The sequence below is a fragment of the Brienomyrus brachyistius genome, chromosome 17, assembly GCF_023856365.1.
Source record: "Brienomyrus brachyistius isolate T26 chromosome 17, BBRACH_0.4, whole genome shotgun sequence".
In the NCBI taxonomy this organism is placed as follows: Eukaryota; Metazoa; Chordata; class Actinopteri; order Osteoglossiformes; family Mormyridae; genus Brienomyrus; species Brienomyrus brachyistius.
Genome location: NC_064549.1, coordinates 23186187 through 23421857, shown reverse-complemented (window position 1 = coordinate 23421857; position 235671 = coordinate 23186187). Strand labels below are relative to the sequence as shown.

Sequence of the window (235671 nt, the reverse complement as noted above, 5' to 3'; positions counted from 1 at the left end):
AGGCTCAGTGGCCCTAAATAATTTATCCTTATTTGTCACGAGTGAGTGAAGCAGCTGTTTCATATTCATTTGAAAGCTGATTAAAAGTTTTGATTCACTTATTTACTTTTATGTCACCTTTTCAAAACCAAGAAACATTAAGTGGTCCCCAGCCCACGTGTGACTTATACTGTGGCTATAATCCCCCTCCGAGGGAACCCGGAACAGCGCCCTCCACAGGCAGGGCAGCACACCAATGGCACAAAGCGGCCGCCTGGATTCCTGAACCTTGATGAAAAGTGCAGAGTCACCGTCCCAATGAGAAAGCAGGCCAGGGCCCCCTCGGACACAATGACACCCTGTGTCTGTTGAGACCCAGAGACGTGTCACTCGATCTGGGGCTCTGCTCCCCCCTCTCAGACCATGAATATGCCGTTTGTACTGAAAGGAATAGACCCTCCTTTTGTTCAGGAAAACAGGATGAAGAATGAGGGAAAAATGCATTTCGGTTATAAGACGGAGGAGATGCAAGGTGTGGTAACCTTCATCGCTGACAGACTGTTAACTGTCGAACTGACGTGCGTTTTGAGTGAGTGGGGGTGGGGGGGGCATGAAGGGTATTGCTATGGAAATGTAGGTGCAGACGTTTTTTTGTCCCTTGACTCTTACCCTGCATGCACTGTGCCATTTCGTTTTTTTTCACCTTCCGCAGCAAGCTTACCGATGCCTGGGGATTGTATATGATCAGGTGACTGGAAACGCAAGCCGTCGTTGGACTGCTGATGCAGTTCAGGATGGTGTGGTGGGTAAAAGGGCCCGGTTCAAGCTGATTGGCTGATCTTCCACTTTCCTGTTCATTTTGGGAGGCAGTCAGGGATGACCCCATGGAATGACGAGCATGTACACACATGAAAGAAGATGGTACAGTACGGCAGCGCATGAACCATAAAACAAGGTTTAATAAAAAAACATTGGGTGGAATAGCACCAAGTATCACCCATCTTCTAACCAGTACAGGTTAATGTTGTTACAACAGGTTCCCAGTATTGTTCAAAGCCCTATTGTCATTAGTTAGTGCCTGTGGCTGAGTCTCATGATTGAGTTCCTGTCCCAGTAGCGATAAAACAAAATCTTTGGCGTCTCCTACTTTCACTGACATTATTGAAATTCTGCTTCTCTGCAGGAAAGTCACATAAATCAAAGGCTGGCTGAATACCCCCCCCCCCCCACAGGAAAGCAGGGCTCACAGGAGAGCACCCCCTGCAGGAGACCCTCTGCAGCAGCCACTGGGAGCGATTCCTTTGAGCAGGACTGTGTAAACATCTACATGTGCTTGCTGAGGTGATGCAGCTGCCCGGGATTAAATGTGAGCCTGATCTTGTGGGGGGTGGGGGGCAGTGCTGGGGTCAAAGGTCATGCTCTTAACTTCAAAAAATGTTTCATTGGTGGTATTTGCATGTTCACCGTAAGGTCTGATAAGAAGCAGCACACTGAAATGCTCTGTATCTAGATGTGAAACCAGTGGAGGCTGGGCAGATACTGCTGACCTTTGGTCTGGCGATGAAAGGTAGCAGAACCTCGCAGATCATCTGCGCAGCTCCGGTTATCTGCTCAAACAAAGACAGAAATGTTCTAAAGGTACGGGAAACCTCAGGCAGTAGCTTTTAAAGAGACAGCCATTATTTCAGTCATCTGAGTCAGTCAGTGAATCAGCCCGCATGGACAGACAGACAGAGAGACAGACAGATAAATTGACAAACAACTTTTTGAAGAAAAGCCGGAGAATTACTCTTGTCCTGAATCAAGTCCGACAGATTCTCTATTGTACAAAAATCTCAAGCTAAAAAGAACATCGGGTGTGTTTTTGAATCTCTGCCAAGTGTTTTTTGAGAGTTGCACGTACACTGAGTAGCACATGTATCCTGGATGCTTTCTTTGGGGTGTAGGGGTGAGAAGGATTGAGGTCAGCATGCGCTTGAAGTTGAACGACAAGCAACACGTCGCCCCCTGGTGATGGACATGGTCATTACACCCAATCATTGTCCGCTAACATTGGTCATATATTTCTTGGCTCTCACTTCAGTTCACGTTCAGTGATTAAATGTCTCATAGCTGGGAATAAACATCAGACGTGGGACCAGTTCCAGTGCATCAGCGTCATCCCAGAGCGGGTTAGCGGGTTAGCGGGTGCACTCTCGCTGCAGTGGCTCTGCAGCCGGTTCTCTGCGCCTTTTTCCTTGCTGTGGGTGCAGGCGTTGGCGCAACCTGTTTTCTTCCATTTGAGGTTCCTGCCAGCCTGCCATCTGTCATCGAGAACCGGCGCGGGGGCAGAGGGACCAGGGTATACCCGGGGCGACCCGACAGAACTGTGGCGTCAGGAATCCATTTCAGCACCAGACTCGACAGCTTCGCCTCAAAGTTTTCGCCACCAGAGTGAGTTTCACGGTCAGAGAGAAGAGCACGAGTGCGTGGATCAAATCCAAATAAGGCGGCAGCCCTGCGTAGGCCCGCCCTGCTCAAGTCATGTGTAACCGTAACTTCTGAAAGAAGATGACTTTGAGTCACGCTGACTGGCCAAAAAAACTGTCTGGACAGAAGTGTTGAGAGCCCAAAGGGCAGGGCTGGTGTCTGAGTGCTGCAGCGTCTAGGAAGTCGCGGTACGAGGCTCCTGATATTTCCTTTGCTGCAGTATGTGTCCCCTTCATCACAGTAAGATGAAGCATGATGAGATCTGAAGCAGCAAAAAAAGAATGAATGTTACATTTTTACAGCACTTCATAGAGCCAATGTGGAGCCAATTCAACAACCACCGCTATGTATCACCTACCTGGGTGATGCGGCGGCAGCCATTCCGTGCCAGTAGGGGCAGGAAAGAATTCACCAATTAGATACAGGGGATGGTTAGGAGGCCAGATTTGATAGGGCCACGGTTGGGTAATTTTAGGCAGTGCATCAGGGTACCAGCCCTACTCTTTCGAAAGATGTTCAGTGATCTTGTATGACCTCAGAGAGTCAGGATCTTGGTTTTTACATCCGAATAACAGCACCATTTTTACAGCAGTGTCCTGGTCACTGCACTGGGGCACTGGGATCCACACAGACCACTGGATGGACTAACCCGTTGGCCACACCAACACCTCTTCCAGCAGCAACCCAACTTTCCTAGTTGGTCTCCGACCCAAGTACTAGCCAGACCCTAAACCTGCTTAACTTCAGGTGGATTGCCTAGTGTGACCTGCTGGTGGCATGACTGCCGATAAAAACACACGTCGCACACTGCAAACCTGAATGAGAACCATTAACTATCACAGACAAACAGTGACTGTCTGTGTTTGGGCCACAGAACCAGGCCCAGTAGGAAAAAAAGAAGAGCCTTGATGTCTGACCAGTGATGGTGCAATCATAAATCTGGTCAGCTCCCTTCGGGCAGATCTGTGTTCTCTCTGCAAGGCCCACAATCCTTTGCTGCCACTGCTGGCATTGAGGGACATGGATCTGATTAAAGATAATCCAGGGGCCTAACTGAAGTCACCCTCCCACGCATACACACAGCACCATGTGACCCCAGGTAACATGACTTGAAGGGGTCTTATTTCAAGTTTACTATAAGAATCTCAATCATGGATACTGAGCCCAGAACAGGAGAACCTCACAATAGCAGCTCTCAGAAGATTCTCAATGGGTAGGTGATATCCTGAAAAAAGGTCTTTCCTCAGATCCTTATTATGAAAATTCCTTGGAGCATACCTGTGCGTGGAACTCAATCTCCAGGTCAGCGAAGGAGACCTTTTAATGAACATCTTGGGAAAATGGGTCCATTATTATCCTGGCCCTCTTCTGGCTGCCCCACAGTGCTCTCTTTCATTTAACAAACAAGCTACTTTTAAGAAGAATTATTCCGCATTTTTTTCCCCCCAAGAGTCCAACAGTCACAACCTGCTATCAGATTGTTTACCTCCCCATCGCCTAATTTAATCTGTCTTCCCTGCAAACTTCTGCCACGGAGCGAGGGAACACACTGACGTGTTCTGGGACCAAACGGACCTGCACACCTGACCAAACACATCTTCTTCTTTCTCCAGCAGCTCGGAAAGAAAGTGCAAGGTTAGTTTGGTGCTTTTTCTTCCCCTATATTGCTGCATACGGCCACCTTCTAATGCTAATTAGCTATACTGACTTGCTGCTAGTCCACAGGTGTCCTGAATCTATTGCTGCGAATAATTATTTAACTACATTAATGCGTCTGGTAGCAATTTTATAGAGGAATGTGTCAATGAATTTCCCACGGTCTGCGGTGCATGTGATTAACTTTGGTTTTAGGACTGGCCTGGCATTTGTGTGGGATACAAAAGGACATGCAAACTGTTGTGTTTTCCATGAATGTGTGGGAGCAGGTCTGTCAGCACGCACCCACCGCGCTTTCCGTTCTGGGGCTGTGGCCCTTGAATGTGAGCACGTATCAGGGCCCGATGCTGTTTTTCGACATTCCACGGGTGTAGCTAATGTAATTTAGAGATGAGGGCTGTTTCCCCTCAGGAGATCGAGAGTCGTCAACGTTAATTCACTATCGATGGCAGACGTGCGAAATGAGGAGCGCTACACGCAAAGTGCCGTTCAGGGGGGCTGAGAGCTGAAAGCAGGGCGGCTTTCCTCGATGCCGTCTGAATGCCTGAGCTCCAGCTTCTGCCAGATCTTGACCTCATTATCTCATTAGTCAATTATCCTGAGTCCAGCGAGAGTCACCTTCCTTTTCACTTCCCTGCTTCTCTGAGTTCTGCTCCATGATCGTGCCACAAAGATGAGTGCAGATTTACTGACAGGCCCTGACAAAGCTCTTCCTTTTAAAGCCTAATCCATACCTCCCTGTTCCGCCTGCCGTTACAGTCTGTGCACAGTACGCGTGATGTAAATGTTGTCATCAGGCTCATCATCTGCGCAGACTGTATGCATGCAGCCCAGACGGTGGGTCTAGAAAACTTTTTTGCGCAGCCGTGCACATCAACTGTTCATGTGCATATAACTATGTCTGCTGGCCTGGTAGAATATCATTGCAGTCCCCATGCACCGACGGCGACCGTCTGCATCCCCAGACAAATGTAATATGTATGCAAAAGTCTCTGCAGAGTATGAAGCAGACTGTAATGGAAAAGTGAAGTATGAACTAGGCATAAGGCTGTTTATTGTGACACCATCAGAATACCCTTCCATTTAAGACTGTTTACTGAGACATCATCAGAATACTCTTCCCTTTAAGACTGTATACTGTAAATCCATCAGAATACCCTTCCTTTTTAGGATGTTTAGTGTTAGGCCGTGACAGTATCCTTCCATTAAGGCTGTTCACTGTGAGGTCAACAGCAATCCTCTTGCCTCTAAGGCTGTTTACTGTGTTTGCCGGAGTGTGATCAGCGTAACGCGCCGCATGGGCGTGCAGCCGGCAGTCCAGCACATGGGTGTGGCCACAAAGGTGTTTTTGTTCACTGTACCGTCTGTCTGATCAGCTAATCCTTTTCACTGAGCCAATTAAAGGAATTACAGGCAAGAATGTGCAGCACGACAATAATAAGATAAATGATCTCATTTCGCCCGAAGACCATCTGATGTGTACGAGCTAAAGAATGCGCGGCTAAACGGAACGCTCAGCTGCAGTTGGGCCTGGAGGCTTAGCGAAATCGGGCACTTTGCAAGCTGTCAACGGTCTCCTCCCTTACCATGCAATTACCCACGTCAGAGCGACAGGACACAAACAAGTCACAAATTTAAAAGTAAAAAAAAAAAATTAAAAAAAATGAGAAGGACGACTTAAGGGTTAACTTCGAAGGCTTAGGCCAGCTGGTTCTCTTGATGGTTCAGTTACTTGTGGCGGCGTGAGGCGGCGTGTATATGAACCCCCAATAGCACTATGCAAGCTTCCATTTCGGTGTGGTCATCTCTGTTACCCTAAAAACGTCAGAAGCAAACAATAAAACGTTTCGATCATCAACATTGCAGAATTATTGTTTTGCACCAGAGCAAGCGTCCGCGAGCGTTTGTGGGGAATTCTGGGACATGTTTTTGTGCAAAGCACTTCATCAGCTTAAGCCAGTGAGGCCATTTTCGCCGACAAACTCCACGGTTTGTTTGGGTGCCTTTGGTGATTCTCTTACACACTTCGTGACAATGTGGGTCCTCTTCACTTGTTGTCGGACTAATTTGGTTCATTGACACTCTGCGGCGGTTTAACTTTGGATCATTTTTTTCATTAAGCCTTGATCTAAATGCAAGTAAAGAACTGAAACTCAAGACCGCATGAGTGCTGCCAAAGCCAGGCACCGAGTCGTCTGTTACAGACGTGAGCAGAAACTGCGGAAGCGTGGATGCTAGTGGGCGAGGGGAGGGGCCGCCTTCGCAGAGGAGCTACTCGCGATTTGTCGGAGGTTTGGGAAGATCGCGCATGAGGACGGAGAGATGGGAACAATCGCAGCAACGCTGCACAGCCCGGGGCGTTGGAGTCAGCTGAAGGTACCCCACCCTGCCTCTCCCATGTGTTTATAAGCTGCAGTCCTTAGCGCAGGAACCTTACGGAGCATCAGAAGTACTCCTGCGGGACTCTTCATTCTAGCAGAACACCTGTCACAGAGGCATCTGACAATGGTATCGGCCGGAATCCAGATTTTGGGCACTTGTGTGGGACTGCTTGGCTGGGTTGGGGTCATCATAGCCTGTGCCATCCCCATGTGGAAAGTGTCAGCCTTCATCGGCAACAACATCGTGACGGCGCAGATCATCTGGGAGGGAATCTGGATGAACTGTGTGGTGCAGAGCACCGGGCAGGCTCAGTGCAAGGTGTACGACTCCATGCTGGCGCTGGAGCGGGACCTGCAGGCGGCCCGCGCCCTCTGCGTGCTCGCCATCCTGGTAGGAATCATCGGTATGACGCTAGCCGTCGTTGGGGGCAAGTGCACCAACTGCATGGACGACGAGGTGGCCAAGGCGCGGGTCTGCATCACTGCAGGCGCCGTCTTCATCATCGCTGGGATCCTTTGTCTGATCCCCATGTGCTGGACTGCCAGCGTCATTATCCAAGATTTCTACAACCCCATGGTGCCACAGACGATGAAGAGGGAGATGGGAACGTCCTTGTACATCGGCTGGGCCTCGGCCGCCCTGCTCATCGCCGGAGGGATCCTGCTCTGCTACAGCTGTCCCCCCAAGGAGCCCTCGTACGCAGCCAAGTACTCCGTGGGCAGGCCGACCTCCACGGGCCAGAAGGTGTGAGAGGGAGAGCAGGGCAGTCGGGGCGCCGGGCCGCTCTGCGTCGACGAGGACCGCAAGAGGAAGAAACGGAGATTGCCGGCAACAATGTCCGCAAATACAAATTCCCAAAAAAAAGGTGTGACAAGGACTGAGACCGGGACGACGCTGTGGTTGGCTGTTAGTAAGAGATAGTCTGTCAATCTGTGTATGTGTCTCTTTTCAGAGAAGGTGTGAGTTCTCAACTCTTTGTGGGTTCAGACAAGAAACTGAGTAACAATCATTTAATCAAACAAAAAAAAAAACCTGTTTTATATCATGGTATTGTCTCTATTTTTGTCTTGCTTGGTTTGTATGTTAATTTATATGCAGTTTTATATTTTTCTGACAATGCTGTAAATAAATTGTTCACGGCGATTTTACCTCTGTGTAATATTTACTTTCATTATTTTAATTAATTTTACACTAATGGACCACAAATATGGAACTATTCACATCGGCCACGAACTAAATACAAACGAACAAAAAAAAATACTAGACATTAGGCCACCGCAGATTACATAACCGTTAACGGAATCCAGACGCCTTAGCGTTTTCTCCGTTGTGTTTTTCGCCGTTTATTCCTCTGGGCGTTTCACTGGTGCAATTCGGGCGGAGCAGCGCGACAATGCAGCGCGCCTCTCACCTTCATCTCTCCAATCTACACCCATAACTACCTTGCAATTATCTCATGGTATTAGGCTGCCCCCTATCTTGCGAAGACGAAAGAACACTCTCATCTAATATTTCAATTAATGCGTTCCTTCCTTAAATACTTTTTGTTTTAATGTCGCGTAGCATCATAGTTCACAATATGATTGAAAATAAAACTTAAAAATGAATATTAACATTATTAAAAATTAGCCTGGGTTAATTAGCGCGTCTGCGTACATGCCGACCACAGGGACTAATTAACGCCATAATTAAAGTGTTACCCGTACAGCAGACAAAAAAATACGAAATTAGCGGCCAAACACAAGCATTGGTGGACATTATTTCAGATTATAAAGATGGCTAACCGCATTCAAAAAGCCTTTAGATGTACTGTGTGTTAATGACTCATTTAGGTTTCGTAGTGCACTGCGCTCATATTTCGCTTTGCGCTCTAGTGATACAGGTAATGGTCTGATCGAGCGAATTCACATCTGACTTTGCCTATTAGGAGTGATTAATAGGCACGCCCAATCTAATGTATATAATGAGGTAACCGCGCCCTAGTTGACACGGACATCCAGGGTTGACCTTTGCGGAGTGGTTGTGCTTGACCAGTCATGGCTTCAGCAGGTTTGCAGATCTTTGGCATCACGCTGGCGGCGATCGGGTGGCTGGGCGACATCGTGATCTGTGCGCTGCCCCAGTGGAAAGTGACCGCGTTCATCGGCAGCAACATCGTCACCGCCCAGACGGTGTGGGAAGGGCTGTGGCTAAACTGCGTGGTGCAGAGCACCGGCCAGATGCAATGTAAGGTCTACGACTCCATGCTGGCGCTCCCGCAGGACCTACAAGCCGCCCGAGCCCTTGTCGTCATCTCCATCCTGGTGGCTATCTTCGGTATCCTGCTGTCCATCGCCGGGGGGCGCTGCACTAACTGCATCGAGGAAGGACCGGCCAAGGCGAAGGTCGCCCTTGTAGCGGGCATCTTCTTCATCGGCAGCGGTATCCTCTGCCTCATACCCGTTTGCTGGTCAGCCAACACCATCATCAGGGACTTCTACAACCCCTTGGTGACGGACGCTCAGAGGCGGGAGCTCGGCGCCTCGCTGTTCATCGGCTGGGGGGCGTCGGCTCTCCTGCTCTTGGGCGGAGGGCTCCTCTGCTGTCAGTGTCCCCAGAAGGACAGCCGGCCGTACACAGCCAAGTACTCCGCCGCTCGATCAAACTCCGGAGCCTACGTCTAGGTGGACGGAAGTGGGGAAAGACTTGCATAGCTGGTCACCCACCCCCTGGACCAAAACGGGTCGGGTTGCGCTTCTGTCGCTCTGAAAATTGCATTTAATGAACTTGGTTTTTATATATATCGACTTGTAACTTTTTAGCCTAATAAAACTTTTAAACTTATCTGTCTTGTGTGCTTTGCGGTCCCTCAACTCGATGGGAAGACAAATGCGTTCTTCCACTGGTCCTACACGGCTAATTGCTCTCTCCATGCGTTCTGAAGAGGGCGCTCGCGTATCGGTATGCGTTGCCCATAGTGACTCATTGCTTCCGTTCAGTAAGCTACTCATTTCACTTTTCGCGTTCACTTTCCAAATGTTCCTGAGGCCGAAAAGATGTTAGCTCTTGATTTACGCGGTTCGAAACGCATTTCTTATTGTACTGGAATTCCCTAGCGATTTTTGGTTTTTAAACCCTTGGGACACGGTTCTCTCTAAATGCGTATGAAACGCCTTTTAAATCTCCGGTCACGCTTATCCCCAAGGGCAGGATGTTGCCGTCCAACCATTCAACATCTCAGGCCCTCCCTGAGCTCGTATACCGTAACGAACTACTTGTCCTAAACCTGAGGCTGCGGTGCTGCGATTAGCTGGGTTATCCTGTTTTAGTGAATATGAAACGTTTTATAGCATTAAGGCTTGCGTTTAAAACTGCTCATTATACTGGACTGAGGAAAGCCGTCCGGGTGCTTTGTGCTGCCGATGCCGTACGGTAGATGGCGTAGCCGCACCTATTCCTTCGGAAATGTCACTTAATCGTACATTCTGCTAGATTACATTAGTGTGCCGGTCTTAGCCGACAGTCCGGTTGAATAAAAGGTCTTAAAGCACTTGCGTGTTTTATCTCCACTGTCCAAAAATGGAAATGGCCCTGAAGTCTTGTTCCCCAATTTACAAATGACAATATTGTACCCATAATTTTCCAAAAGTCTTCCTCAGTCAATTTCTGTACCTTAGATTAAAAGGTACATTTACCTACAGCTAGACCCTTGAGGGTACAGCCCCAGTGACAAGTGATTGTACCCTCAAACTGGTGCTTTTTTCTGATGGTATAGCTGTCAATGTCTAAATTCTGTTATCAATATCAGGTTCAGCACAGTGCAAGCAGTTTCCCCTATGAGTCACGCTATACAGAGGTTTCGGCTGTGCTGTGTACTTAATGTTCTGGTTTGTGATGGAATGACTGAGGGCATGATTACCATATGGAAATTTAAACCAGTAAAGTGATGTAGCTTAAACCGGTGGGGGACTGGCACACGATAAACAAACCAGTGTTGGTTTCTCACAGTTTTATTGCGAGGTTCTCACTTCCTGCTGGGTATTTATGTAAGAGCGTATCGAGCATTCGGAAAGATAAGGGACTTTTTCTGAAAAGGGGCTCACAGGTTGTTGTCCTAAAAACCAGTTCCTTGACTGCAGAGGAATCCGGTCCAGCAGGATGTGAACTGCTCACATGACATCAGTAAGCCCCTCCCCAGGAATTCTGGTTAACCTGAAGGTCTGCATTCTGGGGACAGCAGTGCGGAGCGACTTGCTGTGTCTGGAAGCCTCGGTGACTGTGCTTCTGCGTCCCCCTGAGCAGACGACATCGGCATGGGACGTGTGGGCAAGGAGATCGCAGGCCAGGTGATCTGCTTCATCGGTTTAGTGGGAGTGTGTCTCTGCTGTGGTCTGCCCATGTGGAGGGTGACCTCCTACGTGGGCGCCAACATCGTCACGGGCCAGATCGTCTGGGATGGCTTGTGGATGGGCTGCGTGATGCAGGCTACTGGCCAGATGCAGTGCATGATCGAGGACTCCATCATGAGCCTGAGCCCGGACCTGCAGGCCGCCCGGGCGCTCGTCGTCATCTCCATGCTCATCGCCTTCCTCAGCTTCGCCCTCAGCTTCCTCGGGGCACAGTGCACCAGCTGCCTGAAGAAGGAGTCGTCCCAGGCTAAGGTAGTCATCCTTTCCGGGATCTTTGCCCTCATCGCGGGTGTCATCTGCCTGATCCCTACCTGCTGGTCTGCTGTCACCACTGTTTCTGACTTCGAAAGTCCTATGGTCATCCAGCTGCAGAAGAGGGAGATAGGGGCCGCTGTGTACATCGGCTGGGGGGCTGCTGGTCTGCTTCTCATCGGGGGCTCCTTCCTCTGCTCATCCTGCCCTCCACACCAGCCAGTGCACAAATACCCGATGTACCCCCCCATGTACCAGCCCTATCCGGGATCTGTCTACAGCGGGAGCTACGTGCCAACCAGGGCCTACTATTCACCTGCTCAGTATGTGCCCAACAAATCTGTAGCATCTGCCCCAAGACCACATGGACACGAAGCATATTTATAATGGATTAAGGACCAGATAAGGACATGGACCTGTGTTCCTCTACTATTATAACCTGATTTAAGTCTTCACTCCATTTTAATACTTTGTAAATCAGAAAATAATGTGTATTTAGAATAGTATTGTCACTATACATGTACAGTAAAACTTTTTTTAAATGTGTGATTACTGTGTCACCTTCATTACGAATCTGACATTAAACTCTTTTTCACGATCTTGTTTGCTGTCATTCTCCAGCTGTTTCTCAGGGATCGTGTCGCGCGCTTTAGAAGGATAACATTTTACGAGGGAGTAAAATCTCTTATTGTCTTGGTTAGGCTCCCTCGTTAAACATGCGTTAATTAAAATATAATTACTGTTTTATTTTTGTATATGTTTTTAAATAAAATATTTGTAGTTGTAAATATGGGGTTTTTGATTATTTGAGATTCACTTGGAGGGAGAGACGTCTTAGGTATATTTTTTTATTTCTTGGAAAATTCCAATATCAGTATTTGTTTCCAACACGACGCGATCCCAGGTGCTGTGTGAAGGAGAGAGACGTCACGAGTGCTGGGGCTGCTATGCTGCTTGCTGAATTCACTTCCCTTTGTTTTTCTTAAATGTGAAATTTTGATTGGTGGGCGCATGGCTGTAGAAGCACAGAGTCCCCGCCCCATCTGCTGTGTCCTCCTCACTGGGGCTGCCACTGACACGATGCTGATCCCACTGAAACCAAGTCGCATTCCTATGCCCCAAAGTGCAAAAATCTCACCTGGCTGGAAGTGAGGTGTGCAGCAGTGGCAGCTGGGTGGGTCGGTGTGATAGCTCCGCCCACTGAGAAGTCGCTAGGTAAAAGGTCCCCAGCTGGTGGCTGAGATTTGGCTCTCCTCTGCAGCTGAAGGGCCTCGCCTGACATCCCTGCCCGCAGTGACCTGCTGAGTGGCCGGCGGGCATTACGATGGTGTCCATGGGCAGGCAGGTGCTGGGCCTCGCCCTGGGCATTTTCGGCTCTTTCGGAACCATCGCCGCTTGTGCTTTGCCGATGTGGAAAGTGACAGCCTTCGTCGGGGCCAACATCGTGGTGGCGCAGGTCATCTGGGAGGGCATTTGGATGACTTGCGTGGTGCAGAGCACCGGGCAGATGCAGTGTAAGGTCTACGACTCCATGCTGGCTCTACCGCGGGATCTTCAGGCGGCCCGGGCCCTCACCGTCATCTCCATCCTGGTGGGCGTTATCGGCATCCTGCTGGCCTTCTTCGTCGGGAAGTGGTCCACCGTGGTGAGAGACGAGATCTCGCAGGCCAAACTGGCCATCGTGAGCGGCGTCCTGCTGGTCGCGGCCGGGGTCCTCTGCCTGGTTCCTGTGTGCTGGTCGACCCACACTATCATCCGGAATTTCTACAACCCGCTGTTAAGCAACGCTCAGCGGAGAGAGCTGGGCCCGTGCCTCTACATAGGCTGGGGGGCCGCCACTCTCCTTATCTTTGGGGGGACTCTTCTCTGTAGCTCATGTCCGCCCCACGATGAAACACGGTATAACACTGGTGAGCCCCCATTCGGGTCCTACTTTCCTGGGAGGGATGCCCACAGATACAGGTGAAGCGCCAGTATATAAGCAATTAGTACCTTTGTGTATTTGTAGAACAAAGTATATAGCATTACATTTCCGAGAGAGAAAAACGAGAAAAACGAGAGAGAGACAGAAGCCCCTGCTGGTTACTGATAACCCTGAAGTGGCACTGCAATAGTTTAATGTTAAAACTAAATACAGCTGAAATCATGTTATTATGTCGTGTGACACTGTGCAGAATCTGAGAACATTTCAATGTTAGGACTGAATTATGTTCGCTTGCATACTTTCTTTGGTGCAGCATTTTTCAAAGCAACCATGCATTTCAAATGTGTTTGACTATGCAGCTGTATGTGATCTTTGGATGGACGGATGGATTTTTGTGATGCAAAGTCAACTATTAACATTTCTTATTGTGCTGCTGATGCTCTTCCTGGCTTCTACAGTCAGTCACCCTGTATGTTTCAATCTTGCATTATTTTAATAAAATTTTTTGCCCTGTGTCTGTTATGCCATTATCAGCGCTGCGGCTAGTCTGGGGTCAGTCGTAGACAGCCCCCTGTCCAGCTCAGCATTACCCTATTAATGGTGATTATATTTCACTCGGGGTGGTGAGGGTTAAACATTTCCATGGGTGAGGCATTATTGAATTGGGCTTCGGACCGGATTTTGCCACTTGAGCAAATTACGCAGGACAATTTGGAGGGGAGGAATGTTTTCAAAGGGGATGGTTTTTGTAATTTCTTTCCCGTGGGGGTGGGGTCCACGTGCACGCCGTTACAGCTCGAGCCACGATTAGAAACCCCCCCGTGGATAAAATATCTTCATCTGGTGTAACATTCACTGCACCATTTAGCTACACATGAAAAGCCCTTCGCTCCGAGGAACAAACATACACCAGCCCAAACTGAAGCGCTGAGGTGCGCGTTCGTACTGTCCGGCGTCCACATGGGGCTCCATTACCTGCACAAACCATTCATTCCACTCGCTAGGGTTTCACTGACCTCCTTTGAACACAATACTGACAATGTGCTATTATCTACATTTATTGCTGCCATTTAGTTACTATTACTGGATTACTGGGTTAGGCATCTTACAGAAGACTACTAATGACACCGGATAGAGTCCAGGAACAGAAAACATTTAATTTGCAGGACTGTAGAATTGTTACTATGTAAGTTGTCTGGTCTCTGGTTTCTTTAGTAGAGTGAGTGTTGGGGGGTTTAACCCAAATATCAGTGACATGGCAATTTGAGATCTGCTCCAGTGTGTGGCCACTGAAACTCTCTCACGAGTCTTTGGGTCTGTCTCTGTGATTTGCTGTCACAGTGAAAGACTCGTATGGTATATAAAAACAGGGGGGGATGAGGTAAAAAAAATCGAGCCTGAAAAAAATCACCTTGAAAAATTATCTTTATGCAAAGACCTTCTCATGCTGGCGCAGAAGAATCCGGCAGAGCAGGAATTCTGTGGCTCGGCGTTTTGTTTGCTGTGGCATCTGAACGCCTCCCCCTTTCAGAGGCATAAAAGCTCAGTTTCCGTAGCTGGGGTAGGACCGGCACTACAGGGAAAGTAGAGAAACACCGAGGGAGGTAGAGCCAGGAGCGAGCTGCTGGTATCCGCCATGCAGTCCACTGGGATGCAGATTCTGGGAATCAGCCTGGCCATACTGGGCTGGGTGGGAGTGATCATCACCTGCGCCCTGCCCATGTGGAGGGTGTCCGCCTTCACCGGCGTCAACATCGTGACGGCCCACATCATCTGGGAGGGAATCTGGATGAGCTGCGTGGTGCAGAACAGTGGCCAGACTGAGTGCAAGGCCTACGACTCCATGCTGGCCCTGAGCTCCGACCTGCAGGCGGCACGGGCCCTCATCTGCATCGCCATGGTGACGGGCACCGCCGGACTCCTCCTGACCGCTGTTGGGGGCAAGTGCACCAACATTGTTGCTGGGTCATCGCTGAAGGCAAAGGCGTCGAAGATGGCCAGCCTGGTCCTCATTGCCACAGGTGTCCTCTGCCTGGTCCCCGTCTCCTGGACGGCCAGCTCCATCACAAAGGACTTTTACAATCCCATGCTGACGGACGCCCAGCGTAGGGAATTGGGGGCCTCCCTCTATGTCGGATGGGGAGCCTCCGTCCTGTTCATCCTGGGGGGGGTGCTGCTTTCCAACCCCTGTGCTCTGAAAAATGAGGAGAGCCTCTCTGGGAAGTACCTCATCGTGAGGTCATCCAGCGGGACCAGCAGGGTGGTCTCGGTGCGCAGCAGGTCCGTCTCCCAAAAGTCTTCCATCCCGATGAAGACCTACTTATGACGGAGAAGGGTGCATAAGGAGAGACTGCCGCTGGTTTTAGGGAGGTCTTTTTAACTGCCCTACACCAGTCTCCTCAGGTACGAACCAGTCATGGAAGCCAGTTTGTATGCTCATGTACCTGTGGGAAGCTACACTTACGCTTGTCTGTATTTGTTTCACCTATTTACTGAAAAATATATTAGATATGTTTTTATTTAATATAGAAAAGTCCTTTTGTTAGCATGGCTTGCTTTTCGTTTCAGTGTTTGATTTGTTTTCTTTGCAATAAAAGCTTGATAATAAATCTTAAGGTGATTTGTTTATGATAGATGGCACTGCAAGCTATCAGCGAACCTTGTAGCTCTTTTTCAGACAAAATAGTATTTAAATATTGAAAGAATATATAGGGCACCTTTCAATAAACTCCTCTACGTGTCTGGTGCCTCCCTGAAATGTTCGTAATATTGCACTTTGAGCCATTGAATTGTCTTATTGTAGGTTCTCACTTTGTTTGCAGTCGTTGTGTTGCACCTGCTTTGATCCTGCTCACACCTGTACCTGAGCATTCACTGGAAGCTCAGCCTTGCTGCACATATGCCTAGTTGACTCCTTACCTGCATGAATGCTTGTAATAAGCTATTTGCCTCATCTGTATGTTGCTTTGGACAAAAGCGTTGGCTAAATATGGAAAATGCAAAAAAAATGTATATGTAAACGAAATGCTATGCGTGATCCGTGTCCAGGGAATACAATAAAACCTTTTGAAGTACTAGTTCCTGGAGTACTCAAGGGCTCCACCTGCTGCCGAAGAGATGAAACGATGTTTTCTTTTACCATTGTTTGAGTTGGTATGCAGTCACTGACGCACTTCTCTATCAATATGAGGATTTTTCTCAAGACTCCTTTTGGCTGGAGTTGGTTTATTATTTAGTGTCCCAGCTGCAGTTGTTAATGATTTCATGGCTAAATGCTTAGAAATTAGAAGCCAAACATTAACATCAATCCAGTTTATATAACTGTTTGTCCCATTCTGGGTGGCAGGGACTCTGGAGTTTGTGAGCACAAGGCGGGAAACAACCCAGGGTAGTGGGTCAACACATTGCAGGCCACAGACACAAGCGCCGCTCGCACACCTACAGGCAATCTGGTAACTCCAGTTCACAGCATGTTTTTAGGCTGTGGGGGGAACCCAGAGGAAACCCCATGATGACACAAGGAGAACATGCAAACTCCACACACGTGGAACCCTGGTGGAGACTCAAACCCAGGTCCCAGAGGTGTGAAGCGACTGTGCTACCCACCGCACCCCTGTGCCGCCCCACATGTTAACATATGGGCTACATATAGGGGCAGTTTGTGGCTCCATGGGTTTGGCTGCTGTCCCCGTAGTGGTTTAGGTCCCATGGCTAACTGGGTGATTTCAGCATTGGACCCACGAGAGAGGCCCCTATACCTGACTACCCCAGGGCCTAGTAGGCCCTCTGCTCTCAATTGTATATTGCCTGGGTTAATAATCAAAATTTAACAAGCGGAAGACACAAAACAGCAAAGAACGCTGAACTGCATAATTAACACTGCATGATCTTTTATTTCACGAGCAACAACTTAAAGAAACAGGCGACATGCAAACTGTACAGCTGCAGCTTACTCGTGTCTTATTTGTGTTGTACTGCCACCTTGTGGTACAGAATATTTTTTCACCAACTATAAATTCATTATGTTTTTAAGTGCTGAATGTACATTCGTAAAAGATGCGAAAGAAGCCTGACATTCTTTGCTACTTGCCGTTTATTTTCTTTTAGGAAGGCAGCCATGGCACTGCAAACCCTGGGTATCACCTTGTCCATGGTTGGTCTGGCTGGCACCATCCTCATCTGCGCCCTGCCCATGTGGCGCGTGACGGCCTTCATCGGGACCAACATAGTGGTGGCGCAAGTCTTCTGGGAGGGCCTGTGGATGAACTGTGTGTATGAAAGCACGGGACAGATGCAGTGCAAGATTTACGATGCTCTGCTGGACCTGTCAGCTGACCTGCAGGCGGCTCGAGGCCTGGTGGTCATCGCCATCGTGCTGGCCTGCCTCGGCTTCCTCACCTTCCTGGTGGGGGCGCAGTGCACCAACTGCCTTGGGAACCCCAGGGCCAAAGCTCGGGTGGTTGTGGCCTCCGGGGTCACTTTCATCCTGTCAGGGCTCACCACCATCGTCCCGGTGTCCTGGACTGCGAACAGAATCATCCAGGACTTTCACAATCCCATGGTACCAGAGGCGCTGAAGAAGGAGCTGGGGGCGGCACTGTATGTGGGCTGGGTCACTGCGGGCTTCCTGCTCTCCGGCGGAGCGGTTCTCTGCACCACCTGTCCTCCTGAGAAGTCGAACCACTCCATCCGCTACATGCTGGCAAACACACACAGCAGCATCCAGCCCAGCTACGCCGTGAAGGACTACGTGTGAGATTCACCTGCCGTGAGCGAGCGCACTGCAAACCAAACACCACGCATCCACGGAAAGACGCTTAACCGACACTTTCAAAGTTGTTTCAGATGGAACGGTTTCTGTAGTTCAGTTGTCCGCTATATGTGAAAAAAAATGCAATGTAATTAAAACTGAAGATTCAAGATTGACAGTATCTGAAAATCAATTTCTACTTAACATATATAATAATGTATAAAGAAATTGTACCTTATCTTTGTCAAAGTTTATTTTTGGATTAAGAAATGTTTAGATATTGAAATTGCCTTTTTAATGTTTATGCAGATATTTACAAGAATAAATGCATTTCATAAATATCATGCTCTGTAAATCCATTTCCTGTATCCACTTCTCCTATTCAGGGCTGTGAGGGGTCTGGAGATTATGGGTGCAAAGCAACAAACAACCTAAGATGGGGTGCCAAGCCACTGAAGGGGCAAACTGGCACCTCAGTGTGGCCGTTACACCTACAGGAACCTTTATGACATCCACAGGCATCAATGAAGCATGTCTATTGAAATATTTGCCCATTCATCCATAAGAGCATTTGTGAGGTCAGGCACTGATGTTGGACATGAAGGCCTGGCTCACAATCTCCATTCTAGTTCATCCCAAAGGTGCTTGATTAGGCTCTCTGCAGGCCAGTCAAGTTCTTCCACACCAAACTCACCCAACCATGTGCACTGGAACACAATCCCGCTGGAACAGAGAGGCCCCAAACTGATCCCATAATGTTGGAAGCATATAAATGTCCAAAATGTCTTTGTATGCTGAAGCATCAAAGAGTTCCCTTCACTGGAACTAAGTGGCCAAGCCCAACCCCTGAAACACAACCCCACACTCCCTCCTCCACCAAACTGCACAGTTGGCCCAATGCAGGCAGGCATACAGGTAATGTTCTCCTGGCATCCGCCAAACCCAGTCTGCCAGACAGAGAAGCGTGATTCGTCATGCCACAGAACACCTTTCCACTGCTCCAGAGTCCAGTGGCAGTGTGCTTTACACCACTCTGCAGTTACTGCGTCAACAAGGCATTGGCAACTTTTACACACCATGCACCTCAGCACTTGTCAACCCCACTCTCTTACCCTACATGCTCTGTCACTTCATGGTTGAGTTTCTGTTGTTCCTAACTGCTTCCACTTTGTAGTGATACCCCTTACAGCTGACCATGGAATATCTAGCAAGGAAGAAATTTCACAAACTGACTTATTGCAGAGGTGGCATCTTATGGCAGTACCACGCACGAATTCACTGAGCTCTTCAGAATGACACATTCTTTCACAAATGCTTGTAAACCTCACTGTATGGCTGGGTGCTTGATTTTAAACACCTGTGGCAATGGGTCTGAATGAAACACCGGAATTCAGTGAAGAAGAGGTGAGTCCCGATATTTTTGTCCATACACAACCATGGAAACAATTATTAGAGACCATTCTATATTTTTAAAGAAATCTGCATGTTTAAATCCTAATTAAATCCTGCTGGCAGAAGGGTATGTTGAGCTGCAGGTTACTTCCAAGACAGCAGAACACGCTGCATTAGCCTCTCAGCCGCACTTTTCCTTCGATTGATCTAACTACACACACACATAATTGTTGGCCACCACCGTCTTATCGTTCTGTACCACTCCCTGTGAACGCTGAATGGGGGGCCTGAGTTCCATCTGGGGGGGCCCAGGACCACTGGAACCAACCCGCGGTAGGCACTGACTATTTCTGCGTGATTATGTCTTCAAAAGTGGCAACAGCACTCTTACTTTGCTAATTAATTTATGGTATCGAATATCGAAAACATATGACTAAAACATCCGCCCATAATTAAACGAAAACGAGGATCTCCAAAGACAACAGCAGCGCAGAGCGGGTGGCGCAGAGCGGAGGCTGACAGGCATGAAAGGACTTGCTTTCCATGTGGGCACAGACCGAGTTTTGTTTCCGCCTTCCTCTGTGCGAAAAAACTAGGGAAGGATTGTTATGCAAGTCTGGCAGGAGTCTCCACCCGGGGAGGAATGCAGTAGCGCAAGTTGCCTGCTCTTCCCCGGCCTCAGACTCCCGGCACAGCATGGAGAAGGTCGAGCTGGTCGCCTTTGGGCTCGGTGTCGCCGGCTGCTTCTTCGCTGTGGCGACCCGCTGCCTTCCCGTGTGGCAAGTGAGTGGCGAACTGGGCAACGTGACGGGGGCGCTGCCGGTGTACTGGGATGGGATGTGGATGGACTGGGAGCATCACAGCTTGGGCGAGCTGCGCTGCGCCTTTTACCAGTCTCTGCTGCCACTGGGGAAGCACTTTCGCTCTTGGCAGGCGCTGATCACCTCCTCCATCAGCTTCGGCCTCGTCTCTGTCGCCATCTACGGCATCGGGAGGCTGAGGTTCCCCCATAGGGTCCAGGTGAAGCCGGTGTCGGGGGCTGTCTTCCTCCTGTCGGCGGTGCTGCTTCTCATTCCGATGTCATGGACCACGCACGAGTCAGCGCAGACGCTGGGGAACCTGCCATCCCTCCGGAGGAAGGTGGGAGAAGCAGTCTACTTCGGCTGGACAGCCACGGCCCTCTTTATTATCGGGGGGTGCTACCTGTGTACCAGGTGCCCCAAAAGAAAACGACAGGAGCCTGTGGACTTACCTGATACCGGGGATCCCTTCTTAACTATCAACAGTGCCTCGTTCCGACCAGGACAACTACCGTGCGCTTAAAGACAGGTGAATTACTCTTACAGAGATCTGATTAAATAATAATAACCTGGGGATTCTGTATATGTCTGAAGGAGTTTCTAAACACCTCGCCTTAAAAGAGACGGTGGAACCCTGATGAACTCCTAACATTACAGCCACTGCCAATTTACTACAGGTTTGTCTTTACCAAAGGAACTAGTTGTTTACAACAGCGAGTAACTCTCAAGATGCCAATATTTACTGACCAGGGATGCTAGTTGAATTTCTGCGATACAATGTAAATGATGTAAATGGACATTTTAATAAGTATGTGTTTTAAGTGAATTTTTCACTTGTAATTTACACATGTGTACATGTATATTTGTATTTATAAAAAATATTGTATATTGTTGATGTGACCATGTCTAACTCGGTTAGATTGATGGGTCTTGAATGGTTTCGCACAGTTGCCATTCAAAAAGAAGTTTGCCATTTTATTTCCAGAAAATAAACTAGGTTTCCATACCTATCTGTGACGTGATTTTCCATAACCTGTTACCCGATGCAGGAGCAAGGCGCTTTGGAAATGCGACGCCCTTAATAAGTTTATACTCAGCGTGACAGTGACACATCAATGATTGTTGACTTAATATCTAGGCCGACCAATTCATGGTAATTTTTGCTACTGGTAACTTGGTTTTAAATGGATTTTGTAGGTATCTTGCTTTCATGGAGCAGATATCATGGTGCCTAAATAGATGGACAGCCAGAGATGGGTCCTGCTGTTGTACCCTAAGGCAGGGTAATTATTCTGTAGCCTTGGTACAATTCTGTGGTTCATTACTCAGAACTCAGAGCACCTTATTGCCAGTATGTGAACGCACCACAATTGGTTTGGTTCAGTGTAAACAATGACAAGGGCATCAGTCCTTGGAGGAAACGCAATAAGGGCCTTATGGTGACATCATTTTGCCAGCCAAGGGATTTGAACCTACAACCATCCAGTCACTGACATAGAGGCCTAACCAGCAGAGCCTCAAACCTCCTCCCCCACAAGACAGGGCATTGAGCACTGCATACAGATGTTAGGCAGCACCCCTGTTGATGGAATCAGAAGGGGGCAGCACCAGTCCTCTCAGAGCAGAAGCAGATGGAACGCAGTGACGGACACACTTGCCACCTGGGTTACTGGAGATGGCTAAGTGGCAGCTCTCTTCGGAGGCTTTAGGTCTGTGAGATTCAGGTGCTGCTCTTTGTGTGGAGTATGTGAGTCTGCGCGTCCAAGCAAGTACAGGTCTCCCCATGCATGTGTATGTGTGCATTTCAAGGGACAGTATCCTAACCTGCACCCCAAGCATCTTCAGCTCAATGCCCGACTATCCCTTCCCAGGTTGGATGCACAGTTACTAATAGGTGGACACTATGAAAACTCTACATAAGTTGCCGTTTTTTGGAGGAGTGAGCTGAACTGGGTCGGCCTGCTCCTGTCAGATACCTCACGGGCATGTAGCAGGTGACATGCTCTCCGCCCTGACTTCTTGTCTCCATGGCAGCCACACACGGCACACCTACACCTCATCCAGGACATGCTCCAGGCATGTTCCACATTCTCTATTGTACAGAACTTTCCTTCATCCACAGGAATCCACAGGCATCTGGTTATGTCAACTTGTTCCAGCAGGTTGCAAAGCGATGGCAACAATGTTTTTGTGTTTACGGGCCTGTTCACAAACTTATAACAAAGACATGACAAAGGATAACGCACAATCCTGTGTCACCCTCGGCAACGTGCTTCCCAGTATGAGGTTAGCAGGTGAAGTGGAAAGAGGATATATTTTCAAAAGAAAAACAGCATGACTCACCAGTCCCATGCTAAACACACCGACGTTTGCAAAGAAGTGCTTAAATATTTCTCTCCATTGCAATATTTTTAAAATTCAGACACAAGTTGTATATTTCAGTCAATATACAAAACTTAGTATGCATTTTTATTAGTCTTCAATGTTATGTACACATTTTTCCATTTTCATTACTAGATGTTTTACATTTTGGGTAATTTAGGGTTATTTGGTGCTTAGTTATATAGACTTATATGGTCTTATATGATGCTGCTGACATATCATTCAGTAACACCCAAGTTAAAAGTGAGGCTACAAAGAATCGTTGGCATTGAAATATGAGAAAACTGATAGATGATACTTTTAAGAAATGGCCAATAATTTGTGGTTAATTTGCAACAGAGTACTGGCTCCCCAAAACCTTCCTGAAACCACAAAAATCCACTGAGTATAAGTGTGAGAGGATTTTAAATTAACATGACACTAGATTCCTTTAAACCAGAACCTTTCAGAGTTTTTACCTCAAGACAAAAAGCTTTAAACAGACAATGATTTCAAAAAATAGGTTAAATAGTATATTTCCTTCTTTAAACTATTCCATTATAAAATGGATCCATTCATAAAACAGAGCAGGAGCATCCTGAAGATGTTTGGTTGCCATAGTGTTGGGGTCCGTGTGACGAATGGGTCGCTACTCCAGCTTCTCATCGCCCTCCTCCACGTCTTTCAGACTCAGCACCTCCAGAGAGCCCTTCCCCTTCGTCTCACAGCGAATCAGCTCGTCGATCTCCCGGAAGCAGCCGGGGTCTATCAGGCACACCTGCGGGCAGTGGGAGGCCGCTGTGAGCTCTGAGGAAACTGCGGAACGGGATGGGGGAAGTGTGCGGAGCCTCACCATCTCCAGCTGCTCGTCGAAATCCTCGCTCTCCACCACCTTCAAGAGGGGCTTCAGCTTCTCCTTCAGCTTCTTCCCCTCCTTGGCAGGCAGGACGAGGCGCAGTCGCATGTGGGCTCGCTGGATCTGTATCGACTCTTTCAGCTGCCTGATCACCTCCAGCGCCTGGCGTGATACATGCTGACATCACTCACGGGAATTTGTTTGGCAAACAGGCAGGTCCAGAAGAGGTACGTGCTTAAACACCCCTGGTGATACGCCGATGCCAGAGTATAATCAGCAAGCACACAAGGTGCTGTGCAGCATCGCTGGCACCTATGCAAGATATTAACAACTGCACTCTATGGTAACAACACAGCACAAAGTACAGGATTTCAATGACATTTAGGGAATGTTACACTAAACTGGTGGCACTTGGGCCAAACCAGTACAAATAACCCACAATGGAGCCAAAAATAAAACACTCAGCCATCAATCAGATGGAGACATATTAAAATTATTAATTGTAAATCAAAATAAGGGAAACCCAATGGATTATTATGAGGAAATGAGGTTCCTCTGGTCAACAGTATCTGTGTGGCAGACCTGCTGCTTCGTGCTCTTGTTGGCCTTTACAGAGTAATGGATGTCTTTCATGGCCTTCTCAATCAGGCTGACGGTGTACGGCCGTTTGGTCTCAGGGTTCACACACTTCTCCGCCACAATGGTTGCGATGTCCCTGAACATCTGCTCCAGCTGGCTCTGCCTCTCCTTGTCTGACACCTGCAGCTCGCCCTTGGCTAAGATCTGATGAAAAGGGGGGCAGCTTTCTGCTGTCAAATCACAAAAGTGAGTAAGGTACTACAAAACGCGTGCACTTAGGTAGTGGGGAGATATTGACCTGTTTACATATTTCTGTCAAATCGTCGGTCCCAAAGGCTTTTGACAAGTCCTCCTTCTTTGCTACTTGGCCCTTTGAAACATTTATGAAAACTGTGTTGGTTTGTAGGACTTCGTCAAGATCCTTCTCTCTGAGTAAGGAGGAAAAAGTTATAGTCACGTCAGAGGTCATACGACGCCACAGCTGCATGACGTAGGTTAAAAAGGAACTACAGCGGGGCAGTTTCATAAAGTATATTCGTTAAAAAGAAGATTATTCCGTCAAATTCAGTAACAAACGCCTGTGTTAAACCGCGGCTAACAAACTTATCCACAATACAGCACTGACGCGTATGGAAATCAAATTAACTGGTTACTACATAACCATTTAATTACAGAGCAGGTATGAAAATGACGCCGTTTGTTCAAATGTCCAGTTGCTGTACTTACGCCCCAGACCTCCAGCTCATGACTTTATTTTTATAGCAGGCGATCTCAAATCTCTTCCCCCCTTTTTTCATTCTCACGACGGCCACGTTCGTGAGTCGAATTTGGTTTGTTGGAGTGAATATTGACATCTGTAGATTTTAAATCTGTAAATGTTAAATTAAGTAAGTCTAAATACGCAGTAATACTCCAGGCAGCGTTGTGATCTCTGTGCCTCACATTAAAGGTCCGGACTGCAAAGGAGGCAAAACTACAAGGGCCCGGACTGTTAAGGTTCCGAACGGGAGAACCAGTACTACGTGAAATATTTAGTCTCGTAATGATTTCACTAACAATGGGACCACCGTTTATACATTTTATGCATTTTTAATGCACCTATTAAGTACAGTGCAAAAACAACGTAACTAAAACTAAACAAATGCAACAAATGATGCCAAAATGAAAGTCAAACAGAAAAATGTGTAACTATTTACGTATGCAAACGTATAAAATTTATTTTGATGTTAGGTAATTTATGAAAACCTCGTCTAAATTTATAATTTCAGATTATTATTATTGGAAAACCACTCCCACTAGACATGTTAAGTTAGGTGCACTGGAACACACTCTTATTTTACATGTGTGTTATATATATGATTTGTGCCTTGACTTTTTATATTACTTTACAATAAGGTAGCATCGTGCAAAAAAAGCACATTAACAGTGAGTCCCCTTAAAAATCCGCGCACGGAGCGTTTAAAGTGGTTTCCCACAATGCACCGCTCCCTGAGCCAGTATGGCCGAACCGGGTAAACGTGATTCTTAACTTCTACTTTTCTTTTTCCACGTTGTGCCTCGTTGCTTTGGTACACTTGAGTCGGTAAGGCACGAAACGTCTCCGACGATGATGTTTTTCTCAGTCTGGCGTTTTCTGTTCACCATTGTAGGCGCTTTCGGCACCGAAGTGGAGGGTAAGTGCGTGTCAGCGTGTCCGGCTTTTTTGTTTTTGTTGTTGTTGTTGTGTTTGTTTGCTCGTCATTTGCTCACTGAGCCTGGAGGGTAACCGATTACCTGGAAACCGGCATCCAGTGTGTCACAGGTAACCAGGCGCGGGATATCCTGACTTCCGAGATTAACCATATGATCAATTACCCTATTTTAAGAGCCATCGCAGGCACATCGTACACTTTCTCGTTTCAAGTCCGCGTTTCTCGTTTCGCTGACAAGCCATTTTCATACACAGATGTCTCTGAGGACCAGTGGGACTACTCTGGGTACTTGATGTCAGTATGGAGAAACAGACTGTACATGTACTCGGCCGCAGCCGTGTTCCTTGGGGTCTGGTTCACGTTAAAGATGGCGAAGAAAAAAGTAAGGGATTTCTAATATAATTATATCCCTTATCATTAATGGTGAAGACTGATTGTGGTGTTAATGATGCTCATATTTGATATACATTTAAAGTTAAATGCAAGTTTGCTTACTTGTATAAAAACCAACTGCGGCATTGTAATAGGATAAATCTTTATTTCCAGCTGTATTATAAATTTTGCCCTGCTGAATTTGTAAAAAACAAACAAAAAAAAAACTATGGCTTTGTCGCGGTTTCGCTGTCACCTTCAGACCTTGGTAGCTGGCACTTTAGTGTTTGATATTTGGGGGCTTGTTCCTCTGGTCCCGACAGCCCGCATCTGGCCATCGTGCAGATGCTGGAATCAGCAAAACAGCAAAAGAGGGAGAATATTCCGCTGAAAAGGAGAGAAAGGTTCATGTGTCGGGGGTGAGGATTTTCTATGGATCGCAGACTGGAACCGCGAAGGTAGGAAGCTTCGTGAATTCCTGTGCTTTTTGATTAACTGTCAGATGTGTTCACATTGTGATCTTTAGCAGGTGACGTGCCATGTTAAAAGAGCATATTAAGGATGAACACAGTGCAACTTAATGTTCTGATTTGAGTTTAAGCAGTCTGATGAAATAATTGGTAACTTTTTTTTGCCTCATGAAGGGATGCTGTAATTTGTGTTGTAATGCTCGATCATAGATGTGCCACAGTTTTTCATGAGAAAAGTCTGTTTAAAATGAAATACAGGGGGGTTTGCACGATGCCCATCTGGCACAGCCCTTGTAGGTGTGTGAGTGAGTCTGTGGGCGTGTCTCTGCTCAGGGATTTGCCGTAGATCTGGCCAAGGAAGTCCAGGGCCTGGGCCTCATGGCGGAGGTGATTGACATGAAGGAGTACGACCCAGAGGACAGCCTGTCTGAGGAGGTGAGCTCTGGTTGGCCAGGCAGCCTCAGGCTTCCGCTGTTGCTGCTCCACTAAGGAACCACTTGGCTAATGGGGTACGAGGAGCAGCAACTGGGCAGTGGGCCCTCCCGGGGGGAACGTCTTTATACATAATTACAAATGAGTGTGATGGGAAGCAGCATTCGCTCTCTGGCTCCTGTAGGGGGCACTGCGTGCCTCGCGGTTTAGGGCTCTGTGCCTGTGATTGGAAGGCTGCAGGCTGAAGTCCCCTTTGCCCCAGTTCCTGTAGGGACTGTCTGACCCTGCTCTCTCACTTACACCATGACTGCTAAATAAATCTAGTGAAGATCTGTGGTGGGCTGACGTGGTCTCCACACACCATGCTCTGTGGCTGTCTCTGTCTTTAGAGCTATTCTCCTTACACCTTGTGTCCCCTCCCCCCCCCCCCGAAGTGTACCAGTAAATCCATCTGCGTGTTCCTACTGGCCACCTACACGGATGGGAAGCCCACAGAGAACGCGGAGTGGTTCTGCAAGTGGCTGGAGGAGGCATCCATGGATTTCCGCTATGGAAAGACCTACCTGAAGGGCATGCGCTTTGCTGTCTTTGGACTGGGGAATTCCGTGTACAATGGACACTACAACACGGTGAGGAGGAGCCTCATGCCCTGTCTCCCTGTCCCTGTCTCCCTGTCCCTGTCTCCCTGTCACTATGTCTGCATGTTTGGGTCTGTGTCTTGCTCTCTTTGTCTGTGTCCCTATTTGTCTCTCTGTCCGTCTGTCTCTGTGTGCATGTTTGTTTTTCTGTCTCTCTCTCTGTCTCTGCGTGTTTGCATCTGTGTCTCTGTTTGTGTGCGTTTTTGGGTCTCTGTCTGTGTTTTTGGGTCTGTCTCTCTCTCTGTCTGTGTGTTTGGGTCTCTGTCTCTCTCTCTGTCTGTGTGTTTGGGTCTCTGTCTCTCTCTCTGTCTGTATGTGCGCAATTGATGATGACCTCAAAATTAGCAGCCTGACAGACAGTTTTATCGAAAATGACATTTTATTTCTCAAGCTGCTATTCTCCCAGGTTCAGGGTATGACCTCAGCTGGGTCCCACCTGGGTCTGATGTCATGACCTCTTGCTTGTGCTACCCTGTGCCAGGTGGGTAAGCACGTGGACCGGTGGCTGTGGATGCTGAGTGCCACGCGGGTGCTGTCACGTGGGGAGGGCGACTGCAACGTGGTGGGGAGCCGGCACGGCAGTCTGCAGGCCGACTTCCTCAACTGGCGGAGCCGCTTCCTGAAGAGGCTGCAGGCCCTGGCCAGGGGCGAGAAGAAGGCCTGCGGGGGCAAGTGCAAGAAGGGCACCTGCAAGAAGCACAAAGGGGCGCAAGAGCAGCCGGAGCCAGGCAGTGAGGGGGTGGAGCACCAGAGCTCCGAGGCAAGGCATCCTGTAAACCATGTGGCTTTGATGTGGAGACTCTATGTTGATTTCGTATTGCATATTGGCCTAAAAACGTTTCGGTCAAGCCCCCAGTGTGATTGATTTGAAGCCATGTCACACTTAATCATCTGTATAGCTCTGCTTCACCTGTAAAGATCTGCTTCAGCTTGCTGGCTCCCAGGCGGTGGGATGGACGTTGATGGTCTGTGCGTGATTGCAGGAGTCCAGCAGCGACGCGGAATCAGCCACGGATGAGGGGACGACCAGCCGCGCGGTGGTGGATGTGGAGGACCTGGGGGTGGTGATGAGCCGCTTGAAGAAAGTAAAGGTGTGTGTGTGTGAGTGTGTGTGTGTGTGTGTGTGGGTCTGTGCGCCTCAGAAGCTGATGTGCCTGGATGAAAAGGCTGCATTTCCTTGAGGGTGGGGGGGGGTCACAGATGGTCTGGCCGTCTGTGTCTGCAGCCAGCCTGCTTCAGGATTTGCATAATTGTCGGGCATAATTACTGACACCCGCTGCAAGCCAGGGCGGAGCGGTGATTCATGGGAAAGGACCCCCTGTGATGTGCTGAGCTGGACTGAACACTGACCTTCAGTGCCACCCCCCCCCCCCATAGGCTAAATATTTTATGTTTAATGCTGAGAAGGCTGCAAAATCTTTCTGAGCGGAAGGGTGATAATCTACCCGCCCCCCCACTGTGCTGGGCTTGGCCATCTTTTCCATCCTCAGTGGCCGGTAGCGACAGACTGCAGTCAGTCACTTCACTGACCAGAGCAGAGCCGCCCCCCCCAGCCGGACTCCCCGTGACTCTGACATTTCGGAACCCCCTTGTAGTCTGTAGGGATCGGTCCCTCTACCTTCCCTGGGTGGATAAGATGGTGAATCAGGGAGCTCTGTCAGGGTGTTTGTCTGCAAATCGTGTTTGGTGTGGTCATGGGGAGGTGGGAGACGATCATGGGGGGCTGAGGGTACGTGGCTGCTAGCCGGCTAGGACCTCGGCTGACGATCGGCAGACCCAGGCTAGTGGCTTTGGGTTCCTTTCCTGGGAATGTGATATATTGTCAGTTTCTTATGGTTTCGGTTGGCAGACGCTTGGACATAGTTAGTCCCCGTTGAAATGGCAGGGAAGCTATTCTGCGAGATTGAACTCTCTGTTTGGGCTGCATGTCAGCCATCGCCTCTGGTCATGCCCATGTGTTCCAGCACCAATTTTCTCAATCGACGGGACCCGTCCGGTTGTTGGCCTCGTGTAGCGCCGTTTTTTTTTTTTGCTCTCAGCTTGGTGAGTAGCCAGCTTTACCCCAAGCACCTCAACTTCATTCTTGCCTGTGGGCTTCTGTGTTTACTGTATCTGGCGAATAACCAGTGCTTATAATGACGGGAAGAGTGCAGGGCAGGTTTCGTGGCTAATGGGTGGAGTTTACAGCAAATCTCTGTTCCACCTCCAGAGGGCGCCAGTCATACACTTTAAAATCTTGTTGTTTTCTGTGCTGCTGCTGCTTGCTTGTCTCTGTGTGTCTGACATTTTTCTTTTATACGTGAGCCCGTCTCCCCACACATTATGAGACCGTGATAGGGCTTTAAATTTGAATGACTGGGCTTTTCTCCTATGAAATTTGATCGAGTAATTTAATTGGAGTGCTGTAATGGTTTGAAATCTGTCTCCGGTGTTGGTACCCTGGACATCACCTGAATGCTCTGGGCTGACATACGATGCATTTAAGGCAGTTTTATTCTAATAGTCCCTGTAATGGCGTGATCCCATTCAAACGCTAACGTCGTCTTTGCGCCTCTTTAAACAAAGGTGTTAATTACTATTGGTTGTTTATTGTTAAAATGTTACAAGTGCGTATTAATGTATCGCATTTGGCCATCTGTGCAACAAACAGAATAAATTAGTATCAAGCCTTGTTTAGATTAATCGGGACTGTAATTGCGTAATTATCCGAGGACTTGAAAGACTGGAATGCAATTGAAAATAACGAATGTGCTCGGCGTAACGTGATTTGAATCATGAGCTTCCTACCAGAGGCTAATTAAGTGTAAATCTGAGGACAGTGTTCCCAAAGCCAAGGAGATTGTCTCCTGATGCCTTATTTTTTTATTTTTCTGTTTTTCAAATCCATTGCCTGTAGGTAATTAGATTTATATGAAATGAAAATGGCACATTGGCGTCCTGCTGAGTTGTTATTGGTTAAGTGGCTGCCTACTTAGATCCGCGAGGTATTTCAGTGCCCTGTGACTGAAATGGCTTCTCCGACTGGGCTGTTAGCTCTTAATCGGACCCTGGTGTATTGTGGGAAATCTGTGGACTCCGTCGAGCTTCTCACACTTCTGCACACCTGGTGCCATCGCTGGTTTTAGTCTTTAGCAGAAATGTCAGGGTCGGTGTGTCACCTGTGGGTCCCAAAATGTCCCCTCTTGCTCGGGGCCCCGTGCCGCGGCCCGTCTACTCGCTGCAACACACATCTCGCACGTGGAAGACGAGCACTAGCGAGCCAGCAAGACGTTAGAAGCAGAGGCCCACCTCTATCAGATCCTCCAGGGGTGACAGGCCACGCAGATCGACCGGAGGATGGGGGGGGGGTCACTTTGAATCCATTTTAGGTCCTGGTCCATCTGGATGAGAGGCCCTGGCATCGCATTTAGTGGGTAAATTTAATATGTCAGATGGGAATATAAAATATACTAGAGCCTTGTGAATAGAGGGAGCCATTGGAATGGAAGGGAGATGGAAGTTTTACTGTGTGTGTGTGTGTGTGTGTGTGTGTGTGTGTGTGTGTGTGTGTGTGTGTGTGTGTGTGTGTGTGTGTGTGTGTGTGTGTGTGTGTGTGTGTGTGTGTGTGTGTGTGTGTGAGAGAGAGAGAGAGACGCCATAATTGGTTACATTTGGCCATTTTCAGGGAAGTCAGGCTTCATGCAGGATTCGGGGTAATTTCAGCTCTTGCCCAAAGTGTGGAGAATCGGACGATCCACCTGATTTTGGGGGGGGCGGTGGAGGCTGTCATCCGCCTCACTCCAGCCCCCCCTCCCCAGTTTCCAGGGAAGCCATGGAGGTAATGGGGGCTGGCAGATAATCGCCGTGGCAGCCGGTCTGTCAGAGCCGCGCGAGGACGCCAGATGGTGCGAACGTGAAGCCCCTTCTTCTTAAGTGGCCTGGACCGCCGGGGGGCAGGGGGGGAGGCTCTTTACCTTTTAAGGCCACCTTCAAGATGTGAGATGTGGGCGTATTTGCTGCCCCTCCGTCTCAGCGCGGCCTGCATCAGTCGGCATATTTCAGAAGGAAATAAAAATAAATGCTGAGCATAAAATCCTGTTACTCCCCACTGTTGAAGGAAATGGAGGATATCGACGCGGAAAAGGCGTCCCAATCTCCCCTGGGGCGAGCGGGCAGCATGCCGCCATGGGGGGCCGGGCTCCGGGGGCCTGTTTCTGAGGATGTCTACAAGCAGCGACTGGCTTGTTGCAGGGGGGACTCTTCGGTCTCTGCGGTCACATGTGCTTTGGTTGCTCTAGTGATGAGAAGGCGGCTGCCTTTCATGGGAACAAAGCAGGTTTCGAGTGTGAAGTATGTCACCATGTTCAGGTGTGGCGTTCAGCAGGCCGCTCTGACTCGGATGGACGTGACGAAGACCTTGCAGCGTAATGTTCCTCACGCTTTATTTGTGCTGAATGTATGCGCCCTTGTACACTTCAGAATGAGCTAATCAGATGTAATGTTTCCTTCCCATATTCCGTTCAGATGACCCCCACTAGGGGCGAGGGGCTGGATGAATGTGTAATTAATATTAGCTGTGTTAATTGTTGGCCCCCAGACGATTTCTATCATGACTATTGAAGGAATAATTCAGAAATCAGAAATCTTTTAATTTCATTAATCGACTGTTTTGACAACCTTAAATTCAAACCTTTTTCGGCTTCACTGTTTAAAATTCAAATATATTTCCATGGGAACGTAATTACACTCTATTAATAGGAAACGAAGTAATAAGAATCCCAGGACTTTTTATTGTAATTATCAAACGGGGAGGAAACGGCAGTGTGAAATTACCGAACTGTCCAGAAAAAATTCAGACGCATTAAAGGAAGCCCTACCTGGGGGGGGGGGGGGGGGGCTCCGTCCTGCCAGTTTGCATGCTGTCACTGCTGCTTCGTGTGTCCGCCTGCAGCCCCGAAATAGGAGCATCTTCATTTTATCCCCAAAATTCCATTCTGATCTTACGGATCGATGCACTGAAACACCACTTTAACAAATCATTCATCGCGATGCATCAGTGCCCTGATTAGCACTAAGGTAATATCCGAGTTCATTTAAAAATGAATCTTGGCGTCGCATCGGTGAAAGTGAACATGCTGGCCCACCTTTTCCGGCTCCGCCCCCATTACGAAGGCTGGATTGTATCAGTTAATGTAAGAAGCGGTTTTGGTTGCTTGTGTCAAACCCGCACGGGCCGTCAGGCTGCATGACGTCCTATTTGTCCAAAGCGACATACCGGTGAAGCAAATAGCTCATTACAAACATTCATGCCGTTAAGTAGTAAACTAGGCATAAGTGCAGCTAGGCTGAGCTTCCTGTGAACAATGGAGCTACACAGCAATCTTCCAACCAAGCAAGAACCAAATAGGACTGTTTAAGACCTGAAGAACAACTTTAAGAATATTCAGTCTTTTCTTGAAGTACCTGATGGCCTCTCGCTGACAGTGGAGGGGGGTCTCTTGTGGATTGGGTGGGGTCTCAGTCTTTAATCGGTCTGTAATTGTTATAAGTTTGTCTTTGTGGCTGGATGCAGGATGAGACAGACAGCGGCCGGCAGCTGCTGATGAGGAGGAAGAGCGAGGAGGAGGAGGCCAGAGAGATGATCACTCCGGCGCTGAGGGAGGCTCTGACGAAGCAAGGTGGGTGGGGGCCGGGCTGTGGCGTGAGGCGGGTGGCCTGCTGTTGCGTGGTCGCATGGGCTGCGTCGCATGCTGGCAGACACCCGTAGGCTCGCTGCGTTGGCACAAGACGTGTGGCCTGGTACACGCTGGTCGCGAATCGCGCCGTACGAGCTTGATTAGGAGGTGTCCCGGGACTGGTTCGATTGGCCTAGTCGGATCCATTTGGACTGCGTGCTCGCCTCAGTGCCCTGATTCCGGCCGCTCTGCTAGCGCCCCCTGGTGGGATATTCTGCTGGTGCGCGTGCTCACGTGCTCTCCTTCTGCAGTCCCCACACCCTCGCCAAGCCACTTGAGAATTTCAGCAAACACTCAGTCCTGAGATTACATATCAGAGACTGGGGGGGGGGAGGGGCTGCTCTTATTAAATTTCTCCACTCCTCTTTCCGTCTAATCCTATTCATAGAGCATCCCTCCTGGGCTAATCAGGCATGATTGATTTAATGAACGGGGAGGAAGATTTTTGGTATGATGGGGGAAAATGGGGTGCCGGTGTGGTAAGGAGTGATGAGGAGTCGCTTCGGGATGCGTGCTGACGTCACGTGGCGTTCCGGTGAAAAATACAGCAACAATTACCTACAGCAAACATACTCGACCTTGTTGAGATGGAGGTCTCTCTCCAGAAACAAAAGCGATTAGGCTCTGCAGTGGAGGGATGTGCACCGTGGCGATCGGGCGGAGGCCTGGCAGAAGATCGGGACTGCCTGGCTCTGGTGCCGGGGGGATGTTGGAGTCATGCAGGGTTTGGGGGGGGCGTCCCTTTTCAGAGGCTCCTGTCCTGCGGTCTGAGTCCTAGGCGATGACCTTGTAACCTTCCCATATGAGGATGTTTGCGTGCGGATTGTGATTTCGGGCACCGTAAGGACACCTGTCCTTGCGTGTTGTCGCCAGGAAACTGCGGGGGGGGGCTCCGGATGGCAGTTGGCTTATTAAATGGAATCCTTTAAGCATGGCATCTCTCATCTGCTTCCGCGGAGAATTCGAGAAGTTATCGCTTGTGTCCCAGATAATCCGGGCTCACTTTTAGGAAGGTTACTCTGAGAGCTGAATTACACGAGCAGAGTGACGCTGTGCTCATTACGGAGGCGTGAATGCACCCGGGGAGCCGGCGGCCGCGCAGGGCGACCCGCTGGCCGGCACAGGAATAACATTTTGAGAGCCCTTTGTGCGTAATTTGGCTGCATTTCAATGCCTAATGCCTTCGTTTATTAGCAAAGCGACTTCTGTGGGGTGGTTAAGGCCTGCAGTGGGGTCCGTTGAGCCCCCGTCCCTGTCAGTCAGCTGTCAGTTTCTAGGCAGGCTCGTGATTGTGAGGCACTCTGATAGCATCCTCACGCCCTTTCTGCCCTCTGCAGGGTACCGGCTGATCGGGAGCCACTCAGGGGTGAAGCTGTGTCGCTGGACCAAGGTGAGGAGCCGGCCCTCAACGGCGGGGCTGTGCAGAGACGTTCCCATCTGCCTCGAGCCCATAATAACGCCGTAGGGGGGGGGTTAATGAGCAGGTAATTACAGCCGTCTGTCTGTCACCCCCAGTCGATGCTGCGAGGAAGAGGGGGCTGTTACAAACACACCTTCTACGGTATCGAGTCGCACCGCTGCATGGAGGCCACCCCCAGTCTCGCCTGCGCCAACAAATGCGTCTTCTGCTGGAGGTAGGTTTGCGATGTGCTGCGCGTGTGGCAGCCTTCTCCCTACCTTTTAAATCATGGCTAGAGCACCGTAACTATTGAATTTAAAGTGTGCTTGTCGGAGAGCCCCCTGATATTTGGGCCTGCGGTCTTGTCCCAATGTGCCAGGTGGTGCTATAGATCCTGGATCAAATGTGGGCTTGGGTCTGTCCCCCGAACGCAAGCACGTGCTCGTAATTAATGGCTGTGATTGTAAGGGGCTTAGGGGTAGATGGAGTGCTAAGGCTTCGAGTAGAGTAACTGAAATTAGGCAGTGTCAGCATGTGGCCTGTAGGTGGTGTAGCGGTTAAAGTACAGGACTTGGTAGGAAGCGGTTTCTGATTCCTAGGAAGAATGTTGCTCTTGTACCCAGGGAATAAAGTGTGTAACCCTCTGTTGCATCAGTATAATTTGCATAATCCATAAATAAAGTGAGTGTGTGAACAGACTAGATTGGGTCTGCTTTGTTAAATCAATCGCGTGTGTCATTCCATCTGGTATTCAGGATGGCAGTGGGCTTGCATGACAGGGGGTCACATCTCCCCCCCCCCCCCCCTCCCCCAAACAGCTCACTGTGCCGTCTCTACGCATTTAGCTTGGATTAACACCCTGCTTAATGTAGGGGCAAAATAAGGCAGTTTGGTTTGGTGTGGCAGACGGGAAACTGTCAGTAGAAATTAGGCAGCCCCCCCCCCCCCCAGCTCCCGCGGGACGCCAGGCGAGACGCCGCGTGTCTGACCACGACAGGCCGTGCCTGCAGCAGTTAGTCGGCCATCGCTCAGGGGAAGGTCAGACCGAGGCTGTGTCTGTGTTACGGAAGGTAACCTTTAACCATCTAGTTTACATCCTGGGAAACGTGCTAGCGATGAGTCTGTGGCGTGTGTGTGGCACAAGGCTGATGGACCTGAGGATCCTCAGGCTGCCACTGGATGGCGCTGATGAGCCGATTCGCTGGATGACTTGCTAGGTCTGACCCGGAGCATGGTTGACGTTCTTTCCAGGACAAAATGCATAAACGAATGCTATCCATTTGCGCTACCCTGCTCCGTCCTACCAGCTGACTAGAGCTGCCATGTTTCCGCAGGCATCATACTAACCCTGTAGGCACCGAGTGGCGCTGGAAGATGGATCCGCCTGAGATGATCCTGCAGGAGGCCATTGAGAACCACCAGAACCTCATAAAGCAGTTCAGAGGTATGTCTCCCCTTCTCACGTTCGCAGCCCTTGCTGTTGCTTCTGCTTAGGTGTTGTGCATCATCCTGAAGGTAGGGGGCACTGTGCATCACACATTTCTCAACGTCCTCTCTGATGTCAGTTAATGCCCATTACTGATGCAGGTATTGCTTGTTAGCAGTGACCCCCCCCCATGCACTGGTCGCAATGACACCCCCCCCCCCCTCCCCCGCGCACTGGTCGCCTGTCTTCCCCTCTTGCTCCCTGACTGCCAGCTGCCGCAGCTGTCTACAGTACACAAACTTGTGAAACCCACAACTCACTGAAGTTTAGAACACTCGACAGTAAATGCTCCGCTGGTCTGAATTCTCAATTTCCTGGGGTTTGGAGTGCTGAGGCAGGGGAGGGGTGCTGGGCTGATGTCAAACGGGAGGAGAGATTTTTCTAACGAGCAGTAAGTAAAAACAAGCCAGTTTCTGGGCTTATAGCTCCGAGTTGGGTGCGTGTCTGTCTACGGCCCAAAGGGAGGGTTATTAATTACCCAACTCCCCTTGCCCCAATAAGGATCTACTCATTACTCTTCCCTGGTTGGGGGCTTTAGCGAGGAGCTGGTTGGGATTCAGCAAAACATAGCTGGTTCCTGTTTTCCTGTTGACCACAAGGTGGCATTTGTGGCATCAAAGCTTCTGAATACACCTTCCTGTGATCATGAGCTTATCTGGGTCTTCTCACCCAAAGGAGCAAACCAGATCGGCCACAACTTGCCCCAAAGTCAGGATGTGTACGACCCGGAACAGTGAAGTTCAGCAGTTGAGTTATGGGATGGTCAGAGGAGACATTTAAACCTTTTTGCATGTCGTTAGATTGGATTTAATTATTGCTCTCTGCGTATAGTAATCATTATTGGATTTACTATTGTATATTTAATGGTAGTGTTTTCTGTATAGTATCTACTGTGTCGTACAGTGCCTTGGTAAACAATCAGTGTTTTAAAATGTACTTTATAAATAAAATGACCTGACTTTCTGATCTGTCCTCTCTGCTTCCGCCTGTCCTGTTATGACTTGGCTGAAATCCGTAGGGGGCGCTGGAGAGCGCGCCTCCCACTTCTGTCTTACACGACCGTGAGGGATGTTTTTGGATCATCGTTATCAGCATCACTGTCCTCTCCCCGGGGGGGACTGATACCCTCCTTCAATAAGGACGGTAATAATCCACCTGCCGAGCAGCCCGGTTCCCGGGCTGTGTAGCGATGTGCTTCTTGCTCGTCTGATCCTAAAATCCCGCACCATGTACTTCCTTGGTTCAGGATTACTTTCCTGTTTTCACTTCTTTCCAAACGAATCCCTTCAAGCTGATTATTCCGCCTCCTGTGCTTATGCTGTACGTCTGATCTCAAAGCTGAAAGTCTGCCGTTAGTTGTGATGTCTGTCTGCGTGAGGCTGCCGCCCTTGTGGCAGGAAGCAGAAGTATCCAAGTGATGCCCCCCATGCAGCTATTGGCCGTGTGACATTTTTTATTTGGCCTTTAGAGGGCAGCGTTGGTTTCTAACCCCCCTCCCCCCCCACCAATTATTTAGAGTGATTGCTGAGTAAAAAACTGGCGAATTCGGCACTGAGAGTTTTCTTGGAAACATTCATCTTTCCTCGTGAAAGGGTCACTTTGTGCCCCTATTTGTCATCTCCATCCGCGTGTAGCTCGTAAACATCCGGCGCTTCCCGAGATTAGCTTCTCTGCTTTGTTTTCCCTTCGCCATGATAAGGCGGCCGTTTGGAGAAGGTGACCGTATTTCAGGTCTGGTACTGAAATGAGATTAGTTTATGGCTGCGTCCTTCTTCATATGCTGATCATTTGGCTTCTTCCTGGTGCTCTGAGTTCAGGGTTTCTGGGAATAAGATTCCCGCTTTAGCCACCGATCTGACCCTGTCCTGTGTTGGGGGGGGTAACACGGCTCCTGTCCGAATCGCTTCAGAATTGAGGTCCTTTTGTTGTCGGTAATCCACTCTGAATGCGTGACCCTATCCGCAAACATTTCGGAACGTCATGAGAACTTTGGTCACCTGAGCTGCAGCGACTGTATGCAAACCGCAATGCTGGGTGGACCCTGGCCAGCGGATTTGTCCGAGTTTCTCGGCACCAGCCCAACATGGTAAGTGGACTGAACCCTCCTGGGCAGAAAGCAGCTGGTCCGGCCGTGTGTGCCAGCTTGGCGTCGTGCGTGGTGGGACCCTGTGTGCTCCAGCCAGCCCCCCCCCCCCCCCCCCCCACCCCGGTATTAAAGAGCTGGCGCTGCAGGGCTTAGGAACAAATGAACAAAGAAGTAGAGTAACAAACTGATGAGAGGCTCATCTAGCAAGCAAAGGGGCAGGAAAATGATCAAGCAAACCATTGTCTCGCGTAGCACATTTCTCTTAAATTTTGTAATTTGGTACGATTGATTCGCTATAGTGCACTACTGCTGGCGGCCTGTAGGGGGAATGCCTGATGGCTGGGTGTGTCTTGCCAGGGGTTCCCGGTGTGCGCCCGGAGCGCTTCGAGGAAGGCCTGGCGGTGCAGCACTGTGCCCTGTCCCTGGTGGGTGAGCCCATTATGTACCCGGAAGTGAACGCTTTCATACGGCTGCTGCACCAACAGCGCATCTCCAGCTTCCTGGTCACCAACGCGCAGTTCCCTGAGGAAATCAGGTGAGGGCGCCACTGTATAAATCCGATTGAAATGTGTGTTACCTGGGAGTGCTCTCTGCCTCTCTGCTAAGCTGCTTGCCCACCTCAGCCCCAGGGACGGAGGTCATTTCTTGCGTTGGCGTTCTGAGCCACAGCGTCCTCTGGATGGCCGTTCATGTGACTTGGACGGGGAGTGGGGATTGGTTGAGGTAATGTGGCCCCTGAGTCCCTGCCCCTTTTCGCCCTGACACAGGAACCTGGTGCCTGTGACTCAGCTGTACGTCAGCGTGGACGCCAGTACCAAAGACAGCCTGAAGCGTATCGACCGGCCTCTCTTCAAGGACTTTTGGCAGCGTTTCCTGGACAGCCTGAGAGCACTAGGCGAAAAGGTATGGCTCCCGGCGACTCCCGCAGTGGACGGGGGGCTCGTGGGTTCGAGGGTCAGATGTATTTTCAGCACAGGGAACAGCGGCGGCTCTGTAATGGGCTGAGACTCTTCCCACATATCTTCCGGTTCCTAATGAGCACAGCTGGACTCTCTCTTAATTGGATTTTTAAATCTGCTTGTGTCTCTTTTGCAGGGCTCTGCTATGTTTTAAACATTATGGATCCAATCCAAGCGGTAGCTCTGCAGTTTTCTATAGTTTTGCTACAAACTGGGATATGATGTAATGATGTCTGTCTGTTGAGAAATGGGTTTTGGGTTTAAAAGTGCACAAATATGTGGTAACTGGCATGTGTGTGAGCTGACTTTGGGCATTTTAATACATGAACATCAGACATTGTCCGGAGAATTAGGTCTGGGCATTTCTCGGAGTTGCTCTTTCACAGACGGCACACAACTGGGAGACTGTCCATGTCAGACGCATTTACACCTACTAGAAATAATCTGGTTGGTTTAGAGGAGGGGGCGGTGCTTGGGTAGCGCATGCAGGAGGCGGGGCACGATGACAAAAAAAGTACGCCGTGGAAATCGCTGTTTTGTTTACAGCACGACTGACAGAAGTTCCCGAATCTCACCATCTACAATTTGCCATGGCTGTTTGTATTCTTCTGTTTTCACGCCAGTTACATGATACAAATGTCATCAATACACTTACTCATTTGGCGTGAATTCTCCAGAATTTTCCTTGCCCCATTCACACATAGGGGGTCAAGTGGAAGTCGCCGGGCCTTTGTACGAGGGAGCTAGCAGGGTAAAATCCATCTAATGTCCGTACATTTGTGTTTGCGTGCAGCCCGTTCGGGTGTCTAAAAAAGTTCAGGTACGAGTCTGAAAGAGACGCAAGTAGCTTTGCACACAACAGTGGCTGAATAAAGACCTACGTGGATGTGAGGGAGATGGATGTTCCTCTGAGGAGGACTCGCCTCGCCGTAAACCTGGCGCGTCTGCTGGTATCTGATTAACGACCCAATGAAGAGTGGTCTGGTCACCTTGAATCCTCCTTCCTGGGCGCACACGCTCCTCTGGCTTCCCGCCTCCCTGGCTGTGAGGTGGGTCCTCGCCGATGACGTTGGATCAGGTGCAGTTGCATTTAGCCAATCTGGGAAGATGTCGTGAATATCGTTGAGAAGGATGTTGCTGTTGTGGGTTGAAAGTAATCGGGCAGCCGAGAGGACGCCTCTCTTGAGGCCCCTCGGGGGTCCGGCGGCTGGGTAGCCAATATCACTGTACTGCTTTGCCGTTGATTTATGAGAGGGCAGTTTCTGATTGGTTTTCAGGTGGACCTGCCTTGTTCTGCTGTTGCTGCGGTGTTCAGGGCTGCAGTGTTTATCGTGCATAAGAGCTTTGTCTGCTGTGTTAGCAGGAGACATGGTGGCCGTCGCCCCTCCGGCTGGGTCTTTCTGCTGTCCTTCGCTCAGATGCAGTCTTCCATCGTGGAGCATCTGGAGTAACAAACCGACATTTCACCTTGTGGGGGCTCAGGTCTGTGCTGCAGACAAGCACCGCAGGATGCTAAAATGATAAAAATTGTACATGATTTTTCAGACCCTGAAGGTTGCTGAGGGTTGTGCTGGTTTTGCCGGTGTACCCGGAAGGAGGTGATCCATCTCGCAGGGCACCCTGGATATTATCGAGGAGTCGGCTGTGAGGGCTCAGGGCAGATAAGGAGGTGTTTGTAAGAGGGATCTGGGAGGAAATGACACACCATCTATGGTCTAGTGATCCACGTCCTGCTCACAGACGAATCATAGCATTACATACATCCGAATCTGTTTCTCTGAGAGTCGCAGTCCTGATGGGTGATGAAACGGTTCTTAATGGGTGACGCTGCGGTCGTGACCTGATTGGCCGGCTACTTTGAGCAGCTGTTTAAAGCTGACGCTCCGGCTAGGATGGTGGACGTCTCTGGGTCCACAGTTTTTGAGGCTGATCCTCTGATTAGCTGTGACCCGCCCAGTCTCACTGAGGTGGTGAATCAGCTGGGGGCAGGGAAGGCCGCAGAGATCTATGGTATCGGGGTGAACTTCTCCATGCTGGAGGTATGGCTGTCGTCCTGGCATTGCAGGCAGTCTTTGCTTCCATTTGGGAGTCGGTTATCATCCCAAGTGACTGAAAACAGGACTTGTGGTCCTTATCTGGAAAGGGAAGGGTGATTGCCTGTATTGCGGCAACTACAGATTACAGTTAACACTGCTGTCAGTGGCGGGTAAGGTCCTTGCTAGGTCATCCTTAACAGGATCCATGATCCTGGTACTGAGAGTTCTCAATGAGCGAGAGGGCGAATATCGGCAGAGGTGGGTTGGCGGGGACCCAGCCTTTGTTGATTTTCGTAAAGCGTTCAACTCGGTTGATCAAGTTGCTCTGTGGAACCTTCTGAAACATTCTGGGACCCCCCCGAAGTTGCTGGATGTCATGGCCAGCCTGCACACTGGTACAGTGAGTGCTGTGCAGGGTGGAGGCAGAACCCCTGCGTTCTTCCCAGTTGATTCTGGGGTTCGCCAGGAGTGTGTTCTTGCTCCTACTCTGTTCAAGTGTTTGCATGGACTGGGTGTTGGTCCGTTGTGGGATCCAGCAACTGTGGGGCATCTGTTGGTAAAGAGAGTCACTGATCTTGACTTTGCCAGAGATGCTGTGATTTTTGCGTCAATGGAGTCAATGGAGACTCTGATTGGGAGTCTGATTGGAGCTCTTAAGAATGAGGGAGGAGTCTGGGTGTCTGGGCTTGCGAGTGTCCTGGACAAAAACCGAGATTCAGGCCTTTAATGGCCACTATTGTGACTTGAAATGAAACTGGACTCATTCATTACTGTGTCTCTGTCTATGTTCTGAGAATCCTTGGGCACCACTGGTTTGACTGTGTGTCGAATGTGCGGTAGCTCAGGGATCCCGAATTAAGGACATTGTGAGGGAGCGTCAGTTACGGCACTACGACCATGTGGCGCGTTTCCCTGAAGGTGATCCGGCTCGCAGGATCCTCATTGCTGAGGACCCAAGCAGCTGGACCCGGCCAAGGGGACGCCCTGTAACACTTGGCTGTGGCAGGTAGACGGCCATTTCTGGAGGGTGGGACTGGACTGCATATTAGCCTTGGGGGGGGGGGGAGTGACACCTACTTGGATTTCATGGTGTTTCGTTGTGTGATGGGTATGGCCACTGTACCACTGTAACTCACTGTACCAGTGCATGCTCCCCAACCTGACCTGACTCCCCCCCCCCCCCCCACACACACATTGTATTTGCATCTGAGAAAATGGAATCATGTCTGAAATTGTCATTCGATTCGCCGGCCCCCTCCAGCAGTTTTTACCAGCTTGTGAAATTTTTGTATGACGTAAACTGGTCCGTGACCCCCCTACTGTGGTCCCAGCTTGTCGCTGTACCCACAGAAGCTGATGTGTGGCTCGCGGCAAATGGCCGTTCCGTTACCCCCCCCCCCCCCGGTTAAGAGGCAGGGCTCAGTAGCAGTGAGGTCATACCAGGCAGTATACCCCTGGCACACAGGTGCCCTCGCCATCTCTCGTAGACAGACCAAATATCCGCTTGGCCACCTGCAGGGATGGTGTTCTCCAGGAACAAAGCAGCTGGCTGGTTTTGTGGCTTGCATGTGATTGCGTCGTTTTGTTCGGAGGTACCGATCATCATCTCAACCTTCTGCTGACAGGGAGACGCAGAGCTAGCAGGTCAGCTAAAGGCGATCTACTGTTTCAGTTTCCTTTTTTCTGAGTGGGCAGAAAACATGGGAAGGATGCGACTGACCCGATTCTGTCCATCACACGCTCGTTCTCGCTGGGGCCCGACCCGTGCGGCTCCCTGCACTGTGATCCGATCGTCTGCACTGGTTCCTTCACAGAAACCGTCAGACGCTCCCAGCCTTCGCTCCCACGCTGTCGGCCGTTCACGTCCCGGCCTGTCCGCATAAAACCAGCGAAAGCTTTCTTTGGATGGAAACTCAAAGGCATTTTGGGATCTGTGAGACGTCGTGAAAATCCGGGCTTTGTTTAAGCGGGACATTTGTCGGTCACTCTTCCTCGGAACCTAATGAGCTGTAGGTTATATGGCCTCCCCTTAGCCTGACGGGAAAGTCAACTCGGCATGTCTACCAGAGGGATTGCTAGTTCCTGGGGAGTTGTCATCCGGTGATGCCTGTGTCTGCTCAGCTGTTGACTGTGATAAATCAACAGGCACTTCCATGGGCACCTAAAGGGGGCCTTGATGGGAACTTGCTGTCATGAATTACTGGACAGTCATTCTTTGTTTCTTTGTATTGCTGCCTGTGTATGTACCCCACCCACGCATAAAATCGGGCCTCTGTCATTCTCACTATACCAATGTTCCATCTGGCTTATTAAAATGTGAACTCTGAGATCTGTAGGGTGAGCACAGATGGTTTCCTTATAGTAATAATGACAGCCGTATGGAGCAGGTTTGGGGGAGGGGGGGGGCGCGTTGGGGATGGACAAGGTGGCACATTCTTCTCACGAAGGACGTCCCCCCTGGGAGTCGCCGCGCCTCCTCGCTCCCTGGCCAGTGCCGCGCGCTTATGAGGTTTCTCAGTGCCCACCCCCCTCTGAACAGCCCTGCTTCTCATTTCACAACTGGATCAGCTCTGCACCGTGCATCCCTGCCCCTAGGAGGCAGCGCAGACAAGCTCTCCATTCCAAGGATATTGCAGTTCGGTTTAGCCGATGGCCTTCAGACTGATGTTTCGACGGTATTACTGTGCAGCTGTAGAGAAATTTTTCGATTTAACTGAATTTCATTCTTATGAAACGTTGCTGCCTGTTCCACAGCGTGCACCGCAGATGGCTGCCTTAGCTTGTTGTCTTTTGTTGCCGTGGCGTTCTCCTCATCCCTGTGTCTTCTGTGCCCCCCCCCTCACAGCAACAGCGTACCGTATACCGCCTGACCCTGGTCAAAGCCTGGAACGTGGATGAGCTCAAGGCCTACGCAGAACTCGTCTCCCTGGGCCAGCCAGACTTTGTGGAGGTGAAGGTGGGTCCCATGTCATGGCTGCCACCTCCGCCCGCACCTGCCTACGTTTGCCCGCTTCTGCCCGTGTACCCTGTCTTTGTCTCTGCCCCCGCCTGCCTTTAGGAGGCCTGGAGCGTGATGCCTTTGCGTAGCCTGTTTTCTCCAAGCTCAGACTGTCCCCCGGTGAAACTTGGATCCTGACATGGCTGGCACTGCTGAGTGAGGCGCTGACCTCTCTATGTGGTCTCCTATTATGGGATGTCCTCTTGGGATAAGGCTTGCGGCCCATCACCTGTAACTTCTGGTAGCCTAGCAACAGGGGTCTCCTGCTTCCTCCTGCAAGGTGCCTCTGATTTCCGGCCGTCTCGCGGGGGTGGCAGGAATGCAGCCAGGCGACACTGGGCTCTGATGCTCTGGCCTCCCGGCCTTGGCTCCTCCCCCTAGGAATGACAGCGTGATCGTCACCTTGATGGCACGGCCGTCTGTCCTTCCCTTCCGCGTTCCGCACTCTTCTGAGCTGTAGCTGGCAGGGGCCTGAGGTTCTCCGTCCCTGATGCACGCCTCCTGCTTTCTTCCCTCCCATTTTAATCTACTTTTTATTTGTACTTTTTTAAAACGCTACCCTAAGGAACGACTTAGGGTTGCGCCCCCCCCCCCGCCCTTCTGTTTTTTTTTCTCATTTAAATTAAACATTTTAATAAAAAAGAAGAACCCACCTGAATTGGTGGTTCTCGTTCTTTACAGCATTGCTGAGGTACATGGCACTGGTGCGTGCTTGTGCCTCCTGGTGCATACTGATGCCTACTTGTGTGCTGTGTCCTACCTGCAGGGGACGACAGCGATGCCGCTGCAGACCAGCCCTGCAGCCTTGTAATTATAGGAGTGTTTGCTCTCAGAATGAGCACAGAGGCTTAATGACATAGCTAATTAGCAGAATGAGTGCATGGTGGCAGGGAGGTGGTTCCGGGCTATCAGGGACGGACAGACACTCGCACAGTAACGTGTTCCGGTTAGATGGTGGGTTACCTGCCTCTGTCACCCCTCTCCTGTGGCACCCCCCCCCCCCTCAGGCAGGGCTGGGTGCCTGGGGGTGGTCTTCCGCTCTCACTCCACCTGTCAGCCTCCCAACTGATTTGCGAAGGCTAATTTGATCCATGTGTCCATCCGGGGGCTACCAAACCAGGCGGAGTGACCCCCCCCCCCAAGCCGGTTTGCAGGCGAACACTTTATGTTTGAACTAACAAGCGATAAAAGCTGGCGACCTGCGAAACGTGATCTTTGTGGGGAAGCGGCGCCGTTTGTGCACACAGAGGGGAAAGCTGTGGTTGGGGGGGGGGGGCACTCCCTGGGCTTTAATGGACGGCCCCCCTCCCAGCCTGTGTGTGACTCGCAGTGAGTCTGTCAGGCACCACAGGGTTTTCACCGGCTGCCCGGCCAGGTCCCGGTGATCTGCTCGTTAAGTGTCTCTCAGTCCCGGCTGTCAATCAAATCTGCGGCTGATGGCTGCCCCCCCCCCCACTATCATGGCACTTTCCCTGAGCCCCAGGCCCTTGGCAGGGCCCTGGAGGGATGCTTTTATTAAAGCAGCATTCCCGGGCAATTAGCGTGTTATGCGGTGTTGGGCCTGACACAGGGATGGAGTTCTGCTGCTGTGGGTGTAAATTGGGCCTGTGTGTGTGTGTGTGTGTGTGTGTGTGTGTGTGTGTGTGTGTGTGTGTGTGTGTGTGTGCGTGTGCGTGTGTGTGTGCGTGTGTGAGGTATGCATCCCAGGCACCAGTCATTATCACGTCAGGGTTTCTGTAAGGGTTTATTTATATATTCATAATATAAAAATGTTTCCTTATTACTGTAGAGTGTTTCAGAATGCTTTCCGCTCTCCCCAGGTGTAAATGGTCCCATGCTGGGTATTCGGGGGGGTGTTTGTATAAATTCCCATCTCGCTCACGGGAAGCGGCACAAATCCCGTAGCGCCGTTGATTCCGTAAAGGCGTATCTGTGCCGGTGAATATTATTCCGGACGTGTCCGCAGTCCACTGACAAACACGGGCTGGGATCCGGTGGGGGGTGGGGGTGCACAGAGCATGTCTCCGTTCTGCTGTCGCTTTTTCCGCGGGCAGCCGTCTCGCTCCCCCGACGCTCCGCCGCGAGCGGCTCATCCCGCTGACCTTGTTCTCGCCACGCAGACGGCGGCTCTGAACGGAAGCCATGGGAGAGGACACGCCGGCTGTCCCGCCTAGGGGGGGGGTCTCGCCATGTAGGGGGGGCGCCTATCTGTCCCCCATCCACACCCGTTTGTCATGTTCCTCGGTCCTTGACACGCCCTTCCTCCCACATGTGAACACGTGTCCCTGTGTGACGTTCGCCACAGTCTAGCATGTGAAGGACTCTCTGGCATCAAGGCGTGTCACTGATTTGCGTGTGAAAGTCTGTCCTGTGTCCATTTGTTTTGAGGGGGGGGGGGGCATCTGACGGGCCCCCGTGCTCCAGATCTAGAGGAATGGCCGTGCTGGCAGAACTGGCGCCCTCTAATGGAGTGTGTGGTTTTTTTTTTTTTGTTTAAAAAGAAAAGGTTGTGGCCCCTGTGTGTCGCTGAGCTGTGCCGTTTCCCCTTGGAATCGTGCACCCTGTGTCCTGTCTGGCTGGGCCTGCACTCCGAGTGACGATGAGGAGTGGAATGGGATGAAGATCCGCGGCGCTAATCTATTGAGCTCTGATTTTCCTCTTTGTTTTTTATATGTCTGTGGTGGGGGTCCTCTGTAATCTTGAAATGCTCTACACAGTCTGTCTGCATGCTCAGTATACCTAGAACCTGAACCCGGACCCCCAGTGACAGGTCACCCCACCAGTACACGGGTGCTGGCTGCAGTAGTAATTACCTACACACGCCTCTGGTTCAGATCCCACGCGGGTCCGGCTGTTGTACCTGCGAGCGAGGTGCTCTACCTGTTGCAGCAAAACATCAAGATGGATAAAACTGGAAATGGCCACTGTCGAGGCTGGATGTGGGCTGACCGATGTAGCATTAAAGTATCATCACAACCTGTCCCACTGTCAGCAGCCGACGTCTCCAGCTACTGACCCCCCCTGTAAGAGGGTCAAGATGGGGCCGTGTTGGACCCTGATGCTCCTGCTTTGCTTCTGTCCCCAGGGGGTGACGTACTGCGGGGAGAGCTCCGCCAGCAGCCTGACCATGGCCAACGTGCCCTGGCATGAGGAGGTCCTGCACTTCGTCAGGCAGTTGGCTGACCAGTTGCCTGATTATGACATCGCCTCTGAACACGAGCACTCAAACTGCATCCTTATTGCCCATCGCAAGGTAGGCCTGCCCCCACCGTCCAGCTTCCTTTTCCTGACCACACCCACGCGCCGTCCCATTCCCACCACCCCTGCCCCCAGTTCCTATTCACACTGCTTCCTCCACCTTCTGATGCTGTAACTCACTAATAATCAGTGCACTGATTTGACTGGACTCTAACAGCCCCCAGTGTTCGTTTAAAACTTTTCTGCCTGCAGTGGGCCTCCCTGCTCAGGCTGTACAAACACCGTCTTTTACTTATTTTGTTCCCGTTCCGCACTGCGCCCGCCCCGCCATCCCGTTCCGCACTGCGCCCCCCGCCCCACCATCCCGTTCCGCACTGCGCCCCCGCCCCGCCATCCCGTTCCGCACTGCGCCCCCGCCCCGCCATCCCGTTCCGCACTGCGCCCGCCCCGCCATCCCGTTCCGCACTGCGCCCGCCCCGCCATCCCGTTCCGCACTGCGCCCGCCCCGCCATCCCGTTCCGCACTGCGCCCCCGCCCCGCCATCCCGTTCCGCACTGCGCCCGCCCCGCCATCCCGCTCCACACTGCGCCCGCCCCCCTCCCTTTCTGCACCGCCTGTAAATGCACAAACCCGTGCCACCGTCCTCCCTGAGAGAGGCCGCCGGGCTCCTCATGTTCACGGCCCCGGTCCTCGCCCAACCTCCACCCCCCAGGAGTGTTTCCCCGGAAAGGCCGAGGACCAGCGTCCTGCCTCTCATTACCATGTCCCCTCATCTCCTGCAGACGCCACTTTCTGCTGAGCCATGTGGAAAGCAGCCCTAATTTGATATTTCATCACCTACTGCTCCTTCTCTGACTGCTTTCATCTTCCTTACCCCGCGTGTAAGTTGGGATTTGCGTTTGAATTCCTAATTTACACCTAGACTACTTTGGCACTGCAGAAATTCTGTTCTAAAACCTTCCTTTCCTCATTTTATATTCCGGAAGCGTCTGTCACCCCCCCACCGTGATGCTCTCTCCCACATCTTCCTACCATTCCATCCCCCCGTCGCCTTTCTGCTCTTTGTCTCTCAGTGTGCCAGCTGTGGTGGCCGATGGGGAGCCACTCGGACTTTTGATTTTTATCGAGTGTGTCAGAGTTGGTTTCTTTGGGAGTGGCTCCAAATCCCTTTCAGGTAGCGCTGGGGGGTAGGCAGTATCGGCATCTCCTCTGGGCAGCTGAGCGGAGGATGGGGCCAGCCGGCTGGGGGGGGGGGGAAATTCCTATGGTGTTGGCTATCCTTCCCACATCCACCTGCTCATTAATGGACGGGGCAGGTATTGAGCACCAGGCAAAATACGGCCTATAGGAGGCAGTGGTAAGCAGAGCTGCTGGTAATGGGCTTTGGATACAATTACAGTACCACTGGAATGTTGGTGCCGGGGGGCATGGTTCAGGTTGGGGGTAATTAGGACAGCTGTCAGTCCCTTTGTGTACTGGGTTTTTCTTGGGAAAGCCTGGCAAGACACAATCAATATGTTCAGTTGTTGCTTGACTTTTCCTGCTGTGAGTTCAGGCTAGAATGCATTTTCGACACTGCCGGATTATTCCGATTCCGTCATGGCGTCGAGCTCCGGGTTCACTTCAGCCCAGGGACCTGGAGCAGAGCGGCCTGCGAACTTCACCGCGGTGCTGCTTTTGAAGCAGGGCTTTAATGGGAGCGTTCAGGTGCCTCTTCGGTATTTTGAGAAGCCCCGGTGCCCTGAGGGCCTTAAAGCTCTTGCATCTAATTTAATCTCCAGTAACGGCGCTCCACTTGCCGTTTCATTTTATGGGTCATTTCATGAATGAGATGAGTCCATCTCGCAACTTGCTGTTTCTCCAATCCCAAAATGCAATGTGGTGGTGGTGGTGGTGGTGGTGGTGGTGGTGGGGGGGCAGACCAGCAATTTCCAGGAGTGGGACAGACCCGCGGAAGGAACGTATGGGGTGAGTCACACATGACAAATGGAGAGCTCATTAAATGCTGGATTGAAGTTCTGAGAGTCCATGTAGAGAGGATTGGACATTCAGGTCATTTCCTGGGATGGTCTGGGAGATTAGACATGGGGGGGGGCACAAAGCCCCCTGTGAGGCTGGAGGAGGACATGCAGCTTCAGCTTGGATAAGGATTCTGTCCTTTTGGGGGGGGCGGGGTTATTCCCCTAGTGTGCGCTTCCTTGGCAATTTGATTGGCCGATGCCAGAGAAAAGCTTGCTGCATCAGCGCTAAGCTCCGGGCTTTGCTGATGAAAGTGTGTGAAATGGGGGGGAAGGCGAATGAAGTTCGGCGTTTCCCTGCAAGATGGACGCCGTTCCACTCACAGCTCTGTGCGTGCTCTGATTTCCAGGTGTTTCCAGTCCGTTAAAGTTCTGCACTCCTGTCTTTCTCAGCCTGTGATTCAGGAACATATTGCACAGTAATTCCTTAAAATGACAGCACATGCCCCTGGCCCCCACATGTGCGGGGGGCTTCCCAGCCCGTCTCGGCTGCCCTTTGCATGCCTGCTCCTTTTAACTTCTTGATGTGTTTGTCTGGCAGTTCAAGGTGGCCGGCGAGTGGCACACATGGATTGACTACGACCGCTTCCAAGAACTTGTGCGTCTTCATGACAACAGCCAGACAAGTTTCTCGGCCGAGGACTACATGGCCAGGACCCCCGACTGGGCCGTCTTCGGAGCCTGTGAGAGGGGATTCGACCCAGCGGACACCCGCTTTCAGCGAAAGAACAAGACCAAAGATGTGTCTGGGTGCTGACGTCGGTTTAGTGACTGATTTGCGCCCCTTTCAGTTCAAGATGAGTTTTCCTGGGAGTGGGGGCCATAGGTGTGTGCTTTCTGTTTTTAATCCTGTGCTCTCCTGCCTAGGCAGAGATCTCCACTCTGCTTTTACAGCTCTCTGGTAGAACATCTAGTCGGACATCATCATTTTCCACTTAGATGTCGCTGTCACACGTCCGCCATCCCGTCTCTGCCTGCGTGCAGAAGCTTTCCTGCTGGATTACCCTGCTGGGTGGGGGCTTGGTGATCTGAGGGGAATTGCTAAATGCCTGTGCAATCTTTACTCCCAAAACGGACTTGGTTTGTTGACTGTTGTATGCCTTCAAATCCCCCCCCCCCACAGACCGTTCTCAGTGAAGAATCTCGACACCTCTTGCGAGAACACACTGAACTCAAAGGTCAGCAGAAGCGGCACTGGGTGTTTTTAGTCGTTTCCTTGTAACTGCAGCTGTTCAAACCAAGAGTGCAGGATGTTTTAAGTGAAATAAAGTGCTGATAGTACCCCAGACTTCTGGTCCTTTTATTATACTGTGTATGTCTGCGTGTGTGTGTGTGTGCATCCCCTGTAACTAGGCTCGCCTGTACATGGGGGTATTGATTCTATATTCCCCCCGTGCTGGTAAGGGCACTGCCTTTGTGTAACAGTAAAGCCTGTTCCCATGAACGCACACTTACGGCCCTCTTGTGCTGGACACATTGCTATGGTTTGGGAATGGGGCCTTCTGTTGGAAGGAGGATCTGTGGCGCTTCTTGATGGGTTTTGACTTGATGGGTTTCACATCAGCATGCTTGTCCGGAATCGACATGTACCTCTGTGTCCCGATGAGACCTAGTCCACTCAATTCAGGGCATGTTAGCACTAATGTGATGCGTGATGTGCCTGAGGTAGCTGTTTGAACCTGAGTGGGATGTCACAGAAATACTCTGCCGCAGATACGATCATGCTCGCCCCTTGCGGCTTGGGCGGAGCCGTCTGTATTCAGGCTGTGTCAGATGCTTTTTTCTCTGCCCTTGCTGTATTACTTATTGTGCTGGGAAGTCGGGGCGTACCTTCTGGTATCAGATGAATGGATGTCGGTGTTTGTTTACTAAGGGCACACTGGTTCTTGCAGCCAAATCAGTCCAATTTATAAGCTTAGGGCTGAATTTATTAATTACACTAGTGTTTGGTAAACAAGGTAATTGTGATGGATGAGTTGAACTTGCAAACCCTCTCATAAAGTCTCATGTGCCCCCCCACCCGCCACAGGCGGTTCCAACCAGCCTGCTACTGTCTAATTAAGCCGGGAGGGCTGATGAGTTTAGTTCCCTCCGGCTGTCCAGCCATCTAACCCCGAAACTCCATACCGTACTTCTTATTGCCTCTCGGCTTTTTCCGCCTAACGCTCTAAATTAGCTGTGTGAGCGCGGCAGGATCGCCAACGCCCACCCCTTCCTGTGATGCTACTCACTGTAGCACTTGTGTGCTTTTGCCATTTTTAGCTTGATTGGTCGCCTTGGTCGCCAGTCACACGCTGCGGTTAGTATCTGTCTGGGAGTTTGCTGAGGGCCCTTAGCCGTTGCTAAAGTCCGCCATGTTTGTTGGTCGTGTTTGGTATCCATGGCAACGGGACAAGGTAGGTCCATCCCTTTACACTGAGCCCTATGGAGGGGTCTGACATGGGATAGGAGTTATGACGTGGGAGGTGTTTGCGTTCCTGGGATCATGCGGTCGTCAGAGTCGAGTCCAGTGTGTCTGCTGGCCTGATATCTGTGCTGTGTATTTGATGGTATAAGGTGCTTCTCCATTGGTTCACCTGACCACCATCTTCCTCACTGTGGACTATCGGCTACGTTCTTCAGTGTTGGAGGGTGGCAGAGAGGATTAATTTCTCTCTGGGCTGGATGCTGTGGATGTAGCCCTCTGCTAGGAACTTTCTGGAAGCAGGTCATACTCAGGGAAACTTCAGAAGATGACCACTGATACTGATCCCAGCACAGAATGCAGCCTCACCGCTCCCTCCTGCCATCAGGCTGATGAAGGCATCCAACCTCCCCTCCCGCCTCCCAATTATACTCGGGACAAAACATATGGTGTATAGGCAACGATCTCTCTGTGTGGGGGTGTGGATGGCTGCTGCCATAGGAACAGATGGGGAAGTTCTCACAATCTTGATGCATTTTATATCTGGTTCCCGACTTATTGGGGCCTTCAGGAAGACTGGTGAGCGACCATTGGTGTAAAAGAAAAAAGTACGTAAAAATAGCTAATCCCATAGTGCCCAATTTGTGTATTACATGTATGTAAATTTTCTCTTCATTTAAATATTTCTCTCCCCATTCAAATTTGGGGTTCACTTGGGTATCTAGCTGATTAGAGAATTCAGATTTCCTCGGCGTGTTTTTCCGATATTAATCATCTTATGGCTGTTTGCTGTCTGTGCAAAAATTGAAAGAAATTGTGAAACAGAATGTCAAGGTCGTTCACTGGCTTGTCGGCGAGAACAAAGTGGCTTTGAATCCTGCGGTGGGCATGATTACTGCTTGCTGTTAGTGACTGCCTGCATTAACATAATTGATCTAAGTAACCAATCTGAGTGGGTTAAACTGGACATGTGTCTTCCGTTGTTCCTCATGTGACTGGGCCATGGGGATGGTGCAGTGGCGCTCACTGATGATGCGTACAGGGCAATGCATCATTTCCTGTCCCTGCTGACCCCACTGACATAAGCTCTCTCTCTCAGGTTCACCTGCCCTTCAAACAGCTAACCAACGAAGGCGTGACCCTGAACAAGCCTGGCATAGCCAGGCCTGACAGTAGGGGGCTGTGAACATGAAGGCGGCTTGTCTGGGGTGTCCGTGCCCTCTGCCATCCCATGGGGTCTCTGCTCAGCGTGCTTGACAGTGATCAGGCCCTGCAGGCGGCCTGCTTGCAGAATCACTGCTGGCTTAAGAAGAATTACCCATAATTCCCTTGTTAGCTGATGAGAGTCAATTAACCAGAGGGCTACAAAACCGCCGTTTCCCGGCACGTTAGTGTTTCTGAAATTTATGTTTTTTTTTTCCTGAGCTGGGGGATTTGCATTTTAATGGCATAATAAACTTGAAAGACTAACGACTTGTATCGGATCCCAATAAACGCTACGCGTTGCAAATAATTAGTTGCAATCGGTCTTGGCACTGAGAGATGACCACACCGTCTGCCCGCTGGTGTGCTTTTTCATTGGGTCATGACCCAAGATGGTCTTGTAGTGACAATGGGTCTCTTACCACTGCTTGACTCAGCTGACTTTGGACTTCACTTCTTTGATTGTTGTGGTTCTCGCTAATAATACCATCCACTAGTTTTAGGGTTTGAGCCCTGGGTGAGCTCTTGCGTGACCTACAGCAGCTGACCTCCAGCTTTCAGTGTGAACTGTTCCATTCCCCACCACAAGGTGGTGCCTGGCGAAGTAATGAGGATCAGTTCTGACATGCTGAATCTCCAGTGGCCCCTGAATGCTGCTTGTGCTGGAGGCCTTAGAGACTGACTGGCATCTTGATGAGGAGTGGAGCAATAGTTTGGATTTGCAGAAGAATTCGGCTAACAGGGGATGGAAGATGCCCACCCATCCTTGAGGTCACAGTTGGGAACCCCATCCTGTTACGCCCCTTATTGGCCAGGACTGAGTACACCAACACTAGTTCCATGCTATGATTTGCAAGTGACGCTTTGGATATTGGCTCTGCAATGCGGGTGATTTGAGTCATATTTCCAGGCGTGTTCTAGGCATGTCCACTGAAAGTCACTTTTATTCCTTCTTACTTTTTAGTGTTTTGTGCTCAATACGTGTATCATTTGGACAGATAAGACTTATCACTTTAACATCATGTTCCGCAAGTGACCGGATTGTCGTAGAGGTCTGTTTTGCTCCGTTGAGGCCTGTTGGGGGCGCAATGACATCAGATGTGACCACAGCGGTGTAAAGGCAGCAGTGTGGGCTCCTTCAGGCCTGAATGCATAACATACTCTGGATAACAAGCTCTAATCCCCACATGGAGCTTGAGGACGACTTGGTCATCGTCTCGTGTCTCTGGTGGACTCGTCTGCAGGTGTCTCTGGGGGACACCTGCCCAGCAACCCGTCTCTCCACCCTGTGCCAAACGCAGGCTAGGTGTTCTAGATATTTCAGCAACCGAAGTCGAAGAGGTCTTTGATTAAGAAGAATGATATGTAAATATGATCCCCCATAAGTACCCGGTGATTAAACGCTCCCAACGGAAAAAAAATAATCACAGGACAAAATTCGGAAATAGCTGCTGTGCGTGTGTGGCCAACTAAAACAAGGGGTTCCCCACTTCAGGACCAGAGTGGCCCCTTTGCATAATTAATCAGCTATGTGTAACAGCATGATGTTCGTAACAGGGCTAAGAATTAACTTCGAGAGGCTGACTTGCACCTTGGGAAATGGCAGCTCTAGAATAAGTATTAAAAATAAATTGTCTGCTACGTTCTGTGGTCTGCTGTGAACTTTATTTCCCCTGTATTTGACCTGATTAGGGTGTGTTGCAGCTTCCGCTGATGATCTAGTCCCCTTTTGGTGCAGCAGTCACACCAGATAGGTTGCTGCTTGAGTATGACGTGAGTGTGTTTTCGGTTAAATGACGTCAAAGAAGTGTCATGTAGGTCTATTTTAACCGTACACATAAGATTATCTGTTCAGATACAGGTGCAGATAAGATTATCTGTTTCTTGAAGATCTGCTGAAGATCATTAGCAAATGGTTACCGTTGTTTAAAGATATTAACGCAAGATTTGGTATGCTGTCCTGAAAACGAAAACCGTGAAAGCACCCTATCTGTCAATTCAGCCAGCTGTGATCGGTAGAGACATAATTAATAAGCGAGCTCATAAAAACTAACTTTTCGGTGTTAATCATCTCTCGCAGCCGTCCTGTGTGTGCGGCTCCATCTCTGCTTTGCGCCGTGCCTGGGTGCCTCCCCCGACGGCAGCTCCCATCGCCTGCTGCAGCGAGCACCCCCCCACACATACACACACACCACCTCCCCTGATACCTGCCGTTTAGTACGACCGATCTTCAGAATTTGACCCATTTGGGCTGCTGATTAGATTCTGACTATGTATCTGGCGCAATGTTTCATTCTTTTAAATGCTTGATGCTCACCTTTTTGTACTATTGAACCCGTGAGCGGTTTATTATATTTCTTTCAGATCAAATGTCATTTCTGATCATTTGTTTGCACGGCTCAATTAGTTCTTAGATATTGGACGTTTTGTTAGCGCCAATGCGTCTGCATCACATTCCGGCTTCACATTTCGGTTGGATTACTCGTTTAAAGACTCTCCATTCTTAGCTGGTGCATGTTTACCTGAAGCAGTGCTGTGGTGCTGGATATTAATGACAAACATGGAATGTATTTTAAAAGCGGGACTATAATACGAGACCACCTCTTAATACACAGCAAGTCAATAACCGAATTCAATATGGTCGTACCTTTATGATCCTGGAATAGCGAGCAAAAGGCACATTTCAGTTAAACCTCCATTTACTGCACCCAGAGTATTATTTCTATTTGCTGCGCAAGCGTCTGGTTCTCAGATTATAACCGAGATGTGCTTCACGTTGTAATTTTATCGTCCCAATATATGTGTCTGCTTTCGCCGGAGACCCTGGGGGGGGGGGGTGCTGAGCGGTTCTCGGATCACCGCTGGCTGTGGAGTTGATGAGGCAGTGCTTCAGAAATGTCTCTTCACGAATGATGAGGCTGCCGAAGCTCGCGGAATCCTGTATCCAGTGTGATTTACACAGTATTTCACATCTCGCAGTTTTACACCCCGGGATGAGACACGTGCAGAGGGTGATACGGCCGTGCACGAGGGTCCTCCCCGGGGAGAGGCTCCACAACTTCAGAGCGCCACGAGCCCTGCACCTTGCACACAGTCTTGGCACGTGTGCTTACCGGTATTTTCTTTGCCGGTGTTGACAGATAAAACTAGGCTGTTTCATCGTTTCCATTATGAACAGGCTAGATGCCTGTATTGCATTTGCAGCCTGGTATAAATGTCTTTTCTTGGTCCTTGCGCATTAACGTGATGGATTCACAAACCAGTTTAAACGACCGTTAGGCGTTGTGCGCTTGTGTACACACGACATGGCATAATCTGTGTTTAATGTTTCGTGTAACACTGATCACTGCACCTTGCTGCTAAATGGTTTAATTTAAATTAAACTCACTGTCCGTTTCATGGCTTCACGGGAACATGATTGCACTAATCGGTCTGCCATCATTTGTTATCATATATCAATGCCAAGATGGACAGATATTCGCTTAGCAGTTTATCTGTTAATTCATTAACTATTACTATTTTTTAGCAGGAAGCATACTCGGCACGGGGGAATGGTGCTCCCTCTCCTCTGCTCCGCTCCGGCTCCTCGGCGGGCGGCACCGATCAGCCCACCGGCCGACGATGAGCGGCACAAACGTAACAGATCGTGGGTTGCATCGGTTGACTCATGACTATCGCTCTCTTCGCGGCGTTATATGGGTTAAATCAGACTCTGATCGCTTACAGGACCGGTGATAATTGGAAGCTGGGATTTTTTTTTGTGGGGACTGAACGGAGAACGCGGGTGTTGGGGGAATAACACCCAGAAATAATTCGCAGCGTGTATTTATGTGATCTGAGCCATCTAGTGATTCAGGTTCATCTCGTCCTGAGGGTGGGCGTCAGAAATATCTCTGTTAGTGCTTGGATTATTAAGGCAGTCGTGGCTAATTAAGGAAAAGAAACATTTTTTTTTCTCGCCCCAACCCCCAACTTGGGAAATGGGAATGGTATAGGATGAACAGGGTCGTTACAATTGACGGGAGTTGGAACAAGTGTGCAACTTCGATTGCTTTGCTGGAAACGGGGGCATTAAACATGCCCAGTGCACATGGACTCGTGATCGGAGAGGGGATCGCGGCAGTGATGGAGCAGTAGCGCGAACCTCGGAGAAAGGGGCATGATTTATCTCTCCGGCAAGATCAAGCACACGCCGACGCCTTGGCACTAACCCTTCAAACCGGACCCCGTTTCGCTGTGCCTTGGGGTTTCGGCGACGGTCTCGACCATTCACTTTACAGGAGACGGCGTCCGTTTGCGGAGGTAAGTAGCTGAAAGTGCGGTTCAGTTTGGACCGTATGCGCAACTCCATGATTCGCTGATTGATCCAGATACTGACCGCGCCAAACAGCTGTCTGGAAGTGCCCCGAACCGCATTGTTATTTCTAATAACCCTAACAGCAAATTTCACCTGTTGTCAGTTCAACTAGACCATTACCTTTAATAGCACTAGGAGTGGCCATTTTTATCAGCGAGGTGGGGGAATGAACCGACTCCTTGTGGTTCTTTTACCGGGGTCTGGCTTTTAGGGCGCTCATTTAATGGGATGCTGTTTTGCATTATTTTATTATGTGAAGCCAGTGTCTGAAACGGCGTATAATTTACAATTTCATGCTGAATTTGATAGGCGTTCTGCACAGTAACTCATCAGCCTGCCGCTGAAATCAGAAAATGAAGTGAAGTAAAAAAAAAAAAAAAGCTTATGTCTGATGAATCTGTAAATACATATGTATATTCGCCTAAATAGAGACGCATACTGGAGACCTGTGATAAGTATTTATGTGCGTGTGTCACTTATATATCTGCATTTATGCTTGTATGTGTATAGTTGTATCCTTCTTGGTACATTTAGGCCAAAGGTTTCATTCCATTTATTAACGAATTAATTGATAATCCATTAGTTTTAAATGGCAGCTGCTAATGATCCACCTGGGACCGCCGGTTATTTTGGAATTCTTCTTAATGTTGTGCTAATTAGTAAATCATTTCGAATTTGCCAATAATGACATAAAAGTGTCTGGTCGAATCACTGTCATAATGTCATAACGCATTGATATGAATGAGTGATTATCTCCATTATGTATACGGTTATTCATGTGTGTGAATGTTCTGCATGTGAATGTTGGAAGGCAGCTACTCAGGATCTGGGACAAGGGGCTGACAGTGATGGGGTGAAGTATTCCAGCTCCCCAACCCCCCGCACATGGATGCTGTGTCTTACAGCTAGGTAAACAGTGTGACTGTACAGCTGGGGTACTGCGTCTCTGAGAGGCAGCAGGTGTACGCGGGCCGTGGGTCTCCTACATCGTCAATGGAGCAACTGGATTTATAATCCAGGTGTTGTTGTTTGGGGGGGGGGATACCCCCACGGCTTTCCAGCAGGGCAGATGCTCAAATGCCACACATTGACCTTGGACAGGAGGTTCTGAATCTTCCTGGGGCGGAAGGTGGGGACCACGCAGGCTGAGCACCTGGAGTCCCATTCCGGATATGCTGCAGTGTTGTGCTGATTGGGGGGGGGGATAGTGGCAGGAACCTCATATCTGTAGGCTTGTCTTGAGGTGATGGATGACCCACCCCCGGTCGCACAGATCTCGTACTGTACATGGTCCGAAGTGAGATCTTACTTTTGATTCCCTTCTTTTTTGTTGTTGCATGGATACGGTCGATATGCGGCCATATCAGCACCCAGATTGCTCCAGGGTCCCTGTGAGTGTGACCCATTTGTCCTGTTGCAGGTCCAGCAAATCACCTTCTAGCGTTTTGTGAACATCTCATTCATTCATTCAGATTCTGTTGTCCAATGTGATGTATAGAATGTAGGGCAGCTAGTCCAGATCAATTGGGGGGTAAGGGCCTTGCTCAAGGGCCCAATGGTGACATCACTCTGTGGGGGTTAAGGGCCTTGCTCAAGGGCCCAATGGTGACATCACTCTGTGGGGGTTAAGGGCCTTGCTCAAGGGCCCAATGGTGACATCACTCTATGGGGGTTAAGGGCCTTGCTGAAGGGCCCAATGGTGACATCACTCTGTGGGGGTTAAGAGCCTTGCTCAAGGGCCCAATGGTGACGTCACTCTGTAGGGATTTGAGCAGGCGACCTTCCCATCTTCGAGCCAGACGTCACCCCATCCTCCTGCCTTTTGGCCGTTACGCGTGAGATTCGACTTCCTTTTCAGTGTTTCTGGAAAACTCCATCCCAGGTTGTTTGAGGCTCGTTTTGATCCCCTAAATTACTCCACGGTTGTTCGTTGGGGGTTAGCAAGTTGTCGGGGGGGGGGGGCGTTTTAGTGCCGTGGCTGTGAGTGACACCCTGGATAGGCGTCGCACACGCACTCTCCATCGTCCCCGGATTTGCTGAATGTGAGGTTTTCTTTCTGTTAAGGTACTGCAGATTTTAACTCCTGTAAGGGCAGCTGTGCAGGGAGATGTAGCGGTAGTTCGTTGTGGCTCGTTTCCCAAACTGCGAGCGACGGCGGTCATTTCTGGGACCTCGTTGGTATGTTTGAAACTCGCTTGCGCTGATGACCTCAGCGGTGTCGCGACTTGGCCCCCCTTGCCATCTGTTCTCTGCAGTGCGTCGCGGGGGTCAGGCCGGCGCGTATAGCAGCCTTGCGATCCCTTGTGAGGAGTGGCAGCCGTGGTCAGCGGCGCCGGGTCACCTGACCTGTCAGAACTTTGATGTCCTCTGAGTCGTTTACTTTAATTTGGCGTCTCGCTGCCCCTCAGCTGTTAGCCTCTCCTGTACAAACCTGTGCTGAAGCTCCTTGTCATGTTTGACCCCGTATGTCCTAGAAACAGGCAGGATGCCTGAAAGCCAATCAGTCCTGCTGTTATTCGTTCACTGTCAGAGGTCAGTGGACTCCAGAGGTGCATTATGGGCCATGTAATGCATGACAGTTCCTTAAGTTGTTAGTGCTGCAGACCGCAAGTATTTCCATGGGTAATTGACTCCAAACCTTGGCGTCGTCTTGCTTTAATGCTTAATATGAATCTGCAGCTGTCAAGCAGTGAGTTGCTGATCTGTACTGTGTCGCACACGAGGCCCAGCGATGCGACCTGGGGGGGCTCGAATCCATTAGCGTTTATAGGGCCATGGGCGGTGCCATGGGGGGGCGCTCTGTTCTACTCTGCTCTCTGGGAGGCTTCTGCAAGGAAGGTAGAGAACAGTGTCGCCTCCCGCCTGCTGGTGTGATGCATGGTGAGCTTCATGACTTCTGCTGCCGCAATCAAAGCTTTGCTGCTTTTTCACTTTTTCTTCCCTAGTTTGAGGGGGTCTTGATGCGCGCCTTTAATCACCTCCGTCGGGTGGGATTATACTGTGTCGCAGGGAATCGGGGACGTGGCCCCAGGCCAGTCTGATTTAGGATTCTTGGGCCAGTCATCCAGGCCTCTGGATGTGGGGGCTGGTTTTGTGGGGGGCAGTGAGGGAGCTTTGAGTCCATGTTATGATCTCATCTCCCCACTGCGGGGACCAGGAGCCTTTCCTGTACCTTCTTCTGGATGCCTATTATGTTGGCCGGGGTTCCTGCTGGATCTTCTGTTCTGCTGGCTACTGTTGCCCCTCTGCCCACCCCCCGACCGGCCTGCCCCCCCCGCTCCCCCGACCCGCCTGTCTGCCCTCTCCCCCAGTCCGCCTGCCCCCCCCGCTCCCCTGACCCGCTTGCTCCCCGGCCCGCCTGCCCGCTCGCCCCCCGGCCCGCCTGCCCCCCCACTTCCTCGACCTGCTCGCCCCCCGGCCCGCCTGTCCCCCCCGCCCGCCTGCCCGCCCGCTCCCCGGCCCGCCTGCCCGCCTGCCTGCTCGCTCCCCGGCCCGCCTGCCTGCTCGCTCCCCGGCCCGCCTGCCCGCTCGCCCCCCGGCCCGCCTGCCCCCCCACTTCCTCGACCTGCTCGCCCCCTGGCCCGCCTGCCCGCCCGCTCCCCGGCCCGCCTGCCCGCCCGCTCCCCGGCCCGCCTGCCCGCCCGCTCCCCGGCCCGCCTGCCCGCCCGCTCCCCGGCCCGCCTGCCCCCCCACTTCCTCGACCTGCTCGCCCCCTGGCCCGCCTGCCCGCCCGCTCCCCGGCCCGCCCGCTCCCCGGCCCGCCTGCCCGCCCGCTCCCCGGCCCGCCTGCCCCCCCCGCTCCCCTGACCCGCTCGCCCCCCCGGCCCGCCTGCCCGCTCGCCCCCCCGGCCCGCCTGCCCCCCCCACTTCCTCGACCTGCTCGCCCCCCGGCCCGCCTGTCCCCCCGCCCGCCTGCCCGCCCGCTCCCCGGCCCGCCTGCCCGCCTGCCTGCTCGCTCCCCGGCCCGCCTGCCTGCTCGCTCCCCGGCCCGCCTGCCTGCTCGCTCCCCGGCCCGCCTGCCCGCTCGCCCCCCCGGCCCGCCTGCCCCCCCACTTTCTCGACCTGCTCGCCCCCTGGCCCGCCTGCCCGCCCGCTTCCTGGCCTGCCCGCTCCCCGGCCCGCCTGCCCGCCCGCTCCCCGGCCCGCCTGCCCCCCCACTTCCTCGACCTGCTCGCCCCCTGGCCCGCCTGCCCGCCCGCTTCCTGGCCTGCCCGCCCGCTCCCCGGCCCGCCTGCCCGCCCGCTCCCCGGCCCGCCTGCCCGCCCGCTCCCCGGCCCGCCTGCCCGCCCGCTCCCCGGCCCGCCCTCTCTGGCTCTCTGGGGATTTGCAAATGTGTTCCGCTCTGATATAGGAGGTATAAAAATCCCAATCCCCGCCTGTCCTGCTGTCTGCCAGCATGGCACTGGGGCTTTGCTTTTCACTGGGCCGTCGACATCTCCGCTGCGGTTGTGATAAAATACCCGCCTGCTCTTTATCGGGCTTCTTCGTCCAGGAACACGTGAAAGGTTCTGGTGTATCAGCCGTTGGTGCACCAAGCCCGGCAGCTGTAAATGTGTCACGTGACCCGACTCCTCAATGAGGCTGCCTGTCTCCCCCTTCGCCCCTCTCAGTGTATTCTGGGAACTCTGAGGGTTTGTCTAAAGATTATTAACCAGACCTGGGATGTATCCAGCAGTGTTCATCTCCCTGTGAAGCAGATGAATCCCCCTCGTTTAACTCCCCGGAGATGGAATGGACGGCCCAGCCCTGGCTGTCTGTGAGTGACCCGTCATGCCACGCTCTCTGTGATGTTTTTGCTATTCCGTGGGTCATGGAGCTCTCATAATTCCTCCCCAATATGTGGTACGAGGAACGCGCCAAGAATTCTCTCGTTTCTCCTGCTTTACATATTTTCTATACCGGGTCTCGTTTCCCTGAATAGTACATAAGGAAATGCAGCCTTTTTATCAACAGCTCACAGCTTCCCCTGTGAGGTATCGATTCTGGCTGCGGTCTCTGGGCTTCCAAAAGCCCCGCGGAGAGACCAGGTTTCTTTGTTTTAATTTGCAGTTGAGGTTTGTTTTCATCGCTTTCTGTGCCTCTACATCTGAAGTTACTGCATCTGTGTAGTTTGTTAATGAAGGTAGCAGTTGATCGACTTTTTTGCCTCACCAGTGAACCAAAGAAGAGGTCTGGGTTCACCTTTGTGAAGCTGGTTCTGCAGTAATGGCTTTCCGGATGTGTGGCTCCCGAAAATGGCGGTACGGGAGTTATTGCTGTCAAAACGCAACAGCGGCAATAATGAAATCATCAGGCCTCCAAATCCTGCGACTGCTTGATGATCCTCTGTCTTAATTTAATGCGCCTGCTGATGCGTCAATTAAAATGATGTGTCCTAAGGGTTCTAGGTGAGTGGGAACAGTGCAGTGATGCATTAGTGCTCGTGGTTCCATCTGCCCCTCCATCCTGTCTTCATGAACTCTCACCCTCCCTCGGAGGGCTAGCTTGCTGTAGTATCGCCTTGACCAGAGGTTGGGGTTCAGTTTCTCTTCTGTGCCCCACCCTCCCTTCACTCCCGTCTCCCACGGCGACGCAGGGGGAAGATGCCCTTTCACCATGTGACGGCCGGCCTGCTCTACAAGGGGAACTACCTGAGCCGCTCGCTGTCCAACGGCAGCGACAGCGACCAGCTGGCCAGCATTTCCGTGGAGGAGCTTGACGGTGAGTCAGCCACGCTGATGAAGGGCTTTCGCAAGGTCCTTTATGGCGCCCGGGGGACCAGAAATACAGAAAAGCATTTTGGGCAATTTGCTCATTACCGACTGACAAGGAAGCACGACCACAGATGGAGAAACAGTCAGTGCTGTCACCCAGACATCACAGCTGATCAGCCCCTTTACTCTGGTCACGGTTTAGTCACTTTGCTTGTGATTTGGTGTTAACTGGTCCGTGATCAGTTAAACAGAAGAGATCCCTGCATATCTCCTGCATGGCAAGCCGTCAAAAACAGGCAGTGTATATCAACAAGAGACCTCTTACTGTCCATAAATGGGTTTTGTGCTGACAGGGAGGGGGCTTTGAATTCTATAGCTCCCCCCGCTGTCAGTCACATGGTTTGTTGATACTGAGCGTGGGGGGGAGGAGCTTAGGGATGGATTGGGGGGGGGGGCAGCGAAGGTCCTCATGTTTATGCTGGTTACCTGTTCTTGCAGCAGATAAGAATGTTTGTGTGTCTATGTGTGACGCAAATGTGGGGCAATTAAAAGAGTAATTTTTCCTTGTCGTGTGACATGAGTCGTCCCAGTCGCCCCCAACTTCCAAAGGCCGTGGAATCCGGCTCGGTTCTGCAGTGAGACCCGCTTACCCGGATACCCCCTCTACTTTGCCATGACCTGAACCAAATCATCGTTACTTGAGTGAGATGCTTTTCGAAGGCTTTGCTCCAGGATCCCTGCCGAATAGGAATACCAGCAACTCCAGGAAGACAGCGCATCCACCGTGGCATCAGAGATGCCCTCCTAAGGGGATCGCCTGGGTCACCCAGTCTGATTGTGGTGGCAGGGAACTGCGCTCCCCAGGGGAGCCTGTAGGGGGCCCCGCTGTCCTGATAAGCGCTTCACATTATATCCCAAAATATATTCAGGTCTTCCCGGCTGCCAAACCTGCATCTCCTGCGCAGACGCCCACGTGTTCTCCTTTCACGGTGTAATAAGTCCAGGATTTAAAACAACGCTCTGGCATCGAGTGCGATGTAGATGCGCCGGCTGACGCTGTGCGCAGGGTTTCCCAGGTTACTGTGCGATGACATAAGCTTGGGAATGCCGGTGAGCATAATGCAAATGTCCATTACGGGTCAGCAGGATTCGTCGCAGTTTACAGTCAACCTGGCTGCCACCGAGCGGGAGTCAAGATCCCAGGATGTTTGACGGTGTCGAGACGTTTGATGTAAGAGCACGGCATGTTCTACCGGGTCTGCCTTACTCCCCTGTGCTTCTCAGTGAGCGCAAAGCTTCTCTGTGCTTAAATAAGCCCGAACTCCCCTGTTGTGCCCCCGCTGCCTGGGATGGCGGTGCTGTGGAACCTGCCCGTGCTACACCACATGCCAACGCAGTGGAATTCTACACTGGGCTTCACTGAGAAGGGTACCCTCCCACTGGCATGGCGAACAGCTTTCAGCTGGGAACTTGCTTCCGCCACCTGCTGGTCGATGGAAGAAGGTGCATGTTTCCCAGCAGACCCCTCTGCAGACAGACATGTGGTGTGAGAATCCTACTTACCTGCCATTTTATAACCAAAAGAGTGTGAGTTTTAATCCCATAAACACCAACAGGAAGTGGCGCTGATGCTCCGTTACCCAGGTGCGATTGTTTTTGCCATCATACGGTCATTCCCAGATTTCTGCCACCTTACGACATACAAAGGTTTTTACAAGATGCTTCATGAAGCCTTCTGAAGTCACAGGCCAAGTGGATTAAATGTTTCTTTATTAAAATGTGACGAATGACCAAAAAGTAATTACTGTTCTCTGACTTTAGAAGTACAGTTGGGTGAAAGGTTAATACAACTGACAGTGGCTGTTTTCTGTGATTCACTGGTGCATAGATCAGCACTCCATTAATACGGAAAAATAAAAAGTGGATTCAGCTTCCGGACGTGTTGTCGATCCATTATTGACGGTCTTACAGCTGCCGGCTGATGTTATATTTGCGAGCTTTGCTGTCGGTCTTAATTAACCAACTGCTTAGTGTTTGGCACAGAGTGAGTCTAGCCGCTCTGTAATCTGTCGAAACGTCAGTTTTCTGAGAACCTCCAAGTCTTTCAGTAACGGTGCTTTACAGCTGGCTGGGTGGAGTTCTGTGTGTGTGTTTCTGTGTGTGTTTCTGTGTGTGTGTGTGTGTGTGTATGTGTGTTTAATCTCTCTGCTCTTCGGTGCCTCACACCGGCACTTGCACAGTGCTTTGCTGCAGCCTGCAGTTATGGTGACATTTCTAGCTCAGTCTGCACTCGGCTGCCTCTCCCTGCTCCCTTAGCCTTCAACCTTCTGACATCAGTGTCTCCTTTAGAGATGCTCCCCCCAGTGGGTCTCCGTCTGCAGCAGAAGGGGAGTCGTCTGGTGCCCCAAACGGCCCAAGATGTCAGCTGGCGTCCTTGCGGACGTGTGACGTTTGTCAGGAGTGGTGACATTTCTCCGAGTGATGATGTAACTCCATGCGCCGGCTGTTTCGTCCTGCTGCAGCATTCGGACGCCAGAATTCCTCACGTTTACATTTTCCTCCTTTCTCTCTCTCTCTCTCTTTCTCTCTCGCACCCTCTTCCTCCTTCTGTGAATGGTGGACTTGCCTACTTTTAATCGGGGGGGTTGGGGGGCACAAAAGGCAGCAGAGAGCAGGTAGAAGGTAAATGTGAGCCTGGGGTAGATAAGCGCCATCACTGGGTGTATACTGTAGATAAATCACATTTCACGAGGCGTTATGGGGATGCTGAGGTGAACACCGGCTTTCCTCTCTCTGCAGAAATCCGGGAAGCGTTCCGAGTACTGGACCGCGATGGCAACGGCTTCATCTCCAAGCAGGAGCTGGGAATGGCCATGCGCTCCCTGGGATACATGCCCAGCGAGGTGGAGCTGGCTATCATCATGCAGCGGCTGGACATGGACGGTGAGTCTGCGTGCCTGCCCTGCATGCGCAGACAATCTGCAGACGTGAACATGGGTGGGGAGCCTGATATTAGATGTCTTTGCAGCCTCTGATATCCTTACTGATATCATATGTGTTTGTGAACTCCAATATCCTCAGATATCCTGAGATTTCAGATATCTTTGGAAACTCTGATAACCGTCCTGATATCAGATATCCCTACAAACTCCTATATCTATTTTGATGTCAGATGTCTTTTGCAAACTCCAATATCCTTCCTGAGTTCAGATATCTCTGCAAACACTGATCACCTTACTGATATCAGATGTCCCTACAAAATCCTTAGACACCAAATGTCCTTACAAGTTCTGATATCCTTACTGACACCAGATGTCCTTACAAACGGCAAGATCTGCAAAATCCTTATTCCAAGTATTCAATTCATGCAGAATTACCTTTTATTTCAAGAGACTTATTTTTATTTTTTGTACAGTTTGGCAAGACTAGCGAGCAATTTTGGTAATAAGGGTACAATGGCTGAACCTTCCTGGGGCCTGAACACGCTGTGAGATGTATTTTTGAGCTGTAAAAATGTGCGCTAGCCAGACTGACCGTCTTGAGGTGTAATAAGCATGTTTATTTTTACCGTGCGTCTCCGTGAATGTGTGTCTCAGCGAAACCGGCCAGGACTGTTGGGCATGTTGCCGGTACTCAGAGATGCACCATCGCTTCTCCCACCCCCCGACGAAGCTGCTGCGGGGTGGCTGTTCCCCAGCACTGCGCCCGGGTCCTGTGGCCATTCATAACCCTGATTTGTTATTGAAATGCAGAGGCTTTGCTGTCCTCCACAGAGAGAGAGAGAGACAAAGAGTCTGGGGGAGCATTGAGCTGTTAAACACAGACCCCCCCTCCCCCAGATGCTCTCACGGTGACTGGGCTTAATGACTCGTTTTAGTCTGAGTGAAAAAAATGGAAAGGTGATGTGAAAAAACAAGGATGAATTTCATATTTAATGTTGTGCCGTTGCTAGTGAGGTGGTTTTGTGGGGACAGGGTTGGAGTTGTATTATGTTGTGTCGCTGACACTATTGTGTTTGGGTTAGTGTGGTGACTCTAGCTGGGAAGTACAGAGAGACTCCGGCATGGGAGCCGCAATTCCGAAGTAGAAAAGCGGGAACATCGTCGGCCTGCGCATTTGCTGACTCCGCGTGAGGCACTTTGGGCAGCATTAGTGGGGGGGGTGCTCGTTCACACTGGAGCGCGATGAACCCCCCCCCCTCCCCACTCTGTCTAGTTAGTCACCTCTCCACAGGGGCCCGCTCCAGTGATTACTGCCTGACTGGAGGAGTGTTAGCCCCCAAAAATTGGCTCTGCTTGTAGACATTTACACTCGGTGTCTTCGCTGAGATGACTTTTAAGAGGCTGTACGTTTTACAGTGTTCCCTTGGGATCTGCCGTCGAGGACTTAAACCAACAGCCTGCAGGTCATTAGTTCATGTGCACTGGCGTCATACACCTTTGCTTGTGTTTCATTCACTCACTCAGTCCATCCTCTTTAAATGAGTCCCAGCTCAAGGTCTAACTGCACCATACAGACGTAACGTATGAGGGCTTCAAACCGAACATCTTTGAGGTCGTCCCCGTTGGACAGTTCATTCCGGCTTGAATGGGGCATAATCCCCATTAGCGTTTAGCCTGATCACCTCAAAGAGCGTGTCTCCCTTACTGTTGGCCAGGCCCAATTTACCCCCCGGACCTGTGAAATTAGATTTCCACAGCTGTCCTCACAGATGCCTTTTGGGTCCTCGCAAAATGTCAGCCCTCATTGCGGTACAGTTGCTCCACGGAATCCTGACAGGCCTGGTGCTATTTCAGAATGAATGGCTATGCCAGTGTGGGTGCCGGTACTGGTGTGGGTGCCGGTACTGGTGTGGGTGCCGGTACTGGTGCGGGTGCCGGTACTGGTGCGGGTACCGGGGCTGGTGTGCGTGCGGGTGCCAGTGCAGATGCCAGTGTAGGTGTGGGTCCTGGTGCTTGTGCGGGTGTGCATGGAAGTAGAGGGGTTTGTGGAGCTAAGCACTGATTCGGTAAGACTAGAGGAGGCTGCTCGCGGGGGGGTTGGCATTGTTGCATAATTCATTAGCGAGCCCCTGGCATCTACGACATTCCCGCTGCCTTGGGGACGGACCCGTGTATCGGCCGCCAGCCTCCATTCTGCTTCATGTCCCCTTGGCTCCAGTCCTGCACTGTGTGCCCTGCGGCTTCCAAAGTACCGTTTAATTAGCACCCGACTCTTACCTGGTAAGCCAGGTGAGCTCGCTTATTACCCAAATAATTGCCCCATTGGGGCAATTACGAGCCATGCCTCTTGGCTGGATTCCGACGGGCATTGGCAGGGGATTTGGGTTACTGGACGTGGAATAAATAACAGCCCATTAGAATATGCTTTGGTAACGTGGGCAGCAGAAAGGTGTCGGACGACCTTTTCCTGGGAATGATCCTGTTCTCCATTTCAGGGGACGGCCAGGTGGACTTCGACGAGTTCATGACAATACTGGGACCCAAGTTGCTGTCGTCGGAGACGCGAGAGGGCTTCCTTGGAAGTACGATAGACAGCATATTCTGGCAGGTAAGAGACATAAATCCCACTAAGCTGATGCTGACGCCGGTCCAGATGAGCGGACCCGGCTGAGCACAGAGGAGCAGACGCTCCTGATTTCCGAGGAGAAGCGGGCTCCTCTCTGATCCTGATGCCAGCTGGCTGCCCAATACTGGCTCCGCTCACACTTGGTTAGACCTCAGCCTGACCGCGGCCCTGGAAATCCACAGCATGGTCAAAGGGGGCGGAGACCTTAAGGCCCGCCTTCAAAGCAGCCGTCGGTCGTATGAGCTCAGATGTACGGACGTGAGATATGCTTCCAGGCGCTGGAATCTCAGGCATCACTCCATATGACGCTCAGTAAAATCCACATTGTGCCATGTGTGAGAAAGCGGCTTCATTCACTAGCTTATGTTTTATAAATCTCCTTCCCAACCCTAAGAAGGCTTTGCTGTTAAATATTTATTTCTTCAGGAGCCCTGAGCCAGCCACCGCAATCCACCCCCAATCAGAGGTGACACTCAGCACATTTAATAATCAACAACGGCTCTAAATTGCAGATATCAGACAACAAATCTCTGTATTATCTGACATCAGGACCTCCGGTTGACTCTCTTTATAATTTGTCTGACGACGTCGCTCCATCAGGTAACGCTGTAAAGGTGTCTGGTCGGCTCAGTTCGTTTTCGCCCGAGTGGATTGCGAATCAGAGCCTCTACCTCTGTATCTTTGCAAGACCTGCATGCAGATGAAAATCTGCATTTCCTGCGAGGAGCCGCCATTTCTGCCGTCTCCATCGCACCTCCAAAGGCAGCACCATGCTCCTTTGGGTGGTGCCCCCCACGCCTGCGTCCTCGCTCTGCCCTCGGGGTGCCTGCCGCCTCTCCCCTCCCCTCCCCTCCGCTCTGCTCCGCTTGTCTGTCGTTCATTTGCTCCGCTGTCTCCCCGCTTAGCAGAAGTTCACATCAAACGGAGCGAGGAGCGCACTGACACTCATCTCGGTGTGTTAATTACAACTCCTAATCAGTTCCAGAATGGAGCAGCACGCTGTTTGCGTAATGAGATGATGATGATTCTCCGTGAAGGGAAGCTGCAGGGTAGGGATGGAGCAGCCAAGTATGGGGGAGGTGAGGATCTCTCCGGGGGGGCCGAGTGGCTGCGGCTTTGATCTTAAGTTCAATGGAGCCCATGTGAAGTGAATGGAAAACACAAGTCAGCTGACAGGAAGTAAGAGAGTGCTTTCATTTCTCTGGCACCTCTTTCCCTGTCTTGGTTGTGCTATGGGTCACCTTTCCATGTTTCCAAGATGCTTTCACTTGCCGACAGAAGACATTCTGCAGACTCAGTGTCACCTCCTAGTGGCGACTTTGGTTACAATAGTATCTTTGAACTTTGTGATCATTCTGCAGAGGCCTGCTTTGATCTTCTTTAGAGGATACGGGGAGCCAGTTAACGTTCTCTTTGTAACGAATGCTGTAGGGCTTGTGTTTGAGTCCCTGACACCATGGTACCACTTCACTGTATGGTTTAATTGGTCTTATAAATTGTGTGAACAGTATTAAATGAATTCATGAGAGACTCAGTGCTTTAATTGCAGTTCAATTATGTATACAGTGAAATAATGTAATACCGTTTCCTATGATATATAAAGATAATAATATAGTGTGATATGGTACACTGCATATGTTTAAGTTAGCGTATGAAATTGAACAGCAAAAAGAAAGGCTTGTTTTATTGCAATGATCTTTCTTGCCCGTGTCAATAAGTCTGCATTTCATGCGATCGGACTCCCCGCATATGATGATGAGCAGTGTAAATTATCCCTCATTATTCATGCATGGAATTTTTCTGGGCTGTAACACCACCTTGCAATATTTAAATCGGCAATGTATCATTCGTAGCTGCCTTATTTCTTATTAAAGAGCCTGTCTGAATCCTGGTTGGGGGGATTATCATAGAGCGCGGCCCCCGCTGGTGTGAGGAGGGCCGTCGGTGGTGGAGTATGGTTTATTGGAAAAGGTCGACACGCCTTCCTGACTGAATTCCCCTTCTTTGGCTCCCTGGCAGCTTGAATCCCCAGGTCTCTCTTCACTCACGAGGGATTTGAGCCGTACAGGCCGCCGGCCTGAGACCAGGTCGAATCTCGTAAGATATGTGTTTTTGTCCTGCCTTGTCTGACTGATCCGGAGCTTCCATGGGGATGTGGGGCTTTATTCAGAAACCAGAGGCTCTGTCTGTGTCCAGCATAAATGCCGCAAAGGTCCAGTTTCCTGGGCACTGTAAATCCTGCTGTTTGGGCCGTGTTGGTACCTTCTGCTACACGCTGCCTTTTGTTTAGGTGATTCAAAAAGGTGGGGGGGGGCAGGCCAGCCAATTGGGGGAGGCAGCTTTCATCCTGAGCACCTTGACATCCCGCGATCGTGTCAAACGATAGGTGTCGGTTTGAAGTCTCTTCAAAGCTTCTGCTCCTGAGCTGGGTGGTGGGGGGTGGGTAGCCGGGCGGGGGGGGGGCTACTCTATCTTGCAAATGTGGGGTTATAAGTTGATGCATAGCCTGGCTCTTTCCAAAGGCACCTTGGGATGCTTGACATGTCAAACGCCAAAAGATGCAGATGCTCTCCCTCCTCACCTGTGCTGTTTCGCTGATGTCTGAGGTCATTCTTGTCGGCCATTTTGCTGTTAAGCCCCTCCTCGCTCCTGCACCCAAAGGCACTCCCTGTCCCCTCTCCCATCCGCCCAGAACCGGCGCATGCAACTGGGCCGAGTCAAACAGCACCCGCCCTCCCGATCCCAAGAAGCCCAGTTTTCAAATTTCCGTACTGATTTGCCCTTGGGTAGAACAGCTGAATCCTTTCATACCGCTGTGTGTTGTTGTGAACAATTAGCTTTTTGTGCAAAATAATGTTGTTTTCCACCAATGTGCAGCCTTTCAGGAACATGACAATAACCTGCTGCCCGTCCCTGGCCGCCCCGCGCAGTACACACTCCCGGCCACCGGGTGGCTGCTTCTTTTTTATGCCATAGAGCCACTTGGTGTCTTTTGAAGCCCTGTAAATCTCAGCTTTTTGAATCAGGTCCATTAATCTTTAATTTCCAGTCCTTTGTTCCTGGAGTTTTCTGTATGCCATTTTTCACCAAATCAAATGCGCTGAATAATGCAGACGACGCATTGGATTTTCTCTCTTCTTTTTTTTTTTTTTTACACGTTATGAAAACGTTCGTGTTCCCTGTCAGAAATGCAGACGTTTCGACTTGCAGTCAATTGAATTTCCATTGCGACCGCTGACGACGGCCCTGCATTACGCCGTTGCACGTGGCAGCTCATGCTGCACGCAGCTCTGCACCCATGACAGGGAGAATGAACCCATGAAGGTCATTTATCCCCGAAGCGCCTGTGTGCTGATGGAGCCCATTGCTGTGCAGACAGAGTAGAAGGAGGCGCTGCTTTTCACTGGAGGGGGGGGGGGGGTGTTTGGACATTAATTTGGGCCCAGCCCTGCCCAGAAGTACAAGAATTAAAATTGACTGACCTTTGCTAGTTTGTATATCTGTCCATTGACCTGTGTGATGTTCCTCCTCTGCGTGATGTTCCTCCTCTGCGTGATGTTCCTCCAGGGTAAACTGTCCATTGCCTTTTATTTTGAGATGTTCCATTTTCTCTGTGTCTGACTGGATGTCACCGTTTCAGTGTTTAAGTAAAATCCCAGCGGCGTTTATAGCCAAGGTGAAGAGGTCCAGGCGCAGAAGCCCTGTGACTCTGCTCACATGGACAGGAGTCTCGCCAGTAGGCCGCGGAGCGTTTTCGGGCCGTCGCACCATTACGGGGACGCGGCTCTGCCGTGACTCACTCCACTACCACGGCAACGGCGGGCCGCTTGGTGGGGGCTAGCTGACGGTTTGCGACATACGCCTTAGCGAGTGTTTGATGGTTGGCAGGAACGGATTGTATAATTGTGCTGTGGGGGTGTCTCGCTGGGAAAATACAGAAATACATCAATAATTTTGCGCCTGGCGCTCGTCTTCACGTCGAGTGGCGGCTGAATGGAAGCACAGCCGCGTACAGCGAGGACCCGTCAGGGCTCCTCTCAGCCGCCTTCAGCGATATCTGTGCGATGTGCTGACATCAGTACCGTGCTGAAGGCTTGCCGGCCCTCACAGTGGGTCAGCCTGGGTCAGGTTTATTTCTGCCTGACTTCTGGATCCTCAGGCTCGTTGTCCTTCCTGGATTCCTCGACTATTTCTTGGAGCAGCCCATAGTGTGAAGTGAACCCAGTATTGTTATGTACGACTTCTAAAATGACGTGTGTATCTGCCCGGGGGCTATGTGGTCAGGCGTTCACTGGGCCGCAGACGCGGAGAAGCAGAGAATCAACGGGCCTTTCCAGCTGAAAGCTGGAGGATGATCTGAGTGTTCGGACCTCGCCGTGATCCCGTCTCTTGGCATTTGGGCGCTTTATCAAAGTGTTTGTTGTTCGCCGAGACTTAAATCTCAGGCGCTTTGCAGCTCGATGGTGAGGCTGCCTCTCGCAGAACCGGCATCCTGAAAGTTTAGAGAAATTCTTGTTATTTTTACCAGAGTAGTCTGTGGCTAAGCTCCACCAGCACGAGAGTTTACAGGCTTGTTTCTTTATGGCTGTGAGACGCCGGTTTTGTAGAGAGAAGGGATTTGTGGGAGAGGGAGGGTGGAATTCAGCAACCCTAAAGCAACCCAGAACCACAGGGGTCTTTTGTAATGAAGATATTCCGGAGGGATAATCCTTAAACTGAGGAGCTGCGCTCTCTTCCTGCCATCTTCCTGCTTCCTAGAAGCTGCCACAATGCCCTTCGTTGCCTGTGGCACGTTCAGTGAGTCACTGCTAGCTTCCTCTGTGTTTCGCTCCGTTGTAGTACTTCGTAATGCAACCCTGTGCTGCTTTTCACAGCAGTGACCCGCATGTGGACTCACTTCCTGTTTACCTGGGCTCTGCCCATTGCTCACTTCCTATGCTGCTTCCTGTGCACTCACACACATATTTGATTTGCTGCGTTGGGGGTTGGTTGAACAGGCCATTAAATCTGAGTGTTTTTTCCTCAGTATTACGAACCTGCCTCTTTTTAAGCAACGCAAACACATTTGAGGAAAATCAATTTGACCGTACCTGTCAGTACAGTGTTACAGTGTCCATACAATGTTCTTGTTATAAATAAATTCACGGGCTGTAAATTCTAGCAGTGTGCTTGAACTGAAAACACTAAATTTCTTATATTTTCTTCAAGCGGTAAATAGCATCAGATTTCAAACACCAGGTTTCAGCCATAGATCAGTTTTAAAAATGGACACGGTTTGGTTCGCAAAGCTGCCGTATACCGGCCAGAAGGTTGCCGTGTCGGGCCAGACCCGGCTTTGTGCCGTCTGTGAGTCCGCTGCTGCCGTATGACCCTCTAGCTTGGGGGATGTGGATTTTGGCTGACTGGGGCTCAGGATCTGCACTCCCAGGTTTTGACGGCTTTACCGGCGCCTCTACCATTTAGCGCCTTGTTCCGCTGGAGCCCTTTCACCCTCCTGACAGGCTCCTCGCGGCCGCGGGAGGTGCGGCGGCTTCCGTGAGAAGGACCGTGCATTTATGACGGGAAGGGGTGGGCCACCGGCAGACCTACCCATCAGGACGCTACCCCTCCTGAGAGTGCCTGTTTCCGGATGGGGGAGGGGCCCCCTGAGGCAGATCTCACTTCCAGCCGGGTGATTAATTCCCCCTCATAAGATGTGGAGCGTCGTCGTCTGTGTGAGCCCCGGACCCTGCTGTCGGTGCGACCCGCAGGTGACTCCAGGCACGGCGCCCGAGGTCCCCTCTGCTCCAGGGTTAATGGAAGGGCTCCCATTGTCATTAACCTTGTGTTGTGGTTTAATTAACTGCACGAGGGCAGGAGGAGCGAGCTCAGTGCCAGGGGAGGCCCCATTACCAGCGAGGACCGGGCTCGATTGGGGCCCGAGCTGTAGATGGGCGAGCTGCAGAGCTGTGCCCTGCAGAGATCCAGCTCTCCCTCGCTCCTCCAGCTCTCGGATGCGGATAACGGCAGCCAGGGCCTCCGTTTCTCACAGCCGATGCAAGGCAAAGCGCTTCACTGACAGCTCGCTCGCTGGAGGCATCCTTCCCTTTCATTTCCTGTAGTTATTTTTCGCTCTGGGAAGCCACCTCTTCTCTTCTGGCCAGAGATAGGTTGCTTGTCATTGGCAGTGCCTAAAAAAAAAAAATGTTTTTGTGATCCTTGCATGAAAGCGCTTGACGGCAATGAATGTAGCTACAGAGAGACAGAGACACGGGTCACACTGGGAGAGAAGGGCTGACATGCAGTCATCGCCATCAGGGGCCATCTGAGGTTGGCTATGCCTGTGGCCAGCTGTGATTGGCTAAGCCTGTTCAAGGTGAGATGCTAGCCAATAACAATGCTTTCAGACACACGTAGTACCCACAGCTTTGTGAATTGTTTGAGGGGTCACTAACCTCAGATGACTACCTATCAGTAGTGCGGTCCCTAGATCGTTACATGATTGGCTGTGATAGTCACCTCCCCACTCTGCCCACAGCCGGTGTCGCGCTCTTTACGTAGCCTGTCACTCTGCCTCTCACGCTCCCTGCGGCGTCCTCCTGCTGTGCCGTAATTACTCGCTCGTGTTCACCTTTTATCTGACGTCTTCTGTCGCCTGACAGGTTGCTAAGCACGTAGATACGCCTTATTTTGGCGGCTTGGCCGTTTCCTGTCCCCCTGGAGGCCGAGATCGATAACCCTGTCATGCGGCTCTTTTTCTAAGAAGCTTTTAGTGCTTCCCTAACGATCTTCTCGGAATCCAGGCTTCCTGAAGGAATCGCTTCATCCTGTGACATCGTCAGACCGTCACTGTGCCATAACCCAACGAACGCTGGTTCTACCGGATTGTCTGAATTATTGCATGACTCACAATACTGGAAACAATGTGCTCACAGAGTTACCTTGATGCCAATGATGCCAGAGCAAGACTAATGGTTCCTTTTATAGTGAAAGGCCATCTGACGGGGAGGGCCCTCTCTTACAATGCCTGTCCTCCTACTCAAATCATCCCGGAGGGATTGTGGAGTTATCCTTCCCTGCATGTAGGGTATGTCAACAGCCCCAGCGAACCACGGGCAGTCCCTCCATTTACGTAACTGACATTGTGACGTTGAGTACTCTCTGTGACGCCTTCGGCCGCACCATCCGTCATCGCCGTGGTGATGCTCGACGCATCCAAAAAGATGGATGGTGGTGCGGGGGGATTTGGAAGAACATGGACCCCCTCCCCATTGGGGAAATTCAATCAATGATGGAGCGAGCTGGACCTGTCGATAAACCTCATTCAGTGTGATAGGACACTGTCGATGTGTCACAGGCCGCTGGGGGAGGCCTGCCAGCACCCCCCACCTGACTGACAGGCAACATGGGGGGGGGGTATGGCTTCTCAGAGATGTGATGACTATTTTCATTGATCTCTAGATAACTTGTATTTGGGACTCATTAAAATTCACAGGACGTTCGTGTGCAGGTGAGTCATCTGTGCTGATGCTCCACCAACGCCCCCCGCTGGCCTCTCGCCCTCTGCGTGGTTGCCCTCGGCGATGACCTTTGCCCTTTAGCACACTGACCCAGGCCCCCAGCTCCTGGCCTCTCAGTGCCAACAGCCCCGCACCCCCCCCCCCCAGTTCCAGCAGGTCCATCTGCATCAGCCAGCTGACTGCTTCCGCAGCTCTGACGCATGCCCTCGTACACAGATACAGTAAAGAAGGAGGAAGAGGGAGGGAGGCAGTGAGGGAGGCAGTGAGGGAGGCAGTGAGGGAGGCAGTGAGGGAGGCAGTGAGGGAGGCCGTGAGGGAGGCAGTGAGGGAGGCCGTGAGAGTCCTGAGGAGGATGCTGGGAAAACTGGGCTCTCAGAAGCCCTCACAGGGAACAGAGACAGCACTATTCTGACCTGGGTTTGTGGGCCAGATAATGTCACCCCGGCGATGTGGGTGCCAGGTCATCGATATCCCTGTCCCCAGGACAGTGGGATGGGCTGCAGGCACGGATCAGTGCACACACTGCTGGTGTCTGATTAAAATAACCCAGGGGGGTGTCTTCGACAGTTCCTGTGACCCTGACCCATTTGAGTCTCTGACCTTAATCTGGGCATGTGGCTGGGAATCCTCGACCTTGACCTGCGAAGTGTCTGCTTGTGGGCCTCAGACCTTGATTGGGAGGGTATGTGTCTGGGGGCATGTCTCTGATGGGGGGTGTGTCTCTGATGGGGGGTGTGTCTCTGATGGGGGGTGTGTCTCTGATGGGGGGTGTGTCTCTGATGGGGGGTGTCTCTGGGGGCATGTCTCTGATGGGGGGTGTGTCTCTGATGGGGGGCGTCTCTGGGGGCATGTCTCTGATGGGGGGTGTGTCTCTGATGGGGGTGTCTCTGGGAGTGCCTCTCTGATAGGGCCTCTTTGATAGGGGTGTCTCTGACGGGGGGTGTCTCTGGGGGTGTGCTTCGGGGGGTGTGTGTCTTTGGGGGCTTTCTTTGGGGGGGTATGTCTTGGGGAGTATCTCTGATGGGGTGTATCTCTGGGAGCTTACTTCTTGGGGGGGTGTCTTTGGGTCTGTGGCTATGATGGGGGTGTGTCTCTGGGGTGTGGCTATGATGGGGGTGTGTCTCTGGGCAGCTTGTCTGCAGGTTGGTCTCCTCCTCTGGCATATCGGGATCTGCCAGTATCATCCTCTGTCGTCTTAACTCACCCTTGAACAGCCTAGACACTTAAAGTGAGAAATCATTCATCAACTGGGAGACACATGAATGAATGTGGCGGACAGACTCGACTGGGGGCTCCTGGCTTCTCTGAAGGTTGTGCTTTCTGCAGAATGAAAGGCTCTGTAGCAACTCAGGACCTTGACACGCCTCCGTCTCAAGCCAGCTTATTTCCCGCGGATTTTCAGGCAGGAGCACAGAAACCCTGCTGTGCCTCATCTGCTGGCATCTAACCCTGCGTGTCCAGCCTGCTGTGTCCCTGCCCGTCCATGTCACTCCCGTCTTCAGCTCTGCCTGCCTGCCTCTATAGGCCTGAAAGTTGATTTAATGATTATATACATTTCTTTTGTATATTTCCCCAGAAATTGTTGTGACTTGTGGCAGTACCATTTCATATCATGTGATCCATGCCCTTACCTGGGTAATGTCCCTTGTCCCCTTCCTCTGTCCCCTGTCCCTTGTCCCCTGGCCTACATGCTGGCTCTCCTTTGATTGAGAGAGAAACCCCCGTAATGTCAGCCTGAGACTCTAGTGTCGTTAAACGCTCTGCAGTTCCCGCCATCTCTCAGCTGCACGAGGAATCCTCTTGGATTTATTTCTCCATTATTAACCCCCTGCAGCATGTTGGCTTTTTTTGTTCCTTGGGCAAAACTGGCGTTTGCTTTGAAACGGATAATTGTGGCATTTTAATGCTGCTTCTTTGATATTACCTAACAATAAATTCTTAAGATGGATGATAAGGTGGTTAGGCCTGAATAAATTAATATGCTCTGAGGTAATAATTCACCTTAAGTGGTTTTCTTGGACGGAAAAAAATCATTGAAGCGTTCATGGGAGACTTTGGTTGTGGTCGTATTCCTGGCCACAGAGAGGGCGTATTTCAGAGTTTTGGCAGCTGCGTTGACCTTTTTTATTTACTTTTTTTCTCCTCTTGTGCAAGTTAAGGCCGTCCGCTATCTTTCATGGTGCCGGCTCCACTGCAGCAGCTACAGACGCGTGGGGATACGACTCGAGGCTGAAAGACAGAAATAAGCCAAACCTATATGGCCCTCGTTTCACCACCGAACGAGCACCAACGCCGCTATTCAGAGTCCATAAAGATCTCTGTTGGTGGTGGAAGGGAGTTCTGGAAGTGGTCTGAGGACTCTGGAAAATGAATAAGAGCCTGTAACACCGGTAAAGTCCTTCACGTAGGTTCTTGCGGGAGCGACATAACATGAAGAGGCAGGGTGACATCCTCGTTTAGAAACACAGGAAGATCGTCGTTTATTTCAATAGCCATTGCCTTGAAGTCTGGATGTCTTAATCCAAATCCCCTTTGAACTGCACTTTTACTCAAAACTGAAAGGTATTTGAAAGTATAGAAACTGAATATTTCTCGGAACACTCTATACTTATATATCCCTTTGACAAATAAAATTGTATCTTTTATTGTATATATAAAGGTGAAGCCGTAGGCTGGAGTGGGACAGTGCTGAATCTGTACACCCCCCTGTGCTGCCTGCTGCTTCCTGGGCTTGGAGACTAATGTCAGGCTTAGTGAACCAGAAGAAAAGTCAGACCTGTTTAAGTTGAGCAGTATCAGTGATTAATCCATGCTTCCCTCTGGACAACTGCCGTCTGCCAAGCGAGAGCCGTAAATTGAAGTTTTGTTCCTTCAAGCGTAGTAAATATTTAAACAACAACCAAAAAAAAAATCAGATAGTAATTTGCTCTCTGGGGTGACCCAGGGTTGGCCTCTGCCGCTCGTGGCGGAAAGCCGTGGACGTTTCTGGAAACGAGTCTGAGGCTCTCTGTGTTTTGGGAAGTGGATGGATCCCGAAAAAAAAACAGAAAGCCGGAGAAAGTCCCTCCATATCAGGCGCCGTCCTCGTTCATTCTCTGGGCTAATAAATCATTCAGGAGCGACAAGCGCGTGCCTGCAGCTCTTTGTGCCCGCGTGTGGCGCCATGCCTGCGGCTGTCCATGCCTGCAGCTCTCCGTGCCCACGTGTGGCGCCATGCCTGCGGCTGCCCATGCCCGCGGCTCTCCGTGCCCGCAACTCTCCATGCCTGCGTGTAGTGCCGTGCCAGCAGCTCGCCGTGCCCACATGTGGTGCTGTGCCTGCAACTCGCTGTACCCGCATGTGCCGCCGTGCCAGCCCCGGCTATCCCTGGCGAGTGGGTCCACCCATGTATTAATTCTCGGCTCCGTCTCGCTCGCAGTTCGACATGCAGCGGATAACGCTGGAGGAGCTCAAGCATGTCCTGTTCCACGCATTTCGCGACCACCTCACGATGAAGGACATCGAGAACATCATCATCACCGAGGAAGAGAGCCTGAACGAGAACTCTGGGGGCTGCCAGACGGAGTTCGAGGGGGGTGAGTGTGGCCATTCTTGGGAAGTACCCGCCCAGGGTCCTGACGTCTGTCACTGGCCCCCATCACCGCAGCTCACCCTGGTGATGTGGTGACACTGACCTCATGCACCAGTGTGATGTTTAACTCTAACCTCGCTCCTGATCCTGCCTTCATTGTATGACCCGAGGGAAAATCTGATTGTCGTAATGGCTGTTATGATGCTGTCAAGGTGACGTTGTGTTCATTTCGAGCAGGTCCTCGCCTCAGCATATATGATGGCCACCTCTCTGCCGCACGTCTGGGCAGCGGCTTGAGATCGCTCTCGACTGCGGGGCATGGATGTCCTGGCAGATTCAGGGGCCCTTGTATATGTAAAGTTTGGCGGGGGGGGGGGGGGGTCCAAGGTAACTTCTTGTCAGGGGGCCTAGAAATTCCAGTTACGCCTCTGATAATGGCCAGTACTTGGATGGGAGACCAACTGGGAAAGCTGGATTACTGCTGGAAGAGGTGTTGGTGTGGCCAACAGGTTTGCCCAGCCTGTGGTCTGTGTGGATCCCAGTGCCCCAGTGCAGTGACCGGGACACTGTGCTGTAAAAATGGTGCCGTCCTTCGGATGAGACATAAAACCGAGGTCCTGATTCTCTGCGGTCATAAAAGATCCCTGGACGTCTTTCCAAAGAGTTGGGATGGTACCTTGATGTCCCAGCTAAAATTGCCCAAATGTGGCCCTGTCAAATCTGGCCTCCTAACCATCCCCTGTGTCTAACTGGTGAATTCTCTCCTGCCCCTTCACCACCTCAGCTGCCAGCATACTGGCGCAGAATGGCTGCCGTTGCATCAACCAGGTGGGTGATAAACAGTGGTGCTGGTTGAAGTGGCTCCCCACTGGTTCTGTAAAGTGCTTTGGGTGTCCTGGAAAGTGCTATATAAGTGTAACATCCATTCATTAACTCACTCGAATGACAAGGCGGAAGGTTTTAGCACGTCCTGCATGTGCCGTCCGCACACCCGTAATTTACAGGCCACAACGCGACTGTGACGCTACATCTATGCTACATTAACCGTGCTGTAACTCCCAGGAAGTCATTATCCCTGCACCTTAGGGGACGGAGCAGCCGTATCGCACTGTATCCACGCTCTCTACGTCAGCACTAACCAGCGGGAACGAAGCCGTGTTCTGAAAGTCCGAGTCTGTTCCTTCCTATTTCCTCGTCTTTCCATGAATTATTTATCATCCGGTCTGCATAAAAATGATAATGTCATACGTAATTATTCTGAAATCCACGGGCTGTTCGTGCATCTTGGCGCGTGCCGTCTTTGGAGAAGGTGCCTTCATGTTTTTAACATCCTTGACAAGCACTCGCTGCAGGAAATCGAGTGGAGTGAAAATTAATACTATTTAACATGACTGGCTGTAAACAAGGGATGTTAGATGGGGTGCAGCCAGCTTGGCCTCTTGTCACGAATAAATCGGTGTGGCTTTGAATGTTGATTCTGAGTGAAGACCCCGCTGATGTTTATAGGGTTTAGCGGGAAGGCGAGCCAGTGCTTGTTTGAGGGTTTTCTTTTGCCTGGGAATAATATTGTGACTGCTGGCGTCCATCACGCTAGAGGTGCAGCCGGAACAGAGTGTGGGGGAGTGGGTCATGTGCAGAAAATGAAGAGAATCTGGCGGAGGTGGTGCTGGGGTCCGAGCTGAGCTGTGGAGCTGACCTGGTTTGGCACTGACTGGCCCAACACCGCACCGCCACACGTCCTCCGCCACGCTGGCCACAATTTTACCAAAGCAGATACCAGTTCCAACCACTGCTGCAGGCTGGTCCAGATCAGCTACAGCACTTCTCTCCAGCACTGCCTGGTCCCTCCGGGGACTCAAACCTTGAACTATCTGGTGCACGTATTAAAAATATTCCCACATAAGATCCATTCCCTAGAAAAGGACGGTTCATTTACAGCAAAAGCTGTATGATAAATTCTTTTATGAGACTTGGAAATGTGTCGTCATTTTTTTTTTTACACCTGCTGAATATTGACAGACTTTATCAGTGCTGACAACTTAATCTCCTTTAATATTACATAATTACATTCTTGGCTTCCCAAGGGGCTGTACAGCAAGCCGACCCCCCCCCCCCCCCCCCAGGTAGGCTCTGTTCCTGCAGATGTTTTGCTGAGCTCCTCATGTTTCTTTCTGCTCTCCTGTCCCTGACGCAGTCCACCCCAAGAAGAAAAACCGACAGACGTGTGTTCGCAAGAGCCTGATCTGCGCCTTTGCCATGGCCTTCATCATCAGCGTCATGCTCATCGCGGCCAATCAGATGCTGCGGAACGGCATGGAGTAGCCAGTCAAGCCACACCCACTCCACCCCCCCACCCCCCACTGTGAGCGGGAGAGCAACCTGCATGTGCATGCCAGTGGGTGACGTCATTTCCTGTTTTCTTAAAAAAAAACCTCTGAAATTACCAATAAAAAAATGGAAATCGAACCCACCTCACAATAAAGACAACGGACTGTGAGGATGAAACTTGAGCGGCAGGCGTGTCTTGCAAGACTGAAGCCAGCAGGGGGGCTCGTTCGGGGTCTCCCCTCCATCTCTCTGGCAGGGACATTCAAGGGCTGACCTATCCTGTATCACACTAATGCAATAATGTGCAGGAGTCCGGAATGCTCTCTTAGCTGGGGGGCCTGAGCCAGGGCGTCGAGCCTAACGCCTGTCAGTCCCGCGCCTGCTGTGTGTGCGCTGGGAACCGACTCTCGCAAAGTGCTTAATTAGTTCTGCATTTTCTTGGCATTCTTAAGAGATGCTATAATTAGGGGCAGCACTGGAGGCGGGGGTATTTGTGTGTAGGTGGGGGGTTTGAGGGTAAGGTAACAATAGTAAGGTCTGACTGGACCCAGTAAGTGGGAGCAGATGCCCAGCTGAGCTCCGCGCTTTGGGCCCGGACAGCTCCTGTGGGGTGAGCGATTCAGCACCATGTCTCTCTGTCACTGTGTTGCATCATTTGTTTTATCAGGGATTTTCTGTTTCACAGCCGATTATGAAACGATTACACTGTACAAAACCGGCCATTATGAACAGACGCACTGCCAAGTGAAGCCAGCGGCCGTGTTTGTCTGAGTCCCCTTCGGGACCCCCCCCCCCCCCCCCCCCACACACACACACACTATTTGTTGGCCCTGCAGTTCAAATCTGTAGCCCTCATGACCAAACCCCCCCCGCCACTAGTGACAGTGTCATACCCACAGGTAGCTGTGGCTCAGCTGGCCATGTCCACAGGTACCTGTGGCTCAGTTGGCCACGCCCACAGGTACCTGTGGCTCAGTTGGCCACGCCCACAGGTACCTGTGGCTCAGTTGGCCACACCCACAGGTAGCTGTGGCTCAGATGGCCACCCCACAGGTACCTGTGGCTCAGTTGGCCATGCCCCTTTAGCACAATGACATCTCTTCCCATTCCTCCACTTAAAAAAAGTCTTGCTGTCCAATTCATTCATTAAATCACAAGGCCAGCATTTATGAGTGTCTCTCCATTAAAATCACTCGGGCTGACTGGCTGGATGGATCAGGGCCGCCGCCCACATCCCCTCATGCTCCTATGCAGCTGTGAGCAAACCATGGTAGCTGTAGCCTGCAGTGTTTTGGGACAGGATGACAGGTTTTATATAGAGAAGTGAGAAGATACTGCTAGAAGGAAAACTGATGCTAGGCAAGATAAGGTGAGGGGCACAGGACGGACCCCCCCCCCCCCCCCCCCTAGAAAGTGGTCCCAGCAACGAGATGCCTTCCTGTCAGGATGGTGCCACGGTAATGCTGTCATCCGGGGCGACTTGCACTTCTGAACTTCTGTACACACTCCTGTTAGTTATGCACATTTAACCACCTTAAGTTTTCTGTGGACTGCTTTAAATCCAGCGCATGCAGAGTGAAATATCCTGTAAATAGCCCCCCTGTTGTAATCATTGTGTCCAGTCTGCTGGGACAGCAATTTATGTGCATATTATATGCCTTTCTCTCCAGCCACATCCAAAGTGGAGTTCCCCACGTCTTCTCACAAGCCATAAGCATTCAACAGAAGGTATTACACACAAACCTTACCACATGCAGTGAGAGAGCGCTGTGAAAAGGCAGCGTCAATTACTGCGTGTGCGTGCGTGTGCGCGTCTCTACCAGGCCACGCGAACAGCTCGGATACTTACAATTGTGAAAAGACTCCATCTAGTGGTTGGATCGGGAATTATCGCTCGTGTCTCGCTGCTGCTGTCCTTGTCAGAGTAATAAGTGTCGTGGTATTGCAAAATGTGCACTGTACGTTCATTAAATGTCAATTTCACTTAATGGTATAAAGGCCTGAGGGAGGCTGAGGACAAAACCAATATAAGAAAATTATTTCCCCCTCTAATAAAACAGAATGTATTTAATATTGAATGGGTAAAATGATTTAGATGTAATTTTCTAATATATATTCGGTTATTGCAAGGTATTGACTCTTCTGGTAACACTGATCATTTCTAGAGCTATTGATTTGCTTGGGTAAATATGACGAGATGAAAGTGAGAGTTTCCCTTTAGTGATCCTTATTTAAACGCCAGTTAGACGGAGATTTGCATGCGTATGCCTGAATATTTCGACATCTGTTGGAGGCTTGTGAATTACAATGCGGTTCTATTGCTGCCGTGGTAATACTAGGGCCTATAAAACCAATTTGCAAAAATTCAAAACATCATTTTTCTACGCTGCTAACTAATATTTTCACCGAGGAGAAAAAATCTGTAAATAGCCGACTTCTTACGAAATGTAATTTTTATTTATTATTACGCGTTTAAGTTAACATTAAGAAGATTGTATTGTAATGTGCTTTTACCAGGGAAACATGCTACTAATTTAACTTAAAAGGAAAAAAACCCAGGGAAGATTTCTTCGTGATGGTAACGGTATTTACGTCCTAATCGTTCACCTGATCCAACTGTTTATTATTTTTCACCATTACATTTATCACGCTTCCAAGGAGGCATCGTTTTGTGTTGAACTTCTTCCTGAATCAGCAGGGACGGTAATCCCGAGCCAGCCCCTTCACAATCCGCGGTGAACTTCCTCCGAAATCCAAGTGGCCAAGACACATTGTCAAAGGAAATGCGGAAAATAGCAAGCAGTCTTATTTAAACTTCTGTAGCACGGTGGTTAAATTTCATATGTGTATAAACATTTGTAAATATTCGGCATACAAAAATACTGACATATAAATATATGTAAACAGCATGCAGATTGTACACATGTAGACAAACATATAGAGATTGTTCTATAAGAAGTTATGAAAAAGGTTACTGTAAATATTGAATTCTGTACAAAAATAATGGAATCATTTATGCAATAAAATCCTTTTGTAATGCTATTTCTGCATTATGCGTTCTCGACTGAACATTATCCCGGACTCTGCTACCTGGAGAAGAGTGACGCTTTATCTGAGTCTGCAGCTTGTGAGCATTTGTTGATTGCTGCTCCCCCGAACAAGTGAACAGCTCAAGTGATGGACTCCCGGCTGATCCTGATTGGCCTGATTGCTGTTACAGCTCAAACCGGATTAGCTGGCAGGTGAGAGGGGGCGGCACCTGTGGCAGAGGCTGAGGGTGCGCACATTGGCTACAGGCATTTGCTTTGCTGCGGTTCCTTTTGTTTGGTGCTTGTTGTTCTTCTGGTTTAACTCCTCATTTCGTGTGTTTAGTTAAATGGTCCTGAAAGGCATGTTATACTAGTCACTGATTTGGTCAAACACACCCGTCCCGAGCGACGTCTTGCCTCCGCATGGCTCTGCACCTGGAAACTGCCTCCACAACCGTCAGCAGGAAGCGGTTTATGATTCGCTCTAATTGGCATTCCCCTGCAGACGAGGTGTTAAAAACCGGCTGGAAGCTACAGACGAGCTGGGAAGGTCTGCGGCTCAAACCGTTTCTCTTCTCTGTTTGCGACGTGTCCCTCTTACTATGAGCAAGCTCAGACATTTGAGTTGAGTGTCCTGCTTCAGATCTGATCAAATCCTGTTAATTAATCCGAATTAAAAAGAGCCATTGAGGGTCCTGGGAGGTCTGGCATGCAGGGCCTTGTGTGCCAGGAAGCGGTCATGTGACATGTGCCCTTATGGTGGCAGTAAGCAGTCATGTGACATGTGCCCTTATGGTGGCAGTAAGCAGTCATGTGACATGTGCCCTTATGGTGGCAGTAAGCAGTCATGTGACATGTGCCCTTATGGTGACAGTAAGCAGTCATGTGACGTGCTAATCGGGCTTCTCACTGGTCTGCCCTAGCAGGGGGCCTCTCCGCGTAGCTGGGAGAGCATAGGTGTGTTTGGCGGTTCTCCTCCATCCTTGTACGAGTCCGTCCTCTGTGTGTCACCACCTCCCTGCCCTGGGCCTCAGTGTATGAGCGGAGCTCGGGTGACGTCTGCTGAACCATTGAGCTGCAAGAGCCTCTCAGGAAATGAAGGCATCGGCCCAGACTTTCTCTAGTGCAAAAAAATTAAACAGGGGGCTCATGGGGAGGGGGGGGGGTTCTGAATGCTCACGCTAATCACGTTTTACGGTCCCTGCATCATCTCCCGTTGGGTCACGTGGCAGAAATGCAGCTGGAGCGGCTCGAAAGGGGTGTTTATACATGATGCTAATAGCTTGTGACGTGCCCCATGGCTGGGAACGATCTGAATAAATAATCTGATAAAGCACTAGAATGTCTACGGTCTCCAGTGGAAGGTAAGTCTTACTATCAGCCCTAAATGCTGGTCGCACAGGTACCGTGGTACAAATGGCGGAAACGGCGCTGTGCTCTCAGAACAATTACACTTTGTACATCTCCGAATTATTTACAAACAGAAATCAAAGAGACCAAGAAGCTGAGCACTGGGTGACTGTCTGACTCTGCAAACGTCCTCGAATGATTTGAGCTTCTGCGATCAGCACATCCTCGAACTGGCCTTCGGCTCATTTCCCCTCATTCTTCCCGCCACATAGTATTTTTAACCTTCTCCCCAAGCATCTGCATTTCAGTCTCTGCAGGTCGTTACGTGTCGCTCGACTGTTCCTGCCTTCCGTCCATCCATCCACCCATATCTTTAGCGTTTATGCTACAAGGACCTACCCAGCAGCTAGAATCATAACAAAAAACATGAAAATGATGCAACGACCCATTACAAATCAAGGTGAAAATGTGAGTATTATGAAATCAAAAACTGTTGATTTGTCACTCGTGATTTTTTTTTTTTATCTGTGGAGCCACCTGGTGGACATATGTGGTCTTTACATGCGCGTGTACTCTCAGTTGTCCTTCAGAACCATTTATGCCAGCTAAGGCTACATAATGGGAGCCAGTCCCGAGCGTCGTGGAACACAGGGCACTAACGCACTCACACAGTCACCCGCTAAAAGCAGGACATTCACCTCCTCATCTGGGGCATCATCTTTGCAGACTGTAGGAGGAAAACAGAAAACTTCTACACCTTATATACCAAATGACCTTGCAGGTTGCGGTATCTGATGGATTATGGTGTTTACATTGCTAGTTACAGGTACTGTACTCCAACCCCTTGCCATCTGCGTCCGAATTGTCGATAACCTGGAGCACCTACACACATTTCAGATAACAGTCAGTTCAGACCCTCAAGCTCATTTTCAGGCGCATCAAAGCTTTGCAGCTGCCATATCTGCAGACACCCCCAGCCCTTGCGTATCGGCCCTCGCTGCCTGTACGGGCTCGTCTCCGGCTTAATCTCCTCCGGAGCCGCCAGCCCCGCGTCTCCGCCACTAAAGAGAAGGCGAGCTATGTGGGCCAGCCCGCAGCGATGCTGATTGGAAGGCTGCTGTCATGTGATGTAAGGGGCTGGGGCTTCTCAGTGGACGCTGTTGTTGAGGGCTCATTGACATGCACAGCTGGCAGTCGGAACGGCCCCCCCGTGTGCCGACGGACTCTACAGGCCACGGGTGGCGGCGTGTCACGCTGTGGGCCGCGTGTCCCACCCGCTAACATAACAGCTGTGAACAGGCCCGTGCTGCCAGTGCACCCCCTCTGCACGTCTTACAGCCAACGCGGGGGAGCATCCTTAGGAGGGAGGTGGCTCCCCCCCACCCCCCACCACCCCCATCCAAACATGTGGCTTGCAGCCGACTTTCCCGAAAGACAGGGGTGACGTGCCGTTAACGCTGTCCGGCGGTTGTCATGGACACAGCGCCACGTCCTGTTTTGTCTCGTCTGGACTGGGAAGCGAGATATCAAGAAGCCTGCCGCTGGTTTTCACTGAGGCGTGAGTCACGCTAAACGGCTAAACAGCATGCAAATCTGCGTTTACCGCGGAAACGTGGCCATTTCCATCCAGGGCTACGGAACAGAGTGGCAGCGGCAAAAGCGACACCAGGTCTCTGACCTTTTTTTTTTTTTTTTTTTTACACCAAAGACACACTCTTTTTTTGTGGTGCTTAAACTGTTTTACACACACACACACACACACACACACACAATCTACTATAAATAATTTGTCCCTGACCTTGTAAAGTGTTTCCTGGAATCTCCCTTCACGTTGCTTCTGATTACCAATGCGATGCTTTTGCTTTCCATCGCCGGTGTTTGCTGACCACGCACTGAATTTTAAGTCATGATAGCATGTTTAGCATTTTTAAATGAGTGTAATTATACGGCATATTAATTATGAAGCATAAAGATGCTAAGCTTTGCCGTGCAATTAAACGCCTACCGCAGTACGGGAGTTTACTACGCGCCGGAGCAGCCGACTGATCTGTGAGTCAGACTCCGAAAGCCGAGAATCATATAATTTATTGGAAGACGATTCTGAGAAGTTCCAGACTGTAACGACCGATCGACTGAATACGTCACATTAGACACACTTAAGCATGACGACGAGGCCGACTCGCGTTACTGCTGAGTCCTGAGTGCCGAAACAGGAACCATGCAGCCCATCAAAAAGTGCTTCCAGTTGTAGGCCCCCGATTTTGAGTTTTAAATGAATAATGGCAACCATGGTGCTGTGAAAGCAAATTAATAAAGATGTGGCAGCACTTCAGAGTTAGAATCTCAGACTCCCGCTGTAGCTGCTACATGTGCGTGGTGTGAGGTGGAACCAAAAATGTCCAAAATAACCTCCCTCGATGGATTTATGCGTGACACTGGCGTCAAAGCAACATCCAAAACTAAATCTACCCTATACTTAATCTATCTCTAGCAAAAATATCGGGAACATTATAGGTACCGGGAACTAATTTCACTGAGGGGATGGAAAACGAACAGCACTTCTCAGACACTCAAGAGAGTCCAAACACAGAAATGCAACAGCGTTGCCTCGCTGAATGCCGTGCATTTTCCAGAAAAACCGATTTGCTTCAACACAAAGCGCCCCAGTATTAAAACACCCAAAGTCTGAAATGGTTCCTTCTCCCTCTAGGGGTCAAGGGTCCCAGTTAAGATAAAGTCTGTATCATGTGACTGTTTTTTTTTTTTTTGAAAGGTCAGTCCCCACAATTAACAGGACGCTCCACAGTGCCTCCAGTGGCCAGCAGTTCTAGTCGCCGGTTCTGAGACGAGCGTGCCATGCGGCACCGTGATCCCGGAGGCAGGCTGGGGGGGGGAGCAGCCAGCAGCCCCACGTCACTGAGGCTGCTTCATGGCGTTTTTGATGTTCCATCGCTGCCCTGTGCAGGCCTGCAGCACCAGCAGGTGGCCAAAGTTCACGTTGGCTGGGATGACCTCCAGGCAGCGTCCCGTGCCTCGGTTCACGATGGCCTCGTTCTGCGAGGGAGGAGACGACACCAAAGGTACAGACACAGAATGCAGGGGGACCGGGGCCCTGGGAGCCTTGCCTGTACGGCCTGCAGGGGGAGCCTGCCACCCTTACCTGGGAGAAGCTCCAGGTCTTGTGGCGCACACTGGACACCTTTTCGCAGTTGAGCAGCTGAGCCTGGTTGCTGACCTGGTCGTCCACCAGGCAGCGTGTGTCCTCTCCAGTGCTGCCCAGGGGGCCCAGGTGCAACTGGCCCTCCGTGGTGAAGCGGCTCAGCTGTGGGAAGCAGGGTCAGACTCGGTGACCACACACCCCTGCAGCCTCATTGTGGTGCTATAACACGTCAGGCGTGACTCTACCTGAGGACCCCATCCGTGACATGGGTGTAGGGTGGCGGTGTGGTTCTCCTTGATTCCCTGGTCCACACAGAGGTGACTCACTTTGGTATTACGAATCTGGGCAATGAGACACACACACAAACACACGCAAGGCTGAAGAGCTCCGCTTCCTGCGATATGAGGTGTTCAAATGAGTCATGACCGGTTACATCCTGGTATCGCATTTTCAGTTTGCTATTTCTCTGCGAGGATGTCTTATGCAGAACCACAAATCCAGAAATCTGACGAGATCAACCAAAACCTCTTGTGGTTTCTGTACTTCACCAGTTTCGAAAAATAAATATCTTTGCCTGCTCTAGTTGAATAAACCAAATACTGCCAAACATCTGAAAGTGGCGGTATTTGCGACCGAGTCACTCACTTCTCCGTAATAAATAGTGTTGTTGTATCTTCTCATCTCTGGATAGACGTTGTCCAGGTACCACTCGAAGTTCTTACACTGCAGCCTTTTCCTCAGAGCCACTCTTTGCGAGATGTCGCCGATGTCGATCCCATGATTCTGAAAGCACCGGAACGGTAAACGGGATGTATACGATGCCAACGCGACTTAAACCCGGCCGGTCATCCGGCGACAACACACGCACTTCCATGGGGATGTTCCAGGCTAGGTAGACGTTGGACTTGTAGTTGTCCATCCAGACCTCGGCTACACGCAGAGCATTGCGCCTGGTGTGGAAGGCGATGTTGTTGTGATACGGCTTCTTCACTCTGGCTATGTGGGCAACCCTAGAGCAAGGCAGGACTTCCATGCTGCCTCCACACAGCCAGACCTGAGTGCACATACTCTGTATTAGAACAGCAAACATCTCGCAACACATCTAAAGACATCCTCCGAACCTGCAGTTCCGTCCTAGAGGGGTGGACGGATCTCCTGAGACACAGGGGCTATTCTAAGCACCCACCGCCACGTGGCACACTGACCCGGATTCCCAGCTCTATGTTCTCCCCTCCGTACACATCCATGCCAGGGTCGAGTAAGCCCAGCTCTCCAAAGTAAACGCGATTCGCCACGAAGGAGCACCCGATCATCGCTGGCGTCCTGGAGGGAAACGCATTTTAGATCATGATGTCAAAGCTGACAGGAGGCAGAGAGGAGCGCTGTCCCGACCCCGTCTCCCGAGGAGCACACACACCATGTGGGTAAGCACCGAGCGTCAGCGCTCTCTTCCTGCTCGGCATACAGACCTGATGGGGGCGGAGTTGTCACCGTCGTCCCACCACTGCTTGGGCGGATTGATGTACATACACCAGAGCTCCCAGTTGTAGCCATGGCCCGAGTTCTCATAGCGCTCCAGCTCCAGGTTCTCGTGCTTGATGTTGTCGATAGAGGGCAGGACGATCCGCCTGTGATCCTCCTTAATCCTGGCGAGAACCGGCTCAGCCCTGGGGGCGGGTGAGAAGTGCACAAAGGGATCACAGATGGTCTGCATTTTCGGCCACGTGTCCGGCTCCCTGTAAATCCCCCCTGACTCATACCTTACCTGTATAGCTAGTCGGATTCTGCCCCCTCGATTAACCATGCACACAAGCTCTGCAAGGTAACTACGCTGGCTCATTGGGGATTATCACCCCTAGCTCCCTGCTTTGTGCCCTGGGCTCTTACCACATGGGGGTGAACTCCACATGCGCGTCGAAAAAGCCCGTCACCTCCCCGGTGGCCACCTTCCAGCCTTCGATGCGTGCGCGGATGAGCCCCTCCCTCTTCTGGTTGCGCACGATCTTGATGAGGCCCGGGTACCGCTTGTTGACGTACTCCTCCAGGGGTGCTTTCAGTTGCTCTGCCATGCAATGGGAAGGGGGAGGGATGCATTTGCAAGCCAGCTGGACGAGCCGCATTTGAGATGCGTATGCGGAGGTCGCTCTCTAACGTTATCCGTACAGCACCAAAGAGATGCTCCGCTTCGATCTCTGCTGATGGAAGCGGACCCTCCCTCTCTTGGGAATGCTTTCTGAAAATCAGCACTCATCCCACCCGTGACAACTGCCGTCAACGGAGGGGGGGGGGCGTGCAGCGAGCCAGGGCTGTGTGCAACCTTCATTCAGCAACCACCCCCATGTCCAAATGACTGCTACCTCTTCCCTCCCTGCACTGCCGGCCTCGTGCCAACTGGACCCCTCCTATCCCCCCCCCCCCCCCCCCACCTTAAAGCCTTGTTGAAATGAGTCCAACACATTAAGTGCAGAAATGGTATTCACACATTGGTACAAATGAATGGCCCGGTCCGGCCGGTAATATCAAATCGCATGCTAGCAGCCACCTAATTTCTAATGCCTGAGAACAAAGGCATCATTAATGTTAGTCTGCGTGTCTAGAAGGTCTGCACGTTCATCGATTGGCTGATACTCCCTGCACTGTATGACACCATGCATGGGTCTGGGTCGTGCACCAAAAAAACAAGCCCAGACTGCTTCTTCCTCTGCAAATCAGTGACGCTCAGCTGAACTTAATTTCCGGTTCAGCTTGGCTGAAGCATTTGCACAATGAGGAAGAGAATTAAATCACTTTTTACTAACCACCTGTGGTAAGCAGCGATCTGAGCAGTAATTTGGAGCAGTGTAATATCTACTCAGAAGCTGTATTCGGGCTGGTTTTAAACAATGTGCCCCCATCGTCGGTGGAACTAATCCCTGCTTTGTCCACCCAGGCACTATCCCAACACCTCTGTCTCACGGAAAGGGTCTCCCTACCATCGTCACTGTAGTCGTCCACCAGGATGATCTCCTTCAGCAGGTGCGCCGGCGTGTGGTTGACGGCAGAGTGCACCGAACGCAGGATGACCGACAGGGCCTCGTTGACGAAGATGAAGATGAGCGAGAGCTGTGGTAAGTCCCGGGGATACGTCACCTTCTTGCACCTGGTGATACGAAATATGAGAGGCCATCATGGAGTCGTACTCCAGGCCTGCCCCGTCCAATGAAGCAGTATCTGTTTGTGTCACACTCCACTCCAAAATGAAGCCGCCCCCACCCACCCCGCCGCTCTCATACGTGGCACCATGGACGTCAGATATACAGCCTAATTTTAACCAGCCCTCTGTGCTACTTTGATGGCAGCCTGATGAGCCGTAACAGCCTCAATATGAGCCCTGGTCTGCGCCTTGCCACGCCCGCAGGACTGCCTCTCCTGTCATGGTGTGGTCTGCACCTTGCCGCACCCACAGGACTGCCTCTCCTGTCATGGTGTGGTCTACACCTTGCCGCGCCCACAGGACTGCCTCTCCTGTCATGGTGTGGTCTATGCCTTGCCACGCCCGCAGGACTGCCTCTCCTGTCATGGTGTGGTCTATGCCTTGCCGCACCCACAGGACTGCCTCTCCTGTCATGGTGTGGTCTACGCCTCGCCACGCCCGCAGGACTGCTTCTCCTGTCATGGTGTGGTCTACGCCTCGCCACGCCCGCAGGACTGCCTCTCTTATCATGGTGTGGTCTGCGCCTTGCCGCACTTACAGGACTGCCTCTCCTGTCATGGTGTGGTCTGTGCCTTGCCGCACCCACAGGACTGCCTCTCCTGTCATTGTGTGGTCTACGCCTCGCCACGCCCGCAGGACTGCCTCTCCTGTCATGGTGTGGTCTGCGCCTTGCCGCACCCACAGGACTGCCTCTCCTGTCATGGTGATGTCCACACCTTGCCACACCCGCAGGAATGCCTCTCCTGTCATGGTGTGGTCTATGCCTTGCCGCACCCACAGGACTGCCTCTCCTGTCATGATGTAGTCTACGCCTCGCCACGCCCGCAGGACTGCCTCTCTTGTCATGGTGTGGTCTGCACCTTGCCACACCCACAGGACTGCCTCTCCTGTCATGGTGTGGTCTATGCCTCGCCACGCCGGCAGGACTGCCTCTCCTGTCATGGTGTGGTCTACGCCTCGCCACGCCCGCAGGACTGCCTCTCTTATCATGGTGTGGTCTGCGCCTTGCCACACTTACAGGACTGCCTCTCCTGTCATGGTGTGGTCTATGCCTCGCCACGCCGGCAGGACTCCCTCTCCTGTCATGGTGTGGTCTGTGCCTTGCCGCACCCACAGGACTGCCTCTCCTGTCATGGTGTGGTCTACGCCTCGCCACGCCCGCAGGACTGCCTCTCTTTTCTTGGTGTGGTCTGCGCCTTGCCGCACTTACAGGACTGCCTCTCCTGTCATGGTGTGGTCTACGCCTCGCCACGCCGGCAGGACTGCCTCTCCTGTCATGGTGTGGTCTGTGCCTTGCCGCACCCACAGGACTGCCTCTCCTGTCATGGTGTGGTCTACGCCTCGCCACGCCCGCAGGACTGCCTCTCTTTTCTTGGTGTGGTCTGCGCCTTGCCGCACTTACAGGACTGCCTCTCCTGTCATGGTGTGGTCTACACCTCGCCACGCATGCTGGATTGCCTCTCCAGAACCTTTTTTTTTGCCTCCACATGCCCCAGATATTTTACTAAGGTGACTAGGTGAATAAAAATTCCCCACAGTAACAGCTTTCACTCGGTATGGGTAGGTGAGTGCGCTGGCTTATCCAGCTGAAGGCTCCGAAAGTGCTTGGAGGACCCCAGACAGGCTAACTCTCACTGGTTGACTCCATGTCAACCAAATAATTCTTGGGACTGGCAGTGTGTGTGTGTGTGTGTGTGTGTGTGTGTGTGTGTGTGTGTGTGTGTGTGTGTGTGTGTGTGTGTCAAGTTCAACATATGTTCCGATATTGTCAGCAACTTGTATAACAATGACAACGGAGTCAGATTTCTGAGTCAGGAATTTACCAACAACCTATATTCCTGTAAGAGACCTATCTTAGTCTATGATGATCTCTAAGGACAATCAATAACCAAGGGACCTCCGTAAACCAAGACTTTTCTGAGACTTGAACTGATTCTCAGTTGTACTGTAGACTATATGTTCTTTGTGTTTCCAGTCATAACCAACCTCACTGTGAAGTGGCAGGCTGATCGCTTTAATGATTTGACACCGGCCACCTATAACCTACACCCGTTAGGGCCTTATCTGACTCAGGGCATCAGGTGACAGAAGCTAATGATAACACCACATATTTAGTAAATGTGTTTGTCCAACGTAAGCGAGGAAAGCCTGCATTCACAGCACAGGGTCAGCCAGAATCCCAAGGAACCCCCAGTGATACCACATCTCAACCATCCTCAAACTCCAATGAACCCATGACATTCTGGACATGGGCACAGATCACACTACCTGACGGTGTTAAAAGGCCATGATTTTTTGTAACACAGTAGTATTTCCTGACCTGATGTAACTGCATCAACAGGTAAATGCAATGCCAATTCATGCAAGATACCATTACAACTACTGTACATTATTAGAAGTTAGTTCTGTGTCCTTGCACTCACTTGCTTGGGCGGTAGTCTGGAATGGATCTGTCCAGGGAGATCTTGTCACTGAGGTAGGCATTGTAGCCATACTTCTCTCTCAGCAATTTTGCATCATTCTCTTCTTCGGGGGTCAAGGTGGCAGGAAAGCCACCCTCACCTCGCCCTCCAAAGCCTTCGATCAGACCCAGTGATTTGGAGAGTCCTGATCATTTAAAAAAACGGTCCCTTAGCTTTGCTCATGAGGCACATTATAAAATTTTAACAGCAAGAATAATGCCACTTGTGGGTGGTGTTTTACTAATATTAATCATTTAATTCTGCTTTGGATGCATAAATCTAGCACTTCTGTAACGGAGAGTGTAAACTTACCATTGAGCTGCCTGTAGACCACATCCTCCAGGGAGCCAAGTCTCTTGAGCAGGGTTTCATGACTGACGCTGGATGCTTGCGCCGTAAGATTATAGCGAGCGTATCTTCTGGCATCAGCCGCGACGTCCTGCCCGGCGGCTCTGACGGTACGCGAGTTGCACCGGGCCCAAAAGGTGACGAAGCCCGCCACGGCGATCACATTGAGCACCAGCAGCATTCTCCATCTCCTCAACGCGAAAGCCATGAAAGTTGCCGATGCCCGAAATCCGCTGCGCCGCGTCTTTGCGAGAATATATCACAGATGAAAGTGTCCACGCTGTGGCAGCCGAACGCGCTACCTTTCTGTAAGAGGGTGTTTAAGACGTTCATACATCAAGATTAATCCTCAAATTAAGGAGTAGAATAAGGCGTGGAGCATAAACACTCCCACAAATTGACCTCTTACCATTCCGCAATGGAGAGAAATCTAGGTTGCATCCGCCTTCGGCGAGAGATCCGTCAGTGTGTCCAAGAGTAGTCCATAAATCTGTCACTTAAAGATCATCCGTGCAATGCAGGAATAACGCAAACATCGTATCGCTGGCTGCCAAGTCTTTAAACGATCATTGCCATATAATGTAAATATTTAAGTAAGCGACGAGCAATGAAGGCTGCGCGGGCAAGCATCCTCATCATACCCAAAGCTGTAGAAATGCAACTCAGAAAGAAAGGGGGTGGCAATAAAAAATAAGAACGTTTTATAAATATACATTGTCAGAGTGGATGTGCATTTCACTCCGCATCCGACTAAAGCAGGAAGGGAAGCGCGAGCGCGGCGATCCGATTCCTCAGCCGAAAATCGTGTCAGCGCATCGCCGCAGCATCCTCTGCTTTCGGGCTGTAATGAAACACACGCCTGTCAAACGCGCTGTCACTTCCAGCTCCTTTCGCCACACTCCCCTCCTGTAATAGCGATTGCATTTGCATCCCCCCTCGTACAGCTCTTGTGGTTTTTTGTTTATATTGACTTATTTCCTCACGCTGTTCCTGTGATTCAGGCAGCGCTTTACTTGGTTGAAAGACGGAGGGAAAATACGGAATGGAGGACACCTAGATGAGATCCCGTGCGAGCTTTAGAAATAGCAAGTGCAGGCAAACTACCAGGGGACCAGATTAAAGTACCAGTCTAACCCACGGGGTGTTTCTGAACCGAATGAGGGCTCTCCGTTGACAACTAATGCTCCTTGTTTATCATGTGTATTCGCCTAAATGTTGGTCTAACTTTAGCACCTCAGAGAAATGTAGATCAGTCGCCTGCCAAAGGTACTTTTTGTTAATCACCGAATGCAATCCCTGCGTAGTATTAGACACTATAATATTAGCCGCCGATGTGATTTCTCGTTGCTTTGTTAACAATTATCCATGCGTAGATAAAGCCTACACCAATAAATGTGTGGTTTTTATTCGAAGGGGGGCGGTGATTTTGATGTGGTTCTGTGGCTATTCATTATGTTTATTTTACTGTTTTGTTTTTTTTAATACTGCATGCCCACATTTGCAGGCGTCGAAATGCGGGGAGCTGCTAGCGGAACTGGGTCACCCAGATAGCTCGGAGGAGCCGAAGCGGCCGGCCGCAGAAGCAGCCGGCGGGAAGACACGTCACTGGCGGCCCGGTCGAGTGCACCGGATTATTCCTGGGAAATATGACAGGTTGTGGCGCTTGGGGGTCGGAGGCGAGGGCTGGGGGAAGTGTGATTAACATCATCTTTAAGCAACTCAAATAAATTAGATCACGGCATAATTAACTCGCATATGTGCCGTATTGCGATTATAGGTCCAATCCCCGTGGCGCTTCGTTCCCTTATTTCTATTCACTTGCTCTAAAATCTCGGGTAATCTTGTTTATTGCACATTTCTCACCTTCAAATTCTGGAATGTGGTAGGAACCCCTAATCGAAGGCAGGGAAACGGGTTGAGTGGCTCGTCATATAATTATGATTGGCTGGCCCTTATTATGCGGGAAAAGTCTCAAATGCGTTCATTTATTAAAATCAGTCAAATGAATCCCATTCATATTGTGGCATCCCACAGACCCAGACATAGCGGGAAGACTGTTGCATCACACCTCTGTGACCAGCCTTCAAATCTCCGCCATGGCTTTGTGTGCGTGGAGCTGGCATGTTCTCCCGATGTCGGTGCGGGGTTTCCCCCAGCTACTCCGGTTTCCTGCCACAGTCCAAAAACTGAAGTTACCTAATAGCCCATAGGCGTGTATGTGTGAGTGAATGCACTGTCAGAAAAAAGGACTCAGCCCTGGCGCTGTTTTGTTCCCCAAGGTACAACAAAAATAATAATGTATCCCTAATTCTGTACATTAAAAGGTACATTTACCTACAGCTAAAGGTACAAACTGGTACCTTTTTCCTGACAGTGTGCCCTGCAATGGGTTGGCATCTCTTCCCGTGTTGTTCTCAGCTTTGTGCCCGTAGCCTCCAGGATAGGCTCCAGGGATGGGCTCTGAGATAGGCTCCGGGGATAGGCTCCGGGATAGGCTCCAGGAATAGACTCCGGGGATAGGCTTCAGGGATAGGCTCCGGGGATAGGCTCCGGGATAGGCTCCAGGAATAGACTCCGGGGATAGGCTTCAGGGATAGGCTCCGGGGATAGGCTCTGAGATAGGCTCCGGGAATAGGCTCCGGGGATAGGCTCCGGGAATAGGCTCCAGGGATGGGCTCTGAGATAGGCTCCGGGGATAGGCTCCGGAATAGGCTCCGGGAATAGACTCCGGGAATAGACTCCGGGGATAGGCTTCAGGGATAGGCTCCGGGAATAGACTCCGGGGATAGACTCCGGGGATAGGCTTCAGGGATAGGCTCCGGGGATAGACTCCGGGGATAGGCTCTGGGAATAGGCTTCAGGGATAGGCTCCGGGGATAGGCTCCGGGGATAGACTCCGGGAATAGGCTCTGAGATAGGCTCCGGGAATAAGCTCCAGGGATGGGCTCCGGGGATAGACTCCGGGGATAGGCTCCGGGAATAGGCTCCAGGGATGGACTCCGGGGATAGGCTCCGGGAATAGGCTCCAGGGATGGGCTCCGGGGATAGACTCCGGGGATAGGCTCCGGGAATAGGCTCCAGGGATAGGCTCCAGGGATGGGCTCCGGGGATAGACTCCGGGGATAGGCTCCGGGAATAGGCTTCAGGGATAGGCTCCGGGGATAGGCTCCGGGGATAGGCTCCGGGAATAGGCTCCGGGGATAGACTCCGGGAATAGACTCCGGGGATAGGCTCCGGGGATAGACTCTGAGATAGGCTCCGGGGATAGGCTCCGGGAATAGACTCCGGGGATAGGCTCTGGGGATAGGCTCCGGGGATAGGCTCCGGGGATAGACTCCGGGGATAGGCTCCGGGAATAGGCTTCAGGGATAGGCTCCAGGGATAGGCTCCGGGGATAGGCTCCGGGAATAGGCTCCGGGGATAGACTCCGGGAATAGACTCCGGGGATAGGCTCCGGGGATAGACTCTGAGATAGGCTCCGGGGATAGGCTCCGGGAATAGACTCTGGGGATAGGCTCTGGGGATAGGCTCCGGGGATATGCTCCGGGGATAGACTCCGGGAATAGGCTCCGGGAATAGGATCCGGGCATAGGCTCCAGGGACAGACTCCGTGATAGGCTCCGGAATAGGCTCCAGGAATAGGCTCTGAGATAGGCTCCGGACCCCCGTGACCCTGAACAGGACAAGCTAAAACAGAAGATGGATAGATGGAAAACAAACTATAGGTACATTTAGTGCAAGGACAATACTCGTTCATTCGCAGTCCTTAAGAGAATACGAATAACAAACAAAAGACAATTTCACTTTCATTATACTGACAGAAGCCAAACAGTGAGAAAGTCATGCACCATTAGTGATATAACAAAAGCCACGGTACATCACAAATATGCACTACAAATATTTACAATATCAGGCAAATGTGAGTTCACAGTGTGGGCAGAACATGCCAGGACATACGAAAGTTGGTTCGCCAACTTTCCCAGCAGAATTTCGATTTGAACTCCCAGCTTTTGAACAAAGCTACTGACTGAGCTACCCTGCCATTTATTTTCTTAAAAACTTGTAGGGTTTGCAAAAACAGTCATTTGAAGAAGCAGGAAAATCTACACACAATATCATGAAGAGTAGGAAAGTGCTGTCCTGCTTTTCGTAATCTGCCCCAACGGTCCATGATTGAGTTTCCATGCAATTAGTAAAACTCGCAAACATCGAGATGTGTGTCCGGAGATCCTTTCAAAGGCTTCGCAGACAAACATGGCTCCTTAGGAAGGAAGTTCTCTGGGAGCCGTCGAGTACAAAGACGGCCGAGTGACGGGAAAAGGGAAGTGACCTCCCCTCTAGTTTCCGTGGTGACGATGCTGCTTATCACTCAGTTATATCTTGCAGGTTTGAGGAACCCTGGCAGAGGGAGATATGTACCAAAGACTAAGGATGGCATGTGGACCGAATAGCCAGATCACTGCCATGAAGCCCCCCTTCACATCTGGGTCATACTCAGTTCTTTTTCAAGGTCTTGTTCCAGGTTCCAATTCTGCAAAGCTTATGCTATGATACCGTCATCATAGACTTTGGGAAACAGGCCTTTAGTTCCAAACGAGCACACACTGGTCTGAATGTGCAGAGGAGAGAGGAAATATTTCACCTCATTGCCCCAGTGGCAAATTGACCTTCACTGCAGATTGCACTCTGCATTTTCAGCGGCTGTGGTGGAGCTCGTCATAAATTTAGGTCATAAAAAACAGATGCAGCACTGGGGTGTCGAGAATCTTCCGGATTCCTGTCTGGCCAGGCTCCGTCCACTCTGTTCTCGGTTGAGCTGAAGGTGCGAGTTCATTTTGTGGACCATCCTTTGAGATGAATGTCAGAGAAGGGGTGGATACTGAAGGCATGCTTACTCACCCAAGCATTTTGCACAGGTTTAGAAATGACAGCTATCTCCAGCTGGAGTCCTGCATGTGTGCTCCGGTCCCTGCTCAGTGTTCCTGGCCATGGCACTGGTGCATGTTTTTCTGCAGCTTCATTGCATGCCAGCCAGTCACAGGCACTAAACACGGCCCACCGCCGGCCTGCTGTCCAGGCTGACCTGGTGCTAAATGTCATTCTATCATTTTAACTCTGCCTACGCTACTTGCCATCACGTGACACTTGACTCGCTTGCTTCTAAAATTGGCTAATTATTTTGTCTGTCTGGCCAGATTTTATAACTTGGATGGTTCGACTCTCCAGTGGGACGGAATATTCCGCATCCCCCACCCCCCCTCACCCCCCGGCGTCGGCGTAACGCTGAATTGGTCACTGTCCAGCTAATGCGGTCATCGCTGGAACAAAACCGAAGATGCGTAAGTGTGGTGATGGCAGTGAGGGCGTTGTGACAACGTGGCCTCCTGTCATGTTCAGAGAGAGCAAGATGGCCAAGCCAGTCTGCCAGCGTCACTTTGTGGGAGATGCGCTTTCTGGCCAAATGTCAGGGGTAAATCTTTTGCCCGCAGTAAAAAAGATAGTAATAAAAATAAACGAAATTGTTGAAGGTTACTATGATAAATATGTCATTCTTGATATGTTTTGCTTACATATTTATTAATGGTATTTTCTTATGAATATTGATTTGATCCGTATTAATGCTAATTATGAACTAGGTCACATTGTGTACGTTTTAAGTGCTGCAGTGTTTCTGCCAGGGAGACATAATTGGGAGATGCTTTGCATACAGGTGAGTGAGAAAAAAGCGTTTAGAAAATGAAAAATGCAAGGTGATGCAGCTATACAAATATGCGATTTTACAAAAATTATTTTCCAAATCAAAATCTTCATAAAGTAACCAATTGTTTTTGTCTACGATGCATTGGGCATTAATTCATACTGGTTTTTCGCATTCATTAGTGGTCATATTAATTGCCGTTACGCCACCTGACTTTTCAAGCTCATTTCAAAATATGAAGTTTAAATATGAAGTTTGGCTCTTCTTTATGATGTAACACCCAGCCCGCTGTTTTCTAAAATTACTAAAAATAACTCGTGCCACCTGACATTTCAGGTCATGTACATTTGCAGACAAATGTTTTTCAATTACTGTAATGGTTTTAAAACCATAGTGTTTGGTAACTTTTCTGTGAGTTTAAAGGTTTCAAATATAGAATTATGCCTAACTAATGTTTTTTTTATTTGCTTAGATACCAGTTTTACTTTTTTCTCTGCTCATTGGATCAGGCGGTTGCGCCACCCAACATTATTGGACTTATGAGACACGAAAATGTTGAATCTGAATGTTATTTAAATGTATTCAAAATATATTTACATTAAATAGGTTTTCATACAATAATGTTACTATGTATTTCTTAAAGGATTTTTTTAAATAATGGAATCGGACATAGAAATATGCACGTCATCATTAACTCACACTGGTTTAAAGAGTTCCAAAGTGATGTTACGTTGCCTCTGGGTTGTGTGCAGCCAGCATGTTATACGCCCAACAAAGCATGAACGCAAATAAAGATAACTTGCTGGCTGCACACAACCCAGAGGCAACGTAACATCACTTATTTGCGTTCATGCTTTGTTGGGCGTATATGTATTTTGTTATGTACATTGTTATGTATTTGAACAGTAAAACATAGTGTGACAGAAGAACCACAGTGCTATATTTCCTCGGGGGAAATTCCTCTTTGTGGCACACCACCTCCCTCCAGTAAATGACTGCTTGTTTGATCCAGATGACTGTGGACGGGCCGGTAATCACAGAGCCAAGCCCAATAATTGCCAGCAAGCTGGACCTGATAATAAGCCGCTGGAAGGCAGAAGAGAAAAGTAAGATTATCGTGGGTAGGCAACCCCTGCACCCCCCCCCCCCACCCCGGGAAAGGGGTTAAGGGTTCACCCTCGCTTTTGGCCGATTAAATACCAGAGCAGCTCTCAACAAAAAAGCCAACATCCCAGTATTTCACTGTAACCCCCCCCCCCCCCCCCCCCCGCCACCCCCCACCCACATCATTTACTTTTAATTAGGCTGAATATTTCACACATGGTATACAGTTTAATTAGTGCACTTGCCTTAAGGTAGAAAAAATACAGGTACTGATTTACCAACAGCTCTTCTTGCTGTCATTCTGTTTTGTCAACGTGGAAAATAATTCCATACTGACATAGATCACAGATATTTCTCAGAAAGCATCTAAAGCCCTGATATCGTGGTGTGATCTGTAAATGTTCTACGTTCATTTACATTTGCAGCATTTAGCAGATGTGGGAAATAGCACATAACAAACAGACAGCTGTCAAACAGGTTAAGGGCAACTAGGCCAAGCCTGCTTCAGTGCAGTATGGAATGTTCTGGAAGTGAATGACAGGTCGATTAGGTGAGTGGGTGCAGGGATGAGTGTAGAAGACATAGCTTGGAGGATATGGGAGGCAGGGGGGTACACAGGGGTGGGATCACAAGGCAAAGGTCCCAGCTGAAATCTGATTGGCCTCCCGGAGCACCACCTCCCCAGTCACTCACTGATTCAAAACACATCCTTGGCTAATGATAAGCTTGGCCCCCCTGTACAAATGATGGCCCCTATTATGCTTCCCCCAATAAAAAATCTTAAATTCAGCCCTGATGACAGGGGTTAAGATCCAGGGTCTCCTGAAAGAAGGTAGCAAAGCCATGACCAGTCAGAGTGGTGGCCGGGGGGGTCGAGGAGGGTGCTGAAAGTGGAACATATCTTGTATGTGCCTGCGGAGGTGATGCTCTTGTCGCGGTAGTAGGTGGTTTCTGCGGCATTGATGGAAGCAGCAAAAGAAAATAGAAATGTTTGGTACTGAGGTAGATCCACAAGACTAGAGAGCGCTGTGAGCAGGCTGGTCCGGAGGAGAGGGGACAGAGGATGAGAGGGCTGTAAGTTTAGCTAGTGGCTCATAGCCACTCAAACTCCTCCCGCCTCCCCACCCAGTAAAGAGAGTAGTGTGGATGACGGAGTAGTTGGTGAAAGTGGCAGCAAGAGCAGCGGAGTTTCTCTGGGGGATCCCAGTTATTGTCAGAGGCCTGGCAGCCCCACCATCCAACGTGAGGGGAGGAGATATCGGGGGATGTCTGAACACTGCGTAGATTTTGAGCATGGTGTCTCCTCCTGTGAAACACACACTGAGCAAGCAATTCAAGAGAGAAAGGGGAAGGGTCGATGCACAGGAGTCTTGGGCAGGGGCTTCTGCAGTGTTGCTGATATGATAAGCTGACAGTAGCATTCTGAAATAGCAAGACAACGGGAGAGGGAGACAAAAACCTAGGGAGACAAGAAAGAAAACAGTGAAAATTCACCTGAGACGAGGTACTAACTGCCAGTCTTGAAATGGTGATGGATAAAATGTCATATTGCAAACTGAAACATTACAGGAATGTTACAGAATAATCCTCTATAATCACCAGATGTTATTTGTAATCTTTAGGTTGCCTCAGTGTGGAACGATGCCTGTCACAAGCAAGCAGAGTCTCACTGGCGTCCTCGCAGTGCCGAGTCGCCGCTACGCCAAAGTACTGAAATTCTCTCCAGTCTCCCAAAAGCGGACGTGGGAGCTTGGTGTTCCACTCTCATCATTAAGAGGAGGCTCAGGCACAAACCCCGAGGCGGAATGGGGCAAATCAGCCTGGTGAGCTGCCCAGGGAACATAAAACCACATTGCACCCTGTGCTCTGAAGCTACGCTCTCATGCGGAGAGTTCTGCAGCTCGGAGCCAAACCCAGCAGCGTCAGTAACCACAAGGTGTGTATTTTGGCATCCATTCCACATTTCCAGTGAATATCCACTAATGCGTGAACCACCCCTTAATAAAACTAATAAACAAGATATTAGCAAGCACTTTTCCTGGTCAGGTGCTCAGGGTGCCCTGGAGCCTGTCCCAGCTGGTAGAGAGCACTGGGATGGAGTACACCCTTGGTGGGATACCAGTCCCAATGACAAGGCACTTGCTCTCACAGTCATATTCTATGGGCAAGTTAAAAGTATCAGTTACCTTAACCGTCTTGGATGTCTTCGGATGGCAGGAGATCATGCAGTGTGAGCCCCCTCCCACCTCATAATTAGTATTTATTGCTTATGTTGCTTATTACCAGTAATAAGGGTAGAATTGTAGTAACATCTGTATTTCATTGACATTAGTTTAGCTGATATCTTCCCCAAAGTGATGGGTCACTCAGACCCTTGGGCAGCAGGGTCATGGCACCTGCTCAAGGGTCCAAACTGAAAGCACTATACTAACCTTCTGATCACAGACACGGCCTCCTAACCCACCAAGCCGCACACCGGCACACATTTTTGTGTTGGATTTAAGCTCCTTACCTTGGTTTGGGTGGAGGTTGGTGCTCTTTAAAGCCACCGGGCGTACTGGAAGGGATTCCCTCGATGTCCCACAATCACACTGCTTTACTGGAAGGGATTCCCTCGATGTCCCACAATCGCACTGCTTTACTGGAAGGGATTCCCTCGATGTCCCACAATCGCGCTGCTTTACTGGAAGGGATTCCCTCGATGTCCCACAATCACGCTGCTTTACTGGAAGGGATTCCCTCAATGTTCCACAATCACGCTGCTTTACTGGAAGGGATTCCCTCGATGTCCCACAATCACGCTGCTTTACTGGAAGGGATTCCCTCGATGTCCCACAATCACACTGCTTTACTGGAAGGGATTCCCTCGATGTCCCACAATCACACTGCTTTACTGGAAGGGATTCCCTCGATGTCCCACAATCACACTGCTTTACTGGAAGGGATTCCCTCGATGTCCCACAATCACACTGCTTTACTGGAAGGGATTCCCTCGATGTCCCACAATCACACTGCTTTACTGGAAGGGATTCCCTCGATGTCCCACAATCACACTGCTTTACTGGAAGGGATTCCCTCGATGTCCCACAATCACACTGCTTTACTGGAAGGGATTCCCTCGATGTCCCACAATCACACTGCTTTACTGGAAGGGATTCCCTCGATGTCCCACAATCACACTGCTTTACTGGAAGGGATTCCCTCGATGTCCCACAATCACACTGCTTTACTGGAAGGGATTCCCTCGATGTCCCCCACCCACTACGATACATCTTCGAGGCTCTGTCATTATTATTATCATTATTGCCTTCATTGCTAACAAGCAGTTTACAGGTTACCATTGTTTAGGAGTCCACCCATCCATCGTCTTTAACCGCTTATTCTGGTTATGGTCACATGGGGGTCTGGAGCCTATCACGGAGGCTACAGGCGCAAGGTGGGGAACAACTCAGGACCAGGCGCCAACCCATCACAGGGCACAGTCACACACCATTCACTCACACAGGTACAGTTGATATTAATGCCATATTGTGAACTACAACACTGCAGAAATTATGTTTAAAATCATTTTTATTAACAATTGTGTATTGTGTGATTGTCTATGCATTATATTACGCAACGTATAGTACTTGATAATGTTCCTGCAGTTGCTTCTCTGTCGTTGACTTTTTCTTATCAGGATTTGATACGTTGCGCATGTTCAGCACTTCTGTCGTCACCTACTGGTAGCGATTTTAATAAACCCACTTTTTCAGTTTAAAAGAAAGATATCATTAACATAATTAAGTGATATTTATATCTAATGGCAAGAAGAGGTTTCAGACTTATGAACTGATAGATTTTGTGAATTTCAACAGTTAGAAATTTTAATGTATATCCTACGTACTGCACCAAACACTTGCACTGCTTATACTGTATATCGGAAGGGGTTCAACTCATTTAAAATTTTTCAAGATGCATATGTAGTGAATACATATGCGATATTCGTTTATGAAGACTCAACTGAAAGATACTTAGATATAAATTTAAACCTAGTAATATGAGCCAATATGAGACAACTTACAGAAAAACCGTGGTCACCCAGGTTTGTCACCCAAGACAGGGTCCTGTTAATTACCTCTTCCCTCTCCAAAGATTAGCATGCTTGTCCAAAATGGTGCCGCGCTAAATGTTTTGTTTTTGATTCAGTGGTAGTGAAAGTTCCGCTAATCTCTTTGCATTATATGCCACTGCAACCCCCCCTGCTGGTAAAAACGCTTATTACTGTCTAACAAAATTGGGGGGAAAATGACCGGACGTGACATTTCTAAGGATGGGCTCTTGTCACTGAATGTCATGCATTCCCTTTTCATTGGAGGTACCCCCCCCGTCCCCCCCTTCATCAAAGAGGCTTACACAACGGAGGAAACGTGATGCCGCTTAACTGCTGTGAACTTCAGTAAGACTGCGGCTGAAACTCCCCCCCTTACCCCCCCCCCCCACCACTCGGGAGAAGCTTACCCCTATTTCAGCTCACACCCCCCACCCAACTTTATGTTCACAGCCTTTCACTGAGTCCGAGAGGCAGTGTTACTGTTTAATATATATATATTTTTGGTATCCAAGCAGAGAAACTGTGCTCACCATGGCAACATTAGCAGACCTCCTCCTGCCGTGTGTCACGGGACCGACTAGGGGGCAGACAGTGGGAAATGAGGTTACCTTGTCTCGCTTACTCTGTGATTTTTGCACTTATTGTTCAATGATCCATTCTCTGTGCCTTTACCTAATATATAATTTTATGTCCTGTGCCTGAGCTGCAGTTCCGTTATCAGACACTAGGTGTACTGTCTGTACGTGATCATAAGGAGCGATCGTCTCGTGTTTATATGGACCCCTGATATCAGCTGCAAGTCTGCAGGTGCGTGTGTGCGCTCTGTGACTCCCTGAGCAAGTCTGTGCCGAGCTCAGAGGGTGGGGGGCAGTGACTCACTGGCCTGCACTGTGACCGACTTCTCTCTGCTTGTGGGTTCCGTTCCCCCTGCAACTCTGTGCAGTGAGGTGAACTGAGGTCTCTGAGTGGGTTTGAAGCATGTCTTGTGTTTGACGGGGGGTGTCAGCATCTGGGACAGTGGGAACAACTGGATCCATTGTCGGGTATCTGTGTTTCCTGTCCTCCCCCCTGCCAGCCCACCGCAGCAGGGCAGTATAACGACCCGGTTAGTCTCACAGTCAAACTGCCTTGTGAAAGTGCCTGTTGTTGAAAGTCTAGCCTGGCCATTGTTCTCAGGGCAATTCTGAAGATTTCAAGCAGGGTTAGCAGGCCTGAGCCGAGCCTGACGGCAGCCTGGGAGACTCTAGAGGGGGAGAGCATGTGAGGGCAGCTTCCTGCCACGTCACGCAGACGGCGAAGCTCACCCAACATCCCTTCCTGGGCTCAGCTTCATGTCTTTCTTCTGCTATTTGCTACGTGATCTTTTATTTCAGTTACCACACAGTGGAGCTGTTTGGGAGGCAGACGCATCGCGCCTGAAAATGTCAGCTAAGCAAATACTTGTGGCTTAAATGCCAGAAACCAGCCGCCTGCCAGCGAGATCGTTTGGTGCGGCGTGCGTGGAGGATCTGCGACTGATCCCACGCCACACGTCAGGCCCCTGCTCACAGCAGGGAGTGTGCCGATTATCCCCCTGTGAGGAAAGTGACTCAGTGACACACAAAGCCCCCAGCCCCCCAGGAGAGACCCCAAGGCCCAAAGGAATGCGAAACAGAGCCTGACTCTGTGTGCGCAGCCATGAGAAGTGGCTCCTTATTCCTTCATCCTCGTGCCCCGTGCGACGGATTGCTGCCCTGTGGATGGATGGACTCCTAAACAATGGTAACCTGTAAGACCCACACGGCCCTTTAAAAATCAGCATTTTATTGATCTGGGGGTTACGCAAGGTTACAGAAGGAAGCCCTGAGTGTCATTTTTTGCAAATATTCAAGCTCACAGCTTTGTATATGTTACCAGGCAGTATTACTAAAAAGCTGCTTTTGTCAGTATTATGCTTTCACAGAATCATTCATGCATAATACAGTGGTAATTATGTCGAATCTACATGGTGTCTTTCCCAATAAAATTAGGAGTTCAGCTCCTCCTTCAGCGATATTAATCCTGTCCCCTTCTAAGCTTCGGACTGCCTGAATGGAGACACTAGCTTGCAATGAGAGGGGTGGTCAGACTTCCCTACCTCTCTTGCCCACATCTTTGCTCTAATTCCCACCTGCAGGAGGCTGCAGTGGAAGATCTCTCCCCGGGGTGGGGGGGATGTTTCAGGCCGCATTGCCCAAACTCCCCAGCATCCTGTGCACCCAGGTGAGCCAAGACTGCTGCAGCTGAGGCTGGGGGGTCGCTTGCAGTTTGCCCATGACCGGAGGTACAGAGGGATACATGGGAACGATTCTTCTCTTTGGTTTTTGTTCTCGACTGGCTTTGCGCTTTTGTTTTTCGGTTCTGAGAGGCCGGGTGGAGATTGGGCCTGTAGAAGTGCGCAGGGCTGCCCTCTCGCCGTGGACCTCTGAGTTTCGCGGCTCAAGCCGTCCGCGGGTTTCGGTGCTGACGGTGTGTAGAGCTGTGCTAACAGCGCGGCCCTTTGCTTTGCGGTCTGGGGCAGTTCGCAGTGCAGCTGTAAGCGGGATGCTAAAAACAGGTCTTTCCACAGAAAGAGAAAAAGTCATGTCTTCCCTTTTCTTTTTTGGTCCCACATTATGCCTTGGCTTGTGTCTTGGGGTCTTCTGGGGCTGGCTGGTGTGTGTGTGGCTTTCCGGGACCGGCTGCTCAGCGGGGGGGCTGCTGCAGGGGGGGGTTCTGCCCCCCGCGTCTGTCTCTGCTTCAGCACCGAGGGAACTTCTTGGAGCAGAGGTGGGAGTTCTCTTCGCCTTCTTCCCCCTCCCTCGTCTTCCCTCTGGCTTTTCTCCTTTGTACAGGAACACGCTGGACACTTCAGCGCTGCCAGACTGGTGTCCCGACTCTGGGGGTTCAGCTCTGGCTGCTGTAGGAGGAGCCGCTGGGCTGACAGACCGGTCAGCTGGCCGCCATTGCGGTTCATCTTTAATGAGTTTGTGGGAAAGGACTCCCACGTGCGGCATGCTCTCTGTCAAAACGTTGACATTTCTCTCCAGTGTGTGATCCTTGTTTAATAGACCATCGTTGACGGTCTCCTCTGTTCTCCGGCCCGAGGGCATCACAGCAGTGGCCTCTTCTGGTCTGGAGAGGGCGCTCACCCTCTGCTTCCTCCTCTGTCCCTTGTCCTTCTTTTTCTTCATCTTTCTGTCCATCTTCTTCTTCTTCTTCCTGTCGCCTCTGTGTGCTTCCTTCCTCACGGCCTCGGTGGTGGAGCTATGCGAGGTGGAGACCGTGGCCAGCACTTTGATGAAGTCCTCCGCAACCGTCGCCACATTCCCGATGGATGGTTCCTTGCCAGCGGCTCGGGAGCTGGACGTTAATGGCTGGGTGGCACTCTCTGGCGTGTCTGGGACCTTCCGTACCCATGGGGCTAGGGTGAGTGTGTCGATGACGTCGATACCTCCAAAATCGTAAGGTATGGATTTCCTCAACACGGCAATAGGGACCTTATCATACCTTTTGCACCTATTTGAGAGAAAGAGAGAGAGCAGCGAGTGACCGTCCTCGCTCCCACGCTTCTAGCGGTCACACCTTGGTCCGTGTAGATGGGTCATGTCGGATACTCACAGGCCGTACCAGTGGCGCTCCACGCATTGGTCCTCAAGCGCGAACTCAAAGCACGGCACCTCGATGACGTTGAAAAAGGCCTGACCCACCACTCTGGAGGACGTGTCATTTACCTTTCTCAAACACTCCTTCAGCCTGGAGGAACAGGGCAGGATTGTCAGCACGTTTCAGAGATTAATCAGTTCGCTGCCAGTAACCCAGGGAAGCAAAATCAAAGTTGTGGTTTCTGCTCCATTTTTAATCATATTCTGTGTTCTTTAGTATTATAAGATACCGATGATTAATACGCATTTTTTGGAGCGATTGAGGGGGAGGGGCATGCATAAGCAGAGCAATTTGAAGCTGTGATACACCTCCATCCACCGAATACATACGGAGCCCTATATTGTGAGGCTTATTCCCATGAGCGACCGGCGCACTTTGACCACTCACGCGTTATCGCACTCGCAGTGGCTGATTGAGTGCCATTTAAAGTTGGTATAGCCGAAGTTTGTAGAGAAGGCCTGCACCACGTATGGGCAGTGGTCGTGGACCCGGCAGCAGCTGTCAGTGGCCGCGAATTCACCTGAGAGGGGCGCGCACATCAGCGGAATAAGTCAGCGCTTTAACGCACGCTATAAATCAACGCTACACGGAGAAAACAGCATATAATATTCTAGAACATGTGAGAATTTCAAATAAATTATTCAGGGAATAAACATTATTCTGTTGCTTGATTAAACATGGATGAGGTAATACTTATCATAATAGTTTCAAACTACAAAATGTTCTTTATTAAAGCCACTAAGTTTTGAAGCGCATGCTTCCGAAACTACATTACCAAGTTGGTCATAGTTATCGGCGATGTTTCCGGCTCCACACCACAGCGTCCCGGGGTAAGTGAAGCCGCGTTTGATTCTGCGATGTGCCCGACCCGTCTCCACGCCGACATCGCTTTTATCCTGTTCACCTGGTCCTGCTGAGAGTGAGCCGGTGCCCCTTCTCAAGAAAGCCTGGCAGTGTGACTTCGCCTCGGCCACGTTAAGTAAACTTTTATGTGAATCTATAAGTTTGTGCCTGTGATCTTTCAGCCCCAATCTGCACACGTGCATGAAGGACTTCACCTCCATCTGGCTGCGTGTTACGGAGCAGTCAACAAGGTCCCCGGCGAGATCTCGAAGCGTGCGGACCTCCTCGGCGCCATCCGACACTTGGTGGAGGTAGTTTCCCGCAAGCCTGGTACTCCTGCCGCAGAAGGTGCCGTTTAGCATATAAAATACTTCGCTGTTCTCTGTCTCTGCATCCAGCAAATCATTTAGAAACTGGCCCTTTACGAAGTTTCTGTCCAGATAGGACAAAAAAACAAAGATCATCGACCACATTTTCTGCGCTTTCAGCACCATTGGCCCGTAGACAGCAGCCCCTCTCCCACGCTGTCCTCAGCCTTATAAAGACACGTTTTTGGTGGTACGATTATTAATACGTAGAGTGACAACAATGGGAGGGGTCCGGTTTTATTAACCCCTTCTTAGCTGGAACGGTGACTTGCGCGCTACTTTCAAACGTATCTTTATGAATTTTTTACAATGATGTTGAATTTACGACGCGCAAGGAGTGATCAATCAAATAACATCGGAACCGAATGTGGTCACTAAAACACGTCCAAGTTCAGGGTACACATAAATTAAGTACATCTACAAATTAATTTATTAAACATAAAATATATATATAACATTAAACACATATTTGTTAAATACATTTGTTATTGTATGTTCGAATAGTTGGAAACATCAGGAGCGTGCTATAACATCACGAATTCCAAAGTTATTTTTAATGAAATGGTTAAATTAAACTGACATTCCGTAGTGACACAGTTAATGCCGGTTAACTGCACTGGCCTGCAGTGACCGCAAGTTACCTCTCCACCCCCCTCCCACACCACTGCCGTCCCACCTCGAGATTTAGTTTGGTGACGCCACAAGGAGGAGGTTCCTTTCGGCCTTTCCATGGTAACAAGGGATGGGGTGATCTTTTCAATTCACGAGATTGGGCATCTCCGAGATTCCCCAAAGGGCATGGGTAATGACCTACTTAAAATGTGGGAACAAAAGTCTTTTTTTTTCAATGAGAACAAAGGTTCACCGGAAATCTCACTCTTACAGTGAAATTGCAATGATGCGCAACACAGTTGTTTAATAATAGCGGCGCACCTGTCAAAATGTAGGTTACTTGTTTTAGTTCTGCTTATGATAAGGTGTGAAGGCTGCTGTGGGTATCTGCTCCCTATCTATGGCCTCATTGCGGATTGGCGCTGCTGCCCGAGGCGGGGGTGTTCGGGTCAGAATCTAAAACCCCACATGTCAGTTCGCTACATCAGATGTAGCTACTTACGGATATGAAAGGGGGTGCATTCCGATTCTCCAGTAAGTTAAATACATACGATCAAAAATACAATCATCGTCAAAGCACAAAAGAAGAGAGAGCCAGATTATTACAGTTGTACCTTGTAAAAAAATCTACAAAAATGGGACTGGGTAGTAAAGTCAGTACTAAGCATTTTTCTGATAGTCAACGACAGGGATAGCCCTTTGCAGTGGTTCCCCAGTAATACTCCACAACTGATTCATGTGAAACCGTGACTAGTTCACAATGATAGTGAATCACGTGCTAAGGAATTGGAAAATCCAAACGAGCAAGACTATCATTCTGAAATGACTAATTTTTGCATCTCTCTCTTCCTCTCAGAAGAAATCCAATTTATGTCGGTGGGTGTTATCACTTTGTTACGTTAACACGGGCCTTGCAGGAAATCGGGTTGTTCTTGTTTGGTAGAATTTGACCGGATTGTCCGCGCGTAAACATAAAAAAACTACTAAGTGGGGAAATGAGCTCGGAAAGAGATGTTCGGAATGCTGTAAATTTCGTACGGAGTGCTGTAGCGAAAAAAACGCTTCGATAACTATAATGCAGTTTTAAAAAGGTCTGTCCCTATATGAATTATAATTGCTTGATTCAAAGTAAAACAATTGTGACTACTCACTGCAGACTGACGATACGTACGATACTATATTCTCAATATGCCTGATATATTGTATAGTGTAGTTGTAGTGATCTATGTCCGTCACGCATCAGAGACAAAACATTTCTTGTTTCATGAAAGGTAATACGCCCGTCTTATCGGGTTTTTACTGTAAGCGAACGATTTTAGTTTTTAAACATAATCACACGTATAGCCAGTGTAGTTTAAATTTATTTTCAAAAGTGTATGTTTAAAAAAGTGAACTGATTCAGTTTATGGCACATTTTAAAAATGCCGTCAAAGTGATCTGTCGCTGAGTGATCTGGTTCTATTTTGACGCACAAACAAGTTTGTATCTGTATTAATGCTTATAGCCTATACTGCACGAAGCAGCATTTATCATGGAAATACAGAACATAGTTGTGACGTAACACTTTCAATGAGCGACGTAACTTGACGAGAGTTAATGAATCATTAGCGTGGTTATTGGACATGTTACTTCATAGCTTAGTGTCGTCCACTTAATGTCGTAAGAACAAATAGTTGACATGAACATCAAGGTCACGTTCCTCATTAATCTCTTCACACAAACTGAGATCTTTTGTTTTCCTTGACAAATCCGGTTAACGGGGCCCAAATGTTTTTAAATATCTGTATTTTCAGACACAGCAACGTCTGAGTGAGTCGCAGGTCAAACAGTGTCGTACACAATATAGATATTTCGACCCATCATAGCCTACTTAGCAACTGCTATGCAGAATTTAATAGCTGTTCGTGATAATACTCCCGGACATTTTAAGTTATTTTGAGGAATATACGATATCCTCACGAATAAGTAAATGTTTAGTGTTCTTGTTTAAGGTATCAAGGGATTATGGGCAATTTAAATATATAAAGGAATGATTGCTATTTACCCCAATCAGTTTGGCTACCTCTGACTAATACTTTATAATAAGGATAATCCATAATCCATTCAGATAGAGTCTAGGTTGCATTTTTCACACTTGATTTCTTTTCCATCCAAAAATTCCTACAGGTTTTATAATACCAGGTTGTAGGGCTGGGAGGTGAATCCCATAGTAATTATTCTGTGCTGTCATTCTTAAGGTTTAAACCATGCGGTTCCGAATTTTGTACTCTTCCTTTGGATTGACCTACCGATTCGCGGCGCTCGTAATTCCGTCCACGGGGAGTGTTCGATTTCTCGCGTCAGTGCGAAGTGTTTTGTTTGCATGATGCCGCCTGTGTTTGGAGGCTACAGTTACTGCCGTAATGAAATTATTAACGTGACTAGATTAAACAGCCGTGAGCCTGTTCAATCAATACAGCTGCAGTCTTTGGAAACCTGAAGAGCTAAAAGATTTCTGTAACGCTGATTTCTGTTTCAGGGGGGCCCATTACTCAGACATGATTAAGCATACGGAACCGGAGGAAGAATGTACTGAATTTTCAGTTAGTCTCAGAAAAAATCCTAAAAATAATTTGCCATTTTAACATATTTTATATTACAAAATATTTACTATTAATAGCAACACTAATCTTGCTTTAGTAATTCTAGAACATTGTGAAGAGGCACACTACTTAAGAAAACCGACACTCTCCCGTGCACTCTGATAATTAGTAGGAAGAACTAATCCTTACGGCTTTGAGTGACGAGTCTTGAAGTATCGTATTCTTCCATACGAGGGCGCTAAACTTTCATTTTAGGAGTTGTGCGTGCAATCTTTGAGGTGGCTTTAAGTAAACGCAGGCTCCGTACTCCACCCCCCACCCCCCCAAAAAAACTGCTGACTTTTAAATGTTAATAAAAAAAATAACCTGTGTTAAGCTAAGTTATTCTGCGTTCAACAAAACAAAAGTTGTTTAATAACAGCAAAGAATATTCTATTCTGTGTCTAAAAATGTGCATGAAGTAGAAAAATTACGTTTGCATGGTAAAATAATTTTATTGGACTCATTGGACTGTAAAAAGGTTTTATTTAAAAAAATCCTTAACACATTTTCAGGTATTTAAACACTAAAATATAACACTCCAGGAAATGAGGGTGCATTTTCCACCTGGGCCTCCTGGTTAACTTACACATAAATATTATCCCATCACACACACACCGACGTCTTCACCACCATCATCACCATCCTCATCGTAGATAAATGTCCAAAACCTTAAGTTTGCCATAGAAGGCAGAGACATAACCCTAAGACACAAGGGATCGCTCAGCATGTACCATATTGCATAGTGAAACCAGCACACAGCAAACTACAGGAAGCCTTGCATGGTAAGGAGCAGGTAACGTGACGTCCAGAAGAAAGCAGCCAAACCCCTCAGGAAAAGGCCCGTCACCCACTTCCAGCACCAGCAGAGAGAGAATCCGGCCCATGCAGAGTCCTCCATTCTGGGGTGGCGTCCTGCGCAGTGCCTGGCGAGAGAAGACCCTGCTCTCCATGGCTGTAAGTCTTGTCACGCTGGTGGCTGATATTCCTGTAGTGCAAAGTGCGATGCACCGGCCTCTCTCCCTTTATTTACAGCAGCTGGACTGGCTCTTCTTTGGTGTTGCATAAAGGTTACCAGAATTGCTGTTTATCCCTGTAAGAAAACCAGCATCATGATGATCTCTGCACATACTCCACCTGCGGGGCATATTTACTGTGTTTTATCTAACAATGAGATTCCACATACATAAATACGCAGGAATTACATGACATGATCAAAGGATTACTCAACCACTGATTCCCAGCTTAAATTATTGTACCGGAAGACTGGTCTTGTGGGCCGACCTTAACCAGGTTAATTTGTGTCGGGCAGTTTACTCACGGACGATGTCGCCCACACGCCTTGATCCACTTTTCTCCAGCTCCGCCAGGACGTTGGCCTCGAAGGTCAGCGACGCCACGCGGAAGAACAGCTCCCGAACATTCTCGCCTGCGGGGCAGGTAGGCATGCAGCCGCGTCACAAAGCGCCGACAAACTGTTACGTGCGTCCGAGCAAACCGCATGAGCGCTTCATGGCATTCGGGGGACCAGTGACCCACCCGACAGGGCAGATACAGCCCAGTACTCCGCCTTCATCTCCTCTGCCATCTTAATGGCGTCCTCCTCAATCTGAGAGTATTGGGCAGGAGACTGAGGGGAAAGACAGGACTCAGTTAGCCCAGGTCAATCTAAGCTGAATATGCAGGTGAGCATTTGGGGGGGGGGGGCAGCACGCACACTCAGGTCTTTCTTGGTGCCAACCAGGAATAGCAGGACGTGGGTGGGGTCATTCTCCTTCAGTGCATCTTCCAGCCACTGCCTGAGGGCAGGAAGAGGAAGAGCTGCAGGTGAAACCCTGCGGATGTGGTTCCTAACTGCAATGTGTGCAGTGTTTCCTGGTCCTTAAACCGCTAATGAAAGTAGCCGGATGTGGAAGGCTGGGCTGGTCAAATTAAGCAACTGAATACTCAGGGGCTTTGGGCACCTCAGACATTTGCTGACGTCACGGCCAGCAAGGACCAGAGCTGAACCATTAGTCTAGGGTACTGAAGTTCACTCCCATACCTTGTGTGGTCCAGAGAGGCCACATCAGTCACGTCAAACACAACGATGATAGCTGTGGAGGACCGGGGAGCAGAAGCCAAATTAATGAAAGCAGGTGACACATCTGTCCCGACATACCCACAATGCACCAGTTCCACCTCCCAGCGAATTGGTCTACAGCAGGGGTGGCCAATCTTATCTGCGAAGGGCCAGTGCGTATGCGGGTTTTCGCTGCAACTCCCTAATTAGGTCACTAATTAGAGGACTGATTGGCTGAAGAGTCCTCACACCTGGGTGTGAACAGCTGACCTAAAGGTTACCCCAAAAACCTGCATACACACCGGCCCTTTGCGGATAAGATTGGCCACCCCTGGTCTAAAGGGTCAACGGAAAGAGACCGAAAGAAGATCCATCAGAAGGTGAAAGGGGGAGGTGTTTGCCGTACCCTGTGCTCCCCTGTAGTACGTGGAGGCGATGCACTTGAACCGCTCCTGGCCTGCAGTGTCCCATCTGAGCAGAGAAAGAGCACTTAAAATGAGGGAAATGTGAAACAGAACAGGCCGAAGTCACTGCTCTTGAACTCAACCTGACCCACTTACAGCTGCAAACTGAACGGGACCCCCAGCACTTCAAACCTCTCCATCTCGAAGTCCACACCAATGGTTGCTTTGTAGTTCTTATCAAAGGTGTCCTTGCAGAACCTTTGGGGGGGGGAGGGATCATTTGAAATGCTTGAAAGCCCATGGCTAGAAAAAAAAACTGATTGTATCTGAAGTGTCTGTCAGCCCACGCCTAACTCAAGAGGGAACATTCCTGCTCCATGCAGAAATTCACTTATTAACTTTGGCTTCATCTGTCTAAGCTAAATATTTTCCCCGTTCGGCCCAAATGCCACCCTTTGAGCAGGCTTTTGTAACCCCGCCCCCTTCCTGACCTCCAAACCAATCATAAACCGTCTTTGTGTTTCACTTACCTATTAATCAGGCAGGTTTTCCCCACAGCCAGGTCACCTACCACGATGACCTTGGAAATCTTGAACCTGCTGGGAGAATGACAGATAACAAGGGGATCCCAGGAAATCCAAGGTTCTGGCGAAACCGCCCCATGCCAAACGGGGCAGCCCCGGTGGCCCCGGAGCCTGGGCCTCACCCCACTGTGCCCGTCCTGTGCTCCTGGCAGGCCGTCTTCACCTTGGAGTGGAATCCATCCTTGGTGTTCAGAGCTGCATCCTTACTGAAAGGCTGGCAGGGCACAAGAGGCCTGTCAGAACTCTCCCAGCTCCTGAAAACCTACCAGATTTGTCCTGTGGGGAGTTACGTATGAGGGGGACTGTGCTTTGTAGCTGTACACCCTCCCCCCCATAATCTGTGGAGGGGGTCGGAATGGGTAAATGTGTGCCAGGAGGCCTGTGGAGGAGGCGCTCAGCCCCCAACAAAAACCTCAGTATAGGAGGAGGAAACGACTCAGCAAGTCTGGACTGGAAGCACTAGGCAACGCATTCCAAACACCACACATCACATGGGATGGAGGAGGCCGAGCCAAACAAGGAAGCGACAGGGCTTTGCTCACTGGCCCACGAAGGGGTACCTGGGGCATCTGGGCGATGACACGGTCCCTTCTCACGGGGGGCAGCACACTCATGGTGGGACTCTGGAAGAGGGACACAGGAGGGGCGTTAGCCCTTAAGGGGACTCACAGTCTGTGCCACAGTTATTCCTGTATAAATCTTACATTCCAGTTGGTTCATATCTCCTTGGTTGTTCAAATCCTTCTGAATTTCACTACTGTAAGGGTTAAAGGTACAAATTGGACTGGGGGGTGACAAGCGAGCAGGTCTCAAAGAGCGTTCACTACCTGGTTCTGTACAGTATTCTGTTAGACTCCCTGAGAGCCTGGATGCTACAGTAACTTAGAGCGGCTAACCGTTAGCTAGCCAGTAAGTGAATCACTACTTAAAATGGTAAATATGTGCTTTCAATGTCGTTAGATGGTTACACCGCAGTAAAAAATAATCTTATTAGTCGGTTCTTAAAACCTGTGTTTCTAAATTAAGTCACGTGTTTTAAAGTGCAAAAGTATCGACAAGAAACTCACAATTTAATCCTGGTTATAGCTGTATAACGTAATTCCGCTGGCAAATAAAAACTAGCCTGCGATTGCATGCAGATTCTGGTTCAGCCTGCAGTGGATATTTTTGTTCCAGGGACGATTCTTCTAGACGATGTTAAAGTAATCCGTTTTAATCCGATTTCGAAAGAGGGCCTTTAACAAAGAAACACTGATTCGGACACACAGTGTTAATTGTCAGAAACTGCAAAAACTAAAAACGAAAAGTCTGCATTAAAGTAGTACACCATTTAAAATCGTCAAATGTTACAAAGTTGGTAGAGAAAGACGTTTTAACTTCCATTTCTTTCACTCCCTCTCTAACTACCTTATGCATTCAAGTAAACTAAACAGAACCGTTCACCCTCAACTCCCTTTAACTGGATGATTAAAACGAGATTTTACAACTGAAAGCAATATAAGGATATAGCCACATCAATACAATCTGGTTCTCTTAAAGCGATCCGCTTTGGACTAAATACCTGCTATGTCAAGTACTGTAACGGGCATCAAGAGGCACAAACGTAAGGCTCGTTAATGTATTTTCGTTTGAACTCCGAAACGATGCATGCAAAAGCTAGGTTAAGAAACCCCATTGCGAACGTACCTTATATACCTTCAAGCTTGCAAAAAAAAGTAAGTAATTTAATCCATTCAATAAACACACGAGTTACCTTTGAACAGTAAATGATATACGTGCCAGGTAAGAAGAAACCTTCCCAGATTCAGATGCACGGAAATGATGAATATTTCAGCCAGACGGCTTTGATTAAGGGCAGCGGTGGGACAGCCCCCTGGCTTTCAGCAGACCTCCTTATGTTGGATATCTCGGGAAGGGGGTCTCTCTGGGGTTATTTAACCTTAAACCCAGAACTATGGAAAGTGGCACGAGAAAAATCCGTAATCATTATTTTAAAGTGAATTGCATCATTTTCAAGCAAGGGGAGATCCCTGCATGTGGTACGTAATACACGTGTTAAATGCTTTGTCTCTTCGCTTTATACTCTCACATAGTACTGTCCAGTGTTAATATTCTGCATGTGTCCCGTCCTGTTAAAATATTACGGCTTTTGTAGTTTTGGAAACCCCGATGCGAGGACGAACTGTGCAGCCTGCATTTACGCTCCAGTGGAAAAATTAGCGAAGAAAAATCCCAGCACTACATCTCCCATAACCCTGGCCCATTACCCCAGCGCCAGGCGCTTCCACTTCCCAAGATGGCCACGAGTCCAAGGCCAATTTGCTGAAAACGACTAAATGCAATACAATCCGACAGTGGTTATGTGTGTTTATCACAAGGTGTCCGTAAATGTCGGTCTTTAAAATGCAGCAGGACGTCCCACAGGCACGACCTTTAAACCATGTCTTACCTGGTAACGTTACTACAATAGCAGACATCGGTAACCATAGTTATGGGGATTTTGGCTAAGGCTGATTTCCTTATATGCTTGGCTAATTTTTCTAACTGCAGATTTAAGCGGATATAATTCTTGTAATCATGGTCAGCAGATTACTGCAGACACACCCACGCCGTTAATACCAGGGCTCACTGATGCATGGTTCATGTCTGTATACTTAGTCATCATTACCGGTACACTGGAGCATGTCAGCAGTAACAAACAATAAGGCTCAGCGTCAGATACAGACATACTTATTGAACATCTGTACAGTTCACAGAAAGGCTAGATGTTGGCATCCTTTTGTCGTGGGCTATTATGGAAGAATCTTCATATGACAAATATAGGCTGCAATGTAATCTAAATAATCTAGATTTTTATATTGAACAATACTCATAGTCCTTTGCAAAGCCTATAGGGGGCAGACTGCATAGTCAGATATCCGACATCTGGACCGAGAAGTTGTACCTTTACCTTCAATACTACGGCCGATTCGCACATTTTACCGCTTTCTAATTAGCCGGAATGAGTCTGATTAACTTAAGACCAATGAGGCCATTCTTAGTTCAGTAAAGTCGTTCTCATCGCCCCATGTGTCGTGTTTTCCCATAGTATAAGATTCGTTTTTATTTATATAATTCTTGCATTCATATAGCACTTTTGTTACCCAAAGTTAGAAAGGCTGCACTTATTCTTGTTGGACGGAACATTCGCCCAAAGAGTTGCACGCTGTGGCGAAAGGCGGTCACATGTTTTTGTTGCGGGATAAATCTGCGGCTGGAAGGGATGAATGCGCTCTTAGGAATGTTCAGTTCTTCCACGAGGTCAGCCAAACCCCCGAAGTTTCCCGGAGTGTCGCTCTGACCGCCCGTTTCAGCTGCACCGCCTTCAAAATCTCCAAATTCCGGCTGAACTTATCATGGATTCTGGTATCATTTATGAGGCAAATAATCTAATTCATTTATTAAATTTGTGACCAAATACTTCCGATGTGTGAAAACGTTATTACAATAAAAAGACACAAACATGTTTTATCACCCTGATTCTTAAATAACACAATCAGGAAACATTAATTATTAACAAACTTATATGGTGAGTGAGTAAATTTTAAAAACCGTTATGTGAGTATTTAGTGTGAAGCAATGTGCATCCGCAGTCTCCCTGTCCATCAGCTGGTGTGGGCTTCATTCGGACAACACTAGTACCAAAACCACGGCCATCGTTTCCCTTTACGGTCGCCTTTCTCCATGGATCCGACCTGGTTTGTTTTCAGACGAGTACCAAAAGATGCCAACAGGTGTCACCAAAAGCCAGAAGTTTCAATTTCAGGTCCAGAAAGTAAAAATCCAGACCATGATTTTGTTTCAACTAAATAGTTGAGTACTCTGTGACTGTGACTCTTTATACTCAACTGGTTGGTTGAAAGTAAATCATGGCCTTGATTTTTACTTCCTGGAATTGCCACGTCTGCCAAAAGCTATCAAAACTAGGTATAACACAGCTACGTCAACCTGTGTTAATGTGTCACATAGCTACTCAAACTGCACTGCCTGAGTCAGTAGCAGCCATTTAAGGTTTTGTGAAAATACTGGAGGCAGCTGATAATACAGGATGATACGTGTATCTGGATGAGACAGGTACCATGTCCTGTGAGGCCCTGAACGCAGAGTTCGGAAGCCAAACTGTTGATGGTGGAAGTGCATTTTAAGAGCATCGTGATGTAGCCTCTATGCCTTATTCGCTGAGGAACTTCTTGGAATTTGTGGTGCCGTTGTGGGCCGCGTGGGCCTTGGCCTGGTGGAAGAAGTCGGCGCGGAGCAGGCGGCCGAAGTAGATAAGGATCATCAGGTTCATGAGCATCATGGTGCTGAGGAAATAGCCGGCGTGGTCCAAACTGGAGTAGTTCCTCACGATGTACCAGGTGAGGAAGGCCTGGGCGCCCAGGCGGAAGAAGACGTAGGTGGCAAGGTTGAGCAGCCGGTTCAGGTCGTAGAGCCGGGAAGCCTGAGCTCCTGCCAGCTTCAGCATGAGCCGCATGTGCAGGAAGACGCTGTTGACCTCCACAAAGAGAGCCACCACCGCTCCCGCCACGTAGCGCCGTGTGACCAGGGTGTACAGGAAGGTCCAGACCACCTGCAGAGGTTGGGGGAGGGAAACACCCCAAGAGGTTATTTTTACTGAGGGAAAAAATGTCAGCTCGATGATGTTTTGGCGTATTACTCCTTTATATGATCATTCTGTCGAGGTGCTTAAGGCCTTGATCTTGAGATCTAGTGGGTGCTGGTCCTTGTGGGTTTAAGCTCCATACCTGGTGCTTTGTCTGAGGAGTAGGGTGGTGTGTAGCTGACAGGGTTGGGGGGGGGGTCTGGGCTGTGTTTGCTACATAAATAGAGGCACACTGGAAGGTCACTTTGGACATAGTCGTCTGCTATTTAAGTAGCTGTAAATAGCGTAGTGACTTCACCACTAGGGGCAGTATTGTACTGTTCTTAGTCTTTCCCTGTAGAGATTCTTTTGGCTGCTTCTTTAGTTCGCTGACATTGCTACAGGCCTAGTGTCACATGATGTTACTTCCCCTGATACAGGGTGTGAAACCAGCCTCGAGTTACACCTGCTTCGTGCCTTTTTCAGATGTGCAGGCCACACTCGCTACGTGTGGGTTCTCATATAAACTCATTCACCTGCTTGCGAGCTTGAAATGCGTGTGTGTTTATTTTACAGCATTTGATGGCACTGCAACCGCACAGGTCTGGGACAAGACAATCTCCCACAAACACATACACTCTGGTCACAACCCAACACATAAAAGTGTGTGTTGTTCCCCGGTGGGTGGGGCCATGCCATCACCCACGCAAATGAATGAGATCTGTGTGCTGCACTCAGAATACCCCCATTGTCACCTCAGACAACATGCCGAAGGGGCTGAACAGAAAGGGGGCGAGGCCAGTGAGGGATTCTGGGAAACAGGATGCAGCATCGCAGACTCTCATTTTGATCATTATTGTGAGAGAACAGAAGATGCAAGCTCCCTCACGACCAGTCATATATCATGAGAGTTGGTGATGAGTGGTACACAGACATACCATAGCATGATGAAGCAGGAACTCCCATGATCCTCTAGCGTTGCCGGTAAGGATAATGTCCCCGGCGTCTTGAACAAAGTACCCTGCAAACCAGAAAGCTGGGTCAGTACTGGCCAGAGATGCCCAAGGTCTGCTCTGCTCTTCTCTGATGACAGCCAGATGCCTGAGTGTCATCTTTTCTTAGGAGAAGAGAAAACCTGTAGGACTCTTCTTACAAACATGCCTCCGCAGGTTTCCTGTTGGGTGGCTGCTGTGGCTGTCCTGGGGTGGGGCAAAAATCAGACAACAAGCCTATTCATTCACACCCCCTGTGCTTCATTACTGATCGTATAACATTGGCTTCCGTTTTTTAAATTTTATTTCTTTTCCACAACATACCGATAACACATGCTCTCACTCCTCCCCACAGATGTCCTATACCAATCTGCACTCTTCTACGTGTCTTGGATCCTTCCTCCCGTCCTCGTGTCCGGTGAAGCTGTTCACCGTTCTGCCTGGAGCAAGCCGTGCACTACTGTAGGCCTATACAAGTTTGTCATTTGTCATTGTTAAGTATAATTCTCACGTGTGTCATCCTTAAATTAAGAGGTTTCTCAAGGTCGGACTGCTGGCTGTGGTGTAGGAGCTGCTCGGGGTTTGGGGAGGGGAATCTGGAAGTGCCTGTTGGCCCGTCTGGAGCAGAAGGCGTTCGCTGAACCTGCACGACTCCGCAGCGATAGCCATGCTGCACTGACCTGTAAACCGTCAGGATCTCCAAGCCTGCCCCAACCAAAAAGACATCTACTCAGCGGTGATGTGACGAGCCCTAGCCCTACGTCTCACAAAGCTTCAGGGAGCGATGGAAGATAGATAAAATCATGGAAATTCCTTCTTTTGCTTCACGTCCCCTCAGTTGGGTCCCTAGCCCTCCTAAGAGGGCAGGAACCCCGCCCTCCCCCTCCCCGATGGAAAAGAGGGCTGTTTATAGTTGTAGATTTTGGTCTCTAATGGCCTGAAACCAGATGAATGTACCTAAAACTTTCCTCTTCTACCCTGTAATTATTTGTGCCAAGTGCCTACAAAAAGCTTTCATCCCTTGAGAATCTCACGTTAAGAACAATCACCCCCCCCCCCCCCACCCACCAAAATCACACTGAAGTGCAAACAGCTACATATCCCGAGTGATGCCGTTCATGTTATCACCTCGGAGTGTGGGTTTGGGCTTAGTGACCTCTAACCATGCCTAACCGGGTAAAATGGGCTTGGGCTTAGTGACCTCTAACCATGCCTAACCGGGTAAAATGGACTTGGGCTTAGTGACCTCTAACCATGCCTAACCGGGTAAAATGGACTTGGGCTTAGTGACCTCTAACCATGCCTAACCGGGTAAAATGGACTTGGGTGGCACTGCTGTAGGCAGGGAACGGTATGGAAGGCGAAAGACGGCAAGTTAGCACACCTGCAGTAAGGCTGTCAAAATTCCCCATGCTTGGGGGGAGGGGCTACCTTTTGATACTTGGGGGGGGGGGGGGGGGGGGTGACTGACCTGTGGAGATGCAGACGAGGAGGTAGGACAGTGGAGTGTAGTGGGAGTGAATGTTGTCCAACATCTCTGGCCACAGGAGGACACTGGAGGCACAGACAGACAGACGGACGCCCACACAGACAGACATGAACGCACATACAGACAGACACATGGACGCACATACAGACACATGGATGTCCACACAGACAGACACACGGACACATAGACAGGCACCACAGATCCACATTCGAAGCATTAGACTCAACACATTATACAAGAAGAACAGAACGTTTAATATTTAGTGTATAGCAAATAAAGCAGCAAATCAAATGTGATTGCCAGTATATTCAAATATACAGATAATAGGATTTTGCCTTATAATGTTTGATCGTTTGGGTGTAATTGGGATTTTCAGTTATGTGGCTGAGTTTTTGAGCGGAAACAATGAAATGTGAGGAACCCAGTCCTGGAGATGGATATCTTATCTGCTGAGAAACTCTCAGGCACGTCCTTAACCTGATAGCCAAGCCGATCGTGGCGTACAAGCAAGAAATTAACAGGTGCTGCATTGAAAAAAACCACTACGGTTTCTATTCTCCTACTTGAAATCTTGTTTCATGGCTTTAACGTTTAATAAATAAGATCCTTCTTTGATTATCTGAAAAGCTTCTGAGAAGCTCATGAAGTATAAGTTCATTTTAACCTGCCCTTCCTATTAATTTATGACTGTATAACAGGTCTGTCCAGTTCCTCCTCCTCTAAATGAGCTGTGTTAGCAAGTGTTCCTGCAAGAACATGACATTATTTTTCTAAAATCCAGTCAAACCAATCTAGCTTCACCTGCTTTGGGTTGATCCCAGTCTTCTCTATGTGCAGCGTGCACCCCAAGTACATGTTATTATCTGTTTCATGTTATAAATGCTGAGATATCGTGATCGTTTCATTTGTTTAAGATGCCGATGTGACAATTCATGCTGCTGCGACGGTGTTTTCCAGTTGAGATGAAACGAGCTGTCAGAGCCTTTCAGACCCGCTTTACTTTCACGCACTGAAGTATGAATGACTTTTGCCCACTTTGAGGTGGTGCATGTTGCCCACGCCTGTCTTTATCACAGAGGCTGGGACCTGATAGTTACACGCTTCTTAACACACGCTACTTAACGCGTCGACACCCTTGGGTCTGGCGATCCTGAGCCACCGTGACCACTGGCTGACATTCCCCCTGCCCGACTCTCATTGGCGGCCCTGGTACTCACCAGGAGATGGCCCAGGTGCCTGTGAGCAGCGAGTGGACCAGGGACACGGAGAGGTTCCTCCACTTCCACACGCGGAAGTCATCGTGCCGCAAGCCTTTGGGCAGCGGCAGGGCCTGCAGGAGCCCGTGGACGGCCCTGAAAGCCAGCGAGGAGGCAGCCACCACCAGGCCGGGGTGCAGCTGTACCGCCGATAGCAGCCCTTCCATCGTCTGCCGCCCGTGTCCCTCTGGTCGCAGTGCTTCTGCTCTCTTCCTCGCTCAGTCCCACTTCTCAGCTCCTGTGCATTCGTATTCGTACAGGTTTCATGGATGGACAGACAGACAGGTCAACAGACAGACAGACAGAAGGAGGGAGGCAGATCCTGTGGATCCTGTGTGATGACTTTTTCCAGAGAGCAACCCCCAGCCCCCCCCCCCCCCCCCCCCCCCCCACCACCTAGCCGGCCCCCACCTCTCCGCACTCACTCACGATGGCCCGGTGACGGCGGCAGCGCAGAAAGTGTCACGTTTCTCAGTCACGGAGCATTTGCTAGAGATTCCCTGGGATTGACCCCATCCAGCTTTGCCGATCCCTCCCCCTCCCCCTCCCCCCCCTCCCCCTCCCTTCTCAGCGTGCTGCTCCTCAACCAGTCTGTGAATCAGCAGGGAGACGGGAGGAGTGGCAGAGACAACCGGCATTGTGTGGGCGGCAGCCTGCTTCTAGAAAACTCTGAAAGTTTGGGCGGGGTGATGTTGACACACAGAACAACAGCTAAAGCAAAAATGCTTGGCACTGTGTTTTGAATGAAACGTATAGAGAGAGAGAGAAAGAGAGAGAGGCTTAATCAAAACATGTATTGTTCATACTGAGACTTTAGCATTGTTTTGCATTTGGGATGGAAATGTTTGTGTCAGAGGAGCCCTTGTTATAAGCCTGACAGCAGAAATGGACTTTCCCAGACAGAATCTGCCCTCCCAAAGACTGAACTGACTGAGGCTATGTTTCAGAGCTCCTCCCGAAGGATCCTTTCCTGTCAGTGTACTTGGCAACATTCTCACTCTTTATAGAGGTACCTTCTCCATGCCTCTCTGGCAGGTGGAGGCTGCAGATCTATAGCTAGAATTTTGGGCTAATTTTAGGGATTCAGACTGGAGTCCCAAACTCATACCTATCCAAGGTCTAGTTATTCATATAGCGAGAGGTTTGGATAATGCAACAGGTTTGTTTTCAGCTCTGTTTATTTAGAATGTCAGATATTTTTTTGCGTTGCAGTAACGTGACCCTTGGGCGGTTCCCTTTATGGTTCTGTTGGAGCGCCATCTGCTGGCAGCAGAGCAACGTGCAGTTTGGAAACTTTTGAATAAAAACATAAAGTAGTTGCGACAATATAATATTCATAACGATAAAATCAGGTTCAGGAAATCGTGTCATGTTACACATCAGGGGAGATTTCTAAATATCCATAATTATTATTTTATGGTGAGATGCTGGTAAACAGCATTGTGTGTGAAAACATTACTTTTGGTTAAAAGTAATTAGAGAGTTTGATAATTCAAAAAGAGAATTAGATATTAATTTAATATCTTAATTTTCGTGCAATTGACTTAATGAAGTTGTCTGTCTTTCGCTGCATTTCACGGTTGTATCTAATTTATTGTAATCCAGAGCTCTGCTGTCGCTAGAGGGCACGATTTCTTCACTTGTCGAGCTCCGCATTTTTTTGTACCGTGTTGTTTCGTTTGTCGTACGTTTCGGGTCTGTGTCGCTGACGTACCTTTGTACTGTTTTCCTGAACCAGTAAACATTTTGTACCATTTTGCTTGCGCTCGTCTTCTGCGTGAATTGAAGAAGGGACCTTAAAAACCAGTGTGAAATTAGTGAAATGTGACGAGGTTAGTGTAACCGCTGGAGTGTGTCTCTTGTCACCAGAACAGAACCATCCCTGACCGTTCTGACCGTTGTTCCAGAAGACCCGTTTTTACTTTATTTTAATCTCTCCGCCTCTGTATTCTGTCTCCAGTTGTCTTTTAAGTCTGACTTAAGCTGTTTGTCTCAATCAGTCCATTTTCCCATTGAAAACTTTTAAACCTTCTTCCTAATATTTTCTCTATATATCTAAGTTCTTTTTTGTTTCTTTTACCCCTTAGGGGGCACAAGCCCACAGGCTGAAAACTGCAAAGTACGGTGAGGTTGAGAAGGAGATGCAGTAAAATCTAATTTTATCCTCAAGAATCCCTGTTTTGTGAGGTTCAGTCGTCACACCTGCATGACAAATAGTCGTCCTGCTCACAGGCAGATGCGAAGCACCCTTTCATCACGGGGGGCAGCAGAGCCCAATATCCACCCGGCTGTGGACCTGATAACGCCCACCCCCACCCCACCAGCAGGAAGCCATGCTGCACGCATTGACCTCCCCCACTGAGCTCCCCAAACGCCTCTGGTCTGCAGCCTGATTTCCTGTTTGGAGGTGCGCGAAGGATCCGAGACGCACATGAGAAGCACCCCAGTGCCGTGAGGAGCGACTCACCGAGCGACAGGCCACCAAAAGCAAACATCCGGTGGCCAGAGCTTGTGTTTGCGCTCGCCTCGTGGGAGGAGGGGGGTGACTTTGCAGTTTTCCCATATGTGCATATTTGTCTTTTCCCAGTGGTCTTTATTCCTGCCCCTCACCTCCAGAATCTGGGGGAAATGTGAGCTGAGTCAGCCATTTTACTCGCTCACTCAGAGGCCCAGTGGTAAAATAACTGTTATATCTGTTGACCCTGGGATTCGAACCAGCAACCTTCTGACCATACCTCCCGCACACAGGACCAGCCGGACCACACGCTGTCCCATTGTCGGTCGGGAGTCACTGCTGCGTGAGATGCTCAGTGACAAGGAATGTGCCACAGCAGAGACCCAAGCTGGCCAGGCCTGACGTTAAGCCCCAAAATATGCCGGATGGGTGGAGAAAAGCCACAGGCTGCCTCTGAATTAGGCAGAAGCAATTGCCCAGGGGCAAAGAGAACAGTGCCATCCGTCAGAAAGGTGTGGCCACTGCAGGCTAAACAAGCAAAATAGCTACTGTGCCCTCTGGCATTATTGACATTCTTTGTGTAAATGACCAAAAAAGGCCGCGAAACATTTTCTTCGTTAGCGTGATCTTACAGTTGGATTATAAGTGACAGTCAACCTTTCAATGAGGTAAATTTAGTCAAAGGAAATCCTCACAAAGAAGTTGAGACTTAGCCCGCTCCCTTTGCTTTGACAGTAATGCTTGCTCTTGCCTTTATAGTTGTGATGCTGGCTGATCGCTTTCACCACAGATACCAGTAATTCTGCAGGGCACTGTAGAGCATGGGTGTCAAACTCCAGTCCTGGGGGGCCGGAGCCCTGCACATTTTTGGGTTTCCCCTCATTAAACACGCCTCATTCAGCTCCTTGTGCTAATTACCACACAGCTCTTGAGCTGAATCATTTGTGGTGGTACAGGGAAAGAGCTGAGGTATACAGGACTCTGGCCCCCCAGGACTGGAGCTGGGCACCCCTGCTGTAGAGTATGAAGTTCTGAAACCCGCCTGGGTCAGATAGCCAATCAGCTGCTGGGTGAATGTGGCAGTGTGTGCGTTTGGGCCGCTGCTGGCTTTGTGCGTTTTCGAGATCCCGTCCCGTTGAGGGCCTCCTCCACCTCCACTCTGAATGCAGATGGTTCCGCTGCCCTGTTTTCCATTCCAGTATGGGGTTTCTCGCGAACTTCAAAGGCCTGGAGATCCTTTGTTTCGGGTTCCTGTTGAACGAGGCCCCCGACCCAACCCTGATCTTACTTAAACAAGCCAGATCGTGCCCCCAGTCACTCTTTCCGGCTTGTCTGAGGTGGAGAGCGCTCCGCAAACTCAGCGCTCTTAATGAACCCCCATCGTGCGCCGCCCTGCTGTCAACCTCCTCTGCTCCCCCCGTATAAACACAGCACACGCTCCCCCAGCACTCGCTCATGTCGGGGAAATGCTGATGTTACCTGGTGTCTCTCAGTGATGGCGTGAGGGCTGTTTGTAGACAGAATCAGGCCATTCCAGTAAGAAGGTAATTACCATGGTACTGTGGATTTTACTATGCATTTTTAGCTCTGTTTCATTCTTTGTCCCCTGTGTTCCAGCACTAAAGTCCACATATAATCCTGACCCACAAAATGGGAATTATTAAAAAAAAGTAGTGGTCTGCTTATTGGCTTTGTGTATACATTTTGTTTTCCTGTGTTTTAAATACATGAATTCATTTTAATTTCAGAATAAATAAGTCCAGTCTGGCCACACAATGCACACACAGTAAATGAAATCACATGGAGTCATGTGATTACAATGTATGCATGCATGTGATATCATGTGATTTCCCTTAATCTTGACATGCACAGACACATGATTGTGTCTCAGTGGTGCTATTCATACCCTCTGGTGACCCTTTAATGATTTTTCCCAGGCTTCTTCCAGAGAAGAGCTTCAGAAAATGGAACTCAATACGCTGCTCCGTCAGTAGCGAGATCGACTGAGCAGAACTCGCGAAATTCCACTCCGTTGCATCACGCGGCGTTGTGATTGCATTCCTCAGTGCAAACACGCGTTTCCTCTGCCACGTCCTGTGCTCAGGCTTCTTTATCATTCACTACAACCCACGGCAGGTAATATTTGACAGATTCTTGACACGACATAACACCATTCTTGCTTTCACAAAGGCAGAGTGGCGAGGGCGTGTACAGCCACCTGAGGGATGTTTGACATACCTGCCAGTTTGGGGGGCTGCCCTGTGGCGTCAGCAGATCCGGGAGGCAGGACCAGACCTCCCTCATCCTCCTCACCTTGACAGCTGCCTGGAACTCCGCATGCAGTGCTTTGGTTCCTGTCGAGATCACGTGCTTGGCTTTCGTCACAGAAAGTTAACAGCCGCCATAAATCATAAATCAGTCGGAAGAGAGACCCCAGTATTTTCTGGGGTGCTGATGGCTCAGCCGTCTAAACCTTGGCAGAGTAGCCACGTGTCTGTGGGCCTTTGAGCCCTTAACCCCCAGCTCCTTGGGTACTGCTGCGGGTGGCTGCCCTTCACTGCCAGGCTTACTGTCACCTGCATGTGTGTCATGGAGAGCTGGATGGGGTTAGCAAAAGGAGAATTTCAATAAGATGATATTATTAATGCGATGGCACCCATTTAACCAAACTAAAACAACCACAAATTAACAAATGAACTCAGCAGATGAGTTGAATTCAGCCCGGTGGAACAGTACTTTACATCGGCCAAGTTGTAGATCCCAGAGACCTATAGACACTGAATAGATCACTGGCAGAGATACTGTGCATCTGCAATACCTTCCCTGATAACATCAGCAGTAATGCAGGCCGGCTTTGCCTGCGGATTATGCAGTAATGTACAGATATGTGCTTTGCAGAGCGAGGATTCAGATGCACAGTCATGGGCCTGTGCAGAGTACCACCGCCAATCCTTCTTACGGCCAACGAAAGCTGTTGTTTGTACACGTCAGAGAGGAAATCTGTTCATTACGAAAGCTTCTAATGAGCGAGTGCGTGGCCGGACGCACTCCTGAGCGAGCCTTTGCGTACATGTGAGGTGAACCTGTGAAACATTGACTGGGTCTGAAAAACAGAAACAGCACCAGCTGATTTAGAAGTAAAAGAATAAAGCCAGCAGTGCTTGTAAACGGGCTGGTTTTAATTTACTTGACTGGCATGTGAATTGAAGGTCACACTCCAAAGGCATACATAACTCCTGGCCTCTGGGTGTCCGTGGGACAGTGCCAGACTTCCCACCACAGTCTTGGGTGGGAAATGTTCTGTGTTCTTGCTTTTCTCCTGAAATACGTCCTGAGGAGTTTAAAAACACAGCTGAAGTCGGGCAGGCGACAGGGTGACTGGTGTTTGTGGTCATTGCAGTCTTTCTTACAGCAGCTTGAAAATTACCCCACATTTTCCATAAGAAGCACAATGATTTTGCTGTCCAGGGTGTAGCCCTGCATCTTTCCCTAAGGAGAGACCCTATAATACTGTGCCTCTAATTTTAATTGTGGTCTTTAAAAATAGATGGGTACACACTTCCAGCCACACTTTCAACAGGTGAACAAATGAGTAATATTTTCTCACTGAGTAAAAGCCACTTCGTTTGTCACCATAATCTGATGAACCCAGTTCCCATACATTAATCGAATTTTCGTGGTATTACTTGTAACAGTAATGTGTGTTGTAGCTGTGGAGCACGGGACGATGGGAGCGATTCCGATTTCCGTATTTTTGTCCCAGTCGGTGACCCGTATGGAGGGGTAGCGTGGGGAGGGGCCGTTGCCTGGAAACGATAGTGGATGTTAGTCGAAGCAGCAAAAATGGAGAAGTACGAAAAAATCAAAGTTGTCGGAAGAGGCGCTTTTGGGTAAGCGCATTATTTTAAAAAAGTCGTGTTGCTGTTCAGTCTGCAGTCTAGCAGATCGGATTTCACCAGCAGTATTTCGTTAAATGTTTTCATAACCGATGTCTGTACTTTTTCCAAAAAGTTTTTTGACAGATTTCGCGGTGAGTGGTTTCTGGAAATTTACGAATGTGTCTCAATGACAAAAAGATCCCAAGTCTGATCCTTGTCTGCGTTTCCTTGCAAATCGCTAATTAAATATTCCTGGAAAGCAGTACTGCACTGTCGGACACAACTTTTATACCGTTATATTCGGTTGTCAGGTGTCATTTGTATTTTTTTTCTCAATTTTTAATTTAGTCTGTATACTTTTTTGTTTAGTAAACGTTATCATTACCAAACTTTGATTAACTAATGCAAAGGTTTTCGGTGAAGGATTTTACTCCCTCGAGGTTAATCAGAGCGCTGAGGTGAGAAAACCACACCTCCGTCGAAGCCACGCCCCTCGCCCTCCACTCATTATTTCCGCCTTTCAGGATTGTTCACCTCTGCAGGCGTCGGACTGATGGCGCCCTGGTGATCCTGAAGGAGATCCCTGTGGAGCAGATGACCCGTGACGAACGGCTTGCAGCCCAGAATGAGTGCCAGGTGCTGAAGTTGCTGAATCACCCCAACATCATCGAGTACTACGAGAACTTCCTGGAGGACAAGGCTCTGATGATCGCCATGGAGTATGCACCAGGTACCAGTGCACACTCCTCCCTTCCCTTTTCCCTGCTCTTTCACTGCATTACATCAGAGGGAGGTTGTGCGGGGTTTTTATATAGAAGCAGAGAAGATGACATCATGTGTCACTGTTTCCAGGCGGAACACTGGCCGATTACATCCAGAAACGCTGCAACTCGCTGCTGGACGAGGACACGATCCTGCACTTCTTTGTGCAGATCCTACTCGCGCTCCACCATGTCCACAACAAGCTCATTCTACACCGGGACCTCAAGACCCAGAACATCCTGCTGGACAAACACCAGATGATCGTCAAGATCGGCGACTTCGGTATCTCCAAGATCCTCGTCAGCAAGAGCAAGGCCTATACTGTGGGTGTCTCCGGATCGGGGGTGGGGGATGCCTGGCGTATCGTGGTCTTGTAATGGACCGTGCTAATATCACACATTTTACAGTAACTTAACATTTTAGCTACATTTTCAGCTGAACCAGTCCAGATAATGACAGGAATATAGACTCCCTTTGTGACACCACATCACTTCCCTGTTTCTCCCCTGTGGGGGCCAGGTGGTGGGCACCCCCTGCTACATCTCCCCAGAGCTGTGTGAGGGAAAACCCTACAACCAGCGGAGTGACATCTGGGCTCTGGGCTGTGTGCTGTACGAGCTGGCCAGCCTAAAGCGGGCGTTCGAAGCCGCGGTAAGGCTGCCTAACTCCTTCAGTTCAGTTATTAATCTCAATAGAGCTATTTTACCCCAAGTTGCATTGAAGAAGAATGTATTGTGGGTAACTGCGGTTACCTGCTGCTAGGTCACGTTCACCTCCCACTGGTAGTCGTCCTCCCATTAAGCCTCTCTCGTCGTCCCCACAGAACCTGCCCGCTCTGGTCCTGAAGATAATGAGTGGCACCTTCGCGCCCATCTCGGACCGGTACAGCCCCGAGCTCAGGCAGCTGGTGCTGAACATGCTGAACCTGGACCCATCCAAGCGGCCGCAGCTTAGCGAGATCATGGCTCAGCCCATCTGCACCCGGCCGCTTCTCAACCTCTACACCGACGTCGGCAACGTCAAGATGCGCCGGTGACCTCCGCCGGGAGCGTTTCTGCAAATGCGGGTGGCGGATGATGCCCACCAATCATAACACACACACTAGCACCTGTCTGTACATGGGGAGAATATGCAGACGCCACTCACACAAAGCCAGGCAGGATTTTGAACCTCCCAAGCCGCAGAAAGCATCCTGAATTCTTATTAATGATGATTTAACAGCTACGTGGAACCAGTTTACTTGGCCTCTGCAGTTTTATTTTAATGTGAATCCGGAAGTTTAATTATGTTGATGGACAACCGTGGTTGGCTGCTTCGTGTTGCCATAGTGAAGATAAGGTCTGGGATTCCCTTTATGAGGTCACTTCCTGTTGTAAACAAAGGGCCAGACAGAACAGGTTATTTTGTGTAGCATACAGCAGGAGCTCGTTTTTAGTGATAAATAAATAACTAATGATGAACCATTCCGTTCCTGCAGGATTGAGAAGCCGCTGTCCACCGTACAGGCAGGTGTACACGCCAGGCCGGCAGGACGAGGGCCAAACTCCAGGCTGAGGGGTCAGTGAGGTCTCTCTGCAGAACGTCACACGCTGCATGAATACAGTGACTTAGTGCTGAGGCTTGTTACCACCAATGGCTGTTGCTTCTTATTCTGCCCACCATTCCAGCAGATGGGACCCTGGGCCCTGGGAAGATGGTGCACGCCCTGCCTCTGTCCTCCGTCTACACCTGGGGCAGCGGCATCTCCACACCGCTCCGCCTGCCCATGCTCAACACAGAGGTGTTGCAGGTGTCCCTGGGCCGCACACAGAAGATGGGCGTCACCAAGTCCGGCCGCCTCATCACCTGGGAGGTCAGAGCTTGTTCCCATCACGTCTCGCTTAGCGCCGGGCCGCGACACTCTGATGCCAGTTGATGTCAGGGGTGGGGGGCTCTGTTTTTTTGACAGGCACCCTCAGTGGGGTCTGGGGAGCCCGTCCTGCCTGGTGCCACAGAACAGACACAGCCCCAGTTCATCTCTCGCTTCCTCGAGGGCCAGTCTGGGGTCACCATCAAGTCCGTGTCGTGCGGAGACCTCTTCACCACCTGCCTGACAGGTGGGCCCCTCTGGCAGGCCTGCGGAGTCCCTCCTATGGGCTGAGTTCTTGGGAAATCGCAGCTCCCCCTACTGGCAAGCAGAGATATGTTTCACTCAGGGAGCTCTTGGTCTGAGAGCATTAATCGTGTCATCCATGCATCAGAGCATCTCCTGGGGATCAGATTTCTCCTCCGCCGCTGTAAGCTCTCAGAACCTCCTCTTGCCTAAATGAAGTTTATAGACCAAAGCTCCCATTCTGAATCGGGGATTCAGCAGGTGGGTCAGGAGCTCACATTGGGATCTTCAGCTCCATTACCTGGTGTTTTCTGGTGTGGGGGCAGCTTGCCCTGCTGCAGACTGAGCCCCCCTTACACTGCTACACTGATACCTCCCTCACATGCTCTTGAATTTACCATGTTTACTTGTATTTACCGTGTTTGCTTCCCACTGCACAGACAGGGGCATCATCATGACTTTCGGGAGTGGAAGCAACGGCTGCCTCGGCCATGGCAACTTCAACGACGTCGCACAGGTGGGCGCATGGGAGGGGCCATGTCGTGGGAGGGGCCATGTCGTGGGAGGGGCCATGTTGTGGGAGGGGCCATGTCGTGGGAGGGGCCATGTCGTGGGAGGGGCCATGTCGTGACCCATTGGCCAATGGACAGCCACGCTCACTTTGGCACGCCCTCCCGTGCAGCCCAAGATCGTGGAGGCCTTGCTGGGTTATGAGCTAGTGCAGGTGTCCTGCGGGGCGTCACACGTGCTTGCCGTGACCAATGAGAGGGAGGTATTCGCCTGGGGGCGGGGCGATAACGGTAAGGAGGCGGTGCCTGTGTCGTGCTCTGTGCTCCCTGTACAGTGTTGCTCTGTGCTCTTGGCCAGAAGTGACTTTGTCTGTGGCCCCCCCAGGCCGACTGGGTCTGAATTCCCAGGACTCCTTCAGCTCCCCGCAGCAGGTATGCATGCCAGAGGCATTTGAGCCCCAGCGGGTGCTGTGCGGGGTGGACTGTTCCATTGTTGTGGGGGTGCGACACACCATCCTGGCCTGCGGCAGTAACAGGTGACCCCACCACTCGCCCCCTACTGTCATCTGAACTTCAGGCCGATTCTGAATTTGCCAGAACAAGAGCAGCTGTGTCTCCAACTGAATCCAGTTCCCCGACACGATCAGGTTTAACAAACTGGGACTGGATCAGATTGGCGGTGCAGAAGAGCCACCCCCCTCTGATCAAGTGGAGGAAGTGCACACGTTCAGCCCCGTCCAATCAGCACCCCTGAACAGAGAGAAGATCGTGTACATCGACATTGGAACGGCCCATTCTGCCGTCGTCACGGGTGAGACCTGGTGTTTTTTTGTTAGGATACTCTGATGTGGCTTTGAAATTGGTACTTAACCTGAGGTATTTTATGTAAATATGGAGTTCAAACTGGGTAATTGTGTGTCGACTTTAAGCTGCGCTAATGATCTGTGTGTCCTGGCTGAATACCGTAGTAATAGTGATGACCGTTAATGATGCCCCCCCCACCAGAGACAGGCCGGTGCCTCACCTTCGGCAGCAATCAGCATGGGCAGCTGGGCTGTGGGACCCGCAGGAGCAGCCGGGTGCCCTACCTGCTGCCCGAGCTGCAGGGCATCACCATGGCAGCGTGTGGGGACGCTTTCACCCTGGCCATCGGCACAGGTTGGCTGGACAGCATTCTGGGGGGTGTGGGGTCACTTTGGACCCCTATGTACATGAGGATGGTGATCTTGGGAGTGGCATTAGCACCAGGAATACGCATTTATCCATGTTTACTCATCCAAAGCCCGCTCCATTACTGAAGACGCTTAGGTCACTAAGGGCAGAGTCCCACTGTGTCACATGATCAGCTATTTAGTCGGACCCTCCCCCCTGTGAGGACCACAAAGTGCCTGCGGCTGCCCAGCCCCCTCACTTAACGGGGCTTTTAAGTGCTTTTGCAAATAACTGCCACTGATGTCGCAAGATACAGACCCTTAAACAGAAGTGTGAGAGGCGCGGCTGCGCATACAAGAGTCACAGTGCATTATCTGTCTGTAAAGAGCCCCTCTTTGAATTTACAAAGCATCGGGGAGGGATTGCATCAGCCAGTTACTAATGTTTCCTCAGGAAAAATGCACGTGATCCTTTTCAGATGCGCTCGGACAGGGAATGTGACCTCAAAGTTAATTTCCATCGTTCTGAAAATGGGGTGAAACTGGTTGGGGGTGCTACCCCAGCAGGGTACAAGGGGTGGGACGCAGCGCTGACACCAACCTCTCACCCTCCCCCTTCAGATGGGGAGGTGTACACCTGGGGCAAAGGGGCCCGCGGCCGGCTGGGCCGGAAGGAGGAGAACTCGGGCATCCCCAAAGCCGTGCAGCTCGACGAGACTCACCCCTTCACCGTCACGTCGGTGGCCTGTTGCCATGGCAACACTCTACTGGCCATGAAACGTAATCCCACCTGCCTGGTTTGCGTCGACCCGGTTTTGTGTAAGACGATTCCTGGCCTGATGGTGCAGTGGTTAGCACTGTTGCCTTACACCTCTGGGATCCGGGTTCGAGTCTCCGCCTGGGTCACATGTGTGTGGAGTTTGCATGTTCTCCCCATGTTGTCGTGGGGTTTCCTCCGGGTACTCCAGTTTCCCCCCACAGTCCAAAAACATGCTGAGGCTAATTGGAGTTGCTAAATTGCCCATAGGTGTGCATGTGTGAGTGAATGGTGTGTGAGTGTGCCCTGCGATGGGCTGGCTCCCCATCCTGGGTTGTTCCCTGCCTCGTGCCCATTGCTTCCGGGATAGGCTCCGGACCCCCCGTGACCCAGAAGGGTAAGCGGTTTGGAAAATGGATGGACGGATGGATTGGATGGATGGTTCCTGGCCGTTGGCCATGTCGTTGTCACAGATTAACTGGGCCATGCTAGTATGTGTCCTGTAACCTTGGGGGAGAGGGCAGAGTCAAAGCCTCAGGTTAATAAGCAATTTAGCTTGATGTAAAAAAGATATTAATGCCCCCCCCCCCCGCCCACACGTCTGTCCTCTCAGTGCGTCGCCACTCAGATGTACATGCGTAGGTGATGTCACAGGGCTTGGGGGGCTGACCCACAAATGGTTGTCACACACATGCAGATTGCAAGGGGATCATACACAGCCCCTCAACATACTTGGCAAACACTCGGTAACCACGGCATCCTCAGCGTCATGTGACTCCAGCTGACCATTAGCAGACACCCTGCTTGTAGAGCCCTGCAGCGGCTGCTGGCCGCCCATGTGACCTCGGTGCTGTAAAGCAGGACCTGGGTCATTACGGAAGGAGTGAAGTGGCTTTAATCACAGCTCTTAAATTCCTTCCTCGTATATTGAAATGCATATAGGTGATCTTTGGCCCTGGGTGGGGGAACAGAGCCCCAAGGGCTGAAAAGCAGGTATTCAGGCGTCTCTTGGTGATCCTGTAGATGACTCAGGTTAAGTGATAATCTCTCTGTTTTATTTCAGCTTTTCTGGAGGAGTCAGGTCCCAGATGAGCCCTCAGCTGGATTTTTCACACTCCCTTCCCTTCTATTCACCTTTTTGCCCCCAGCCTGTGCTGTCGCAAGACTGAGGGTAGGGGGGGAGGGGGTGGAACACAATGAAGAATGACTTCCTGTGAATGGACCCATGCATGGACTTCCTAGATTTCACAAACTGATCTCTGAACAAAAGCAAACAACTGGCCCTGTGTGCTTTGGAGGACTGCTCTGTGTGTACATAAACGCCGTATACATATGTATATTTTTTAAGTCTTAGTTCAGAATACTTTATACCTCTTTGAGAGTCAACTGAAAGCTGGATTGACTTGAATACTTGTACCGGCCTTTCCCAGGATGCTTTACATTGGGGGTCCGCAGCTCTGGCCTGGGGGCCCGTGTGACTGTCCACTTGTTTGCCAGCTCCCTTTAAACCGCCGAAAATGTCAGTCTGGTGAAAAAAGCCTCGATTAGCTCGGTTAGCCAGTTAATTAGTTCCATCAGGCTCTTAAGGGCTTAGGAAGACAGGAAAGCCTTCTGTGCATCAGCCTGTTTGGTTCTGAGACGAGGGGGGTGACCCCTGCTTTACATAACCGTAAATGTGTAGCTGGGGTCCAGCATGAGCGTGTCGCGGTGCTTAATGCAGCCGTTCAGTGGCATGTGGATGCTGGATCCCAAGTGACAGTAAGTGACAGCAGCCCCCAGCGTATTTAAGCACCTGAGACACCGTGGCCAGACACAGGGTAAAAGAAGCGTCCTTTGCTATAATCGGAGCGCAAGAAAAAAAAGCAAAACCAGGATGAACAAAAAGCGTGTTCACTGAGTCTCGCTGCCCCACCGGCTTTTCGTCCCCACAGAAAATGGGATTCGGAGAATCCAGGTTAGTCCCGAAAGCTTTGGGCTGCACCAGACGACAGTAGTGTCACGCTCAAAGCTGGGCGAGTACTCGGTAACCACCGAGTCTGTCGTGTAATAAGACAGGTTTGTAACCCATCACACACTCATTCTATAAATTCAGTTGTGCTCTTTCCATTGGAAGATAGAACTGTGATGATGTCACTTCCCGTAGACATTAGCAGCCTGCTTCTCGTCACGTGTGTGACAAAATGAAAGGATATGAGAGCAATGACTGTGTGTTTCTAAATGTCTAAATTACTGGTTGGAAATAATTGTGATCTAAAGGAGAAAACATCAGACAGGAAACAAAAGATTGAATTTCGTAATGTCCTGTTTGCCCAAGGTACTGGTCACTAGGCAAGGTTGGCAGAGCTGCGGGTATTAATGATTGTATGTGTAATGGTTAATTTCATGACTGACGGCTTGTGATATGCATCATGCCTTCACGCCTCTGGGCGAGGCAGGCCTCCAGCCCTCACGAGCCAGATTAGGTCAAAAGGGCAGTAATTTCCTCTGCTCCTATAGCCCAAAGCAACTGGAAAAGGGTAAGATGAATACAAAGCCATGCTAATCTTTTATGATCCCTTGCACAGTACACGCACTCAAATGGCAAATTTTCCACCCTTTTCTTCAAAAGAGCTAAACTTCATTGGACACTTGCAGCGTTGCCAACTCTCACGCATCTGGAACTTGGGCTCTCAGGCTCAGGAAATTCTAAATTATTCCATTATAAACCTAAAATTAGCCACATCAGAAGTGTTGGGGGTATTTGCAAACTCTACAGACTATTTACAAGGTAATAAAACTGTTACATATATGAAAATGCGTGTGCAGACTTGTCTGGAATTGAGAATCTTATGCCAGCCAGCAGACAAAAGCTGGCACCCCTGCGCACGGAAGACGGTTCCGGCATTTCTCATGCTAAACATGTATTTCTTGAGAATAATGAAGAGGGGAGGTGAATTCCTACTACTGAAATTACTGCCATTTTCTTACACGTAGTTCTATTTCCCACAGACGAGTATTCACCGCCCCCCGTCAAATTTATTGGTAAATTTGATCCCACAGATCGTTAAACTGATACCGTTTATACTGAACCCAACAGAACTTTCACGTCCGACTTTAGATCGAGTTCACACTGTAAGCAAAATGAAAAAAGCGACTGAGAAGCCACCCTGAGAGCATCACATCTTTCTCTGCGTGTTACTGACACAATGACTGCATTGTTATTGTCGTGCAAAAAATACAGTGACAAAAACAGTAAATGCCTTTTTAAAGTTTATGCCCCCAGCTGTCACGCGATCTGAAATGCACCGGCACTGCTGGTGATGCATTAGCGTCCAATGCGTTATTGCTTATTTTTTTTGTCTAATTTTTGCTGATTACTGCCAGGCGATACGTTATTTACTAGCGGGAGTCGTACACCGGAAACTTAATGACGATAATGTTTTCAAGGTCCTTAGTAAACGGCCGCTTTTGGCTTTGTGGGGATACTGACATTTACACTCTCTTCGTAACGACTGACAGCATGTAGTCTAAAACAGATGCGATTACAAATTAAAATACAAAAATGATCATTTATAATTATTTATGAACACAATATATGCATTATGTCGACATATTTAATAAGATAAACGGTAACATCAGTAGATAAACAACACATATAGGGTTTGTTCGCGGAGGAGCTTAAGTTAATAAAATGATGAAATAGTGCAGCAACAGAGCACCAGTATTGACTCTCAAATACAGAGACTTCGTTCACAAGGCAGCGTTTTTATTCATTATTTTTCGTTTCATTGTCTTCATTTCCTTACGTTTTATTGGGTATTTCATTCCGAATGTATGCGGTCTGCGTAAACTTGAAAGGGTAAGATATCACTGGGCATTTGGTAAATAAAACGTCCGATTTACAGACGACAGTCTTACACTTGCCAGCATGACAGCGCGTTTTCCGCAAGCGTGACGGGGAATCGGGCATCGCGACTCATTGTTCACATTTTGAAACAAGAACAATGCGTGCATGGGCACGTTAATATGACGAGGCGCACATCCGCCGCTTGGGGGCGATCTTTCTCCGAACGCCCAGGGAAATATACAGCGTAAATATAATAAACAATAGCATACAATGGAAGTGTTTACTTATCTGTAAAAGTATGCGATTTTACAAGTGACTTTTCTACCTCAATAATACGCCATTTAGATGTATTATTAATTAATCCGATTGTGTTTTAAATCCACAAACTATATATAGTATGTATCTTTAGGTCATTAATATAACACGTATTCTTGCATGAATGATTTATTAAACATATACCGAATAAGCTATAAGAATGCTGCTGGTGACGGTATACACAAAGCGAGGCTGCCTTTTAATCGCGGCTCCTCCCGCAAAGCTGGGTGGGCGGGGTGTGTACCTTAAACAGATGGGATGCAACTATTGTCCCCAGTCAGGCTGCGATTCCTGCGTGAGGAAAGGGAGGCGTACGTATGTGTGACACTTTTCCGAGTCGATCCTTCTCTGTAATACCTAAATCCCTTTAGGAAGAGACGACTGGCAAGTTTTAGTACGACGCCTTTGCGAATCGGCCTCCGGGGTTTCCTATTCGCCGCACACAGCAGCACTTATTCCCTACGGCTGCCCTTGACGTTTGGACGTGGATTTCAAACCCTCCCTACTGACGGATGTCAGCGGCGCTGCTGACGGACGCTGCAGCTTCATTCCACGGCGCCCCGAAAGGCGAAGAGCCGGAGAAACGAGTCGTCCACCCCAGACAGACATTTTATTTCCAGTCCAGCGGCAATGCCGGGGTTTGATTACAAGTTCCTGGAGAAGCCGAAGCGACGTTTCCAATGTCCTTTGTGCAACAAGGCTATGCGAGAACCCGTGCAAGTTTCCACATGTGGACATAGGTTTTGTGATACGTGCCTACAAGAATTCCTAAGGTAAATGATAGAATCTGATAAGATGACTCGGATGAATCAGATAAATGAATTCGTTTTTTTGACAGTTTAAGATGCGTGCCTGCTATGTGTCTTCTGACGTGTAGGCTATTGTCGGACCTTCCATGTCTAGATTTAATGGATTAAATAATCTAAGTGAAGCACTTAGTCAGTGATCGGGTGTATTTTTAATATCGCTATGTCTTTATACTTGAAAATAACAAATGTACTTCTGTCAGCGAGGGCATTGTGAATTGTGAAGGGGAGTTCGCACCCTTTCTTATGTGCGTCTGTCTTCTGCTTTACCTGGGGTAGGAGGCGTTGGGTCAGTAAGAGACAAGCAGTCCAATAAAATGTTCCAGTTGCAGTATGGTTATTAATCACTTTAGTGATCCGTGTCACCCAGCTCGCGGGGTTTAATCACGGTTATCAATGCTGCCCTTTCACTTTTACGTCAAGCTGCCCATATGTAAGGGCTAGTTAGGAAGTGCTTTCAGAGGCGCTCCCTGGGGATCCGGCACTGTGGTCTGCGCCCGTGTCATCGGGTTGATGTATGTTAATACGGCGCCTTACATGCCATATGGTCATAAGTTATGCTTGCATATATTTTAAATAAATCAATAAAACAAGACTATATGCAACCCAGCACAACCTGACAATGCTGTTTTATCCTTCATTTTAGTTAAATAGCGTGGTTAACTTGTGTTTTTGTGTTTTGCCTTTTATATCTATCTTCTCATTGTTTGAGCAAATGTCAGCTCTTAGTTGGCTTTTTCTGTTCAAATGTCTCCAGCATTTGTTTAAACGTCTGTTGTGGTTTGGCTAAAAAAACACTCTGGGACAAAGAAAGTTTTGTATTTTTTTGTTTTCAGATTTGGATTTTCTGAAATGTGTCATGTGGATATAAATAATGTTACGCTGACATAAATAATTTACCTGTGAAGGAAAAGTTGCTGATCAGCCTTTTGGGAGTGTAATAGACGCGTAATTGGCCCTTTCATATGACCTGTTTCTGTCGTGTACTGGCGCTGGGCTCGTTAAGTCGTGGGTGTTTCTGTTTGTTTACCTGCACCTGTTCCGTTTAGTACAAAAATTCACGCAGGTACAGCTCTGTGCTTTCAGTTTTTATAAAACTGCAGGGAGACCGATCGCTGTCCGTGATCAGTCAGTCTCTCAGCTCCTCCTTATTTTTGTGAAGCGCTTGGTGGTTCATACTGGCGATGCTGGAGTGCGGTGCCTAGCTCAGCTGCTGTAGGCTGCGTGGCAGCTGGAAGCACACATGTAAGCGATTATCCACGGCTGTCGCTGCTGATGGCAGGCGGAGCTGCAGTGTGGATTCGTTTGCGTGTGCGTGTCTGCGTCCGTGTGCGCCTGGGCAAAAACAGCCCCGGGATCTGCTTCTGTCTGCCATGTTGGCCCCCGGGCGGTCTGTCGGCCCGCTTCTATACCGTCCAGACAGACGGGATTAGCGCAGTTCTACTGTTGCCTCCATCGCCGTCGTCCCGGACCGTACGGTCATTTGTGCGGAAGTAATCTGTGCTGCCCCAGTCACTGCGGGGCTTTGCGGACCGGGGGCAAACGTGACTTTCCGTACCCAACCCCCATTAGTCGTGTTTGGTGACTAAACGCACTGCTAAACGGTTTTTCAAGAATTCCGTGGTGTTTATTTTGTAGCCGCATGCAAACTTTGCTAGTGTTTTATCTTCCGTGTGGTTTGTCACGGAATAGTGAGAAGGGATAACGCATAGTCACGGAGGTTAGTAGGCCTAAATAATAACCAATTATCTTTTATTTATATATATATAATATAAAAAATCAGCCGTCTCAATCAACCTTCAGATCCTGAACCACACTGAGCAATTGATTTGTATTGATTGCTGTAGATGAACAGAAGGTTCTTAAGAATTTCAGCACATCTGGTTCTTTGTTCAGTGTTGAGTAACCCTGAAGACACCAGCTCCTGGTCCATGTGTGTTTGTGTTAAGATGCCCCGTGTTTGACTGTCGGTATAAGCGAATGCGTGGGCTGGCACGGATGTTGCTTGTCACCCGGCAGTCGTTACACTGCTCCAGTGACAGAACCACTTGGAAGCAACACATGTCAAGTTAGGCCCTGAGTCTCGCTTCCCAGAATGCACAGCGAGTATCTGGTGGGAGCGAATGCTTTTTGCCATACTTTCGCACAGCCACCTCGGAGTCTGTTTTATCACCGTCATTGTCACTCTTATGTCACCGTCCATGAGAATTGTTAGGATCTAACCCTGCTATCACCGTTTCTGTTACTAATAATAATATGTGTACATTCTCCACTAAGCCTTTGAAATACAGTGTAACTGAAGCCGAATTCTGAGAATGCGACTAGTGAGTGTTTATAGAGAGTGATTCGCCCAGACTTGCTGTCCTCCTCTGCTCCTGACGCTAACACTTGCCCCAGGACCCACCCATGCCTACCTTGTGCAACAGCCTGGCATAGCCCCCAGAGAACTCTCTGGAAGTGTGAATAGAAGCGTACTCCCTGGCTTAATTGCCGGGTGGAAAATGCTTCTTTTAAGGTGGCTATGTTCAGTTTCGTCCCAGCTATTTTTATAAAGTGCCCTTCCCTACCATATAAATCAAGCGGGTGTGAGTTTTTGGTTGCCCCAGGAAAAGTGGGGTGCTACCTAGACAGGCGTGTAAATGGGGTGCGGCAAGCTTCCTGCTGAACTGGGCCTGCAGAGTGGGCTGGTCAGACCTTCTTATCTTGGGGGGGGTAGAAAGCCTCTGTGGCGTCTTCAGGGAGTTAAGGGATTCCCTGTGTGTTGAGTATCCTTAGCAGGTTAATGATGTCACTTCAGGTGGGACTTGGCACATCAGCATTGTTGCTGTGTCAAGAGAGGGGGAGGGAGGGGGGGGGGGGTGGGCTTTGAGAAGCAGATTATCTGTGGGTTAATTCAAGGGTGCATTCAAGGTGCTTATGTGGGTTGGGAAAGGCGGTTCAGCCAGAGACAGCATCAGTCTAAGAAGGCTGGGTTTGCTCAGAACAAGACGAGCATTGAGCACGTCGCGATTTCCCAGGCCGAGCGGAAGCCTGGCGCCCCGAAAGTGTGGGCGACTCCCGGGCCGCGTTTGTAAATATTACAGACGGCTCTCCCGAAAGTTTGGGCTCCTCCGGGCTCCGATTCTTTTGTCTCACAAGAGGCGCTTGTTCTGCCTGTGTGCCTCTCTGTCTACAGCTGAGGGGCACTGCTCGTCGTTGCCCCCCTCCCTTGTTTCTCTTTGACACCCCAGTCATAAGTCTAAAGCCTCTTTGTCCCTCTGCAGGCACCCCAAACCCAGTACCTCCATCAACACCCTGCACCCCGACACACACACACACACACACCGACACAGACACAGACACACTCCTTCCGCCTGGAAATGATAGCTTGCAGCGAGTGTACAATGAGCTTATTGCGACGGAAGGCTGAGTTTAAAGAGGGGAAAGGAAGGTGATTGATGTGGACTCCCGGGGGGGTGGGGTTAGGATAAAGTGCTATTGGTCTTTCAGCAGCTGGGGGAGATTGGGGTGAGTGTCAGTTCTCTCCATTAACACCCAATGAATCGACTTCTGTCCATTGTGTTTGCGATTTATTGTGGGGGGGGGGGAGGTTGGAGGCTGGGGGGGGGGGGCCCAGTGTGGAGCCACTTTGTCTAGTATGATAGTGAAGGCTTCTATGAGGAATAAATGGGGTATGGGGGGGGCGGAGGGGGCAGTGGTGCCCAGAGCCACATAGGAGCCAGACTTGCCCTGGCATATTTGGAGGGGGGGTTGCCTCTGAATGGCTCTGTGTGTAGGTCTTACTCACTGCCTCTATTGATCCCTAAGAATCAGAGGGACATCCTGTCACAAGTGCCCCAGCTTCATCGGAGACCGTTTGAGAAAGACAGGCTCAGCACTTTCCCGATAATTCCACCAGAAAATCACCAGACTCTCTTCAGTCTTCATGGCACAGAGCAAGTCCTTATGGCCGCCGTCAGTTGGCTTTATTGATGTTTTCATACTTCTGGAGTAAACGACGGTTATTACAGGGCACTGGCACCACTGCACCAAACCCAGTCCAGTCAGCCAACTCGGCTTCACTAGAGGCACACATGTGGTGTGACGTGTGACTGGTCATGTGCAGCCCAGCTTTTTATCTCCAAGTACATGTCAGATGACGGGAGTCAAGGTGGGAGTCAAGGTGGGAGTCAAGGTGGGAGTCAAGGTGGGAGTCAAGGTGGGAGTCAAGGTGGGAGTCAAGGTGGGAGTCAAGGTGGGAGTCAAGGTGGGAGTCAAGGTGGGAGTCATGGCAGACCTTTGTGGTCAAATGGCCTCTGAAACCTGCACCTTGCTTTCATGGTTTACAAGAACAAACCTGCTGCAAATGGTGAATGGCAGCCTTTTGTTGTCACACTAGCAGTTAGCCTCACCTTTTAATAACTGACAAGGACAAGCAGAGTTTACAGCCAGCCTTGGTGGGCAAGTTTAATGTTTAACGCGATTGTCCTTCCTGCTCATGCAGGTGCAGGAGGCCTGACAGCCCGAGTGCCCCTGTGACAGACTGCCTGTATAGGCTAAGCACTCGGCTGAGAAGTTTTTTTCAAAGACTCTTATCTCCTCCTGGGAGTTCAGCCATGTTTGGAGTTGCTCCTTTGCTGTTGTGGCTTTGCAGATGTTTGTCCCAACAGAGATAAGTCCAGTGCTCAGTGTTCTTCGGAAAAAAATCATCTCAAGAAATTTATCTTTGTACTATTAGCAGGGTGGGTGCTGACTCTATCCAGTGGCATCTCCTTGTCTGTTAGAGGAGGACTTTGATACAGGAGATGGAAAATGTGAAAGGTGGGATTTAGAAATTAAGTATAACAAGGCATGTTGAAATGATGGGTGGGTCCAGGGTGAGGTTTATCCTCCTGGATTGTAAAGATTTGGAGATTCAAAGAACAGTCATGGATGAGAAAAATGATGATGAGGTTGTGGATGAGAAAAACGAGGATTAGGCTGTGGTCCTTTGTCCCATGTGACCACAAGAGGGTGGGGGGGGGTTGCTATAAGGATTGGATGATGTCATCTTAGATGGGTGCCCTCAGGAGAGGGTGTCCTCCGTTCCCCCTGCACGGCTACCCATGACCTTTCTTCCCTCTACATCAGGCCCGAGCAGCTCCTTCAGTTTGTTTGCATACTTGGAGTTAACAACCAGCAAACTCTCAGGAATCACAAGGCCCCTGTGTGAACGAAGCCAGCAGAGAGTAACACGAATGTAAAGTGGGCCCACTCGGCATTGCGGCGTGGACATTATCCCGAGCTGGAGTGCCCCATTACCCTTCATATAACAACATTCCTGTCCTTTTCCACGCTCCTAGTGCCCCATTATTCACGGTGACACTGCATTCCGGCCTTGCCCCCCTCCTCTGTGGGGAGCCAATGGTTTACTAACAGAATGAGCGAGAGCAGTCTCGGGGGCCAGCGGCTTGTCCCGACGTGTCTGTGGCCCTGGGTGCCTCTTGTACTAATAGAGATTGCATCCCACCGGGCAAACACAAAGGAGCGGTATTCCAGCTATGTGCTGGAGCACCTTGTGCCCTCACGCAGCAGGGCGGGGGGACGGGGGGGCAGCGGGCCTGGGCAGCCAGCTTCTCTCGATTCCTGGGTGTTCGCCAGCTGGACCAGGCAGATGGACGCCCGGAGTAGGTCTCTGAGTCGGATCTCTGAGCAGCGTTTGATTCTAGAGCTAGATTCTTCTTCAGAGGAAGATGGTTTTCAGTTACAATCAGTAAATAAATCATGTTATCAGGAAGCAGGTGTAGGTACATGGTTTGTCTTTGGAGCCAATACATCGGAATTCCAAGGTCTAGTGGTGCATCACCCTGATTTGAGGTCAGATTTCTTGCTGCTGTGTGAAACAGCTGAGTGGTCTAAGAGGTGAAAGTGCCCCCCCCCCCCAGTCCCTGGTGCATATCCGAAACTCTGGCACGTGAGGAATCTCAGCTGTGAATGGTGAGCAGCTGGCGGAGCAGGGAGCGTGGACCACTTCGGGGGGGGCTCACAGCTCTGGGGAGCACCTGTCTCTGTGAAAGGCCCCCTTTTTGAGCAGAACAGGTGTCAGCTGAACAGTTAAACCTCACACTCTTGCCCCCCCCCCACATTGGACACATATCCGCCGTCATCGTCCTCTTGGAGGGACATCAGTGGGATGGAGCACCCCCACATTCGCTTCCTTCCTGCGTGGCAGCTCTCCAGCCTCGCTCCGATTACCCCCCCACCCCCCCGGGCTACGTGGCCCACTACCTCCGGCTTGAGCACAATGCACAGTGTCTCTAATCACAGGACTGGGGGTGGTGGGTTTTGCTCCCTCACACTGATATGTTTGTGGTCTTTCTTCGTTCCACAGCGGAGTGTTTCAGCCGCGACCAGATGCTTAGTTCCTCTACCAGCTTAATACCAGGTCTAGAGACAGCAATCCCCCCCCCAACCCGCCCGGAAAGAGCACAAATACTGTGACTCAGAAGGGTGGACAGTTAGCATATGCTGCCCTCTGTTGCTGGTGGGCTGCTATGGCATTGCCGTAAGGTGGGGCGGCCGGGGGGGGGGGGTGTTGCAGGCGGGGTCAGAATTTAGCTGTGGCGAGCTGGAGCTGTGTGATGGGGGCATAGGGCCAGCAAACCTGTGATCATGGAGGGGGAGTTCAAACCAGAAGCTGCCAACAGAGGCTGTCCACAAGCAAGAGACCTTTGACCCTTGACCCTGCTACCTGAGGGGGCACGGACCCAAACGCACACAGTCCCTCTCTGTTTCCTTGGTTATTTCCAGCTCACTCCGTCCCATAATCTGAAATCCCATCTGCTCGATTCTGACCTCCCCCCCCCTCCCCCCCCCCCCCCGACCTGCATGACGGTGGTGTCTACGAACAATGCGGGGTGGACACCAGCCATGCCATAGGGTGCAGTATTATGGGACGCTGCCCTGCTTAATGAAGGGGCAGCAGGGCATTCTGGGTAATTGTGAGGACAAGAATGAGAGAACTATTTATGCTCTCTTTCTGAATGCATGCATTCATCCATACAGTGCAGGCTGCTTAGGTAGAGTCAGGAGTCCCTGGCCTCGCTTGGTCTCTCCCCACCCTAATTCACCCACTCTGAGTCCCAGACTCAGCTGCATTGCAGTAGTCTGGCCTTTACTCCAAACCGGTCTTTCTGGATACTTTTTCCACAATAGCATTTACTAAATATAAACTCCATTCCCACCCGTCCACTACCCGCCAGTGTTGATCCCGCAGTTTTGGGAGATCTCTTGGTTTTGTGGGGTTTCCGTGTGTCTTTGGACATGCGTAATTTTGGGGAAATCGAGACACAGCTGCTATCACTTGCCTGTTTTGTTGCCATTCTCTGCTCTGTGAGTCATATTCTGCACTGACGTCTCGCATGCCTGTACAGGTAATGACGCCCCCCCCCCCGATACCTCTGGCAGACTGTGCGTCTTCTGCCATCTCCGATCTACCTTCAGATTGAGCATCGGAGTTCTGAAACACGGTCTAGGTGCTCTACGGATGTGCTACGCTGCATTTGTGCACCATGATTAGTTTCCCGCCGATCCGGCACCATGGTCTTGGCGGTAGAAGGTGTCTTGTATAACGCTAGATAAGGTGCCGGTACGCGTTTCGAGTCTGTGTCTGCGACCCACCGAGGGACGGGGCCTTTAGGGTGTATTCTCCATTGAGAGGAGGAGGGCTGACTACCAGGAGGGGTTAACATCTCGTCTGGAAGTAGTGGGGTTCAGCAATGCCATCCCTTGGCAGTAATAATAATGGTGAGCTGTTATGTTTAACCACTGATTGGCACGTTTCGGGCCCAGTAGGCGGGCTGCTTCCCAGATCCAGCCTAGAGACGCCCTTTGAGTCCAAGAAAGGTCCACAGAATATGAATGGTGTGACCGTTTGGATAAATGGCCTAATCGAGATTCTTTCTGTGAGTGTCCAAACCCAACCAAAGACTAGAAAAGTCACTCCGGACTGTTGTGTCATTCGAGGTCTGGGAAAAACCCAGGCAGCTGAATCGCATGCAATGCACCTCGACAAAAACCCTTCCCAGGTCATTGTCTGCCACTCCAACAATCGCTGCAGGCAATGATGTCAATACCGGCTTAGCCTGAATGAGAATGAGCCCAGGCAGCCGGCCCGGTTTACACGTGAAGTCACCCTCAGAATCCCTCCATCGTTTAGGAAGGTGCCGGTGTCCTGCTTGGGACTTCCATGAAGTACTCTCGTGCCCACACCTCATACTCACACAGCGGCCATTGACCTTACTGTACCGTCTCAAGGCAGCAAGAAGAGCTCTCTGCTGGGAGCTGGTATGTATGTATCCCACAATGCCTCAGTGCACCACTGACTGTGTTGAACTAGATCCTTTGAATTTTTCAGCAGATGGAAAGACTGAGCTCCTAGTATTAGAGGAAAGAAAACAATGCCTGCTTTTGTCAGGTTTTTGTGAATGGTTTGCAGACTGCTGGCTCTGCAGCCATGTAAATAGCAGGGGTGAGTGGCGGCATGATTTTGTTCTGCTCCGTTTTCAGAGGTGGGAAAGGACGAGTTGTGACAGAGTTTGCCATTGCGTGCCGCCGGAGCGGCATTGCGTTGGTAACCAGCTGCGCGGGTGGGGATTCGGATTCTCCATCTTCAGGGAGAAAATCCAGGTTACTGGACGAATACAGTTGGCTCAGCTTTATGGGTAGGAATCGGACAGGCTGGTACTGGTGGCTAGACAGGTTCTGCTGTAGGAATGACTGTCTGGTGCCACGTGCCGGTAAGACAGGCGGGTGAGCTCCACGTGGCACCGCCCGGGCCAAGCAATCCGTCACAGGGATTATCTGCCCATCCCACCTGCTGTGGGGGGATGGGGGGGCTTGCAGTAATCTGGTGGTCCTGGTTGTTTTGGGGCAGCAGGCCGGGATGCCGCCAGCGATTCCGTACTCCCATTTAAAGGGGGATCATTTCACGAACAGAAGGAGGAATGACGAGGGGTTTCCATCGAGGCTCTTGAGGGACTCTTGTCTGTGCTGTCAGCCTCATTTTCCAGCTCGCCTTGTCAACGTGCTCCTACGTTAATTTGACTTTCCCAGGCTGGATCCTCAGTGTTTATATACTTTCTCATTTTGACCCAGAACCACAGCCTTCCAGCGGCGTTTCTCACGGAGATGGCAGAGAAAGTTTCCCAGTGCAAGCTGCTACCTCACGCAGCCTGGGGCTACCCTGAATCCCCTTTGACGGTGATTTGCGGTAACAATTAGCGAGAGGGCGGCCCCTGTGACCAACCAGCTTAAGCAAAGGCGGGTTAAGGAGACGCCCAGTCTCACTCTCCCGGGTGATTAGCGAACAATGACACGTCCGTTTTTGTTTGGTGTTATGAAATGCTGGGATACAGCTGCAGAAGTGGCTGTGGATTATTGGTGCTGCTGTTCAGTGTCTCAACCCCCCTGCAATTTCCCGGTAAGTAATACCCAGGTGGCGGCTGCGGTGGGTGTGTCTCACGGTACGCTGATGCCCCCCCCTCCCCCCCGGCGACTGGCTGCTGCGACCCCCCCCCCCCGTCACAACACCTCAATCAGTGTGCAGTTGTGAGGCTGAAAAAAGGCAGAGCATGCTCTCTGAATTTGCCTCCCCCCCTTCCCCAGCAGGCCGCTAATAGTTTGCAGTTGGAATGCCCCCACCCAGCCTCTCCACATCTTCCTAACGATCTTCTTAACTTATCAAACGGAGAGAGAGCACCTGAAGAGCAACACACACCTGGGTGCCAAACCTGTTTGCCAAAGTCACCTCGGGCAAAGCTGGCCCAGCGCGAGAGAAATTCGGGGAGGTTCGTGGGTACCCCTTAAAACGGCTATGGAATTTCAGGGGGCGTGGCTGGACCTCTGAGTAGCGTTTTGGTTTTGTCGCTGCACGAGGGCAATTTTAGGGCGTGGTGGGCCTGCATTTGGCCCTCAGCTGCCAGATCCTCTCTGTCAGCAGCTGCTCCACCCCTGGGCTATCCTCCCGGCAAAGCTGTCTGCCCTGGGAGTGCTCACGTTAGAGCATCTCTGTAATTAAAACGACAATGTCGTCGTGGCGACACCCTGGAACACCTCACGGCCACCCGTGGCGTGTCTGTCTCATGTCAGCGGACACAGAGGTCAGCGGTTGATGACTCGTGTGCTCCTGTTTCAGAGGGGGCTCGCTGTCCCCAGACCTGCCCTCCCTTCTCAGCCTTGGATGTACTGTTAAGATCACTCTCTGCTCCCTGTCCCAGCCACAGGTGGGACAGCCACTGAAATATGCTTCATTTGCACCTTATCATACAGATTAAATGGGTTGGGGAAGATATGGTTGGGACATGCATTTGCAATTTGCTGACTTGGGAATTTTTTTTTGCATTTGCGCTGCACCAGAAAGCATTTATTTTTGTCAGCTGGTAAACCGGGCCTCAAGCGGGGAGGGTGGATGGGAGGCCGCGCTGAAGCCAAGCCTTAGCTGTACTTACCGCCATTAGCCGTGTTAGGGGCATGAGGGAGGTAAGAGGCAGGCAGGGCTGACCCCCCCGACATGTTCAGCAGGCTCTGTGGCCGAACAGTAGGTGGCGTGACGGTTTAGGGTTAGGGTTGTAGGGTCAAATCCCAGCAATGTAACTGCTACTGGACTCGCATGTCTCTACCAACAATCTGAGCTCAAAGGAACCCAAGCCTGATATGTCACTGTGTGCAGTGGGTGTGCTGACCTCAAGGGCGAGCAGAATGACCAAAATATAGCAGCCTGTGAACAAAACTGGGCCGCTTTGGTAGCTATGGAAACGAGCGTCCCCTTCCCAGCAGTGGCGTGTGCAGCCTGGACCTCAACTGATTCTGGAAAATACCGTGTTGCGTAAATTGTGGTTAAGGGGAAGATGCTGCGTCACCAGTGATGTATGGCAATCACGTCCTCCATAACTTGCCGATACAGATCAGGGATTCACCTTCGACACGCCTGTAGAATTTACCCTTTTGGTGAGTCATCCTTCTAAAGGTCAAAGTTCGGTTTCCGCAGAGATAAGCTGGCCCTGCGGGGCGCCGCTGTGCCGCAGAGCACCATCCGCCTGGGCTGCGCTGCTCCACGGAAAAGCAGAGGTTGGTCAGGTGAAGAGACGTGCTTTGTTTCGCCAGGCTGAAATTTGAGACACTAGGTGGTTTTACTGTGCCAGGTAATCCCGCCCCCCAACAGAAAGTGGGCAGAGAACTGCACGGCTCTGGTGTGCCCCCTCCTTCAATGACAGCCACCGATGTCCAAATAAAAGCATAATCTGGAAAAAGTGGGACATGGTGGCTTCTGTTTCCATTGTATGCCCCAGTCTTCCATAATTAATACATTACCCATAATGCAATGCACATGGCTGACAGTTTCTGTAGTGAGAGAGAGAGACTTGATGGTCTCTCATGGTTAACTGATGAAACAGAGAGACACAGTACGTGGTGGCTTACTGTGCGCCATACGGAGGTCGTGTTTGGCAGGTGGACAGGTTCACTGCGGCCTGGCGTCCCGGCATCTCCCGTTCCTACACAATTCCCCCCCTCCACCCAGCAGGCCAGGAAAAATAACGAAGGCACACTACTGGGGGAGCATCGGGGGTGTGGGGGTGGGGGGCAGTCGAGTGCCGGGAAGAGCCGCCACATGCTGGCGGATTTGGGGGATTAGAGGGACTCCCACCGAGATGAAACGTGGTCCATGCCCAGGAGAAGGGTGGGGTTTCGGGGCTCTGGGGGCCCCCTGAGGACGCCCTGGGGGGTTATGGGTTTGTTTAAGGTGTGGCGTAAGGTGACCTCTTGCTGATGAGCAGGGCACCACTGTGGGAAAGCCGTCCAACAGATCCAGGAGCCATGGGGCCTGGCATTCGGAAGGTTTCTGGAAATTTCTCAGATCGCACTCATACAGGGGTATACAGGCCGGAGTGCTTTTTACTTTGAAGCAGTCTGTGATGCTGATTTAAAGCTCAGCTTTAAGCCAGGCTGATGCCTGTGTGTGTCTGTCTGTCTGTGTATGTGCATCTATGTGTGTGGGTCTGTGTCTGTATGTGTAGGAGCTCACACACCCCTCCGCACCCACCCCATCGCCCGCAGGGTCTCTTCCCCCAGTCTCGTCACTATTTAAGGCTGCATTAATGCCCTGGTATCGCTGTGTGGCTGTTTGTCTGGCGTCTGCAGATCAGGGGACACTCTGCCGCAGAAGATAGTCTCCTTGACCCTGTCAGCCACTCTGGTGCTGTGGGATTGCCTGGCGTTTTGGGGGCGGAGCAGAGAGCAGGTCCTCCGCCTCCCCGATTTGCCTGCTAATGAGCTGCCGTAACTTTGAGCCACATGAGTGGGGTGTTGTGATTAGCTGGGCCTGCATCGTGCTGTGCTGCCTCAGGCCACCGCGTCGACGTTCTCTGTGCGTTAGACGCCCTCAGCTGGTTGTCAGTCCAGCCCAATTGTAGCCCTGCGGCCAATGGCTGTCTGTTCAAACCTGTCCTGTGAGTAACTGGTTTTGACTCGTCATCTGGGACTGTCCGTGGTACCGTATCGGCTGAGCGGGAAATGTTTACCACAGCTGCCATGGTGACGTGGAGGTCAAACTCACCCCCAGTTTACTGTGAGCCGATTTTATGAGAGTCCAACACCCATTTTTAAAGCCCAGATATTAGTGACCTGAGGGCTTGGCGCCCTTCTGATCACATGGGAGATGTTGTGTCATGTGACTCTGGTTAGGGGTGTCTGTGGGTTGTTGTTGTTGTTGTGGGTGGGGGGGGGGCATTGCAGAACACACAGTTTGGAATCCAAAATTACCTGTGTGTCTGCAAAGCAGAAAGTTGCAGAAAACGTCTGAGTTGCAGGCCTTGAGGGTGTGAGAGAGAGGGAGGGACGGAGAGGGATGACTAGCCCGATGCGTGCGTGCGCTGTGTAACGCAGTCTCTTCCCTCTTTTGTGTGTGTTGCAGTGAGGGGGTGTTTAAGTGTCCCGAGGACCAGCTCCCATTGGATTATGCTAAGGTAAGCCTAACCCACACCATCCATCTCTGCTAATTGCATGAACTGATGACTGATAACTGGGGGGGGGGTCATGGTGGATACGTCCCCGAAGTGAAAGCTGATTACAAACAGAGCTGTCTTTGTTCCCCATGGTCCCTGAGGAAGATGGCCACCAGTAGAGCTGGTGTCAGTGGAGCTGGTTTTGCGTACCTGTGCACCGTCTGAAGTGTGTCTGTGTGCGAGACCTTTGGCCTGTTGTGGGAGCCGCCTGCCTGTAATCCCTAAATATTTAATGCGATTTCATTGGAGGGGCCAGTCTGGCGGCCGAATCTGGGTCTCCGCTGTTGGCCAGGTCTCAGCCGTGGCGGTCTGCCCTTCACGGCACGGCAGTAAATCTCCTGGCTCTTCCGGCAGCCCCCTCCCCCCCAGGCGGTTTAATTACGCTCCTCCCGGGTCTCTTTGTCCTTTTTCATTAAGGTTTAATCAGTGAAAATGTGCCGTCTGGCTCCCGTTTATCCTGCGTCACGGCGGCGTAGCTTGCGGCTGAGATGGCACATGGCGACGGTAAGGGAGCTGCGGCAGCCACGCGCGAGCCTGCAGGGGCACTCCCGCCAGGGTCCCGCATGTGCCAGAGTCTGTGCGGCTGGCCGAGGTGTTGCTACGGCGACCTGCCAGAAGCAGGAGTGCGCTGTGGATGTCACGGCCTCCTGTCCCGCCCCCTCCCCCGTCTCCCCTAAAGCCATCCACCTTGATGAAGACGGTTGGGCGTGAGCACACAGAAACTGCTCTGAGCGAATCAGGTATCAGTCATGGGGGGGGTTAAGCTGCAGGCATTCCCCCAAAGATTTAAAGGCCGTTGCCACGTGTTTCTGTGCTTTCCCTGTGAGGGACAATGAAGCAGCCAATCCGTTATCTCTGTGGATTTCCCTCCTGTCGAACCAGTGGCTGTTGCTGGGACGCTGTAATTCCGCATGCGCCCCTGCCTTGCACCGACACAGGCCCTCACCCCACGGATACACCAGTGTTGTGTTTTGTGGGTGGTGGTATGCTGGCAGCTCTGCTCGCATTGGCTCACCAGCCCTGACGCCTTATTCGAGGATTCAGACCAATAACATCCCCCTGCCTATTTATGCCTGGGACGTGCAAACGAAGGCAGGCTCAGTCCGCATCCAATGAAAACCTGCACTCCACTTCGTTGTGATGTGACGTGTGTTCTTACATTTTATTAATTTCTAAGTGTCCCCAAGGCTGTATACAGCTAAGCAGTCCAACTATTTATGCCTTTGGAATTAGAATGCAAGAATTTCCATGCTACTAAAAATACGCATGTCTTTAGAACATTGTGCATACTGTGCGCATACTGCACTGTCTAAGGACAGAAAAGGTGGCCCTCAGACCTTGTCTTCTAGCTCCTGCTTGAGCCCATGTCACTCAGCAGGCAGGCTGACCTCCGACTGATGGCAGTAATCAGTCTGCAGCCTCTCACTTCTCCCCTGCATGACAGATTGTTTAGCTTTGGTTTCTTATCCTGCATACTGTTGCATGGAACTGATTTCACGGCAGCTATAAATCAGAGATAAAGGGTGAGCTAAGGCAGAGTAGATTTCCAGACTTTACGGAGTGCTTAACGAAGTACATGATCATGTGACAGGAAGTGTTTTCTAACTGCTACACAAAGAAATCATGCTGGTCCCACATGATAACCGTCTGGGCGCATCTGGTGCAGAATTCCAGAAGTATGCAGGTGCCCTGAACTGTAACTGTAACCTATGCCCTCCTTACGTGGGGGTCGGTATCCCTGCAGATCTACCCCGACCCGGACCTGGAGCAGCAGATCCTGTCCCTGGCCATTCGCTGTATCCACAGTGAGGAAGGCTGTCGCTGGAGCGGCCAGATGAAGCAGCTGCAGGTGTGTGGAGTCTTCCTCGCTTTTCTCTCTGCGGTCCCGTGGGATTTTCTTTATTATTAACATCACCATGGAAACACCCTCCCCCCCCCTTGCGGTTCCAACAGAGTCACTTCTCTACTTGCGCCTTCAACGTGGTTCCATGCCCCAACCGCTGCGCCGCCAAGCTGACGCGGCGAGACCTGCCCGATCACCTGCAGCACGACTGCTCCAAGCGCAAGGTGAAATGCGAGTTCTGTGGCTGCGAGTTCACCGGCGAGGCCTATGAGGTGAGAGCCGCTCCCCCTGCTTCTCCATGACCCCAAACCCGCCTCCAAAGCCCTGTCTTCCTTCCACTAAGCGCACACTGCACGTCTCTGAAATCAGGAACTAAATGGATTTCAGTTAACTACTTAAATAAACCTCCAGTCTGTGGGTCTTCTACTTCATTCCAGCCAAGCTTCCAGTGAAGTTTCCAGTGCGTCCAACATTCTGTGATGTTTGTGCTGCAAAATGTATTTTTAAGGGCAGTATTTCTGTAAAAGCTCTCTTTGATCCAAACTCAACAGCGCTGACTTTGGTGGAAGCCCCACCCAGTCGATGAAAGCCCCCTTGTCGCTTACAGGGCGGGAGGCCTAGTGTGCCGGTGCCTTTTATTTATAGACGGTAGGCTGTTTAAAATAACAGGACAGTCGGGCAAATGAAAGGGCAGCCCTGGGGTCCTCAGTGCTGCCCCATTGCCCCTACCCAACAGGAGAGTCACTTCTGAGCATGAGCACACTGCAGTCTCTGTTATCTTTCATGTCGTATTTGTTCTTGGTCTTGGCCAGCCCCAGCCGTGCTATTAGCAGACACAGAGTCCATCAACAGAGCAGACAAGGATCATTTAACAGATTTACGTAACTAGCTAATGAACGTTTAATTCATGTATGTAGTCTGACATATAGAAAAAAACGAATGTGGCTTTTCTTTCCATGAAGTCATAATGGAATTTGAACCAGCAACCTTCTGGTGTTGGGGTGTCCTATGGCAGCCCTGAATGATGGAGTCAGACACATCCTGTAATGTAAACCCCTGTCCTTTCTGTGCCCTCAAACCAAGAAATCAATATTATTGGTGATTATCCCGCTGTGGTTGATTCTGTGTGAGACTCCTTGTAACATGACATGAATTTGTCGTCCCCCCCCTCCCATGTCTCTTCCAAGAACCACCAGGGCATCTGTCCCCAGGAGAGCGTGTACTGCGAGAACAAATGTGGGGCACGGATGATGCGCCGGCTCCTCTCGCAGCACAGCGTGTCTGAGTGCCCCAAACGCACACAGCCATGCAAGTACTGCGGCAAAGAGTTTGTCTACGACACCATCCAGGTCAGCCCCCCCACGCCCAACCCCGGAAGCTTTCTTTTCCAGTTTTTTTTTTCCTATTTTCTCCATCTTCACCAGCCCAAAATCCAATTTGAGTCTGCTCAAGCTTGAAATTGTACAAGGAATGCGGGATTCAAAGTTAGTCAAGGTTGTGTGTTATTGAAATGTTCCTGGGTAAGTGCTGCATGGCCCCAGCCCCCTGGGGGGGGAGGTGCGGGGGGGGGGGTCCATCTCCATATGGTCTTTCTGTAATAGTGCCCCCCCCCCCCTCCGTGCTGTGTTGTCCACTGGTTCTTTGGTTGTTGATGTGTTTGCATGCTCCTTGTTGATGGCCATGTTGAGCAGTAGGGGAGGAGCTGGGGGAGGAGGGGGGTAGAGAACAAGCCTTGCTCAGTACAGGAGCAAGCCCCCCCCCCACCGCTGTTTGTGCTGCCTAACACCCTGCATCCCTGGCTCCAGCTGCCCAATCCTCAGCATTTCACTGTGGGGGGGGGGGGGGGGGGGGGGGGTTCGTGATTTTTACACCCAGCTCGCAAATGACGATTCTGTTTACAGTGAATTTGGCTGCTGGATAGAGCTGAACTAGTCAGGAACGGGGGAGGAAGCTTGATTCCTGGCCGAAATATATTCTAACACCCTGGGGGGGGGGGGGGTGTGCGGGAGGTTTCCTTTCTATTTTTGACTGATTGCCAGTGTTAGTTTTAATGACTTAGTCTAGGGGTGCATTTCAGGTTGCAGTGACAGATGGCGGGGGGGGGGGGGGGCTGCCAGCTGTTTTATCATTGCTGACTTGGCTTCGTTTGCTTCCCCACGCAGAACCACCAGTACCACTGCCCACGGTTCCCAGTGCCCTGTCCTAACCAGTGCGGCACACCCAACATTGCCCGCGAGGACCTGGCAAATCATGTGAAGGAGAGCTGCGGAAGTGCTCTGGTTCTCTGCCCTTTCAAAGACGCTGGCTGCAAACACCGGGTAAGCAGCCCTAATGCTAATGTTAGCGGCCTCCAATAGGCCCTTGTGCTAACACTACTCCACTAGCATTAATGCTAATGCTAACCCTACCCGCTAAGCAGTAGTGTTAACACTGACACTATTCACTTCACCCCAACCCTATTGGATTGCTCCTATTTACCTGGCTCTCACCTAGTCCAAGCAACTTCCATCACTCAGCCTCCTCAGCCCACTGGTGTCTTCAAAACCTTGTTCTTTCCATTAGCAATCATCCAAAATTAGTTTAGCTGGTACTTTTTTCCAGTTGAGGATTGAAGCATTTTGCACTCATATTTGCTTATTTCTTCTGCCTGCTGTCTCCATGCTTGTCTGACTAATCTGCCTGATATACATGTCTTTCTTACTACTAGTACAAAAAAACCCCCCAATAATTTATATCTATAACCGCAGGAGAAGTTTTTGAGTCAGAAGGTTCCATGTATCTCACATATAAATTAGCTGGACTTTTTTTATTCTCCATCTGAACTTTCTCTTGTGTCTTTTCTCAAAAACAAGAATGGTTCTGGAATTCCAGAAGCATTGCACGACAGATGGCTGGGCTAAATGATAAAATTATAGCTTCCCTACAGTATAGACCCCAGTAGGGAGGGAAAAAAAACACACCCAGGCATGCAGATGTTCCACAGCGCTCGGAATGGCGGCTGTCCAAAGGCACGAGCAGTATTCCAGGAGCATAAGACAATACATTCCTCTGGGAATTCTCAGCATGGAAAATCCCTACGCTTGACAGCTTGGGTATAAACGTGCAGCTGTCTACAGTGATGTTCCCAGACTGCTGCCCTAGAATTGACGAATGGGGCTTCGATCACTTTGAAATTAGTCTTTTTTGTGGTTTACAATCAATTCATTCACACTTGAAGGACCTGACATCTTGTGTAATATCCAATTAAATTAGACTTCAGTTAGGTCAGTGTTTCCCAACCCAGTCCTCGGGGACCCCGAACAGTCCGCGTTTTTGCTCCCTCCCAGCTTCCAGCCAATCAGGAACACTGAATACCTGGTACACGTGCGCTAGGAGCAGAGAGGAACCCAAAACATGGACTGTTCGGGGTCCCCGAGGACTGGGTTGGGAAACACTGATTTAGGTAGTTCTGTATAGGGGAAAAAAGACCACAGAGATTATGGCAGTTCAGAATCCCTGCCCAGAGGCAGACTCCCCATAAAGCAAGTGTAGACAGCTACATTGGGCCTCAAAAAACAGAATTTCCAGAAGTTATTTTGATGGATATGAAATAATATCATTTAAAATGATAACAGCATTTCTGCCATTAGAAATTTTAGGGACCGCTTTCAGTAGAGACAAAGGCTCCCCTCCCCAGTCTAAGCTGCAATGGACTATTCCAGCCCTGAGACTTCACACTAGCCAGGGTTCCCTTCACACTTGAGTCTAGTAGCACCGGTAACATATCTTCACTCGTGTCTTTCATACCATCCCGATAGAGTAGTAGACAGTTTGTGAAAAGATGTGGAGAGAAAACAATAAAACAAATGCATGGAAAGATTCAAGACTAACATTAGCCTAAGAAGAGCAAGAACACAATAAGAAACTCTGATAAATAGATGGACTCAAGCAAGACCCCATTCCTGTGTTCCTCTAGAGCCACTAAACCCTTAAGTCCGCCCCTGTCCCTACTGTAGAACTAACCTCACTTTCTGGCTCAAGAATTTAGTCCCTGTACCCAACCTCCTTCATTTTTTTTGCAGTGCCCCAAGCTGGCGCTTGGCCGACACTTGGAGGAGACCACCAAGTCTCACCTGACCATGATGTGTAGCCTGGTGGGACGCCAGCGGCAGGAGCTGCTTGAGCTGCGGCGGGAGGTGGAGGAGCTGTCCATCAGCCACGACGGTGTGCTGATCTGGAAGCTGTCTGACTACTCACGCAAGCTGCAGGAGGCCAAGCTGCGCAGCAACCATGAGTTCTTCAGCCCCCCCTTCTACACCCACCGCTATGGCTACAAGCTGCAGGTGTCCGCCTTCCTTAATGGCAACGGCAGTGGTGAGGGGACACACCTCTCCATCTATATCCGTGTGCTCCCTGGAGAGTATGACAACCTGCTAGAGTGGCCTTTCTCCTACAAGGTGACCTTCTCCATCCTGGACCAGAGTGACCCCTCACTCTCGAAGCCTCAGCACATCACGGAGACCTTCAACCCTGACCCCAACTGGAAGAACTTCCAAAAGCCATGTAGCACCCGCAACTCACTGGATGAGAGCACGCTGGGCTTCGGCTACCCCAAGTTCATCTCCCATGAGGAGATCAAGAAGAGGAACTACGTCCGAGACAACTCCATCTTCCTGAAGGCCTCCATAGAGATTCCTCAGAAGATAATTTCTTGAGAAGTCCAGGATACTTTTGGGTAGGGAGCCGAGACTGATGGATGATGGGAGTTAGTCCATCTAACAGCCCTGTATTTCTTCACTTGAACTCTGCCTCGACCCAGCAACTCCAGGGGGGAGCTCTGTTCTGGACATTCTGACCATGGTGGATTGGCAGCCATTTTTCTGGCTGCTGATCTGAATTGGACGACAAGATGAGTCTTTGGTCTGCAGAACCATCGCTCTCTGCATAAGTTTAATTGATTTGTTTCGTGTTTGATCTGCAACAGGAAGCCTTGAAAACTCAATAGTGCCTCGTAGTTTTAAATGTGTTTGGTGTCTCAGTCTCTCCACGATGCTGACATGGGGGTGAGAGCTGAGAGAGACATTTAGTCGACGTCTTGGGAGAGCCAGCCACCAAGAACGTTTTGATTGTCTTTCATGCACCAGTTAGGCCCTCATGACTATAGAGGGATGGATGGAACCCCACTGAAGCTATGGACATTGAATTGAACACTCATACACACTTGAAAATGTGGCTGTTTTTGGTTTACATGTATACACAGGTACTCCCTATTCCAGAAAATAACAATGGCTTTTCTCCGTTATGAGACTGTGAAATTCATTGACCACTCCCACTGCTTTTTGCCAGTGACTCAAATAAGATCTCTCATTGTGTTCCAGAAGCTTCTTAACCTTTGAGCATAAGAAGGAGGCTACATTTGTAACAGTGGGCAGCAGTTTTGGCTCTTTGTACACTGACGTTGGACTTAACAGCCAAGGAATAGTGGCCGAGATTCATCTGCACGCAGGCTTAACATTGATTTTAGCATCTATTGCAAAAACCATTACGAAGTCCTATCAACATCGTGTTGCTAGTCACAAAAACCTCAGTCCCATGTGATGACAAGTAACTAATGTGGACCAATTTACGTTCGTGTGATCTTGAAAATTGCTGTGCATGTGACCATGCCACTGTCCATTGGGCTTTAGCCTCCTAAACTCTTGAGTCGCTGGCAGAAATGGGATGCTAGGGCTTCAAACATACGGTAGCCATGTGCTATCGCACGTTACCTGGGCTACCATGGGGCACCACCACCTTTGTGGTAGAGCAGACAAGTGGCCTTTGACAAGGCTAAGCTGAAGGACAGCTGAAAAAGCGATTTATATCGAAGGCCATTAAAGGAATTATCAGTATATACAAATATATAAATGATATATATGTCAACGTATATGGTAATGTAAAAGAACAGCACATTTTCAGTCATTTTTACTCGTTTATTCCTGGTTTGATTTTTCTATATTGCCAGTCAATTTTGCAGCTATTAAAAATCAAAGTTCTGAAGAATTTTTGTACCCATATTTTGCAACAAAAAAAAGAAACATGGTTTTTACTAGCGGATGTTTGTGGGAGGATCTGGCGTTGTGCATGACAGTTTTAACATTTCTACGTTTCGTCTCTCCAATAACTGCGTTCTGTTCGTTTGTTTCCTCTTCCCTCCCCCCTGTTAAATGTCTTGTCTGTATAGTTTCTTTTCCCGATAAGTATTTATTTTACCGTGTCGTTCCGTGAGCCTGGCTGAAAAGGCAGGTTGAGTATTTTTAACACGTTGAATGATGACTGCTTGTCATGTTCCTCTTTTGAAATAAACGCTAATTGGCTAAAGCGAATGCGTGCTGGTATCGAATGCCGTGCGTTCAGCGCGCGGGACTACGTCGCGAGAACTAAGGTCACCTCGGTCCGTGCTGGATTGTATTTTACTTCGTACATGTATTTGTCCTTCATCGCTCAGCACATATTTACTCATGGTATCGTTACGTATTTCATGGTTGGCGTCGCTCTGGTTACAGTGAAAGCAAATGACATGCTGCATATGACAACAAACCGACCGGTTTAGCTGTTCCGCGATCCTAAAAGTAGTCCACCTTCTAATATTTTTTCCCTTTTAAAGCGAGCCTTTGACGTGAGTAAGTACCTTTTTATTCCGCGCATGACAAGCATAAATCCTCGTCGGGTGAATGTCGAAATCTGCACTGGCTTTTTCTAAACCCTCCATATGCCTCCGTCTGCTAATGTATATCTTACTGCACTTGTCCACGTGGATGAAAACCGTGCTTTTTATTTGTTTTTATTTAATTTTCATCTTTGCCACGTGGGGTATCAGCTCTCCTAGGCCTGAGATGTCCAACTCCCCTTGCCATATTCACAGACCATTCTCTCTCTTTTTTTCTACGAACTTTTAGACACACACACACACACACACAGAGGCAGTCAGAGGACCTTGCTCTGGGAGTGGAGCGACAGGAACTGCAGCAGACGCACAGAATCACTCCGCTTTGATTGTGTGCCAGTGTTTGTATGTTGCCTTGTGAGGCTGGAGGACAGTCGTAGGGGTTCAGTGTTCACTTTCAGCTCTTTGATAAGATATAATCGTTTAAACTTGTATTTGATTGCATCTTAGTTCACAGGCTGGTGGTTTTGCTGATGCCTGAATAGTAGTGATAACATATTTATATCCCTGCGAATATGAAAGACAAACTAAGCTCAGGCCTGCACATTAACATTAGGGAAAAGTTCTGATGGCTGAAACTGTAAATTAGAGGCAGTGTGGAATGTGTGAAACTATACAGCAGCGGCGTTTAAAAATATGTGTTCAGTCCTATTTAATTAGTTTAATATGTTCACCAAGAGTAGGGCAGTGCCATATTGTTGAGCTTGTGTGTTTATTTCTGTCTGTGGGGAGCCATGCTTGGAGATTCTGGTGGTTTCCATGGTAAGGGTTAAAGCCCAGCGCCATTTGAAAGAAAAGTGAAGTCCAGAAAGCCGTCACTGACGGCCACAAAGTTTCCTGGCAGTGGGAGCTCGGTCCCTGCTGAGCCGTGGCCCTGTAGGACTGCTTGGAGTGAAAGTAGTAACTCCTAATTATACGGTGCCCTCTAATTTGTGGCTGATGCTGTCACAGACACGCCCAGGTTTCAAGGACGTCCAGGACTGAGCTAGATGCTCCAGGAGAAACCAACATGGAGAGAAGCGTCAGTTTTGTGGACACACCTCGACAGGTTCCTGGACATGTGTGAACCCTGTGAACTCGTGTGTCTATTTCTTCCAGTGAGTCATGGAGACAGCACTGTGATCTGGAACATTTGCCCTTTGACCTCAGCACACGACAGGCATGGAAGCTGTACCTGAATAGTTGCAGGTTCCTGCTAGTCTATTAAGTCTTAGCAAGTCTGCTAAGATGACAAATAAAGAAATTCACGGAATGTCTGAAAGTGTTATTAGTCAGCTGCTCTTCCTGACGAGATGATCAGCAGAGTAACTGTCAAGCAGGAGGTCTGTGTGAGTCATAATTCTGCTAATATGTGCCGTTTATAGTTAGACATTATAACGTAGATATCCATGAGGATGCAGAGGTGGTGAATTGCAGTCTGAAGGTTTTCTGTCTGAGGATTCATGTGGATATGACCAGACACTTAACTTTGAAATGAAAAGTGGGTGTCGTCTGAATGTGATTGGGCGGTACAGCCTGAATGTAATTGGGTGATACTGTCAGCCTGAGGAGGTCCAGGTGGAGCCCAACAGCCTGCCTATGGGGCGTGTAGCGAAGACCAACTGCTTGTGATGTTTCAGAGAGCTTCTGTGAGTTTCGGGGAAGGGATTGACACAGATGGTAGCTTTGCCCACTGGTGTCCAGCCTGCACATTGCAGGTAAAAATTAATCTCAGGAGGGTTAATAAACTGGGGGGTGGAGGAGGTGAGCAGAAAATGTAGATATCGCTCGACGGGCAGCATATGTTAGCATTTTCATTTAATGATGAAGAGGAGGAGATGGTAGGAAGCGCTTCTACTAAGAGCCCATGCTATTTGTGGGCCGTCTTCCTCGAGGTCCTGCCACATCCGTCTGGCAGTCATGATGTAATTACGCAGCAATAGGGTGGCCTGGTTCATGGGCTGTTTGTCGTCAGCCGTTAAACAAACCTGAGGCTCGGAGTGAATATTTTATCACGTAATGACGTCTGTGATGAAACCGCATGGACAAGCTTAGCTATGTGATCTCATTCCAACGATGGCTCTTCATTGTCCATTGAACAATGCCTGGGACATTCTGGGACCTTTCACGTTTGCTCCCCGTCATGAGACGCTTAGTTGTTAAAAGAGGTTCTTTGTCTGTTGTGGGTTTGGGAAGGTCGTCAGGACCACGGCTGGGGACCAGTGATTCGGTAGGTAGCAGAGGCTGGCATCGCAATGCTGGAACTAAGCTGTCAGAGGCATTTACATGGTTTTATTTCCGTTTGTGTATTTTCCTACTTCATGCCATTTTTCCAGAAGTATGTAGACGTGCTGCCAGTCATAGAGCATGGTGGTCCGTAGGGATCTGTGAACGGGTGCTCTTTTGGCAGTGCTGGTAGCCTGGAGGTGTTTATGCTACATGCTGCAGCTGTGCGTGACCGTAAGACCATCCTACGGCTCGGTAACGTCGGCACATGGGCACCACAGGCCCTCGCCCCGACCAGCAGTCTGCCTGTTCCTGTGAGGAAAACGATTTGCCATAGCTTGTCCTGGAGAACTGATTAGCAGAACGCTAACTAGGAATGTGCTTTTCCTGAGCCAAGAAACGGTGACATTGGAGATGGGCCAAGGTTGAGGAGGGTAAGGCTTCCTTTGGCAGGCAGCCAGAGTGTCACCCTGGGAGGAGAAGGAAAACTGCTTCTTAAAATTGATTTAGGTTTCGCTTTCATCCTGGTTTTGAAACAACAGATGTACCTGCAAAAGCTCCCTTTGATCCCAGTGTCTTTCTGTGGCCGGTCCTGCTCGGCACCCACCAGGCCCCTGCCTGACCAAGATGGAGGTTCCCTATGATGCTAAATACTTTGCAGTGTATTCTTTGGCTCCTTCCACTGGTCCGGCTATGATTGACATGAGGGACAGGCTCGGATTGTTGAGTTTTTTTACCATCTGATTTCAGCCTGCTCTGTCCTTCATGATCGGAGCTGTGCAGGCGTGGCACAGAGCAGAAATGGAGGGAAGCCAGGTTACAGCAACTTCTGGCTGACCAGGTGTATCATCATCAATGGGAGGCTGGAGAAATCCACTGCTGGCTGACGTGTTCACTGGGACACCAAACACCATCTTGATCTCTCCAGATGTTTGCTTAGTCCGCTCCTGGTCGAAGGAGGCGTTTGCACCACCAGTGGGGTTTAACTCAAAATCCAGCTGATATCAAATGTCTTCATGTCACCCAAAGCACTCGGCACATGCTACATCAAAGAGGAACCCAACCAGTGCTTGAAAGTGGGCTGAATGTCATGAGAAGTTCCTCTCTAATTAAATACAGCTGAGGTGTGAGTTCCTCCTTAATTATAACTCTCTACCATTCATGCCCCTGCTTTTCTTTACATAAATTTTTTTTTCATCTTTATATTCTAAATGACTTTCTTAAGTCCGTGTACAGAACATGATATTATTTTTGGGACAGGTTCCTTCTTGCACCTCAAATCAGCAACTGTCCAGTTACGGGTCGGTAGCATTCATCAGTTGTCATTGATAAGACTTATCTTGCCATGGTCACGTCAGACCTAGCATAACCATTCTGGCATCCATCTTCTCTAACATACACGAGTCCGGCGTTGGTGTCAGTCCTCTGAATGTGCGTGCATACATAAAAACACGCATATTAATATACAGTATAGTCCAGGTCTCCAGTTGGCTGTGAGGCTCACCCTTGGCAGCAGTCTAAGGCATTAAACCAGGCATGTTATGATCCATGTTAATCCTATTATGTCCACTTTCTTCATATCCCAAACATCTCTGGCTCTCATCCCCCACTGAAGAGTTCCTACCCATGGTTCCACCCACAGAGCACATACCGGCAGATTCGCTGACATTGGAGCACGCTGGGAATGGGGTGGGGGGCAGCTTAGCTCAGTCACACTTCCTAATCCTCTGCTTGGGATGCCATTCTGCTGTGTTGCAGTCATTTTAAGCAGACAGCTAGCTGCCAGAACCTAAGAATGTCATGGGCTATGGTGAAAAACGAGCATTTAATTGTGATTATTTAACAATGGGGAAAGTGTAATACATTATGTTATAATCATGTGTCCATAAAGTTCTCAAGCTTCTGCTGTCCTTTGAAGTCCTACTGATGGACCTGGAGAAAGGGACAGATAGGAATGTCTTAGGGACAGACAGGAACATCACCAGGACAGAGAGGAATGTCATAGGGACAGACAGGAACATCACTGGGACAGAGGAACAGCACTATTTAGGTTATGTTTGGTCATTTTCAGGTGGAACAGTGGGTCTCACAGTTTGTAGGTGCATGGTATATGCGAGACATTCAGACTAGCTGTCAAGATCCAGCGGGGTTAAGAGAAACGGAACAAATTTTCAGAGACATATGGAGAGATGAGGACTGAGTAAGTTGTGACTCACATCCCGTTGAAGCGCAGTGCGCGTCTCTCTCCCTGCCCATCGTATGACCAATTAATGGGTCAGCATGTGCATCTTGCAGAGCCCAGCTAAGCTTCCTGGTGCCATATGACACCTCCTCTATCCGGTCATTCATTATTATGGAAATGGGGCGGTTCATGGTTTATGAATATTTGAGTTGCACAAAGGTACTTGAATGACTTCTGAGAAGCTCAGCCAGGTTGGACCTAATACATAGATATCACGCCGTCATGCTTTTGTTTTGTAAATATTTATTCTTCTTTTCTAGGCCTTTTTCGGACTGCGTGCAAGTGAAAGAGAAAATTAATGCAGAAGTGATGCACACAACAGGGCTCCTGCTGTGTCCACCAGCAGATACGAGATAAACTCTTAATCTACCGTTGCTGTGTAACCCTAACCGGCCTGTCTCTGGCTGCCGGCTATGTTCACCTTTTAAATACCCAAACTCCTCCCACAGGGTAGGCCAAGCTTCTGTACTCCCCCCACCCCCAACAAGCACTTACTTGTCGCGTCAGGGAAGTTGTAGATTTACACACCATCCAGCTAAGCGATTGGCCCGCTCAGCAGCACGCTAACCGGCTGGTAGGTGGTGGCGAGTGGTTGCCAGGGTGAGTTAACGCCGTTCTGTTAAGATCCCATCCGATTGGCCAAGTTGAGCCCAAGGGAGTGGGATCCTGCCAATTGGAAACAATTGATGTTTTGTTGCCGAGGCAGGCCGCCCCGAATCCGAGTCGACGATTTGGCAAGAGAGCGGGCTGGCAGGTCTCCACGGCGACGCTTCACAGGGCCCAGGCCCTTCGGCTTTTTACGGACATGGTTAGCCCTACTTGGTCAGGTAGTGGGTCATGCCCTGGCCACTGGGGACACCTCTGCTCCACCTTTACCTGGATTGGGCTGCTGTATGTATTATGCGGGTGTGGTGCATATAGGGCTGACCTATACAGATGTGCTTCAGGCCTCAGGATTCCATGCATTGCAGGCCTGCTCTGTCCCTCTGACGATGTGTGAGTGTGCTTGTGCATCCTTTCTAACTCTGCCTTCCTCTGGCCTGTGTAGCTGCTCTGGCCCTACCACCTCCATTCTAGAGTTAAAGTGGGCGGCGGTCTGTGTGCATTTGCCAGCGAACCCGGCGCCCCCAGGCAGAAAAACGGCAGAAATCCGATCCCGCTAATTACCTGGAGCCGTCCATTTAATTAATCTCGTTCTGTGTGTGAGGCACCCAGCCAGCAGAGAACGATCTGCAGAAGCTTCATAACAACACAACTCTAACAGCAGCTATGAATATTATAATGGTTTCTCAGATTTACGTGAGCCAGATTAAAACCAAATTTAAATCTGCTTTTCTCAAACTGGACTTCTTTGCGTCAGTGAAACTATGACGCTGTATGTTAGCGGTATCAGTCTCTTTTGTGAGTTTTATTCAGAGAAAGCCACATCACAGAGAGATGTCCATTTTGCTACAGCACTAACATTTGCTGCAGTGGGCTGTGCGCTTTGGTCGCTTCTTAAGATGAGACAAAAATGTCTGCAGGAAATTTAATAAACTGTTGAGCTGTTAAAGCTGCGTTTATGACAGTTTTTAGTGTGATTTACAAAGACAATAAAGAGGTATAGTGGGTAGCTAGCCATCTGAATTTTATTTTGTGGCATAATCATTTGGAAACTTCAAGCTTTTAAACAAAAAAATAGCACAAAGGAATCTTTTACTTTTTGTGTGGTTGACGTGAAGTTGCAGGCCAGTGGCTGCGTGCGTCTTGCGTGCCAGGGTTTATGGGATGGAGTTTACGTCCGTTCTTGTGGAACAATGCCAGCGGCTGTTGTTCAGCTCAGTCGTCCTGGGTTACGGGCTAAGTTCGGGAGGCCGCTTGCTCAGAGAGATCCAGGACCCATACTGCAACATCACCAGTCAAAAGAATGACAATCCGGAGAACCTTGCGTCTCGCGGGGAGAATTGTTCTCTGGCTTCCTCCATTCCTTTGTCTGTCCATTCCCTGCCCCCACCGGAAGAATCCACAGGGTCACTCGGGGCCACGTAATTGACTTCTGGTCGATGAGCAGCTTTCACTCACGCAAACGTGTGCTAATCCCAAGTTGCCAGTCGCCCGCCCATCCCTCATGTTCATGGCTTTAATTGTTAGCTCTGTGCGGGTCATCGCTCCAGACAATGTGCAGAAATAGCAGGATCCGTCGCGTGACCCCCTTGTTCCCCACATGCTAATTAAGGTCGCGAACGAAACTGAGCTGGGGCCTTAACACAGACCGGGGGAGGGGTGGAATTAACAAGCACATCCACTAATTACCTTGGAGGAGGACATGCGGGTTTAAAATCAAAATCATCCCATGAAAGGAAAGTGATTCGGCGTGCGAGGAAAAAGCCGTGTTTTTTTTAGATAAAGGAAACCTTTGTTACTCTAATTATGTCACTTATTTGTGCAGAAGACACTTCAGAATGACACAGCGTGTAACTGGCTGTGCTTCTGCAGCGCGGCAGTGTGTTATTTGTGCAGCTGTGGATTTGCTGAAAGTCTTTGGGGTAAATATTTTTGGGCTGTATGCTGACTTGTTTCTCCCTGGAGGGGGAAGGGTCCCCCCCCCCCCCCCTACATAGGAACCGCCACCCGCAGACAAACAGCCCACATCTGGAGCGGAGCCTGGCTTGCCCAGCCTGGCGCCAGCCTCAGGCAGCCCCCACACGGTGCAGCGACCCGGACCCGGGGGCGCCAAGACTGCCCCCTACAGCCAGAACTTGCACCGCAGTTGCTTTACTCTAGCTTGATACTCGGAGAGCATCTGGTACAAAAATGAAAAGGGGAGGCTGAGGGTGACAGCAAATGGCCCATTTCGGGCTGAGGATTGTAAACCCTCCTTTCTTACTCCCCCTTTTGGCGACCAGACCTTAAACAAGACAATGGAAAGCAGGTGTGTGGCTGTATATTCTGGCTGCGAACTCCTGCATCACGGGCCAGTCACTCACAGTACCTTACAGCCTCCCACGTCCGCATGGTTTAGATTAAGGAGCTGTGGGCTTCTCCTGTGGGCCAGACTGGGCCCGGTCCAGTTCTCCCAGCATCGGCGTGAATGACAGGTGACTGACGAAGGCCAGTAAGGCTAGGAAATGGAAGGATACCAGTAAGGCACTATAACCGCAAGAGTGGGCGCTAAGGACCGGGGTGCAGCTGGGGAAAACAGAGCATTTTAGGATCGGCCGACTTCTGTGAGGCCTAAGATCAGATGACGCTCCCCCACCCCCCCGGTTTACTCAGGGCAAGTGGAAGCCTGTGCAGAAGATAGGGGGTAAAAGTGGAGCAAAGCATGGAAGAAAAGAGCACAGGAAGTGATGCAACAGGAAGTGCTGAGAGTGGGAAGAGGGGCTGCACTAGACCGTAAATATGTCCACCCCCTACCCCCCAGCCAAAAAACACTACCAAATCTTTTGGGGGGCCTTACTAATGTGATTATTTATGGGCCAGCAAGGCAGTTTTAAATCTTCAGTCATTGGATGTGTTTATGGTGCTGTGTTTGGGGGTCCGAGGAGGCCCACGTTCTCAGGAGGGGGGTCAGTGTTTTGGGGGAGCAGTGACCAATGCTGATGAGGCACCGGGGGGCCCTACATCACTAACAGGCCATCAGCAATCCCCCGTACCCCAGCCTGCCGTCAGTGACCGGTTTCCACACATGGTAGACATTATAAACAGGAAGTGAGATGTGGGGGTTCCAGAGTCGGGGGGCGGGGGGGGGGGGGGTGTCACAGAGAGCCGGTTAGCCGGGTGTTTAATATCACTGACACTGGCACACTCAGTGACAGGACAAATGGTGACACCATTTCATTGGCATTGTTAGCATCATGGCAGTGTATGTGGGTATTCAGGGCCTGAGCACGGTTAGGTTCAGTGGAATTGTAGGAGTTAGAAAAGGCCATTGTTGGCCCACTGATTGTGTAGTAGGTTACGCCGTTCAGCAGCATGACATCCCAACAAATTCGCTCCCACGGCAACTTCCCACTCATTGTAGAGACGCCAGATAATTAGCGGAGAGAAGCAGCGTTCCGGTAGATAATCCCTCCTGACATCTCCATGCCTCAGTGATATCTGGAGCGTTCTGTGAGTCAGAGGGGATCCCAGAGGGATGAGAGACAGTCTGCTGCCACATGGGCACTGGAGCTTTACTGGAGTTACGGTCATGCCTTTGTTGCGTCACATGACATATCAGCCTGGCAGCCAAGGGTGGAATTGGGGGACTGAGGAACCCTGGTAGATGGCCTCCTGAGCCGTGACAATGCCGCTCAGAGGAGCAAGGGCACTGTGTCCACTAGGGGGCAGAATTCAGAAAAGGGTAGCCAACTCACACAACACTGTAGTCAAGCATTAGTTTGCTTCAATCAACCTTTTGATTGAATATATTTCCTTATATCCAACTATTACGTAATGATGATACTCATTAAGCTTAGTATGAGCCGTCATTTGTCAGCCAGATGAAACAGATTATGTGATAAGAGCCCTACTGAGCAAAAACGTCCAGGTTCTACTAATATCAATGTTTGGCAGATTGGGGGGTATTCCACAAAGCAAGATCTCAGTTAGCTGGATTAATTTAAGATAAAAGTCATGATTGTCCAATAGGAATGCCCCTTATTTAAACTCCTATTGGACAATCAGGCCCTCTGGCTTAAGTTAGCCCAGTTAACCCGTGCTTTGTACAACACCCCCCTGTTTAGAGTCTTGTTTCCCAAAAGGCTCCATCATGGGTTTGTTGCTGCTTCCAGGGCCAGGTTTGCAGATGTGGCAGAGCACTTCTGACCGCCCAGGGAGCAGCCCTCCTAGACCCTCCCTGGCCCTGATGCTATGGAGGGAGGCCTGCCACTTTAGCCCCATGCTTTCCGGGCCTTGCATTTTATCACGGCGGAACACTTATGTAAACAAGTCTAATATTTATTCACCTGTCCGTAGCTGTTACTGCTGACATCTCCACATGAGTCACACGTAGCATGGTAGGGAGGTCATGGTGTGCTGCAGGGGAGAACGGAGCAGAGAACTCACCCAGGATGAAGCTGGGAGAAGGAGGAGGTCTCAGCACGGTACGTTCTGGGCCGTCAGTAATAATTAATGTTTGCTTGTTTGGGACTTACATGTAAGTGAACAATCTGTTCAGTCTCAAGTCCTCACTAACAAATTTGTGTCTCTGTGATCCATCACCTTTTGTCTATCTACCATGAGATGGTTCTTTTGAGGCGAGTCTGTCTGTGAGCTCTGTGTCACCAGGCCGTTCGAGGGTCACCCATTTCAAATGTATTTATTTGTCACAAAGTGATGTACGAGAGAGAAAAGTTTGAGGTCAGAGAGCCAGCATCCCTTGAGAAGGGCTTTGCTCAAATCTTAGTGTCTCCTTGCTCAAGGGCCCAACAGCTATATTTGCATTTCGTTTATTTAGCTGGGGTGCATTTTTCAGAAAGTCATCCATGGGGCAGTTGGGGGTTAAGGACCCTACACAGGGGCCCAACAGCAAAATAATTTTACCGAGTCTGAGATTTGAGCCGACAACCTTCCACTGACAAGCGCAATGTTCTAACCGGCTGAGCCAACCATGAGATGTGGGATTTTTACCAACAATCGTTCACATGTGTGTACGGATCCCTAAACTGCTGTCCACTGCTTAGTGTTTGATTGAACGCCACCTTGCTTTGGTCAGATCCCCCAGGAGGTTTTTTTAGCTGCATTAATCTTTTTTTTTAATTACTTTTTTCATAGGGTTCTGGTTTGTTGATGAAAGTTGTGAGCTTGTTTGCTGTTTTATTTCCCAGAATTCAGGGGCATCTAAAAATAATGGTTTTGCTATTTGACTTGAACAGCATTTTTTGGGACTTTTGGCAAGGCATGGTCTCAAGGTCGTAGAGGCAGTTTCCGCACAAAAGCCCCCTCTGTTATCAATGGTGTCTCCTGGGCAGGTGAAGGGGTTAATGACCTTGACCTTGAAGTCCAGGATGTTTATCTTTATAAGTCCTGTCATGTCTATGTTGACAATTATCAGTTTGTTTTTCTTTGATCGTCAGTTAAATTTTCCCTGCTGCCTGGCTTTTCTTCAGTTTGGGTTCCTTTGGTGTCCTTGATGGTAAATAGATGATTTTTTATATGTGCGTGGCCTTCCAGTTGGGTTGTGAATGTCCCCTGGATTCCAGATTAGCATCTCCTTCATTGCCCAGTAGAGTTCAGTAGGAAGGCGGTGGTGTGGGAAGCAGGCAGGCGTTTTCCCCCCTCAGGATTTGCTGTATGTCCTGAGGTGGGGCTCTCCTTCCTGGATCTTAATGAACATTCATTGTGAAGGTCTCCAGTGGGCCTGGTGATTTTTCAAGTAGCGTCAGAATTTCCAGAGGCTTTCTCTGTGAATCCTGTCCAAATCCCTTTCCGTCTGTGCTGTAGGGAGATGCTGTTGGACATCATCTGACGCTTTGTTCATTCATGTCTGAGTACAAAGATCTGATCATTACTAGACCTCCTGTGTGGGGAACCCAGACTGCTCTTCATTCAGGGATTTGGTCCCCATCCGCTGCATGGGAGTCTCTTGCGTGAAAACCAATGTTTACAATAACCTTTTTAGGGAATTAATACATTTGACCTTCCCGATCTTTACACTTCACCAGAAATCGGATGAGGCAGATCTGTAGTGGTGAAATGCTCAGCGGTCTGTGTCATCTGCACCCCCTGTGAGCCCCTGTATGATATTCGCACAGAACTATCCTTTTTCAGTTGGCTTTTAGTAAAAGACCTTTGACCCATAAGGCGAAATTAAGTAGGGGTGAAGATGTTGTGTTCTGATGAGATCATGCTGTCGCTGGCTTGTCTGTCTCCAAAAACGTTCACCTGAGGAGATTCTATCATCCGTGCTTCTTGTTTTTCGATTTCCATTTCAAAATTCTCGTATATGTCTGGAAAAAAAAACAACAACAATTTTAGGGAAACCTTTGAGTTGCTCTGTTCCGGACACAAAATTTCACTGTTGCTATGGAAATGTTTGAGGTACAGTAGAGCTTTGCTGCGGTCCTGCATCAGAGGAGTGTAATAACGCAATAATGTGTCAACACTCGGCGGCGTACCTGACCTCATTTTACGAGCTGAGTAACGTGAAGCTGAATTTTTACAGCGCCAGTCTGACATTCAACACCCAGCATCCCATAATAATGAACCTCAGACGAGGGGCCAACAGCACTGCCTGGCATTGGATTTCAAATTAAATTATAACAACGGCTTTTTAGCTGACCATCGTTAAATTTAATAGCGTTCCTCATCTGTTCTGTGAATTGTTTTTACTCGAGTTAAAACAGATAAATGAATCGCAGTGAAAGGCGCAGGAGAGGCTGATCGGAGTGCATAATTTCTCACTGTAAATAAAAACGTCAGGCTAAGAATTATGCTTTTGTTCAAACAGTCATAAATCAGTCAGGACAAAAGGTGTAAAGGCAGACAGGTTCCTCCCTGGCCCTGTCGGCTGGGGAACTCAACGGTAACAGTAAATAATTATCAGTGAATGAGATTTCTGCAATTATTTTGAAATCACTGTGACCCCACGAAGGTGATGTCAGAGGTGCCCCCCCATCTTATCTTCCTAAGAACTAGTTGTTGTTCCTATTTGCATCATGCTGTCTGTCCCTCTTTTACTTGTTTCCACTGGGCATTATAACTTAAAAAAGACTATCTTGCATGATTCTCAATATTTCATTTTCCAGAAAAACTGGCAAAAGATTATAGTGATATAATTGGTTTGATTTAACAAACCTGCATTAATCTCCCAGAGTACATCTGTGTCTTCTGGTAAACAAGCCTGCATTGTTCTGGTATCTCCCAGAATGCACCTGTGTCTTCTGGATCCAGGCCAACTGTGTGAAAGATGATGCGTACCCCTGGCATCCGCAGTCTCGAAGCCCAGGAGTGTCGGGACAGCTGGGGCCTGCTTGGCATGACTCGGTGAGGCATGGCCCTCACATCTTCTTGAGAGCTACATTTTCAAACTCATATGAGAGCTGCTTACCTCCTTACAACACTCTTATATCCATGATGATCTGCTTTAAAAGATCCACCAGGTGCTGTTCCCTAAAACCCACAACACTGTCTATGTTGAGCCTTGGAAACTCTGAGCTATGGATGATCAAGAACCACTAGATACTGGGTGTTACTCAATATGTGTACTTGACTGTACTTGTGTTCTCGCATACCCGTGTTACGTTGTCTTCCACCGCTAAAGACCAGTTCCAATACTCAAGGACAGAAGTATAGATAACAGTAAAAATCTCCGTAAGATGTTCTTGCCAAGGCTCAAATATCAAGGATTCATCGATTGCATCCTCCCCAAAACAAGACCGATCCCATGATTCATTGCACTCCGAATTCATTCTTGGGAAGCAAGTTAGCAAAACCACTCTTGCTAAGAACACAAGTATGACCTTCGCATTCTTGGTATTGAGAAACACCCATTATCTATTAGGCATTAAGTGTAGACCCCCACCACCAACAGGATGTTGTTCTCCTCTCAGTGGGTGATGTCACTTCCTGTGCACCATCTCTCCCAGATGTAGCTTAGCGTGTCTGACATGAAGTCACATCTGGCCTGCTTCCGTAATCTTCGCCATGACGACCTGCGAGCTGTCTACTCTGAATGATGCTTGAATCTTTACCGGGGAAGAGGGCAGATGTGGCCACACACTGACCGGCTCTGTCTATAAGACAGGACTCCTTTATAGTGGCAGCAAACAGGACCTTTGTGGAGAAGCTGAGCTGATTACAGGAGCTGAATATCAAATGGAAGATGAGCAGACTGTGTACGGCAAATCACTGCAGACAACCTCGCCTGAATATTAACTAAAATGAGGCCGTGTGTCTATATAAATATACAAAGACAAAGGATTACATGAAGTCTGAAGCCGTGTCCACGTGGGAGATTAAATGTCCACACTGGACCTGTCAACGAAAGGCATTTGAACATTTTTCGAAGAGGCCAAATTTTAATCAGCGTTGAAATCAATCAACGATTGAGATGTTACTCCACAGTTGTTGCTGAACACTTAGGCCAGAGCATTCGAGAGACAGCAATCCGAGAGACATTGTTTCCCAGGTTAGAAACGGTGGAAAATGTAAATGTGTATGTTTTAAATTCCTTTACCCAGACGAGCCTGATGTGCCCATTAATTTGATAACAAACACTTTGCTCTCCCGCCGTATGGTCAGAATTTATCTGTGAAATGTAGCAATGGGAGATTATCACTGAATTACTATAGACAGCCCAAGCAGATATACAGATACATAGGATATAGTATAGACATATACGTCATGGATGCTGGTGTATGTGTGTGTTTGCATTTGCATGCATGTGTGTGTCTTTGTGTGTGTAAATGCATAAGGTATCGGGGGAGGTGTCCATATGGTTTGCATTAAACCCACAAACCCGTCGTCACAATCCCACAGAAAAACCCCCAGCAAAGATAACATCTCCCCCTTTCCCAACGCCCCCCCCCCACGGGAACATGTGATGTACAGCCACGGGGAGAAGTAAACAATGTTCCCGTTCTCAATGAAGGAGCCTTATGACATCTGTATGTGTGTGTCTGTGTGCTTGGCTTATGTATGTATTACATTATGGAGACCGAATTTTGAAATTGTAGTAGGTAGTTTTTCAGTCTCCACAAGGGGAAACTCAGTTTTATAAAAATCCGTGACTGCAATCAAAAACCTAACAATGCCAAAAGGCTTGTATTTGGTTTGGTTACTTATAGTTAAGGTCAGGGCTGGGGGTGGGTTCAGGTTGTCATTGCTGAGATTAGGGTTATGCTCATAGAAATGATTGGAGAGTCTCCACAAAAACATGAATACAATTGTGAGTGTGTGTGTGTGAGTGTATCTGCTCCCTCATTCTTTTCCCCGTATTTATGCACAGATTGTCTGTCTGAGTGTGTCAGACCACCGAAAAGGGGTCTCTTCATGCTGAAAATGCCCTGAGAACAATGGTACCCTAAGGGGGTGTCTAATAAACTCCATACAGTGGAGGCGACTCTCTTAACTTGCAACATGCATTTCTGCTGTAACAGCCAGAAACATGCCCCCCCCCTCCACAACTGGGGGCCTGGCTGAGCCTTTTCAGCATTTGCTACCACTGATTTACTATAGACAGTTCAGGCATCAATCTCAGAGTACAAATGTAGCCACAGTTCACACCAGGGGCGACTGTCCCTACAACTTCAGATTGACTGCAATGGATGCACAGACCACTGCAGATCTGTAAAGGCTAACAGGCCACTTTTCCACTATGCCGCTTCTGACGAGGAGCCTGGGAATGTGCTGCAGGGCCCCCAGGATTCCGGGGTTGGGGCCCTCCTTAAGGTGGGTGTCACCCCACCACCTCCCGAGCCTGGAGGACCTTAGATAACAGGCCGTGGTGCTGATTCTCGACCCACTGGCCATCCAGCCCAAAGGCACTCTCCTGGGACCCCCCCCCCCCCCCCGGTACAGTCAGCCGGCCCTGACCTTCACCCCTGTCCCTCTTCCCCCACCCCAGGGGCACAGAGGGCCTATTTGTACGGCCAGATCCGGGTCTGAACTATCAGGATAGGCGGTGCCACACGAGAAACATGGCTGCCGATGGGTAACCAGCTTGGTCTGATCTGTGAGCAGCGTCAGAGCTACAGCGGATGGCAGTGGGGGATTCAGGGTGCTGTAAGCCCTGGACGAGAGCAAGAAGATTAACGCGGCTGGTGCTTAAAGTGTCCTCGTGTCTCTGGACTGGAGGGCGGAGCCTGGATTAGCTGATCACGGTTAATGTACTTCCGCCGCCTGGGCCATCGTTGCGACGGGCCGGTGGATACAGTGCCTTGGCTCAGGGGGTGACAGCGGGGCTGCCACTAATCACCACATGATGGAAGCACTGCTGCCCCCTGCTGTCTGTATGCATTACAGCAAGGGCCTGAAATCCAAGGAGAACCAATGAAAACACCTTTCAGGTCTCTCTATGCATATTTAGCATCTACTTTGCCCCTGACTGTAACTGGTGAATGGAGGGGCACACTTTTGTTCAGCGCCTTTGTGATTGCCTGATTGCATTATTTTATTCCTGGGTGTTTATTATTACATGGCTGTTGTTATGTTGAAAGACCCTATTACCTAAACCTGCTCACACCTCATTATGCACTTACAGACATTTATACAGTTGAGGAGCAGAGCGCCCCCTGTCTGCTGGAGCTACCTGCAGCCCTGCTTTGTCCCTGCTCAGCAGAGAGTGTTCTGGAGCGGTGCCAGGCACCGGGCAGGACGCCTCGGGGTCCTTTCCAGGAGCACTGTCTCCTGAGCAGAGCCTGAAGCCGCAAACGGGGAAAACATCACTTGCGGCCCAGTTAACGCCAGCCACGTTTATGGGTGGCAAAAAGTGCGGGGGGGGGGGGGACTGACTAAATGCCCCCCTCCCGCCCCAGCAAGCTGTCTCTGCCTGCATTGCAGAAACAGCCACAACACAGATCCTACAGGACTGCAGAAGCCTGTGTGTGGGGGCAACAGGATGTGCTGAGTGACTGAATGATTCGTCCGGGGGCTCAGAGCGGTCATCCACTCAGGATCTGCGCTGGAATGCAACGAGGATGATCGCAGGAAGTGTGTAAGCCGAGCTCGGGAGCGCGGGTTGGGGGGACGGGAAACATAGGGTGGACGTTTGGGCTGCTGACAGACAGGCAGCCAGCACCAGGGAGGTCCTGGGGGGGTTACAGCTCACTACTCACAGTCAGACTGAGGGTACAGCAATGAGATTCCAACCCCTCCACTTTCCAAAAACATGAGGGCATGGAATCTCAATTCAGGCCAGTTTCTGACTGTAAGCTAAGGTTAGTAACCACATTGCCGATGGACGCAGTGGTCAGCTAGATGCAGTTCAGTACCTGCTTGCGGAAAAAGGACCACGTGATCCGTGCTGATTTTCCAAAGACACTTGGCTGCTCAGCTCAGTCACACACACTCCTTGGGACCTAGCCTGACCCCGCAGCTGAGCTCAGTGCTCAAAGCCACAGCCCCCCTCCCCCCCGTGGCCCATCCCCTCTCCCCCCACTTTAGGCAGTAACGCAATCTCATGGATCACATCTGCACTGCTAGTGATGGAGAATAGGCAGGCTGGAGGTGGGGAGGCAAAACGACTCCACTTGGGATACTGGGAGAAAAAGACAGCTGTAGGGTCCGGCTAGGGTACTGCTCCGCCCTGCGTGGCAGTAAAGCCGAGAGCCCGCAGGGACAGTTACAGCACATGTACACCCTTTACAGTCCAGTCTGTATCCCTCCGACATCAGCCCCTGGAATCCTGGAGTGAGTATGAACCCGGGATATTAAAGTCACCACGTTCCCCGGCCAGTTTGCTTTTCATTCGCAGGCAACCTGCTTATTTATTCTTCACGTGAAGCTGAGGATTAGGCGCCGCTGCAGACCGGCAGAAGGAAATGATGACTTGCTCTGCTTGGTGACTCGCTGAGCCTCGCTCTCGTCCGCCTTACTCTCGCCCACCTCGTTCTCCCCAGCCATGCACTCGCCCCCCCGCTCTTACCTACCTTGCTTTGCTTGCATCTTGCTCTCGCCCGCCTCGCTCTCACCCGCCATGCTCTCGCCCATCTCGCCCACCATGCTCTCACCCGCATTGCTCTCGCCCGCCATGCTCTCACCTGCCTCGCTCTCGCCCGCTATGCTCTCACCCGCCTCGCTCTTGCCCACCTCACTCTCGCCCGCCATGCTCTCGCCCGCCTCGCTCTCGCCCGCCATGCTCTCACCCGCCATGCTCTCGCCCATCTCGCCCGCCATGCTCTCACCCGCCTCACTCTCGCCCACCATGCTCTCACCCGCCATGCTCTCGCCCGCCTCTCTCTCGCCCACCATGCTCTCACCCGCCATGCTCTCACCCGCCTCGCTCTCACCCGCCTCACTCTCGCCCGCCATGTTCTCGCCCGCCATGTTCTCGCCCGCCATGTTCTCACCCGCCATGCTCTCACCCGCCATGCTCTCGCCCATCTCGCCCGCCATGCTCTCACCCGCCTCACTCTCGCCCGCCTTGTTCTCGCCCACCATGCTCTCACCCGCCATGCTCTCGCCCGCCTCGCTCTCGCCCGCCATGTTCTCGCCCGCCATGTTCTCGCCTGCCATGCTCTCACCCGCCTCACTCTCGCCCGCCTCGCTCTCGACCGCCATGCTGTCCTGGCCATCTGTGGAGTGTGCCTCTGGGGCCCCACCACTTCACCCCCACCACCCTGTGCCAAACTTACGCATGCACACGCCTCACACACCTGTGAAAAACTCTCGCCTCCGCCATACAGCCGAAAGCCTGGGACAGTCTCAGCCAGGGATCCTGCAGAACTCCAGCCTTCCAGACCCTGTGCAGACCCCCAGCTCCGAACCTCCACAGCCAGAGCAGCAGAGAATAGAAGGGCATTGATCACCCATCCTATCAAATGGCAATGTGACCAGTGTCTCCTGCTCAAGGCGCCCCCTGCTACATGTGTTCAGGCAATACACCATCCTCTGTGGCTTGCAAGCATGCCCTTGAGGCCTGAGACGTATCCTCTTACGGCGGAGTCTGCCTTCTTTGGATTACCATCTAGTATGACAAGGTTACAGTGTGAACCCATATAACTGTGACCCACAGTGCTGCAACCTCCAGGTTTTAAATAAGATGTCTCTTAGTGTTTATTTAAAAAAAACGAAGAGTGAAAAGCAGGTGGGTGATGCCACCATAATGTGTTAATCAGGCTGATGTCAGTGTGTGTGTCTGTGTGTCTGTCTGTGTGTGTGTCTGTGTGTGTGTCTGTGTGTGTATGTATATACACATGTGATGTGATGAAAGTGTGACATAGGTGATCCCGTGGCAGGTCACCCTCCTCAATAGGCATATGAGATGCATTTATAATTCATTTAAAAGTTAATTAATTGCTGTTTAAGCTGGCTAGGCAGGGAGGGTGGGGTGTGCGGTGCGAGGAGGGGGCTTTGCCGGCTGTACTGTAAAGCAGAGAGAGAGTGAGAAGTATTAATGAGCCCCCCTGCTCCGTGCAGATAAGCTCGTTATAATTCCTTCAATTAACGAGGCTAAAGCCCACTAAGGAGACACAGACACTGGGGGAAAGGTGGGGGCCCGCGGGGGGTGGGGTGGACTCTGTGCCCATAAATACTCCACCTTTTTGGCCCACGTGAGGCTGCCTTATGTTTTAATTATTCGCTCTCTCTCCTATTTGGGCCTCCTTGCTGGCCACACTCGCGCATTCAGGCCACGTCCCGCATGCACCCATCGTGCAGATATGCGACGGCCGGCAAGATCAAAGGCGCCATTATCTGCAGAGCGGCGCGCCGAGGTGAAACAGCGCAGGATAAACATGGACACTGTTTCAGGAAGGTGCCCCTCCCAAGGCGTCCCCACTCCCTGTAACAGCCAGGGTGGGTGGGGGGGCTGGATGGCTGGGCCACATTTTATTTTTTTTAATTATTCCTGAAATCCCTTCGCCCATATCGTGTTTCAGCTCTGGAGCCCAGGATTAACACATAACTGCAAGTCCAGCCCGAGGAGGGGTGTCAGCGTGCACAGCTGTGGTGTGGGAGTTAGTGACTCCCAGTTAGCTGAGCTACCATTAATGGGGGGGGGGGGGGTCCCCCGGGCCGCATAGCTGGCCCAATTCAACACAATGACATCAGAACCAAAGCATTACAAAACTAACCCAGTAAACCCAGTCCTCTTTTACCACAGCAATACCCCAGGTGGCCATGACACGGAACACCCCACCCTACCCCCCGCGACACACGTCACTGGTGACTTGCTGTGACTTTTAACGACCTGGTGATGATTGATACCAGAGTTACTGGCCCACATTGGACCGGAAAGCAGCAGCTTGCTCCGGAGAGTCATGTGACAGGCCGGGCTGGGCAGACTGTAAGCTTATAGCTGTAAGAAATTTGGGTTCGAGCTCACCAGCCTGCAGGCCACTTGACCGCACGTTCCCTGAGCAGCCCTACAGGGGGCGACCTTAAGCTGCCTTATGTGCCTACCAGTCCCATGTCCTGCTCCCTGGTAACCCCAGATCTGTGTCATTACCAGGATTAATTGTGAATTGCAGAGCATGACCAGATCTAGCTGGAACCCCTGCAAAGACTGTCCTGGGCCATGGTGGACAGACCCTCATGCTTGAGCATACCCCGGGGGAGGCAGTCCTGCCCTCTCCTTGCCGGCTTACACCCCAGGGACCCCCCTCCCCCCCATTCCCACATTGCCTGTGAATCTCCATCTCCTTTCCCATAATGCTTTTCACCTCTTATGCTGCTCAGAGAGTAACTGATTTTCTCAACCATCACATGAGTAACACAATCTGTTTATCCGCACCCCTCGCTGACTCCTCTGTCATGGCAGGCTATTTTGTCATGTCATGTTACTGTTTTGTGTTGCTTATGATGTGCATTGCTGCCTGACTCTGACCCTACGCTGCTAATGGATGGCCCATAGGGGGCGTGTCAGTTGGCGTGTCACTGCACCACACACATATCACAATAAAGCTGAAACGTGAAACCGACTGTGAACACAGCGTTTGTTCCCATCTTAGCTCCCATTAGCAGAAAGCTCTGGTTTGGCACGTCTGACAGGATGACGTGGCCGCAAGGTTGTGAAGGGAATAAGCAGCGGGAAGGGAGACGATGGGGGGGCAGGCAGGAAGCAGAGCTGAGTGGGGGGTGTGAGAAGGGGAGTGGGAGATGGAGAGGTAGCACATCTGTAACCTGATAGCTATTGGGGAGTTTGCCATCGTGCTTACAGGGTGACTTGTCTGTCTGTGTGTATACACATGTTGTATTCTTCCTCTGCTTTCCTGGGACTGATTCTGAGCCTGGCTTTCTGTTTTCTGAGCTTGGCTATTCCGCTACACGAGCGCCCTGGGCTGATCCCAGACCAGTGTCTCTGCTGGCTGCCACAGACGGCTGCTCACAGCACAGGCAGCCCTGACTGATGAGCGGTCAGACAGCCTCCTGCAGCCTCCCACACGCGCACACAAATGGCTGCCTATACTCTATGCATGCAGGCCCGGCCTTCATAACCCACCAGTCATAATAATAATTATTATTCATAAAACGCAGCTGCGTGCATCTGTCTCCCATGAAGGGGTCTCCATTATGGGATGCAGCCATCCTGAAAGAATGGCTCATGTCACATCTCTCAAGCACCTTACAGTGCGCTCACAAGGCAGTGTCCAAGCTGGCTCTCACAATCCCCAGTTACCCCAGCCTAACCTCGAACCCATGCCGTTCCAGTGCCCTTTGGCTGGATGGGACGCGTCACGAGCCAGGGACTAAAGAATTCAAACAAGCCCCAGATGAATTATAAGAACCATGCGTTCAGCTTGAGAATCTCGAGCATTACAAACAATCCAGGGCTGCGTTTCCCCAAACATAACTTTAAAGAGAAAGAGGGTGGGGCGGGTGGACCCCTGGACAGACTAGGGCTCTAGCCTGATCCCCTGATTACTTTAGATCCTAGCAATGCCCATGGGCTCCATATCTCATGGATAAACCAGCACCATCTGTAGGTTAGGCCTGGGCCAAAGGCACTACATTTCCCATACTGCCTTCTGTTGCTGGCTGGCTGGCACTGGGCTGTTCTATTTTCTGTTTCTAGGGGGATTCCTCTCTATGGCTCTCCATCCTCAAGAAAAGAATGTGGTGATTTTACCTGCAACATGTAACATGCAGATTCACATTTTGGGAGGGGGAGTAGTCAGGTTTTAATAAGTGAAAATACAGCCACCCCAGTCACCCACTACCACCCCAACGGAAGTGGTTTGTGTAAGACCCATATCATTCTCTGTTTTTTACCCACAATGCCTCTCTGCTGTCCCCAGAGCCTGCTCACACGGTTGCAGGTGGTGTGGGCCTGCCAATCAGCCCAATGCAGCAGCCAGTGGTGCGACCCGGTGCACTTTGCTCCTCAGGGCTCTCAAAGTCACATACACAGTGACAGTAATGGCTGAATTAAAGTATCTCTGTTGAGATCATATTCTCAATGCAGTTATGTGATCCTCATCACCTTTCATAATGAAATACTGATCGGGGGGGGGTTGTTGCTGTACCATATCCCAAAATGCTTTCATGCTAAAACCAAGATAAAAGCCAGCAAAACAGCAGCCATGTGTCCCTCACTCCACTGCACACGCCACTGCACACTCCACTGCACATGCCACTGCACAAGCCACTGCACACCCCTTAATGAGCACCTGGGGGCATGTCTCGTTATCAGTGAGACACAACAGTGGGAACAGAGGCCTTTTCTATAGGTACCTGTCCTTCATCTCAAACACGTCTGAATCATCTCATCTTTCCCGTAGATACACCTGATTACTGACAGTGATCCAATATTTACTGCAGGACTGGGAAACTCTGAAATGACACTAAAAATCCGCAGCTTCTATAAGATCGGAAGATTAAAGCTGGGATTAATCATTCCCCAAACTTTCAACAGGCACTTTTAAGCTAACAGCCACCCCCCGAAGCAGACGTAAGCTGTCAGGTCAAACACAGCCGAACAACAGCAGCATGTTTCAGGGGTGTGTGTGTGTGGGGGGGGGGCAGTCTGGAGGAGAACAGAGAAGTATGTCTGTAGAACTTCTTAGGGTTCAGATCCAGGTACCTATTGGTTTTGGCCCTGGGGTCGTCTCACACATAGTCTTAGCAGCCAGCAGGGAAAGCTGACTGCTCGAACCCCTGTCTAGTCGCCATGGATGTGGAGTGAAGTGTCATTCACATTTTGTTTTCAGGAGCATCTCTGACGTCGAGGTTGTGGGCAGCATTGTAACCCCGACCCTAAGCCACATGAGCACCTGACCTGCTGCTGGGAGTGTTTCTGTGCTGGAGGAGAAGACCGTTGAGCACTGGTCAGCACTGCACTGTCTTCGTTTTGTCACTGTCCTATTGCACTGTCCTGCAGTGTCTGCACGTTTGCACACATGCACTGTGTTTTATGCAGCACTGCGGTTGTTTCATTTCACTGTGTCCTGGACTAACTGCATATGGGTGAAATGACAATAAAAAGCCACTTGACTTGACCACTCTTATGGAAGTCTGAAAGGAGATCACTGGTCTGCCCATCAAAAGCTAAGATGTCTTGTGTGCCATTATTGCGAGCAACTGAATCAGTCCGAGAAGTCCGACTCACTCTGATGCTGGCGGTGGCTGTGAGGGAATCTGTCACTATGATTGGCTAGAAACCCTGACCGTCAGCAGCCTCGCAGTCCTGACCCGTCTCTGTGGCACAACATCCCCATCTAGTGGCTATGGAGAGAATTCAGTTCCGCTGCGTTTTTTTCCCTGTGCTGAGACTAGATAGCGGTTACATTAGGGTAACCAGGCAGGATTTGTAAGGTACCATTTCAAATAAAAGGACCTGGATTTCACTTAAGCGCCGAGTTTTTACTGTGTGCTGATTGGTCAGTCTCCAGTCGCAGGTGTCATTCATGTTGATGTGAAACAGCTGGATGGGTCTTTCAATCAGGGAAACAAACCAGTAAAAGCATGAGAAGATCTGAACTACTTAGTCAAGGACAGAAGCCGTTCAGTTTTAAAGTAGTTTGTAAAACCCAAAGTAGCTCAAAGTGTCCTCCCTGACATGGATTATCTGGTCACCCTAAATTGCATTCATACGGCCCTGTGTCCTGTACTGCTATTTGTACAACTGAGAAACTGTAAGACAGGGGTGGCCAATCTTATCCGCAAAGGACCGGTGTGTGTGCGGGTTTTCGCTGCTACTCCCTAATTAGATTACTAATTAGAGGACTGATTGGCTGAAGAGTCCTCACACCTGGGTGTGAACAGCTGACTAAAAGGGTATCCCAAAAACCACCCATACACACCGTCCCTTTGCGGATAAGATTGACTACCCCTGCCGTAAGACATACTGGAGGAGTCGAGTTTTACTAATCCTATAGTCCTAGTCCTAATCCTAACCTAACCTGTGGCAGCAACAGTAACGCCTCCTCAGCAAGCTCCCAAGTTTTGCTTTTTGAGTTACTTATTTATTTGTGTTTTATTGTTAAAAAGTGGCTTATTGAGAGTACTAAAATAAAAGTCCATTGATCAGAAAGTATTATTTTTTAAATACAAAGTCCTACAGGGAGAACTTCGTAACTGTGACGTCAGCGCTTGTTGTGCTGTTCATTAACATAGGATTATACAGTGTTGAGAAAACCCTTTGAATCCTTTACTCTGAGTCATTTTCAATGGTACATGTGAGGCATTACTGTATCCTTTTAAATTATACATAATGTTCTCTTTTAATTGATTGTCTTTTTGTGTAAACAGTTCAGGAGTTCTGGGATGGCCGATAGCGGAATAAAAGACCCTTAACTTCTCTCTCTCTCTCTCTCTCCCGTTTACTGTGTTCTTCTAACGTCGTGCATTTATTGTTACGTTTTTATGCGTCTTCATCTATCGAAAACCTAATATCCGTTACAATAACGGAACTATATAATCTTATGATTTAGGTTAGGATTGCTGAAGCTGGCAAATATTCTTTGACAACGAGGCAGTGCTCCCTCCAGTCTTCAAGATGTTGTTGCTGACATTCACCATTTCAGATTAAAGGAACGGCAGGACCCTAGAGCGCCACTCTCCCAGTCCGCACGGGGGCGCCATCGGAAAATCCCTGGCTTTGTACGGCTGGTCCGCGCTTTGGTCTCCTCTTGTCAAGTACTTTTCCCGGAAGTGAGGCTGAGGCTTTTGGCTTGGGACGCCGCAGCTGTGGTCGGGGAGCCGCAATGGATCGTCTGGCGTCGTTTGGAAGTGTGTCCGATTTTAAACTCCCTTTTGATCTGATTACGTCACGTTGTTACGGTTGTTAACGTGTACGCGAAGTCACGCTCAGTGGGCTCCGGTGCACCGTGATTACCTGGCCTGTGTTCTGGAGCACGATGGTGCCGGTCTCATTTACCTGCGTCGCTGGTCGGTGTTATGCCGAGTTTTGCATGCCTGCCGAGAACTGGATGCACCTGGCGAAGAAATGTCGGGAGCTATAAAACCGCGCTTGCCGAATAGTGCACCCCCAAATTTTCTTTTCAAGCAGCTTAGAATGAAATGGAATTTCCAGCACGTGTTTTCGGCAGTTTTGGCTAAACAGTTTAAATTACAGATATTACAACAGTTCTGGCTGAAAAGGTAGCTACAAAGTCGGGGTTAGCGAAAAGTATCCCCCAGAATGATTGTCATTATTGTTTTTCATTGAATTTAGGATGAAGTGGTGCCACCAGCACATATTTGGGGGTCTTTTGGCTTAGCTGTCATCAGCTCTGCAACCGAAGACGTCCCCATTAACGTTTCTTTTAAGAGACATTCGGTTTCTATTGTCTGTTGGTATTTTTTACCAGAAACACGGGACATATTACTTGACAGCTATAATCAGTAGTTTATCGGACGAAAAACAATGCTTTGCGAGGTGCATGCAGAATTCGGCATAACCCGGCTTACGTATGCCGCCACTATACGTAAGGTGCCCTGAGGTACCACCCCCAAGCACTGCTCCCCAGGCGCTGAATTAGCTGCCCTCTGCTATGTCACTGTGTGCTGTGGTGTGTCAACATTGACCTAAATTTCTAAATTACAATGAATTACAATGAGTTTTCTGCGCCCCCATTCAAGTCCAAGTTTCATCGGGGAAGTTGGTGTTAAAAACAACCTGTGTGGTGCAACATCTGATACCCTCCTTTGTCTTTGTGTTGCTTTTCCATAAGATTTGGCTTTGTGCTTTAATTGTAATTGTAATGCTATTGTAGATGACCCATTTGATAAACCGCCGTGTCGGGGCTGCTCGACTTACCTGGTAGAGCCGTACATCAAGTGTGCCGAATGCGGGCCGTCAGCTTTCTTCTTGTGCCTTCAGGTAAGACAGTTAAAAAAATACCGTAACACTGAATCTGTGTCTTGGCCTGTCCGTGGGCGAAGTGAACTAACTGGAGCCCTGTTTTAATCATTTAGTGTTTCACGCGGGGCTTTGAGTATAGGAAGCACCAGAGCGACCACAAATATGAAATTATGGTACGTAAGGCAATCGTTGTAAATGTGTTTTCTGTTAGAAAGGCAGAGTAGCGGAGTTAAATACAAAATCCCCGCTTGCACACATGAGCCAGTTTGCCTTGCCTGCAGACGTCAGACTTCCCTGTGCTGGAGCCCGGCTGGACGGCCCAGGAGGAGATGGCTCTGTTGGAGGCTGTGATGGACTGCGGCTTTGGGAACTGGTCAGTGGGTCTCTGTAGCCCCCGCTTGACATGTTTTGGGGGCCTGTATGTTGTGGGATGGATCAGAAAGAAGCATAGTAATTGTGGATGAAATTTACATTTTGGTATAACACAGTGTAGCCCTTGGAAAGCTTTGCAGCGCAATTATAATATGTTAAGTATTATAACTGTAGTCATTAATTACTTGGTTGGAGTTGTGTGGTCATGGTGCTTCTCTCTGGGGCTGCCCTGCCCTCCCTCTTGCCCCACCCCACCCCGCCCCCAGGCAGGATGTGGCGTACCAGATGCGCACGAGGACCAAGGAAGAATGTGAGACTCACTATATGAAGAACTTCATCAACAACCCACTATTCTCCTCCACCCTGCTGAGCCTGCGGCAGATGGAGGCTGCTCGCACTGCGGACACTGCCATCCCATTCCGCCGTGAGGACACGCCCCCCCCCCCACACACACTCACCTGAAATAAAGACACTTGAGTTTAAGTTAAAGTTCCGATATCAGTGATGTAGGGAAGTGTAAGTTCGCGGTTTGCATAATGAGCTTGTGTTAATAGCTTTACTAGTGAAGGATGTTGTATCCTGAAAGGTGATTGTCACCACATGACAGACGAATTACGCTACGCGCCCGTGACCTTTATTATTGTCAGGTTGTTTAAGTTATGGTGGATTCCTCAGTTTAATCTTCAATGACGCATGGTCATTTCTCAGCCACTGACGACCCCCCCAGACCAACTTTTGACTCCCTGCTGTCCCGGGACATGGCTGGGTACATGCCAGCACGGGCGGACTTCATGGAGGTAGGTTCCGCTGGGGTCTGGGGGGGGATCAGGGTGTTAGGAGATGTCAGCCCTTCAACTGCTACGCCATCTGCTGGCCGTCTGTGTCTGGCTTCCTCTCATTTTACACTCTCCCTGGTCTCCTAGGAGTTTGACAATTATGCGGAATGGGACTTGAAGGACGTCGATTTTGTGGATGACGACTCTGACGTTCTGCAAAGTGAGCCTGTGCTTGAAGGTCCCTTTTTGACTCTGACTTGGTGAGACCTGTCTACACTGACTGTCGCTTTCCTGCTCCCTCTAGCTTTGAAGATCGCTGTTGTTGACATTTACCATTCCCGATTGAAGGAACGACAGCGCAGAAAGAAGTGAGTTCGGATTTGTATTTGGTTTGGTTGGAGATCTGCATTAATGGTGCTTGTCCACTAGGAGGTGTTGGAGGGCTGTTTTGGTTTATGTGTTGCTTGTATTGCACATAAAATGAGTTGAGGCAGCAGGTTGAGCATACAAATGAGTATGGTAATTATAATTGCTAGAAATTGCTCTGTGAAATCAGTGCTGACAGCCGCTGCCGGATGCTGTCGGCCGTTTGTTGCACGTTAGGCATCACTTCAGATGTAAATGACCGAGGTTCTGCTGTTTAAACCTGCGTCATGGCTCCTTGGGGAGGTTAGGGGGCCACAATGCTCACCCACAATGCACCGCTCTTGTCCACCGGTGAGCCCCACATGGCGTACATGGTGGGAGGGCCCTTGTTAGTGAGCGGGAGGAGCAGCACACACTCAGCCAGGTGGCAAGGGCTGGTGTGGACCGCATAGTGGGCTTGCGGCTCTGTGGTTACTTCAAGGAGAAGGTAGGGGGCGTAGTGGTCAAGGAGCTAGGCGAAGGCTTTAGGAGCTAATTTCTGGAGAGCTCCTGGTTTGTATACTGAAGCGTTCACTAAGTATTCTGAGTTACTGTATGGCAGTTTTATGTAGTAGAGTATTAAGGAGATCCATGGCTGATGTATGTTTTCTAGGATCATCCGGGATCACGGCCTGATCAACCTGAGGAAGTTCCAGAGTAAGTGTGCATGAGAAGCACGACGGCTGATGACTGTCGCTCTGAGGCCACGCCCTCTCCCCTCACGTTGGCCGGTCACTGTCGCTCTGAGGCCACGCCCTCTCCCCCCACGATGGCTGGTCACTGTCGCTCTGAGGCCACGCCCTCTCCCCCCACGTTGGCCGGTCACTGTCGCTCTGAGGCCTCGCCCTCTCCCCCCACGTTGGCCGGTCACTGTCGCTCTGAGGCCACGCCCTCTCCCCTCACGTTGGCCGGTCACTGTCGCTCTGAGGCCACGCCCTCTCCCCCCACGATGGCTGGTCACTGTCGCTCTGAGGCCTCGCCCTCTCCCCCCACGTTGGCCGGTCACTGTCGCTCTGAGGCCACGCCCTCTCCCCCCACGTTGGCCGGTCACTGTCGCTCTGAGGCCACGCCCTCTCCCCCCACGATGGCCGGTCACTGTCGCTCTGAGGCCACGCCCTCTCCCCCCACTATGGCCGGTCACTGTCGCTCTGAGGCCACGCCCTCTCCCCCCACGTTGGCCGGTCACTGTCGCTCTGAGGCCACGCCCTCTCCCCCCACGATGGCCGGTCACTGTCGCTCTGAGGCCACGCCCTCTCCCCCCACGATGGCCGGTCACTGTCGCTCTGAGGCCACGCCCTCTCCCCCCACGATGGCTGGTCACTGTCGCTCTGAGGCCACGCCCTCTCCCCCCACGTTGGCCGGTCACTGTCGCTCTGAGGCCACGCCCTCTCCCCCCACGTTGGCCGGTCACTGTCGCTCTGAGGCCACGCCCTCTCCCCCCACGATGGCTGGTCACTGTCGCTCTGAGGCCACGCCCTCTCCCCCCACCTTGGCTGGTCACTGTCGCTCTGAGGCCACGCCCTCTCCCCCCACGTTGGCTGGTCACTGTCGCTCTGAGGCCACGCCCTCTCCCCCCACGTTGGCCGGTCACTGTCGCTCTGAGGCCACGCCCTCTCCCCCTACGATGGCCGGTCACTGTCGCTCTGAGGCCACGCCCTCTCCCCCCACCTTGGCTGGTCACTGTCGCTCTGAGGCCACGCCCTCTCCCCCCACGTTGGCTGGTCACTGTCGCTCTGAGGCCACGCCCTCTCCCCCCACGTTGGCCGGTCACTGTCACTCTGAGGCCACGCCCTCTCCCCCTACGATGGCTGGCCCAGCTACACGCAGCCACCTGTGGACACATCCGCCCGCCCGCCCTTCCATGAATAGATGACCTTGAATCCGACACTGCCGGTTCACAGCACAGCACGGCGGCGGTTTTGTGGCCAGTTATCTATCTGCCCCCGTGGGGGGTTATCAGGCACGGTAATGTAAGCTCGTCCAAGCACCCCCCCACGCCGTGCTGAGACTGAAATAGGGGGAGGTTATCAGATCGGCTTCCTTCTGAATGCTTGTCCGTGTGCAGTCCAGCAACAGTCTGTGTTTTTTTTTTTAGGTGCGTGGGGAGTACGGGGGGGGGGTTGGAGGGGCAGTTTAATGTCGATCCCACTTATCTGACAGTGGCCCCTCAATGCAACAGCTGTATCTTCATGGTGCTGTGGCCACGTCGCCATGGCGACGGCCAGTCTTTGCACGAAGTGCATCCTGTGATAATGGAGACTCGGTCCGAGAGGAGGGGTGGCAGGAGCGAGTGTGACCCCCCTCTCTCACTCTCTCTCTGTCTCTATCCTATCTGTCCCTCTCGCTCTCTCTCTCCCCCCATCTCTCCCTCTCTGTCTCCCCCAGTCCTGGAGCGCCGGTACCCCAAGGAGGTGCAGGACCTGCACGACGCCATTAGGCGTTTCGCCAGAGTAGTGGGGCCCATGGAACATGACAAGTTCATCGAGAGCCATGCCCGTGAGTATTCTTCATATGCCGCTCTTCCTGAGAATCACCCCCAGCCCCCCGGGATCAGAGTGACGCGGATCCTTTGATCCATCCACCTTCGCTTCCGAGTTTCAGCTGGAGCGGCCGGGCCCCGTTCCCTCCTGCCTCGTTTCCACCAGTGCGGTGCCGTTGCCTAACCTTTTGCCAATCCAGAACTAGTGTTTCAACTAGATTGCACCGCAAAAAAACTGACCCTGGGCCAGAAAAAACAGCTCCAGCACGATACCACAGAAAAGCTGGGCTCACAATTTGGCACCGCGTAAGTGGGCTGTGGCGTCCAAACCTTCTGCCTGCCCGGATAATTCAATCCATAACAAATACAGTTTAGCCTCAAATCGACGGTGCCAGCGGGGAAACAACTTTCCAGCTCAGTGGAATAATGTTACGTGATTTTTATTCTGTGAAAAATGAAAGCTCTGTCTCGCCAGATGTTAATACTATAGTATAAATATGTTTCAGGTCGAGTAAATAAAATACTGGGGCGTTTCAGTAGCGAAGAGATAATGAGGCGGGCAGCAAAGTTCAGTCATTTTATTGCACGATCCTTGAAAGGACTGTGGTAACAGCGAGCGAGAATAAACTCACTTGCACACGCAGATGTGTATGGAGCCAAAGCTGGATACAGGCAGCAGGAGTCATATATTCTGAAAACTTTTTTTTTTTTTGTTCAGCATCTTATAAAAACTCCAAACCCGGTCAAAATAACCCAAACAAGAAATGCAGATTAACCTTTACTTTACTTTCACTTCTGTCTGCATAGCAGTTCCTTTCTGTTCATTTTTAAAACTGGTGGAAACATGGGCCGGTTCTCAAAAGGCACCAAGCGAAGTCCAGCTCAGCACCAGCTCCATGTTGGTGGAAACCAGACATCTGCTGGATCTTGTTCTTTTCTTTCCCAGTGGAGTTTGAGCTGCGGCGGGAGATCAAGAAGCTGCAGGAATACCGGAGCGCCGGCATACAGTCCTTCTGCAGTGAGTCTGGCCTTCACACCCCCCTGACTGGTTCCTAGCCATTAGCCACTGTGGATAGTTGATTGTAATTGGGCCTCCATGGAGTGGGTCTGGTCTGACTGCATGCCCCACCCACCTGCAGGTGCTAAGGTGTACGATCGTGTGAAGCGGGTGCGGGAGGATGAGCGCCGGAAGCGGACCATGCTGACGGACGTGCTGCAGTACATCCAGGACAGCCGCGCCTGCCAGCAGTGGCTACACAAGCAGGCGGCCATGTCAGTGCCCCCCTGCTGCCCTCCCACAATGCACCGCTCTTGTCCTCAGGCCTAAACTAAAGCTAACCTAGCTTAATCTAGTTGGTCTGGTTTGGCTCACGGTCCAGCTGATGTTTCTCTTGTACAGAGACGCCGGGATCAGCCCAGTGGTCACCTCCATCACCACCTCAGGTAAGGCATTGTGGGTAATGCCCAGAGTCACTGACATGCTTAGTGGTTTGCTGGGCTTCCCTTACTTTTTTGCCCCTTTTCTTCCATGGAGCCGTCCTGAGCCCCCAGGGCACACGTACAGCATGGCGGTAAATGTGAAGCGTGTCCCGAAAGATCCCCCGAGCCGGATCGATTTACGCTTGGTGCAGAATGACTAACAGGCTGCGTGTGTTAGGTATCGTTACCCTGTCACCACTATCATTGTTCATCTGCAGCGTCGGGCCGTAGAAGCGCCCCCCCACTCAACCTGACCGGGCTGCCTGGCACTGACAAGCTCAATGACAGAGAGAAGGAGGTACGGTAGGGTTAGGGGGAGGGGAGGGTATGTTTAGTGGAATGTCACACGGAAACTGCTGCCATCTTGGTCTGTTTGGAGCTGCTCGCTGATTGGCCAGCGCCCCCCGTGTCATAACCTGGCCTCCCTCCCATTTCCTGGGGCCCCAGTTGTGTCAGGTGGTACGGCTGGTCCCGGGCGCCTACCTGGAGTACAAGCAGGCCCTACTGAACGAGTGCCGACGGCAAGGCGGCCTACGGCTGGCCCAAGCACGAGCCCTCATCAAGATCGACGTCAACAAGACGCGCAAGATCTATGACTTCCTCATCAAGGAGGGCTGCATCAACAAGGCCTAGGCACTGCAGCACTCACACCTGCAGGGGGCGCTCTGTGCCCGCTGGAAGAAAGAACTCGCATCGGGGGGAAACCCTCAGCCAATGACGTCCAGGACTGGAATAGTCCACCTTTTTGGGGGGTGTGGCAGGTCATCACCCTGTTTATCGCCCCCCCCCCCCCCACACACACACACAATGGGGCATAGACTGCTCCACCCTCACCCTGCGGTCGATGAAGGGACAGTCTCATCCAAGATCATAAACTGTGGTAGTGTGGGCAAAGACATAAAGTGTGGGCAAATGTCAACCTCTGTCTGTCTGCCTGCCTGCCTGCCTGCCTGCCTGCCTGCCTGTCTGTCTGCCTGTCTGTCTGCCTGTCTGTCTGCCTGTCTGTCTGCCTGTCTGTCTGCCTGTCTGTCTGTCTGTCTGTCTGCCTGTCTGTCTGCCTGCCTGCCTGTCGTGCTGTGCAGGTTACTAACACTGTGAGGAAACTGCTCCATTTACTGAGAGGAGTCCTGTGCTGGGGTAGCAGTGAAGATGAGAGTGTTTGTTCCTGTGGTCCCGGCTCCGTCTCCCCGTCCCATTTATAATCTTAGATGGGATGTTATATAAGTGCTGTTTCCGTCACAAATGCCCCCCCCCCAGAAATTCGAGCCGATTATCATCATTATTACATGTCTGTGTTTTCCACATGTGTTTCCAATAACCTCCCTAAATGCAAGGTAATCCTGGGAGAATTGGGGGGGGGGGGGGAGGGACGGTGCATGATGTATCCAATGAGGAGTTTTTCTGTCACATGACAGCTGGCCATATCCACCACATAGGCTCACCTTGGGTAAACAGACATTCCCAGCCATGACTTGTGTTGATGCCACTACATGTTTGAGGTATAATGTTTTAGTAAACTGTCAGATTTACATATTTACTTTTGATCTGTTAATTCCTCTGTCATCCCCCCCGTGCCCGGTAGAGGTGTGTAACAGGGGTCACTGCTCTGTACATAAAACAAGCTCTTCCTAGGCAGCCTGTAGCACTTAGCTGCTGCACAGTGGCTGCACGTGTGAAAACTTTCCTGTCGGCTCTGAGACCCAAATACAGTTCCTCAGATGTACATTTCTGTTTTTATAAACTGCAGTGCTGCAGAGTGCAGCCCGGTAATGCAGGATGATCTATTTATGGATCTCAGTACGCTAGCTGTCCTTGGAAAGACCTGACAGAGTCCAACTTTTATCGAGGTCTCCGAGGTGTTTAATCAGGCATTTTAGGGGGCAACTCCTGCTTTTATCACTATTTACTTTTTCTGGCACTTTGTGCTTCTGTTTACTGAACTTGAGCAGTGCTGACTTCTCTGTTTACACTGAGGTGACTCCGTGCTGCTTGGAAGTCAGTCGTGGAGAATCCCTTCGCCTGTCACCTGCCCCAGGCTGTTCCATCCTTTCACTTGTGGAGATTGTCCATTTTTAAATTACCACGGGGTACTGTGTCAGCATCCAGAAGGTCATGGGTTCAAATCCTGTGGCCATTAGAGTAACCATGCCCCTTTTGGACGCTTGAGCAAGGCCCTCAGCTGCTCCAGGGACCCCACACTGACCCCCCGCTTTCCTCACTTGTACATTGCTCTGTATAAAAGCACCTACTTAATAAATGTAATTGTAATTAACAAATGCAATTGTTCGCAAGTGTGACGCTGTACTCTATGTGGTTGGAGTATGTGTGGAGTAATATGCTTCTCGTCATGAGTAAAGTAAACTGAAAGCAAGTAAATAACCAGGATGTTAAACTTGTACGTTTCATGGCTGTTTGCTGTTCATGGTGGGGGCGGATTTAGGGCAAACACACCCGCACTCCTGTCTGCCCCTAGTGTTTTGGACACCTGACTGATCTCAGTACAGTGTAAAAGCATGACCAGTTGCACTGTCTCCATGCATTCCTGGTTTCCTCATTAAGCCCACTGGCCAGCAGAGAGGCCACCAAAAACCACCACTCGGCCTCAGTGGGACTGTGAACCCAGAGAGGGAGGGAGGCGTAAGAACCAGCTCGTCTGTCAGGCCCGAGTTCCGGGAAACGTAAGAGCAGCTGATCGGCTTGCAAACGGCGCTGACCCAAATCCGATAGGGGTCATTTCGGCAGGATTCCCAACCGGACCAACGTTGGGCACGGGATTGGGGCGCGCTGCGCTGGGTGAGGGCGTCGCTCTGAGCCAGGCCGGCACAGGATGCGAGTAGGACTCAGGGCGTGGGTGGTCAGGGGGCAGGGCATGGTCACGGCTGTCCAGGGAAACCCTCAGGTGGGGGTCTATGTGTGTGATGTCATCTACATTTAATTTACATTGAAAACTGTTCAACCACTGCGCACATTCTTGAGAAAGCAGGATTAGACAGGCCCCGTGTGGGTTAAGGACCTTGTTCAAAATGACATCGCAGCCAAATCCGGGGATTTGAACCGTTGCCCTTCTGAGCACAGACACAGTGTGAAAACCTGCTGAGCATCGCCGCCCCCCCCCCCCCCCCCATCATTATGTCCCTCAGAACAAACCGCAGCATTTTTCTGAACCATCAGCCATGGATGTAATGCAAGCGGCTAAGGTCTTTAAGGAAGCATGAGCCGCCCCCCATTGGCCACCCCCATGAGACACCCCCCTCCCCCCACAGAGGTGAACTCCCCGTTTTATTGTCAACATGCCGTATTCCCATAGCAACCAGGACTCTAGTAGGCTGCAGGGGATTTGCCAGCGGGGGGGTGCTGACCGTGTCGTACCAGCACGCTCTCGCTCTGCTGCTGCCCCCCCCCCAGACTAACCACGCTCACATGCTTGCTATCAGCTCAGTATTGTCAATATTGTCACCAGCAGCTGAACTGTAGCCCCCCCCCCCCCCAGGCATTTTTATTATTTTTATTTTTAATTCTTGTATGTCTGTCTGCTGTGTTGTTTTAAGATGCCTCCAATTAAGTTACAAAATAGAACCATTTACCCCCACCCCCCAGGTCCGTTTACTGGTAGCATTCCTGTATGGATTAGCTGACTCCTACATTAGGTGCCCCCCTGCCCCCTTCCCAGAAGGCTGAAGCCAGCCTTTACGCAGAAATAGCCGGTGACGACCATTGTTGGAATTCTCACCTCAGTGGCTTCGGCTGGGCGGGACCTGGGTTGGGGGCAGGGGGGGGTGCGAAGCAGGAGATTTTGTGCGTGGTGTCCTCCTGTGACGCTCCTCATCGAAGCCCCTTGCGGGACTCAAACCAACAACCCTTTTGTAACAAGCCTGCTTCTTTACCCTGGAGTTGAGCCTTTGGTGACAGGTGGGCACCCCCCAGAGGCCGCTGAAGCAGGGGGCCGTGCAGGCGGAAGGGTGAGGTTTAGGGTCCTAGCCCGACGTTTTGCTGTCCTGCCATACTGTGACTTGTGACAATAGATAGAGTTGTGCTCTATCTCCTCCTTGACTGACACATTCCAAACACTCCCCCTTGACTACCAACTAAATGCAAGTCCTATCTTAGGTCAGATGAAGGACCCTTTACAGCCTTAGTGACTGCCCTTGCCCCAACCAAGGCAACTGCAGTGGGAGGGGGCAGGGTGGACACGGCCCCTACCTGTAGACGGTGGTATCATGGCTGGCCTCCCGCCATCGGGGCTGTCTGCCTCTGTGTGTCTGTAGGAGGGACAAGCGTAACCAGAGCCAAAGCAGATCACCTCCAGGGAGGGGTCACAGCCTGCCCCCCCTCCCCTGACCTTGTCGGCGCGTCTGTATGTTTGCATTTGCCAGCCTTTCAGTGACACAGCACCAGTTTGGCTCTGATAGGCAGTGGGAAGTGGTGTGGCAGAAGCAGATCTCTGCAGTGACCTTGTCGCTGAAGGCTCTGAGCTGGGGTCTCACTAAGGCTACTTCCTAGAGCATCCCGATAGTCAGTGGAACAGCATCATCGGTGTCCGGCCAGAAACACTTCATCAGATGTTTCAGGTTTGCTGTGTGAGAGTATTTAACCAAGCACCGCCTCCGATCTCTGCACTTTGCCGTTTATTTTAAGCAGGACGGGATTGGCCATCTGCAATGCTGGTCATTTTCCTGGTGGGTATGTGGGCCAGCAGAACTTAACATAATGACACCCCCTCATAGGAAAAATTCAGCAAGGGGACTACAAATTCCAGGACCAATGTTTAATCCCAGTCCAATCATGATTCTAACTGAAAGAAATATTTCCAATAGTAAACGTTAGCTGCATAAAGCTCGGTCCTCTCAATGAGTATAGCCTTACCTGAGGCAGCTGAAATGTCTGGCCATTAATCTAGCTGTTTATAGACACACGCCGTTGAGTGAAAACAGCCTAAATCTTTGGCGTGTGCCGGCGGAGATCGGCGTCTTGTCCTGCCTTACCGCGCGTCATCGCCCTGGAAAGACTGCCTGCTCGCGCCTCGCACCCGGGGCCCCGAGGGTCCGATCAGGCGAATGAGTAAAATAAACAGCTAACAAACAGAAGCTGTCTGTCGGATATTAAATGTTTTTCTGCTATAATTATCTATAATAGATTGTTATTATTATTATTATTATTATTATATAGCGCTGAAAAAGCAGCCCTGTTTTTCACAGTGATGTCTCTCTGTAACCATTTGTGCTGTACGTTTCATCCTTTAAAACCTGGACTGCTATTTTTATCTCTGTTCTACGTTCTTGATAATTGTACTTTTCTAGGATTTGTCGAAGACATTTTTCCTTTGATTACCAACACGTCCTCGGCAAAGAATCGTCATGGGGTCAAACAACATGACGTAAAACGAGGCAATGTGTTTCTCTCTGTTCACGCCTTTCTCTCACACGCCTCTACAAAGCAGTAAATGGTTCGCAGCGTCATCTTTAAATGCGTGTTCAAAATGTTTTTAAAACTGCGAATTTGCGATTGCGCTAATACCATACGCATTTTCGCTATATAATTAGTTTTTAAAATATGCAGTTGTGGTGATTAACAATCGTGTAGTAATTAAACGAGTTTTCCTCTCTCTATATATATATAGTGTGTCCATAATTTAAAAATAACAGCTTAGTAATATAGTATATTGTACGTACTACATTATATTTAAAACGAGTTACTACATTAACACACTGATACATTTTTTAAACTCGTATTTAAACGCCTGATGCACTTTTAGTTGTCATCGATATCATATGAGCGCATCCATGACAGCCAAATAGCATTTTGTCATCCGTTTCTCGTCCTCCAGCTGGCGATGGAGTCGCAGTAAGGCTCCTTGTCCAAATCGGTGTCTGTATATAAAAACAGCGCGTGTATATACTATAGCTGGCCGCTCTTGCGCTCGGTCCCGGCTGCGCTGCGCTGCCCTGCGCGGAGAGGAGGGGAGGCGCCTCCGTTTGCTGGCGCACACCCTCCACGGCGCAGCTCCCAGTCCGTCACACAGCAGCCGGCAACGGAGACGCGTCTTCAGCCTCCCACATCCGCAGTACACAACCTCGGTCAGCCCGCTGTGCCGAGGACGGGAAAAGTCAAGTCGCAAGGTAAGTTGACATGCCTTTTACTACTTTTTTTAGTGTTTTAATTAAAACCTTAACCCGGTGCAGGTGGGGGACCTTAGTTTCTAAGTGCGCATTTACTGGGAGTCGGGATGACTGCGTGTAAGGTGTAATTGTAATTAATCCCGACCGGCCTGCGTGTTAATGCGGGGTCTGAGCCTCTTATTCCTTAGTTACCGTTTGTATATGAGACCGTTGCACCGGCGCCGGACGCATCGTTGCCCGCTTTGATAGTCGCGTTATGACGCTCGGTCGCTGGGCACTTGTTTGTTAGTTTACCGATCTGCCTGTGCCGACCGCTATGAGCGATTATAACGCTGTACTTTATCACCGCCGTAAATAGGAACAATCGTTGTGGACTCTTCGAGTAACCGTCTGTGTTTAATATACGCCGTTTCGTGTGTAACCTATTTAAGTGTGTACAATAAAAAAGGAGCCACTCGGCTAGCTAGTGCAGTGGTCTGGCTGCAGCATTCAACATGTGTTTACTACGTCTGTATGTATCGTAGTCCATTTACTAGATGATTTAAGTTATGCCGAGCGATCGAAAGTTTAGAAGACATTAAAATATACAGGATGTGTGAAACGCTTAGGCACGGTGTGGGTCTGTAATTCTTAGGCGTCTATAAAATAAATACATTTTAATTGCAGATGAAACGGAGACTGTCGTGGATTATGGGATAGCATTGATATTTCATGATTTTTTGTTTAAAACACTGAAGTGTCTTTGAATTGAAATATAAACTTTATTCGTTTTAAAGGTGGGTTACGAGGGGGTGGCTTCTATTAAAACCCATCTCCCTCTCACTTGTTGAAAGGAGCGTCGCATGCTTCTCCTCCCACACGCTGGCAAACAAGCTGCTGTTTCTCTCGCCGGTTCGCAGATCCTGTAAATGTGGCCCGTGTGTGATACTGCCTTCCCGGCTTCGCCTCCCGAGGGCGGTGCCAGTCTTCCGTCATGCGACGAGGGTGCGAGTCCCCGGGGGGGGTGACGGTGACTGGGGGGGGGGGCGTGGCTGGAAACGTCGTCCGATGTACCGTCCTCTCTCTCCGCTCCGTCTTATCGGAAGACTGTAATTGTCTCATTAAACTCCCCGAGGTTTCAAATTAACATCTTGCTTCTGAGGAAATGAGTCGGCGGCCTTCGGGGAGTGAGTGGCGTTTTTTGGTGATGTGAATGAGTGCATCCGAGTATGCAAAAAAAAAAAAAAAAAATCAATTTTCACATACAGGAAAAACACACCAGAACACTAGAGAAGATAATGCTTTAGATGTCTGATGGGCATGGTTTGAAGGTATGTTTCCTTATGAAAAACAGTGCTGGTATTTGTCCAGTTCTCAGGGCCAAGCAGGCTGACAAATCTGCAGAGTCTGTACTGGCACCTGCCTGGACCCCCCCACCCCCACCCCACCCCAGTACCCTGTTCCTGTTTGATCAGCTGCTGCTGCAGTATTGTTAAGGTGTTGATGAGTGTAGTAAACGCAATCGATTTCCTTCCTGGACAGAAGTGGCTGGGGGTGCAGTTGGGTTTGGGACCTGGACCATAAATACAGAGTGCTGTAGATGTAACTGTTGGATCAAATGAAGACCCCCCCCACCCACCCATTCCTTTGTCTGTCCTGGTGCCCTGTACCCGCTGGCTGCCCCTGTACCCGTTGGATGCTCCTGTGCCCACTGGATGCCCATATACCCATTCTTCCTGGCATGATCCCGAGGGAAACGTGGTGCGTCTGACTCTCGGGAATCTCCACTGTACCTTCAGCTCTGGGGACCCAGCCTGATGACGTCTGGCTGCGAGGCAGCGCAGAGCACGTGACTCACTGCTAAGCCCCAGTTCCACCAGGGAAAGTTTTTATGTCATTAAAAGGCAGATTGTGCTTCTGGAACGTGACCCGCAGCTCAGAGATTGTGTTTCCAAATCCCGGATCCCAAGAAGACAGAACAGAGAGCATGGCTGCGGGGGCTCCGGTTGCCTGTCCCAGCTGTGTGACATCACTGTCTATGCTTACAGTACAGAAGCGAGTCCTCACTGGGACATTGTCTGTAGGGTGTAGGTTTAAAGCTCTTCCCCAGTCTGGGCCCTTCACCTGAAGGAGGAACGAGTCCCAGGTTTACTTTGAGAAAGACAGTTTTGTATTAATGTGAGACTGACGCTTCTCAGGGTGCTCATATTTGCTTGTTGAGGATTTGGTAGATTTAACCAGCGATTAATTGTATACCATTATGCCAGTAGTGGAGCACCTGTGAGCGTGTCGGCAGTGGCGGCGGACTGCCCGTAAGCGTGCCTGCTGCAGTGTTGGATAGTCTGAGCATGCCTGTGAGAGCACCAGCAGCGGAGTGCCTGTGAGCGTGCTTGTGAGAGTGCTGATACCGGAGTGCCTGTGAGTGTGTCAGTGGTGGCAGCGCTTGCCTGTGAGCATCCCTGTGAGAGTGCTGATGGAGGAGTGCCTGTGAGTGTGCTTGTGAAAGTGCTGATACCGGAGTGCCTGTGAGTGTGCTTGTGAGAGTGCTGATACCGGAGTGCCTGTGAGTGTGCTTGTGAGAGTGCTGATACCGGAGTGCCTGTGAGTGTGCTTGTGAGAGTGCTGATACCGGAGTGCCTGTGAGTGTGCCAGTGGTGGCAGCGCTTGCCTGTGAGAGTGCTGATGGCGGAGTGCCTGTGAGTGTGCTTGTGAGAGTGCTGATACCGGAGTGCCTGTGAGTTTGTCAGTGGTGGCAGCGCTTGCCTGTGAGCATCCCTGTGAGAGTGCTGATGGAGGAGTGCCTGTGAGTGCGCCAGTGGTGGCAGCGCTTGCCTGTGAGTGTGCTTGTGAGAGTGCTGATGGCGGAGTGCCTGTGAGTGTGCTTGTGAGAGTGCTGATACCGGAGTGCCTGTGAGTGTGCTTGTGAGAGTGCTGATACCGGAGTGCCTGTGAGTGTGCTTGTGAGAGTGCTGATGGCGGAGTGCCTGTGAGTGTGCTTGTGAGAGTGCTGATACCGGAGTGCCTGTGAGTGTGCTTGTGAGAGTGTTGATACCGGAGTGCCTGTGAGTGTGCTTGTGAGAGTGTTGATACCGGAGTGCCTGTGAGTGTGTCAGTGGTGGCAGCGCTTGTCTGTGAGAGTGCTGATGGCGGAGTTCCTGTGAGTGTGCTTGTGAGAGTGTTGATACCGGAGTGCCTGTGAGTGTGTCAGTGGTGGCAGCGCTTGTCTGTGAGAGTGCTGATGGCGGAGTGCCTACGATACGTCAGCACTTCACTCAGGTGGGGGTGGGGTGGGGGGCAGGTGTGTGCTTCACTGGGATATTCGCTGCCCTGCGTCCATCCCATCATTCTGTCTGGCCAGTAGGTCATCACGCCAAGGGCAGTAAGATTCCTTTCCAGGAGACTTGAACCAGTGCCAGTGATAGGAGTATGACATGCAGTTTAAGAAATGGTGGGTGGAGCTACTACAAGCTGTCAATCACTCTCTCTCACCCAATCGCAGCCAGCAAAGCCAGTAAATTGGTAGGCTCATTTTTCCTGTCGCTTTGATCACTTTGCTATGTGTGTGTGTGCGTGTGTACTGGCTTTGCTATACTTCTGAGGACCAAAGGACACGATTGGGATTAGAGTTATGCCCATAGACATGAATGGACGGTCCACACAATATAGGAATACCAACATGTATGTGTGAGTGTGTTTAAATGCAGGCGTATCTTACAGCTACAGTCTGCCAGCAGGTGTCGGCTCAGGACAGACATCGCTGTCGGTGGCAGGAAGCATGACAGGCCACTGCTGACAGCTGCCGCATCTCCTGCCTTGATGCATTTGCATCACCTCTCTGACAGGCGCATGGCGTGTAATGCAGGCTTTGCTGTTTGGTTTCAGGGGGGAACTCCTGTTCCTTGAGGGCGGGGTGGGGGTGGGGCATGGTGGGGTGCCCCCTGTGATCTATACTGCGACCAGGGTTGTGTCTGGGTCCAGCTGTTGGTAAAATGTGGGAAGAATGTATTACATCATGGTTAAATTTCCAATGAAATGATATAGTATAAAAGCACACCAATTAATAATCCACTGGTACCACCTTCAGAAAAATGCGAAAGCTACGCAGCTCGGTTGTGTTTGAAACCCCCGGCCTCTCCTGCATGGTGGAGGAGTTAATTCTGCTCACGCTGGCTGCTAGTGTGGGACCCCTGACATGTGCTGCTGCCCCAGGCAGGAACAGGCAGTCAAATGTCCTTCACTTTATTGCGTTATGCAGAAATGTGTTAAAATGGGAAAAGGAAATGTGAGCGGTGTGAGTCTCTGCGTTTCTGTGTGTCTGTGCGCGTGTGTGTGCATCTACGTCTGCGTGTGTCTGCATGCATCTGTGTGTCTGTGTGTCTGTGTCTGCGTGTGTGCGTCTCTGTTCAAAGATTTTATTGTAAATTCGCAATTTTATGTGCAAAACATACTTGAGAACCGAAATGCCGTTTCTCGCTCGCTGCTGTCCGTACCCTCCAATTAGGATGGGAAAGTTTAATCTAGATTACAAAATTTTGATTGAATTTGAATGGACAGTCTATGTAAAAATGACAGATAAGACAAACTGACAAGGCAAGAGACAAAAAAGGCAGTTGTGCAAAGTAACAATAGATAATGCAGTTGTGCACAATAGATAAGGTGCAAATGGTAAACAATAGAATGCAAATGGTAGCGAACATATTTTAAATTAGCAGTGGAAAGGTATGAAATATAAACAGTCCTTGAGACTATAGTGCGTCTGCGTGTGTCTGTGCACGTCTCTGTGTCTGCGCGTCTCTGCGTCTGAGTTCATCTCTGTCTGTGGTTCTCTGTGTCTGTGCGTCTGCGCGTCTCTGTGTCTGCATGTGTCTGTCTGTGGTTCTCTGTGTCTGTGCGCCTCTGTGTCTGTGCGTGTTCCATATTAGCCCCTTGCTTCCTGAACAGCGGTTTATGGAGAGCAGATGGGAGTCTGCCTGGGCTTTAAGGAGCAGGACGGGGTATCTGCCTGGTTCCACAGGATTCTGAGACCCTTTGGGATTCTGCAGCTTGTAAGGGTGAACCCCGAGGCTCTGAGGAACACGCTGGTTCTGAGTCAGGAAAATCTTCAGAAGAGAGGGTACTGGGGCACTGAGTAGGTGTCTCGACAGAGAGGCAGTGCTGCTGCTCTGTGGCCCCCACAGGGCATCTGCCGGGGGGGGAGGGGGGTCACAGGAGATTATACCTGCTTTGCTTTGCTGGTGTTTCTTTGATGGGACGAAGTCCACAGTTATGTACTCATTGTTTATATTTGGTGTTTTTAGTTGGGTGACAGGCCTGGGGGTACACTCTCTGGGGAGGGCAGTGCTGTACTCTGTGGAAGTGTGGCTCAGGCACAGGGGCGTGATGGGGTGCATGAAGGGCTGGGTCGGCACTTGTGGCTGCAGGAGAGTCGCGGCCATCCCCTCTTAACCCGGAGTGACTGCTCCAAAAAACGCTTGGTTATCTGTGCTGATATTTCCCAGTAGCACTGCCTGGGTCCACCATTGCTGTATTTATTGGAGTAGCTTTTATGTACGCCTTATCCATGCTCAAACGTGTGGAGGGCGTCTGCCTTTCGTTTCTTTCTCGGCTGACTGAGGTTACAGAATAGTGGCTGCCCCCCCCCCCCCGGATACCACCCGCCATCTCTGGCTGGCCGTGAATTCTTTTGCTTGTCATTGAGAATCTTTAGTCCAGCATTCCTGCATTATGCCTTTATCCGTGACCGTGGCAGTGGGTAAAATCTTCTCAAATAGTTTGCCCTTTATCTTTGGGGGGGGGAATAATTATAAATCCTTGAAGGGAAATTAATTGTTGAACCCATTAAAAGGGCAGATGATGTTTGTCTTGTTGTTTTTGATTATTTGTTGGGGGTGGGGGGGGGTTTCAGAAACTGACACGTGTTCTCTGCTCCCCATTCTGTTCCAGGTATCTCTGCTGGTCTCGCCTCTCCTACACGGTGGCTCTGTGCTGAGGGGTGGGGCACAGCTACTCTCTCTCTCTCCATCTGCCATCTTCTCCGCTGTCCTCCACTCTTCTCGCCTCCCTCCCCCCCAAATGGGCTCCCGTAGTCAGAGCTTCTTCCACCACCACAGCCATCATCACCATCATGCCCGCGGCTCCATGGTGCCAGCAGCTGTGCCTCGGCTGGTACCCGAGACGGGCGGTACCCTGCTGGGGGGCATGGCCCAGATCACGCCCTCCCTCTTCCTCAGTCGCGGCAATGTGGCATCTAACCGCAGCCTGCTGCTGTCCAAGGGCATCACCTGCGTGGTCAATGCCACCATTGAGCTGCCCAACTTTAACTGGCCGCACGTGGAGTACGTCAAGGTGCCGCTGGCCGACATGCCACACTCTCCCATTTCGCTTTACTTCGACAGCGTTGCCGACAAGATCCACAGCGTGGGGCGCAAGCGGGGCGCCGTGCTGGTGCACTGTGCCGCCGGCGTCAGCCGCTCGGCCTCACTCTGCCTGGCATACCTTATGAAGTACCACCGTGTGTCCCTGGCCGAGGCTCACGCCTGGGTCAAGGCCCGCCGGCCCGTCATCCGGCCCAACGGCGGCTTCTGGCGCCAGCTCATCGAGTATGAGCGCAAGCTTTTCGGCAGGAACTCGGTCAAGATGGTGCAGACACCCTACGGGGTCGTGCCGGATGTCTACGAACGGGACCACAGGAGTCTGGCCCCCTACTGGGGCATGTAGGGAAAGGCAGCCTAACTGGCTGCTTGGTGGGTGGTCTTCCGAACTGTCTCTGCCCTCCTCTGTCTCGAACTTCACCCCTTCTGTGTTGCCCACCTCCCCAATAGAACATGCACACCTTTCAGAAAGGCATCCAACACCGTTGTGTGAGGGAGGCCACTTTGGGTCCTTTTGAACACCGCCACCCCCCATTTGTGCAGACGGGTAGGACCGGCCCACCTCAAACTGCCCTCAGGGGCCTTTCTCAAGGCCCGCCTTTCCTGACTGGGTGGGGAGACTCAACCTAGCATCATGTGATGGTTTTGTGACAGTCTTGCTATGGTCTTTTAGTGTTTGGGACAAACATAAGTGAATTAAAGTTGAATGAATGAAAGTTACAATGATTCACATGTTATATTTATATGGTGTGTTAGAGAAGCAATGGGGACCCACTTGAACCACCACCACTGTGTAGCACCCAACTGGATGATGCAACAGCAGCAGCCATTGTGTGCCAGTATGCTCCGCCCACAGTAGCTGAAGTGGTGAAGAGGCAGGAGAGAATGTAAGGGGTGGTCTAGTGGTTAGCACTGTTGCCTCACACCTCTGAGACCAGGGTTCAAGCTCCTGCCATGACTGGATAATGTAGCTCCATCCTGGTTTGCTCCAGCCCCACCCCCCAAAATAAGACAGATGGATAGAAGGACTGAGTTTTTTGCCCTTATCAAAAGACACCTGCTACTTTACAGCCAAGTCAAACATACTTTACTGGCCACAATAACACCCCTCCTAGGGGAAATGCAGCTCTCTGAGCTGGTCTCCCATCCAAGTACTGGCCAGGCCCAAACCTGCTTATCTTCAAACAGATTACCAAGTCTGGCCTGCAAGTGCTATGGCTGCTGACAGGTAGAACTCCTCTCTTCAACATGATATGCCTGCAGTCAAACAACCGTATTTACATCACCACATTCAGAATCCGGCAGAGAGCTGCAGGAAATCCCACTGTCAAAGAATATGTATGGTTGAATATGGCAGGCTCGTGCCCATTGCTTCCGGGATAGGCTCCGGACCCCCCGCAACCCAGTAGGATAAGCGGTTTGGAAAATGGATGGATGGATGGAATACGGCAGGCCTTAAACCAAACCGTGTACTGCTGTAAGAGATTGTAGTCACGTGGTTAAGTGTCTGCTTATCCAGGGTGGGGCTGGTCTCTCCAGTAAGGGGTGGTGCACCTCACCTGTAGCTGCAAGGGTGGAGAGTTTCACCACTATGAAGGTGAACCTGGGGCTGGATGGAGTGGGGGGCTGAGAGCCTGGGGGGCTCCAAAATTAAGTGGGCTGTCATTAAATACTCAGTATTTATCGTGAGGAAGCAAAGCTGCTCTTTTTAGCTTGTTTGTGCCTCTCAGAACTGTACAATGTGTCTGTCAGACATCAGCTGTAACAAGTGCTTTTTAACAAACTGCTGCTGCAGGCTTGTTGTTCTTGAGGCAGACGTACCTTTGGGGCACGTTCCATGTGGCAATTATCCCGCTGAGCCCAGATTGCGCCATCGTGAAGCCGAGCAGGGCCCTCTAACCCTTATAGGACACCCCCCCCCCCAAAGGGGGTTATAAATTGCTTTTATAAAACAAAAAATAAAAAGCAAATCTATTTTTTAGACTAAATGTTACTGTAGCGAGAGCACAGCACATGGACAGTTCTGAGTGACATGGCCCACGGCAGCACTGGTACTGCACCTGCACTCAAGAAGATCTCTGTGTTCAGAATAGCAAAATAAAGACTTTATCATTTATTTTATCACCATCAGCTGTGCGCCTCTGTTTTCAGTCTGAATCCCCTAATACAGACGGGCTGTCGCGCTGGTTAGGAGGGAGCCCACATTGGGTACCCTGTACCCATCTATACACTCGTTTCAACCCAAAGACCACAGCACCTTCGTCTCTGTGTCGGGACACTCAGTGAGCATGACTGCTGGATAGGTGGGTGGAGCACAGAGAGAGGCAAGAGGTGGAGTGAGCAAGGAGAGGCAAAGGGCAGAGCATGGAGCTGGGTGGTGCATTGGCAGGCATGAGAGGAAAGGAAGAGGAGGGCAGAGTATGAAGAGGCGGTTAGGGTGTGGAATGGCGGGAGAGATGGACAGGCCATGGTGAGGTAAGGAAGTGGCAAGCAGAGTGTGGGGGTGGGCAGGGCTTGGAGAACCAGTCAAGAGTAGGGGTATGGACAGGCAGGAGAAGAAAATGTATTAGTAGACTATGATGTAAAGTGTAACGTTTTCAGTGATTGTGGTCACAGCTGTGCCACGTGCAAGCAAGGTGATCGTCAGGCGGGGCGGGGGGCAATCTGTCACAAGCCAGCGGGCAATAACGTCACCACAGATGGCGTGGGCATTTTTCACAGCGCGTTTGCTAAAGAAAACAATTCAGAACGGATTAATTTAACTCTGTGGAACTAGAACTGTGATTTTCAAGATCAAAGAATTTCATTTAAGCTGCAGTGAAGGGTAACTGATGACTATACTCAGTTTTATTTGTGTAGAAAATGTTGATGGCGGACTGCCTGCCTCAGGAAGATAGGAGGCTATAATAGAGTAAGACTGGACATGGACGTCCTCCACCAAAAACCTGTGGGAAAAGGAGTCGCAGCAAGCAGGCCATCATGCAGGAAACGCGATATCGTCACGGCAACCTCATCAGCACCTGCACTGAGACATCCTCTGGGTGAAGGGTGCCAGGCAGGAACAGTAATGGTGACGCGTTAAATGAGATAAAATAAGAATATCAAATAGACAGACGTGGCTTTCAAAAACGATCAGTCGAAAGTGCAGGAAACAAGAGAAGATGCACTCTGCGTGACAGCCTCGACAGCAAATGAAAGGTACAGTAACCTTGGTAACAGTCGCCAAGGGCAGTGGTGCCGTCAGTGATGAATATTAACACTGAATCGGTGCCCAGGCGCGGAGATCAATTGCCAGTGACAGAAGGGGGGAATCTGACGGAGACAAACTGCAGGGGCCACCACGGCCCTAACAGGAGTACCGGGGAGTAGTGGGACCCACGGGCATCCCATCTGTACTACAGGCACACCTCAGATAACGAGAACCCACAACCAGTGCCTGTGATGCCAGACAGCGCCCCAGTACAATCCCAGAATACACAGCCCTACTGAATGAAAAATGTCTCCAGTCAGCAGGTTAGAAACACAATAAGGACTCCCAAAAGCAAAGGAGCAGGGGAAAGAAGCCATTACCTGTGGATTACGGTAAGGCTTCTTCAGGAAAACGCTTACACTCAAAACAGACATAATGACAGCACTGGGACTGTAGGTGAGAGGTAGGCGACGCGGAGAAGGCAGCAGAGGTGTGGATGGATGGGTGGTACCTTAGAGGTGGCCAGGAAATAGGCAGGATGGCTGCTAAGCCCTAGATCCACCAAATCAAACCTGCCATTTTCATCACCAGAAGGCCGTTTCACAAGAGAAATACCCCGCTGGACAAATGGACTCCACTGCAGCTTTGTTTGAGTAGAAGTGTTGCTAAGCAACTAAAAAAAAAAACAGCATCATCAACCAGCTCATGTGAAATGGGAAGATCAGGAGCAGGGCGGCAGGCAGGGCTGAATGTCAGAGCTGGGGGGCTTGGGGGGGGGGTGGGGGTGGCTGGGACCCCTGAGAAGTGATGCCCCCAAAGCAGCGGGAAGCGGGAACGAGTAGGTCCTGTGGCGTTCGGGCACGCTCAGGATGCCGTGCGACGCCACGCTGAGTCACAGAGTGATTCATGCGCCGCTTGTATCACTCGCTGCTGACCTACGGGGCAGCTCCAATTACTAGCTGGGGTGGGCACCAATAACACCATGAATTCTTTTGCTGCGGCTGCTTGGAGGAAGCTTTCACGTTCCTTTAAGTCAATCCTTTCATACTGTGGGATGTTTTACTGTCCTGCTCAAGTGGAGAACAGAATAAGATCTACGCTGGCAGTCTTCCCATTCCAGCTCCGAATTCAATGTTAAATCAAAGGATTTCAATGGAGAATTACAAACGCTGCAGGCATCGTCATCCGAAATAATGCATTTGCTGACGGGTCACTACGCTAAGCTGGCCAGGTGAATTCTGGGAAAGAACTGCAAACAGGGGAAGACATTTAAATGGGATATTAAAACTGAAAAAAAGAACGTGGCGGGTGGAACAAAGACAAAGGCAGTGATGCCAGGGAAACAATGTCGTGTCCAGGGAGACCATCACTGAAGAATCCTTTGATTAGCTTCCCGCTTGACGGTTCTGGTCTAACAGGCTTCTGAAAGTCTTCATTCAGCAGAGCAGTGGTTCTCCTGACAGCACAGTGCCATATTATACTGGGTGCGTGTGATCTTAAAGGGGTACAGACAAGGGCTTCTGGGACATGAAAGGCAGCCCCATCGACTGAATGGAAAGCAACAACACTGACCCAATTCTATCCGTTTTCATACAACACGTTTCCTTCAAAGCTTTGGTGGCCAGTGTGAACTAGGTCTACAGTAACAAGTTCTCATTGTTCAAAAACACACGGCAGAGGTAGAAAACGCTGACCATGCAGACAGCAGCAGCCTTAAGGGGTCCACAGTCTTCAGGACACAAGGTTGCCCCTAAGCCCTTGTGTCTCATTCTGGTCCTCGGGACCCCTGACTGTCCATGTTTTTGGTACAGGGAGCTGGGAGGGAGCAAAAACCTGGCCCATCTCGGGGTCCCTGAGGACTCCAATGAAAAACAGGCATCCGGGGTGAGAAACGCTGCCTTAACCAGCACGGAACACGCTGACCCACTTGGGTCAGGTTCAGCGCCATAATGACACAGGTGGCGAATTGTCAGTGTTAAACAATGTTCACACAGTAAACGGCAGGAGGTGGAAAAAAACCAGTGTAGGATAACATGAAAAACAAATCACATTCATCCGACTGTTTTTATGTTTTATTGTTAAAAGACACGTCCATTGCTATATATTATGGTTCTAAAGGAAGCAAACACAGCAGACAGCGTGAGTAACCTGACCTCACACAGCAGCACATAACAGCACTGGCGTTACACAAGCCGGGACAGACGAAATCACCACACCAGGTTTTTCAAAGCACAGCTTACACATCAGGGTAAGAGATGAACTCCACAAACGCGATCACAGCACTCACTGCACCCTCGTCCCCAGGATACCAAGACGATTCAGAACCCACTCCTCGCACACAAATCTAATGCCAGCGTTAACTGTATAGGTAAATAATACCAGGTGTTTCATTCAAGGCGGCGTGACGAAATGTTAAACTCAACCAATCGCCCACTCTGGCGCAGTGTGGACCGATGACGACGGCGCCATCGCGTTTCATTGATAACCCTGACAGCCGTCATCAACATACTCACCAGGACTATACATCCAGGCCTGACTTCGCATTACCGTAATGCGACTGTGCGACGCAGAACCGGTCGCATTTATCGTGACGCCAGCATCACACTGGATGCCCAGTAACAGCGTTCAGTAACAGTTAAAAAGCTAACGATTGAAAACTGCTGCGTTACATACCCACATATCAGAAAAATGTATTTTAGTTGGGGGGCACTGACAGCAGGAAGGAGGCGGAGACACAGATGGTAGAGAGTATCTGTTCTGTTTGAAGGCAGAGAGACGGACAGTGGGTCCAGGGAAAGCCAAAATGACTTCTGGAAGGAATCATCTTCCCCAACCCTCAAACTCAAAACCCTGCATCACCGTTTTCAGCCCACCCTCAAGGGGGAGCTGTTTTGCCCCCTGGTAGCAGCAGGAGGAAATAAACACTGGATAACGGTCTGACCTCCAGCCCACAGGGAGGGGGAAGGGCAGGACGTTTTACGATATCACGCCGCATGTCAGCAGGTTATGAAAATCACGCTGAAGCGTGGCCTCAGAGCTGCGGGAGGTTGACGAAGAAATAAAAAACACCATTAAACTCTCAGTAGTTGCGCCACCAAAGTCCTGGCACTCTCTGACAAGCTGGGGCAAGCCTCTGTGCACGGGGGGACCAGCATCGAGTGTTGCCATGGCAGCATGGGAAGGCATGGGTCATCTCTCAGAGCAGGTCAGGCAGAACGAGGCCCGGGGGTTTGGGCTCCACGCAGTTGATCCAGAAGTTGGCACAGCTAGCATGATACTGGTGGCCTCCGTAAAGCAGCTTGAAGTTGTCCGTCTCTGAGTTGAAGGCCTTTGCAGCAAAAGAGAGCATGAAGACAGACCGGGGGGGGGGGGGGGGGGGCATCACAAAATTAGCAAACAAGTCAACCAGGGGGGCAGACGAACACAACAGTTACAAGACGACATGAAAATTCATGGGCCTGCAGAGGCTAAATCATTAATCTAGATGAGTAACAGTAAAAAGGCAGATAGTGTAAAATGAGCTGCACTGTCACCGCGGTTCACTGATGCAGACCACATCACTCAGACATGTGACAACAACACATGGAGTCATCTGTCACTCTGCGCTAATGTCTGTCCATCCGACCTAGAATGACTATGAGCAAGTACAGCAGTTTGGCTATTATGAGACAAGGATGGCCAAGCAGCATTCAGCAAACGGAGGGGCCTGTGAGTGTGAGCGTGTCTCTGTGAGCGCGTTACTCTGAAGGAGCAGAGCAGTCAGAGAATGAGTCATTGCTGGTGAATCATATCCTCCCACATGGCCAGCAAGGCAGCCTGTGCACACAGAGCAATGCGTACACACTCACAGACACAAATAGAGATACACACACACACTCACAGACATACACGCTTATTGAGCACACACACACAGATGTATACACAGATACATACAGACAGACTCAGAGAGCGAGTACACACGCGCGCACACACACACACACACACACACACACACAGGTGTATTCACATAGAGATAGATATACAGATAGAGCTCACACATGTACACAGATAGACATACACACAGACAGACAGATAGACGGGTAACAATATCAGGGTCCAGCCCGTAATCCCCCAAACCAATTGACGTAGGTCCAAAGCTCTGCATCCAAGGACTCGGCCCACCACTGTCTCACCCTCCCCCAGGCGCCAGCAGGGCGGGGCTACAGGAGCCTGCACGGTGCTGATAGTGACTCGGTAGTCCACACATGTCCCAATTCCACGAGCAGCATGACGGGACCGGCCGGCCCAGGGTGACCTTCCACTAAATTTAAGTGCTGATGGCTTCAGCCCAAAATGGGACTCCGCCCACTAACAAGAGAAATGGGCTAAAAGTGACAGATGTGGGATATTTACCCTGAATCTCCGATCACTGTCTTTGGTCAGTGCCTGCAAGCAGCACAACACGCATTAGCGTCAGCAGCGTCAGCAGCGGCACCGTTTTTCATCTCAGTCATGCATGCGATTCGGTATCAGCTCCCAGCAAGACCCGATGAAGCAGCAGCTGACAGCGTGACCAGGTGGGGGCGCCATCCTGCCCCCTCCCCTCCCACATGATGCAGAGATGGGCAGCTTGTGTGCAGGTGTGGTGCTGGGTTTCACCCCTTTCCTAGAAAGCCTGCCTGCAGCCAGCTGCCAATCCCACATGAGGATGAGGGGGGGGGTGTGTGTCTGCACCGGAGCTTGTGATTGGACAGGACAGGAACCCAGGAACCCAGACCGAGGGAGAGGAAACACCACCTACCCAAAGAGTCAGGGATGCGACTGATCTTCCCGAGCTGCCAGGCGTCTCGTCCACACGCTAATTTAAAGGGGTTCGCGGGTGAAGCCTCCCCTGTACTTACTTAAATGACAAGGAGATGGCCGCGTCTGACGCTCCTTAGACAGGGTCAGCGTGTGGATGAGAGGCCCTGGCCTCATTCACAGACCCAAACTGACCCCTCCCCCAGCCCCAGGAAGCGCTGCCTGAACAACACAGGCTCTACCGAGCTTCAAAGGCCTCGAATAAGGGAATCTGAGCCATGAGCCACATTTGGACGGCCTGCTTCCTGCTGCAGGTCCCTCCCGCTCTACGCTCTGTGCCCGGGGCCTGGAAGCAGCGGCGCCATGGGGGCTGAGCAGCCTGGCTGTTACGACGCGCCCCCCAAGCTGGGAAGCCTTCAGCTTGCCTACCCATCTGAACAGCCGTCCCACCATCCTGCCTTTCACGCCCTGCAAAGTGTTCAGAGCCACCGGAGAGGTTAGTGGGTGAGGGGCGGCCTCCAGGAGTCAGCTGACCCCGCCCCTCGGCAGTGCCGAGGTCACGGGGGCGTGGCCGGGCGGCGCCTACCTTGCTGCGCGAGTCCACGTTGAGCAGACACACTCCGCAGGCAAGCTCCTTGGCGTTCCGGATGCCATGCCTCAGGATGCAGGAGGAGAAGTCCAGGGAGCTCTCATCGGGCTGGACACACATAATGCGCACATGCAATCTGAGTACAAGGCAGACTACAAGCCCCACCCCCACGATCTCCCATGTGCCCCCCCCCCCACCGTCAGGCTGGCCAGGGACATGAAGCCCATCAGGTTGTTCCACATGCGGCTGATGTCCTTCAGAAGATGCTGGAGCTTCTCCGAACACACGGCCGTCGCCTTGATGCCCAGCTCCACCCGCTTGGTCACCCGGTACACCTCCACCACACCTGGGGGAGGGGCGAGGGAACACGGTCATAGATCTGCAATCCTATCACATGCCCCATATCCATAACCTCGCAAAGATAAAGAGAAGGGCAAACCTGTCTGCAGGTTCAAATTCCTAATGATGTGCTGCAGCTATTTCAGTCGTTAGACCAGCCTGGTCGAAGCCAGCAAAGCCCTATCAAAGCCTTCCCTCAGAAACAGCAGCTGCCCACTAAACTGCCCCAATCAGACCTTCAGGAAGCGATGCTTTGACGACGCGCGTCTCACAGTGACCCCTTTAAAAACAGGCACACCACAGGGGACGTTCGGTCTGGACCAATCACAGGTCACTGGGCTGCTGTCCCCACCCACCTACCCAGAAGGTAATCCATGCCCTGCTCCGACTGGATGACCTCTGTGCAGACGGCAGAGCTGCTGATGTTATTCAGCGTGTCATTGGCTTTGCTGATCACCTGCCAGGGGAGGGGGTGCGTCAGGCTGTGCTGTACAGCATCAACAGAAGGCAGACGACTTGGCAGGGACACAGACTGTGCACTGCGGCAGCCCCAGGCCTCCTTACCTGCAGGGCACTCTCCAGGCACCGCTGCCACTCATAGGCATAGCGCTCGCTCTCCTGCGGGGGAAAGCAAGGTTACAGGCTGCAACAGGCTGCCAGGGTCTTTAAATACACACACACACACACACACACACACACACACACACACAGCATGCAGGCGCGCAATCGCAGGCCTCACCTCCACCTCCCCTGTCAGATCCTTGTACTTGTCCCGGATGACGGGCAGGGCGGGCTTCTCGCTCAGGGTGTTGGATCGGTCGCGGAACGGTGTCTCTGGGGCTGGAGATGGAGTCGAGCGGCTAATCTCCTTATCGCCGAGGCTGTGGCTGCGCTTGTGAGAGCCTGTGTGAGTGTGTGTGGGGCGGGGGGGTTCACAGACAGGGGATGGGCCAGAGACAGAGAGAGAGAGAGAAAGCTTTTACATTTTCCTGCTGACAGACTCAAGCAGCGAAGGCACGGGGCTAAGGAATTAACAGGACTGAGGTCCCACTGGCTGTGGGAACAGACATGTCCTGCCTTGTGCGCCCCCTGCCTGTAATGGAGCGTAATACACGTCTGTGCTACAGTGCCAGGGACCTGAGAGAAACACAATGCTACCAAGGCACGGATTAACACTGCGATCACAACAAACATCACGTAGCACACACCTTGGGACAGGTGACACCAGCCTCCGCCCCCCCCCCCCCCACTCTCCTATTAGCATTTAAATGGACTTGGGGACAAAAAAGAAGCTTTCATTCAGGAAAATGAGATTTAACCAACAAAAAAAAACAAAAACGAAATTACTAATTTAGCGAGTAAAGGAACTTAATCATGTTGTAGAACTGTGAATAAATTGTGTGTGAAAAATCACACCAGCAAACAGAGACTGACTACTTCAGAGGCAAATGCGGCCCATTTCCGTTCTTGGGTTTACAAGCTGACGACAATGCTCTCTCACGTCAGACTGCCCCCGCGTTGCTGGAACGCTGCCATCTGCTGTCTGCTAGCGGAACTACAGGCAGCTGCCTCACACTGGCTGGAAGGAGGCACGAGCCTCCAGCACGTGAGACGATTGTCCGATAGGGGTGATGTTCAAGAGCGCAGCCCCGCAGTCCACCTTACATTGGGCCGCATGTTACCGCATGTAACTCCAATGGCAAAGTTTAGAACACTGGAGCACATCCTCCAGTTGGAAGTGTACCTGAGAACTGAAGCTGTAATAGAGGCCACTCACCTTGCACAGAGAGGTCAAAGGTGGCCAGCTCATTCTGGATCATCTCTTCACTGGATTTCACCTTGGCCTGGGAACTGACCTTCAGGAAGTCCGACTTGCCAAACTTGGGCTTGTCGCCCTGGAAGGTGCCGAAGTCGCTGGCAGCCTCGCCCGAGGTTCGATCCGGACCTGGCTCGGTGCAGGGGTCCAACTTCTCAGATACGGTGCTAGCAAAGTCGCCAAAGTCGTCGTCCTCGCCGGCCGGTGCCACGCAGTGGGGGCTGAAACTGGCGAAGGCCTCGAGCTTCCCGGCGTCATCGGCGGTGGGGAAGGTGGTGACCTTGGCCTCCGTGGTGCGAGTCACATTTTCCGTGCTTCCGAAGGACGTCTCCTTCCGTCGCATGACAGCAGAAGACGGCGCTCCAAACCCATCGGGACCGGCCATCCCGGCCGGTGCCGCCTTGGCCTGACTGGCTGAAGAGTCCTCCCTGTCCGGCCAATCGGAACAGCCGGAGCTTCCAGCTGTGAGCGTACCGAAGGGGTCAAACCTCGCGTCATCGGTCTCTGCAAGAACAACACAGGTGATGGGAGGGTGCGACCGGGAGGAGGACCAGACCCCCCACAGCCATGCATTAGCCGGACCCCACGCTGTAACATTACGCCCCTATAGGAGGTCCAGCAGCAGCTCCCAGTGAGCTGGCAGCAAGCTCATTACGATCCTCCCAATGTGATACCCAACACGCTAATTACAGACTCAAATATCTCAGCCGAATCTCCATCAGAGAATGTTAAGCGTCTCTGTCCCTCAGGCTTTAGCTGACATCCCAGAGCCCTTAGTCTGTCCCCACCCAACTATGCCACCAACTCTATGCCAAGCTGTCCACTATGGGACTGGGATGGCAAATCAGCACTCAGTCAGCGTGTGATGGAGGACCTCGTGATGCCCACACACAGCTACCAGGAACTACCGTCAAACCATGTGCTCAAATGTAGGTGTATGAGTTTGAGACAGAAGGACCTGGAACGCACAACTGTTAATCGAGGGAAGTCATTCACATTGCCTGTCAATTACCTTTTAATCTGCAGCAAACCTGCAGTTATGGCCCCTGAATGACTATCCAGCACCATACAAATCCTTGGGCATCTTGTGCGTGTGTCATTAAATGTCTAATCCCATTCACCGGTTCACATTCAGCCTCGCCACATTTCATCTTACCATGAGGAAACCGGACAAGCTTATACAACAGAAATGTATTTTTCTGCAATTCATTTCGATGAATTAGAAATATAGCTGGAGACACAAGGGGTCTTGCTAGTCACATGTGGGATTCTGTTGATGATTAAGTCTGGGAGTGTAGATTTTACTGGAGATGGGGAGGAAATCCGTGGAGCTTGCAGGGAGGGGAACCCACCCCTGCAGCCACTTAGACCACGACAACTCTACCCACCGTGGTCACACTTTGTGCCCCGCCCTTACACTTTTGGAGTGAGACAAAGTGAACCGAAACGGTGACGTACTCCGCCGTGCAATGTGCTGCGAAGCCATGTAGAATCGACAGAGCTTAGAGCTGCCCTGTGGGAGATGAGAGGATGCTGGGAAGGGGGGGGGGGGGGAGAGAGCCAGGAATGAAGCTGCCTCAAAAGCAGGGTTAGGGCCTGGGCTGCCCTTTACCCCACCATCTACAGCCAATAATCACACCCCTTTCAGTCCAATAATCACTCCAAGAATAAAAAAAAAAAAAAAAAAAAAGCCCACATTTAATAAATAAACCCAGAGAGGACTAACGACTAACAGGTTGTCATGGCAACACCGACGAGAGAGGAATCTCGCACTGATCCTGTTCTTTCAGCCACGGTGGGTCTGGCAGTCTCAGAAAGGTTCACTGTAATTAAATCTGCCCATGACCAGATATGGTGCACGGAGGGGACACTCGCGCTCACAGTGAGCGGGCACACACACGCAGGCGGGCACACACACGCGGACAATTTGTGAAATTGACAAGGAACGAGCCAGGAGCCAGGCTGATGCGTCACATGACCGTTTCGTAATTTGGACTCCAGGAGGCCGGCAAAGAGGGAAAAGAACCAAGACTACGCATTTCAGCTATGTCAAGATAAATATTTATTACGACAACAAGAGAGTGTAGAGAGAAAGAGAAACAGACAGACAGAAGGGTCACAAATTACTGAGGTGGCTTCAGATACAAGAAAGGTTTGCCAAGCTAACACGTGTAAAAGAACCCCTTTATTTTTAGTAAAGTATACAAGAGCATGCAGGAAAAAAAAAGGAAAACCCAAACAGCTAGTAGTGAGGAGAATAAAACCAGGAGGAGGAGGAGGAGGCGGAATAGGAGGAGGCGGAGGCAGTGTCGAAAGGCACATTCACAGGCTGAAATGCGTCACTACTGGGAGAGACGAACACGGTAACCATACTAAGAGGGCAAAAAAAAAGGAGACCGAGAGTGAGGGGATGAAATCATACAGAACAATTACGAGGCCAAGACTGAAGTAGTTCTAGGTACAGGTGCAAAGCCAGGCGCTGTTAACCCTTTGAGCACCACAGAAAGCCTGCCTTGGTTTCTCGTGATGTTCAGCACGTCTTCTCTTGGTAATTTTCCATTAAAGGAGCGTGGCAGTGACAGAACGGAACAGCCTCTCCGGGGCACTGAAATCGCCGTGTTTGGAATACACTGGTCCAATTTCCACTGTAAAATACTGCCTTTAATCCCTATCCTGCTTACATACATTAAATATACATTTCTCCAACAAAATGACCTCGCCTCTCGGAGGCACAGCGTGGATCCGCACACTGGCGATTAGGTTTGAGTACTCAAAGGGTTACAGAAGTCAGAGACCATAGAGATCTCACCATGGCACCCTGAGCAAGGTGTGGTCACTGGTGTGCAGTATATTTAAAGAGACAGTACCCCTTTTAGTACTTAGTCTCCTGCCACCTGTTGGAACTTCTCGGTATCTCTGCTGAACAATAACTCTTTTTTAAAATCAAACAAAACAGAAGAATTAACATTGATGAAAATTACCCTATACTACAAGCTCATCTCTCTGAAAAAAGATCTTAACATATATAATCATACTTAATTTCCAGGTGCATGAAGGAAAATGGAACTTAATACACATTCGAAATAAATCAGAATATACTGTATATTCTGTCATAAAATTCATATACGGTGACAGCTATGCATACAGCAAACACAACCTTAAAGGTGGATAGATATACAGACAAAATGTCCATAACACATTCCTGTCAATTTCACAAATTGAACACCACGGACAGTGCAGCGTAAAAAAAGAAAGTAAAGAGGGGAATTTAGGGTGAGCAGGACAAGGAAAGGAGTGAGACTTGATCTGGGGATTCAGACCCAAAAGAAAGACTCGGAAAACAGACACTGTCCCTTTAAGAGTACAAAGACAGGAGTGTAGTGCAGACAAGACCCCTTGCAGGGCTCACGGGTTAGTGAATGGGGCCAGGAAAACAGGAGAAAAGAGCTGAGCCATTGGAGGGCCGCTTAAAGACCCCGGTGGTTTTCTGGAACGGTAATCCGCTGAGGCAGCGACGGGGGCATTTCATTCCACCAGGCCACACAGTTTATCAGAAGACTGACCAGAAAAGACTAGGACTAGGACGCCTGAGGTTTTAATCTCAGATATCGGGCCCATGTGCCTCCCACTTCTCCGCTGGGCGTTATTGCCTGCTGTCGGCAGGCCAGCAGAAAAGGAGATGAACGCGCGCGCACACACACACAAAGACATGATGATGAAATGAAATGTAACGGAGACAATAAAAATAGAATTTCAAGGCCTAAGCCCAAGTGACACAGTCACGAACCGTGACCTCTGACCCTGGTCACCCAACTTTAACGGAAGCAGTGTGTGCCAGGCCAGAGCAGGCCCCCTCTGCACCATGGGCTGTAGGTAAACGCTTCTCGTTAGTGACGGGAGGTACGCCAACACCGTTTGGTAGAGGTTGTGTTTGCAGCAGTGAAAAATGACTCAACCTGCTTTCGTGGATTAAACCTGTGCTTTGACTGTTTACCCAATTACATAAGTTAGTGTTAAATATTTGGTTATAAGGCAAACAAACTGCAAAACACATTAAATGTTTTGCACTTTAAATACATATATGGCCAAACAATTTGAATTGATTTGAAAAACGGCTCGAATACAACCAGGAGTTCACAGCAAAAGAAATTAATCGGGAGCTCGGCTGCGAGAGAGATTCTGCATATGGGTATAAAAGTCTGAGCTGCTGCCGTGTAAATTCTCGCAGGAGGGAAAAAGAAGTGCAAAGGTGACACTGATGGGCTATAAATAGAAAACGGCTGGCTCATTCATCAGAGATGAGCAGAAATTCATCAAAAACAGAAGGAGCGCCTTGTGCAGGAACACCATGCTTGAAACGGCCCCGCGGACAGACAGCAGCGAGCTCGACACCCAGCCTTCAGAACTTACTCCCATCTGGCAGGGCTTGGCAGAGACAGCTGAGAAGCACACTTACAGTCCTAATGGGGGCGTAAAGCCATTTGGTAGAAATAAAGGCAGAAAGCGCAGGGTCTGGCAGGGCGGCCGGTTCTCTGCAGGACCCACGCCATGCCACCCGGCATCGGGGTCCATCACAGTCAGCTGGGAGCAGGCAAACGATGCCCAGCGCTGCACAGACACGGCCAGAGTCTTTTCAAACCACAGGAAAGCAGCCCCGGGGACTGTTTCAGCGATGGCGCAGCTTAACACTAACAGCTTCGTAGTGTGTGCTCAGTCAGCAAAAAAATCAATACTTCACGGTATCAGCGTGTAACGTGTCACGGGTCAACCAGGTGACGCCACAGCTATGTAAACACTGGTGGCCTCTGAGTTGTGAAGCTAAAGTCAGTGAGAATTTAGTGAGACATCTAAACAGGTGAACAAACAAATAAATTAATAAATAAAACAGCTGTGTTTATAAATGACAAAATATGTACATGTGTACACAGTGTGATGGGAATGTATGGCCGGGTGTTTCATGGAATGACATGAGGGGGAGGGGCAAAATCCTGCAGTTTAAAGACCACTGAGCTCACCACAGGAATCCTCTCTTTGACCTTTGACCCACAGACTCTGGGCTTGGCTATTGGTGCTTAGGGGAGGGGGCGGGTGAAGCAGAGGCCAGCTTTAAGGCCCAGGAGCAGAGCCGGCGTGAAGGCGGGCTGGCGGGACCCGCACTTCACCAGAGCAAGCGTACTAGTTCCTCACCTGCGGAGGGGGGCTGGTGGGCAGAGAGGCCCGGCAGGTCCAGGGAGCTGTCTGACATCACATGCTTCAGGTCCCCGCCCACATCTGACAGCTTCATATCCAGCTGCACGGAGAGTGCGTCCTCAGAGTCATCTTTGCCCGCACTGCTGCCCCCGATGGATGGGAGGTCTAGCGACTTGACGGAAGACGAGTCCTCCTTGGCCAGCTTGTCAGTCAGGCTCTTTTCCGAGGCGCCAAGCGCCGTGCAGAACTTGGAGGACTGAAAGTCGGCAAAATCGTCAGCGTCGCCCCTGAGTGAGGCGAAAGACCCGCTGCCTTCCTTGGCGTCATCGTAGGTCAGGCCTCCCTCCAGCGAGAGCTGCTTGAACACGTCATACTTGTCGGGGGCGTCGCGGTGCTGTGGGGGCTGCTGGCGCTGAGTCTGTCTCTCCCCCAGGCTGCTGGTCCCCGGCCGAGTGTCTCCCCAGGCCTCGCCGGCGCTCCCGAATGCCATGAAGTCCGCAAAGTCATCCTGGGTCACTGATCCAGCCCCTGCCGTCACTGCGCCGGCGGCGGCCGGGGGGGAGCCAGAGGAGGAGCCGAAGAGAGCAAAGTCGCCAAAATAAATCGTCGACGCCTCCCCTGGAGGGCTTGGAACCTGTGCTTGGGGGGGGCGCTACCGCCACAGAAGGAGCGGTGCTAGGTGATGGGAAAGATGGCAGCTTGCTGTCTGCCGGGGGCCCAGGTGGGGCCAGGGAGGAGAAGAGGTCGAGGTCGGCCATGTTTAAAGGGTTTCTGGGCTGAGAAAGGGGGGCGGGAAGCTGAGGCTGGAGGGGATGAGATTTAGGGAAAGCAGGAGAAAATGTGGGCTGGACCATCTTGGCTGAGTCGGAGGGGTCTAGTGGAGAAATGCTGTCGGCCGTTTTAAAGTCTGTGAAGCCATCATCGGCTGGCTGACTTAAAGTCGGCAAATCCTTCACCTAAAAACAGGGAGAGAGGACGACGTGGCATTAAACGATTTTAAATGGCAAGAGCCTATGGGCTCCCACCAGATTTAGAGGCATTTCACAACGGTCCATAAGCCCCAAGCTGCTTAGGTTTAAAACACTTAAGGTACCATCGGTAAGGTGAGTGCGTTTTGTAGCCAGCTGGGCTCTGGAGACAGGAGAGAAAGCACATGCATCAGAGGGAGAGAGCAGCTGGAAGAGACAGCCCACGCTGAGAAGCCACACCACACGCCACTTACTGGGCCCAGGGCAGCTGCTCTCTCCAGCTGCTGCTCTAGTGGAACAGGACAGGAAGACGGACCCACGTCAACCTTCACATGGACGGCGTATCGACTCCATAAAAGCACCACAACCCGCCACATTCATTATTAACCTACTAGGGACCCTACAAGCCTGAATATCAGGAACAGTATTGAGTACCATCAGCCCTCTGACTGGAGGTGCCACACACGGTGGGGTGGGGGGGCGTTCTCTCACTTACCTACTGACTTCCGGTCTGCTGGCGGCTCCAGCTCTCGGAAGACACTGTACTTGTCAGCAGAGTCTGAATTACAAAGGAAAAAAAGAGAGAGAATGTGGGATTGTGGGCGGGGCTTCTGCAGCTGCGGGCAGGACATCTCCATGCCAGCCGGGGCTGGTACCTGAGGCGGGAGGAGCTGTATCCACGGTCTGCTCCACCGAGAGCTGTTTGAAGACGGCGTACTTATCAGATGAGGCGGACGAGGACCCGGACACTGGGGTGAGCAGAACAGGGCCACTGTGTGGTGTGTGTGTGTGTGTGTGTGTGTGTGTGTGTGTGTGTGTGTGTGTGTGTGTGTGTGTGTGTGTGTGTGTGTGTGTGTGTGTGTGTGTGTGTGGTGTGTGTGTGGGGGGGGGGGGGGGGGGGGTTAGGGTTGTGACAACAAGACAGAATTAATAAAACTGAAATGGGAGCCTATACTTCTACAGCATACTGATCTTGAAAGCTTTGATATTACACTGACAGCACGGCTGGGGAGGGGGGACTCATGCGGGGGGGGGGGGCAGTGTGTGGCTGCAGATCAGACCCAAACCTGCTCTGTGAGGGGGTCACGCCGCTGGCAGGGGCCCCAGACTCCCCCTGGAAATCAGTGAATGAGTCCTCGGCTGCTCCCGTCTTGGGGGCTTCCTGGAATTCCTGGAAATCGTCGTCATCTGGTTTGCCCCCCTGCCGGATCACGTGGCAAAACGGACGGGGGTGTAAAATGGCCCCCTAACGAAACGGTACCTTACATGAGACAGCATCTTCGAAGGTTTGAGATACGGCACGTTAGAGGGGCGGCGGCTGTGCGGTACTCGGGTACCTGTGCCGGCGGGAAGCTGGCCACGAAGCTAGCGGGAGGCTGGGCAGCGGTGCCGGAGGCCACGCCCATGGAGCCCACACCCAAGGGGGCGGGCGCTGCTGTGGGCACGGCCATGGCGACGGGCGGCTGGGCTATCATGGGTGCCGGGTGCTGGGCCAGGACAGGAGGCACGCCCATAGCCAGGGCGGACAGGGAGGGCAGCGGCGGGGTGGGGAACTGGCTCAGGACATCCAGACCCATCACAGGGAGTCCGCTCTGAGTGGGAAAGAAGCGGCCTGATCAGGACAGTCACCCCTCCGGGATCAGCCAGGCAGCCGGCCTGGGCACACACTCACACGGGTACCCCTAATGAGGGTTAACGATAGCATGCTGCTGTTCCCATGCTCCCCACTCACCTGCGCTGCCCCAATCATGGCCAGCACGCTGTACAGCTCCTCCTTGGTCAGCTTGCCTGGCGTGGTTCGGTTTGCCGAGGCCCAGATCTGGCCCAGGGCCTCCCGGGGCAGCCCAGAGGACATCAGGATGGGGTACAGCTTGGCCGTGTCGATGCCGGACGGGGTCATGCTGAACTCCAGCACCTTCTTGAACAGCTCTGCAGGGGCCACATACCAGTAGCTCGTCAAAGTGAAGCAGTGCATTTACTAAACATTATGGGCTATTTATTTAGGTAGAGAAGTACATTGCGGGGCACAGAGTGCTGACGGTACCTGGGACGAGGCTGTCATTGTACAGCCAGGCCGGCAACATCGGCTGCATGTGTTCCTGCTGCGGAAAAACAGCCACACCTGCAATGGTAGCAAATGGCAGGGTTACTGCCTCCGGTGGGGCCATGAGGGGGTGGGGCCATGAGGGGGTGGGGCCATGAAGGGGTGGCGCCAGCGCTTTGCCCGTGAGCCCAGCGCCAGCAGCTTTGAACATCAGACTGGTTGTCCTGAACCAACAGCACAAGCACTCCCTGGCAGGGCCAGTAGCGGCACTGCTCTGTTGTTCCTATTTAGGAAGCAACATAGAATTGCCCACTTTATCTAATACTAACAACTAGTATCAGTTCTGTCTTTGGAATATTCACAGCAATATCAGCTAGAGCCAATCTAGCCTGTACAGCTATCAGAGCGGAGCTTGCTTATGACCCTCACTGGCTGTGATTGGTTGAACAGGTGTCATGTGACAATCACGAGAAACCTCGGTCTCAGAGACAGGGGCTCCGTACAGCTTACCTTCCCAGTCACCTACCACTCAGAGACAAACATCTCATCTCATCTAATTCCGAGGAATTCTGACGTGTGAGGTAAAGAGGTAGCAGATAAAATGGGTACAGAAGCACCCTTTCCAAGGCAGCGAACGATTTGCAGAAGCAGGAAGAGAGGACAGGGTGGCACGAGAGACTAATCAGACTCGAGGAAAAAGACCCCCTCCCCCATCATCATCAGAAATAAGTGCTGCTTGCAAGCTCGGTTTCAGCTTGCCCTGAAATCACCGACGCTCACATGCCATGGGTTAAGAAAAGGAAAAAAAGCACCACAGAGCAGAGAGGACAGGATGGCAGCCGGTCGCAGCAGCCGGTTGCAGCAGCCGGCGACGGCTGAATCATCCCCTAGATGCTTCGTCTGAGAGCAGCCTGGCTTAAATGATTTGGCTGAAGCCTGATCGTTGGCATGGGAGTCAGAAAGCGACAGAGAGGCCAGCCCCTACAAAGCAGGCGAGTTAAGGGGCCGAGGAGGGCATCTCCCTCTCTCACCGCTGTCCTTAGCGGCCGCTGGGGGGGCCGGGGGGGCCTGGGTGGCCGGCGACTCCACAGCGAACACCTTGCTCAGCTCATCAGATGCGCCGGCCCAGTTTCGGGCCCTGGAGCTGGGCTGAAACTGAGCTGCCACCTGTTCCCGGGGGCCCATCTGGGCTAGATGGCAGCGCGGTTTAAAGTTAACCTGAGCCTGTCCGCTGGCACGGAAGTCGCAGGAGGACAGCAGTTTCTCTTCCAGGGAGGGGCCTAGGGGGGCATGGACGAGGAACACAGATGCCCAGTTGTGGTTTGGCTGATCTTATCTGCACAAACCTAACTTTTTCAGAGGCGCCACGGCATACTGCAATTCAATGTGCACTTGTGGCCTTTAGCATGTAGCCATTAGCATTTAGCCTTTAGGAATGGTCTGCTCGCAGTTTCTGATCTGGTACAATTGCAAAACAGAAGCTAGAATGGGTCTGAAGGGGAGGGGAAAAGGCTGTTACCTTTGAATGCAGAACTGGAGCTGGAGGTGACAGAGTGGTGGGCAGCTGAGGTGATTGGCACAGAGTGAAGAAGAGACTGGGGCATGGGGGAGGGGCCAGAGCAGGTGGTGGGTGGGGAAAGGGGAGGGGCTTCAACTGGGCCCTGAATGAAGTCACTAAAATCGTCATCCTCCTCAGGGAAAGTGGGGGTGAGAGAGTGAGAGGTGACAGAGGAGTGGCATGGTGATGCGTCTGTAAAAATGAAGAGATTAACGTAATGACAGCACACAGACAGCCAGAGACATGGAGATGGGCGGCCTCATGTAGGAACACTCGCTTTCGCATAATGCCAATGGTTTGATGACTGATTTATGGCAACATACAAATCATTTCCAAAGTGCATTAATTATTTAACAATTCCTAACACAGGAAGGCTAGTAAAATAAAGACTGGAGTTAGAAACAGATTAACAGAACAAAGGATGAATATGGGAAAAACGTCTGAGCATGGAAATGAGACTACAGATACCCACGGAGGGAGACGGAAGCTACCAGCATTTTCCAGCACCTTCCAGCTGTAGATGAATGGCCTCTAAGGGCATTCCCACACGGATCCTCAGCACAATCAGGGAGAAACAGCAGCAATAGTAGTGGCTGCTTATGTGGCCGGCGACGCTTCGGGAGGATACCTGGCTTATTGGGGTGTGCGGAGGGCGTGGGGTGCATCTTGGCGTCCCGGCTGAACCCGTCCAGGTTCCCCTTGATAGCCTCGAGGGCATCATCCCTGCTCCTCTCTCCTGTCTGCACACACAGCGACACACCCGAGCTCAGGAAAAGAGGGTCAATGCAAACAGGAGTTCGGGATCAGGGCCGGAGTAGGAGCCAGAACAATGGGATAATGATAATGGTGCAAGTAAGGGCCAGGTGATGTAAGGCGCGCGGCCAGCAACTGGAGTCGGACCTTGGGCTTGACGCTGCTGAGCAGCCGCAGCTTTTGCTTCTGCTCCTCAAACTGCCTCCTCTTGCGGTCCTCCTCAAGCAGGCGGGCCTGCTGCTCCAGCCGCTTCCTGCGTGTGTGTGTGGGGGGGGGGGGGGGCGAAGAGAGTGTGTTACAACACTTATGTCGGGGGTTACATGGCACAAAAAAGGGGTGTGGGGGGGTGCTCTTACTGGTGCTCCTCAGCCATCTGTTTCTGCACGTCCGCAGAGAACTGGGGGCCAGGTGCCCGCATGCCCATAAAGGGGGGCTGCCCCATAAACTGCATCCCCTGGGCCGGCATCCCCATGGGCATTGCACCCTGTGGGGTGGGGGGGGGGGTCCACAGATGTAAAGGGTGAGAGTCACCCCCCAGGCAGCCCAGGAGTTCCACATCAGGGCCAGTCTGGGTGGGACATACTGACCTGAATGGGCATGGCACCAGGGGGCATCTGAGCACCAAAGTTCATTCCCATCATCCCTTGCATGTTGGGCTGCATAACCTGGACCATGGGGAATCCCTGCTGCTGCTGCAAGGGAATCAAGCCTACAGAGAGAGACACACGCACGCACACACAGACGCACACACAGACAGAGGCATTAAGTTATCCACTTCACATCTCAACACACACACCAAACAAACAGGTAATCTACATACCAAGCCTGAGAACCTGTCATTTTTTTCCCCCACAGGAAGTTTCCCTACTGGCTATGAATAGTAAGGACGATGATTATTATAAACTGCCCTGACCAGGACAGCAGGCAACAAGATGGCTAGAGGAATGGATGAGTACGAGGCCTTTCTGTGTTTCTCCCAAATTTAGGAAGTGCGTTCTGATCTGAAGCTCGCCGACAACTGTGCACATATGTAAAAGTGAAAGCCGAAGGACGCGAGCGACACACCAGCGCGTTTATTTCTGTCTAATTATTTCTATGCTAATCAGACACGTTACGCAGGCTTCGAATCGGCCGTATCTGAAAACATCAGCTGCGGGGAGACTCGGCGCGCCTCTATAAATATTATGGGATGCTAATTATTCGCCACTTATCTTCCCAGCAAGATGGAAAGCTGTGTTGGCACCCAACCCCCAACAGCAGGGTTGTTTCAATATTTTTTTTTAGTGTATGTATTATGGGGATCAAGAGATAATAATCTGCACCGAGGTGTGACAGAACCTGGCTGTTTCATCGATACTGGCTCATCTCCTTCAAGATCCAGGACGCAGCTTTATTTTCACCCATGGTGTGAAAAATAACCTCCTTCATCTGCTTTTCTTAGACCTTCTCCCTACTTTAAAAACATGTTGCAAGAACTGACATCCTTATTTGTACAACACAGTGCATGCGTCAGACTGTATCCTGTTAGGCAAATGTTGCCCAGAGTGTCATTAAATGACACCCAATCCCCCATCTTGGTTGCCTCCCGCACATCGTTAGAGCTCCATTCCCCCCCCCACCCCACCCCCCAAGCCCAACATTACCATGGAGCTCACATGAGCATCTCCTGGAGAGTGTCAGCCAAACACACAAAGATGCTGGGCCTTGTAAGGGCTCAGGACTGAAAATGCAATGACTGGAATTATTAGAGATGTGCTTAAAGGAAAGAGGACTTACCTTGTGGAGGCCCCAGGCCGCCTCCAACTGGGTACATGAAGCTGGGAGGGAGGAGGGAGGAGGTCAATCAAGTGAAACAAATAAGCAGACATGATACAACTTTATTTAATCACACAAAGCAAGCTTTTTACATTAGCAATGTTCAGTGCTAGACTGATTAAACTGGGTCATCAACAAACAGAAGTGGATGACTCCACCTATCAAACTAATTGTACCTGTATTTCTGAGCCAATTACATTTTACCCTGAGAGCTGACATGTCAGCGTTATGTAGTACAAGCAGCGGCACAAACAGGGCGCAGGTTCCCACCGTCTCTGGAAAAAGGTCAAGCATCGGAAAAAGGTCAAGCATCGGAAACAGGCCCGCTGACGCCAGCATCAGCAATTAGGTTCTCACCCAGGGCATCCTCTTGGACCGTTTCACTGCCGACTTTCACACATTCCCGGCTGAAAGCACGTCTGAGGTGACCCTACATACTTTACATATCCGTCCGTATGAGATACAGTACGCAAGGACAAGACAAAAACGCAGGTCAAGGTGAGAGTCTATATGGCGCAATGATTAACATTTGACCGTCAAAAACACACGCGGCTCTTTCTATTTGTCCAAAACAGCTCTTATTGCTGCTGCCCGTGTCCTGTCACAGACAGGAATGGCATGAATAAATACTGAATCAGATGTGGACAATCAAGCCAGGATACCGAAAGAACTTCTGCGGCACTGAGCCGCCTGTCAAGGCAGCTCTGTTAACCGACAGGAAGACCTCAGAGGAACCACATGAAACGGCATCACCGATGTAGCCTGTTCACAAAGCCAAAATATCCCTGAAGGAAATCTATGACAGGGTAGTGCTGCTAATACCAAGGCAGTCATGTTCCTCAGTACTGACACACAAAACATACGGGATGGTTACCCTCCACTACAGTAGTGGGTCTACTTCCATTCTGATGACTTCAAGTTTATCCAAAAGTACTACACTGAGTTGGGGATCATATAGTCAGCTTCACCAGTACACATCTGCAGCCAGGCCCTTCTTTCCACGTGCTATCAGGTTTCAGCCATACAGGAGAATGTCTTGCACAGGTACAATGGTCAAGACATCCAATTACTACCAGCAACCAGGATCATGTTTAGTTTATATTTATCTTCAGCGTCCTGATAACTATGCCTAAAGTCTGTATTTTTTATTTATTTTCTTTTAAACCCCATGGCAGAAGAGTCACGTTCTGAACTACGGCACCTCAATCTTCATGAAACATTCATCAACTGCAGTTGCCTCAATCGAAAGGAATCTTAATTATTCAACAGGTAGGTGAATGAGTCACCTTCCGGTGTAATGTCGTCTGGGGGGGGGGGGGGGGATGCTGCTCCTTAAAAACAGGCCTTAAATCAAGAATCACGTCCAAGCCACCGACCAGGCGACACTACCAGCCGACAGCTGGATCCCAGGCCAGCCAAGGGAGCATGCATCATGAGCTCAGAGACCATGCCACCAGGCATATGCCCATGTGCCATTCGGCATATTCCGGCAGCGGCGCCCACGCTGAGCATGTGGCAGGAAATCACACTCTCACTGGCTGGCCCCGATAGCCACTGAAAGGGAAGGGGCTCACTCAGCATGACTGATTTCACAGGGGACAGAGAAGGTGAGTGGGATAGGTTTTAAGTGAACATCCCTGAAGAGGGGTGCTGTGCTGTTGCAACACCTAAGGCAGACGCTGCTTAAATAAAACATCTGGACAAAAGATGTAAGGAACTTCATATCAGATACTTTTATACTGACCCAAACTTGTAACTGCACAAAAAAAAATACATGGTGTAACATGACACACAAGCACAAAGGAAAAAGGTGGAGAAACGAACTTCACTCTGTGCACAAGCTTATCACATCTGAGCGGCAAATTCACACCGACAGGCAGCAGATCAAAGAGCTCAATTGATCGCTATTGAGTTACAATGACAACAACAAAGAATGTCAATTTATCTGTGGCATTGCACAACAACGCTGATGTCTTTCTAGCAAATGTCAAATACTTATTTAAAAAAAAAACACTGCAAAGAACCAAAAACTGCCAATAGATTCTTCTTTCAATTACATGACAAAAGGTTGTGAAAGATGTTACCTAGTCTAAACCCTGAAAAAAAAAACAACTGGCCAGTCATCTTCACAAACTACTGCACTGAAATTAATTGTATTAAAAGGTTATAGACCTTCACTACTATGATTACTTGCTGGTCGCGATGGAAACAATCATCACACGTATATTACTGAAGGAGCTCCGCACGTGCCAGAGCTCCGGTAGTTAAAAAAAAAATTCACGATTCTATAGTTACAAGGCCACAGAAAACGTCTATAATATACAAAACGTCTACTGGCAGAGGCGCACAGGAAAGGATCACCGTTCTCTAGGGAATTCTCAAGCTTGCTTTTAACGCTAGTGTTAAAAAAAACCTATATTTATACCTCAGTGCACACAGTACAGAACCGACCATTATTTAAATGTCATTTAAGAGATGGCACAAGTAATTTAAATACAAAAATAACTCATAATTACTTGAGATTAAAGTGACATTTGCTGCTATACACTAAACTTCAGCTTCAATGTTTCCTTTCCATAAAGCATGAAGCGAATAAAGCCACTGTGGGCCAGCTGCCCATCTTTGTAGCAGGGACGAGGGATCGCACCCTCCTCCGTCCATGACACCCCAGCATCAGTTTGCAAGAAAACGACGCGAGGGGAGGGGGTTGGAACGACAATGACGTCAGTCGCTATGAATGGGCAGCGTATACCTGCGTTTTACCAGCATACCCTTTTAAACTGTTTAGCTTCAGTCAGCAATGGAAAAACACGGTCTGGACGACTGCTTTAACGTTTAACACACACATTCTGGTGCGCTCTAACCATAGCATTAAGAGTCAGTTTGGCAGTCTGTGTCAAGAGCTAGCTAGCTAACGTACGCAACGCCGGCTACATACCTGAGCTTAATTACTAGGGGTCAACCGGGTGAGCGCAGAATTAGCAGACGGCGGCAGATGTCATATTATACAGGTTGTATAAACATGTTTTAAATAACTTAATTACAAAAATTTGTGCTTCTTTCTAAATGACAGGCCTTTCGCGTACCTGGCAGGATAGCTAAGCTCCTCGAGCTTACGTTAGGCTAGGCTAACTATCTGCCTTCACACTAAACCTACACTTTTTCGGCAATTACAGGATGACTCTTTTAACCCGCAACAAGCCAAAACGCGCAGCCAACACCGTAACCATTCAGTCACAAGGGAAAAGCTGTCAAAAAATCCAGTACCTGCCACCTCCCCCAGCTCCTGGCCGTAGCGCCATCTTAAAAATAAGCTTCTGACAGAGGCGTCATCACCAACGTCATCACTGACGCTTCCGGGTCACCTGATCTCCAGTGATGGCAAGCATCGACGTCGATCTTTTTGCGTCATATGGGCAGTACACGTGGGGGGCGCTGTACTAGATTCAGGCAATTTGTCATCCATGCATGCAACCTAAAGTTAGATTAATATTCTAGACTTTCTAGACAGCTAACTTATTTTACCAGTGATTAAAGAGCTGATTGTAATTGTGAAATAATATTCTTAGGTAAAACTCCCTTTTTCCATAATACATATTTAATGTGACTTTTGCATTTCATGCAGTCTTTGCCGGTCTGCTAAAGATTAATTCGTTACAGATGCCTACACTGATTATTCTCTCGCATTTTATTTCATGGGTCTGCAAAACTAACGCACCCTCTCTGGATTGGACTCATCTCATACCTGAAAGTATGAGACTATTTTATATATTCATTCAATTACACTGCTCATTTGTGCACTTCTTCCACCTGTTCAGGTGGTTACTTGATTGCACTCTGACCAATGAGGAATGAAATTTCAGCTCAGTGCATGAGTTCAGACGATAATAACGATACTAGGTTTAGAAAGGGAAAAATATATACTTTACTTGGTTCCCTGATTACTACGTCGAGCAAATAGCGTCCGCTAAGTAAATAATTTATTTTCTCCATATTTATATAACATTGCTGGAGAAAGCACGGATAGTTCCGTTGTACTTGCGCAATGACATTAAAAATATTCATCTCCAGGGGTCCTCAGTTCCGGTCCTGGAGAGCTACTGTCCAATACGTTTTCAACTCCTACCTGGCTTCTAATGAGCCACGCCTGGTCTCAGGTAAATACCAGGAACAAACGTGGCTCATCAGAAGCCAGGAAGAATAGAAAATCTACTGGATAGTGTCTCTTCAGGACCGAAATTGGAGACCCCTGTTCTACTCCAAGTAACAATCTTTGCGTCGGCAACGTAATTCCACAAGATGTCGCCCTTGTGCTCGTCCTGGAAATTCAGACCGATTTCTCAAGTTAAGAGAAACAGCGATACAGTTCTAGTGAAATTACTTTCATATCGCTAATTAATGATGTTTAATCTTAAGTATGATGATAACTTGGTAATTGTAAATATTAGTATGTATGAATATTTTCTCTAATAATTTTGACAAATGTAGCAGTAACATAAAACACTCCAGGAAAGTCACAAAAACAAAAAAAGGTTTGTTCTGGGTCATTGAACTTTCATGTCTTTTACTTTCCTTGCCTGGTACGTTTTGTTTGATTAAAACGAAGCCTATTGATTATGGAGCTATTTGGCATATTTGACAAATGAGCGGTCAGACCTTGGTAGCCGTCTTCCTCCCTCTGTCTTAGCAAACACAAAGAAAAATAATCTCTGGAGCACAGTCAAAATCAACATTATAAAAGTGACTGGTGTCAGCTGAAATCAGTACATGAATTACGGCCGGCGTGACCCGGGAAGCTAAGTGGCCGTCTGAACATTTCTGAAGTGTAGACAAGTTGTGAAACACGTATTGGTCTCTCATTTGTTTTTCGGGTGAAGCACTTGTGCTTGGCTGAAATGTCCCTGAGGAATGACAAAACAGATAATTAACATACTTCAGCTCTGGGTCAGAGTTTGTAATCGATCAGTCTGCACGCGCTCAGGCTCTCAGAGGAGGGAGAAACACATAGAGATAGAGATTTTTTTTTCATTTAACATCCCTGGGGACTGTCCTCGTTTCAAGGGGTCAAGCCCAGTTGTGTGAAATCACCACTGTCTTTTCCCCTTTGAATTTGTCCTACACTTTTACAGGCTGACTGGGGTATTGAGGCCATTGTGTGGACTGCTGCCCCAACTGTTTCATGTGGGCCCCGCATTGTGAGGCCTGTGCTAAGGTGGGGTTACTGGGACGGGCCCCTCTGCTGCACCCTTTGTTCCAGCGGTGTCCCGTCGCAGGAGATTTACAGCTTAATGAACGCGGCCTGGCACACGGGGCGCCGCCCCTTTTCTATCCGTCACCTCACCCCCTTCTTTTTCCATGCGCTTTTGCATTAATGGGCCCTGC

The 235671-nt window shown here is 50.3% G+C and overlaps 19 protein-coding genes and 1 long non-coding RNA gene across 42 annotated transcripts; 12 read left to right on the top strand and 8 right to left on the bottom strand.

Moving 5' to 3' along the window:
* The first annotated feature begins 6516 nt into the window (after positions 1-6516).
* On the top strand, positions 6517-7634 carry LOC125711576 (claudin-4-like). Its single transcript, XM_048980640.1, has one exon. It carries the CDS (start codon positions 6610-6612, stop codon positions 7234-7236), a length of 627 nt encoding a protein of 208 aa, XP_048836597.1. The 5' UTR covers positions 6517-6609; the 3' UTR covers positions 7237-7634.
* A 148-nt stretch (positions 7635-7782) lies between these two features.
* On the top strand, positions 7783-11724 carry LOC125711577 (claudin-4-like). The gene is made up of 2 exons (XM_048980641.1): positions 7783-9003; positions 10768-11724. Exons 1-2 carry the CDS (start codon positions 8523-8525, stop codon positions 11511-11513), a joined length of 1227 nt encoding a protein of 408 aa, XP_048836598.1. The 5' UTR covers positions 7783-8522; the 3' UTR covers positions 11514-11724.
* Positions 11725-12368: 644 nt separating this feature from the next.
* Positions 12369-16127, top strand: LOC125711578 (claudin-4-like). The gene is made up of 2 exons (XM_048980642.1): positions 12369-12935; positions 14668-16127. Exons 1-2 carry the CDS (start codon positions 12451-12453, stop codon positions 15374-15376), a joined length of 1194 nt encoding a protein of 397 aa, XP_048836599.1. The 5' UTR covers positions 12369-12450; the 3' UTR covers positions 15377-16127.
* Positions 16128-17167: 1040 nt separating this feature from the next.
* Positions 17168-18139, top strand: LOC125711575 (claudin-4-like). Its single transcript, XM_048980638.1, has one exon. The coding sequence runs from the start codon at positions 17168-17170 to the stop codon at positions 17804-17806; it is 639 nt and encodes a 212-aa protein (XP_048836595.1). The 3' UTR covers positions 17807-18139.
* Positions 18140-19693: 1554 nt separating this feature from the next.
* Positions 19694-20998, top strand: LOC125711534 (claudin-3-like). The gene has a single exon (XM_048980520.1). The coding sequence runs from the start codon at positions 19736-19738 to the stop codon at positions 20513-20515; it is 780 nt and encodes a 259-aa protein (XP_048836477.1). The 5' UTR covers positions 19694-19735; the 3' UTR covers positions 20516-20998.
* A 1442-nt stretch (positions 20999-22440) lies between these two features.
* On the bottom strand, positions 22441-24798 carry sbds (SBDS ribosome maturation factor). The gene is made up of 5 exons (XM_048980521.1): positions 24515-24798; positions 24087-24216; positions 23792-23992; positions 23207-23371; positions 22441-23131 (listed from the first exon to the last, which is right to left on the bottom strand). The coding sequence occupies exons 1-5, from the start codon at positions 24640-24642 to the stop codon at positions 23003-23005; spliced, it is 753 nt and encodes a 250-aa protein (XP_048836478.1). The 5' UTR covers positions 24643-24798; the 3' UTR covers positions 22441-23002.
* On the top strand, positions 23297-50566 carry tyw1 (tRNA-yW synthesizing protein 1 homolog (S. cerevisiae)). 2 transcript variants are annotated; one of them, XM_048980518.1, is made up of 16 exons: positions 23297-23436; positions 25734-25861; positions 26175-26309; positions 26655-26756; positions 27188-27382; positions 27873-28151; positions 28375-28482; positions 32943-33048; positions 34443-34495; positions 34621-34739; positions 35839-35948; positions 38434-38611; positions 38844-38979; positions 43917-44027; positions 47155-47322; positions 49827-50566. In XM_048980518.1, exons 2-16 carry the CDS (start codon positions 25772-25774, stop codon positions 50040-50042), a joined length of 2106 nt encoding a protein of 701 aa, XP_048836475.1. In that variant the 5' UTR covers positions 23297-23436; positions 25734-25771; the 3' UTR covers positions 50043-50566. The 2 variants fall into 2 exon arrangements, with proteins under 2 accessions (XP_048836475.1, XP_048836474.1); XM_048980517.1 differs by lacking the exon at positions 23297-23436 and adding an exon at positions 25114-25461.
* A 5542-nt stretch (positions 50567-56108) lies between these two features.
* caln1 (calneuron 1) lies at positions 56109-82674 on the top strand. 3 transcript variants are annotated; one of them, XM_048980951.1, is made up of 7 exons: positions 62398-62489; positions 62825-62949; positions 65742-65885; positions 68380-68492; positions 79428-79584; positions 80365-80408; positions 81775-82674. In XM_048980951.1, exons 1-7 carry the CDS (start codon positions 62455-62457, stop codon positions 81820-81822), a joined length of 666 nt encoding a protein of 221 aa, XP_048836908.1. In that variant the 5' UTR covers positions 62398-62454; the 3' UTR covers positions 81823-82674. The 3 variants fall into 3 exon arrangements, with proteins under 3 accessions (XP_048836909.1, XP_048836908.1, XP_048836907.1); XM_048980952.1 differs by lacking the exons at positions 62398-62489; positions 80365-80408 and adding an exon at positions 56109-57194; XM_048980950.1 differs by lacking the exon at positions 80365-80408.
* A 5680-nt stretch (positions 82675-88354) lies between these two features.
* galnt17 (polypeptide N-acetylgalactosaminyltransferase 17) lies at positions 88355-96559 on the bottom strand. The gene is made up of 12 exons (XM_048982433.1): positions 95860-96559; positions 95415-95756; positions 95064-95247; positions 92420-92586; positions 91335-91509; positions 90917-91114; positions 90653-90770; positions 90316-90501; positions 90093-90230; positions 89693-89788; positions 89448-89609; positions 88355-89341 (listed from the first exon to the last, which is right to left on the bottom strand). The coding sequence occupies exons 2-12, from the start codon at positions 95656-95658 to the stop codon at positions 89201-89203; spliced, it is 1809 nt and encodes a 602-aa protein (XP_048838390.1). The 5' UTR covers positions 95659-95756; positions 95860-96559; the 3' UTR covers positions 88355-89200.
* A 5914-nt stretch (positions 96560-102473) lies between these two features.
* Positions 102474-106567, bottom strand: LOC125711803 (uncharacterized). Its single transcript, XM_048981111.1, has 2 exons — positions 104765-106567; positions 102474-103711 (listed from the first exon to the last, which is right to left on the bottom strand). The coding sequence occupies exons 1-2, from the start codon at positions 105591-105593 to the stop codon at positions 103269-103271; spliced, it is 1272 nt and encodes a 423-aa protein (XP_048837068.1). The 5' UTR covers positions 105594-106567; the 3' UTR covers positions 102474-103268.
* Positions 106568-106799: 232 nt separating this feature from the next.
* proca1 (protein interacting with cyclin A1) lies at positions 106800-113107 on the bottom strand. Of its 4 annotated transcripts, XM_048982478.1 has the most exons (6): positions 112983-113062; positions 112334-112360; positions 110784-111187; positions 110396-110528; positions 109964-110098; positions 106800-109861 (listed from the first exon to the last, which is right to left on the bottom strand). In XM_048982478.1, the coding sequence occupies exons 2-6, from the start codon at positions 112351-112353 to the stop codon at positions 108544-108546; spliced, it is 2010 nt and encodes a 669-aa protein (XP_048838435.1). In that variant the 5' UTR covers positions 112354-112360; positions 112983-113062; the 3' UTR covers positions 106800-108543. The 4 variants fall into 4 exon arrangements, with proteins under 4 accessions (XP_048838435.1, XP_048838437.1, XP_048838438.1 ...); XM_048982480.1 differs by lacking the exon at positions 112334-112360 and having other exon boundaries at positions 112983-113107; XM_048982481.1 differs by lacking the exons at positions 112334-112360; positions 112983-113062 and adding an exon at positions 111896-111928.
* A 1811-nt stretch (positions 113108-114918) lies between these two features.
* LOC125711685 (ras-related protein Rab-34-like) lies at positions 114919-120761 on the bottom strand. 12 transcript variants are annotated; one of them, XM_048980876.1, is made up of 13 exons: positions 119064-119155; positions 118570-118689; positions 118207-118259; positions 118063-118125; positions 117625-117716; positions 117449-117517; positions 117075-117176; positions 116921-116985; positions 116497-116548; positions 116170-116251; positions 115992-116082; positions 115774-115881; positions 114919-115545 (listed from the first exon to the last, which is right to left on the bottom strand). In XM_048980876.1, exons 4-13 carry the CDS (start codon positions 118114-118116, stop codon positions 115478-115480), a joined length of 783 nt encoding a protein of 260 aa, XP_048836833.1. In that variant the 5' UTR covers positions 118117-118125; positions 118207-118259; positions 118570-118689; positions 119064-119155; the 3' UTR covers positions 114919-115477. The 12 variants fall into 12 exon arrangements, with proteins under 12 accessions (XP_048836833.1, XP_048836836.1, XP_048836829.1 ...); XM_048980879.1 differs by having other exon boundaries at positions 118570-118686; positions 119064-119142; XM_048980872.1 differs by lacking the exon at positions 118207-118259 and having other exon boundaries at positions 118570-118753; positions 119064-119161.
* A 152-nt stretch (positions 120762-120913) lies between these two features.
* Positions 120914-126412, bottom strand: tlcd1 (TLC domain containing 1). 4 transcript variants are annotated; one of them, XM_048980886.1, is made up of 5 exons: positions 126286-126412; positions 125822-126098; positions 124587-124669; positions 123062-123144; positions 120914-122111 (listed from the first exon to the last, which is right to left on the bottom strand). In XM_048980886.1, the coding sequence occupies exons 2-5, from the start codon at positions 126025-126027 to the stop codon at positions 121713-121715; spliced, it is 771 nt and encodes a 256-aa protein (XP_048836843.1). In that variant the 5' UTR covers positions 126028-126098; positions 126286-126412; the 3' UTR covers positions 120914-121712. The 4 variants fall into 4 exon arrangements, with proteins under 4 accessions (XP_048836843.1, XP_048836844.1, XP_048836842.1 ...); XM_048980887.1 differs by having other exon boundaries at positions 126290-126402; XM_048980885.1 differs by having other exon boundaries at positions 126272-126390.
* Positions 126413-126671: 259 nt separating this feature from the next.
* On the top strand, positions 126672-129202 carry LOC125711688 (uncharacterized). Its single transcript, XR_007383086.1, has 3 exons — positions 126672-127279; positions 127599-127692; positions 127948-129202. It is a non-coding gene; the product is annotated as an uncharacterized LOC125711688 (long non-coding RNA).
* Positions 129203-132085: 2883 nt separating this feature from the next.
* nek8 (NIMA-related kinase 8) lies at positions 132086-140258 on the top strand. 3 transcript variants are annotated; one of them, XM_048981978.1, is made up of 15 exons: positions 132086-132205; positions 132718-132923; positions 133046-133278; positions 133475-133606; positions 133779-133987; positions 134433-134512; positions 134623-134807; positions 134904-135051; positions 135488-135564; positions 135730-135847; positions 135942-136092; positions 136204-136367; positions 136562-136714; positions 137329-137487; positions 138528-140258. In XM_048981978.1, the coding sequence occupies exons 1-15, from the start codon at positions 132138-132140 to the stop codon at positions 138554-138556; spliced, it is 2112 nt and encodes a 703-aa protein (XP_048837935.1). In that variant the 5' UTR covers positions 132086-132137; the 3' UTR covers positions 138557-140258. The 3 variants fall into 3 exon arrangements, with proteins under 3 accessions (XP_048837935.1, XP_048837937.1, XP_048837936.1); XM_048981980.1 differs by having other exon boundaries at positions 132106-132205; positions 132736-132923; XM_048981979.1 differs by having other exon boundaries at positions 132136-132205; positions 134626-134807.
* Positions 140259-141851: 1593 nt separating this feature from the next.
* Positions 141852-163612, top strand: traf4a (tnf receptor-associated factor 4a). Its single transcript, XM_048981272.1, has 7 exons — positions 141852-142378; positions 155340-155391; positions 157175-157279; positions 157384-157545; positions 158461-158622; positions 159436-159591; positions 161335-163612. Exons 1-7 carry the CDS (start codon positions 142236-142238, stop codon positions 161965-161967), a joined length of 1413 nt encoding a protein of 470 aa, XP_048837229.1. The 5' UTR covers positions 141852-142235; the 3' UTR covers positions 161968-163612.
* Positions 163613-180506: 16894 nt separating this feature from the next.
* LOC125712081 (sodium/potassium/calcium exchanger 1-like) lies at positions 180507-181587 on the bottom strand. Its single transcript, XM_048981718.1, has 2 exons — positions 180957-181587; positions 180507-180565 (listed from the first exon to the last, which is right to left on the bottom strand). The coding sequence occupies exons 1-2, from the start codon at positions 181585-181587 to the stop codon at positions 180507-180509; spliced, it is 690 nt and encodes a 229-aa protein (XP_048837675.1).
* A 6463-nt stretch (positions 181588-188050) lies between these two features.
* tada2a (transcriptional adaptor 2A) lies at positions 188051-196145 on the top strand. The gene is made up of 15 exons (XM_048981551.1): positions 188051-188196; positions 189183-189289; positions 189385-189444; positions 189553-189644; positions 189910-190067; positions 190352-190440; positions 190567-190639; positions 190724-190787; positions 191438-191481; positions 193210-193320; positions 194250-194321; positions 194443-194575; positions 194703-194746; positions 195001-195080; positions 195230-196145. The coding sequence occupies exons 1-15, from the start codon at positions 188172-188174 to the stop codon at positions 195413-195415; spliced, it is 1338 nt and encodes a 445-aa protein (XP_048837508.1). The 5' UTR covers positions 188051-188171; the 3' UTR covers positions 195416-196145.
* A 3838-nt stretch (positions 196146-199983) lies between these two features.
* Positions 199984-209375, top strand: dusp14 (dual specificity phosphatase 14). The gene is made up of 2 exons (XM_048981795.1): positions 199984-200898; positions 206821-209375. Exon 2 carries the CDS (start codon positions 206950-206952, stop codon positions 207592-207594), a length of 645 nt encoding a protein of 214 aa, XP_048837752.1. The 5' UTR covers positions 199984-200898; positions 206821-206949; the 3' UTR covers positions 207595-209375.
* Positions 209376-212497: 3122 nt separating this feature from the next.
* On the bottom strand, positions 212498-233661 carry synrg (synergin, gamma). Its single transcript, XM_048980643.1, is given in 22 exon segments — positions 212498-213766; positions 215804-215914; positions 216004-216152; positions 216506-216602; positions 216710-216763; positions 216885-217048; positions 217923-218465; positions 223149-223752; positions 223754-224078; positions 224080-224107; positions 224616-224678; positions 224776-224891; positions 225187-225320; positions 225457-225711; positions 225852-226048; positions 226164-226241; positions 228350-228461; positions 228622-228727; positions 228831-228958; positions 229062-229183; positions 230251-230291; positions 233557-233661. Coding segments are annotated over 22 exon segments (3594 nt in total). The 5' UTR covers positions 233592-233661; the 3' UTR covers positions 212498-213634.
* Between the last annotated feature and the right edge of the window lie 2010 nt (positions 233662-235671).

Bases quoted from the DNA above. Each gene is read 5' to 3' on its own strand.
- LOC125711576 (XM_048980640.1), top strand. From the start codon at position 6,610: ATGGTATCGGCCGGAATCCAGATTTTGGGCACTTGTGTGGGACTGCTT.
- LOC125711577 (XM_048980641.1), top strand. From the start codon at position 8,523: ATGGCTTCAGCAGGTTTGCAGATCTTTGGCATCACGCTGGCGGCGATC. The intron at 9,004-10,767 runs GCGCCTCGCTGT...CCCCCTGAGCAG, and splicing joins CGCTCAGAGGCGGGAGCTCG to ACGACATCGGCATGGGACGT.
- LOC125711578 (XM_048980642.1), top strand. From the start codon at position 12,451: ATGGTGTCCATGGGCAGGCAGGTGCTGGGCCTCGCCCTGGGCATTTTC. The intron at 12,936-14,667 runs GTGCCTCTACAT...TAGAGCCAGGAG, and splicing joins CAGCGGAGAGAGCTGGGCCC to CGAGCTGCTGGTATCCGCCA.
- LOC125711575 (XM_048980638.1), top strand. From the start codon at position 17,168: ATGGCACTGCAAACCCTGGGTATCACCTTGTCCATGGTTGGTCTGGCT.
- LOC125711534 (XM_048980520.1), top strand. From the start codon at position 19,736: ATGTGGGCACAGACCGAGTTTTGTTTCCGCCTTCCTCTGTGCGAAAAA.
- sbds (XM_048980521.1), bottom strand. From the start codon at position 24,642: ATGTCAATATTCACTCCAACAAACCAAATTCGACTCACGAACGTGGCC. The intron at 24,217-24,514 runs GTAAGTACAGCA...CTCCTTACTCAG, and splicing joins ATGAGCTGGAGGTCTGGGGC to AGAGAAGGATCTTGACGAAG. The intron at 23,372-23,791 runs GTCTGCCACACA...GTATCACGCCAG, and splicing joins ACAAGAGCACGAAGCAGCAG to GCGCTGGAGGTGATCAGGCA.
- tyw1 (XM_048980517.1), top strand. From the start codon at position 25,395: ATGATGTTTTTCTCAGTCTGGCGTTTTCTGTTCACCATTGTAGGCGCT. The intron at 33,049-34,442 runs GTGGGTGGGGGC...TGCCCTCTGCAG, and splicing joins GGAGGCTCTGACGAAGCAAG to GGTACCGGCTGATCGGGAGC. The intron at 34,740-35,838 runs GTAGGTTTGCGA...ATGTTTCCGCAG, and splicing joins AAATGCGTCTTCTGCTGGAG to GCATCATACTAACCCTGTAG.
- caln1 (XM_048980950.1), top strand. From the start codon at position 62,455: ATGGCTTTCCGGATGTGTGGCTCCCGAAAATGGCG. The intron at 62,490-62,824 runs GTACGGGAGTTA...ACGGCGACGCAG, and splicing joins TGTGGCTCCCGAAAATGGCG to GGGGAAGATGCCCTTTCACC. The intron at 62,950-65,741 runs GTGAGTCAGCCA...CTCTCTCTGCAG, and splicing joins TTCCGTGGAGGAGCTTGACG to AAATCCGGGAAGCGTTCCGA.
- galnt17 (XM_048982433.1), bottom strand. From the start codon at position 95,658: ATGGCTTTCGCGTTGAGGAGATGGAGAATGCTGCTGGTGCTCAATGTG. The intron at 90,771-90,916 runs GTCTGTATGCCG...GTTTCCCTCCAG, and splicing joins GACAACTCCGCCCCCATCAG to GACGCCAGCGATGATCGGGT. The intron at 90,502-90,652 runs GTCAGTGTGCCA...ATGTGCACTCAG, and splicing joins ACATAGAGCTGGGAATCCGG to GTCTGGCTGTGTGGAGGCAG.
- LOC125711803 (XM_048981111.1), bottom strand. From the start codon at position 105,593: ATGGTAACCTGTAAACTGCTTGTTAGCAATGAAGGCAATAATGATAAT. The intron at 103,712-104,764 runs GTAAGGAGCTTA...TTGTCTCCCTAG, and splicing joins CAACCTCCACCCAAACCAAG to GTTTTTGTCTCCCTCTCCCG.
- proca1 (XM_048982477.1), bottom strand. From the start codon at position 111,345: ATGGTGCTGAAAGCGCAGAAAATGTGGTCGATGATCTTTGTTTTTTTG. The intron at 110,529-110,783 runs GTAATGTAGTTT...CGCCCCTCTCAG, and splicing joins CGATAACTATGACCAACTTG to GTGAATTCGCGGCCACTGAC. The intron at 110,099-110,395 runs GTGAGTGGTCAA...CTGTTCCTCCAG, and splicing joins CACTGCGAGTGCGATAACGC to GCTGAAGGAGTGTTTGAGAA.
- LOC125711685 (XM_048980877.1), bottom strand. From the start codon at position 118,116: ATGAGTGTGCTGCCCCCCGTGAGAAGGGACCGTGTCATCGCCCAGATG. The intron at 117,717-118,062 runs GTACCCCTTCGT...GTGCCCTGCCAG, and splicing joins TCATCGCCCAGATGCCCCAG to CCTTTCAGTAAGGATGCAGC. The intron at 115,546-115,773 runs GTGAGTAAACTG...GTTTTCTTACAG, and splicing joins GCGTGTGGGCGACATCGTCC to GGATAAACAGCAATTCTGGT.
- tlcd1 (XM_048980886.1), bottom strand. From the start codon at position 126,027: ATGGAAGGGCTGCTATCGGCGGTACAGCTGCACCCCGGCCTGGTGGTG. The intron at 123,145-124,586 runs GTCAGTCACCCC...TCTGGTTTGCAG, and splicing joins CCTCGTCTGCATCTCCACAG to GGTACTTTGTTCAAGACGCC. The intron at 122,112-123,061 runs GTATGTCTGTGT...CAACCTCTGCAG, and splicing joins TCCTGCTTCATCATGCTATG to GTGGTCTGGACCTTCCTGTA.
- nek8 (XM_048981978.1), top strand. From the start codon at position 132,138: ATGTTAGTCGAAGCAGCAAAAATGGAGAAGTACGAAAAAATCAAAGTT. The intron at 134,513-134,622 runs GTCAGTGAGGTC...CCACCATTCCAG, and splicing joins GCCAAACTCCAGGCTGAGGG to CAGATGGGACCCTGGGCCCT. The intron at 134,808-134,903 runs GTCAGAGCTTGT...TTTTTTTGACAG, and splicing joins GCCGCCTCATCACCTGGGAG to GCACCCTCAGTGGGGTCTGG.
- traf4a (XM_048981272.1), top strand. From the start codon at position 142,236: ATGCCGGGGTTTGATTACAAGTTCCTGGAGAAGCCGAAGCGACGTTTC. The intron at 142,379-155,339 runs GTAAATGATAGA...TGTGTGTTGCAG, and splicing joins TGCCTACAAGAATTCCTAAG to TGAGGGGGTGTTTAAGTGTC. The intron at 155,392-157,174 runs GTAAGCCTAACC...GTATCCCTGCAG, and splicing joins TCCCATTGGATTATGCTAAG to ATCTACCCCGACCCGGACCT.
- LOC125712081 (XM_048981718.1), bottom strand. From the start codon at position 181,587: ATGGCGGTCGAGAGCGAGGCGGGCGAGAGTGAGGCGGGTGAGAGCATG. The intron at 180,566-180,956 runs GTAGGTAAGAGC...TTTTTCTCCCAG, and splicing joins CAAGATGCAAGCAAAGCAAG to TATCCCAAGTGGAGTCGTTT.
- tada2a (XM_048981551.1), top strand. From the start codon at position 188,172: ATGGATCGTCTGGCGTCGTTTGGAA. The intron at 194,576-194,702 runs GTCAGTGCCCCC...TCTCTTGTACAG, and splicing joins CTACACAAGCAGGCGGCCAT to AGACGCCGGGATCAGCCCAG. The intron at 194,747-195,000 runs GTAAGGCATTGT...GTTCATCTGCAG, and splicing joins CACCTCCATCACCACCTCAG to CGTCGGGCCGTAGAAGCGCC.
- dusp14 (XM_048981795.1), top strand. From the start codon at position 206,950: ATGGGCTCCCGTAGTCAGAGCTTCTTCCACCACCACAGCCATCATCAC.